Below are 231986 nucleotides of genomic sequence, written 5' to 3'. Positions count from 1 at the left end.
ATTGTTATGTTTTAAAATACTAATAAAAAATTAATACCTGAAAAAAACAATAAAACTTATTTAATATATTTCCATATTACTTTTTTTTTCTGAAACAGAGAGAGAGAGAATGGGAGAGATAGAAATAGAAAAACAGGAAAATGAGAAGCATCAATTCATTCTGGCACCTTAATTGCTCATTAATTGCTTTCTCATATTGCCTTGACCGAGGGGCCCCATCAAAATTAGTGACCCCTTGCTCAAGCCAGTGCTTTAGACTCAAGCTAGCAACCTTGGTCTTCAAGCCAGTGAGAAGGGTGTCATGTCTATGATCCCACACTTAAGACAGCTACCGTACGCTCAAGCTTGTGAGTCCATGCTTAAGCCAATGACCTCGGGGTTTCGAACCTGGGTCCTCTCTTTTGCAGTCCTTTGCTTTATCCACTGTGCCACCACCTGGTCAGCCTCCACTTTGCTTCTAGATTGGCTTTTGCACTTGCTATTTTTTTCACCTATGGAAGGAATAAACAGTTCTAAAAGTTCGTGGAATATACTGTTGTGCAGATAAATATTTTTTTAAAAAGAGTAAAAAAAGTAAATTTGTGATTTTCACATTGGGCAGCTGCCCAGGCACCTGCCTTAGAGAGAACCCTGATTACAAGTGACATTTTAACATGTGGTTCACTGAACTCAAAAAATTAGATATCGGTTCTGCTGAACTGGTGCAAACAGGCTGTGTCCTGCATATTCCCCGAGAATACAGACTACTAAGCGTGCTCTAGCACCACCGGTAGAAGTGATTTCTAGGGCATGGTTGTCACTGGTGCTCCCGTGCGACTTCCTTTGCCTGCTGGTGTTGCCTTTCTTTCTTCAGGATGTGCTTTTTCTGACTGCAAGGCATCCTGTTTCATGTCAAATAGGCCATCTGCCATCAGGATTTTTCGTGCAGAAAGTCACTGGGAGAAGTGGCTAAAGTTGTTCATGTTATCTGTTCTGCTTCATTTCAGAACCTTATACAAATTTAATGTCAGAAAACAGACACAAATACTTAATGTCAATTGCCCTTGATGATATCAGAAGTCTTAGCTCTGCCTGTGCCAGAGTGGCCAGGATCAACCTGGATTTGAACTGATGCTTCTGCCTCTAATCTATTTTAAACAATGAAGAATATGTTGAGGACATCCAAGATATGCAATTACAGGTATTCCAGAGACAATGCTGGTTGGGTTCCAGACCAACCAAGGAAATATGGCAATAAAGACAGTCACATTAATTTGTAATCTCCCAGTGCATATAAAATTTGTTTTTAATATGTATTACTGTCGTCTATTAAATGTGGTATAAAATTATGTTGGCCCTGGCAGATTGGCTCAGCCCTAGAGCATGAATCTGGCATGTGGGAGTCCCGGGTTCGGTTCCTGGTCAGGGCCCACAAGAGAAGCACCCATGTTCTTCTCCACCCTTTCCCCTCTCCTTCCTCTCTGTCTCTCTTCTCCCCCCCCCCCCCCCGGCCCCCATCCCACAGCCAAGGATCCATTGGAGAAAAGTTGGCCCGGGCGCTAAGGACAGCTCCATGTCCTCTGACTCAGGTGCTAGAATGGCTCTACTTGCAATGGAGCAATGGCCCAGATGGAGAGAGCATCGCCCCCTAGTGGGAATACCGGGTGGATCTTGGTTGGGCACATGCAGGAGTCTGTCTCTCTGCCTTCCTGCTTCTCACTTTAGAAAAAATGCAAAAAAATAAAAAAGGAAAGTAGTAATGTACAGGCCTAGGCTGGTTGACTCAGTGGATAGAGCGTCTGCCTGGTGTCCTGACTTCTCAGTTTAGAACTCTGGTCAAGGCACACCTGAGAAGTGAGTATCTCCTTCTCTTTCTCTCCTCCTCCCCCTTCTCTCTTTTTTACCCCCTCACAGGCAGCTGCTCGATTGGTTTAAGCATCAGCCACAGATGGGCTTTGTTGGGTGGATCCTGGCCAGGGTACATGTGGGAGTGTCTTTCTCCTCCTCTCATTAAAAAAAAAAAATAGTAATGGGCCCAGGCCAGGTTGCTCAGTGGTAGAGCATCAGCACCGCGTGTGGAAGTCCTGGGTTCAGTGCCCAGCCAGGGCAAAGAGAAGAGCCCATCTGCTTCTCCACCCTTGCCTCTCTTCTTTATGTCTATCCCTCCCTTCCCCTCCACAGCTAAGGCTCTATTGGAGCAATGTTGCCCCGGGCACTGAGGATGGCTCCATGGCCTTTGCCTCAGATGCTAGAATGGCTACAGTTGCAACAAAATAACGCCACGGATGGGCAGAAGATTTCCCTCCAGTGGGCATGATGGGTGGATCTTGGTTGGGTGCATTCTGGAGTCTGTCTCTCTGCCTCCCTGCTTGTCAATTCAGAAAAATACAAAAAAAAAATTTAGTAATTTACATACATTAACTTTGAAGTACTTTTTAGACCTGGCTGATTAGCTCAGTTAAGGACGTTGTCTCTAAATAAAAGGTTGTGGGTTCGATCTCCAGTCAGGACACACATGGGAGGCAACCAAAGAATGTGCAACTGAGTGGAACAATAAATGTTTCCCTTTTCCTGTCCCCTCCCTCCCCTCTTTTCTCTTTCTAATAATCAATAAAAATTAAGCCCTGGCCAGATAGCTTGGTTGGTTGGTGCATTGTCTCAGAGCATATAGGAGGTTGCTGGTTCGATTCCCTGGTCAGTGCACATACAGAAGCAGCTCAGTGTTTCACTGTCTCTCCCTGCTTCTCTCTCAAAATAAAAAGAAATAAATAATACTTTAGTGACTAAAAAAGAAAGCAAATCATCATCTGTACCATTCTTGGGTTGCAATGGTTTTGTGGGTGCACAGTCTTGTTTAATGTCTTAGAAAATGCATTTATCTGTGAAGGTCAATAAAGCGCATCATGATCAAGTAAGGTTTGACTGCATTAGACAATCTGGGAAATTTTATTAAACAAATAATCTAATCATCTAGTTATACCATCATACATATGATAAATATAACACAGGAATGTAGCACACTTTCTTTTCTTTCTCTCTTTTCTTTTTACAGAGACAGAGAGAGAGTCAGAGAGAGGGATAGATAGGGACAGATAAGAACGGAGAGAGATGAGAAGCATCAATCATTAGTTTCTCATTGCGACACTTGAGTTGTTCATTGATTGCTTTCTCATATGTGCCTTGATTGCGGGCCTTCAGCAGACCGAGTAACCCATTGCTCAAACCAACGACCTTGGGTCCAAGCTGGTGAGCTTTTGCTCAAACCAGATGAGCCTGCGCTCTAGCTGGCGGCCTCGGGGTCTCAAACCTTGGTCTTCTGCGTCCCAGTCTGATGCTCTATCCACTGCGCCTCCGAATGGTCAAGCTCTTTCTTTTTTTTTTTTTTTTTAAGTGAGAGGAGGCGAGATAGTGCAACAGACTCATACATGCGCCGAACTAGTACATACCTGGCAATCGCGTCTGAGGACAATACTCGAATCATCTAAGCTATTTTTAGTGTCTGAGGCTGACACTCTGACCAACGAGCTATCCTCAACACCTGGGGCCAACCTTGGAGTCACTGGCTGCAGGAAAGAAAGAGGTGAAGGGGAAGAGAGTAAGAAACAGAAGCAGATGATCACTTCTGTGGCCTGTCAGGAATTGAACGTGGGACATCTGCACGACGGTTCAATGCTCTATCCATTGCACCAACTGTCCAGAGCCACAAACTTTAGAAATAATAAAAAACAGGATGCGTAATCAAAGCATAAATGGGAGTGCATTTAATAATAATTTAAATACCAATTAAGAAAATTGAATTTTTGAAAAGATGAAGGCATTAAATGCTGATCAAGTTTTTGGTATTTTGGTTAGTATGAAAATACTTTTGTGTCTGACTGGTGTTGGCGCAGTGGATTAATTGTTGACCTGGAATGATGAGGACTCCAGTTCAAAACCACAAGTTGACAGCTAGAGTGTAGGCTTGCCAAGTTGAGCACGGGGTCACTGCCTTAAACAAGGGGTAACTGGGTTGGCTTGAGCACCCCCAGTCCAAGTCAAGGCACATACATGAATAACTAAAAGTGATGCAACTATGAGTTGATTCCTCTCACTCTCCTCCCACGTCTCACCCATCCTGTTTCTCTCTCTAATCAATAAATTAAAAAATGCTTTTGGATTATCCTAAGGAAAGGGAACTTGTGACTTACACACATATTTAAGATTCAGAAGTGAAATAATGGTACGTATGACATTGTCAATGCGGTAATATTAAAAACATAGTCACAAATTACATTTACAGGAATTTAAAAAGTACATTTCCCCATGTATAAGACACTCCCTTGTATAAGATGCACCTTAATTTTGGGGCCTGAAATTTGAAAAAAATAATGTAATACATAAAGTTATTGAACTCGTTATATTCATCATAAAATTCATACAAATCCTCATCACTGTCAAAACTCCCATCCATTAGTTTGTCATCTGTCTGATGATGAATCACTGTCTTCATATATTTCTTCATGCTCAGATACATCTATGGCATTTGTAATGCCACACTTCTTAAACGACTTGACGATTTCAATCTTGATATTCTCCCAGGAACTTTTGACCCAATTACAAATGTCTTCTATACTTGGTTTCTTCATGCTTCCTGCTAGTGTCAAATTGTGCCCAGAAGACTTCATCCATTGGTTTCATTTGTTGCTCATAGCAACTTTGAAGGGTAAATGCTGACACTAAGAGGTGGGAGCTGAGATATCAAGCCTCCGGGTGCTCCATCTGAGCCAGTGACACCTTGCTCAGGCCAGTGATCTTAGGCTTCAAGTCACCTACCTCAGGTTTTCAAATTGCGTCCTCAATGTCCCAGGTCAGTGGTCTGTTCACTGCACCATGACTAGTCAGTTTGTTCAAACATTTAACGTGTGGTGAGCCTGAACAGGTGATGGCACAGTGAGTAGAGCATCGAACCGGGACGCAGAGGACCCAGGTTCAAAACTGCGATGTCGTTATCTTGAGGCCAAGGTCGCTGGCTTTAGCCCAAGGTTGCTGGTTTGAGCGAGGGGTCACTCAGTCTGCTTTTGCACCCCAGTCAAGGGACATATGAGAAAGCAATCAATGAACAATTAAGGAGACACAAGAAAAAATTGATGCTTTTGGTCTCTTTTCGTTCTTATCTATTTCTATCATCCCCCCTCTCTGACTCTGTCCATCTGTTAGAAAAAAAACCCAAAAACATGTGTGGTGACATGATAGTCTGCCATTCTCCAAGGGCTATTAGGAACATAAATTAAAAAAAAAAAAATTTAATTCCCCTGTGTATCTTTTTAAAAAGATTCTATTAATTTAGAAAAGAGAGAAGGGGGGAAGAGCAGGATGCATCAACTGAGTTGCTTCTCCTATGTGCCCTGACCAAGCAAGCCTGCGTTTCAAACCAACCTCAGCATTCCAGGTCAAGGCTTTATCCACTGAGACACCACAGGTCAGGCAAGAACATTAACTTTAAAATCAAATAAAATTTTATGATTAACAAGAAATTATGCCTATGTACATATGTAATAAGAATTAAAAAATAAATGATTTTGCACAAAACGTATTTAATTTTTTTGAGGAAATACAACATCAAAATAAACAAAAATTTGAAAAACATTAAAACTAGCTAATGGGCCTGACCAGGCGGTGGCGCAGTGGATAGAGCATCGGACTGGGATGCAGAGGACCCAGGTTCGAGACCCCGAGGTCGCCGGCTTGAGTGCAGGCTCATCTGGTTTGAACAAAAGCTCACCAGCTTGGACCCAAGGTCGCTGGCTCCAGCAAGGGGTCACTCGGTCTGCTGAAGGCCCACGGTCAAGGCACATGTGAGAGAGCAATCGATGAATAACTAAGGTGTTGCAACGTGCAATGAAAAACTAATGATTGATGCTTCTTATCTCTCTCCGTTCCTGTCTGTCTGTCCCTGTCTATCCCTCTCTCTGACTCACTCTCTGTCTCTGTAAAAAATAAATATACAACATAAATATAAGCAGAAAAAGTAGTTTTATTCCCATCATATATATTCTAGAAAATGAAGTGATCTAGTAAAATACATAGTAAATCGCTGGTTACTTGGAGAGCTGTGATGAGCAGGAAGAGATTATAAAAGATATGAAGTAAACCCAGTGACAGACATGGTCAGTATTAGGACTATGGGGAGCTTTAGTTTCACAGATATGTTGAGGTTCAAAATGAAACAATCTGCCCAATAACTTTCAAAAAATGAGTTTGGGAACTCTTTGTTCAAGTCATATCTTCATGCCCTCTGGGGGTCAGTCTTTCTTCAGTGACATCAAATATACCAAACAATGAAGAACTAGCTTTCAATCAATAGCAATGGTGGCTAGGTCACAAAAATGTATCCCTACAAAATAGATACCAGTTTTCTTTAAATTCCTGTCTTGGTACAATAGCTCATAAGGTACAAAAATTTACAACACCTTTGTTTATTTTCAGTAACAGTGACTTCAGCCATGAAAGATAAACATGGCAGAAACCCCTCCCATTTGTGTAGACACCGATCCTGCAGTTTTTTCCCAGAAATATTTCTGGACACACATTTAGGAGAGGCACATTCCATCTAGCCTGTGTCTAGATATGGTCCCCCCTCCAACCCCTATTAGGCCAGTGCTTCTGTAGCAGTCAGTGGTTCCTTTTTAATGCCTATGCTCCTGCAACCAAGTGACTATTAGTCATAGAATTGTATACATTACAACACAAGGCAGGCGCCCTGTCTGGCTGGTTCAGTGCTAAAGCATCAGTCCGGCATGTTGATGTCCCTGTTTCAATTCCTGGTCAATGCACACAGGAGAAGCACCCATCTGCTTCTCTCCCCTCTTCTCTCTCTCTCCCACTCCTGCATACATGGCTCAATTAGAGTGAATAGGCCCCGGGTGCTGAGGTCTGCATCGCATCTGCCTCAAGCACTAAGAAGAGCTCGGTTGTTGAGCAATAGAGCAATGCCCCAAATAGGCAAGAGTATCGCCCCTTAGTGAAATTGCCAGGTAGATCCCAGTCAGGGAGCATGCAGGAGTTTGTCTCTCTGTCTCCTTCTCACAGAAGTCAAAAATAAAAGACACACAGCTGTTTGCAACACTTTCACCAATACAGGCAGTGCTTGTAAACAAGAAAAAATGTCATGTGTTCCCAGAGGCACCTGATTTTGCGATACTTACTAACACTTCAAAATAATATCTGAGTCTAAAACTCATGGCATCCAGGCTGCAGATGAGGGCCACAAAATCTGGCACTCTTTTCTAGGATATGAGCAACAATGACAATTCGGCAAAAGTTGATTTCAGCACCACACTGTGCCTTCGAAGGCAGAGAAAGTTTGAGACCCGTGTAAAAGTTCTTGATCTCTTCATGCCTCCAGAGCCAAAATCTACTTATACCCTAAATGACGCAGTAAATAAAACATCCAAAATTAAAGAGTACTCAAACAAAAGGGCTTTACTTATTTTACAAACCAATGGAACATGGCTCTGGCATTTCTTGCATTGGTGACTTCAACATTGAAAATATTTATCACAGGTATTCAGGGAAACCAGGTCCCTGAAAAGGTGGTCTATCCGCAAGCTGCCAACTGAACTCAGATGATGTTCTCTTAGGTCAACACTGAGTCAGGTCCTGTAACAACTTATCAGCATTAAAGAAATGCTGATTCCACCTGATCTATGGTGGTGCAGTGGATAAAGCATCGACCTGGAACACTAAGGTTACTGGTTCGAAACCCTGGGCTTACTTTGTCAAGGCACATATGGGAGTTGATGCTTCCGGCTCCTCCTCCCTTTCTCTCTCTCTTCTCTCTAAAATGAAAAAAAAAAATACTGATTCTTTAATACCTCACACTTCCTATAATTTCTTCTGACAAATCATAGGAAGAAATCAGCTTCTCTAAGGGCATTAGGATGGTGGCTGATGTAAACAGTGGACACCTGCTAGATGGTACAGGTGAAATAACTTTGGCCACAGAAATTTGCAAAGACATAAATCTAGCAAGAGTCCTGGACACCTTAGAAAGTACAACACAGACACACATGCTTCCCAACTAAGGAAAATTTATGGAAAATCTCCATACCGTTGACATTTGGGTGCATATAATTAAAATTACACAAATGAAGCCTCAGAGTTACCTACAGAGTTGTTAACACTAAAAAACTGTACATTTCTAATACATCTAAGATTGTCCTCTAATGTGAACTCTCATCATATGCTTAGAAAGCTGAGAATTGAAGGGAAAGGATTTTCTACACTCACTGCACTTATAAGGCCTTTCTCCAGTGTGAGTTCTCTGATGACACTGAAGGTTACTGCTACTGGAAAAAGACTTCCCACATTCGTGGCACTCATATGGTCTTTCTCCAGTGTGAACTCTCTGGTGATAGCAAAGTTGGGACTTCTGGATAAAAGATTTCCCACATTCATGGCACTTATATGGTCTTTCTCCAGTGTGAATTCTCTGATGACAGCAAAGGTGGGACTTCTGGGTAAAAGATTTCCCACATTCACGGCACTTGTATGGCCTTTCTCCAGTGTGAATTCTCTGATGATAATGAAAGCTAGTACTCCTTGAAAAAGATTTCCCACACTCCCTGCATTCATAAGGCCTTTCTCCAGTGTGAATTCTCTGATGACAGTGAAGGTGGGATTTCCTGATAAAAGATTTCCTACATTCATGGCACTCATAAGGCCTTTCTCCAGTGTGAACCCTCTGATGACGACAGAAAGCAGCTTTTGAGATAAAGGATTTCCTACATGCAGTGCACTCATAAGGCCTTTCTCCTGTGTGAACTCTCTGATGATAACGAAAACCACAGCTGCTGGAAAAAGATTTCCCACAGTCAATGCACTCATAAGGCCTTTCTCCAGTGTGAATCCTTTGATGACGATGGAAAGCAGTGTTTGTAATAAAGGATTTTCCACACTCACTGCACTCAAACGGTCGTTCTCCAGTGTGAATTCTCTGATGATAACGAAGGTCAGAGTTCCTGATAAAACATTTCCCACATTCACTGCACTCATAAGGCCTTTCTCCAGTGTGAACTCTCTGATGACGACTGAAAGCATTTTTTGTGATAAAGGACTTCCGACATTCACTGCACTCATAGGGTCTTTCTCCTGTGTGAATTTTCTGCTGATAATATTTTCTCGTATGCAAAGTCATCCCAGACACTGAGGTTTCATCTGGCCTGTCCCTGGTACGTGTAGCAGGTGGTTGGAGATGTCCTGATTCAGTAAGGATGTCCAGTACTACCTCCTGGGAGGTAAGAAGCATCTGGGACAAATTGGAATTGTGGCCTTTTGCAAGTGAGACCCTGTCCACATGTCTTTCAAAATGCTTCTTTTTCACATACCGATCCTCATGGTGCTGACACTTTGTACTGAAATAAAATAGTTCTTCACATGCACCACATTTCAACAGCCGTGATCCCTGCTGCTCAACGAAGTTGAAAATGTCTCTCAAGACAAGGCCACAACTCTCACAGGGGTGGCTCTTCTGAAAAGACAAAGCCAGATTAGGATCCTTTGCCTGTGACACCCTTTCAGATGCATTCTGTTCAGTGGCAGCCTCCACACCCTCTGCTCCACAGCAGCAACCTGAACAAAAGAAAATGCTGGTGAATTACATGTTAACCTTATAGGAAAGAACATTTCTCAACATAAATGAACATCTGTCACAGGTAGGCATAATTCTATGTGATGATTTTTAAGAAAAGGTAAACTTTGAAAAAATAGTAGTTATCCATTACTCAGCCCGAAAAGTCAGTCAGTAGTGGAGACCTCACCCAGCAAAGATGTAAGCATACAATGGGACACAAAAATAAAGGCTGGGTCCACGACTTTTTCTTCCACAAAAGGCTTCCTGGATGACTTTTCATGATGGAGTAATCTGAATGTACTCAAAGCCATAAAAATCAATTATATTAGGTCACATGATATAAACACCAATTTAAGAGTTCAGTATATGAGGTGATGAGGCTGCAACAAGAGTGAAGTGCAAACAAACAAGCCCTATCTAGGACAGCAAGTACCCAGAACACTGCAAAACCAAGTAGTGCCCACAGTGCACATGTGAACACATGCATCCTCCAGGGACTAGAAGGCACAGGGAAATGCAAATCCTAGGCCAGGTCACTGGGGATAGTGAGGCTCTTACCCAGCGAGGACATAAGCTCAAAGTTCTCCAGCATCACATCTAGGTACAGGCGTCTCTGAGCCTCATTAAGAAGGCACCATTCCTTCCTGGAGAAGTACAGGGCAATATCTCCGAAAGTTATACCGACCTGTAGGAATTAATACAAATGAAACTAGAACAGTATTTCTGAGAACCCACAATTCTACTCCTTATACATCTTCCCCCACAGCTCCCTCCAGGCCTCTCCAGTTCAGAGACAGCCCAGTCCGGTTACTGAATCTTATTGCCCTCAGCAACAATAGCTGGGCTAAGAGGGATGGCAGGGAAATGAGACCCAAGGCAGTGTTTTTCAAGAGATGGTTCGTGAACCGATTCACTAGGAATTTCACGTTGGTCCACGAGCAAGTTAACCACCCTGATGTTATAGAAATATTACAGATACAATGATATTAGTCGAATTAGTTTATGATCAGGATGATTTCTGCATTAGCAATAATTCTATTTTCATCATTCCCCAAGTGTAAAAAGATTGAAAAGCAGTGATCTAATCTCAGGGCCATGGCTGAAGGGCCTCATTCTTCCTGCCAAGGAATTCCACTGAGAATCCCACATTATGCATCCATTCCACAGCCAAACGTGGGTTATGCTTTATCCTTAAATTCCTTTTTTTTAAATTTTTTATTTATTCATTTTAGTGAGGAGAGGGAGAGACAGAGAGAGAGAAGGGGGGGAGGAGCTGGAAGCATCAACTCCCATATGTGCCTTGACCAGGCAAGCCCAGGGTTTCGAACCGGTGACCTCAGCATTTCCAGGTCGACACTTTATCCACTGCGCCACCACAGGTCAGGCCTTTTTTTTTTTTTTAACAGAGACAGAGAGAGTCAGAAAGAAGGATAGGGACAGACAGACAGGAATGGAGAGAGATGAGGAGCATCAATTATCAGTTTTTCATTGTGACACCTTAGTTGTTCATTGATTGTTTTCTCATATGTGCCTTGACCGCGGGCTTTCAGCAGATCGAGTAACCCGTTGCTCAAGCCAGTGACTTTGTGTCCAAGCTGGTGAGCTTCTTCTTTTTTTTAAGGTTCTCAAAGACTTTATTTATGAAACAGAACAACAGACAGAATATGAATGTACACATCCATATTTACATCGTAGCCAAAATAGATCACAGCTTTAACTTATGGACAGAAAGGTCTGGTCTTTTCTTCTTCTTCTCTGTCTTCTTCGCATCACTGATCTGCATTTTCACTTGATCTTGCAGACTGGAGAAGAAGGCCTGAGATGACTTCAAGGCTTTGTCTTTGCCTTCATCCTTGAGCAGCGCGGCCCGGCCTGGCCCGTCCCGTCCGGGCCAGCTCCCTCAGCATCTCGGTGGCAGCGGCCCTGCTGAGCCTCCCTGCCTGGCCCACACCGGCCTTTTCCAGGAGTTTCCTCCGCTTTTCCTTCTCCTTCAGCTTCACGCACTTCCTCTGTTTCCTCTTCCTCCGCTCGCGCTTCTTGTCTGTGGCTGTTTTCTCCGCACCGGATTTGATGTCTCTGGCTTTGTTTTTCTCCTTGACTTCCTCTGGTGCTAGAAGGGCCACATTGCTGACGCTCACGGGCGCCACCTCCTCCACGGTGATGGCCGGCAGGTTCGACATGATTTTCATCTCTGGAACGGGCGGCTTGGGGATGAAGTAGAAGTTCGAGAGGGCATCCAGCTTCAAGAAGAGGGAGTCCATCAGCTTCTGAATTTCCATGTGCTCGGGGTTTTCTTCCTCTTCTGTTTTTTGCTGGTGGAGTCTGATGCACTCCTGCTCATAGATCTCAGCCAGGCTCAGCTTGCTCTTCTCGTGGTCCAGTGTCAGCCACTTCTTGTACTCATATGCGTCCTCCTTCGGCTTCTCCTTCCGGACAATGTCGTCCCAGGCCTGATCTCTGATCCTCTGCTTGATGATGTCCTCTAGTTGAAGGGTGGTTTCCTCGGTGATCACAGGTGCCATGCGGACGGCATGGTCGAAGTGCAGGGTCTCCTCCAGCAGGCTGTTCTCTGGCCGCTTCTGCGCTGTGACCTCCCCCTGGAGCTGCCACGGCTTTTTCTCCAGCAACTCTTTCTCTAAAGACACAATTTTTTCGTTCATCTTTTCCTGTCTTATTTCAAAAGAGGATTTAACTTCTGTGGAATCTCTCTGTACATTTAAGGTATTGGCATCCTCAGTCTCCTCATCCTCTGGCAAGGCGAACGTCACCCTTTTCGAGGTTTCTTTTTTTTTTTTTTTTTTTTCATTTTTTCTGAAGCTGGAAACAGGGAGAGACAGTCAGACAGACTCCCGCATGCGCCCGACCGGGATCCACCCGGCACGCCCACCATGGGGCGACGCTCTGCCCACCAGGGGGCGATGCTCTGCCCATTCTGGGCGTCGCCATGTTGCGACCAGAGCCACTCTAGCGCCTGGGGCAGAGGCCACAGAGCCATCCCCAGCGCCCGGGCCATCTTTGCTCCAATGGAGCCTTGGCTGCGGGAGGGGAAGAGAGAGACAGAGAGGAAAGCGCGGCGGAGGGGTGGAGAAGCAAATGGGCGCTTCTCCTGTGTGCCCTGGCCGGAATCGCACCTGGGTCCTCCGCACGCTAGGCCGACGCTCTACCGCTGAGCCAACCGGCCAGGGCTCGAGGTTTCTTTATGTTGCTTATTGTCTTCAGTTTCTTCAAGGTCATTCTCTTTTTTTTTTTTTTTGCATTTTTCTGAAGCTGGAAACAGGGAGAGACAGTCAGACAGACTCCCGCATGCGCCCGACCAGGATCCACCCGGCACGCCCACCAGGGGGCGACGCTCTGCCCACCAGGGGGTGACGCTCTGCCCCTCTGGGGCGTCACCATGTTGCGACCAGAGCCACTCTAGCGCCTGAGGCAGAGGCCACAGAGCCATCCCCAATGCCTGGGCCATCTTTTGCTCCAATGGAGCCTTGGCTGCGGGAGGGGAAGAGAGAGACAGAGAGGAAGGCGCGGCGGAATGGTGGAGAAGCAAATGGGCACTTCTCCTGTGTGCCCTGGCCGGGAACCGAACCCAGGTCCTCCGCACGCTAGGCCGACACTCTACCGCTGAGCCAACCGGCCAGGGCAAGGTCATTCTCTTCATCCATTTCCGAAATGCTTCCTTCTCCTTCCTCAGCATTTTCTTCCTCTTCTTTGGCAATTCCTTCCTCTTCCTCATCTGAACTCTGTTCTCCACCATGAGCACCTGCTATATCTTCATCACTTTCAACCGGGTCAAAATAATCTTTGTATTTCAAGTTTCTGGAACTTTTACCTGACTTAAGTTTCTGACTTCCAAACAGTCCTCCCTCATCTGCGTCAGAACCAACATCTTCAAATAGAGCAACCTCCTCTTCCTCCTCCTCCTCAGCAGCGTCTTTCCGTTCCTCTTCCTTTTCCATGTTTTCTAAAAAGGTCTCCATTTTGGCAAGTTTGAAGAACCGATCGTCCACAATGGACTTTTCTCTGGGTTTTGTGGGCATTCTGTTCTGCGCCTTGCTCTGCTGTTCCAGTTTGCCGATATTAAAGTCAAGGTCAGAATCCTCGTCACTGAAAACTGGGCTTTCCCTCAGGTCAGCTCTGCTTGAGGGTTTGGCCATCCCCTCCCCCTCAAGGTCATCACCACTCAGGTCTGCTGCGTCCTCCTCCTCCGCACCTTGTTCTGGGTCTGCCTGGCCGTTGGAGATCTTCGAGCCACCCTGTTCAGACTCCTGCTCTTCACCTTCACCTTCCGGAAGAAGACTGATGTCTTCATCCACAATGGTTTCATTCATGGCGTTCTCAAAGTACCGTAATGCCAGCTCATTCTGCAATTCCAGTTGTTGCCAAATCTGCTCATCATCAAAATGATCTATCACCAGTTTCTGTAAAGGACTCCCACGGACATTGCCATTCTCCAGTGCTTTACTAAAGCCGTAAAGTATTTTTGTTAAGGAAGTGAAGTTTGATGCCAATTTATCTTGAACCGTGAGAAAGCTCTCCGGCCGGCCCGTGGCTTTCCCCACCTCGTCCAGACAGCGCTGCAGGTTCCGGCGACACCACAGCCGCGGTGCCATGGCCGTCCACGACCCGGCTCTCAGTGCCACATCCAAGCTGGTGAGCTTTTTGCTCAAACCAGATGAGCCCGCGCTCAAGCTGGTGACCTCGGGGTCTTCCGCATCCCAGTCTGACGCTCTATCCACTGTGCCACCGCCTGGTCAGACTCTTTAAATTCTTACACCAGGTTCTCAGACATCCTCTAGCTGTACACATCATTGTGTAATCTCTATCTCTTTCACATATTTAAAACCTAAGTTTCTCTCAGTGCTGCCACCTTCCTGCTCCATACCATAGGGATCTCTGTGCACTCACCCATAAATTTGGTACATGGTATCCAGAGAGCGCTTAATATACTCAAGCAGGATTCTGAAACACCAAAACCCTCTGAGGGATTCCAAATGGAGGAAAAACCCTAAATGAGGCTCTGATGTCTTCCTTATCTACTTCTGATCACTGGTACAATATTTGTCACCCAGATTCCAACGGAAATTTCACAAAGAAATGACCCCTTTCCACTCTGTTTATGTACTGTCCCCTCACAACCCACAACCCTCTTCTCACCGCTCAAACTTGGCTTAACAAAATCAATTACATGGTCTCTATTACTGGCACAATGCCACTTCCAAATGACCATATTTGCCTATGACCTTAGCCATCAGCAAGGCAAAAACTAGCCAGAACCCAGCAAAGCACAAGGTAAAATTCCTGTGAAGCACTATCCTGCCCTCAGTATCATTTCCTCTCAACTACCTCTTGACCTCTACAGCCAGCACCGTCACTGATCCCATCCAGCCTTGATCACCTGGGGGAATCACACTCTCTCCACTCTAATGCCACTATCACTTCTCTACCTCACCTGTGTTTGTGAGGATGAGCACCCCTAATCGGGTGACCAGGAGTCAAACCACTAAGCTTTTGCAATCATTTCCACCACAATATGCACTCCCTCCTGAATGTCTACCTCATCTCTACCCTGTTAAACAAAAAAATCACAGCTTTTGCACATCTCCATCCTGTATCCCTCACCAAATTTCCAGATTTGTGTGTTCAGTTTCCCACTTGATACCTTCTGAGTCTTACCACTGACGAGAAAACACTTCTGATATTTCCAAGGAAAATTAAGCTATTACCATCTTACCCAGCAGATGATGGAGCATCCATCACTTTAGCTGCTAGAACCAAAATTCCTGTGTTGTCCCCAACTCTTCCCTTTATCTCCCTCCATTGCAGTGTCTAAAACTCTACTGGGCCCTACTTTTAACAACATGAACCATGGAAATGACCAGGCAGTGCTGGAATGGACAGAGCACTGAACTAGGATGCAAAGGACCCAGGTTTGAAATTCCAAGATCGTTGGCTAGAGCGTGGAGTTGCTGGATTGATCGTGGGATCATAAAAATGACTCCATGGTTGCTGGCTTGACTCTAAGGTCACTGGTATGAGAAAGGGGTCACTCGCTCTGCTGTAGCCCCCTTTCATAGCCCAGGTCCAGGCACATATGTAAAAGCAATCAATGAACAACTAAGGTATCGCAACTAAGAATCGACGCTTCTCATCTCTTCCTCTTTCTGTCTGTCTGTCCCTATAAGTCCCTGTCTGTCTCTGTCACAAAAAGAAAAAAACTGAACCATGGCAATGACTCTGGTCCATCAGCACTCCTATGGTCACAGCACTTGTTTTCTCCTGAGCTCCTGCCACCTCCCTTAACCCCATTATCTGTCCTCCACTGTGCGGCCATATAGAGCCTGTTAAACCCAGGAGAGACCCACTCCTTTATCCTATGCAAATGCTCCATTATCTCTATAATACTGTAGATGCCAACACTGTCACTCTGCCATTTTACAGGTCTTAATCTAGAGTTCCCTGCTCTTTGTTTTGAACACAAAGAATGGAAACATGTGCTACCTATTCTCAACTCAGTGGCATCTACAAGCATTTTGACATGCTGGCGACTCTCCCTGGGTTAATCTTCCATATCTGTTTACATTTATCACCAAAAGTTGGGGCACGGTCATTTTACCTGTGGCCTACACTCAGGACACTGGGCTTGAGGGTACTGCATTGATTTCCACATCCAAAAACTGAGAAAATACCAAGAAAACATTCTGGAGGTGAGGAAGGAGAAACCAGAAGAATGCAGAAGAAAGGGGAGCCTGCAATGTCTGGGATCTTATACTCCAGCCTGTGACCTCAGTGTTCTTGACTGAGGGAACAAGGCCAGACAGAAAAGTCTGAAAAATAATAAACCATTTGTATGGACCTTGCTTGTTATCAGTTCCTTGAAAGAAAATTGCAGCTCCAATAAGATGAATGAAAAGTTTATCAAGGACAGACCCTCCAATCTCCTCTCTCCTTCCCCTCCCTAAGACATGAAAGTCATGTCGACCAGCAAACAAAGTCATAGAAATCTGGCATTTGTCACGTGAAAGCTAATGCTGTATAGGTATATAACCGTGATGGCAAACCTATGACACGTGGCCACATGCTGCTGCATACCAAAGAACTATGGGGCCGCATACCAAAAAGGATGTTTCATCCTCGGCTCCTGCACGGCCAGGTGCAGTAGCTGAGGATAAAACATTTGCTGTAGTGTAGACACTCTGTGCCGGAGGTCTGTAAGCCAAAACAACAGAACTCGAGTACAGAGCGTCTAGTTCTGGGACTTCCGGTTAGGTCATTAGGGGATCTTTGACCTCACTTCTGGCCAGCGGAGCAGGGAGCAGCGGAATGCTGCAGGGGACGCATCTCTGGGGGCCCTGTGATCGCCATTACTAGCAACCACATAACCAGAGCAACCATCATCCAATCTACTGTTCTGGGGTGTCATGGATTTCTAATTGACCATCATTACTGAGATAAGTGAGGGGGAGGCTGGGAGAGGTGAGGGCCTGTGCATGGGTGCCGTTTCCCGCCATTAGAAATAGCGGCAGCCATCTTAATTTACATAAGATACAACTTGCAGAATTTCAAGACAGCATCTGGGCTCAGGTGTTTGTCCACTTGAGGTCAAAGCTTGAGAATATGGAAAGGTGCCGCTTGGGAGAATCAAAAGGAGTGCTACTACGAACAGGAAATTTGGAGCGTCTGGAACCGATTACCAGACACTTTTAGCACCCTGAAAAATATAGCAATGGCTTTACTCACAATTTTTCCCTCTACATACTTTTGTTAGACCTTATTCTCAGCGTTAAATAACATCAAAACCAACAAAAGAAACAGATTGACAGATGAAATTAGTAGCGCTTCCTTGGGCTTGAAGTATACAAAATACCAACCTTCAATGGAAGATTTAGCCAATGAAATTCAGCAACAAAAAAGTCACTAATAGGCAGGTTAGTTAAAGAATTTCCCCTCCCCCTCACTTATCTTAGTCAGGGCACCCCATACAAGTTAAATAATATCAAGACCAACAAAAGAAACCCACTGACAGATGAAGAAAGAAGTCACTAAGCAGATAAGTTAAATAATTAGTTTTTGGTTTATTAAATAGTTATATATTACAATTATACATTTTTGTTATTTAAACTATAAATATTGCCTGACCTGTGGTGGCGCAGTGGATAACGCGTAGACCTGGAAATGCTGAGGTCGCCGGTTCGAAACCCTACGCTTGCCTGGTCAAAGCACATATGGGAGTTGATGCTTCCAGCTCCTCCCCCCTTCTCTCTCCTCTCTAAAAATGAATAAAGAAAAAAAGAAAAAAAAAAAGATTCCAGGCCTATTTAAAAAACAAACAAACAAACAAAAAACTATAAATATTGCAAAATTATGGGTTTTTTTTCCTCAAAGTGACACATCATCCAAGCTATGCTCGGTTTTTTGGTGAATTTTGACATACCAAGCTCAAAAGATTGCCCATCACTGGTATATAATATGTAAGAAATCTAACTTCAGGGAGCACGTATTTTGTTGCCTCTTTTGGGGTCATGCACCTTTGAGAGCTAAATAAATCCTACTTCTTTCATCAGGTTGTCTGGGCGTTTTTGTCCTCCTTGGATCCCTGCAACAGAGGCACCAGGATCCCAGACATTACAAGGTGGTGTCAGGACCAGAGGGAATCGCTGACACCCAATCCTGACTTGTGTAATTTACGTAAGTGGTTTTTCAACCTTTGGAACCAGTGGGAAGACGCAACCACTATTCCCTGACCAGTTCTGGAGTCTATTGACCTCTAGCAAACCCTTTTTTTCTGGGAATCAGTCCTCAGTGCTCCCTCTTCCCAGCTCTGTGACCTTGTATAAGGGCTCAACTCCTGGGGCCTCACTGTCCTCACCACCCCATTGCAGTCTGTTCTCTCTCTTCTCAGCAAGATTTAAAAATGCCTTAAAAACCCCTGTCCCTCTTTGTTCACAAACTTCTATGGTTCCAATGACCCTAAGAATGAAAGTATAGGCCCCTGCCTCCCAGTCAAGACGTGACTGTCTGCTTGTAATTCCAAGGGCCGACACCATCGTGACCATTCACATGCAGGTGTCTCAATGAATTCAGGCAGAAGGTAAAGAAACAGTAGAGCCCAAGGATGGTTGGCTATTCTGTTTATTGGTGTCTCCCAAGACCGGAAAGCCACAAGAAAGCCACCCTTGAGAGCAAGAAATCAGATGTACCAGGAAGCAACCCAAGGGAGGACAGATAACATTCTTTCTTTTTTCCTCCATGAGAGAGACAGAGAGAGGGATAGCCAGACAGAAAGAGAGAGAAATGAGAAGCATCAATTCTTTATTGCAGCACCTTTGCTGTTTATTGATTGCTTTCTCATACGTGCCTTTACCAGGGGCTACAGCAGACCTAGTGCCCCCTTGCTCAAGCGAGTGAACTTGGGTTCAAGCTAGCAGGCTTGGGGTCTGGAACCTGGGTTCTCTGAATCACAGTCTGATGCTCTATCAACTGTACCACTGCCTGGTCAGGCTCAGATAACTTTATATAAAGGAATGAGAATTTATTAAAGCCAGTGGAGCTTGTGTAGCATGTAGCTCTAAAATATGAACTTCCTGAATTTGATTTTCTTACAGGTTATATACCTTTACAGTGTCTAAGCAACGGGCATGTGATTTCTTTTAAATTTTCCCAGTAGTAAAAGAGAGTGGAGGGACAGTTTCAGTGGGGTCAGAAAGGGGTAAGGGGTTTCTAGATCCCTGGCCATAGTTAAATACATATTCTGCTATTCTTGCTTTGTATTGTAAGTGACTCTTAAGCACTCATAATGACAACTATGGGATGTAGTTGATTTATCACTGGCTGAATGAGTTACCCCTGCTGGGTCCTTTCCTTTGTATTCTTTTTGTTTCTTCCTTCTTAGGGAAAAGGGGGCCCGCCCCTCCTTCCTCACGGGGAGGAAAAAGAAATCCTGCTGTGAGGGAAGAATCTTTTCCACTTCTGTTCTTTCCTTCCAAACTTTCTGGCGGGAAAAAATCTCTTCCCCATCAAACAATGGCGCTTCGCAAGCAGGAACCCAAAGAGCAATTTGCAATCAGCTGCCACACGCTGAACTGCCCAGCGCCATTTTGGGGGGGGGGGTAAGTTTTTCTAAGTAAGAAGAGGGGGGAAGGAAGACAGATACTAAGACTCCCGCTTGCGCCCCACCGGGATCCACCCGCCATGGCCACCAGGGGGCGATGCTCTGCACTTCAGGGACGTTGCTCTGCTGCTGCTGGAAACATTCTAGTGCCTGAGCCAGAGGGCATGGCACCATTTTCAGTGCCCGGGCCAACTTCGCTCCAATGGAGCCTTGGCTGCGAAAGGGGGAGAGAGAGAAAGGAGAGGAGGGGAGAGTGGAGAAGCAGATGGGCACTTCTCCTGTGTTCCCTGCCCGGAAATCAAACCCGGGACTTCCACACGCCGGGCCGACGCCCTAATGCTGAGCCAACCGGCCAGGGCCACCACTTTTAACAAGAAAAGTGAGGAAACTAAAAACAAATTTTCCAAACTCATTTGCCCAGCTGCGCACTTACCTCAGTCCCGCGCCATAGCGCGGACGCCGCCATCGCCTTTGGGAACTCGGAAGCGGGCGGAGTGACAGACGAGGAGGTGGCTCAGGGCAAGGCTGTCCAGATCCTGGCCCTGGAGCAGGTCGCCCGGGGCGGCGTCGCCAAGACTCACACTTCCGTTAGTGAATCGTGGACCACGACTCCCGGATCTCGCGCCTTCCCTCCCCACGATCTCCACGGCGACTTAGCGCTCCGGAAGCGCAGACTGACCTTGAGAAGAGACCAACCACAAGCCCGAAGAACCACGGAGGTCCCTCCCCTAAGCCTTGTGCCTGAGCGGAAACGCCGTTTTGGAGCCTTCCCTGGCGCAATCTGCGGTCGTCGGCGCACCTCCCTTTGGGTAATGTAGTTCCTGGACTCCAAGGCGGTGATTCTGTCTTCTCGCACTGACGCCAGGACTACCCCACGTGTATTGCCAGGAAATTCGAGGGTCCTTATCTCAATGACGTTTTGAAAATGTCCAGAAAAAGCTCGGTTAACAAGCTCTTTCCTAGTTTTGATTTGTTAATGCTGACACCAATAGGTTGGAGCTGAGATATCAAGCCTCCAGGTGCTCCATCTGAGCCAGTGACATCTTGCTCAAGCCAGTGACCATGGGCTCAAGCCAGCGATCTTAGGCTTCAAGCCACCAACATCAGGTTTTCAAACCTGGGTCCTGAGAGTCCCAGGTCAATGTTCTATTCACTGCACCATGACTGGCCAGTTTTTTTAAAAAATATATTTTTATTTTATTTACTCATTTCAGAGAAGAGATAGAGAGAGAGAGAGAGAAAGAAAGAAAGTGGGGAGGAGCAGGAAGCATCAACTCACATATGTGCCTTGACCCATATGTGGGTTTCAAACTGGCGACCTCAGCATTCCAGGTCAAGGCTTTATCCACTGCGCCACCACAGGTCAGGGAACTGGTCAGTTTATTCAAACATTTAATATGTGTAGTGAGCATGAACAGGTGGTGGCACAGTGCATAGACAATCGAACTGGGACACGGAAACACAGGTTTAAAACCTTGAGGGTGCCAGGTTGGGCACAAGGTCGATGACTTCACTAGGGGTCACCCAGTCTGTTTTAGCCTCCCTTCAAGGCACATGAGAAATCAATCAATGAAAAGCTAAGGAGAGGCAACAAAGAATTGATGTTTCTCATTTCTCTCCCTTCCTGTCTGTCCCTATGTATCCCTCTCTTTGTTAAAAAAAAAACAAAACATGAGTGGTGATATGATACTCTGCCATTCTCAAAGGGATATTGTGAACATAAACTTTTTTTAAAATAAATTTAATTCCTCTATGTATCTTCTTAAAACGAGTTTATTAATTTTAGAGAGGAGAGAGAGAAGGGGGGAGGGGCAGGATGCATCAATTAGTTGCTTCTCCTATGTGCCCTGACCAAGCAAGCTTGCATTTCAAACCAGCAACCTCAGCATTCCAGGTCAAAGCTTTATCCACTGAGACACCACAGGTCACGCAAGAACACTAACTTTAAAATCAAATAAAATTTTATAATTAAAAAACTATGCCTATGTATATATGTAATAAGTATAAAAAATGAATACTTATGCACAAAACCTATTTAATTTTTTTGAGCAAATATCACACCAAAATAAACAAAAATTTGAAAAACATTAAAACTAGCTAATGAAAGTTAAGAAAAATCTAGTCTTACTGGAAATTATAAAAACTTCTAAAAAAATTTAATTCCCCAGCATCCTGAAAATGGCACAACATTCATATAAGTGTTTGGACACTCAACCAAATGGTAAACAAAAGAAAATTGTGTTAGTTTTTTCTTATCCATGGAATATCTTCCAGATGTAATTGAATCTTTCTCCTCTCATTTAAATATGAGCCCTTAAAACCCTCAGGAACCACGTTTCTCATTCCTGGTGCTGCTGTTACATTTCTTTTTTTTTTTCTCTTACATTTCTACAGCACCTGTTACCTTATAATTTACTATAACATAGAATATTTTAAGACTTTATTTATTCCATTTTTTTTTCCAGAGAGGAGAGGGATGGAAAGGGGGAAAGAGAGTAGGGGGAGGAGCAGGAAGCATCAACTCCCCTATGTGCCTTGACCAGGTAAGCCCAGGGTTTTGAACTGGTAACCTTAGTGTTTCCAGGTCAATGCTTTATCCCACTGCGCCATCACAGGTCAGGCAGAAGGTTTTTTTTTTGACTCATAGGGTAGCTTTTTTTTTTTTTTTTTTTCCTTCAGAGACAGAGAGAGAGTCAGAGATAGGGATAGACTGGGACAGACAGACAGGAACAGAGAGATGAGAAGCATCAATCATTAGTTTCTCGTTGCGCATTGCGACACCTTAGTTGTTCATTAATTGTTTTTTTTCCCATTGATTGCTTTCTCATATGTGCCTTAACCGTGGTCCTTCAGCAGACTGAGTGACCCTTGCTTAAGCTAGCGACCTTGGGTCTAAGCTGGTGAGCTTTGCTCAAACCAAATGAGCCCACGCTCAAGCTGGCGACCTTGGGGTCTTGAACCTGGGTCCCCGGCATCCCAGTCTGTCGCTCTATCATCTGCGCCACCGCCTGGTCAGGCAAGGGGTAGCTTTTTTTTTTAAGTGAGAGAAAGGGAGCTAGACAGACTCCAACAGGTGCCCTAACTTGGAGCCACCTGACAACCCCCATCTTGGGCTGGTGCTCATATCAATCAAGCTATCTTCAGTGCTTGGGGCAGACAATTGAACCAGTTAGGCCACAGCCTGCAGGGAGGAAGAGACAGAGAAGGGGGAGAGGAAGAAAAACAGTAGCAGATGGTGGCTTCATGTGTGCCCTGACTGGGGATCGAACCCAGGTTATCTACATGTTGGGCCAACGCTCTATGCACTGAGCCAGCCAAAGGCCATGGGCTAGGTTTTTGTTTTTTTAGAAGAATTGCTTTTTTTTTTAAATTTATTTTAGAGAGGAGAGAGAGTGAGACAGAGAGAGAGAGAGAGAGAAAGGGGGGAGGAGCAGGAAGCATCAACTCCCATATGTGCCTTGACCAGGCAAGCCCAGGGTTTTGAACCGGCGACCTCAGCATTCCAAGTTGACGCTTTATCCACTGCGCCACCACAGGTCAGGTGCAGGTTAGGTTTTGTTTTTTGTTTACAGGGACAGAGAGAGAGTTAGAGAGAGGGATAGATAGGGACAGACAGACAGGAATGGAGAGAGATGAGAAGCATCAATCATCAGTTTTTCATTGCAACACCTTAGTTGTTCATTGATTGCTTTCTCATATGTGCCTTAACCGTGGGCCTTCAGCAGACTGAGTGACCCTTGCTTAAGCTAGCGACCTTGGGTCTAAGCTGGTGAGCTTTTGCTCAAGCCAGATGAACCCGCGCTCAAGCTGGCGACCTCGGGGTCTCGAACCTGGGTCCTTCCACATCCCAGTCCGACGATCTATCCACTGCGCCACCGCCTGGTCAGGCAAATCCTTAAGTATTTATGCAATATAAATATTAGCAGAAAAAGTAGTATTATTCACATCATATACATTCTGGGAAATGCAAAATGATCTATTAAACTAGAAAGTAAATCAGCCCTGGCTGGTTGGCTCTGTGGTAGAGCTTCGATTTGGCATGTGGAAGTACCGGGTTGGATTCCCAGTCAGGGCACTCAGGAGAAGTGCCCATCTGCTCCTCCACCCTTCCCCCTATTTTTCCCCTCTCTTTCTCTTCCCCTCTCACAGCCAAGGCTCTACTGGAGCAAAGTTGGCCAGGGCACAGAGGATGGCTCTATGGCCTTTGCCTCAGATCCTAGAATGGCTACAGCTGCAACAAAGTAATGCACAGATGGGCAGAGAACTGCCCTTTAATGGGTTGGTCAGGTGAATCCTGGGCAGGCACATGCTGGAGTCTGTCTCTCTGCCTCCTTGCTTCTCACTTCAGAAACAAACAAACAAACAAACAAAAACAAAGAAAGTAAATTGGTGAATACTTGGAGAGCTGTGAAGGGCAGGGAGAGGAATGTAAAAGGATATGAATTAAACCCACTGTGACAGACATGGTCAGTATTAGGACTACGGTGAGTTACAGTTTCACACATATGCTGAAGCTAAATATAAAACAATTTGCCCAATAATAATTGGAAAATACATTTGGTAACTATGTTTTATCCATATTCTCATGCCCTCTGAAGGGTCAGTCTTTCCTTAGTGACATTAAATATACCAAACAATGAAGGACTGTTTTTCAATCAATAGCAATGCTGCCTAGGTAAAAAAAAAAAACCGTATCTGTAGACAACAGATACTTTTCTTTATCTTAGCTTCCTGCCTGGGCACAATATCTGATAAGGTACAAAAATTTACAAAACCACTGCTTTATTTTCAATGATAATGACTTTAGTCACAGAAGAAAAATATGGCAAGAAACCCTACAATTTGTGTACACAGTGATCCTGCAGTTCTTTTCACAGAAACATTTCTGGACGCACATTTAGACAAGTCACATTCCATCTAGCCTGTGCCTAGATTTAGAATCTTACAACCCCTATTGGGCCAGTGTTTCTGTAGCAATCAGGGGTTCCTCTTTAATCCCTATGGTTCTGTAACCAAGTGACCATTAGCCTTGGAATTGTACACATTACGGCACATGATGCCCTATTGGTAGGCTCAGTGGTAAAGCGTCAGCCTGGCATGTTGATGTCCATGATTCGATTCCCAGTTAGGGCGCTCAACAAAAGCACCTGTCTGCTTCTCTACCCCTCCCCCTCTTGCTTCTCTCTCTCTCTTACTCCTGCAGACATGGCTTGATTACAGTGAGTTGGCCCTGGGTGCTAAGGAAGGCTCCATCGCATCTGCCTGAGGAACTAAGAAGAGCTAAGTTGCTGAGCAATATCCCAAATGTGCACAGCATCACCCCTCTGTGGGCTTGCCAGGTGATCCCTGTCAGGGTGCATGCAAGAGTCTCTCTGCCTCCCCTTCTCTCGCTGAATAAAAAAAAACAGTGGACACATGGCCCTTGGCAACACTTTCAAAAATGATTCGTTCAATACTGGCAGTGCTTGTAAACAAGGAAAAATGTCCTGTGTTTTCAGATGCAACTGATGTTGTGACACTTCTCAACACTTCAAAGTGATCTCTGAGTTTCCCAAAACTCATGGCATCCAGGCTCCACATGAGGGCTACAGAATCTGGCAGGCTATTCTGGGTGGATATGGGCAACCATAAAAATATGGCAAAAGCTGATTTCAGCACCACATTGTACTTTCTTTTTTTTTTTTTTTTTTTTTTCCATTTTTTTCTGAAGCTGGAAACAGGGAGAGACAGTCAGACAGACTCCCGCATGCGCCCGACCGGGATCCACCCGGCACGCCCACCATGGGGCGACGCTCTGCCCACCAGGGGGCGATGCTCTGCCCATCCTGGGCATCGCCATGTTGCGACCAGAGCCACTCTAGCGCCTGGGGCAGAGGCCACAGAGCCATCCCCAGCGCCCGGGCCATGTTTGCTCCAATGGAGCCTTGGCTGCGGGAGGGGAAGAGAGAGACAGAGAGGAAAGCGCAGCGGAGGGGTGGAGAAGCAAATGGGCGCTTCTCCTGTGTGCCCTGGCCGGGAATCGAACCCGGGTCCTCCGCACGCTAGGCCGACGCTCTACCGCTGAGCCAACTGGCCAGGGCCCACATTGTACTTTCAAAGGCAGAGAAAGTTTGAGACCCATGTAAAAGTTCTTGACCTATTCATGCCTCTAGAGCCGAAATCTACTATAATCTAAATGATATACAGTAAATAAAATATCCAATATTAAAGAGAAGTCAAATAAACGGGCCTGCATTATTTTACAAGCCAATGGGACATGTAAAATGGCTCTGGCATTTCTTGCATTGGTCACATCAACACTGGAAATATTCATCACAGGTATTAAGGAAACCAGGTCCCTGAAAAGGCAGTTCCATCTGCAAGCTGCCAGCTGAACGCAGATGATGTTCTCTGAGGTCAACACTGAGTCAGGTCCCGTCACAACTTATCAGAGTTAAATAAATGCTGATCCCCTAACAGCTCACACTACCTATAATTTCCTCCAACAAATCAGAGGAAAACATGAGCTTCTCTAAAGACATTAGGATGATGACTGATGTAAACAGTGGACACCTGCTTCAGGGGTCTCCAAACTTTTTACACAGGGGGCCAGTTCACTGTCCCTCAGACCATTGGAGGGCTGCCAAATACAGTGGTCCTCTCACTGACCACTAATGAAAGAGGTACCCCTTCCAGAAGTGCAGTGGGGGCTGGATAAATGGCCTCAGGGGGCCGCATTGCGGTGAAATACATTTGATCACAGAAATTTGCAAAGATATTAATCTGGCAAGGGTCTTGGAAGCCTAGAAAGTACAACATAGACACATATGCTTCCCACCCAAAAAATCTTATGGAGGCCCTGGCCGTGGTAGAGCGTCGGCCTGACGTGCAGGAGTCCTGGGATCGATTCCCGGCCAGGGCACACAGGAGAAGCGCCCATCTTCTTCTCCACCTCTCCCCCTCTCCTTCCTCTCTGTCTCTCTCTTCCTCTCCCGCAGCTGAGGCTCCACTGGAGCAAAGTTTGCCCGGGCGCTGAGGATGGCTCTGTGGCCTCTGCCTCAGGCGCTAGAGTAGCTCTGGTCTCAACAGAGTGATGCCCCAGATGGGCAGAGCATCGCCCCCTGGTGGGCGTGCCGGGTGGATCCTGGTCGGGCACATGCGGGAGTCTGTCTGACTGCCTCCCCGTTTCGGAAAAAAAAGAAAAAAGAAAAAAAATCTTATGGAAAATCTCCATGCCACTGACATATGGGTGCATATAATTAAAATGAGCCAAATGGAGACTCAGAGTTACCTACACTATTGTTAACACTTATTAAAAAAACTGTACATTTGCCTGACCTGGTGGTGGCGCAGTGGATAGAGCATCGGACTGGGATGTGGAAGGACCCAGGTTCGAGACCCTGAGGTCGCCTGTGACACCCTTTCAGAAGGATTCTGTTCAGTGGGCGCATTGTTTCAGTCAAGCATTCTGTTCTTGAGTGCGGACTCATCTGGTTTGAGCGAGGCTCACCAGCTTGGACCCAAGGTTGCTGGCTCCAGCAAGGGGTTGCTCGGTCTGCTGAAGGCCCGTGGTCAAGGCACATGTGAGAAAGCAATCAATGAACAACTAAAGTGTTGCAACGCGCAATGAAAAACTAATGATTGGTGCTTCTCATCTCTCTCCGTTCCTGTCTGTCTATCCCTCTCTCTGACTCACTCTCTGTCTCTGTAAAAAATAAATAAATAAAAATTTAAAAAAACAAAACAAAACAAAAACAAAAAAACCCTGTACATTTGTGATACATTTAAGATTGTCCTCTAATGTGAACTCTCAAGTGCTTACACAAGAGAGAATTGATGGTAAAAGACTTCCCACATACACTGCACTCATAAGGCCTTTCTCCACTGTGAACTCTCTAATGATAACGAAGGACAGAGATTCTTCTAAAACATTTTTCACATTCACTGCATTTATAAGGCATTTCTCCTCTGTGAAGTTTCTGATGGTAACTAAGATCAGAGTTACTGAAAAAAGATTTCCCACACTCACTGCACTCATAAGGCTTTTCTCCAGTGTGAATTCTCTGATGATAACGAAGTTTGGACTTGTGGGTATAAGATTTCCCACATTCATGACACTCATAAGGTCTTTGTCCAGTGTGAACTGTCTGATGATAATTCAAATGATGCTTCTTTTTAAAAGATTTCCCACACTCACTGCACTCATAAGGCCTTTCTCCAGTGTGAAATCTCTGATGACAATGGAAGTAAGTTTTAGTGAAAAAAAATTTCCTACATTCACTGCACTCATAGGGCCTTTCTCCTGTGTGAATGCTGTGATGATATCGAAGGCCACTGCTACTTGAAAAAGATTTTCCACATTCACTGCATTCATAGGGTGTTTCTCCAGTGTGAACTCTCCGATGATAATTTTTCCTCGTTTGCAAAGTCACCCCAGAAATTGAGGTTTCATCTGGCCTGTCACTGGTATGTGTAGTCTGTTGTTGGAGATATCCTGATTCAGTAAGGGGGTCCAGCCCTAACTCTTGGCAGATAAAAAGCGTCTGGGACACATTGAAATTGCGTCCCTTTGCAAGTGAGACCCTGTCCACACGTTTTTCAAAATGCTTCTTTGTCATGTACTGATCCTCATGCTGGTGACATTTTGTACTGAAATCAAACTGTTCTCCACATGTACCACATTTCAACATGTGTGATCCCTGCTTCTCAACCAAGTTGAAAATGTCTCTCAAGATGAGGCCACAACTCTCACAGGGGTGGCTCTTCTGGGAAGACAAAGTCACATTAGGATCCTTTGCCAGTGACACCCTTTCAGAAGCATTCTGTTCAGTGGGCGCCCCCACATCCTCTGCTCCACAGCAGCAACCTAAATAAAAGGAAATGCTGGTGAATTACATGTTGACCTTATAGGAAAGAAAATTTTTCAACATAAACAGACATTTGTCACAGGTAGGCATGATTCTGTGATGATTTTTAAGAAAAGTAAGTTAAACTCTGAAGAAATCATAGTTGACCATTACTCAGCCCCAAAAGTCAGTCAGTGGTGGAGACCTCACCAAGGAAAGATGCCAGCAGACAATGAGACACAAAAATAAAGGCCGGGTCCACTATGTTTTCCTCTGCAAAAGGCTTTTTGGAGAATAAAGGCCGGGTCCACTATGTTTTCCTCTGCAAAAGGCTTTTTGGAGAACTCTTCTTGCTGGAGTAATCTGAATGTGCTCAAACCCATAAAAATCAATTCTATTAAAACCACATGATGTAAACACCAATACAAGAGCATGTGCAAACTTCAAGATTCTGCTGGCATGGATCAGGGTTGCAAAGTAGTAAAGAGAAACCTGTGAGAGAAATGGTTGGCATGTGAAGTTTAAAGAGGTGAAGATTACCAATGGGTTTGAAATATGAGTAGTAATGACAACTGTCATATCTGAGTTATTGGCAAAGTGCCAGCAATAAGCTTACAAATAGATTAAGCGATAAGCAAGGACAAACAGATTAAGGTATGGCAATAGCAATATTAACAAAACGCTATTAAGCCAAATTAGTTCTAAAGATACAACCTTAAAGCCCTGGCATGAAACCCTCAGCAATTGCCATTCACCAAGCCAAGAACCCTCTGAGCCCACTTGGTTATTGGTGGAGTCATGTGCCTCCTGTGATCCACAAATAACTTCTTCTTAATCCTAGTTGAGCCACTAATGGGATTCGGATCAAATTCATAAAAAAAAAAAACAAAAAAACCTTAAGAGAGTGATGGTCAGAGCACAAAACTGACCATAGAAAAAGATCTATGTGAGTGACATCTGCAGGATGGCATAAAAGTAGATAGGAGAACTCATCCCCCTCTTCAGATAAAGTGGACACCTGGCCATGAAAAAAGCAGCCACAGGATAAAGGAATAAGAGACCAATTAAGACAAACATCAACACAGAAGAGCCTAAAAGGGAGACCTGCAGGAAAAGGTTAATTGGAAAGACTATATTAGCAAACAATTGTAACAATGGCTAGGTTCAAATACATGGGCCAGAGTTACCTCTATCAGCCACTGTGCTGTGTTAGCTTTGACCTTAGTGGTTGGTTTGCAAAAAACCCGGGGAAACTTTGCTGTTAGGAATCAGAGACATATTTGCAAAAATAAAATCCAGGACCAATGGCTTCACTAGTGAATCCTACCAAACATTCAAAGAAGATTTGATACTTTTTGGGGGAATTAATATATAAAAAATAAAAGGCATTCAAAACTCATTAGCCCAAAAGTAGTTAAAAATCTGGTTAACGATGTAGAGACATTTTCTGAAGAACTATGTACAAATGAGCAACAGGAATATAAAAATGTATTTTCATTGATCAAGACGAAACCTATTAGGGCCACTGCAAGACTTCCAAGTACAAATCCTGCCCAATGAAAGCTCAGTACAGCAGTTACTGGGGCTGCAGGGGGAAGGGAGGGAGGTGCAAACAAACAAGCCTTACCAAGACGGCAAGTACCCAGAACACTGGGGAAGCAGCAGAGCCCACAGTCCACCTGCTGACAACGAAGCATCCCCGAGGGAACTGGGGGCATGGAAAATGCACAGTCTAGTCCAGGCCACCGGGAAAATCTTACCCAGAGAGGACATAAGTGTGAAGTTCTCCACCATCACTTCGAGGTACAGGTGTCTCTGAGCCTCATCAAGGAGGCACCATTCTTTCCTGGAGAAGTACAGGGCAACATCCTCAAAGGCCACATCAACCTGTCAGAATTAATACAAGTGAATCCAAAACAGTCTGTCTGAGCACCCACATTCCAACTCCATAAAAATCTTCCCCACGCTCCACTCCTTCCAGGGCTCCACACTTCAGAGAAGACACCTTGGTGCAGCGCTGCCTTCTGGGTCACCACAGTCCCCTTCATCACTTCTATCTCCCTCGGTGAAAGCATATAGGACAAAGGGAAATGGGGGTGGGGGGGAGGGGGAGGATGGGGGTGTTGAGAAGAAGCAGACAAATGCCAACTTAGTTCTGGGTCATGCTTCCTGGGCTCCATCCTCCTTGCCATGAAAATCCACTACTATCTCCTAGATCAGGGGTAGTCAATCTTTCTACGCCCACTTTTGTATCTCTGTTAGTAGTAAAATTTTCTAACCGGCCACCGGTTCCATAGTAATGGTGATTTATAAAGTAGGGAAGTAACTTTACTTTATAAAATTTATAAAGTTAAAGCATATAACAATAATTACTTACCAAGTACTTTATGTCAGATTTTCGCTAAGTTTGGCAGAAAAAATCTTTATAAAACAACTTACTATAGTTAAATCTATGTTTTTATTTATACTTTGGTTGCTCTGCTACTGCCCACCATAAAAGCTGGAACGCCCACTAGTGGGCGGTACGGACCAGGTAGGGACTACCACTGTCCTAGATCATGCCTCTAAAACATAGCAAATCATGAGGTTATGCTTTACCCTTCAGTCACCACATCAGGTACCCAGGACCATCAGCTCAAACTTCCTCTAGTTGTGCACACCACTGAGTATCCCTACTTCCTTCAGATCTTCAGACCTCAGGCTCACTTTCTCAGCTCAGCTACCTTCCTATTCCACACCACAGGGATCTCTCTGAACGCACCCATATACTTGATACGTGGCACCCAGAGAGTGCACAACATATGCATACAGGGTCCAGCACAACCCCAATCCTCTGAGGAAATCCACAGCTAGGAAAAGCCGCAAATGAGGTTCCAAAGTCTTCCCTGCCTGCTTCTGATATTTAATTCAATATTTGACACCCAGATCCACATGGGAATTTCAGATATGAGTAACTCCTTTCCACTCTGCACTGTACTGCTGTCCCCTCAGAAGCCACAACATTCTTCCCTCTACTCAAACTTTTGAAATAATCCACTGCCTTTGGTCTCTATTTCAGGCAGAGTGACACTCACAAAGGACCACATTTACCCACAACTTTATCCACCAGCAAGACAAACCAGCCAGACCCCACAAAAGCACAACAAAAAACTCTGAAGGGGAAGCAAAGCCCTGCCCTCGATATCATCCTATCTCTACTCCCTTTCTGCCTTGACAGCCATCATAATCAACCCATGGAAACCTTGGCCATTTCAGAGATCACCATCTCTCCCATTGTGATGTCACTATCACTCCTCTCCCTCACATGTGCTTGTGAGGACCAGCAATCCCTATTAGGTGATAGGAAAGGAAATGCTCTTCATGGGCTATTTTTAACCACTGCCACCAAAACCTGCAGCCTCCACAGCTCCACACTAATTCACAAAAGAGCCACCACTTTTACATGTCTCCATCCTCAAAGGCTGTCAAAGTAAAAGAATTATATCTCTATACATTTTCATTTTTACGCAACCTCAGAGATATCCTCACATTGCTTTCTTCGACCTCCCTACTCTATTACCAATGGATTTTATGTAACCCCCTTATGTCTTCCCCTTTGATTCTGTATTTTTTGGATAGAGAAAGAGAGAGAGGAACAGATAAAGACAAATAGTCTGGAAGAGAGAGATGAGAAGCATCAATTCTTTGCTGCAGCACCTTAGTTGTTCACTATTGCTTTCTCAAATGTACCCTGACTGGGGGGCTAAGCAGACCCTTGGTCAAACCAGCAACCGTTTGCTCAAGCTGGTAACCCTTGCTCAAACCAGATGAGCCTGCGCTCAAGGTGGTGACCTAGAGGTCTCAAAGCTGGGTCTTCCACACCACAGTTCGATGCTCTATCCATTGCACCACCACCTGGTCAGATCCAGTTTGTTTCTGAAGTGTAAAGTAAATGGTGTAACTTCCATATTCCAGAACATCTTCTTAATCTATTGAGATTTTTCTTCCCTGGCAATCATCATCAGTTTGGCTCCAATAAACTCATTAAAAATTTTTTTGGCCCTGCCCAGTTTGCTTAGTGGTAGAGCGTCAGCCTGGCGTGCAGGAGTCCTGGGTTCAATTCCCCATCAGGGCACACAGGAGAAGTGTCCATCTGCTTCTCCACCCCCCCCCCTCCTTCCTCTCTATCTTTCTCTTCCCCTCTCACAGCCAAGTCTCCACTGGAGCCAAGCTGGCTAAGGCACTGAGGACGGTTACACGGGGCCTCCACCTCAGGTGCTAGAATGGCTCCAGTTGTAATGGAGCAATGCCCAAGTTGGGCAGATCATTGCTCTCTGGTAAGCATGCCGGGTGGATCCCAGTAGGGCACATGCAGGAGTCTGACTGCCTCACCGCTTCTAACTTAGGGAAATTACAAAAAAGAAAAAATTACTCTAATACTCTGGAATATTATTTTGGCTGGTTAGTGTTGTCCAAAAGGACAGAGGTTGCCTCGGTTAAGGCATATACAGGACAGACTAATGTTCCTCTCTTTCTGCCTCTCTCACTAAAATCAATGAATTATAAAATTTTTATTTAAATAATAAAATTGTCTACAAATATGAATTTTTTTACGTTCACACCAGAAATGGGAGCACCTTGATGTTACCTGTGCGCTGCACTGAAAATATAGGGTTGGGGTATCCCTAGAATCCCCACATCCAAGAGCTGGGAAAATACCAAAGGAAAAGTATGCAGACACTGTATAGTAGTGTCACCAGGGAGGGACTGGAGCACTCTTTCTTTCCTTGTCTAATGTACAGAAATTAAAGTCGTTTTTCAACTTCAAAACTTGTGAGAAGACACAGACAACCAGCATTCACCTCCAGGTAAGCAGGTCTCCTCGACAGGCCTGCCCAGCAATGACATCTGGTGACCTCCAGCAAACTGTCCATGCCCTGCAGTCTCTCCGCAGTGCTGCCTCTTACCAGCTCTGTGAACTGGGACCAGGACTCAACTTCCTTGGCCTCACTGTCCTCATCTCCCTATTTCAGTCCGTGTTCTCAGCAGGATTTAAAATTTTTTTAAAAGATTTTATTCATTTTAAAGAGAGACAAAGAGAGAAAGTATGTGTGAGAGAGAGAGAGAGAGAGAGAGAGAGAGAGAGAGAAGGAAAGAAGAGCAGAAGGCGTCGACTCCCACATTGCTTTAACCGGGCGAGCCCAGAGTTTCAAATTCACAAACTTAGTGTTCTAGGTTGACACTTTATCCACTTCGCCACCACAGGTCAGACTCTCAGCAGGATTTTAAAACTTTATAAAAGTATAAGACAGCCGGTGTCCACTTCTGTTCAACACCTTTTATAACTCCAAGGATCCCCCTCAAAATAAACGCACAATCCCTCTGCCTCCTAATCAAGACTTAACTGCACCTCAGACTGTTTCATGCAGACAGAAGAGGAACCACAGTCTTCTGGAACGAAACCGGCCCCAGCACCGGGGCTACGGGTTCGGAGGGGTGAGGCAGTGAGGGCCCGGGGGACGCGCTCACCTCAGCCGGGCGCCTCAGCGCGGCCGCCGCCATCGGACTCTGCGGACCGGGTGGGATGGGGCGGGAGCAGTGGGCGAGCAAGCGGGCCCGGCCCCGCGGTCGCTGTCCCACCCTGGCGTGGGTCACCAGGGTGTATTCAGGGAGCCTCACAGTTGCCGCGGGAACTCCACTCTTTCCCCTTTGCTTCCAATCCCACCACCACTGATAACTCCTGACCAAACCAGACTACATGAAGAGGAAATGCTGGCGTAAGACCACGGAAGTCCCTCCCTGTAGTACTGCCCACCTGGAAATGAGCATTCTGGGTAATGTAGTTTCTACAGTCCAAAGAGGGGTTCTCTTATTTTTTAGCCTGCTAGAAGAGTGATTTGGGGGCACAGTCCTAGTGGTGGGATTGAACTAATTTAACCGGTTTTCTGCCCTAATGACCATTTTCAGTATTTAAAGAGATACAACAAAAGGTATTTTATTATTTCATGCATTTAATACTTAAAGGAGAGCAATAAGAGGTACACAAAACTAGATTGTTATGGTTTAAAATATTAATGAAAAATATTAAATAATACCTGACAAAAAAATAAAACTGTTAAGATATTTCCATGTTGCTTCCTCTTCTTTTTTTTTTTTTTTTTTCCTGAGACAGAGAGAGACAGAGAACAGGAAAGATAGGTACAGAAAGACAGGAAGAAAGAGAGATGAGAAGCATCAAATTTCATTGTGATACCTTACTGTTCATTCATTGCTTTCTCATATGTGCTTTGACCAATGGCCTCCAGCAGAGCTAATGAACCCTTGGTCAAGCCAGCAACCTTGGACTCAAGCCTGCAACTTTGGGCTTCAAGCCAGTGACGATGGGGTCATGTCTAAGATCCCACATTCAAGCCAGCAACCCCGCGCTCAAGCTGATGAGTCCATGCTCAAGCCACCGACCTCGGGGATTTGAAGAACCTCGGTCCTCTCTGTCACAGTCTGATGCTCTATCCACTCTGCCCTTTCCTGGTCAGCCTCCATATTACTTCTTGATTGGCATCTGCACTTGCAATTTTTTTCACCTATGGATGGAATGAACATTTCTACAAGCCTGTAGAATATTCTACTGCGCAGACGAACATTAAAAAAAAAGAGTAAGGAAAGTAAATTTGTGATTTTCACATTGGGCAGCTGCCCAGGCACCCACCTTAGAGAGAACCCTGATTACAAGTGACATTTTTTTTTTAATTTTATTTATTCATTTTAGAGAGGAGAGAGAGAGGGAGAGAGAGACAGGGGGGAGGAGCTGGAAGCATCAACTCCCATATGTACCTTGACCAGGCAAGCCCAGGGTTTTGAACCGGCGACCTCAGCATTTCCAGGTCGACGCTTTATCCACTGCACCACCACAGGTCAGGCCACAAGTGACGTTTTAACATCTGGTTCAGCAAACTCAACAAAAAATTAGATATTGGGGCCCTGGCCGGTTGGCTCAGTAGTAGAGCGTCGGCCTGGCGTGCAGAAGTCCCGGGTTTGATTCCCGGCCAGGGCACACAGGAGAAGCACCCATCTGCTTCTCCACTCCTCCCCCTCTCCTTCCTTTCTCTCTCTTCCCCTCCCGCAGCCGAGGCTCCATTGGAGCAAAGATGGCCCGGGTGCTGAGGATGGCTCCTTGGCCTCTGCCCCAGGCGCTGGAGTGGCTCTGGTCGCAACAGAGCGACACCCCGGAGGGGCAGAGCATCGCCCCCTGGTGGGCAGAGCGTCACCCCTGGTGGGCGTACCGGGTGAATCCCAGTCCGGCGCATGCGGGAGTCTGTCTGATTGTCTTTCCCCGTTTCCAGCTTCAGAAAAATACAAAAAAAAAATTAGATATTGGTTCTGCTGAACTGGTGCAAACCGGCTGAATCCCACTACTGCATATTCCCCAAGAATACATGCAGACTGCCTGACCAGGTGGTGGCGCAGTGGATAGAGCATTGGACTGGGATGCGGAAGGACCCACATTCGAGACCCCGAGGTCGCCAGCTTGAGCGCGGGCTCATCTGGTCTGAGCAAAAAGCTCACCAGCAAGGGGTTGCTCCATCTGCTGAAGGCCCGCGGTCAGGGCACATGTGAGAGAGCAATCAATGAGCGACTAAGGTGTCGCAACGAGGGACTGGTGATTGTTGCTTCTCATCTCTCTGTTCCTGTCTGTCTGTCCCTGTCTATCCCTCTCTCTGGCTCTCCCTCTGTCTCTGTAAAAAAAATTAAAAAATTAAAAAATATATATTAAAAAAAAAAAAAGAATACATTCAGACTACTAAGTGTGTTCTAGCACCGCCGGTAAAAGTGATTTCTAGGGTGTGGTTGTCACTGATGCTCCCGTGCGGCTTCCCTTGCCTGCTGGTGTTGCCTTTTTTTCTTCAGGATGTGTTCTTTCTGACTGTTAGGCATACTCTTTCATGTAGGCCATCTGCCATCAGGACTTTTTTATGTAGAATGTCACTGAGAGAGGTGGCTGAACTTATTCATACTATCTGTCCTGCATCAGTTCAGACCCTTACGCAAATTTACTGTCAGAAGACAGACACAAATACTTAAGGTCACCTGCCTCTGAAGATATCAGAAGTCTCAGCTCTGCTTGTGCCAAAGTGGCTAGGATCAGGCTGGATTTAAACTGATGCTCCCGCCTCTAATCTATTTTAAACAATGAAGAACATGTTGAGGATATCAAAGACATACAGGCATTCTACAGAGACAATGCTGGCTGGGTTCCAGACCAACCAAGGTATTGAATAATATGCCATTAATGCCAGTCACATTAATTTGTAATTTCCCAGTGCATATAAAATTTATGTTCATAACGTATATTACTGTAGTCTATTAAATGTGGTATAAAAATATGTCGGCCCTGGCTGATTGGCTCAGTGGTAGAGCATCTGCCTGGTGTGTGGTGCAGTGGATAGAATGTTGGGCTGGGATGCGGAAGGACCCAGGTTCATCTGGCTTGAGCAAAAAGCTCACCAGCTTGGAACCAAGGTCGCTGGCTTGAGCAAGGAGTTACTCGGTCTACCGAAGGCCTGCAGTCAAGGCACATATGAGAAAGCAATCAATAAACAACTAAGGTGTCGCAACGAAAAACTGATGATTGATGGTTCTCATCTCTCTCCATTCCTGTCTGTCCCTAACTATGCCTCTCTCTGACTCTCTCACTGTCCTTTATTTACCACCCATTGAGACTTATCTGTTCTCAAGCATCATAGAGCCTTTTCTATTCAAGCTATTTAAGTAATCATTATTATAAACCTACATCAATAGTATTCTGTAGTTTGCTTACCATAATTCTCTTCCAGAGATAAATTTAAGATGCCAGAATACACTATCACTTCATTTCCAGGATGAAATGATCATCATATCCTGAAAGGCTATGAGATGCTGGGATCTAAAATCCGCATATCAAGTACAGATGCCCACATTCCAAATCTTCATGAATACCAACATTGAAGCTATCCTGGCACCAGATGTAAAATTGGTTTGTAACTGCTATTCCCATGTCCTAGTCTTATTCTCTCAAGTTTGAAATAGACCCTATCTCAGAAAATTCATTAAGAAATCTCACGTGGAGCCTGATCAGGTGGTGGTGAAGTGGATAAAGCATCATCCTGAGACACAGAAGATACACTTTGGAAACCTCGGGGTTGCTGACTTGAGTGCAGGCTCACCAGCTTGAGTGTGGAGTCATTGGCTTCAGGATCATAGACATGATCTCATAGTTGCTGGCTTGAACCTAGAAGTTACTGGCTTGAAGTCCAAGGTCACTGGCATAAATGCAAGGTTGCTGGCTTGAACAAGGGGTCACTTGCTCTGTCGTAGCCCCTCAGTCAAGGCAAATATGAGAAAGCAATCAATAAACAATGAAGGTGCCACAATAAAGAATTGAAGCTTTTTATTCCTCTTTCTATCTATCCTTTCTATCCCCCTCTCTCTCATTTAACAAATAAAAGTATACACAAAACTTTGCACTAGCTTTGTTTTCAATATTTAAAACTGTGAAATAATGACATCTCCATGAACAAATGAACAAATAAAGAAATAATGATACAATCAAGAAATATTACTCAGGAAAAAAAAGAGCTAATTATATAACATTAATGAATCTGTGAGGATTTATGCAATATAATTATAAGCAGAATAGGTAGTTCTATTTCTACCATACGCATTCTAGGAAATGCAATGTGATCTATCAAAATAGAAATTAAATCGTCCCTGCATGCGGAAGTCCCGGGTTTGATTCCCAGCCATGGCACACAAGAGAAGTGTCCATCTGCTTCTCTACCTTTCTACCTCTCTTTTCTCCCTGTCTCCCTCTGCCCCTACTGCAGCTGAGGCTCCATTGGAGCAAGTTGGCCTGGGTGATGACGATGGCTCCATGGCCTCCGCCTTAGGCCCTAGAATGGCTCTGGTTGCAACAAAGCAATGCCCCAGATGGGCAAAGCATTGCTCTTTAGTGGGCTTGTTGGGAGGATCCTGGTTGGGCACATGCAGGAGTCTGACTCTCCACCTTCCAGGTTCTCACATTAGAAAAAACAACAAATAACAAAATAATAAAAATAAAAACAAAGAAAGTAAATCAGTGGACACTTGTAGAGCTGAGATGGGCAGGGAGAGATTATAAAAGATATGAAGTAAACCCACAGTGACAGACAGGTCAGTATTAAGACTATGAGGAGGTTCAGTTTCACACATATGTTGAGGCTAAAAATAAAACAATTTGCCCCAAAATTTTTGGAAAATAGGTTTAGAAACTCTATGTTCAATACATATTCTCATGCCCTCTAGAGTCAGTCTTTACTTAGTAACACCAAATATACCGAACAATGAAGAACTGTCTTTCAATCAATAGGAATGCTGGCTAGGTAAAAAAAAACACATATCTTTTCTTTAACTTCCTGCCTGGAAACAATATCTGATAACATACAAAAATTTGCAAAACCTTTGGCTTATTTTCAATGACAATGACTTCACCCATGGAAGATAAGCATGGCAAGAAACCTTCCAATTTGTGTACACACTGATCCTGCAGTTTTGTTCACAAAAACATTTCTGGATGCACATTTAGAAGAGGCACATTCCATCGAGCCTGTGCCTAGATATGGTCCCTTCCAACCCCTATTAGGCCAGTGCTTCTGTAGCAATCAGGAGTTTCTTTTTAATCTCTATGGTCCTGCAACCAAGTGACCATTAGCCATGGAATTGTAGATATTAGAAAACATGGCACACTGTATCAGAATCAGCCTGGCATGTTGATGTCCCTGGTTTGATTCCCAGTCAGGGCACACAGGAGAACCCATCTGCTTCTCCACCCCTCCCTCTCTTACTTCTCTCTCCCATTTCTGCAGCCATGGCTCGATTAGAGTGAATTGGCCCCGTGTGCTGAGGAAGGCTCCATCTTATCTGTATCAGGCGCTAAGAAGAGCTCAGTTGCTGAGCAATGGAGCAATGCCCTAAATGGGTAGAATATCACCCCTTAGTGGGTTTTCCAGGAGGATCTTTTTTTTTTTTTTTTTTTTTTTACAGTGACAGAGAGAGGGATAGATAGGGACAGACAGACAAGAACGGAAAGAAATGAGAAGCATCAATCATTAGTTTTTTGTTGTGACACCTTAGTTGTTCATTGATTGCGTTCTCATATATGCCTTGACCACGGGCCTTCAGCAGGCTGAGTAACCCCTTGCCAGTGACCTTGGGTCCAAGCTGGTGAGCTTTTGCTCAAACCAGATGAGCCCGCGCTCAAGCTGGCGACCTCGGGGTCTCGAACCTGGGTGCTCCACATTCCAGTCTGATGCTCTATCCACTGCGCCACCGCCTGGTCAGGCCCAGGAGGATCTTGATTGAGGTGCATGTAGGAGTCTCTGTGCGTCCCCTTCTCTCAATGAATAAAAATAAAAAAGACACATAGCTCTTTGTAACACTTTCAAAAATGATTTCTTTCACCAATACTGGCAGTCCTTGTAAAAAAATTTTTTTCATGTGTTCGCAGAAGAAACTGATGTTGCAACACCTACCAATACTTCAAAAGAATCTCTGAGTTTCCTAAATCTTATGGCATTTAGAATTCACATTAGGCCCACAGAATCTGGCAGTCTATCCTAGGAGGATATGGGCAATAACAAAAATTTGGCAAAAGGTGACTTCAGTACCACACTGTGCCTTTGAAGGCAGAGAAAGTTTGAGATCCATGTAAAAGTTGTTGACCTCTTCACCCCTCTAGAGCCAAAATCTACTTATAAACTAAATGACACAGTAAATTAAACATTCAAAATTTAGGAGGACTCGAACAAAAGGGGCTTCATTATTTTACAAACCAACAGAACATGGCTATGGCTTTTCCTGCATTGGTGACATCAACATTGGAAATATTCATCATAGCTATTTAGTGAAACCAGGTCCCTGAAAATGCCATCCATCTGCAAGCTGACAGCTGAACGCAGATGATCTTCTCTGGGGTCAACACTGAGTCACGTCCATGGCTCAACTTATCAGAGTTAAGTAAATACTGATCTCCTAATAGATTATCCTACTCATCATTTTTTCAATAAATCAGGAAAAGAAATCAGCTTCCCTAAGAACATTAGAATAGTAGCTGATGTAAACAGTGGACACCTGATAGATGGTACAGATGAAACACCTTTGGCCACCGAAATTTGCAAAGACAATAATCTGGAAAGAATGCTGGAAAACTTAGACACACATGCTCCCTCCTAAGAAAAGTTTATGGGAAAATTTCATACTATGGACATTTAGGTGCATAAAATTAAAAAGCCAAATGGAGCCTCAGAGTTATCTACACTGTTGTTAACACTTATTAAAAAAAACTGTAGGGGGAAGACAAGATGGCACTGGAGTAGGCGAATGGGCCAACATCCACCTCCCAGAACCAAAGTGGATTAAAAACTAATTTTAAGAACTATCATCTGGAAAAACCAACTTTGGACTAAACTAAGAGGACTCTTCAACCAAGGAACACTGAAGAAGCCACACCGAGACTGGTAGGAAAAGTGGAAACGTGGAGAGGGCTGCCCAGCTCCCCGGAGCGAATGGCAGCCGGGAGAGACTCGTGTGGTGGGAAGTGAGTTTAGCAGAGAGGGGAGGGTCCTGGGCCCCAGGAACAAAGCCCCAGCCTGCAGTCCCAGAGCCTAGAAGAGGCGTATGGACAGTATTTAGCTGGAAACAAGTCAGGATACTGTTTGTGAGAAAGAGACTGATTTCTCAGACCCAAGATTCTTCTTAAAGGAACCGCACAGAACATTTCTCTCACAACCACTCACCTGGGGATCTGGGGGATGGGGAGAGAGGAGAGTACCAGAGTAGCAGGAAGAGAGTGTAATTTAGGAGGCACAGGAAGAAACATTTTGGGAGACACCTACCCTAACCCCTGGAATGAGTCACTCTCCAAATCTGAAGTGAATATTTCCCCTGGAAACAGCAATACCAGCAAAGGGAAGCAGGACACCAGCCAAACAAGCTCTCCTGCAGCACTCAGAGCAGAGTCGTTTAGAAGGAGGGAGCTTTTGGGGCTACAGTAGTGAGTATTAGGGTCTGAGCTGCAGCGCCCGCACCCCACACGGCTGAGGGCTCGCCAGAGGGTGGGTGGTGGCGGGACGCAGAAGCGCGGTTCTGTCAGCAAGGGTGGAAGCCAGCTGGCCACCACTGGGCCCAGGTGTGAGCTCAGTTTTGCCCGGCTGGGGAGGAGGGGGCATGCAAAAGTGGTCAAGCCCAGCTGCGGGCCACCTGTAGTTCAGCCTGCAGGAGAAGGGTGGGAAACACAGAAGGGGTGGACACCAGCCCTTGAGCAAGGGCGTAGGAGCACAGCCTTGCCCCGCCTGCGGAACCAAGGCTGAGGCTTGACTTGGGAGCCAGCTCCTCTCACAGGGGTTGATCCAAAAACCCAGAACAGGCAGAGTCCCGCTACTGAGCGTGGGCACACAGTCCCACCTAGCCTGTGGAGCCAAGGCTTGCAGCCATCACACGAGCGGGCTCCTCCTGCAAGGGCGGGGCAAAAGCCCAGAAACAGGCAGAGACCTGCAGCTGAGCAAAGGTGTTCGCCACTGCCCTCAGGGCTGAGCATAATGCCACCCATGGGGGCAGGGCAAAGGCCAAGGCCACCAAGGCTTGTACACCCAAGCATGTGATCACAGCCACTTCCGTGAAGGAGAGGTGGAAACCACAGCAACAGCCCCAGTTGGCAGGCACCGGCAACACCCATACCCAAATGCCCTAGGCAGCCACAGCAGAGGGGGTGGCGGGCCTGCAGACAGACCATACCTAGGGAACAGAGGCCACACCCAGTGGACTCCAGTGGTTAAAACCTTCCTTTACATGGAGAAAATGAGAAGGCAGAGAAATGCAACACAAATGAATCAAGAGAAATCCCCAGAAAAAGACCTGAATGAATCAGATAAAACCAAATTACCAGATGCAGAGTTTAAAATAACAATTGTTAGGATGCTCAAAGATATTAGAACAACAATAGATGGTCATTATGAATACCTAAATAAAGAGATAGCAAATATAAAAAAGGACATTGAAATAATAAAAAAGAATCAGTCAGAAATGACAAATACAATATCAGAAATGAAGAACACAATGGAAGGAATTAAAAGCAGGATAGATGGAGCAGAGAACCAAATCAGCGAGTTAGAGGACATGATAAATAAAGGCACGGAAGCAGAGCAGAAAAAAGAAAAGAGACTCAAAAAGTCTGAGGAAACTCTAAGAGAGCTCTGTGACAACATGAAGAGAAATAACATCCGCATCATAGGGGTTCCTGAAGAAGAAGAGAAAGAACAAGGGATAGAGACTTTGATCAAGCATATCATAGCTGAAAACCTCCCTCAATTAAGGCAGGAAAACATCTCACATGTTCAAGAAGCACAGAGAACTCCATTAAGGAGAAACCCAAAGAAATCAACACCAAGGCACATCATAATTAAAATACCAAAGCTAGGTGATAAAGAGAAAATATTAAAAGCTGTTAGAGAAATAAAGACTATCACCTACAAAGGAGCCCCCATAAGGATGACTTCTGACTTCCTAACAGAAACACTTGAGGCCAGAAGGGAATGGCAAAAAATATTCAAAGTAATGCAGAACAAGAGCCTATAACCAAGACTACTTTATCCAGTAAGGCTATCGTTTAAAATTGAAGGAGAAATAAAAAGCTTCCCAGAACAAAAAAACAACTCAAGGAATTCACTACAACCAAACCAAGGCTGCAAGAAATGCTAAGGGGACTGTTTTAAACAGATCAAAGGAAAAAAATAATATAGCAAAAGAGGAATACTGTTTTAAAGCATAAAATAGCAATAAACAATTACATATCAATAATAACCTTAAATGTAAATGGATTAAATGATCCAATCAAAAGACAGAGGGGAGCTGTGTGGATAAGAAAACAGGACCCACACATATGCTGTCTACAAGAGACACACCTTAAAACAAAAGATGCACATAGACTGAAGATAAAAGGATGGAAAAAATATTCACGCAAATGGAAATGAAAAAAAAAAACGCTGGGGTAGCAATACTTATATCAGATAAAATGGACTTTAAAACAAAGACTATAGTTAGAGATAAAAAAGATCACTACATAATGATAAAGGGAGCAATCCAACAGGAAGATATAACCATTATAAATATCTACGCACCTAATATAGGAGCACCTAAATATATAAAGCAGATTTTGATGGATTTAAAGGGCGAGATAAACAGCAACAGCAATACTATAATAGTAGGGGATTTCAATACCTCACTAACTTCACTAGATAGATCCTCAAGAAAGAAAATTAACAAAGAAACAGCAGACTTAAAGGACATACTAGATCAACTCGATTTAATAGATATCTTCAGAACCTTTCACCCTAAGGCAGCAGAATATACATTCTTTTCAAGTGCTCATGGTACATTCTCTAGAATAGACCACATGTTAGGGCACAAAAGCGGTCTCAACAAATTGAAGAAGATTGAAATCATATCAAGCACTTTCTCTGATCACAATGGCATGAAACTAGAAATCAACTACAACAGAAAAATTAAAAAATACTCAAACACTTGGAAACTAAATAGTATGTTATTAAATAATGAATGGGTAAACAATGAGATCAAAGAAGAAATTAAAAAGTTCCTAGAAATAAACGATAATGAGCATACATCAACTCAAAATTTATGGGACACAGGCCCTGGCTGGTTGGCTCAGTGGTAGAGCGTCGGCCTGGCGTGCATGAGTCCCAGATTCGATTCCCGGCCAGGGCACACAGGAGAAGCGCCTATCTGCTTCTCCATACCCCCTTCCTCTCTGTCTCTGTCTTCCCCTCCCGCAGCCGAGGCTCCATTGGAGCAAAAAGATGGCCCGGGCCCTGGGGATGGCTCCTTGGCCTCTGCCCCAGGCGCTGGAGTGGCTCTGGTCGCAACAGAGCGACACCCCGGATGGGCAGAGCATAGCCCCATGGTGGGCGTGCCGGGTGGATCCTGGTCGGGCGCATGCGGGAGTCTGTCTGACTGCCTTCCCGTTTCCAGCTTCAGAAAAATTAAAAAAAACAAAAATTAAAAAAAAAAAAGAAAAAATTTATGGGACCCAGCAAAAGCAGTCCTGAGAGGGAAGTTCATAGCATTACAGGCATACCTCAAGAAGCTAGAAAAAGCTCAAATAAACAACTTGACCCTACATCTAAAAGAACTAGAAAAAGAACAGCAAGTAAAGCCCAGAGCTAGTAGAAGGAAGGAAATAATAAATATCAGAGCAGAAATAAATGACATAGAGACTAAAGAAACAATACAGAGGATCAATAAAACCAGGAGCTTGTTCTTTGAAAAGGTAAACAAGATCGATGAACCTTTAACCAGACTCACCAAGAAAAAAAGAGAGAGGACTCAAATAAATAAAATTAGAAACGAGAGTGGAGAAATAACAACTGACACAACAGAAATACAAAATATTGTAAGAAAATACTATGAAGAACTGTACGCCAAAAAACTAGACAACCTAGATGAAATGGACAAATTCCTTGAAACATATAATCTTCCAAAAATTAATCTGGAAGAATCAGAAAACCTAAACAGACCAATTATAATAAATGAGATTGAAACAGTTATCAAAAAACTCCCCAAAAAGGAAAGTCCTGGGCCTGATGGCTTCACAAGTGAATTCTACCAAATATTCAAAGAAGGAATAACTCCTATCTTTCTTAAGCTATTTCAAAAAATTCAAGAGGAAGGAAGACTTCCAAACTCCTTTTATGAGGCAAGCATAATTCTGATTCCAAAACCAGGCCAAGACAACACAGAGAAAGAAAATTATAGGCCAATATCCCTGATGAATTTAGATGCTAAAATCCTCAACAAAATATTAGCAAACTGGATCCAGCAATATATGAAAAAAATCATACACCATGATCAAGTGGGATTTATTCTGGGGAGGCAAGGCTGTTACAATATTTGCAAATCAATCAATGTGATTCATCACATAAACAAAAGGAAGGAAAAGAACTACATGATAATTTCAATAGATGCAGAAAAAGCATTTGATAAAATCCAGCACCCATTCATGATCAAAACTCTCAACAAAGTGGGAATACAGGGAACATACCTCAACATAATAAAGGCCGTCTATGACAAACCCACAGCCAACATCATACTCAATGGGCAAAAATTAAAAGCAATCCCCTTAAGATCAGGAACAAGGCAGGGGTGCCCCCTTTCACCACTCTTATTCAACATAGTTCTGGAAGTCCTAGCCACAGCAATTAGACAAGAAAAAAAAAAGGTATCCAAATTGGAAAAGAAGAAGTAAAACTATCATTATTTGCAGATGATATGATATTGTATATAGAAAACCCTAAAGTCGCAGTCACAAAACTACTAGACCTGATAAATGAATTCAGCAAGGTGGCAGGATATAAAATTAATACTCAGAAATCATGGCCCTGGCCGGTTGGCTCAGTGGTAGAGCGTCGGCCTGGCGTGCAGAGGTCCCAGGTTCGATTCCCAGCCAGGGCACACAGGAGAGGCGCCCATCTGCCTCTCCACCCCTCCCCCTCTCCTTCCTCTCTGTCTCTTTCTTCCCCTCCTACAGCGAGGCTCCATTGGAGTAAAGATGGCCCGGGCGCTGGGGATGGCTCCTTGGCCTCTGTCCCAGGTGCTAGAGTGGCTCTGGTCGTGGCAGAGCGATGCCCCGGAGGGGCAGAGCATTGCCCCCTGGTGGGCAAAGCGTCGCCCCCTGGTGGGCGTGCCAGGTGGATCCCAGTTGAGCGCATGCGGGAGTCTGTCTGACTGTCTCTCCCCGTTTCCAGCTTCAGAAAAAAAAAAAAAGAAAGAAATCAGAGGCATTTTTATGCACTAACAATGAACTGTCAGAAAGAGAAATTAAGGAATCAATCCCCTTTACCATTGCAACCAAAAAAATAAAGTACCTAGGAATAAATTTAACCAGGGAGATTAAAGACTTGTACTCGGAACACTATAAAACATTGATAAAAGAAATCAGGGAAGATACAAACAAGTGGAAGCATATACCGTGCTCAGGTTAGAAAGAGTAAACATCATTAAAATGTCTATATTACCCAAAGCAATTTATAAATTCAATGCAATACTGATTAAAATACCAATGACTTACTTCAAAGATATAGAACACATATTCCAAAAATTTCTATGGGACCAAAAGAGAACATGAATAGCCTCAGCAATCTTGAAAAGGAAGAATAAAGTGGGACGTATCACACTTCTGGATATCAAGTTATACTACAAGGCCATTGTACTCAAAACAGCCTAGTACTGGCATAAGAATAGGCATATAGATCAATGGAACAGAACTGAGAACCCAGAAATAAACCCACACTTTTATGGACAACTGATATTTGACAAAGGAGGTAAGAGCATACATTGGAGTAAAGACAGCCTCTTCAACAAATGGTGTTGGGAAAATTGGACAGCTACCTGCAAAAAAATGAAACTAGACCACCAACTTACACCATTCACAAAAATAAACTCAAAATGGATAAAAGACTTAAATGTAAGCCGTAAAACCATAAGCATCTTAGAAAAAAACATAGGCAGTAAGCTCTCTGACATCTCTCGCAGCAATATATTTGATTTGTCCCCACAGGCAAGTGAAATAAAAGACAGGATAAACAAATGGGACTTTATCAAACTAAAAAGCTTCTGCACAGCTAAAGACAATAAGAACAGAATAAAAAGACAAACTACACAATGGGAGAACATATTGACAATGCATCTGATAAGGGGTTAATAACCAAAATTTATAAAGAACTTGTAAAACTTAATACCAGGAAGACAAACAATCCAATCAAAAATGGGCAAAGGAAATGAATAGACACTTCTCCAAAGAGGACATACAGATGGCCAATAGGCATATGAAAAAATGCTCAACATCACTAATCATTAGAGAAATGCAAATTACAACCACAATGAGATATCACCTCACACCACTCAGAATGGTGCTCATCAACAAAACAACACTGAGTAAGTGCTGGCAAGGATGTGGAGAAAAGGGACCCCTCCTGCACTGCTGGTGGGAATGCAGATTGGTGCAGCCAGTGTGGAAAACAGTATGGAGATTCCTCAAGAAATTAAAAATCGAACTGCCTTTTGACCCAGCTATACCACTGTTAGGAATATACCCCAAGAACACCATAGCACTGTTTGAAAAGAAGAAATGCACCCCCATGTTTATGGCAGCATTGTTCATAATAGTGAAAATCTGGAAACAGTCCAAGTGTCCATCAGTAGACGAGTGGATTAAAAAGCTTTGGTACATATATACTATGGAATACTACTCAGCCATAAGAAATGATGACATCGGATCATTTACAACAACATGGATGGACCTTGACAACATTATACTGAGCGAAATAAGTAAATCAGAAAAAACTAAGAACTATATGATTCCATACACAGGTGGGACATAAAAATGAGACTCAGAGACATGGACAAGAGTGTGGGGGTTACAGGGCAGGGTGGAGGAGAGGGATGGGGTTGGTGGAGGGGAGGGGCACAAAGAAAATCAGTTTGAAGGTGATGGAAGACAATTGGACTTTGGGCGATAGGATTGCAGCATAATCAAATGTCAAAATAACCTAGAGATGCTTTCTCTGAACAAATGTACCCTGATTGACCAATGTCACCCCATTAAAATTAATCAAAGAAAAAGAAAAAAAAGACTGTAAATTTCTGATACTTCTAAGATTGTCCTCTAATGTGAACTCTCATGTGCTTAGAGAGTTGAGAATTGAAAAGATTTCCCATACTCACTGCACTCATATGGCCTTTTTCCAATGTGAATTCTCTGATGATATTGAAGGCCAGTTCTACTGGAAAAAGATTTCTCACATTTACTGCACTCAAAAGGCCTTTCTCCAGTGTGAACTCTCTGATGACAATGGAAAGCAGTTTTTGTGATAAAGGATTTCCTACATTCACTGCACTCATAGGGTCTTTCTCCTCTGTGAACTCCCAGATGATATCAAAGGCCAGTGCTACTGGAAAAAGATTTCTCACATTCACTGCACTGATAAAGCCTTTCTCCAGTGTAAACTTTCTGATGATAAAAAAGTTTAGAGTTTACAGTAAAAAATTTCCCACATTCATTGCACCTATAAGGCCTTTCTCCTGTGTGAATGCTCTGACAAATATGAAGAACCCAATTCCTGAAAAAGGATTTTCTACATTCATTTCACTCACAAGCCCTTTCTCCAGTGTGAAATCTCTTATGATAATGAAGGTAAGTGCTACTGGAAAAAAATTTACCACAATCACTGCATTCATAAGTCCTCTTTCCAGTGTGAAGGCTCTGATGATAGTAAAGGCCAGAGATTGTTGAAAAATGTTTTTACATTCATGACACACAAAACCCTCTTTTACATATGGACTCAATAGTCTTGAAAAAGTGTGTTGTTGCACTCAGTGGCTTTCTTACATTTTTTTCCTGTTATAATAATTTTTTCTCCTTTGAGAAGTCACCCAAGATGTAGACATTTCTTTTGACTTGACCCTGGTGTAAGTATCTGGCAGTTGAAGATGTTCGGAGCTGGTAAGGCTGCCTTGCCCAACCTCCCCACAAGTAGAAGTTTTCTGGGACACATTGAAATCGCAGCCCTTCACAAGTGAGACACTGTGCACACCTCTTCTGAAAGGCTTCTTTTCCACGTGCTGACCCTGGTTCTGGACATACTCTAAACTGAAATAAAATTCTTTTGAACATGCCCCACAACTCAACAGTTTCTGGCTCTTTTGTGTTCCCTGCTGATCAACCAAAAGAAAAATGTCTCTCAAGACTGCTCCACAACTTTCACATGGGTGACTCTTCTGGGAAGACAAAGCTATATAAGGGTTCTTTTTCTGTGAAACTCTTACAGAAATGTTCTGTTCAATAAGTTCCTCCACATCTTCTGTTCCATAGCACCAACCTGAACAACAGAAAAACTGATGAAACACATGTTGACCTTATAAAAAGACTAATCTCATCACAAATGTCCATCTCTCACAGCTAGGCACTAGTCTATAGGATATTTTCAAGGCAAGTGACTTAGACTCTGAGGAAGTGGCTATTATGAACTGCTTAAACTCAATGGTCTGCAAATTTTAAGATCTCTATAACACAAAGTTACAAGGGTAAGATAAACACGAAATAGGGGCAGAGTGCCTGACCAGGCAGTGGCAAAGTGAATAGAGCATTGGCCTGCAACACAGTGGACCCAGGTTAGAAACCTGGAGGTCCCTCTTTAGATTGCAAGATCATCCAGCCTGAGTTTGGGCTCACCAGCTTTTTCGCGTGGTTGCAGGCATGAGTTTGATGGTCACTGGCTTGAAGCCTGAGGTCACTGGCTTGAGCGAGGGATCACTCATCCACTGGAACTCCTTGAGCAAGGCACATATGAAAAAGCAATCAATGAACAACTAAGGAGACAAAGGAGCTACAATGAAGAAATGATGCTTTGCATCTTTCTCCCTTCCAGTCTGTCTGTCCCTGTCTGTCCCTCTTTCTTTCCGTCACAAAAAAGACTTTAAAATAAATGATTTTAAAAAGCTTGCCAAGCTACATACTCAAACAAAATTAAAAAAAATTTTAAGCAACGAACATACACAGAGACAGACAGAGAGAATGAGATAGAAAGGAAGGAAGAGAGATGAGAAGCATCGACTCATAGTTGCAGACTTTATTTATTGATTGCTTTTTCATATGTGACTTGACAGGGGCTCCAGCTGAACCAGTGACCTTTTACTCAAGCCAGTTACCTTGGACTCAGTACAGTGACCATGGGGTCATGTCTATGATCCCACACCCCAAGCCATTGACCCTGTGCTTAAGCTGGTGAGCCCACCATCAAGCTAGATGAGCCTGCACTCAAGCTGATGACCTTAGGGTTTTGAACATGGTTTTCTCTGTATTCCAGTCTGACACTCTATCCATTGTGCCACCACCTATCAGGCTTTTTTTTTTTTTTTTTTACAAAGACAGAGAGTCAGAGAGAGGGATAGACGAGGACAGACAGACAGGAACGGAGAGATGAGAAGCATCAATCATTAGTTTTTCGTTGCGACACCTTAGTTGTTCATTGATTGCTTTCTCATATGTGCCTTGACCGTGGGGCTACAGCAGACCAAGTAACCCCTTGCTTGAGCCAGCGACCTTGGGTCCAAGCTTGTGATCTTTGCTCAAACCAGATGATCCCGCGCTCAAACTGGCGACCTCGGGGTCTCGAACCTGGGTCCTCTGCATCCCAGTCCGACGCTCTATCCACTGTGCCACCGCCTGGTCAGGCTCAGGCTTTTTTATTTCTGTGTGTGTATGTGTTTTTTTTTGAAAGTGAGAGTAAGTTTACTAAAGCTTGAGACAATGATACAAGAATAAAGATCCCTGGAAGAAACAATCAGGGTAACCCCAAGTCCAGCTGCTGCTTTTTATTACCCCTGGGTGTAAGCCTCATTGGGTCTTTTAGAGCTTAAAATAGAAGAAGCAAATTACAAGCCTGAGTAAAAGGGTGCACAGGCATGCTCAAAGAGTGCACCAGAAGAGTCAGGGTCTTACCCAGTAAGGATATCAGTGTGAAGTTCTCCAGCATTACATCCAGGTACAAGTGTGTCTGAGCCTCATCATGGAGGCACCATTCTTCCCTGAAGAAGTACACAGCAACCTGGTCAAAGGTCACACCAACCTGCCAGAAGAAATACAAATGAATCCAGAACAGTATGTCTTAGACCCCATAATCATACTACATAGAAATCTTACCAATATGTCTGATCAGGCAGTAGCACAGTGGATAGTGCATGTGCCTGGGACACAGACCACCCAGGTTGGAAACCCGGGGTTGCTGGCATGAGCACAGGATCAACTAGCTTCAGCATGGGATTGCTACCTTTAGTGTGAGATCATAGATATGACACCATGGTCACTGGCTTGAGCCCAGAGGTCACTGGCTTGAAGCTGAAAATGGCTGGCTTGATCCCCAGGTTGCTGGCTTGAGCCCTACATTGTTGGCTTGAGCAAGAGGTTACCTGCTCTGCTGTTGTCCCCTGGTCATCCACAGCACTACCATAGTGCACAAAAGAACTATCACCTATGTGCCTCCATGCTGAAACACTCCCTAAATATCCAGGCCTATGTGTTCAGCTGCCAACTTGATGTCTCTACTCACTATTTAAATAAAATTATTATAATTCTAATGATATAGAATTTAGAATTCTTGTGATAAAGGATTTCTTACATTTATTGAATTCATAGGGTCTTTCTCCTGTGTGAACTCCCTGTTGATATCAAAGGCCACTGCTATGGAAGATTTCCCACATTCACTGCACTCAAAGGGCCTTTATCCAGTGTGAACTCTCTGCTGATAATGGAAAGCAGTTTTTGTGATAAAGGATTTCCTACATTCACTGCACTCATAGGGTCTTTCTCCTCTGTGAACTCCCAGATGATATCAAAGGCCAGTGCTACTGGAAAAAGATTTCTCACATTCACCGCACTGATAGAGCCTTTCTCCAGTGTAAACTTTCTGATGATAAAAAAGTTTAGAGGCCCTGGCCGGTTGGCTCAGTGTTAGAGCGTCGGCCTGGCGTGCAGAAGTCCCAGGTTCGATTACCGGCCAGGGCACACAGGAGAAGCGCCCATCTGCTTCTCCACCCCTCCCCCTCTCCTTCCTCTCTGTCTCTCTCTTCCCCTCCCGCAGCCAAGGCTCCATTGGAGCAAGGATGGCACAGACGCTGGGGATGGCTCCTTGGCCTCTGCCCCAGGCGCTAGAGTGGCTCTGGTCGCAACAGAGTGATGCCCCGGAGGGGCAGAGCATTGCCCCCTGGTGGGCAGAGCGTCACCCCTGGTGGGCATGCCGGGTGGATCCCAGTGGGGCACATGCGGGAGTCTGTCTGACTGTCTCTCCCCATTTCCAGCTTCAGAAAAATACAAAAAAAAAAAAAGTTTAGAGTTTACAGTAAAAAATTTCCCACATTTTACACCCATAAGGCCTTTCTCCTTTGTGAACGCTCTGACAAATATGAAGAACCAAATTCTAAATCTGTTTAAATAAAAATATTATAACATTCACCAAGAAAATCAAATCAACCCTAGTGTAAACTCTCTGATGATAATAAAGTTTAGACTTTTTTTTTTTTTTTTTTTTTTTTTTTTTTACAGAGACAGAGAGTGAGTCAAAGAGAGGAATAGACAGGGACAGACAGACAGGAATGGAGAGAGATGGGAAGCATCAATCATTAGTTTTACATTGCGCGTGGCAACACCTTAGTTGTTCATTGATTGCTTTCTCATATGTGCCTTGATCGCGGGCCTTCAGCAGACCAAGTAACCCCTTGCTGGAGCCAGCGACTTTTGGGTTCAAGCTGGTGGGCTTTTTGCTCAAACCAGATGAGCCTGCACTCAAGCTGGTGACCTCGGAGTCTCGAACCTGGGTCCTCTGCATCCCAGTCTGACGCTCTATCCACTGCACCACTGCCTGGTCAGGCAAAGTTTAGACTTTTTGGTAAAAGATTTCCCACATTCACTGCACTCATAAGGCCTTTCTCCAGTGTGAATTCTCTGATGATAATGCCAGTGCTTGTGGAAAAAGATTTCCCAAATATGCTGCACTCATAATGCCTTTCTCCAGTGTGATATTTCTGATGATAATGAAAGCTATCAATAGTACTACTAAAAACAGATTTTCCACATTTGCGGCACTCATAAGGTCTTTTGCCAGTGTGAACTGACTGATGAGAATTCAAATGATACTTCTTAAAATATTTTCCACACTCACTGCACTCATAAGGCCTTTCTCTACTGTGGACATTCCAATGATAATGAAGGCCAGAGATTCTTTTAAAACATTTTTCACATTCACTGCATCTACAAGGTCTTTCTCCTCTGTGAAGTTTCTGATGGTAAGTAAGGTTAGAGTTCCTGAAAAAAGATTTTCTACATTTATTGCATTCATAAGGCCTTTTTCCAGTGTGAACTCTCTGATGATAATGAAGGTTGAACTTCTAGATAAAAGATTTTTCATTCATGGTACACATAAGGTCTTTCACCAGTGTGAACTGTCCGATGAGAATTCAAATGATCCTTCTCCTTAAAACATTTCCCACACTCATTGCAGTCTTAAGGTTTTTCTCCACTGTGAAGTTTCTGATGACAATGAACATTAGAGTTCCTGAAAAAAGATATCCCACATTCACTGCACTCATAAGGCCTTTCTCCAGTGTAAATTTTCTGATGATAATGAAAGCCAGTGCTTGTGGAAAAAGATTTCCCAAATACGCTGCACTCATAAGATCTTTCTCCAGTGTAAACTCTCTGATGATAACAAAAGCCACTGCTACTAAAAAAGGATTTGCCACATTTACTGCACTCATAGGGTCTTTCTCCTGTGTGAACTTTCTGATTATAAGTTTTTCTTGTTTGCAAAGTCACCCCAGACCCTGATGTTTCATCTGGCCTGTTTCTGGTATGAGTAGCCTGTTGTTGGAGATTTTCTGATTCAGTAAGGATGTCCAGTCCTACCACTTGGCAGGTAAAAAAAGTCTGGGACACATTGAAATTGTGGCCCTTTGCAAGTGAGATGCTGGCCACATGTCTTAAGAAATGATTTTTTTTTTTTTTTAATATACCGATCCTATTGGTGGTGTTACCTGAGGAGGCATCAGCGGTGGCAGGCATGGAAAGACCACACCTCGGGAATAGAGAGGCCACACACACTGGCCAAGAGTAGATAAAAGTCATCCCAGGAGTGCATCTGATATTTACAATGTTATTGGGGCAGAGCAGAGCCCACCACAAATTCTGGATTGTCTGTAGCTTCAAGAATGTTGCTAAAGGCCAGTCATAACAAGTGACCCTCACTGGTCTGCACCAAGTTCTAGCCAGGGAGGTGCAGGGCTGGTACTTCCAGTGGCCAGATATGAAGAGCATCAGCTCAGGACCTAACAACCCTAGTTAGAGTGTTATCTGAAGGAAGGGGTCCTCACACTTGACCCAGCTAAGGCATAGAAAATGCTGACACAAATAGCAAAAAGAGCAGTAGCAGCAGACAAATAGCCCACAGCAGATTATAAACAACAGCTGAGGCCAACCCAAGATGATCTAGAAACAACACAACAGAAAGCTGGTGGCAGAAAACACCAACCCTATACTCAGCTAGCTACACAAGCAGCACAGTCAAAGGAGTAGTCTATACAGAGACAAAATGGGAAGGCAGAGAAATGTAATACAAATGAATCTACAAGAGAAATCCCCCAAAAAAGAACTGAAATGAATGGAAATAACCAAGAAACCAGATGTAGAGTTTAGAATAATGATTGTTAGGATTCTCAAGGATCTTAGAGCAACAATATATAGACATAATGAGCACCTAAACAAAGAGATAGCAAGCATCAAAAAGGAATTTGAAATCATAAAAAAGAATCAGACAGAAATAACAAACACAATATCAGAAATGAAAACTACATCGGAAGGAATAAAAAGCAGGCTGGATGAAGCAGAGAATTGAATCAGCAATTTAGAGGACAAGATAAACAAAAGTAGAGAAGCAAAGCCCTGGCCGGTTGGCTCAGCGGTAGAGCGTCGGCCTGGTGTGTAGAAGTCCCGGGTTCGATTCCCAGCCAGGGCACACAGGAGAAGCACCCATTTGCTTCTCCACCCCTCCCCCTCTCCTTCTCTGTCTCTCTCTTCCCCTCCCGCAGCCGAGGCTCCATTGGAGCAAAGATGGCCCGGGCACTGGGGATGGCTCCTTGGCCTCTGCCCCAGGCGCTGGAGTGGCTCTGGTCGCAACAGAGCAACGCCCCAGAGGGGCAGAGCATCGCCCCCTGGTGGGCAGAGTGTCGCCCCTGGTGGGCGTGCCAGGTGGATCCCGGTCGGGTGCATGCGGGAGTCTGTCTGACTGTCTCTCCTTGTTTCCAGCTTCAGAAAAATACAAAAAAAAAAAAAAAAGTAGAGAAGCAGAACAGAAACAACAACAACAACAAAAGAGGATCAAAAAGTCTGAGGAAACTCTAAGAGAGCTCTGTGACAACATGAAGAGAAATAACATTTGCATCATAGGGGTTCCTGAAGAAGAAGAAAAAAAGAACAAGAAATAGAGAACCTGATTAAAGAAATCATAGCTGAAAACTTCCCTAAATTGATGAAGGAAAAAGTCACACAAGTTTAAGAAGCACAAGATAATTCCATTAGAGAGGAACCCAAAGAGACCTACACCAAGACACATCATAATTAAAATACCAAAGCTAAGAGATAAAGAAAAAATATTAAAAGTTGCAAGAGAAAAGCAGTCAATCACCTACAAAGGAGCCCTCATAAAGATGACATCCAACTTTTCCACAGAAACACTTGAGGCCAGAAGGGAAGGGCAAGAAATATTCAAAGTATTGCAAAACAAGAACCTACAACCATGACTTATTTATCCAGCAAAACTATCATTCCAAATTGAAGGAGAAAAAAAAAAAAGCTTCCCAGACAAAACAAACAAAAAAACCCCAAAATCCTCAAGGAATTCATTATAACCAAACCAATGCTGCAAGAAATGTTAAGGGGCTTGTTGTAAACAGAACAAAGGGGAAAAAATCTAGTAAAAGAGAAATGTAGATTTATAGAATAAAATGGCAATAAAGAGCTACATATCAATAACCTTAAATGTAAATGGATTAAATGCTCCAATCAAAAGATAGCTACATGGATAAGAAAACAGACCGTACATATACTGTCTACAAGAGACCTACCTCAAAACAAAAGATACACATAGATTGAAAGTAAATGGATGGAAAAATATTTTATGCAAATGGAAATAAAAAAATGCTGGGGTAGCAATACTTATATCTGACAAAATAGACTTTAAAACAAAAGCTATGGTAATGAATAAAGAAAGTCACTACACTACACAATGGTAAAGGGAGAAATCTAACAGGAAGATATAACCATTATAAATATCTATACACGTAATATAGGAGCACCTAAATATATAAAGCAGATTCTGATGGACATAAAGGGCAAAATCAACAGCAATACTATAATAGTAGGGGATATCAATACCCCACTAACATCAATGGAGAGATCCTCAAGAAAGTAAATTAACACAAAAACAGTAGCCTTAAAGGATACACTAGATCAACTGGATTTAATAGATATCTTCAGAACCTTTCACCCTGAAACAGCAGATTATACATTCTTTTCAAGTGCGCATGGTACATTCTCTAGGATAGACCACATATTAGGGCACAAAATGAGTCTCAACAAATTTAAGAAGACTGAAACCATATCAAGCATCTTCTCTGACCACAATAGCATGAAACTAAAAATCAACTACAATAGGCAGATTGAAAAACACTCAAACACTTGGAAACTAAACAGCATGTTACTAAACAAGGAAGGGGTTAACAATAAGATCAAGGAATAAATGAAACAATTTCCTTGAAAGAAATGAAAATGAGCATACAACAACTCAAAATCTGTGGGACACAGTAAAAGCAGTACTGAGAGGGAAGTTTATAGCATTGCAGGCATACCTTAAGAAGCAAGAAAAAGCTTAAATAAACAACTTAACTCTGCATCTAAAAGAACTAGAGAAAGAACAGCGAGTAAAGCCCAGAGAACGTAGACAAAATGAAACAATAAAGATCACAGTGGAAATAAATGACATAGAGACTAAAAATAAATAAATAAAAAATACCGAGGGTCAATGAAACCAAGAGCTGGTTCTTTGAAAAGGTAAAACAAGATTGATAAAACTTTAACCAGACTCACCAAGAAAAAAAGAGAGAGGACTCAAATAAACAGAATTAGGAATGAGAGTGGAGAAGTAACAACTGACACAGTAGAAATACAAAGAATTGTAAGAAAATACTATGAAAAACTGTAGACAACCTAGGTGAAATGGACAATTCCTTGAAACACATAATCTTTCAAAAACCAATCTGGAAGATTCAGAAAACCTAAACACACACATTACAACAAATGAGATCGAAACAGTTATCAAAAAACTTCCAACAAACAAAAGTCCTGGGCCATAAGGCTTCACAGGTGAATTCTATCAAATATTCAAAGAAGAACTAACTCCTATCCTCCTCAAGCTATTTCAAAAGATTCAAGAGGAGGAAAGACTTCCAAGTTCCTTTTATGGCAAGCATAATCCTCATTCCAAAACCAGGCAAAGACAATACAAAGAAAGAAAATGATAGGCCAATATTCCTGATGAATTTAGATGCTAAAATTCTCAACAAAATATTAGCAATCTGGATCTAGTAATACATGAAAAAAAATCATACATCATGATCAAGTGGGCTTTATTCTGGGAAGGCGAGGCTGGTACAATATTCGCAAATCAATCATTGTGATTCATCATATAAACAAAAGGAAGAAGAAAAATCACACAATAATAGCAATAGATGCAGAAAAAGCACTTGATAAAATCCAGCATCCATTTATGATCAAAACTCTCAGCAAGGTGGGAATACAGGGAACATACCTCAACATGATAAAGGCCATCTATGACAAACCCATTGCCAACATCATACTCAATGGGCAAAAATTAGAAGCAATCCCTTTAAGATCAGCAGCAAGGCGGGGTGCCCCCCTTTCACCACTCTTATTCAACATAGTTCTGGAAGTCCTAGCCACAGCAATCAGACAAGAAGAAGAAATAAAAGGCATCCAAATTGGAAAAGAAGAAGTAAAACAACCATGATTTGCTGATGATATGATTCTGTACATAGAAAATCCTAAAGTCTCAGTCAAAAAACTACTAGACCTGATAAATGAATTCAGCAAGGTGGCAGGATATAAAATTAATATTCAGAAATCAGAGGCATTTTTATACAGCAACAATGAACTGTCTGAAAAAGAAATTAAGAAAACAATTTCCTGCCTGACCAGGAGGTGGCGCAGTGGATAGAGCGTCAGTCTAGGATGCGGAGGACCCAGGTTTGAGACCTAGAGGTCGCCAGCTTGAGAGTGGGCTTATTTGATTTGAGCAAAGCTCATCAGCTTGGACCCAGGTTGCTGGCTCGAGCAAGGGGTTACTTGGCCTGCTGACGGCCCACAGTCAAGGCACATATGAGAAAGCAATCAATGAACAACTAAGGTATTGCAATGAAAAACTGATGATTGATGCTTCTCATTTCTCTCCGTTCCTGTCTGTGTGTCCCTATCTATTCCTCTCTCTGACTCTCTCTCTCTGTCTCTGTAAAAAAAAGAGAGAGAAAACAATTTCCTTCACTATTGCAAATAAATAAATAAATAAATAAAGTACCCAGGAGTAAATTTAATCAAGGAGGTTAAAGACTTGTACTCGAAAAATTATAAAACATTGATTTAAAAAATCAAGGAAGATACAAACCAGAGGAAGCATATACCATGTTCATGAATAGGAAGAATAAACATCATTAAAACGCCTATATTACCCAAAGCAATTTACAAATTCAATGCAATTCCTATTAAAATACCAATGGCATACTTCAAAGATATAGAACAAATATTCCAAAAATTTATATGGAACCAAAAAGAACACAAATAGCCTCAGCAGTCTTTTTTTTTTTTTTTTTGTATTTTCCTGAAGTTGGAAACGGGGAGGCAGTCAGACAAACTCCCACATGCGCCCGACCGGGATCCACCTGGCATGCCCACCAGGGGGTGATGCTCTGCCCATCCGGGGCGTCGCTCTGCCGCAATCAGAGCCATTCTAGCGCCTGAGGCAGAGGCCACAGAGCCATCCCCAGCGCCTGGGCAAACCTTGCTCCAATGGAGCCTTGGCTGCGAGAGGGGAAGAGAGAGACAGAAAGGAAGAAGAGGGGGAGGGGTGGAGAAGCAGATGGGCGCCTCCCCTGTGTGCCCTGGCTGGGAATCGAACCCGGGACTCCCGCACGCCAGGCAGACGCTCTACCACTGAGCTAACCGGCCAGGGCCTCAGCAGTCTTGAAAAAGAATAAAGTGGGTGGTATCACACTTCCTGATATCAAGTTATACTACAAGGCCATTGTACACAAAACAGCTTGGTACTGGCTTACGAACAGACATATAGATCAATGGAACAGAACAGAGAATGCAGAAAAAAAACCCACACCTTTATGAACAATTGATATTTGACAAAAAATGTAAGAGCATACAATGGAGTAAAGACAGTCTCTTTAAATAATGGTGTTGGGAAAATTGGACAGCTACCCACAAAAAAAATGAAACTAGACCAGAAAGTTACACCATTCACAAAATATAAACTCAAAATGTGCCGTGGACCAGCACGGCTCCTAATAACTGTGCGGAATTAAGGAAACACACTTATTAAGAAAAAATGGGACCGGGAGGACTCTTCAAATGCTGATGGCAATATCGGAGTGCCCCATAGCCCCAGTTTGCTTTATTATATAGCCATATGCAAATCAAGAAAGTCCTTGATACAAAGTTACATATCCAAGGCTAAAACAGGAACTCTCCCAAGGCATAAACAGGAATGCCCCCACCACATAAGTGAAATCAACCAACATCTGAATGAACAAAGAGAAAGAAGAAAGGCATGTAAATTGCTTCCAGCAACTTAAGCAAGCAAGTGAAATGGGTGCAAATACTCAGCATCATAGCCAATATGGAGGTGGAGGGGAGAGAATTTAGCCTTTTGCTAAGCCTCGAATCTACAAAGGCTTTTTTTTTTTTTTTTTTTTATGGAAACAGAGCGATAGAGAGAGGGGGGATAGATAGGGACAGACCGACAGGAACGGAGAGAGATAAGAAGCATCAATCATCAGGTTTTTTTAAATTTTTTTTAATTTTTTATTTATTCATTTTAGAGAGGAGAGGGAGAGACAGAGAGAGAGAGAGAGAGAGACAGAGAGAGAGAGGAGAGACAGAGAGAGAGAGGGGGGAGGAGCTGGAAGCATCAACTCCCATATGTGCCTTGACCAGGCAAGCCCAGGGTTTCGAACTGGTGACCTCAGCATTTCCAGGTTGATGCTTTATCCACTGTGCCACCACAGGTCAGGCCTCTACAAAGGCTTTTTGCCATTTACAGTCCACAACAAAAATGGATAAAAGACATAAATGTAAGTCGTGAAACCATAATCACCTTGGAAGAAAACATAGGCAGTAAGCTCTCTGACATCTCTCACAGCTATATATTTGCCGATTTATCTCCATGGGCAAGCCAAATAAAGGACAGGATGAACAATGGGACTGTATCAAACTAAAAAGTTTTTGCACAGCTAAAGACAATATGAACAAAATAAAAAGACAAACCACACAATGGGAGAACATATTCAACAATACGTCTGATAAGGGGTTAATAACCAAAATCTATAAAGAACTTGTAAAACTCAACACCAGGAAGATAAACAATCCAATCAAAATAGGCAAAAGAAATGAATAGATAATTCTACAAAGAGGACATACAGATGGCCAATAGGCAGATGAAAAAATGTTCGGCCCTGGCCGGTTGGCTCAGCGGTAGAGCATCGGCCTGGCGTGCGGGGGACCCGGGTTCGATTCCCGGCCAGGGCACATGGGAGAGGCGCCCATTTGCTTCTCCACCCCCCACCTCCCCCTCCTTCCTCTCTGTCTCTCTCTTCCCCTCCCGCAGCCGAGGCTCCATTGGAGCAAAGATGGCCCGGGCGCTGGGGATGGCTCCTTGGCCTCTGCCCCAGGCGGCAGAGCGACGCCCCGGAGGGGCAGAGCATCGCCCCCTGGTGGGCAGAGCGTCACCCCTGGTGGGCGTGCCGGGTGGATCCCGGTCAGGCGCATGCGGGAGTCTGTCTGACCGTCTCTCCCCGTTTCCAGCTTCTGACAAAAAAAAAAAAAAAAAAGTTCAACATCACTAATCACTGGAGAAATGTATGTTAAAACCATAATGAGTTACCACCTCACACCAGTCAGAATGGTGCTCATTAAGAAAGCAACAAATAATAAGCGCTGGCGAGGATGTGGAGAAAAGAGAACCCTCCTGCACTGCTGGTGGGAACGCAGACTGGTGCAGCCACTGTGGAAAACAGTACGGAGATTCCTAAAAAAATTAAAAATCGAACTGCCTTTTGACCCAGCCATCCCACATTTAGGAATATATCCTAAGAATACCAAATCAATTATTCAAAAGAAGAAATGCACCCCCATGTTTATGACAGCATTGTTTACAATAGCCAAGATCTGGAAACAGTCCAAGTGTCTGTCAGTGGAGGAGCGGATTAAAAAGCTATGGTACATATACACAATGGAATATTATGTGTCAGTGAAAAAGGTAATCTTACCTTTCATGCAACATAGATGGTCCTGAAAACTATTATGTTATGTGAAATAAGCCAGACAAAGAAAAATATCATATAATCTTACTCATTTGAGGAATCTAATAAACAATGTGAAATGAGGAACAGAATACAGGCAGAGGCAAGATCAAAGGGACCAGAGGAAAAGGAGACAGAGGCAAGGGGGATGAGAGGATGGGATCAGAGAAGGGAAAGAGATGGGTGAAATTATATATACATAACACAGCACTACAGAGAGCAGAAAAGAAAATCCTGGAGGGAAGGGGGAGGGCGTTGGGGGAGGGTGGCAAAGGAGATGTTGAGGGGAATACAGGGGGGGATGTATTCCGTGGGACACTTGAATCTATGTGAACACAATAAATTAAAATCAATAAAAGTTAAAAAAGTGTTGACCTAGCTGATGACTGAGACTCTACACTGACATATAGAAAAATGTAAATGAAACATATATTGATATGAAGAATTACACACAAATTTTTGTACCAGCTTTATTTTCATATTCCAAAATAAGAAATTACCAAAAAAAGCAAATGTCATGAACAAATAAATGGATAAACAAGTGGTGATATAATAAAAAAAAAAACTTATCAGCCAAAACAAGATGAGCAACTAATATAACATTAATCAAACCTTAAGTATTTATACAACACAAATGAAAGCAGGAGAATGACTATTATTCCCATCATATAAACTCTAGAAAATGCAAAGATCTATTAAAATATCAATAGAAAGTAAACTAGTGGTTACTTAATAGGCTGGGAAGGGAAGGACAGGAAAAGAAAGATTATAAAACAATTTTTAAAAAAAATCCAATGACAGCCTGACTGGGCGGTGGCGCTGTGGTTGGAGCATCGGACTGGGATGCGGAGGACTCGGGTTCGAGACTCCGAGGTCCCCAGCTTGAGTGCAGGCTCGTCTGGTTTGAGCGGAGCTCACCAGCTTTAGCCCGGGGTCACTGGCTCGGGCAGGGGGGGGTGTCACTCAGTCTGCTGTAGCCACCCTCCATCCCCCCCATCCTAGTCGGAGCAATCAACGGACAGCTAGGGTGCCGCAGCCAGGAACTGGTGCTTCTCATCTCTCTCCGTTCCTGTCTGTCCCTCTCTCTGACATGTCACTGTGACAAAATAAATAAATTAATTAATGAAAAAATAAAAAAATAAAAATCCAGTGACAACTCTGGTCAGCATCTGACTGTGCTGAGTTTCAGTTCCTACATATGCCAAAGGCTGCACTTCAAATACATTGTTTACTAAATAAAACTTTTGAAAAATGGTTCAAAATAAAATCTCCATGTCCAACATTTTGAAAATATTTGGCAACTTTATACTGAATCAAAATTCTCATGTCCTTTGGGAGACAGACTTTCCTCATTGACATAAAATATACCAAATAATTAAGGACTTTCCTTCAAATCAACAGGAATGATGGCTGAGTCTCAAAAGTCACAGCCAGGAGTGTAGATACTGCTTTTCTTTACCTTTCATTTCCTGTGTAAGCACCAATGGTCTTAGGTGAACATCTGAGAGGGTACAGACATTCACAAAACACCTTTTTTTCAGACATTATTTACTCCTTTTTTATAGGGAAGAGAGAGAGAGAAAAAAAGGGTGGGGAGAAGCATGAAGCATCAACTCACATATGTCTTGACCAGGCAGCCCAGGGTTTTGAATCAGCAACCTCAGTGTTCCAGTTCGACACTTGACCCACTGCACCAGCACAGGTCAGGCCACAAAACACTTTTGTTTATTTTCAATTACAGTGACTTTGGACAAAGAAGATAAACATGCCTGGCGATCCTCAGATTTCTGTACACACTGAACCTGCAGTTTTCTTCACAGAAACAGTCTGGATTCACGTTTAAAGAGGCAATTTTTACCTTGCTAGCTAAAGTCTTCTCCAATCCACTGATTTTCTAATAGTCGTGTTTTCCCCAATGGTCTTACAGCCACTGACCATCACCCATGGAATTGCAGACACTAATACACATGGCGCTTTGCAGAACTTTCGAAAGTACTGACATACCAGGTGATAATAACTCATGCTACCCCCAGAAGCTTTAGGTTGTCTCACTTGCTCCTTCTTCAAAGTAATGAGTCACCTAAACCTCATACCATCCAGACTTCACGTGAGGACCAGAGAGCCCTGCACTCTTTCCTAGGAGGATGTGGGCAGCAACAAAAATTTAGCAAAAACTGGTGAGCTAATTTCAGCACCAGACTGTTGTTTCACAGGCAAAGAAAGCTTGAGACACCGTAAAAGTTATTAATCTCTTACTGCTTTTAGAGCCAAAATCTACTTATAACCTACACCGCACAGTAAATAGAACATCCAAGATTAAAGAAAACTTGAACAAAAAGGCCTTCATTATTTCACAAACCAAAGAGACATGGAGATGGCAGTTCTTGCAAAGGTGACACTGATTCTGGAAATATTCATCACAAGTATCTAGGGAAACCAGGTTCCTGCAAAAGCAGTTCTTCTGCAAGCTGCCATCTGAACTCGCATGATGGTCCTTGGGGTCAACACTGTGTAGATCCACACCCCAACCAGAGTGATGCAAATGCAGATCTCACAGGGCTCAGACTGCTTCTAATTTCCTCCAGCAAAACAAAGGACGGTCAGCTTCCTCATAGACAGTAGGATGGTGACTGATGTAAAGTGTGATGATCTCTTAGGTGGTAGTATATGTGAAAGAGCTCGACACTGAAATTTGCAAGGATATAAATCTGGCAAGAGCCTTATGAAGGTTAGAAAATGCAACATAAACAAGACATACATAATTCCCACATAACTAAAAGTCTTGGGGAGTCTCTCTACCATTATTGTTAGACTGTATGACATTTAATACATACACATGGACCTCAGTCACTAAAAAAAATAAAACTGTACATTTCCTACCCATGTAAGAATGTCCTCCAATGTGAACTCTCATGTGCTTAGACAGGTGAAACTTGTAGAAATACGATTTCCCACATGTACTGCACCCATATGGCCTCACTCCAGTGTGAATTCTCTGATGATAATAAAGACCAGTGTTAGAGATAAAAGTGTTCCCACATTCACTGCACCCATAAGCCCTTTATACAATGTGAATTCTCTCATGAAGAAGACCATTTTTAGAGGTAAAAGATTTTTCACATTTACAGCACAGATGAGGCCCTTTTTCCTTGTGAGTGCGCTGATGAGAAGAAAGGTGAGAGGGCCTGATAAAAGATTTCCCATACTCACTGCACTTGTGAGGCCTTTCTCCACTGTGAACTCTCTGATGAATATGAAGGTCATGTGTCCCCTTAAAAAACTTCCCACATTCCCTGCACCCATATGGCCTTTCTTCTGTGTGAACTCCTTGATGACTACTAAGGTCATAGATCCTGAAAAAGGATTTCCCACATTCACTGCACTCATAGGCCTTTCTCCAATGTGAAATCTCTGATGAAATCAAAGGGCACAGTTACTGAAATAAGATTTTCCACATTCACTGCATCCATAAGACCTTTTCCCTGTGTGAACTCTCTCATGACAATAAAGGATAGATTTTCTAATAAAGGATTTTGCACATTCACTACACTCATAAGGCCTCTGTTCAGTGTGAAGGCTCTGATGATAACGAAGGCCAAAGATTCTTGTAAAACATTTTTTAAATTCATGACACACAAAACCCTGTCTTACATTATGGACACTGACCTGAAAAAGTGTCTTGTAGCACCCAATGGCTTTCTTACATTCTTTCTGCTTGTAATAATTTTTTCTTCTTTGAGAAGTCACCCAAGATGTAGACATTTCATTTGACCTGTCCCTGGTGTGAGTAGCTGGCTGTTGAAGATGTCTGGAGCTGGAAAGGATGCTCTTCCCAACCTCCCCACAAGTAGAAGGTTTCTGGGACGCATCAAAATTGCAGCCCTTCACAAGTGAGACGCTGTGCACACCTCTTCTGAAAGGCTTCTTTTCCACGTGCTGAGCCTGGTACTGGACATACTCTGAACTGAAATAAAATTGTTTTGAACATGCCCCACACATCAGCAATTTCCGGCAGTTTTGTGTTCCCTGCTGATCAACCAAGAGAAAAATGTCTCTCAAGACTGCTCCACAACTTTTACATGGGTGACTCGACTGGGAAGACAAAGCTATATTAGGATTCTTTGCCTGTGACACTCCTACAGAAATGTTCTCTTCAATATGTTTCTCCATGTCGTCTGTTCTATAGCAGCAACCTGACCAATAACAACAAAAAACCCTGGTGAAACACATGTTGACCTGATAAGCAGAGGTAACCTCATCACAAATGTCCATCTGTCACAGCTAGGCACTATTCTATAGGATTAATTTCAAGACAGGCGAGTTAGACCGTGAGTAAATGGTTGTTATTTACTGCTTGAACTAAAAGGTCAGCAAAGGTTGAAGATCTCATAACAACACAAAGATATAAGTGTAAGATAAAACACAAAGTAGAAAGGCAGGGTGCCTGACCAGGCAGTGGTGAAATGGAAAGAGCATTGGCCTGTGACCCACATGATTCACATTCGAAACCCTAAGGTCACTGCCTTGATTGCGAGCTCACCAATCCTGCGTGGGGGCTCACCATCTTGAGCGCACAGTCACAGGCCTGTCCTAAATGTTACTGACTTGAAGCCCGAGATAACTGGCTTGTGTAAGGGGTCACCCGCTCAGCTGGAGCTCCCTGGCCAAGGCACATATGAAAAAGCAATCAATGAACAAAAAGGAGACAAAGGAGCTACAGTGAAGAACTGATGCTTCTCATCTCTCTCCCTTCCTGTCTGTCTGTACCTATCTGGCCCTCTCTCATTCTCTGCCACAAAAAAGAAAGACTTTAAAATAAATCATTTTTTTAAATAAATCATTTTAAAGAGCTTACCAAGCTACATATAGAAACAAAATAAAAAAATTTTAATCAAAGGGCAGACACAGAGACAGACAGAGAAAGAGAATAAGATACAAAGAAAGGAAGACAACTGAGAGGCATTGACTCGTAGTTGCAGACTTTGTTTATTGATTGCTTTTTCATGTGACTTGACAGGGGTTCCAACTGAGCCAGGGAACTTTTACTGAAGCCAGTAACCCTGCCCTCAATCCAGTGATCATGGGGTCATGTCTATGATCCCACACACAAGACATTGATCCTGTGCTCAAGCTGGTGAGCCCACTGTCAATCCAGATAAGCCTGCAGTCAAGCTGGTAACCCCAGGGTTTTGAACATGGGTCCTCTGCATCCCAGTTTGACACTATCCTCTGTGCCACCACCTATCAGGCTTTTTAAAAAAATTTGTGTCTTTTTTTTAATGAGAGTAACTTTATTAAAGCTGGACACAGTGGGGAAACAATGAAGATCCCTGGAAAAAGAATCAGGGTGACCCAGAGTCCAGCTGCTGCTTTCCATTGGCGCCTGGGCGTAAGTCCCATTTGGTCTCTTAGAGAATAAAATAGAAAAATCAAGGTACAAGCCTGAGTAAAAGGGGGCACAGGCACACCCAAGAGTGCGCCTCAGGAGTCAGGGTCTTACCCAGTGAGGACATAAGTGCAAAGTTCTCCAGCATCACATCCAGGTACAGGCGTCTCTGAGCCTCATCAAGGAGGCACCATTCTTCCCTGGAGAAGTACAGGGCAACATTCCTAAAGGTCACACCAACCTGCCAGAAGTAATACAAGTGAATCTCTGAGAACCCACAATCATAATACATAGAAATCTTACCCCCACATCTGACCAGGCAGTGGCACAGGGGATAGAGTGGTGGCCTGGGACACACACCACCCAGGTTAGAAACCCTGAGGTTGCTGGCTTGAGCACAGGTTCACCTAGCTTGAGCATGGGGTCGCTGGCTTGAGCTTGAGATCATAGACATGACCTCATGGACACTGGCTTGAGCCCAATTGTCATTGGCTGAAAGCCTAAGGTCTCTGGCTTGAGCCCTAAGTCGCTGGCTTGAACAAGGGGTCACTCGCTCTGCTGCAGCCCCCTGGTCATTCACAGCACTACCCTAGTGCACAAAAGGGCTACCACTCTTCTATGTCTCCATGCCGAACACTCCCCAAATATCCAGGCCTATGTGTTCAGCTGCCAATCTGATGGCTCCAATCACTCTTCTTTCAAACTTATAAAATTGTTAACCAAAAAAATCTTATAATATATATATATATTTTTTTTCTGAAGCTGGAAACGGGGAGAGACAGTCAGACAGACTTCCGCATGCGCCTGACCAGGATCCACCTGGCACGCCCACCAGGGGTGATGCTCTGCCCACCAGGGGGCGATGCTCTGCCCCTCTGGGGCGTCGCTCTGCCGCAACCAGAGCCTCTCTAGTGCCTGGGGCAGAGGCCAAGGAGCCATCCCCAGTGCCCGGGCCATTTTTGCTCCAATGAAGCCTTGGCTGCAGGAGGGGAAGAGAGAGACAGAGAGGAAGGAGGGGGGGGTGGAGAAGCAAATGGGCGCTTCTCCTATGTGCCCTGGCCGGGAATCGAACCTGGGTCCCCCGCATGCCAGGCCGACGCTCTACCGCTGAGCCAACCGACCAGGGCCAAAAATCTTATAATATTAACAAAGAAAATTAAATTAACTTCCCCAGTCCAGTTGATGTATCCTCCAAAATTCTGGCTCCTAATAGCAAGAATCCTTGGGTCATCTTCAACTCCTCCTTTTATGTCCAACAGCTGCAAATCTGAAACTCTCCTAAGTTCTTTTTTATTTTTATTTTTTTTATTCACTTTTAGAGAGAGAGGAGAGAGAGAAGGGGAAGGAGCAAGAAGCATCAACTCTCATGTGCCTTGACCAGGCAAGCCTGGGGTTTTGAACCGGCAACCTCAGCGTTCCAGGTCGACACTTTATCCACTGTACCACCACAGGTCAGGCTCCTAAGTTCTTGTTTATAAAATGAACTAATAAGCTGACCGGTGCTGGTGCGGTGGATAGAATATCATCGACCAGGAATGCTGAGGTCCCAGGTTTTAAACTATGAGGTTGCCAGCTTGAGCGCTGGTTCATCTACTTGAACACAGGCTCACTAGCTTGAACACAAAATCTGAGCTTGAGCTTGGTATCATTGACATGATCCCATGGTCACTCGATTGAAGCCCAAGGGCATTAGCTCGAGCCCAGTTTACAGGCTTGAGCAAGAGTTCAATGACTCTTGGTACCTCCCAGCCAAGGCACACATATAAAAAGTGATCAATGAACTAGTAAAGTCCTGAAACAATGAGTTGACCCTTCACATCTCTCTCCCTTCCTCTCTCCCTCTGATTCTCTCTGTATAAAAAAATAAGTAAATAGGGGGAAAAATTAACGTTTCTTTCTACTTCCATGGCCACAAGTCTAGTCAAGCATCACTTCTCTGGATTAACGTTTCTTTCTACTTCCATGGCCACAAGTCTAGTCAAGCATCACTTCTCTGGATTACAGCACTCGCCTGGTCCTGGGCTCTTTGCCACCTCTCTTAACCCACAATCTGTCTACACCAGGGGTCCCCAAACTACGGCCCCTGAGGCCATTTATCCGGCCCCTGCCGCACTTCCGGAAGGGGCACCTCTTTCATTGGTGGTCAGTGAGAGGAGCACATTGACCATCTCATTAGCCAAAAGCAGGCCCATAGTTCCCATTGAAATACTGGTCAGTTTGTTGATTTAAATTTACTTGTTCTTTATTTTAAATATTGTATTTGTTCCCGTTTTGTTTCTTTACTTTAAAATATGTGCAGTGAGCATAGGGATTTGTTCATATTTTTTTATAGTGTGGCCGTCCAATGGTCTGAGGGACAGTGAACTGATGACCCCTGTGTAAAAAGTTTGGGGACCCCTGGTCTACACTATTCAGGTACAAGAAGCCTCTTAAACCCAGGAGAGACTAACTACTTCATTCAGTGCAAAGTCCCCATTATCTCCACAACAGAAGACTAAATTATCATTGGGCAATTATCAGGTCTGATTTTTGATTCCAGAATCCTTGTTTTAAAAACAAAGAATGAAGACCTGTGCTACCTACTTTCAGCTCTGTGGCTCCTCCAAGCATTCCCACATGTAGGTGTTGCTCCTTGAATAACCTTCCCTAATTGATTTGCTGCCAGGGTAGACCAAAGGAATACGGGCGGGCCATATACTAAACCAGACAATTTCAGCCGAAGCCTGCATAGCAGCCTTACAAGCTTGGAGGCTGAAAATAACTATATAGAATGACAGAAATTAAAACTTTCATGGTAGGTTGTCATGTCCTAGGCCAGTATCTTCCCCGAAAATAGTACATTTTTACCTTAACTGACACTGTCTACCGTCTTTTTTTTTTTTTCAATTTATTTTTTACAGAGACAGAGAGTGAGTCAGAGAGAGGGATAGACAGGGACACAGACAGGAACGGAGAGAGATGAGAAGCATCAATCATTAGTTTTTCATTGCGCGTTGCAACATCTTAGTTGTTCATTGATTGCTTTCTTATACGTGCCTTGACCGCGGGCCTTCAGCAGACTGAGTAACCCCTTGCTGGAGCCAGCGACCTTGGGTTCAAGCTAGTGGGCTTTTGCTCAAACCAGATGAGCCCGTGCTCAAACTGGCGACCTCGGGGTCTCGAACCTGGGTCCTCAGCATCCCAGTCCGACGCTCTATCCACTGTGCCACCGCCTGGTCAGGCTGTCTACCGTCTTTTTGATAACAGACCTTTGGAATGCCAGGAAAATTTCCTTTTCCCTGATCCCTCATGACACAAACACTGCAACAGAGGAAAGTCCACAAAACCCCTTAATGTTAAAATAACCCTTAATGTTATTTTATGTTAAGTAACTGTTAACTACCATACCCTCCAATGTAAAAGTAGTGTGTGCTTATTTTCACTTGTTATAGAAGTCATAAATTTTCTTGTTTTGCTTTGTCCAATCTCCATAATGTATCACCAATATATTTCAGGTAAATCTTATATGACTTCTGAGTTTGATTCTAATTAAATGGGTGACAAAACTGCTGTTTTCTGGAGCATTTTCTCACACTGTTGATATTTCCTTTTTTGGTAATTGTCACTGTGGCTCAAATAAACATTTTTATAAATTCAATACAGTTTTGAACATTTTTTACATTGACACCAGAAACGGGAGCATCCTGATGTTACCTCTGGCTGGCACTCCGGAAATGAGGATTCAACGTATCCTGAGGGTCTCATATTCAAGACCCGAATAAATACCTAGGGAAGAGTCTGGAGACACTATAACGTACTGTCACCACCAGGGAAAAAGTGTGACATGCTGTCCTGTCTTTTCTAGTTTACAGAGTTGTTACAGTAAACATGAAATCAAATTAATATAAAATGTAAAAAGGACAGTGATTTGGTGTAACCAGTTTATGCCATTCTGAGAGAACTTTATGTTTTAACTGAGTGCCAATACCATGTGGGAATTATATTTTACGTAAAAGAACCCTCATTAAGGCCCAATTACCAAGGTGTAACAGGGTTACTCTTTTTTCTGGTAACTCCATCTGTCAACCTTATGAAGCCCATATGTGACTTATGTTTCAGGTGTGACAATGCAACTCAATGACGTGAGCTGTGGCCAAACCAAACATAAGTAGTCAGGGTGAAGATCAAGTCGGCTGCCTGAGATGCCAACTCAGACTCCACATGGCCCACGACAACCATTTGGCAACTGCCGCAAAGCTCTGTGCCTGTCCAAGCAAGTTTGTTGGGGACCCCACAAAAGCAACAGCTTAAACTGAGCCGGCCACTCGTCTTAACCATGACTGAATTAAAATCTATGTTATGGGCCCTGGCCGGTTGGCTCAGTGGTAGAGCGTCGGCCTGGCGTGCAGAAGTCCCAGGTTCGATTCCCGGCCAGGGCACACAGGAGAAGCGCCCATCTGCTTCTCCACCCCTCCCCCTCTCCTTCCTCTCTGTCTCTCTCTTCCCCTCCCGCAGCGAGGCTCCACTGGAGCAAAGATGGCCCGGGCGCTGGGGATGGCTCCTTGGCCTCTGCCCCAGGCACTAGAGTGGCTCTGGTCGCAACAGAGCGACACCCCGGAGGGGCAGAGCATCGCCCCCTGGTGGGCGTGCCGGGTGGATCCCGGTTGGGCGCATGCGGGAGTCTGACTGTCTCTCCCCATTTCCAGCTTCAGAAAAATACAAAAAAAAAAAAGAAACTATGTTATGTGGCTTAATATGAGTGTGTTTGCCTATTCAATTGACTCCTAATTACTTTTATTTTAGGTCGTGAACTACCTAACGAACTCAGCTATAAATTAATTATAACCAATTAAATAGATTAGCAAGACAAGACCGGTTTTTTCCAACTTCAGATCTTGTAGGAAGTCACATACAACCACACTTTCACTCCAGGTAAGCAAGTCCCTTTCTATCCCCGCCCAGCCCTGAAGTCTGGTGACCTCCTCTGTGACTCAGTCCTCTGTGACTCAGTCCTCAGTGCTGCCTCTGACCAGCTGTGACCTTCCACAAGGACGTCACTCCCTGGGCCTCGCTGTCCTCATCCGCCCATTCCACTTTCTTCTCTCTCTGAGCAGGATTTAAACAGTTACTAAACACATAACGCAGGCTGTGACCCTCTCAGTTCACAACCTTCCATTGCTCTAAGAACTCTCAGAATGAGGTATTGTACAATCCTCAGCCTCTCAGTGAAGACCTAGCTGCACCTCAGACTGTTTCACGCAGCCAGAATTGCAGTCTTCCGGGTCTCTCCCGGGTCGGCGGCCCCTCAGCCTGTCACCTCTTTCAGCTCTGTCACGCCAGGTGTCACCTACGAGCGCCTCACGGTTCAGGACGTGGGGGCCTGGGCTGCAGGACGTGACTGGCCCCCGCAACGGGGCTCTGGGTTCGGAGGGGTGAGGCTGTGAGAGCCCTGGGGACGCGCTCATCTCAGCCGGGCGCCTCCTCAGCGCGGCTGTCCTCATTGGACTCTGCGGGATAGGCTGGGCGGGAGCAGCGGTTAAGGAGGCGGCCACGGCACCGCAGTCGCTGTTCTTCTAGGGCTCGGGTCACCCTGGTGTCGTTAGGGAGCCTCACACTTACTGCGAAACTCCACTTTTTCTCATTTTGCGTCCAGTCCCACCATCACTGGTAGCTCCTGACTCAGTGAGACTACATGAAGAGGAAATGCCAGGCTGTAAGCGACGGAAGTCCCGCCTTAAAGTACAGCAACTTGGAAATGAGCATTCCGGGTAATGTAGCTCTTACAGTCCAAGGATGGGCTGCTATAGGAGTGGATTTGGGGGCGTATTACCAGTGAGATTCAGTTAATTTAACAACCAGTTTTGTGCCCTAATGACCGTTTTCAATATTAAAAAATATATACCAAAAGGTAGTTTATTATTTTATGCATTTAATAATTAAATGAGAACAAGAAAAATTGTACACAAAACTACATTGTTGTAAGTTTTAAATTAATGAAAAATAATATTAAATAATACCTAACAAAAAATAAAACTTATTTAAGATATTTTTATATTACTTATTTTTTTCTGAGACAGAGAGACAGAGAACGGGATAGAAACAGAAAGACAGTTAAGAAGAGAGATGAGACACATCAATTCTTCATTGTGGCACCTTAATTGTTCATTCATTGCTTTCTCATATGTGCCTTGACTGAGGGGCTCCAGCACAGCTAGTGAAACCTTGCTCAAGCCAGCAACTTTGTGGTCATTTCTATGATATCGCAGTCAAGCCAGCAACCCCGTGCTAAAGCTGGTCAGCCCACACTTTAGCCAACAACCTCAGAGATTTGAACCTGGGTGCTCTCTGTCCCAGTCCGTTACTCTATCCACTGTGCTACCACCTGGTCAGCCTCCATATTGCTCCTTGATTGGGATCTGAACTTGCCATTTTTTTCACCTATGGATGGAATAAATATTTCTACAAGCCTGTAGAATATTCTATTGCACAAACATTAAAAAAAAAAAAGAGTAAGAAATGTAAATTTGTGATTTTCACATAGGGTAGCTGCCCAGGCATCCACCTTAGAGAGAATCCTGGTTACAAGTGACATTTTAACATCTGGTTCAGCAAACTCAAAAAATCAGATATTGCTTCTGCTGAACTGGTGCAAACTGGCTGAATCCCACCACTGGATAGTCCCCTAGAATACATGCAGACTACTATGTGTGCTCTAGCACCACCCACAGAAGTCATTTCTAGGGCATGGTTGTCACTGGTACTTTCACGTGGCTTCCCTTGCCTGCTGGTGTTGCCTTTCTTTCTTCAGGATGTGCTCTGACTGCAAGGCATCCTGTTTCATGTCGAATAGGCCATCTGCCATCAGGATTTTTTATGCAGAATGTCACTGGGAGAGGTGGCTGAAGTTGTTCATGCTATCTATCCTGCTTCAGTTCAGACCCTTATGCAAATTTAATGTCAGAAGACAGACACGAATACTTAAGGTCATCTGCTTCTGATGGTATCATAAGTCTCAGCTCAGCCTGTGCCAGTCCCTAGGATCAAGCTGGATTTGAACTGATGCTTCAGCCTCTAATTTACTTTAAACAATGAAGAACATGTTGAGGACATCAAAGACATGCAATTACAAACATTCTAGAGACAATGCTTGATGGGTTTCATACCAATCAAGGGAATATGCCACTAATGCTAGTCACATTAATTTGTAATTTCCCAGAGTATTTAATATTTATGTGTATAAGATATATTAGTGTAGTGTATTAAGTGTGGTATAAAATTATATCAAAAAGTAGTAATGTACAAGTCCTGGTGGGTTGCCTCAGTGGTACAATGCTGGCCCGGATATTACAGGTTCAATTCCCAGTCAGGGCACACAGAAGAAGTACTCACTCATCTGCTTCTCCACCTTTCCCTCTCTTCCTATCTCTCTCTAACCCTCCTGCAGTCAAGGCTCCACTGGAGCAAACTGGGCCTAGGCACTGAGGACAGCTCCATGGCTTCCACCTTAGGTACTAGAATGGCTCTGGTTGCAACAAAGCAACACCCGAGATGGGCAGAGCATCACCCCCCTAGTGGGCATACCCGGTGGATCCCAGTCGGGTGCATACTGCAGTGTCTGACTCCCTGCTTCTCACTCCAGAAAAATACAAAAATAGTAATATACATATGTTGTTGTGAGTCGGGGGCGCAGAGAGAGAGAGAGATCAGCAGACGAAATCAAGGACTAGCAAAGGACCACCGCTCGCTCAGGCAAATGGCCCCGAGTTCACGCTGTGTCCTAATTTTATTCACAAGACTTCAAAAAGCTTGTTTACTGAGAAATTGGCATAACATCAAGTGTAACTTTTACTTTAAAGATACATGGAGTGCACCTGCAAGATAGCTTAGTAACAACAAAATATCAGAAGGCATTAATTGCTATTGCTTCTATAGATCCCATAACATTCCTCTCCTATCTTAAGGGATATAACCTTGGAAAGTACAGAAATCTTGAGACTGTTTTACTGAGAAAAGCCCAGCAACTGCCCTCAGTCACATAGACCTGTTTCAGTGACCTGCCTTCAAGTCACAAAACAATTTTCTTGGCAAAACATTCTTTTCTTGTTGCCTGTGTTCCCATCCAAGGCCACGCAATGGGTTATTCTACTACATACATACATTCACTTTAAGTACTTTATTAGGCCCAGGCTGGTTAGGTCAAGCAGTTAAGAGCATTGTCTCCAAATAACAAGGTTGTGGGTTTGATCTCCAGTCAGGACACACACAGGAGGCAACCAAACAACGTGAAACTGAGAGGAACAACAAATGTTTCCCTTTCCCTGCCCCCTCTCCCAGAGCGTACAGGTTGCTGGTTGGACTCCCTGGTCAGTGCACATACAGAAGCAGGTCGATGTTTTTGTCTCTCCCAGCTTCCCTCTCAAAATAAAAATAAATAATACATTATTGACTAAAAAACAAAGCAAACCATCATCTGTACCTTTCTTGGGATGCAATGTTTTTGTGTGTGAACAGACTTATCTAAATGTTTTAGAAAATGCATTTATCTGTGAAGGTCAATAAAGTGCATTACAGGCAAGCAAAGTATGACTTCATTAGACAATCTGGAAAATTTTACTAGACAAATCATCTACTTACACCATCATACATACAATAAATATAACAAGAATGTAGCACAATTCCTTTTCTTTTTTTTTTTTAAGTGCGAGGAGGGGAGATAGTGCAATAGACTCACACATGCACCGAACTGGTAACCACCTGGCAACCCCATCTGAGGACAACGCTCACATCAACTCAGCCATTTTTACTGTCTGAGGCTGACACTCTGACCAACGAGCTATCCTCAGCACCCGGGGCCAACCTTGGAGTCACTGGCTGCAGGAGAGAAAATGGAGACAAGGGGGAGAGGTTGGGAACAGAGCTCATGGTCAGTTCTCCTGTGTCCTGACAGGAATTGAACCTGGGACATCTGCACGTAGGTTCAATGCTCTATCTAATGCGCCAACTGTCCAGAGCCACAAACTTTAGAAATAATAAAAAAACACTATGCATAGTCTAAGCATAAATGAGAGTGTACTTAATAATAATTCAAATATCAATTAAGAAAAATAAATTTTTGAAAAAATTAAATGCTGACAAAATTATTGGTATTTTGATCAGTATGAAAATGTTTGAGTCTGACCGGTGTTGGTGCAGTGGATTAAGTGATGACCTGGAACGCTGAGGACCCCAGTTCAAAATCACATGGTCGCCAGCTAGATTGTAGGCTTCCCAACTTGAGCAAGGGATCACCACCCAGGGTTTCTGCCTTAAACAAGGGGTAACTTGGTTGGCTTGATCACCCTCACCCCAAGTCAAGGTATATACATGAATAACTAAAAGTGAAGAAACTATGAGTTGATTTTTCTCTCTCCTCCAGCTTTTCTCCAATGCTATCTCCCTTTCTCTTTCTAATCGGTAAATTAAAAATGCTTTTGTATTTATAAGGAAAGGTAACCTGTGACTTAAACACATATTTAAAGATTTACAGATGAGATGATATCTATAGCATTCTCAATGCAATATTAGGAACATAGTCAAAAATCATATTTACAGGAATTTAAAAAGTACCATTATTTCCCCAAGTATAAGATGAACCATAAATTTGGGGACCAAAATTTGAACAAAAAAATGTATTACATAAAGTTTTTGAACTCAAGTTGCATTCATCATAAAATTCTTACAACTCATCACTGTCAAAATGCCCATACATTAGTTTGTCCTCATCTGTGTCTGATGATGAATCACTGTCTTCATATATTGCTTCATCCTCAGTTACATCTATGGTATTTGAAAGGCCACACTTCTTAAATGACTTGATAACAATCTCAATCTTGGTATTATCCCATGATCTTTTCACCCAGGTACAAACTTCTCCTATACTTGGTTCTTCACTCTTTCTGGGGTGTCAAATTGTCCCCAGAAGACTTCATCCATTGGTTCCATCCATCTCTCATGGCAGCTTTGAAGGGTTAATGCTGACACCAATTGGTTACAGCTGGGATATCAAGCTTCCAGGTGCTCCACCTGAGCCAGTGACACCTTGCTCAAGGCAGTGACCTTGGGATCAAACCAGCAATCTTAGGCTTGAAGCCACCTACCTCAGGTTTTCAAACCTGGGTCCTCAGACTCCCAGGTCAATGCTCTATTCACTGCACCATGACTGGTCAGTCTCTTAAAACATTTAATATATGTGGTGACATGAAAGTCTGGCATTCTCAAAGGGGTATTGGGAACAAACTTTTAAAAACATAAATTTAATCCCACTATGTATCTTCTTAAAAATTTTAAAATAATTTTAGAGAGAAGAGAGAGAAGAGGGAAGAGCAGTATGCATCAACTGAGTTGCTTCTCCTATGTGCCCTGACCAAGCAAGCCTGCGTTTCAAACCAGCAACCTCAGCATTCCAGGTCAAGACTTTGTCCACTGAGACACCATAGGTCAGGCAGAAACATTAACTTTAAAATCAAATAAAATTGTACAATTAGTAAGAAATTATGCTTATCTATATGTGTAATAAGTATTAAAAAATCAATAGTTCTGTATTTAAACTTTTTGAGCAAATATCACAACAAAATAAACAAAAATTAGAAAAACATTAAAACTAGTTAATGAAAGTGTTAACAAAAATCTCAAGTCATATAAAAAAAACTTAGAAAAAAACTTAAAGTATATTCAGTACCCTAAAAATGACACAGTAGTCATATAAGTAGTTGGACACTCAGACTGTAAACCCAAAAACTGTTTTTTCTTATCCATCAAACATCTTCCTGATGCAATCAAATCTTTCACCTCTCATTTATTTTGTTTTTGTATTTTTTTTCTGAAGTTGGAAACAGAATCGAACCCGGGACTCCTGCACGCCAGGCCAACGCTCTACCACTGAGCCAACTGGCCAGGGCTTTCACCTCTCATTTAAATGTGAGTCCCTAAAACCCTCAGGAACCACATTTCTCATTCCTGGTGCTACTCTTACATTTCTACAGCACCTGTTACCTTATAATTTACTATAAAATAGAGTATTTTCTTTATGACTCATTGGGTAGCTTTTTTTTTTTAAGTGAGGAGAGGGGAGATAAATAGACAACAGGTGCCCTGACTGGAATCCACCTGTCAACCCCCATCTTGGACTGATGCTCAAATCAATCAAGCCATCTTCAGTGCTTGGGGCTGACGCTCTAACCAGTTGAGCCACAGGCTGCAAGGGAGGAGGAGACAGAGAAGAAAGAAAACAGAAGCAGATGGTGACTTCAGATGATCGCTTCTCATGTGTGCCGTGACTGGGGATTGAGCCGGGGATATCTGCATGTTGGGCTAACGCTCCATCCACTGAGCCAGCCAGCCAAGGGCATGGGCTAGGCTTCAATAAAGGCTTTGAACAAGCTAGGAAACAAACAAATTTTTTTATTCACTGATGTATAATACAGACCCAGGTGAGCCCCTGGAGCAGTTAATTGGTAAGTGATTGCTGAAACATGTCACTGTGACTCTCCTTTCATGCTTCTACATTTTTCCTCACACCTTATTATAACGTCCTCACCTCACTACTGTTTCCCCAAATTCTCAAGAAATACAAATTTGTAGAAACAATTTCACTTGTAGCTAAGTTTTTAGGAGACTCACAGCTCACATTCTCTAATCTTAGAACTCACTGTCCTTTATTTACCACCCATTGAGTTATCTGTTCTCAAGCTTCATAGAGCCTTTTCCCTTCTACCTATTTAAGTACTCATCAGTATAAACCTACATTAATACTATTCTGTAGTTTGCTTAAGTATAATTCTCTTCCAGATATAATCTGAAGTGCCCTGGAATACACTGTTACTGCGTTTCCAGGTAAAATAATCATCCTTTCCAAAAAAGGCTGAGAGATGCTGAGAACCAAAATCTGTATATCAAGTACAGATGCCCACTTTCCAAATCTTCACGAATACTAACAAGAAACTATCCTGGTACCAGATGGAAACCTGGTTTTTAACTACTATTCCCAAGTCCTAGTCTTATTCTCTCAAGTTTGGAATAGACCCTAGTTCAGAAAATTCAGTAAGAAATTTCACATGAAGCCTGCCCAGGTGGTGGTGCAGTTGATAAGGTATCAGCCAAAGACACAGAAATCAAAGTTCGAAACCCCAAGGTCGCTTACTTGAGCACAGGCTCACCAGCTTGAGTGCAGTGTGGCTGGTTTGAGCATGGGATCATAGACATGATCTCATGGTTACTGGCTTGAGCCCAAAAGTCACTGGCTTGAAGCTCAAGGTCACTGACTTAAATCCAAGGTTGCTGGCTTGAACAAGGGGTCACTTGCTCTACTGTAGTCCCTTGGTCAAGGCACATGAGAAAGCAATCAATGAACAATGAAGGTGACACAATGGAGAATTGATGCTTCTCGTCCCTCTTCCTTTCAATCTATCTTTTCTGACCCTCTCTCTCTTACTTAACAAAAGTATACACAAAAGTTTGCAGTAGCCTTATTTTCAATATTTAAAAATGTGAAATAATGACATCTCCACGAACAAATGAACAGATAAATAATGATACAATCAAGGAATATTACTCAGGAAGAAAAAAGAGCTACTTATATAACATTAATGAATCTGTGACGATTTATGCAACATAATTATATGCAGAATAAGTAGTTCTATTCCCATCATATATATTCTAGGAAATGCAAAGTAATCTATCAAAATAGAAAGTAAATTGGCCCTGCATGTGAAATTCCCGGGTTTGATTCCCAGTCAGGGCACACAGGAGAAGTGCCCATCTGCTTCTCCACCCCTCCCTCACTTGCTTCTCTTTCTCCTACTACTGCAGCCATGGATTGATTAGAGTGAATTGTCCCAGGGTGCTGAGGAAGCTCCATTGCATCTCCATCAGGCACTAAGAAGAGCTCAGTTGCTGAGCAATGGAGCAATGCCCAAATGGCATAACAACACCTCTCAGTGGGCTTGCCAAATGAATCTCAGGAGGGGTGCATGCAGAAGTCTCTCTGCCTCCCCTCTCTCACTGAAAAAAAAAAAAAAAATGAAACATAGCTTTTTGGAACACTTTCAAAAATAATTTCTTTCACCAATATTGGCAGTCCTTTAAATAAAACAAAATGTCATGTGTTTCAGAAGCAACTGATGTTGCAACACCTACTCACACTTCAAAGTGATCTATTGAGTTTCCTAAAAGTCATGGCATTTAGGTTGCACATTAGGCCCAAAGAATCTGGAAAGAATCTGGAAGTCTATTCTAGGAAGATATGGGCAACAATAAAAATCTGGCAAAAGCTGATTTCAGCACCACACTGAGCCTTCGAAGGCACAGAAAATTTAAACCCATGTAAAAATTGACCTTTTCATTCCTCTACAGCCAAAATCTACTTATAACCTAAATGACACAGTAAATAAAATACCCAAAATTAAGGAGGACTCGATCACAGGAGCTTTATTAGTTTACAAACCAATGAGACATGGCTATGGCATTTCTTGCATTGGTGACTTCAACATTTGAAATATCACAGGTATTCAGGGAAACCAGGTCCCTGAAAAGGCGGTACATCTGAAAGCTGTCAGCTGAACGCAGATGATGTTCTCTGAGGTCAACAGAGTCAGGTCCCTGTCACAACTTATGAGAGTTAAAGAAATGCTGATCCCCTAACAGCTCACACTATGTATAATTTCCTCCAATAAATCAGAGAAAAAAATTAGCTTCCCTAAGGACATTAGGATAGTGGCTGCCCGCAGGGGTCATCAAACTTTTTATAAAAACCGCCCACTTTTGCAGTGCTGGTCAACCTGGTCCCTACTGTGCAACCAAACAGCGCCGCGATTGGCTCATCATGAAAGCTGGAACACCCACTAGTGGGCGGTAGGGACCAGGTCTACCAGCACTGCAAAAGTGGGCGGTTTTTTTTTTTTTTTTTAAATTTTAACTTTATTTAGGTGGGTTTTTTTGAGAGAGAGAGAGCGAGAGAGAGAGAAGGGGGAGGAGCAGAAAGCATCAACTCCCATATGTGCCCTGACCAGGCAAGCCCAGGGTTTTGAACCGGCGACCTCAGCATTCCCAGGTCGACACTTTATCCACTGTGCCACCACAGGCCAGGCGTGTGGGCGGTTTTTATAAAAAGTTTGACGACCCCTGTATGGTACAGGTGAAATACATTTGGCAACAGAAATTTGCAAAGATATAGTCTGGAAAGAATCCTGTATAAGAAACACACATGCTTCACACCTAAGGAAAAGTTATGGAAAATTTCCATACTATTGATTTTTGGGTGCATAAAATTAAAATGAGCCAAATGGAGTGTCAGAGTTACCTACACTATTGTTAACACTTATTTTAAAAACTGTACATTTCTGATAGTTCTATGATTGTCCTCTACTGTGGACTCTCATGTGTTTACACTGTTGAGAATTGCTAGCAAAAGATTTTCCACATAAACTGCACTTTTAAGGCCTTTCACTAGCATGAACTCTGATGATAATTCAAATGATACTTCATCCTAAAAGATTTCCCACACTCACTGCACTCAGAACTTTCTCCAGTGTGAATTTTCTGATGATAACGACAGCTAGTGCTCCTAGAAAAAGATTTCCCACATTCATTACACTCAAAGGGCCTTTCTCCAGTGTGAACTCTCTGATGATAATGAAGGTTGGACTTTTTGATAAAAGATTTCCCACATTCACAGCACTCATAAGGCCTTTCCCCAGTGTGAATTCTCTGATGATAATTCAAATGATACTTAAGTTTAAAAAATTTCCCACATTGATTGCACTCAAAAGGTCTTTCTCTAGTGTGAATTCTCTGATGATAATTAAGGTTAGAGCTACTGAAATAAGATTTCCCACATTCACTGCACTTGTAAGGCCTTTCTCCAGTGTGAACTCTCTGATGAATTTGAAGGTCATTTTTCCACTTAAAAAGCTTCCCACATTCACTGCACCCAAATGGCCTTTCTTCTGTGTGAACTCTTTGATGACTACGAAGGTCAGAGTTCCTGAGAAAAGATTTCCCACATTCACTGCACTGATAAGGCCTTTCTTTAGTGTGAATTCTCTGATGAATATGAAGGTCATGTTTCCCCTTAAAAAATTTCCCACATTCACTGCACCCATACGGCCTTTCTTCTGTGTGAACTCTTCGATGGCTAAGAAGGTCATAGTTCCTTAGTTTGAGAAAAGATTTCCCTAATTCACTGCACTTATAAGGCCTTTGTCCACTGTGAACTCTCTGATGACAGTGGAAAGCTTTTTTTGTGATAAAGGATTTCCTACATTCACTGCACTCATAGGGTCTATCTCCTGTGTGAACTTTCTGATGATACTTTTTCCCCATTTGCAAAGTCACCTCAGATACTAAGATTTCAGCTGGCCTGTCCATGGTATGAGTAGCCTGTTGTTGGACATGTCCGGATTCAGTAAGGGTGTCCAGTTCTACCTCCTGGCATTTGAAAAGCATCTGGGACACATTGAAATTGTGGCCCTTTGCAAGTGAGACCCTGTCCACATGTCTTTCAAAATCCTTCTTTTTCACACACTGATCCTTATGGTGCTGACATTCTGTACTGAAATAAAATAGTTCTTCACAAGCGCCACATTTCAACAGCTGTGATCCCTGCAGAACAACCAAGTTGAAAATGTCTCTCAAAATGAGGCCACAACTCTGACAGGGGTGGCTCTTCTGCAAAGTCAAAGCCACATTAGGATCTTTTGCCTGTGACACCCTTTCAGAAGCATTCTGTTCACTGAGAGCCTCCACATCCTCTGCTTTACAGCAGCAACCTGAATAAAAGGAAATGCTGGTGAATTACATGTTGATCTTATAGGGAAAAAGATTTCTCAACATAAATGAACATCTTTGACAGGTAGGCATGATTCTATGGGATGATTTTTAAGAAAAGTAAGTTAAACTCTGAAGAAATGGTAGTTACCCATTACTCAGCCTGAAAAGTCAGTCAGTGGTGGAGACCTCACCCAGCAAACATGCAAGTAGACAATGGGACACTAAAATAAAGGCTGGGTCCACTACTTTTTCTTTCACAAAAGGCTTCCTGGAAGATTTTCCTGCTCGAGTATCTGAATGTGCTCAAACCCATAAAAATCAATTATATTAGGTCACATGATATAAACACCAATAAAAAAGAGTTCAGTACATCAGGTGTTGGGGCTGCAGGAAGAGGAAAATGCAAACAAACAAGCCCTGCCAAGAACAGCAAGTACCCAGAACACTGCAAAACCAAGTAGTGCCCATAGTCCACATGTGAAAACTTGAATCCTCCAGGGATAGAAGGCACAGGGAAATGCAAATCCTAGGCCAGGTCACTGGGGATAGTGAGGCTCTTACCCAGCGAGGATATAAGCTCAAAGTTCTCCAGCATCACATCCAGATACAGGTGTCTCTGAGCCTCATTAAGAAGGCCCCATTCCTTCCTGGAGAAGTACAGGGCAACATCTCCGAAAGTTATACCGACCTGTAGGAATTAATATAAATGAAACTAAAACAGTATTTTTGAAAATCCACAATTCTACTTCTTACACATCTTCCCCCACAGCTCCCTCCAGGACTCTCCAGTTCCGAGATAGCCCAGTCTGGTTAATCACTCTTATTGCCCTCAGCAACAATAGCTGAGCTAAGAAGGACGGCAGGTAAATGAGACCCAAGCAGGTGTTTTTCAACAGCTGGTTTGTAAACTGATTCACTAGGAATTTAATGTTGGTCCATGAGAAAGTTAACCACCCTGATGTTATAGAAATATTACAGATACAATGATATTAGTTAAATTAGATTACATCAGGATGATTTCTGCATTAGCAATAATTCTATTTTCACCATTCCCCAAGTGTAAAAAGGTTGAAAACCACTGACTTAAGCTCATGGCCATGGCTGCAGGGCCTCATTCTTCCTGCCAAGGAATTCCACTGAGAATCCCACATTATGCCTCCATTCCACAGTCAAACGTTTGTTATGCTTCATCCTTAAATTCTTACACCAGGATCTCAGACATCCTCTAGCTGTACACACCACTGTGTAACCTCAACCTTCACATATTTAAAGCCAAACTCTCTCAGCTCTGCCACCTTCCTGCTCCATACCACAGGGATCTCTGTGCACTCCCCCATGAATTTGGTTTATGGTATCCAGAGAGCGCTTAATATACTCAAGTAGGATCCCAAAGGTAGGAAAAGGCACAAATGGGACTTTGAAGTCCTCCCTACTTCTGATCACTGGTACAGCATTTGACACCCAAATCCCAATGGAAATTTCACAAACAAATTACCCCTTTTCACTCTGCACTTTACTAGCTGTCCCCTGACAATCCACAACCCTCATCTCACCTCTCAAACTCTGCTTAACAAAATCAATGATATGTTCATTACCAGCACAATGCCACTTACAAATGACCATATTTGCCCATGACCTTAGCAACCAGTAAGACAAAAATTATAGCCAGAGCCCAGGAAGGCACACAGCAAAATTCCTGTGAAGCTCAATCCTGCCCTCAGTATCATCTCATCTCATACACTCCTTGACCTCTACAGCAATCACGGTCACTTATCCATCCAAACCTTGACCACCTGGGGAAATCACACGCCACTGTGATGCCACCATCACTCCTCTTCTTTATCCTCACGTTTGTGAGGATGAGCAACCCCAATCAGGTGACAAGGAAACAAACCACTAAGGTTTTGTGATCATTTCCATGAAAACATGCACTCCCTCCTGAATGTCTATCGCATTTCATGTTTCCATCCTGTATCCCTCCCCAGATTTTCAGACATGTGTCCAGTATCCCAGTTGATTCCTTCTCAGATTCTTACCACAGCCAAGAAAACACTTCTGATATCCCCACGGAAAATTAACCTACCATCTTACCCAGCAGCTGATGGGAATATTCATCACTTTAGCTGCTAAAACCAAAATCCCTGTGTTGTCCCCAACTCTTCCCATTCTCTCCCTTGGTTGCAGTGTCTAAAACTCTCCTGGGCCCTACTTTTAAAAAATATGAACCATGGGTTTTACCAGGTGGTGGTGCAGTGGACTTAAGCGTTGAACGGGGATGCAGAGGATCCAGGTTCTAAACCCTGAGGTCACTGGGTTGATCATGGTATTATAAACATGACTCCATGGTCACAGGCTTGACTGCTAGTTCACTGGCTTGAGCAAGGGGTCACTCGCTCTGCTGTCGCCCTCTCCCCTCACCCCGGTCCAGGTACAAATGAGAAAGCTATCAATGAAAAACTAAGGTGCTGCACAAAGAATTGATGCTTCTCATCTCTCTACTTTCCTGTCTGTCTGTCCCTATCTGTCTCTCTGTCACAAAACAAAAGAAAAAACTGAACCATGGCAATGACTCTGGTCCATCAGCACTCCTATGGTCACAACACTTGTTTTCTCCTGAGCTCCCTGCCACCTCCCTTAACCCCATTATCTGTCCTCCACTGTGTAGCCATATAGAGCCTGTTAAACCCAGGAGAGACTTATTCCTTGATCCTGTGCAAATGCTCCATTATCTCCATAATACTGTAGATGCCAATACGGTCCCTCTGACATTTTACAGGTCTTTTTTTTTTGTATTATTCAGAAGTTGGAAACCAGGAGGCAGTCAGACAGACTCCCGCATGCACCTGACCAGGATCTACCCAGCACGCCCACCAGGAGGCGATGCTCTGCTCATCTGAGGAATCGCTCTGTTGCAACCAGAGCCATTCTAGTGCCTGAGGCAGAGGCCACAGAGCCATCCTCAGTGCTCGGGCCAACTTTGCTCCAATGGAGCCTTGGCTGCGGGAGGGGAAGAGAGAGACAGAGAGGAAGGAGAGTGGGAGGGGTGGAGAAGCAGATGGGCGCTTCTCCTGTGTGCCCTGGCTGGGAATCGAATCCGGGACTCCTGCACGCCAGGCCGATGCTCTACCACTGAGTCAACCGGCCAGGGCCAATTTTACAGGTCTTAATTTAGAGTTCCCTGCTCTTTGTTTTGAACACAAAGTATGGAAACATGTGCTACCTGTTCTCAACTCAGTGGCATCTACAAGCATTTTGATATGTGGTACCTCTCCCTGGGTTAACCTTCCATATCTGTTAACATTTATCACCAAAAGTTGGGACACGGTCATTTTACCTGTGGCCTGCACTCAGGACACAGGGTTTGGGGTTACTGCATTGATCTCCACATCCAGAAACTGAGAAAACATCAAGAAAAACAGTCTGGAAGTGAGGAAGGAGAAAACAGAAGAACGCAGAACAAGGAGACTGCAATGTGTGGGTTCTTACACTCCAGCCTGTGACCTCAGTGTTCTTGACTGCGGGAATAAGGCCAGACAGAAAAGTCTAAAAAATGACAAACCACAGGTGTAGACCTTGCTTGTTATCAGTCTGATTGCTTTCTCATATGTGCCTTGATCAGGTGGCTACAGCAGACCCAGTGACCATTTGTTTAAGCCAGCGACCTTGGGTTTAAGTTGTTGAACCTTGTTCAAACCAGATGAGCCCACGCTCAAGCTGGCAAGCTCAGGGTCTCGAACTTGGGTCCTCTGCATCTCAGTCTGATGCTCTATCCACTGTGCAACCGCCTGGTCAGGCTCAGATAACTTTAAATAAAGGAAGGAGAATTTATTAAAGCCAGTGAGCACGTGGAGCTTGTAGCTCCAAAACAGGGGCTTCCTAAAGTTGATTTTCTTTTTTAAATTTTTTTTATTTTATTTTATTTATTTATTTATTTATTTTTTACAGAGACAGAGAGTGAGTCAGAGAGAGGGATAGACAGGGACAGACAGACAGGAATGGAGAGAGATGAGAAGCATCAATCATTAGTTTTTCATTGCGTGTTGCAACACCTTAGTTGTTCATTGATTGCTTTCTCATATGTGCCTTGACCGTGGGCCTTCAGCAGACCGAGTAACCCCTTGCTTGAGCCAGCGACCTTGGGTCCAAGCTGGTGAGCTTTGCTCAAACCAGATGAGTCTGCACTCAAGCTGGCGACCTCAGGGTCTCGAACCTGGGTCCTTCCGCATCCCAGTCCGACGCTCTATCCACTGCGCCACCTCCTGGTCAGGCTAAAGTTGATTTTCTTACAGATTATATACCTTTACAGTATCTAAGCAATGTGCATATGATTTCTTAAGGTTTCCCAGGACACAAGGAGAGGGGAGGGAATGCTTTGGTAGGGTCAGTAAGGGGGAAGGGTTTTCCAAATCACTGGCCATAGTTACATACAGATACTGCTATTCTTACTTTGTATTGTAAGTGACTATTAAGCACCCATTATGAAAACTATGGGATGTAGTTAATTTGTCACTAGCTGAATTGGTTACACCTGGTGGCTCCTTTCCTTTGTATTCTTTTCATTTCTTCCCTCTTAGGGAAGAGGGAGCCTGCCCCTCCTTTTTCACAGGGAGGAAAAACAAATCCTGCAGCACCTCCCAGTGGTGGAGGCAGAATCTTTCTTCCCCCTTCTGTTCTTTCATTTCAAAACTTTATAGTGAGAAACCCTCTCCCCCAGCAAACATAAGTAAAACAATGGTCCTCCCCAAACAGGACTGTAACCCTCAATTTGTAATCAGCTGCCCTGCTCTGAAGGCGAGCACCTGGGGAACTGACCAGAGCCATTTTTCCCTAAGTGAAAAGCGGGGAGTGGGAGCGGGGGGTGACGGAGAGACAGACAGATTCCGGCATGAACCGGACCGGAATCCAACCAACATGCCCACCAGGGGGGTGATGCTCTGTCCATCTGGGGCGTTGCTCCGCTGTAATCAGCGCCATTCTAGCGCCTGAGGCGGAGGCCATGGAGCCATTTTCAGTGTACGAGCCATCTTTGCTCCAGTGGAGCCTTGGCTGCCGGAGGGGAAGAGAGAGATAGAGAGGAAGGAAAGGGGGAAGCGAAGAGAAGCAAATGGGCCCATCTTTTGTGTGCACTGGTCGGGAATCGAACCCGGGACTTCCAAAGGCCGGGCCGACGCCCTACCGCTTAGACAACCGGCCTGGGCCATCATTTTTAACAATAAAAGTGAGAAAATTCAAAAATCAGAAATTTTACCAAGTCATTTGCCCAGCAGTGCACTCACTCACCTCAGCCGGGAGCCTCAGCGCGGCGGCAGCCATAGCTTTTGGACTCTGCGGTTCCGGAGCGGGCGGGAGCGGCGGGCGAGGAGGTGGCTCAGGGCACAGTGGTTCCGGTTTCGGTCCTGGCGCAGGTCGCCCGGGGCGGAGACGCCGAGACTCACACTCTAGTCTGTGCGCCAGGCACCACGACTCTCGAATCTCGCGCCTTCCCTCCCAGCGATCTCCACCGCGACTCAGTGCTCCGGAAGCGCTGCCTTATCTTGAGAGGAGACCAACCAGGAGCCGGAAAAACCACGGAAGTCCCGCTCCTAAGCCTTGTGCCCGAGCGGAAACATCTTTTGGGAGTTTTCTCTGGCGTAAACTGCGGTCGTTGGCGCAGCGCCTTCTGGGTAATGTAGTTCCTGCAGTCCAAGGTGGTGATTCTGTCTTCTTGCAGCTGAGACCGAAATGTCCCCCAGCCAGGTGTATTGCCAGAAAATTCAAGAGTCCCTTTGTTCTAAAGTACCGTACCCTAATCCACGGGTTACATAGAGACACCAAGTCCAATTAACTTTTGAGGAATTTATTAGTTAACCGGCTAGCTACATGGGGCACGACCCCAAATCATGTAGGCCTCTTTACCTTTCTAGACTTCCTTTTATACAAAATCAAGTACAGGCTGGGGTGGGTAAGGAGGGAGCATGATACAATAGTCAATTATCAACAAGATTACATCTATCTATAGGCTCTATTAAAAGAAAAAAAGCATTCCTACACCACGAGATAACACAGTAGTGACAACTGTTTTTACATACCCGGCAAAGACATTCCCAAATCCTCTTGTGTCCACCTTCCAGCCCTGTCACCACAGCGAAATGGTTAGCTTTGGATAAGGAGAGAGGCTAAATGAAAATACCTTTGCTAACAGTGTTGGGGCTAGCTTATTAGGAAACCTGCTAGCTTTAGTTTACAAGTTTTATATATACATATAAAGAATTTCACCTGACCTGTGGTGGCTAGGATATTTGATCTGTAGATCCTGTAAGTAGGAACATCTGCCTATAACAGGCATGGCCAACATATGGCCTGTGGGCCGGATCCAGTCCGCGTGATGAGTTTATGCGAACCACGATTAAATTTTTAATATTCTTTGCTACTTTAAAATCTCAGCTACTCAGGCAGAAGTCCCAGGTTCGATTCCTGGCCAGGGCACACAGGAGAAGCGCCCATCTGCTTCTCCACCCCTCCCCCTCTCCTTCCTCTCTGTCTCTCTCTTCCCCTCCCGCAGCCGAGGCTCCACTGGAGCAAAGATGGCCCGGGCGCTGGGGATGGCTCCTCGGCCTCTGCCCCAGGTGCTAGAGTGGCTCTGGTCGCAACAGAGCGACGCCCCGGAGGGGCAGAGCATCACCCCCTGGTGGGTGTGCTGGGTGGATCCCGGTCGGGCGCATGCGGGAGTCTGTCTGTCTCTCCCCGTTTCTGGCTTCAGAAAAATACAGAAGAAAAAAAAATCTCAGCTACTCAGAAGCAGAAGTATCTTTGATTATTGGAAATCAAGATATTTAAGAAGATAGTGATATGCGGGAAAGAATTCTATGTGTGACTAACCTAGGGTTAACTTCCAATAATTGGTTGAATGGATTCGCAATACTTCTTTATTTTTTTAAAAAATTCCATTATAAAGATTTACAACTTTTGTTCTTCCACGGGAGACCTACACACTGTTGGCACCATGTCTCTAGTGATTCCTGAGAAGTTCCAGCACATTTTGTGAGTACTCAACACCAATATTGATGGTTGGCGGAAGATAGCCTTTGCCATCACTGCCATTAAGGGTGTGGGGCGAAGATACGCTCACATGGTGTTAAGGAAAGCAGACATCGACCTCACCAAGAGAGCAGGAGAGCTCAGAGGATTAGGTGGAACGTGTGATCACCATTATGCAGAATCCATGCCAGTACAAGATCCCAGACTGGTTCTTGAATCGACAGAAGGATGTGAAGGATGGAAAATACAGCCAGGTCCTGGCCAAAGGTCTGGACAACAAGCTTTGGGAAGACCTGGAGTGGCTGAAGAAAATTCGGGCACACAGAGGGCTGCGCCACTTCTGGGGTCTTCGTGTTCAAGGCCAGCACACCAAGACTATGGGCTGCCGGGGTCGCACTGTGGGTGTGTCCAAGAAGAAATAAATCTGTAGGCCTTGTCTGTTAATAAATAGTTTATAGCCTGACCTGTGGTGATGCAGTGGATAAAGCATCAACCTGGAATGCTGAGGTCGCTGGTTCAAAACCCTGGGCTTGCCTGGTCAAGGCACATATGGGAGTTGATGCTTCCTGCTCCTCCCCCCCTTCTCTCTCTCTCTCTTCTCTAAAAAAATAAATAAATAAAAAAATAATTTAATAAATAGTTTATACACCTATGAAAAAAATAAATTTACAACTTTTGTACTCTTCTGTACTTGATATGAACTGTTTGACGTTTAGCGGCGATATGAAACCCACATTCTTTTAGGCAGAGTTTGCCAGTACGCACCCAAGGTCAAACAATTCGTTATTTTTGTGGTCAAATGTGCTTAATCAAGTGACATAATAGCATAGACAATAGCTGCAGTTGATAACTGAAAACATGTCCAGGCTGTTTGTAAAACAAAAAATTATTTTATTTGTGATATAACCCCTTCAAGCTCATTCTATTAATTAAATATTGTTTCAATTGATTGCAATACAGTTTGGGTATTTATATGGTATGTAATTATATATATTATTTTTTTTAGAGAGAGAGAGAGAGAGAGAAGGGGGAGGAGCAGGAAGCATCAACTCCCATATGTGCCTTGACCAGGCAAGCCCAGTGTTCCAGGTCGATGCTTTATCCCATTGTGCCACCACAGGTCAGGCCTATATTTTTATTAATATATATTTTTATTAAAATTTTTTTCACTCACATTTATTCATAAACAAATTACTATTCATAAACAAATTACTAATAAAATTTTGTTTACTTAAATCGTTTTTATATTTAATATTTTTTAATTTTAATATTTTGTCTGGCTCATGAAAAAAGTTTTCTTTCTAATTTGGCCCGGGGGCAAAAACTGTTGACCACAACTGGCCTATAACATGCAACAGAAAGGGTGGTGACTTTTGTTCATATTTAACAGATAGACTTGATGTTTTTTTAAAAAATTAATTTTAATGGGGTGACATTGATAAATCAGGGTACATATGTTCAGAGAAAACATCTCTAGGTTATTTTGACATTTGATTATAGACTTGATGTTTTCATGAACGGTAGTACAGTCTACTGAAGAAACAAATACTACTGATTAATTTCTTACAACCTGTACAAACCTTCTGCAACTTACATAAACTCTTAGTTTTTATAAACTTTCTTAACTATTCAGAAGTAATTGGCTTTTATAACAACTTACTTTCTTCTTTTTTCTTTCAAAAGTATTTCTATACCTTATACCTTTTATTATCAAAATCATACAATTTCTTTCTAGTCAGAACTCTTAATTTTAAAGATCTTAACCTTTAGTTACAACCAAGCTGTCAATAAGTAATTTTTCATTAAAGTATACTTCCTTTTGGAGGTGTCCTTCCTCTAAGTAGCTAGTATTTATAGGTTAAGTATAAGCACATATATATTTTTCATTTACCTTGTAGCTTTCCTTCTAGCAAAGGGACTTATGTCTCCCTTCTGTATGACTCATAGCAGTACATGCATCAACCCTTAAGACAACTTGTTCTGGCTTTCCTATGACCTCAGTTTCCCTCCCTCCCCAAAGTCTAATTAAAAGGAGGTCCTCAGTGAGTTTCTTCAGGCATTACCCGTACGTAGACCAGCCAGCTTCCGGTTCATGGCTGGAGCAGGGCATGCTGTCCATCTCAGGGTCAACTTACAAGGGTTGGCAGGGTCAGTCTCCACTGTCCATGAGGGTGTCTCTGCTGGGACTTCAGGCTTCAACTGGCTGTGATGGACCCAGGCGAGTATGCCTTCTATTTGGAAGCAGTGAGAATGGTCAAGATCATGGTGTGTGGACCCATCCACTTGGAGTCAGTCCTTGGGTGGTGTACTTCTTTACTGAGACTGAGTCCCCAGGCTAAAAGGGATGTACCAGATCTCCTGGCAGTGCTGGAATCACCTCTTGGACAGTCTTTTGGACAGTCTGCTGAGTAATCTGTAGACCCTGCAAGTACTTAAGGAAGAAGTGGTTACTTAACTCAGCTTTTATTTCTTCTCTGAGTTTTGGTAGTAAGGGAGGGGGTCTCCCAAACATTATTTCAAAAGGAATGAATCCTTCCCTGTAGGGGGTGCACCTCACCCTAAGGAGGACTAAGGGGAGTAAGGTGGGCCACTTTTCACCAGTTTCAAAAACAAATTTGGTTAAAGTTTCCTTTAAGATTTGATTCATGTATTCTACCTACCCTGAACTTTGGGGCCTATAGGCACAAAGTCATTTCCAATGAAAATTGAGTGTCTTTTCTACTACCTGTGAGATCTTGGATACAAATGCAGGCCCATCATTAGACCCAATATTAATGGGCAAGCTAAATCTGGAAATAATTTCATATAGCAATTTCTTTTTTTTTTTTTCTTTTCATTTTTCTAAAGCTGGAAACAGGGAGAGACAGTCAGACAGACTCCCGCATGCACCCAACCGGGATCCACCCAGCACGCCCACCATGGGGCGACGCTCTGCCCACCAGGGGGCGATGTTCTGCCCATCCTGGGCATCGCCATGTTGCGACCAGAGCCACTCTAGCGCCTGAGGCAGAGGCCACAGAGCCATCCCCAGCGCCCGGGCCATGTTTGCTCCAATGGAGCCTTGGCTGCGGGAGGGGAAGAGAGAGACAGAGAGGAAAGCGCGGCGGAGGGGTGGAGAAGCAAATGGGCGCTTCTCCTGTGTGCCCTGGCCGGAATCGAACCCGGGTCCTCCGCATGCTAGGCCGACGCTCTACCGCTGAGCCAACCGGCCAGGGCCATATAGCAATTTCTTAACAACTGTTACTGCGGTCTCATTTCTAGTAGGAAAAGCTTCTACCTATCCTAGGAAGGTGTTAATTACTTTAGTAAAACTATTTCTAAATGTTAACCTGGGAAAGTTCATCTCTCCCTGTTTCTCTTTATAATTTCTTTACTTTGCTTAGTATTTAGTTGGGCACAGACTAAACACTCAGACATTATGCCTTCTGCAATAGATTCTAAATCTGGCTTTTCTAATTACTTCTTCTTATTCTTAGTCATCCCTTTTCTGCTGGCAAAATCTTTTTCTAATTGGTTGCAACAAAACCTTTGACAACAAGGGTTCCAGTAAAGTTATTAAAATTTTCTAAAAACCCCACTGGTTTTAGGGCTACCTTAGTGGTAGTATCATCAGCTGCTTGGTTTTTTTTTTTTTTTTTCTTTCATTTTTCTGAAGCTGGAAATGGGGAGAGACAGTCAGACAGACTCCCGCATGCGCCCGACCGGGATCCACCCGGCACGCCCACCATGGGGCGACGCTCTGCCCACCAGGGGGCGATGCTCTGCCCATCCTGGGCGTCGCCATGTTGCGACCAGAGCCACTCTAGCGCCTGGGGCAGAGGCCAAGGAGCCATCCCCAGCGCCCGGGCCATCTTTGCTCCAATGGGGCCTTGGCTGCGGGAGGGGAAGAGAGAGACAGAGAGGAAAGTGCGGCGGAGGGGTGGAGAAGCAAATGGGCGCTTCTCCTGTGTGCCCTGGCCGGGAATCGAACCCGGGTCCTCCGCACGCTAGGCCGACGCTCTACCGCTGAGCCAACCGGCCAGGGCTTTTTTTTTTTTGAGTATCTAGGGAGTTCCCCCTCTTTTGGTGCCCTGAACAGTGGATGATGGCCACTATTTCCAGGAAGCAGGGTCCTGTATTGTTGGGTGAGGGTTTGAGCCTCATCTTTGTTAGTTCTTAAGCCTTCTCCTGATGGCCCCTCTTCAACTGTGCCTGTCTTAGGTTGTTCCTGCCCTCAGGAATCTTACCCGTCTTTGGCTAACCAGCCATCTTAGGGGCCAAACAGAGTTATGTGAGTGAGGGAGGAGCAATGTCCCTTCCGAAATGCTTAGTTTTTTAGCAGCTGATGTTTCTACCTTTTTAAAAACTTATAATACATTTTCTTTCTAATTTCTAGAGCTGAACGCTATGTAAAAGCTAAGTTGACTGCCTTAGTACCTTCTGGAGCCTCTGGGTCTAGAGGTGCATAGACTCTGTAAGCTTTCCATAGTCTAAGAAAGCTGTGGGGTCTTCTGAGGATAACTTCTGACACCTTAGACAATTTTATGGTTCTTTTTCTTAGTATCTTCCTGATCCTGGCTAACAGAAACTGGCGGAAAGTGTCCAAAATTTCCTCACTTGCTAGGTTGTTAGGGTCCCACTTAGGCCAGGTGACCAGAAACATTTTCTTGAGGTTGTCCTATGTGGGGCCGTGTATGTACAGTACAGATTCTAACAGTCTTGTTAGGGCTTGAGACTTCCCTGATAAAGGGAATTCTGAGCTTTCTAATTTTATAGGTCACTTGGGAAAAAAAGAATTTAAACTATTTTGTTACATTCTCAAATTCTAAAGATCTAGTTAAAGCACCAACTGAAATGACCAATAGTTCATAAAATACATCTTTTTTTTTTCTTCTGAAGCTGGAAACAGGGAGGAAGTCAGACAGACTCCCGCATGCGCCCGACTGGGATCCACCCAGCATGCCCACCAGGGGGTGATGCTCTGCTCATCTGGGGCATCGCTCTGCCACAATCAGAACCATTCTAATGCCTGAGGCAGAGGCCACAGAGCCATCCTCAGTGCCCGGGCAAACTTTGCTCCAATAGAACCTTGGCTGTGGGAGGGGAAGAGAGACAGAGAGGAAGGAGAGGGGGAGGGGTAGAGAAGCAGATGGGCGCTTCTCCTGTGTGCCCTGGCCGGGAATCGAACCCAGGACTCCTGCACGCCAGGCCAATGCTCTACCACTGTGCCAACCGGCCAGGGCCATAAAATAAATCTTATACTCTACTTAATTATAAATCTATTTTACATTCTAAGAAAACATACCTTATTTATGCTGTAACTTTATGCACCCTAACAGATAATGTCTAAAAGCTTAAGAGAAACAGATTTCTGTTCACATTCTTTAGCTCTTTTAATCTGGGCACAAAACTTAAATGTTTCCTATTACCACAATTAGTCATCTATTTTCTGTAAGAATGAGATGGCACTTGAACACCAGATGTGCAGGCTTTATTAGAGGAGAAAGACCTGCTGGGGCACTTCTCCGGGAGAAGGGCACCTGTTACAGACTATGGACAGATTTTATAGGGTTTGGGAGAGCCTGAGGGGGTACTGAGTCAAAAGTTCTGGTATGTTCCCTTTTACAGTTTTACAGTTTCAGCTTTCTGGAATGCTCCTCCTTGGGGTGTAGATCAGCTCCTTGGGACTCTTCTGCCTCAGGGGTGATTTTCCAGTAAGTAAGGGTGAGGTCAGGCAGCCAGGTGGGACAACAAAAGGGCAGTTGAAAGTTCTGGTAAATTCATACATCTACCATTTTCTATTTTCTCTGTTCCACCTATTATGTTGAGAATTCTACTGTTAAGCCAATTAATAGTAATATTTGTCACTCTGGGTTTGGTGACCTAATATTGAACAATACTGAATCATTACATTAATAATCATTACATATCCCCTAATATTTAAACCAAGATTTCAACATCACAGGGCTATGAAATAGCAAATAAAAAGAATTTTAAAACTCTTGAAATAACATATACATTTCTATCATAGAAAATATTTTTTCCACAACAACAGATTCTTGGTACAAAAAAGAAGTCTTTATATTTGGCAGACTATACAATTATATATGTCTCATTATTAGTACAAATTTAGTACAATTTACAATAAGAGGACTGTAAACTACTACCCCCAATGAACTATTGATTTACTGAGAAAAATAAGGAATGGTCAAAATGCACTCACTATTTTGTATTTATCTAGCTGGCATAAGAGATAATAACCCTCTTTCTGACCTACAGGGCTTTACACCATCAGTCACTATAAGAGTCGGAGTGCCTGGGATTTCTGGTGCCTAAGAGGGAGCAGACGCTGGGAGCTGCTCGAGGAGCCACCATGTGGCGTTGTTCCTTGGAGTATAAGTGAGTGCAGCGGGGACCCTGAACACTGTGGCGGAAGCACTATCCCTGCTGCCACTTTTTTCCTTTTTGCAAACATGGCTTTTTTCTCTGCCTCTTCTCCAGCAGACATTAGCAAAAACAATGGCCCCTCCCAAGCAGGAATGTAATCCAATCCACCACTTGCAATCAACTGCCCTGCTCTAAGTGGCTGCCCAGCGCTATTTGTAACAACAAAAGCAGCACACTAAAAAACCCACAAATTTTACAAACTCATTTTCCCAACAGTGGGCTGTTCTAGTTCACACGAGGTCCTCAATTTTCTCCAGGGACATAGTAACCCCATGATCCCCCGAGAGCCCTTTCTTACAATTTTTGACAATAGTGGCTAAAGCAGTGGGTTTCCCCTGTGAACCTCATGCCTCCCACATCAGACAACAATTATGCCACACAAAGGAATTGGGGAAGGGGAAGGAAAATTTGGAGGGGACCCAACACTTGCTTTGGCCCTGTGGGAGAGAGTTGGAACCCTCTCCAGTGTCAATCTCATTTATTCCACACTCATTTTCTTTCCCACAACTTCTCACATACCAGTGGAGGGCGACAAGTCACTACTCCTAACCTATGGCAGGCCTATGTGACCTTCAAGTCTTAGGGAGAGGAAAGGGAGAGGCAGCTGGAGGGTCTGTCCCTGACAATCTCATCCCCATAATCCTATCACTCATAATCCCATCACTAATTCTCCTTCCTGGAGCTGCAATTCATTTCAAGGAACTGATAACCAACAGGTCTACACCCATGGTTTGTTATTTTCAAACATTTCCATCTGGCCCTGTTCCCTTTTCTTTCTCTAAGATTCTTCTAAAAAAAAGTTCTAATCTTTTCTATTTTTCTTCTTAATACTATTTCTACCCTGTATCTTCCAAATGGGTAAAACTTCTTTGGGTCAGTAGGTGGATATCTGAAACTAGTTTCTGTTAGAATCCATGGGAGTCCGAAAGACCAGAGTAACAGGCTTTCTTGAAAGGAAGAAAGGAACCCTGCCGGGCACTTCTCCTGGGGGAGAAGAGCACCGGTTACAGACTAGGGGCCAGTTATATAGTGTTTGGGAGAGCCTGAGGGGATACTGAGGCAAAAGTCCTGGTATGTCCAGAATGCTTCTCCTTGGGGGGCTTCGAGCATGTGGGTGTTGAATCAAAAGTCCTGGTATGTCAGGAGCCCCTCCTTGGGGTGGCTTGTCAGCTTTTTGGAATTCCTCTGTCTCAGGGTCAATAGTCCAGTAAGGGTGAGGTCTGACAGATAAGCAGAACATCAAGAGGGCAGTTTGGAATTTACAAATCTATCACTTCTCAACTCTGTGGTTACATATAAAAGAAAGGCAGTTATTAATTTTATAATATATGGTAAGGAGTGATGAGGATAAAGAGGAGAAAAATTGGAAAATTATTGCTTCTTCTGGAGAGAACTCGAGAAGGGAACCTTGCCAAGCCAAGTCCCTCATCCAGTTAAGGAGGTCATCAATTTCCATGCTGTGAGGTTTGAACCAGGCGATGTCTCTGAAAACCTGAGTGAGGAAGTAAAAAAAATTTTGCGAGGTAATAATTGTTAGTTGCTTGCTGCAAGTGCCAAGTGGACAGAGTGACATGGTGATACATGGTCTCCTGGATGAGCCTCATGAGACGTGCTGGTCTGGTTCCTCTCAAATGAGAGTACATGTGGAGATTTTAAGAGACAGGGAACTTGTTGGTGTAAGTTTTTAGAAGAACTGAATATGTGTGGTTGAAAAGGAAGGGAGGGTTTGGAGAACATTCAGGAGGGAACTTCTCGGGCTGAGGGGCAGCTTCTTCCTGCTGTCAACCCTACCTATTTGATATTTCCCTCATGAAGTTCTCCTTGGGGTACTGGGGAATAGGAGTGTAGGAGCATTTGATTGTAGGTAATGCTAGAGATTTCTCTCATCCCGGCCTGTAGGAACTTAATAAAGAAAAAGGCAGGTATTTGGAGATTAGCAATGCAGAGATAGGAGGGTTATATAGCGGGGAGTGAAAGTTCTTCCATGGTAAAGTCAGAGATATTTTTTCCTGGCAGCCCTGGAGAGAGTAGTTAGCTTGAGCTAAAAGAAATGTTTCATGCCTGTTTGTAGGCTCTTCTTCAGCTAAGAAGACCCAGTGATCTTGTCCTTTTACTATGTGAAGGGTAAAAAGACTGAGAAGCATTAAGAGGTGAATGCTATTTATTCTCCTAGTTCTTCAAGGATACGGGAGAGCTTTAGGGTTAGGGGACCTGTAGAGGTTGAAAGATAGAATTTAGGAGGTTTGCTGATATAGGGTTTCAGATTTTTCTGTTTCATGAGGGCAGGTTTCAGGGTTGATGTGTAGGGTTAGGTAGATTTTTCCAGTTGTCTGATTGGCAAAGTTCTGCATGTGGTTCTGTAAGAAACTAGTGAACAAATGTAAGAGTCAGGGTTTAAAAGTTAGAAAAGTAAATAGGAGAGTGATTGGACTAATGAAAGGCAATAGTAAGATGCCCAGTGTGTGTGAAACCACTGATTTCATGTTTATGAATTCGCTGGGCTTCAGAGAGAGAGAGATAGTAGGAATAAGACAGGGAAATAGCCAGTCCCCCTGCCCCTAGATCTACTTTTGTAGAGATTTCTAAACCAATAACAAGAGAAATTAACTGTTTAGCTCGTTTGGTTCTTACATTGATGGATAATGTATTAGGAACTAGAAGAGGCTCATGGGTTGGGATTAGGTTGATATTTAGGGTGAGATAGATTAGGGTACAGGTTTTTGTCTAATTAGTATGGAGACACAGATAGGTGTTGGTCCCACATAAGTAGAAAGTTCCTGATTTGGTGAGGTAGGTTGAAAGGTGCAGTGGGAGTGAGTTGTCAGGATTACGGTGCGTGGACCTGTCCATGTGAAAGTCAGTCCTTGGATGATGTAATGCTGGAAGTGCCTCTTGGACAGTGTTTGAACAGTTTGCTGAGTGACCTATGTTGGGCAGATAAAATGTATTATGCTCACTTTGTTAAAGATGGTGCTGCCGCCTGACCAGGCGGTGGCACAGTGGATAGAGCGTTGGACTGGGATGCGGAAGACCCAGGTTCGAGACCCCGAGGTCGCCAGCTTGAGCACGAGCTCATCTGGGTTGAGCAAAAAAAGCTCACCAGCTCGGACCTAAGGCCCCTGAGCAAAGGGTCACTCGGTCTGCTGAAGGCCCATGGTCAAGGCACATATGAGAAAGCAATCAGTGAACAACTAAGGTGTCACAACGAGAAACTGATGATTGATGCTTGTCATCTCTCTCCGTTCCTGTCTGTCTGTCCCTATCTATCCCTCTCTCTGACTCTCTCTCTGTCCCTGTAAAATAAATAATAAATGAAATAAAGAAATACTAAAAAAAGATGGTGCTGCTGCCCACGTGGAGGCCGTTGCCCAGGTGATATTTGTAAGGTCAGTGGACAGAGGGATAGTGATGTAGGGACTCAGACCCGCCCACTTTGGCTAGGACCGCCCACAATCAAGCCCGCCAAAGGAAGCTTCCCAGGAACCATTTGGAAAGAAGTGATCATCTGCCAGCCAGTGAAATTTCACCACGTCATAGTAGCTTCACTTCCCTAGAGGGACCCTTTAAATATCTCCCACGCGGTTTAATCCGTGCAACTTCCCTAGCCTCCATCTTTCTTTCCTTGGGGCCAGGGAACCTTGCTGGGTGGGATGTGTGCTCTGTACTCAATAAAGCCGTTTATTATTCCACACTTTGCGGCTCTGGCCCGTTCCTTCCTTCTCAGCGGGGAAAAATACCTTACAATATTAATGTGTGTCTCTGTGGACAGGCAGGATCGTTGTAGCCTGGGGCTTGGTTTTGGGATTAAGCCTTTCCTACCCTTTTTGATGTGGGGTGGTACAATCCTATCATGCCTCAGAAAGTGACTTTGTATTAGAGACTTCCCTATTTTGTATATTGGATTAAAGGTTTGGATTTCTACACTATAAAATAGGGGCAGAACTGGAGCTTGCGCTCTTGGTTCCTGGGATGATTAGCATGAGAGAGCAGAGAGATCACAGCAGAGAGCAGAGAAAGGCCACGTGGAGTAGGCCAGGAGAAGCAGCCAAGATGGCGGAGTGTTGAGTGAGAAGCCAGTTTGTGCAGTTTGTGTAGGGAGAAGGAAGGAGATGGGGAACAGAGGTGAATAAGTCTGATGAGCTAGAAACCTTTGATTCTAGGAAACTCGGATAAGTCAGTAGCTTTGTGAGCACTGAATGTGAGTGGGTTTTGGAGCCCAGTGTGTGTTTTTACTTGCCCGCCGGGTGCAAGGTAGAATTAAAGACAATGGCCCACCAGTTTTTGGCTCCATTGTTTCTTTACCAACTGTCCGAATCCAATGCGAACCTGCATGGGCCGGGCTGCTGTGATGGTGGCCCTGGCTTCTGGCTTTACAGAGCACAAATAGATGTTCCTGGAAGTCTGAGGCAGGACTCACTCCCCACCAATGTCTCGGTCTTGGAGAGCCTATTGTATGAGTGTGATCGCATTTGATCCTCTGCCACAATAGTTTCAAACTGACTAGTCACAAACAGAAAAGCTAGAATTCAAAGCAGACAAAATGCTAGAATTCAGTAAAGCAAAAGATTTGCCTCACCTCCGTAGGTCAGAATTTACACTCTTCAATTTATCTGCTGAATCATCGAATTTTAGGGACCAGGGGTGTCTGCCAGGAAGTTGTCCAAAACCCATAGGAAAACTAGAGCCCTGGAACGTTTCAGGGGGCTCCCCTTTTAGAGAGCCAGCAGGGTAAGGCAACCTCCTGGTCCAACTGTCTATCCGGTGACACGGAACACTGGCATCCCGGAAGAGCCTCCAAATGTTGTTGTTGGAATCCACGGGAGTTCGAAAGACCAGAGTAACAGGCTTTCTTGAAAGGAAGAAAGGAACCCTGCTGGGCACTTCTCCTGGGGGAGAAGAGCAGCGGTTACAGACTAGGGGCCAGTTATATAGTGTTTGGGAGAGCCTGAGGGGATACTGAGGCAAAAGTCCTGGTATGTCCGGAATGCTCCTCCTTGGGGGGCTTCGAGCATGTGGGTGTTGAATCAAAAGTCCTGGTATGTCTGGAGCCCCTCCATGGGGCGGGTTGTCAACTTTTTGGAATTCCTCTGTCTCAGGGGCAATAGTCCAGTAAGGGTGAGGTCTGACAGATAAGCGGAACATCAAGAGGGCAGTTTGGAATTCACGTATCTATCATTTTTCAACTCTGTGGTTATATATAAAAGAAAGGCGGTTATTAATTTTATAATATATGGTAAGGGGTAATGAGGAGAAAGAGGAGAAAAAATTGGAAAATTATTGCTTCTTCTGGAGAGAACTCGAGAAGGGAATCTTGCCAAGCCAAGTCCCTCATTCAGTTAAGGAGGTTGTCAATTTCCATGCTGTGAGGTTTGAACCAGGCGATGTCTCCGAAAACCTGAGTGAGGAAGTAAAAAAATTTTGTGAGGTAATAATTGTTAGTTGCTTGCTGCAAGTGCCAAGTGGACAGAGTGTGTTGGTCAAATAAGTTTGTAAATATGATATATATGTTTGCTCGCTTGTGACTTATATTGGGTGTGGGGGACAGGCTGTGGGCAGGCCAGGTCGTTGTAGCCTGGGGTTTGGTTTTGGGACTAAGCTTTTCCCCACACCCTTGACTGATTGTATGATCTGGGTGGTGCACTCTCATGAGGAATCCAATTATGCCTTGGATAAGTGACTTTGTATTGGAGACTTCCTTGTTTGTATATTGGATTAAGGGATTTTGGTTTTCTACACTATAAAGTGGGACAGACCAGGAGCTTGGACACACAGTTCCTGGTATCACAATTGCAGGGCCTTCCCTGATCCCTGGCCCTTCATGGGAAGAGCTGGTTTTCTGCTTTTCCCTTGTCTTCTTTTGTGGTTTGCCTGTCTTGGTGAGACACCAATAAATAGGATGGCCCCCCATCCTCTGACTCCGCCATTTCTTTATCGTCTGCCCAAATCCAATGGGAACCTGCATGTGAATGGCCACGATGGCGGCTCCTGGCCTTACAGAGTGACATGGTGATACATGGTCTCCTGGATGAGCCTCATGAGACGTGCTGGTCTGGTTCCCCTCGAGTGGGAGGACATGTGGAGATTTTAAAATACAGGAAACTTGTTGGTGTAAGATTTTTAGAAGGATTGAATATGTGTGGTTAAAAAGGAAGAGGGTTTGGAGAACATTCAGGAGGGAACCTCTCGGGCTGAGGGGCAGCTTCTTCCTGCTGTCATCCCTACCTATTTGATATTTCCCTCATGAAGTTCTCCTTGGGGTACTGGGGAATAGGAGTGTAGGAGCATTTGATTGTAGGTAATCCTAGAGATTTCTCTCATCCTGGCCCGTAGAAACTTAATAAAGAAAGAGGCAAGTATTTGGAGATCAGGAATGCAGAGATAAGGAGGGTTGTATAGGGTGTGTGTGTGTGAAAGTTCTTCCATGGTAAAGTCAGAGATATTTTTTCCTGGCAGCCCTGGAGAGAGTAGTTAGCTTGAGCTAAAAGAAATGTTTCATGCCTGTTTGTAGGCTCTTCTTCAGCCAAGAAGACCCAGTGATCTTGTCCCCTTACTATGTGAAGGGTAAAAAGACTGAAAAGCATTAAGAGGTGAATGCTATTCATTCTCCTAGTTCTTCAGGGATACGGGAGAGCTTTAGGGTTAGGGGACCTGTAGAGGTTGAAAGATAGAATTTAGGAGGTTTGCTGATACAGGGTTTCAGATTTTTCTGTTTCATGAGGGCAGGTTTCAGGGTTGATGTGTAGGGTTAGGTAGATTTTTCCAGTTGTCTGATTGGCGAAGGTCTGCATGCAGTTCTGTAAGAAAACTAGTAAACAAATGTGAGAGGCAGGGTTTAAAAGTTAGAAAAGTGGCCCTGGCCGATTGGCTCAGTGGTAGAGCATCGGCCTGGCGTGCAAGGGGTCCCGGGTTCGATTCCCAGCCAGGGCACATAGGAGAAGCACCCATCTGCTTCTCCACCCCACCCCCTCTCCTTTCTCTCTGTCTCTATCTTCCCCTCCCTCAGTGAGGCTCCATTGGAGCAAAGATGGCCTGGGCGCTGGGGATGGCTCCTTGGCCTCTGCCCCAGGTGCTAGAGTGGCTCTGGTCACAATAGAGTGACGCCCCGGAGGGGCAGAGCATCGTCCCCTGGTGGGCAGAGCATCACCCCCTGGTGGGCATGCCAGGTGGATCCCGGTCGGGCACATGTGGGAGTCTGTCTGACTGTCTCTCCCTGTTTCCAGCTTCGGAAAAATACAAAAAAAAAAAAAAGAAAAAAAGAAAGAAAGAAAAAAAAAGTTAGAAAAGTAAATAGGAGAGTGTGTGGACCAATGAAAGGCAATAGTAAGACGCCCAGTTTGTGTGAAACCACTGATTCCATGTTTATGAATTCGCTGGGCTTCAGAGAGAGAGAGAGAGAGAGAGTAAATAGGAATAAGACAGGGCAGTATGGCTAGTCCCCTTGTCCCTAGATCTACTTTTGTAGAGATTTCTAAAGCAATAAGAAGAGAAATTACCTGTATAGCTTGTTTGGTCCTTACATTGATGGATAGTGTATTAGGAACTGGAAGAGGCTCATGGGGTGGGATTAGGTTGATATTTAGGGTGAGATAGATTAGGGTACAGGTTTTTGTCTAATTAGTATGGAGACACGATAGGTGTTGGTCCCACATGAGTAGAAAGTTCCTGATTTGGTGAGGTAGGTTGAAAGGTGCAGTGGGAGTGAGTTGTCAGGATTACGGTGTGTGGACCTGTCCATGTGAAAGTCAGTCCTTGGATGATGTAATGCTGGAAGTGCCTCTTGGACAGTCTTTGAACAGTTTGCTGAGTGACCTATAAAACCTGCAAGTACTTAGGGAAAGGGTGTTACATTTCTACACTTTGCAGTTAGAGTTTAAGTCCTAGTGACCACTGCTTCTAGCTGGAATTACCAGCAGGTCCCAGCCTATAATAGGCATGGGACATTGAGATAGGAGGAACAAAGGAGATACTAAACATTAAATAAAGCAATAAAATCAGACTGTCAATACCCACAGTAGAGATCTTTGAGGGATAAATAGATGCAAGGCATAGTAGATGGCCCTTGTGTTTACAAGAAATGAGATTAGCTTACCTGCTACTTGGAAGAAATACCTTAGGCTCGTGAACGATGTCCTTGGGCCTTCAGTGGCAATTCCCAGCACGCTGGGCAAGGTCAGGTCACAGGTAGCTGGAGCAGGGCTAGAAGAGACTGAACCCTCCCTCCATGGAGCAAGGGGGCAGCTTACCTTCTCATGTCCCTTTTTCCACAGCACAAGTGTGTCACCGGTGGGGCTGGGAAGCCTGGCAGGCTTCAGTTCAATGACCTTTCTTTCCACTCTGGAGCAGGGCCTTGATAGAATGCTGTGAAACCCCTTAGGGTGCTGGAGCCAAAAGTTGGTATTTCCTGACTTCTTTTGGGCCTTATTTGCCTTTTCTGTTACTTCCTTGGTCATTATAGACCTTAAAAGCCATGCTCAGAAGATCTCACTGAGGGGCTTGACTAAGAGAGCAAAATTGGGAATTCAGTGTTTAAAGAAGCCTATTAGACTGAGGAAAGAAAAGATTTGATCTGTTGTGGTAGGTGGTTGGAGACTGGAGGGTCTGAGTTTGATCTAGGGTGAGACTTCAGGTGGTGGGGGTTAAAGTAATGCCTAGATAGACTAGGGACTGAGAATAAAGTTGAGCCTTAGCAGAGAAGACAGGATAACACTTCATAGCGAGGAAGTTAAGAAGGGTGGTGGTGAGTCTCCTTGAGGCAGGCAGGGGGGGCTGCAGAGGAGTAGGTTATCTATATATTGTAAGAGATTGCATGCTGCTAAATCCTGAGCTAGTGCCTGCCGAAACAGGTGTGGGCTGTTTCTGATCCCCTGGGGTAAAATAGTCCATGTAAATTGCTGGGCTGCATTAGTGTCTGGGTAAAGGCAAACAGAAAGTAAGAGTCAGGGTGTAGAGGAATGGTAAAGAAGGCATTCTTGAGGTCTAGGACCATGAAGTGAGTGGTGTTTGAGAAAATGTGTGACAGTAACTTGTAGAGATTAGGGAGTACTGGATGGAGGGGAATTACTGCCTCATTGATTAGGTGTAAGGCGAAAAACTCCTGAAGGTTTTCGAACAGGAAAGATGGGGGTATTGCAGGGAGAGTCTGTGGGGATGAGTAAACCTGGTTTATGAGGTGGGTAATTACTGGTTTAAGGCCTTAGAAACAGACACAGTTACACATTAAACAAAGACTTCACATATTATGAATAAAGGAATTTAAATGAGCGCGCTTTACTTGTTTCAATTCACTAGAAATATTTTCTGACAAACAATGAGACAAGAGAGATTACTTACTCACATAGCTTAATATACAATTCTGTTTTTTAAGTTTTTCGAGATGGCAGGGAGTTGCCAGCATAGAGGAGGAAGAGAGAAAGCAGACGGATGGACAGTGTGAGCAGCTGGATGGAAAGAAGGAAAGTCAGAATCTGCAGGAGGAGGAGGAGGAGGTTAAAGTATTGATGTGGCACCACATGGTCAGAGGAGTCAAAAGGATTTAGAGCTCTGAGGAGAGAGGAGAGGACAAGGAGGAAAGAGGCACAGTCACAGTTTGTAAGGAAGGAGGAGGGGTCGGAGAGGAGACAGAACTGCAGTTTGTAAGGAGGGAGGAGAGGTCAGAGATGAGACAGGCACCGCAGCCAGAGCCACAGCTTCTGAGGAGGGGGGAGGGGACGAAGAACACAGTGGAGAAGGGAGAGACCCCTGGCCAGCAGGGGAGGAGAAAGAGAGACTGATGAATGAGAAAACAGGATTTAGTGAAGGGAAGAGCTTTCTGGAGGGAAGAGACTCCAGCAAAAAGATTTGCTGAGAGACTAGAGAGGGGTCCCGAGAGAGGGGTGCCCCGGGGGTCAGGCAGGAGAAGGAGAGAGTTTGGGAGTCCGCGGAGAAGGAAAGATTAGGAGCAGAGGTTTTAGGTGAGGTTTCTTTGGCCAAAACGGCCTGCGTGTAGAACAGAAAGTACAGAAATTAAGGACAGGAGAGAAGGGAGAAGAAAGCCTGCACGTAAGGAATTTCTGATGCCCTCCCCGTCCGGTGGCAGAAATTGTCAAGATCTCTTAGGATATTATAATCGAATGTCCTGTTTTCAGGCCAATGGGAGTCATTGTCTAGTCTGTACTGAGGCCATGCCGTGTTAGAGAAGAAGATTAATTTCTTCAGTTTGAGGTCTGAGAGACCGAGTTTGGTGAGGATTTTTATGAGACATCCTAGAGGTGTCTGGTCGGAAGGCTTAGACCCTGAAGAGCCCATAGTGGAGACAGGTGAGCAAGATGGGGTGTCCCCGCCTTTTGTCACTATCTCAAGAGGAGAGAATCTCCGTGTGGGGGAGTTGTCCCTGATAGAGGTCGTCACCACCTGTCAGGGAGCTCCGAGGACGAGAAGTCCGAGAGAGTGGAGAGGTTTGGCTAGGCGCCTAGTCTTCCGTGCAGTCCACTGAGACTGAAAGTCAAACCCCTCAAAACGTGAGGCGTGTCAGAGAAAACCATCCGACCAGAAAGGAGTGTTTTTAAAGAGAAATTTAGAGGCCAACCGGGAAGGGGAAGGGAGAAACTCCTTACCTTCTGGTCCAGCAGGGGTTCAGGACAGGGTTAGACTGCCGGCCAATCAACCCACAATTACACGTCCAAACAGAATCAGGGAGTAAGCCCGGGACGAGCTGCCACTGCCCATTGCTTCCCTGGTTGTAAGTTTGGACGGCAAAGAGGGATCGTCCAGGCAGTTAGTACCCTGTCCCGGGTTTCGGCACCAAATGTTGGAATCCATGGGAGTCCGAAAGACCAGAGTAACAGGCTTTATTGAAAGGAAGAAAGGAACCCTGCCGGGCACTTCTCCTGGGGGAGAAGAGCACCGGTTACAGACTAGGGGCCAGTTATATAGTGTTTGGGAGAGCCTGAGGGGATACTGAGGCAAAAGTCCTGGTATGTCCAAAATGCTCCTCCTTGGGGGGCTTTGAGCATGTTGGTATTGAACCAAAAGTCCTGGTATGTCTGGAGCCCCTCCTTGGGGCGGGTTGTCAACTTTTTGGAATTCCTCTGTCTCAGGGGCAATAGTCCAGTAAGAGTGAGGTCTGACAGATAAGCGGAACATCAAGAGGGCAGTTTGGAATTCACGTATCTATCAGTTGTAAAGTACTGAACCCTAATCTACGGGTTACATAGAGACACTGTTGTAAGATACCAAAAAGCTGAAAGTTAATATTGATATTCCAGGAAGAAAAGGTCAGGCTTTCTTGTCCTTTCCTTGGAAAATGGAGGAAAAGGAATGTAGAAGTCTCTGACTTACAAAGACGACTAGGGTAATTTGGTTTTAAGTTTTCTGAAAGGATTAAGGTTAACTGAGAAACTTCCTTTCCTGAAATCTTGAGAGTAAAATACCTCTAGGCTAGTGAGAAAAGAGGAACCCTGAAAGATTTGTAAATATCTTTGATTGTGTTACCTTGAAAGTCTTAATGTTTCTGTGTATCCCCTAGACAAATGTTATAATCTTGTTAATAATTGTGCCATAATGTCATAGTCTCTCCCACCCGCGTGTGATCAAGGGTATATAAGCAGTCCATGAACTATTTTGGGGGCTGCACAATTTGAGCCTGCAGATGTCCTGTGTCAGCCATATGCTACCAGCATATTAAAATTTCCTCCTTGGCCTGACCTGTGGTGGCACAGTGGGATAAAGCGTCGACCTGGAACACTGAGGTTGCCTATTCGATACCCTGGGCTTGCCTGGTCAAGGCACATATGGGAGTTGATGTCTCCTGCTCCTCCCCTTTCTTGTTCTCTCTCTCACTCTCTCTCTCTCTCTCTCTCTCTCTCTCTCTCCTCTCTGAAAATTGAATAAATAAAATCTTAAAAAAAATTTCCTCCTTTAATAAAACTCTTCAGAATTTATCTGGACTGGGTGTCTCTCTACATGGAACTCGAAGTGAGGTACGGTGCCTTTCAGAATCTGCAGTGAAGTACTTTACAACATTTGGGGGCTTGTCCAGGATTCAGTGTTTTGCATCACTGGATAGAGACACCCCGAATTGGATGGACTCTTTGCTAAGCTGCCCAGTCCCGCTTGAAGCTCGAGGAGAGGCACCACCTGAGATGTTCCAGGGCTCCTGGTCTTCCTGTGTGGTCTGAACAGTTCTCTGGTAGACTCCCCTGGTTCCCAAATTAGACAATTTGGACTATTCAGCAGAAAAATCGAGGAGGTAGGTAAAGCAACTCTTTTTGCTTTACTGAATTTTCTAGCTTTCCTCTGAATTCTTGCTTTTACTTCTTTATGTTATGGGGTATGGCGAAATAGATCAGACATGACCAGCATGTTCGCAGTACTCTCTCCAAGACCGAGACATTAGTGGAGAGTTTCTAGGTCCTGCCTCAGATTCTAGGGGATATCTGCTCATACTCTAGAGGAACATTAGTGAGAACTGAGTGGACCAGGTCCACCAGTTCTGCCTCAGGCATTCAGAGACATCGAGTTTTCTAGAGAAATATTAGTGGGGACTTCATTTGTGCTCTAGGAAGGCATAGTGGAGATTGAGTCTATTCAGGATTAGTCAGTCTTGCATAGCACTGACTCAGTGGAGACTGAGCTAACCTGGATTGATTAATCTCACCTCAGACTTCCGGAGACTTCTCTGTGTTTGTCGAGATCTCAGTCTTTGTTTTAATGTTTCTGTCTAAAACCCCTGGTTAAGCCTGACCGGGTGGTGGCACAGTGGATAGAGCATCGGACTGGGATGTAGAAGATCCAGGTTCAAGACCCCAAGGTCACCAGCTTGAGCGTGGGCTCATCTGGTTTGAGCAAAAGCTCACCAGCTTGGACCTAAGGTCGCTGGCTCAAGCAAGGGGTTACTTGGTCTGCTGAAGGCCCATGGTCAAGGCACATATGAGAAAGCAATCAATGAACGACTAAGGTGTCACAATGAGAAACTAATGATTGATGCTTCTCATCTCTCTCCGTTCTATCTGTCTGTCCCTGTCTATCCCTCTCTCTGACTCTCTCTCTGTCTCTGGAAAAAAATAATAAAATAATAATAATAAAACCCCTGGTTAAGAGATCTCTGGTGCCTAAGCCGAAGTTCTGGGAACACGGCTAGGAGAATACCTGAGAGGCCTGAGTGATCAGTGTATGAGTGGGAATCTCTGGTGCCTAAGCCAAAGTTTCAGGAACACAGCTAAGGAGAACACCTGAGAAGCCCCTGAAAGTGGAACCCTTCCTTTGTCTATTGAGCTGTGTGGTTATTGATAGATACGTAAATTCCAAACTGCCCTCTTGATGCTTATCTGTCAGACCTCACCCTTACTGGACTATTGACCCTGAGAAAGAGGAATTCCAAAAAGCTGAGAAACCGTCCCAAGGAGGGGCTCCGGACACACCAGGACTATTGATTCAACACCCACATGCTCGAAGCCCCCCAAGGAGAAGCATTCCGGACATACCAGGACTTTTGCCTCAGTATCCCCTCAGGCTCTCCCAAACACTATATAACTGGCCCCTAGTCTGTAACCGGTGCTCTTCTCCCCCAGGAGAAGTGCCCGGCAGGGTTCCTTTCTTCCTTTCAATAAAGCCTGTTACTCTGGTCTTTCGGACTCCCATGGATTCCAACAGTTATGTGTTTTGTCTGTTTGTCAGAAAATATCTCTAGTATGACTTTTTTCCTAGTATGATTTTAATTGGAATAAGTAAAGCATGCTCATTTAAATTTCTCAATTTATAATTTGTGTATGGGAAGTCTTTGTTTAATGTGTAACTGTGTCTATTTCTAAGGCCTGAATCGAACTTTTGCATGCAAAACTAGAAATTTCTGGGCAAAAGTAAAAGGAAATTTGTAAAACAAGTCCGAAAAATATAAAATCTCTTGGATCCAAGACCCCTCACTTCAGGGCTCTGTCTGATTTCTTCCCTGAAGAAATTATACTCTTCTGTTTGCTCCTACTTCTTGTCTTGTGTCCTCTACAGTCAAACACTCTTTATTCCGAGTGCTACTTAGTTGTCTGTCTTATTTTTCTTGCTTTTTATTAGTGTGATAATTTCTGCCTTCTCTCTGGACAGTTTGAAGTGTTTCCCCAGTCTCTGGGGTGAAGGGCTGACAAGTAAGCAGTTTGGGTGGGAAAAGAGCAGAAAGCAGGGCCGGGACTAGCTGTGTGCGGAACGGGGGGGGGGGCTCAAGTAAATTAGCAGGGACAAATAAGGGTGAAGTGACTAGAGAAAGAATAGAATAGAAACTAGTCTCAGTTTTACCTATTTGGAAAATACAGGGTAGGAATAGCATTAAAGATTACAATCTTGGTTTAGAGAAATCTTAGAAAAGGAAAAAGAACAAAATTAGGTAAAAGGATTTAGAAATTAACAAACCACAGGTGTGGACCTTGCTGGTTATCAGTTCTTTGAAATGAATTGCAGACATCAGAGAAATGGTGCCGTGAGGAGCGCAACTGACAAATCTCCCCAAAATTTCAAGAAGTTGATCAACCAGAGATAGAAAAATCTATCCTTGGAGCATCCAGGAGTTCCACACACTGAAGGCGAAGGTAGGGTCAAGCGAAAAATTGACTAAATATATAATGAACTCTGAAGGAAATAAGTCAGACAAAAAAACACTCTGCCTTCCTCACTAACCTGAGCAAAGGCTGCTTTCACTTGGAACTGAGAGTTGGGGGGGGGGCTAAGGGTGTGGAGGAAGCTAGGCTGCAGCACAGACATTTGTTCAAGCAGAGGAAAGAGTGTACCTGTGGTGAATGAGCCCATGTGAGCAAACGCGCGCTGCGAGCAGCAGCAGCCAGCGGCGCGCAGGGAGTGCGCCAAAGCGAACTTCCCTATGCCCTAACTTCTCTGGGCAGGTGGGGCGCCTCACCCAGCCATTCAAGCTAACAATCAAACATTGGGGGAGGGGCGTGCGGGCAGCTTGCTGTCCTTTCTGTAGCAGATTGGCGGATCTAATCGCTGAAATTAGCTTATCCCACAGTCTGCTCACCTCCCAACTGACCTACTTGGCTCTAATTGACAAGATCTCTCTGTAAAGGCAGCAGCCAGGGTCAGGGCCACTATCACAGCAGCCCAGCCCATGCAGGTTCACATTGGATTCGGACAGTCGGTAAAGAAACAGCGGAGCCAAAAACTGATGGGCCATAGTCTTTAATTCTAGCTTGCACCCGGCGGGCAAGTAAAAATACACACTGGGCTCCAAAACCCAGTCACATTCAGTGCTCACAAAGCACTGATTTATCCGAGTTTCCTAGAATCAAAGATTTCTAGCTCACCAGCCTTATTCTCCTCAGTTCCCCATCTCCTTCCTTATCCAGATACAACTCTGTACAAACTAGGCATCTCACTCAGCACTCCGCCATCTTGGCTGCTTTTCTGGCCTTCTCCACGCTGCTGGCTCATTCTCTCTGCTACTCTCATGCTAACCTCAGGAACCAAGGAGCAAAACTCCGGTTTTGCCCCCACTTTATACTGTAGCTTCACAACCTCTAATCCAATATACAAAGTAGGGAGTCTCTAATACAAAGTCACCTCTGAGGCATGATGGATTGTACCGCCCCACATCAAAAAGGGTAGGAAAGGCTTAATCCCAAAACCAAGCCCCAGGCTACAAGGATTCTGCCTGCCTTTAGCCCACTCCAACACACATTAATATCACCTGGGCGATGGCCTCCTCATGTTATCTTTAACAAAGTGAGCATAATACATTTTATCTGCCCAACACTCTCTCAGTCCAGCGATCTAAGACAAGAGGCGTGATATTTTTTAGTGCCTCTTGCTAAAGGATTGGGGGCAACTTCTGATTGGTAGAGCTTCCATACTCAGGGGTATACGCTAAAAAGAGGGACTTGGCAGATATTAAGACCTCCTGTACTGCAGGCAGCAAGTAGGGCATCTTCTTCCCAGCCAAAACAGGTTACAAAGTGCGGAAAGTCTGGGGAGAGTGGTCCCACAGAGTGCTAGGCGTGCTGAACAAGCCTGGAGGCTCATAGAAAGTCACCTTGAGAGCAATTGGCTCCCAACCCCGCCTGATTACACTGGCGGCTCTGACTGCCAGAGCCTTACCCAGAACCCTGCATTGAGTGGGGATAAAGTGGGGATTTGCCAGCTCTTTGACCCTCTTACTCCTCAGGAAGAGGCAGTGGCAGCCTCATAGCTGGATCATCAGGCTGCTAATTCAGGAAGGAGAGACTAGGAGAGAGGCTCCGAGAAAATGGACTCTCTCATTGTTGGAGCCTGCAAACGCTAACAAGCCTTGACTACCAATGAGACCGAAGCCTAATACATGACATCGCTGTAGAGTCTCATCAACTGCAAATCTCTACCTAAGCGTGCCACAGGGTCAGAGCCTGGGGTACAGAGTCACCAACCAGGAAGAGGGAGAGGAAAGAAAAAGGAAAAAGTTAACTTCTCAAAATCAAGAAAAATCCACAGACATTATAACTTGTTCCACTATTTTTTTGTTTCTTTCATCTTCTTGCTTTTATTATTATTATTTCTATTTATTCCACCTTGGTCCTTTTATTCTCTGTTCATTTTATTCTGTCCTCTCCTTGAACTACACTACCCATAAGTGTTACATTTTATTTCTTTTCTTCTTCCTTACTCTCCATGAGGTTACACTCCAAAACCCTTAACTCTCTCTCTCTCTCCCTCTTTTTTTTCTTCTTTTCCTTTTCCCCTTTTTCTTATTTCTCCCTCTCTATTAGTTTCTTCTTTTCTCCTTTTACATTTCTTCTCATTCAATCCTCAATCACGAACAAATTATTTAATTTGGGACTCAAGGGTTTTTTTGTGTGGTATTTTGGGTGCTTTTTACCTTGCTTTTTTTTTTTTTTAACAGAGACAGAGAGAGTGTCAGAGAGAGGGATAGACAGGAGGGACAGACAGACAGGAATGGAGAGATGAGAAGCATCAATCATTAGTCTTTTGTTGCACATTGCAACACCTTAATTGTTCATTGATTGCCTTCTCATACATGCCTTGACCATGGGCCTTCAGCAGACTGAGTAACCCCTTGCTCGAGCCAGCGACCTTGGGCTCAAGCTGGTGAGTTTTTGCTCAAACCAGATGAGCCCTCGCTCAAGCTGAGGACCTTGAGGTCTCGAACCTGGGTTTTCTGCATCCCAGTCCAACACTCTATCCACTGTGCCACTGCCCAGTCAGGCTTACCTCGCTTTTTAACTCATTAGTATTCCTCCCAACCCAGGATGTCCATTCTATTTAGTTTTTGCTCCACTTAATACAATAGTTATTTTTTTTCCTTTTTCCTGTTTCCCTCTTATCCCTCTCATTATATCTCTCAGTCGACCATCACTTACAAGCAAATCATTTTATACTTGACCCAAATTTTTTCCTTTTTTGCATTTTGTGGGTCCCTACTTCCTTTTTTGCCCCTTGAACACTTCCCCCCAAATCAGGCCCTCCATTATAGGCAGTTTTTGTTCCATTTAGCATAATATAATTCACAGTTCATCACGATCTTTTCCTAAGGAGGAGGGGAGAGGAGGGGAAGAAAATAAAAAAAAGGGAGGGGGGAATAATAAATTATTATTGGGTTTTTTTTCCAATTTTTTTCATTTTTTTTACTTTTTCTTATTTTTTTTACTTTTTACTCTTTATTAATTTTCATTAGTGCTATTAACAAGACCCCCCTCAGATGCCATTAAGAAAAAGGAAATCAAATATCATGAATTCAAAAGATAGAGAAGTAGCACAGATAGATGTGGAAAAATCTATGGAGAAAAGACCTTAACATATAGGAAGCCTTGGAGCTAAATGACAGAGAATTTAAAATAGAAATCTTAAAAATACTCAGAGATATACAAGAAAACACAGAAAGGCAATTTAGGGAGATCAGAAAACAACTCAATGAACACAAATAATATATTACCAGGGAAATTGAAACTATAAAAACAAATCAAACAGAAATGAAAAAACTCAATTCACGAGCTGAAAATCGAAGGGTAACAAGCTTAGCTAACAGAAACAGCCCAGATAGAAGATAGGATTAGTGAAATAGAAGACAAACAACTTGAGGCACAACAGAGAGAAAGAAGAAAGAGACTCAAAAATAATAAAAAATGAGAAAGCCTACAGGAATTGTCTGACTCCATCAGAAAGAATAACATAAGAATAATAGGTATATCAGAGGGAGAGAGAAAGAAAATGGAATGGAGAATATACTCAAACAAATAATAGACGAGAACTTCCCAAGCCTGTGGAAAGAACTAAAGCCTCAAATTCAAGAAGCAAACAGAACACCGAGTTTTCTTAACTCCAACAAACCACTCCAAGGCACATCATATAAAGATGGACACAAACCACTGACAAAGAAAAAATTCTCAAGGCAGCCAGGGAAAAGAAGAGTACAACATGTAAAGGAAGACCTATTAGATTATCATCAGATTTCTCAGCAGAAACTCTACAAGCTAGAAGATAGTGTACCCCAATATTTAAAGTCCTGAAAGAGAGGAACTTTCAGCCAAGAATACTATACCTATCAAAGCTATCCTTCAAGTATGAAGGAGATATAAAAACATTCACAAATACAGAAAAGATGAGAGAATTTATCAGCAGAAAGCCCCCACTCCAGGAAATACTAAAGGGGGTTTTCCAACCAGATTCAAAGAACAAAAATAAACAACACCACAAGTAACAGCTCCACCAAGAACACAATAAAACCAAACTTAAACTGTGACAACAAAGGAAAAAAAGGGGGAGAGGATGGAGATTAACAGTAGCAAAGGATGATGAGTGCAGAAAACTCATAAGATAGGGTACTACAATGAATATGGTAGGTACCCTTTTCATTACTTAATGGTAACCACCCTTGAAAAAACCACCACAAAAACAAATGACTTAAAAAAGGTAGCAACAGAGGAAAGAAGTAAGGAACACAAACAAACAAAAACAAATGATAGAAAAACAAAAGAGAAGAATCAAACAAGATACAAAACTAACAGAAAGCAATTTATAAAATGGCAGTAGGGAACCCACAAGTGTCAATAATTACACTAAATGTAAATGGATTAAACTTACCAATAAAAAGACACAGAGTAGCAGAATGGATTAAAAAGAAAATCCAACTGTATGCTGCCTACAAGAAACACATCTAAGCAACAAGGATAAAAACAAATTCAAAGTGAAAGGCTGGAAAAACAATACTCCAAGCAAACAACACCAAAAAAAAGCAGGTGTAGCAATACTCATATCTAATAATGCTAACTACAAGACAGAAAAAGTACTCAGAGACAAAAATGGTCATTTCATAATGATTAAGGGAATGCTGAATCAAGAAGAGATAACAATCCTTAATATATATGCACCAAACCAAGGAGCACCAAAATATATAAGACAGCTACTTATTGACCTAAAAACAAAAACTAACAAAAATACAATCATACTTGGAGACCTCAATACACCGCTGACGGCTCTAGATCGGTCATCCAACAGAGAATCAATAAAGATATAGTGGCCTTAAACGAAATACTAGAACACCTGATATGATAGACACCTACAGGACACTTCATCCCAAAGCGACAGAGTATACATTTTTCTCTAGTGTACATGGAACATTCTCAAGAATTGACCATATGTTGGGCCACAAAATACAATCAGCAAATTTCAGAAAAATTGAAATTGTACCAAGCATATTTTCTGATCATAAAGCCTTGAAACTAGAATTCAACTGCAAAAAAGAGGGGAAAAAAACCCACAAAAATGTGGAAACTAAACAACATACTTTTAAAAAATGAATGGGTCAAAGAAGAAATAAGCACAGAGATCAAAAGATATATACAGACAAATGAAAATGACAATACGACATATCAGAATCTCTGGGATGCAGCAAAAGCAGTAATAAGAGGAAAGTTCATATCACTTCAGGCCTATATGAACAAACAAGAGAGAGCCCAAGTGAACCACTTAACTTTACAACCTAAGGAACTGGAAAAAGAAGAACAAAGACAACCCAAAACCAGCCGAAGAAAGGAAATAATAAAAATCAGAGCAGAAATAAATGAAATAGAGAACAGAAAAACTATAGAAAAAATTAATAGAACAAGGAGCTGGTTCTTTGAAAAGATCAACAAAATTGACAAACCCTTGGCAAGACTCACCAAGGAAAAAAGCGAAAGGACTCACATAAACAAAATCCAAAATGAAAGAGGAGAAATCACCACAGACATCATAGACATACAAAGAATTATTGTAGAATACTACAGAAAACTATATGCCACCAAATTCAACAATATAGAAGAAATGGATAAATTCCTAGAACAATACAACCTTCCTAGACTGAGTCATGAAGAAGCAGAAAGCCTAAACAGACCAGTTAGCAGGGAGGAAATAGAAAAAAGTATTAAAAAACCTCCCCAAAAATAAAAGTCCAGGCCCAGACGGTTATACTAGTGAATTCTATCAAACATTCAAAGAAGACTTGTTCCTATTCTACTCAAAGTCTTCCAAAAAATTGAAGAAGAAGCAATACTTCCAAACACATTTTATGAGGCCAACATAACCCTCATACCAAAACCTGGCAAGGATGGCACAAAGAAAGAAAACTACAGACCAATATCTCTAATGAATACAGATGCTAAATACTAAACAAAATACTGGCAAATCGAATACAACAACATATTAAAAAAATAATACATCATGATCAAGTGGGATTCATCCCAGAATCTCAAGGATGGTTCAACATACGTAAAACGGTTAACGTAATCCATTATATAAACAAACTCAAAGACAAAAACCACATGATCATCTCGTTAGATGCAGAAAAAGCATTTGACAAGATCCAACACAACTTTATGTTTAAGACTCTCAACAAAATGGGTATAGAAGGAAAATATCTCAACATGATAAAGGCCAATATGATAAACCATCAGCCAACATCATATTAAACGGCATAAAACTGAGGACTTTCCACCTTAAATCAGGAACAAGACAGGGTTGTCCGCTCTCTCCACTCTTATTAAACGTGGTGCTAGAAGTTCTGGCCAGAGCAATCAGACAAGAGAAAGAAATAAAAGGCATCCATATCAGAAAAGAAGAAGTAAAGGTACCACTTTTTGCAGATGATATGATCCTATATATCAAAAACCCCAAAGACTCCACAAAAAGATTACTAGAAACAATAAACCAATACAGTAAGGTCGCAGGATACAAAATTAACATACAAAAGTCCATAGCCTTTCTCTATGCCAACAATGAAATATTAGAAAACGAACTCAAAAAATAATCCCCTTCACAATTGCAACAAAAAAAAATAAAATACCTAGGAATAAACATAACAAAGAATGTAAGGACCTATATAATGAAAACTACAAGCATTGTTAAAGGAAATCGAAAAAGATACAATGAGATGGAAAAATATCCTTGTTCTTGGATAGGAAGAATAAATATAATCAAAATGGCCATATTACCCAAAGCAATATATAAATTTAATGCAATTCCCATCAAAATTCCTATGACATTTTTTAAAGAAATGGAACAAAAAATCATCAGATTTATATGGAACTATAAAAAACCCCGAATAGCCAAAGCAATCCTAAGGAAAAAGAATGAAGCTGGGGGCATTACAATACCTGACTTTAAACTATATTATAAGGCCATGACAATCAAAACAGCATGGTATTGGCAGAAAAATAGACACTCAGACCAATGGAACAGAATAGAAAGTCCAGAAATAAAACCACATATATATGGTCAAATAATTTTGATAAAGGGGCCAACAACACACAATGGAGAAAGAAAGCCTCTTCAACAAATGGTGCTGGGGAAACTGGAAAGCCACATGCAAAAGAATGAAACTCGACTACAGCTTGTCCCCTTGTATGAAAATTAATTCAAAATGGATCAAAGACCTAAATATAAGACCTGAAACAATAAAGTACATAGAAGAAGACATAGATACTAAACTCATGGACCTAGGTTTTAAAGAGCATTTTATGAATTTGACTCCAAAGGCAAAGATAAATGAATGGGACTACATCAGACTAAAAAGTTTTTGCTCAGCAAGAGAAACTGACAACAAAATAAACAGACAGCCAACTAAATGGGAAATGATATTTTCAAACAACAGCTCAGATAAGGGCCTAATATTTAAAATATACAAAGAACTCATAAAACTCAACAAACAAACAAACAATCCAATAAAAAAATGGGAAGAGGATATGAACAGACACTTCTCCCAGGAAGAAATACAAATGGCCAATAGATATATGAGATGCTCATCTTCATTAGTTATTACAAAATCAAAACTACAATGAGATACCACCTCACACCTGTTAGATTAGCTATTATCAACAAGACAGGTAATAGCAAATGTTGGAGAGGCTGTGGAGAAAAAGGAACCCTCATTCACTGTTGGTGGGAATGTAAAGTAGTACAACCATTATGGAAGAAAGTATGGTGGTTCCTCAAAAACTGAAAATAGAACTACCTTATGACCCAGCAATCCCTCTACTGGGTATATATCCCAACAACTCAGAAACATTGATACATAAAGACACATGTAGCCCCATGTTCATTGCAGCATTGTTCACAGTGGCCAAGACATGGAAACAACCAAAAAGCCCTTCAAAAGAAGACTGGATAAAGAAGATGTGGCATATATACACTATGGAATACTACCATCATAAGAAATGATGACATCGGATCATTTACAACAAAATGGTGGGATCTTGATAACATTATACGAAGTGAAATAAGTAAATCAGAAAAAACAAGAACTACATAGGTCCATACATTGGTGGGACATAAAAATGAGACTAAGAGACATGGGCAAGAGTGTGGTGATTACCAGGGGTGGGGGGAGGAAGGGCAAGGGAGGGAAGGAGGGAAAGGGGAAGGGGAGGGGGAGGGGCACAAAGAAAACTAGATAGAGAGTGACGGAGGACAATCTGACTTTGGGTGATGGGTATGTAACACAATTGAATGACAGGATAACCTGGACATGTTTTCTTTGAATATATGTACCCTGATTTATTAATGTCACCCCATTAACATTAATAAAAATTTATTTATTAAAAAAAAAAGAAATGGCCCTGGCCGGTTGGCTCAGTGGTAGAGTGTCGACCTGGCGTGCAGGAGTCCCGGGTTCGATTCCTGGCCAGGGCACACAGGAGAAGCGCCCATCTGCTTCTCCACCCCCCCCCTCTCCTTCCTCTCTGTCTCTCTCTTCCCCTCCCGCAGCCAAGGCTCCATTGGAGCAGCGTTTGCCCGGACGCTGAGGATGGCTCTAGAATGGCTCTGATTGCAGCAGAGCGACGCCCCAAGATGAGCAGAGCATTGCCCCCTGGTGGGCGTGCCGGGTGGAACCCGGTTGGGTGCATGCAGGAGTCTGTCTGACTGCCTCCCTGTTTCCAACTTCAGAGAAATACAGAAAAGAAAAAAAAAATTTAAAAAAAAAGGAAAGAAATGAATTGCAAGTGATGGGATCATAAGTAATAGGATTATAAAAATAGAATTATCAGAAGAGACTAGAATGAGTGATGGGATCATGAGTAATAGGCTTATAGGAAATAAGATTATCAGAGACAGGCCCTCCAGCTGCCTCTCCCCTCCCCTCCCTAGGACATAGCAGTCCTGTGAGCCCTCCATAAATTGGTATTAATGATTTATTGCTCTCCACTGATGTGTAGGAAGTTAAATAAGGGAATTTCTGGAAATTAGAAACCTCATATAGGCTAAAGCAACTCACTGTTAGAAAGATAAATCTGTAAAAATATTTTTTTTAATTTGCTGCTTTTGTTGTAAGAAGTAAAACTAAACAGCTGCTGGGACGAGGGGAGGTGGAAGTCGGCTTAGTTCTTGGAAATGTCGGGTTGTGCAAAAAGAGACAGGCCTGCCAGATGCCTCTGCCTCTTCCCGCTTCCCTAAGAACCCTGGTCAGCAAACTGCCACTTGCAAACAGCTTGTGGACCACACGGGGCCTTTTTGGTGTAGCTCTCCAACGAAGTGCTATATGTGGGCACTGCCTTGGTAGGAAGTGTGCCTACCTATATAGTTTAGGTTTAGAATTTGGCTCTCAAAAGGAATTTCAGTTATTGTACTGTTAATAATTGGCTATATTGACTAGTAAGTTTTCTGACCACTGGGTTAGGAGTAGTGACTTATTGTCCCCACTGATGTGTAAAAAATATTCTCCATGTTAAAATGTTATATGTTATTTCAAAGGCCTTTTGTTAATTTTTCTATTTGCTGTTTTATAGCCCCGTAATATTGAAATCTTGGTTTAAATATTAGAAATTGTTAATAATGTATTTTTATATAATGTTTAGTTTATTATTATTTTGAAACAATATTGTTCAATGCTAGGTAATATAAGAAAAAAGGAGTCATATCCTGGAACTCCTGCAAATCTATTTTATCATGCTCTTTGTTTAAAATTTTCTTTGAATGCTAATGTACTGAATTATCCAGCAGGGAAGAGACTCTGAAATCCGAAAGGACCAGATCAAAACACCAAAAACCTGTTTTTCTTGATTTGATCCAGCTAATAATGATGCTTTTGTCTTTTTCCAAAAGTTATATAAACAGAAAAGGACCCTCAAGCCCCTCAGTGAGATCTTCTGAGAATGGCTCTTAAGTTTTATAATGACCAAGAAAGGATAGTAACAGAAAAGGCAAATAGAGCCCAAACGAGATCAGGAAAATAACAGCTCTTGGCATATGCCCTTGGAGGCTCCAGCACTCCAAAGGGGCATCATAGTATTCCATCAGGGCCCTGCTTCAAAAGTGGAAAATAAGGTCATTGAGCTGAGGCCTGCCAGGCTTCTCAACCCCACCAGGGAACATACCTCTGCTGTGAGAAAAAGTTTCATGTGAAGAGAGGCTGCCCCCTTGCTCCACGGAGGGAGGGTTCAGTCTCTTCCAACCCTTTCCAGCTACCTGTGACCTGACCTTGCCCAGCCTGTTGGGACTTGCCACTGAAGGCTAAAAGGTGCCCAAAGCCACTGGCCTCATCTCATGTCACCATGCAGGAGCTTAGGGAATTTCTTCCACGTAGTATGTAAACTGATCTCATTTCTTGTAAATACAAGGGCCATTTACTATGCCTTGCCTGAATATTTGAGTTTTATTGATCCCTTGAAGATCTCTACTGGAGGTAAAGACAGTCTAATTTTTGTTGCTTTATTTAATGTATAGTGTCTCCTTTATTCCTCTTGTCTCAATGTCCCATGCCTACTGCAGGCTGGAACCTGCTCCTTATTCCAGCTAGAAACATTAATCATTAGGACTTTGACTCTAGCTGTAAACTGTAGAAAAGTAACCACAGTTCCAGTGCCTTGTGGACTTTTCCTGAATATATGTGACTCCTGCTCTTTGGGACATTTCTCAGACTAAAGTAAAATTGAATTATATTTGAAAATGATATAAAGCAATGATAGTGTCAACATAGTGATAGATATATGAATTTACCAGAACTTCCAACTGCCCTTTTGTTGATCTGCTTGGCTGCCTGACCTCACTCTTACTGGATAATCGCCCCTGAGGCAGAAGAGTTCCAGAAAGCTAATCAATCCCCTCAAGAAGGAGCGTTCCAGGAAGCAGAAACCATAAAACCGTAAAGGAGAACATACCAGAACTTCTGACTCAGTACCCCCTCAGGCTCTCCCAAACCCTATAAAATTCACCCATAATCTAACTGGTGCCCTTCTCCCTGGAGAAGTGCCTGGCAGGGTTCCTTCCTTTCTTTCAATAAAGCCTGTTACTCTGGTCTTTTCAGACTCCCATGGATTCCAACATTTGATGCCGAAACCTGAGACAGGGTACTAACTGCCTGGACGATCCCTCTTTGCTGTCCAAACTTACAACCAGGGAAGCAATGGGCAGCAGCAGCTCTTCCCAGGCTTACTCCCTGATTCTGTTTGGATGTGTAGGTCGATTGGCCGACGATCTGTCCTTGTTCCGAACTCCAGTCCAGAAAGGTAAGGAGTTTCTCCCTCCCCTTCCTCTGTTTGCCTCCAAATTTCTCTCTAAAAACACCCCTTCCTGGTCGGACGGTTTTGACTTTGGACCCCATATCTATGAGTGGTCTGCCTCCACTCCTTTACTGGACTTTTACAAAAGTCTAGGCACACCTAGCCAGGCCCCTCTCCTATGTCCCAGGATCTCAGCCTTGGGGTGACGACCTCAAGGTCTCTGTCTGAGACTTTCTTTCTTTTTTTTTTCTTTTTTGTATTTTTCTGAAGCTAGAAACAGGGAGAGACAGTCCGACAGACTCCCGCATGCGCCCGACCGGGATCCACCTGGCATGCCCACCAGGGGGCGATGCTATGCCCCTCTGGGTGTTGCTCTGCCGTGACCAGAGCCACTCCAGCGCCTGGGGCAGAGGCCAAGGAGCCATCCCCAGCGCCCGGGCCATCCTTGCTCCAATGGAGCCTCGGCTGCGGGAGGGGAAGAGAGAGACAGAGAGGAAGGAGAGGGGGAGGGGTAGAGAAGCAGATGGGCGCTTCTCCTGTGTGCCCTGGCCGGGAATCGAACCCGGGACTTCTGCATGCCAGGCCGACGCTCTACCACTGAGCCAACCGGCCAGGGCAAGACTTTCTTTCTATGGAGATTTTCTCCTCTTGGAACTGTGACTGAAGGTAGGGATGCCCCCTTCTCTCACCAGTCTCTTCTACTGTCGGCTCCTCTCAGTCCAAACCATCCAGCCAGACTCCCCTTGGAACATGGGCTCCTCTCAATCTCGGACCTCAGAGACTACTCCTCTACTCCTTTGGGACTACTTCTTCAGGACTCCTCTATTCCTTCGGGACTTACTCTACTCTCTTAGGTTCACAGTTTGGGAGGTTTCTACTCTGAGAAGCCTGCTTCTACGAACTTCCTCGAAAGTCTAGGCACCTAGCCAGGTTGCTTTTTACTACCATTACAATATCCTAAGAGATCTTGACAATTTCTGCCACTGGACGGGGAGGGCATCAGAAATTCCTTATGTACAGACCTTTCTTCTTCCTTCGCTCCTGTCCTTAATTTCTGTACTGCTTGTTCTACACGCAGGACATTTTATGGCCAAAGAAACCTCACCTAAAACCTCTGCTCCTAATCTTTCCTTCTCCACAGACTCCTAACTCTCTTCCGCTCCTTCCTGACCCCCAGGGCCACCCCTCTCTCGGAATCCCTCTCTGGTCCCTCTGCAAATCTCCTCCACTCAAGTCTCTTTCCTCCAGAAAGCCCCTCCCCTCTCTTTGCTGAATCCTGTTTCTCATTCACTTGAAAATACCAGTCTCCCTCCTTACAGACAGGCTCTGTCTCTCTTCATTCTTTGACCCTTTACCCCCTCCCCACCAGCTTCAGTTGTATGTTACCCATCCTCCCACCCCACTGGCTTTGGCTGTCTCTCCCCTCTCCCCACCGGCTTCCGATATACCTATGCCCTTCTCCCCCTTGTCCTCTCCCCTCTCTTCAGAGCTCTAACCTTTTTAACACCCCTGACCACGTGGTGCCACCACCAGCAATTTAGGCTTCTCCTCCTCCTACTGCAGATTCTGACCCTCCTTCTTTCCATCCAGCTGTTCACACTGTCCATTCATCTGTTTCCTCTCTTCCTCCCCTCTATGCTGACAACTCCCTGCCATTTCAAAAAATTTAAAAAAGCAGAGTTGTCTATTGAGCTGTGTGAGTAATCTGTTTTGTCTCTTTGTCAGAAAATATCTCTAATATAATTTTATTGAAACAAGTAAAGCATGCTCATTTAAATTCCTTAATTAAAAATTTGTATGTAAAGTCTTTGTTTAATGTGTAACTGTATCTGTTTCTAAGGCCTTAAACCAATAATTAACTGCCTCTTAAATCAGGCTTACTCATCCCCACAAACTCTCCTGGCAATACCCTCATCCTTCCTGTTCAAAAACCTTCAGGGGCTTATCACCTCATACATGACTTACATCTAATCAATGAGGCAGTAGTTTCCCTCCATCCAGTAATCCCTAATCTCTACAGGTTACTGTCACACATACCCTCAAACACCACTCACTTCAGGGTTCTAGACCTCAAGAATGCCTTCTTTACCACTCCTCTACACCTTGACTCTTACTTTTTGTTTGCATTCACCTAGACTGACCCCGACACTAATGCAGCTCAGCAACATATATGGACTGTCTTAACCCAGGGGTTCAGAAACAGCCCACAAGTATTTGGGAGGCACTAGCTCAAGATTTAGCAGCATGCAATCTCAAAACTAGTAATCTTTTATAATATGTAGATAACCTACTCCTTTGCAGCCTCTCCCTGCCTACCTCAAGGAGACACACCGCCACCCTTCTTAACTACCTCACTGTGAAGGGATAGCATGTCTTCTCTGTTAAGGCTCAACTTCACTATTAGTCCGTAGTCTATCTGGGCATCGCCTTAACGCCCACCACCTGAGGTCTCACCATAGATCAAACTCAGACTCTCCACAGTCTCCAACCACCTACCACCACAAATCAAATACTTTCTCTCCTTAGTCTAATAAGCTTTTTTAAACATTGCATTCACAATTTTGCTCTCTTATACAAGGCCCTCAGTGAGATCTTCTGAGCATGGCTTTTAAGGTCTATAATGGCCAAGGAAGTAACAGAAAAGGCAAATAAGGCCCAAAAGAATTCAGGAAATACCAGCTTTTGGCATACGCTCTTAGAGGCTGCAGCACCCTAAAGAGTTTCATAGGATTCCATCAGGGCTCTGCTCCAGAGTGGAAAGAAAGATCATTGAACTGAAGCCTGCTAGGCTCCTGGCCCCACCAGTTTACACGTCTTTGCTGTGGAAAAAGGGACACGAGGAGATAAGCTGTCCCCTTGCTCCATGGAGGGAGGGTTCAGTCTCTTCTAGCCGTGCTCCAGCTACCTGTGGCCTGACCTTGCCCAGCATGCTGGGAATTGCCACTGAAGGCCCAAGGACATCGTTCACAAGCCTATTGTATTTATTCCAAGGGGCACATAAACTAATCTTATTTCTTGTGAACACAAGGGCCATCTAATATGCCTTGCCTGAATATTTGAGTTTTATTTATTTCTCAAAGATCTCTACTGTAGGTATTGACAGTCTGATTTTATTGCTTTATTTAATATATACTATCTCCTTTATTCCTCTTGTCTTAATGCCCCATGCCTATTGTAGGCTGGGACCTGCTGCTAATTCCAGCTAGAAGCAGTGGTCACTAGGACTTAAACTCTAGCTACAAAGTGTAAAAATGTAACCACCCTTTCCCTAAGTATTGTACTTAAAGGATTTACAGGTTACTCAGCAAACTGTTCAAAGACTCTCCAAGAAGTGCTTTGAGCATTACATCATCCAAGGACGGACTTTCACATGGACAGGTCCACACACCATAATCCTGACAATTCCCACTGCTGCTAAGGGCAACTCTTTTCTCCACCCTGACCATCTAAAGCTCAGAAACAGAGAAACAAAACAACCACTTGTCCTACTCTCCATTCACCTCTCAGCCTGCCTCACCCAATCAGGAGCTTTCTACTTGTGTGGGACTAACACCTATATGTGTCTCCCTACTAATTAGACAAAAACATGTACCCTAATCTATCTCACCAAAATATCAACCTAATCCCATCCCATGAGCCTTTTCCAGTTCTTAGTACACTACCCATCAATCTAAGGATCAAACGAGCTGTACAGGTAATTACTCTTCTTGTTGCTTTAAAAATTTCTATAAAAATAGGTCTAGGGACAGGGGGACTACCCACTGCACTGTCTTACTCTCTCCCTTTCTCTCTGAAGCCCAGAGAATTTGTAAACATGGAATCAGTGGTTTCACACAAACTGGGTGTCTTGACTATTGCCTTTTTTTTTTTTTTTTTTTTTTTTACAGAGACAGAAAGAGAGAGTCAGAGAGAGGGATAGACAGGGACAGACAGACAGGAATGGAGAGATGAGAAGCATCAATCATTAGTTTTTCATTGCGCATTGCAACACCTTAGTTGTTCATTGATTGCTTTCTCACATGTGCCTTGACTGCGGGCCTTCAGCAGACAGAGTGACCCCTTGCTCGAGCCAGCAACCTTAGGCTCAAGCTGGTGAGCTTTTGCTCAAACCAGATGAGCTCGTGCTCAAGCTGGCAACCTCGGGGTCTCGAACCTGGGTCTTCCGCATCCCAGTTCAATGCTCTATCCACTGCGCCACCGCCTGGTCAGGCGACTATTGCCTTTTTATTTTATTTTAATGGGGTGACATTGATAAAATTGTCTTCCGTCACCTTCTAACTGGTTCTTTTTGTGCCCCTCCCCTCACCCATCCGCCTCCCTCTCCTCCCCCCCACCGTGTAACCCCAACACTGTTGTCCATGTGTCTGAGTCTCATTTTTATGTCCCATCTATGTATGGAATCATATAGTTCTTAGTTTTTTCTGATTTACTTATTTCGCTCAGTATAATGTTATCAAGGTCCATCCATGTTTTTGTAAAAAATCTGATGTCATCATTTCTTATGGCTGAGTAGTATTTTATAGTATATATGTACCAAAGCTTTTTAATCCACTCGTCTTCTGATGGACATTTGGGCAGTTTCCAGATCTTTGCTATTGTGAACAATGCTGCTATAAACATGGGGGTGCATTTCTTCTTTTCAAACAGTGCTATGGTGTTCTTGGGGTATATTCCTAACAGTGGTATAGCTGGGTCAAAAGGCAGTTCGATTTTTAATTTCTTGAGAAATCTCCATACTATTTTCCACAGTGGCTGCACCAATCTGCATTCCCACCAGCAGTGCAGGAGGGTTCCCATTTCTTCACATCCTCGCCAGCACTTATTCTGTGTTGTTTTATTGATGAGCACCATTCTGACTGGTGTGAGGTGATATCTCATTGTGGTTTTAATTTGCATTTCTCTAATGACTAGTGATGTTGAGCATTTTTTCATATGCCTATTGGCCATCTGTATGTCCTCTTTGGAGAAGTGTCTATTCATTTATTTTGCCCATTTTTGGATTGGATTGTTTGTCTTCCTGGTATTAAGTTTTACAAGTTCTTTATAAATTTTGGTTATTAACCCCTTATCAGACGCATTGTCAAATATATTCTCCCATTGTGTAGTTTGTCTTTTTATTCTGTTCTTATTGTCTTTAGCTGTGCAGAAGCACTTACTTTGATTAAGTCCCATTTGTTTATCCTGTCTTTTATTTCACTTGCCTGTGGAGACAAATCGGCAAATATATTGCTGCAACAGATGTCAAAGAGCTTACTGCCTATGTTTTCTTCTAAGATGCTTATGGTTTTACGGCTTATATTTAAGTCTTTTATCCATTTTGAGTTTATTTTTGTGAATGGTGTAAGTTGGTGGTCTAGTTTCATTCTTTTGCAGGTAGCTGTCCAATTATCCCAACACCATTTGTTGAAGAGGCTGTCTTCACTCCAATGTATGCTCTTAACTTCTTTGTCAAATATCAGTTGTCCATAAAAGTGTGGGTTTATTTCTGGGTTCTCTGTTCTGTTCCATTGATCTATATGCTTGTTCATATGCCAGTACCAGGCTGTTTTGAGTACAATGGCCTTATAATATTACTTGCTGTCCGGAAGTGTGGTACCTCCTGCTTTATTCTTCCTTTTCAAGATTGCTAAGGCTATTTGTGTTCTCTTTTGGTTCCATAAAAAATTTTGGAATATGTGTTCTATATCTTTGAAGTAAGTCATTGGTATTTTAATTGGTATTGCATTGAATTTATAAATTGCTTTGGGTAATATAGACATTTTAATGATGTTTATTCTTCCTAATCATGAGCACGGTATATGCCTCCACTTCTTTGTATCTTCCCTGATTTCTTTTATCAATGTTTTATAATTTTCCGAGTACAAATCTTTAATCTCCCTGGTTAAATTTATTCCTAGGTACTTTATTTTTTTGGTTGCAATGGTAAAGGAAATTGATTCCTTAATTTCTCTTTCTGACAGTTCATTGTTAGTGTATAAAAATGCCTCTGATTTCTGAGTATTGATTTTATATCCTGCCACCTTGCTGAATTCATTTATCAGGTCCAGTAGTTTTGTGACTGCGACTGTAGGATTTTCTATATACAATATCATATCATCTGAAAATAATGATAGATTTACTTCTTTTCCAATTTGGATGTCTTTCATTTCTTTTTCTTGTCTGATTGCTGTGGCTAGGACTTCCAGAACTATGTTGAATAAGAGTGGTGAAAGGGGGCACCCCTGCCTTGTTCCTGGTCTTAAGGGGATTGCTTTTAATTTTTGCCCATTGAGTATGATATTGGCTGTGGGTTTGTCATAGATGGCCTTTATCATGTTGAGGTATGTTTTCAGTATTCCCACTTTGCTGAGAGTTTTGATCATGAATGGGTGCTGGATTTTTTTTGGGGGGTGTACTGGATTTTATCAAATGCTCTTTCTGCATCTATTGAAATTATCATGTGGTTTTTCTTCTTCCTTTTGTTTATGTGATGAATTACATTGATTGATTTACGAATATTGTACCAGCCTTGCCTCCCAAGAATAAATCCCACTTGATCATGATGTATGATTTTTTTCATATATTGCTGGATCCGGTTTGCTAATATTTTGGTGAGGATTTTTGCATCTAAATTCATCAGGGATATTGGCCTATAATTTTCTTTTTCTGTGTTGTCTTTGCCTGGTTTTGGAATCAGAATTATGCTCACCTCATAAAAGGAGCTTGGAAGTCTTCCTTCCTCTTGAATTTTTTGAAATAGCTTGAGAAGGGTAGGAGTTAGTTCTTCTTTGAATATTTAGTAGAATTCACTTGTGAAGCCATCAGGCTCAGGACTTTTCTTTATTGGGAGTTTTTTGATAACTGTTTCAATCTCATTTGTTGTAATTGGTCTGTTTAGGTTTTCTGATTCTTCCAGATTAATTTTTGGAAGATTAGATATTTCAAGGAATTTGTCCATTTCATCTAGGTTGTCTAGTTTTTGGCGTACAGTTCTTTATAGTATTTTCTTAAAATATTTTGCATTTCTGTTGTGTCAGTTGTTATTTCTCCACTCTCCTTTCTAATTTTATTTGAGTCCTCTCTCTTTTTTGCTTGGTGAGTCTGGTTAAAGGTTCATCGATCTTGTTTACCTTTCTAAAGAACCATCTCCTGGTTTCATTGATCCTCTGTATTATTTCTTTAGCCTCTATGTCATTTATTTCTGCTCTGATCTTTATTATTTCCTTCCTTCTACTAGCTCTGGGCTTTACTTGCTGTTCTTTTTCTAGTTCTTTTAGATGTAGGGTCAAGTTGTTTATTTGAGCTTTTTCTAGCTTCTTGAGGTATGCCTGTAATGTTATAAACCTCCCTCTCAGTATTGCTTTTGCTGTGTCCCATAAATTTTGAGTTGATGTATGCTCATTATCGTTCATTTCTAGGAATTTTTAAATTTCTTCTTTGATCTCATTGTTTACCCATTCATTAGTTAATAACATGCTATTTAGTTTCCAAGTGTTTGAGTATTTTTCAGTTTTTCTGTTGTGGTTGATTTCTAGTTTCATGCCATTGTGATCAGAGAAAGTGCTCGATATGATTTCAATCTTCTTAAATTTGTGGAGACCACTTTTGTGCCCTAACAAGTGGTCTATTCTAGAGAATGTACCATGAGCGCTTGAAAAGAATGTATATTCTGCTGTTTTAGGGTGAAAGGTTCTGAAGATATCTATTAAATCGAGTTGACCTAATATGTCCTTTAAGTCTGCTGTTTCTTTGTTAATTTTCTTTCTTGAGGATTTATCTAATGATGTTATTGGGGTATTGAAATTCCCTACTATTATAGTATTGCTGTTGATCTCACCTTTTAAATCCATCAAAGTCTGCTTTATATATTTAGGTGCTCCTATATTAGGTGCATAGATTTTTATAACAGTTATATCTTCCTTTTGGATTGCTCCCTTTATCATTATGTAGTGATCTTCTTTATCTCTAACTATAGTCTTTGTTTTAAAGTCCATTCTGTCTGATATAAGTATTGCTACCCCAGCTTTTTTATTTCCATTTGCGTTAAATATTTTTTTTCATCTTTTTATCTTCAGTCTATGTGCATCTTTTGATTTACGGTGTGTCTCTTGTAGACAGCATGTATAGGTCCTGTTTTCTTATCCATGCAGCTACCCTATGTCTTTTGATCAGATCATTTAATCCATTTACATTTAAGGTTATTATTGATATGTGATTGTTTATTGCCATTTTATTCTTTAAAACTGTATTCCTCTTTTGCTATATTCTTTTTCTCCTTTGATCTGTTTACAACAGGTCCCTTAGCATTTCTTGCAGCCTTGGTTTGGTTGTAGTGATTCCTTGAGTTGTTTTTTTATCTGTAAAGCTTTTTATTTCTCCTTCAATTTTAAATGATAGCCTTGCTGGATAAAGTAGTCTTGGTTGTAGGCTCTTGTTCTGCACTACTTTGAATATTTCTTGCTATTCCCTTCTGGCCTCAAGTGTTTCTGTTGAGAAGTCAGAAGTCATCGTTATGGGGGCTCCTTTGTAGGTGATAGTCTTTTTTTCTCTAACAGCTTTTAATATTTTCTCTTTATCACTTAGCTTTGGCATTTTAATTATGATGTGTCTTGGTGTTTATTTCTTTGGGTTTCTCCTTAATGGAGTTCTGTGTGCTTCCTGAACATGTGAGATGTTTTTCTGCCTTAATTGAGGGAAGTTTTCAGCTATGATATGCTTGAACAAAGTCTCTATCCCTTGTTCTTTCTCTTCTTCTTCTTCAGGAACCCCTATGATGCGGATGTTATTTCTCTTCATGTTGTCACAGAGCTCTCTGAGAGTTTCCTCAGACTTTTTGAGTCTCTTTTCTTTTTTCTGCTCTGCTTCCATGCCTTTATTTATCATGTCCTCTAACTCGCTGATTCGATTCTCCGCTCCATCTATCCTGCTTTAATTCCTTCCATTGTGTTCTTTATTTCAGATACTGTATTTGTCATTTCTGACTGCTTCTTTTTTATTATTTCAATGTCCTTTTTTATATTTGCTATCTCTTTATTTAGGTGTTCATAATGACCATCTATTGTTGTTCTAATATCTTTGAGCATCCTAACAATCATTATTTTAAACTCTGCATCTGGTAATTTGGTTATATCTGATTCATTTAGTTCTTTTTCTAGGGATTTCTCTTGGTTCATTTGTGTTGCATTTCTTTGCCTTAACATTTTCTCTGTGTAAAGGAAGGTTTTGGCCACTGAAGTCCACTGGTTATGGCCTCTGTTCTTTAGGTATGGTCTGTCTGCAGGCCCGCCACCCCCTCTTCTGTTACTGCCTAGGGCTTTTGGGTTTGGGTGTTGCCTGTGCCTGCCCACCGGGGTTGTTGCTGTGGTTTCTACCTCTCCTTCACGGGAGTGACTGTGATCACGTGCTCAGGTGCACAAGCCCTGGTGGCCTTGGCCTTTGCCCCGCCCCTGTGGGTGGCATTATGCTTGACCCTGAGGGCAGTGGCGAGCACCTTTGATTAGCTGCAGGTCTCTGCCTGTTTCCAGGCTTTCGCCCTGCCCTTGCAGGAGGACCCCACTCATGGAATGGCTGCTAGCCTTGGCTCTACCAGCCAGGCAGGACTGGGTGCCCACGCTCAGCTCAGTAGCGGAACTCTGCCTGTTCTGGGCTTTTGGCTCCACCCCTGCGGGAGGAGCTGGCTCCCAAGTCAGGCCACAAGCCTTGGTTCCATGGGCAGGGCAAGGCTGTGCTCCTGCACCCTTGCTCAAGGGCTGGTCTCCACCCAATTCAGGGTTCCCGCCCTTCTCCCGCAGGCTGGATTACACGCTGCCTGCAACTGGGCTTGACTGCTTTAGCACACCTACTCCTCCCCAGCTGGGCAAGACTGAGCTCACATGTGAGCCCAGTAGCGGCCATCAGGCTTCTGCCCCTGCTGACAGAACCGCGCCTCTGTGTCCCGCCATCACCCGCCCTCCGGTGAGCCCTCAGCCATGTGGGGTGCAGGCGCTGTAGCTCAGACCCTAACACTTACTACTGTAGTCCCGAAAGCTCCCTCCTTCTAAGCAACTCTACTCTGAGTGCCGCGGGAGAGCTTGTTTGGCTGGTGTCCTGCTTCCCTTTGCTGGTATTGCTGTTTTCGGGGGAAATATTCACTTCAGATTTGGGGAGTGACTTGTCCCAGGGGTTAGGGTGGCTGTCTCCCAAAATGTTTCTCCCTGTGACTCCTAGATTACACTCTCTTCCTGCTACTCCAGTACTCTCCACTCTCCCCATCCCCTGGAGCCCCGGGTGAGTGGTTGTGAGAGAGTTGTTCTGCACAGTCCCTTTAAGAAGAATCCTGGGTCTGAGAAATCAGACTCTTTCTCACAAACAGTATCCTGACTTGTTTCCAGCTAAATACTGTCCTTACACCTCTTCTGGGCTCTGGGGCTGCAGGCTGAGGCTTTGTTCCTGGGGCTCAGGACCCTCCCCTCTCTGCTAAACTCACTTCCTGGCACGCGAGTCTCTCCCGGCTGCTGTTTGCTCTGGGGAGCTGGGCAGCCCTCTCCGCATTTCCACTTTTCCTACCAGTCTCAGTGTGGCTTCTTCAGTGTTCCTTGGTTGAAGAGTCCTCTTACTTTAGTCCAAAGTTGGTTTTTCCAGATGATAGTTCTTAAAATTATTTTGTAATCCACTTTGGTTCTGGGAGGTAGATGTTGGTACGTCCACCTACTCCAGCGCCATCTTGGTAACTTTTTCCCAGCTTTTTTTCAAATGCAAACACTGCTTGTTGAAGGGATAAGACTCCAACTATTGCCTTTTATTGGTCCACTCACTCTCCTATTTATTTTTCTAACTTCTGGATCTTGCCTCTTACGTTTGTTCACTAGTTTCTTACAGAACCGCATGCAGACCTTCGCCAATCAGAAAATTGGAAAAACCCCTCGTTCTCAATGCTAATTATGGGACCAATTATGGGACCAATCCAAATTATGGGATCAAATACCAATTATGGGACCAATCCAAATTTTGTGCCTAATTTTAATGCTTTCCTCTTCCTTTATCAAGTTTCTGTAGGCTCAAATGAGGGAAATCTCCAGGATTACCTACAATCAAATGCTTTTACAACCCCTACTCCAACTACCCCAGGGGGGGTTCACAAAGGAGGCCCCCAAAAGGGATAACAGCATAAAATAGCTCCAGAAAATGGCTGGTCTGAGACAAACCTTCTTCCTGAACCCCATACCCTTTTCTTCCTCCCACCTCTTTTCCTTTTTATTATACCACAGAGTTGAGAAATGATAGATATATGAATTTACCAGAATTTTCAACTGCCCTTTTGTTGTTCCACTTGGCTGCCTGACCTCACCCTTACTTACTGTATAATCGCCCCTGAGGCAGAAGAGTTCCAGAAAGCTGATCAACCGCCACAAGAAGAAGCATTCCAGGAAGAAGTACCGTAAAACTGTAAAAGGGAACATACCAGAATGTCTGACTCAGTACCCCCTCAGGTTCTCCCAAACCCTATTAAATTCACCCATAGTCTGTAATCAATGCCCTTCTCCCCGGAGAAGTGCCCAGCAGGGTTCTTTCTATCTTTCAATAAAGCCTGTTATTCTGGTCTTTTCGGACTCCCATGGATTCCAACACATAGATTTAGTGAAATTACTTTAACGTGTTAAGAACATTTGTAACTGTAAAAATTTTATTCTGGATCCTGTTATATTAGTTAGAATTTTATTTTGTATAATAATCTAGTAGGCTTTAGTCACTTTATTGTATTAAGATGCTTGTTATAATATTTTTTAACATTAGCTATTTGAATTTTATTGTTAATTGTATATTTTTCTGTCTGCCTCAAAATTGGAACATAGTAATTCCTATAAATAAATGCCACCCAAAACCAGTGGGGTCTTGGGATCCTTATTGCAAAGGTTTATTAGAAACTGATAGATACATGAATTTACCAGGAATTCCAAACTGCTCTCTTGATGTTCCACTTATCTGTCAGACCTCACCCTTACTCACTGGACTATCACCCCTGAGACAGAGGAATTTTAAGAAGCTGGCAAGCTGCCCCAAGGAGGAGCATTCCAGATATACCAGAACTTTTGATTCAACACCCACTTGCTTTAGATTCTCCTTTACCCTATAAAATTCATCCCCCTATCTTGTACTGATGTCTTCTCCCTGGAGAAGTGCCCGGCAGGGTTCCTTTCTTTCTTTCAATAAAGCCTGTTACTCTGGTCTTTACGGACTCTCATGGATTCCATTTGGTGCCAAAACCTGGAACAGGGTACTAACTCCCAGGACGATCCCTCTTTGCTGTCCAAACTTACAACCAGGGAAGCAATGGGCAGCGGCAGCTCATCCCGGGCTTACTCCCTGATTCTGTTTGGATACGTAATTGTAGGTTGATTGGCCAGCAGTCTAACCCGGTCCTGAAACCCTGCTGGACCAAATGGTAAGGAGTTTCTCCCTTCCCCTTCCCTGGTTGGCTTCTCTTTTCCACAAAATCTTCTCTGGTCAGACGGTTTTCTCTGACATGCCTCACATTTTGAGGGGTTTGACTTTCAGTCTCAGTGGACTGCATGGAAGACTAGGCGCCTAGCCACACCTCTCCGCTCTCTCAGACTTCTTGTCCAGGACCTCCCTGACAGGTGGTGATGACCTCTATCAGGGAAGACTTTCCCACACGGAGATTTTCTCCTCTTGGGACAGTGACAAAAGGTGGGGACACCCCCTCTTGCTCACCTGTCTCAACGGCTCTTCACCAGGGTTCCCCAAACTTTTTACACAGGGGGTCAGTTCACTGTGCCTCAGACAGTTGCAGGGCCACCACATACAGTGCTCCTCTCACTGACCAGCAATGAAAGAGGTGCCTCTTTTGGAAGTGCAGCGGGGGCTGGATAAAAGGCCTCAGGAGGCCTGCATGTGGCCCGCAGGCTGTAGTTTGGAGATGCCTGGTAAGCCTTCTGACCCGACCCCTCTAGGATATCTCATAAGAAACCTTACTAAGTTGGGCCTCTCTGACCTTAAGCCAAAAAAACTCATTTTCTTCTGTAACATGGCATAGCCTCAATACAAATTAGACAGTGATTCCCATTGGCATGAAAACGGGAAATTCGATTACAATATTCTGAGGAACCTAAATAATTTTTGCCACTGGACTGGGAAGGGCATCAGAGATTTCTTACATGCAGGCTTTTCTTCTCCCTTTGCTCCTGTCTTTAATTTCTGTACCTTCTGTTCTACACGCAAACCATTTTTTAGCCAAGGAAACCTCACCTAAAACCTCTGCTCCTAATCTTTTCTTCTCCACAGACTCCCAACTCTCTCCCTCTCCTGCCTGACCCTGGGGGCACCTCTCTCTTGGGACCCCTCTCTGGTCCTTCTGAAAATCTCTATTGCTCAAGTCTCTTCCCTCCAGAAAGCCCTCTCCCCTCTCTTCACTAAATTGTCTTTTTCATTCACCTGCAAATACCATTCTATCTTACTCCTTCCCTGCTGGTCAGGGGCCCATCCCTTCTTCACTGTGTTCTTAAACCCCTCCTCCCCCCCTCACAGGCTGAAGTAATTTGTTTGTCCATTTGTTTGTCAGAAAATATCTATAGTATAATTTTTGGGGGGGGGGTATTTTTCTGAAGCTGGAAACAGGGAGGCCGTCAGACAGACTCCCGCATGTGCCCGACCAGGATCCACCCGGCATGCCCACCAGGGGGTGATGCTCTGCCCATCTGGGGAGTTGCTCTGTTGCAATCAGAGCCATTCTAGTGCCTGAGGCAGAGGACATGAAGCCATCCTCAGCGTCTGGGCCAACTTTGCTCCAATGGAGCTTTGGCTGCGGGAGGGGAAGAGAGAGACAGAGAGGAAGGAGAGGGGGAAGGGTGGAGAAGCAGATGGGCGCTTCTCCTGTGTGCCCTGGCCAGGAATCAAACCCGAGACTCCCGCATGCCAGGCCGATGCTCTACCACTGAGCCAACCAGCCAGGGCCCTATAGTATAACTTTAATTGCAACAAGTAAAGTGCACTCATTTAAATTTCTTAATTCATAATGGGTATCTGAAGTCTTTGTTTAATGTATAACTGTGTCTGTTTCTAAGGCCTTAAACCAATAATTACCCACCTCTTAAACCAGGCTTACTCATCTTCACGGACTCTTCCTGCAATACCCCAATTCTTCCTGTTGAAAAACCTTCAGGGGCTTATCACCTCATACAAGAATTACACCTAATCAATGAGGCAGTAATTCCCCTCCATCCAGTAGTCTCTAATCTCTACAGGTTACTGTCACACATCCCCTCAAACACTACTTACTTCAGGGTCCTAGACCTCAAGAATTCCTTCTTTACCATTCCTCTACACCCTGACTCTTACTTTCTGTTTTCATTCACCTGGACTGACCCAGACACTAATGCAGCCCAGCAACTTATGTGGACTGTCTTGCTCCAGGGGATTAAAAACAATCCACACTAGCCCTGGCCGGTAGGCTCAGTGGTAGAGCGTCGGCCTGGAGTGCAGAAGTCCCGGGTTCGATTCCCAGCCAGGGCACACAGGAGAAGCGCCCATCTGCTTCTCCACCCCTCCCCCTCTCCTTCCTCTCTGTCTCTCTCTTCCCCTCCTGCAGCTGAGGCTCCATTGGAGCAAAGATGGCCCGGGCGCTGGGGATGGCTCCTTGGCCTCTGCCCCAAGCACTGGAGTGGCTCTGGTCGTGACAGGGCAACGCCCCAGAGGGGCAGAGCATCACCCCCTGGTGGGCAGAGCGTCGCCCCCTGGTGGGCATGCTGGGTGGATCCCGGTCAGGCGCATGCGGGAATCTGTCTGACTGTCTCTGCCCGTTTCCAGCTTCAGAGAAATAAAAAAAAAACACACACACACACAAAAAACAACCCACACCGGTTTGGGCAGGCACTAGCTCAGGATTTAGCAGCATGCAATCTCAAAACTTGTACTCTCTTACAATATGTAAATGACCTACTTCTCTGAAGCCCCTCCCTGCCTGCCTCAGGAGACACACTGCCACCCTTCTTAACTTTCTCGCTATGAAGTGATATCATGTCTTCTCTGCTAAGGATCAACTTCACTCTTAGTCCATAGTCTATCGGGGCATCACCTTAACCCCCACCACCTGAGGTCTCACCCTTGATCAAATTCAGACCCTCCACAGTTTCCAACCACCTACCACTACAAATCAAATTCTCTCTTTCCTTTGTCTAATAGGCTTCTTTAGACACTTGATTCCCAATTTTGCTCTCTTAGACAAGCCCCTCAGTGAGATCTTCTGAGCATGGCTTTTAAGGTCTATAATGGCCAAAGAAGTAACAGAAAAGGCAAATAAGGCCCAAAAGAAGTCAGGAAATACCAGCTTGTGGTATATGCTTTTAAAGGCTCCAGCGCCCTAAAGGGCTTCATAGGTTCCCATCAGAGCCCTACTCCAGAGTGGAAAGAAAGGTCATTGAACTGAAGCCTGCTAGGCTTCCTGGCCCATCAAGGGACAAATCATTGCTGTGGAAAGAGGGACATGAGAAGGTAAGGTGCCCCATTGCTCCATGGAGAGAGGGTTCAGTCTCTTCTAGCCGTGCTCCAGCTACCTGTGACCTGACCTTGCCCAGTATGCTAGGAATTGCCACTGAAGGCCCAAGGACATCATTCACAAGCCTAAGGTATTTCTTCCAAGTAGCAGATAAACTGATCTTTTTTCTTGTAAACGCAAGGGCCACCTATTATGCCTTGCCTGAATATTTAAATTTGATTTGTCCCTCGAAGATCTCTATTGTGGGTACTGACAGTCTGATTTTATTGCTTTATTTAATGTATACTGTTTCTGTTATTCCTCTTTTCTCAATGCTCCATACCTATTGTAAGCTGGGACCTGCTGCTAATTCCAGCTAGAAGCAGTAGTCACTAGGACTTAACCTCTAGCTGCAAAGTGTAAAAATGTAACAACCCTTTCTTTAAGTACTTGCAGGATTTACAGGCTACTCAGCAAACTGTTTAAAAACTGTCCAGGAGGTGCTTTCAGCATTACATCACACAAGAACTTTCACGTGGACAGGTCCACACACCGTGATCCTGACAACTCCCACTGCCGCTAAAGTAGAAAAACGGCATAACACCTATAAGTGTCTCTCTACTAATTGGACAGAAACCTGTACCCTAATCTATCTCATCCCAAATATCAACCCAATCCCACCCCATGAGCCTCTTTCCATTCCTACTACACTACCCATCAATCTAAGGACCAAACGAGCTATACAGGTAATTTCTCTTCTTGTTGCTTTAAGAATTTTTATAAAAATAGGTCAGGGGGACTGGCCACTGCCCTGTCTTATTTCTACTCTCTCTCTCTTTCTGAATCCCAGCAGATTCTTAAACATGGAATCAGTGGTTTCGCACAAACTGGTTGTCTCGTCTATTGCCTTTCATTGGTCCACTCACTCTCCTATTTATTACTATTTATTTTTTAACTTTTGGATTCTGCCTCTTATGTTTGTTCACTAGTTTCTTACAGAACCACATGCAGACCTTCGCCAATCAGAACATTGGAAAAATCTACCTAACCCTATACAACAACCCTGAATCCTGCCCTTGTGAAACAGAAAAATCTGAAACCCTATATCAGCAAACCTCCTAAATCCTTTCTTTCAACCCCTGCAGGACCCCTAACCCTAAAGCTCTCCTGTATCCCTGAAAAACTAGGAGAATGAATAGCATTCACCTCTTAACACTTCTTAGTCTTTTTACCCTTCACATAGTAAGGGGACAAGATCGTTGGGTCTTTTTGGCTGAAGAAGTGCCGACAAATGAACATGAAACATTTCTTTTAGCTCAAGCTAACTGCTCTCTCCAGGGCTGCCAGGAAAGAATATCTCTAACTTTACCATGGAAGAACTTTCACCCCTGCTATACAACCCTCCTTATCTCTGCATTCCTGATCTCCAAATACTTGCCCCCTTCTTTATCAAGTTCTTACAGGCCCAGATGAGAGAAATCTCTAGGATCACTTACAATCAAATGCTCCTACACTCCTGTTCCCCTATACCCCAAGGAAACTTCACGAGGGAAATATCAAATAGGTAGGGATGAGAGCAGGAAGAAGCCGCCCCTCAGCCCGAGAAGTTCCCTCATGAATGTTCTCCAAACCCCCTTCCTTTTAACCACGCATACTCAGTCCTTCTAAAAACTTACACCAACAGGTTCCCTGTCTCTACAAATCTCCACATGTCCTCCCATTCCAGAGAAACCAGACCAGCACATCTCATGAGGCACATCCTGGAGGTCATGTATCACCATGTCACTCTGTCCACTCAGCACTCACAGCAAGCAATTCACAATTATTACCTCGCAAAAATTTTTTTACTTCCTCACTCAGATTTTTGAGGATATCGCCTGGTTCAGACCTCACAGCACGAAAATTGATGACCTCCTTAACTGGATGAGGGACTTGACTTGGCAAGGTTCTTTTCTTGAGTTCTCTCCAGAAGAAACAATAATTTTCCAAATTTTTTTCCTCTTTCTCCTCATCACCCCTCACCATATATTATAAAATTTATAACTGCCTTTTTTAAAAATATGTAACCACAGAGTTGAGAAATGATAGATACATGAATTACAACTGCCCTTTTGCTGTTCCATTTGGCTGCCTGACCCCACCCTGAACTACTGGACAATCGCCCCTGCGATAAAGGAATCCCAGGAAGCTGGTCAATCACCCCAAGAAGAAGCATGCAGAAAGCTGAAATCCTAAAACAGTAAAAGAAAACATAGCAGAACTTTTGCCTCAATATCCCCTCAGGTTCTCCCAAACACTATATAATTCACCCCTAGTCTGTAACCAGCACTCTTTTCCCTGGGAGAAGTGCCCAACAGGGTTCCTTTCTTCCTTTCAATAAAGCCTGTTACTCTGGTCTTTTCAAACTCCCATGGATTCCAACACTAACCATCCTGTGAATATTATACAAAATGAGCTTTTTGGACAGAAACAGTTTGCTGTTTTACAACAGCAATCTGGGCAAAGTAGGGGGGCGAGGGTTTGCTCTTATCTCCACAGATACAGGAGACCAGTAGATACCTTCCAGAAGATTGAAGCCTTGGCATAAAATGGAAGTGGGGGGGGGGGGAGGGAGATTTCAAATTTTTGAGCCACCAGAAGAGGAAATGGAGAGACTAAGCCTATAGCCAAAGGTTATCAGAGAAGTGAAGATAAAGACAACTGCAACAGAAAAAGCTGAACCACCTACTTGGGGACAACGGAAGAAACTTACCTAGGCAGCAGAATATGTTTTAATTGGGAATAAGACTCCAAAACCAATCTTGACTCTGTTTCTGGCAATGCTGGCTGTTGTGTCTGTAACAATAAGTGGGATTTACTATTCTTACTAAGTTTATATTCCTAATCTCCTTTAAATAGAACTGTTAATTGGAAAACACCCCTCTTTTCTGTTTATGTTAATAATTCTGTTTGGCTTCCAGGACCATTTGACAGCTGTGGACCCTTAAGGCCTGAAGAAGGAGGACAGGTTATATCAAATTATACTGTGGGCTCAGATGGATTACCAATTTGTATAGGTGCAGGAGATTATTGCTTAAATATAACATCACAGTGTTGGTTATCTGCTACACAAAATGTGTCACATCACCTTATTCTATATACAGTGTGTCCATAAAGTCATGGTGCACTTTTGACCGGTCACAGGAAAGCAACAAAAAGATGATAGAAATGTGAAATCTGCACCAAATAAAAGGAAAACTCTCCCAGTTTCATACCTATTCAGTGCAGTTCAATGTGGGCTCACGCACAGATTTTTTTAGGGCTCCATAGGAAGCTATCCCGTATAGCCTCTAAAGACTCGTCACTGACTGATGGCTTACCAGAACGGGATTTCTCCACCAAACTGCCGGTTTCCTTCAACTGCTTATCCCACTGAGTAATGTTATTCCTATATAGTGGTGCTTCGTTATAAATGCGCTGATATTCACATTGCACTTTGGTCACGGATTCGAATTTAGCGAGCCACAGAACACACTGAACTTTCCTCTGTACCGTCCACATCTCGACTGGCATGGCCATGGGCTGCTCCGCTGTATACAAGGTGTTACATCATCATCTGTGCATGCGCACATGTTGCCACATCATCCTACAGAAACTGGGTTTTCCTTTTATTTGGTGTAGATTTCACATTTCTATTATCTTTTGTTGCTTTCCTGTGACCAGTCAAAATTGCACCATAACTTTACGGATACACTGTATATTACAAGGGTGGACCTTTTGACTGATGTACGCCTACCTTATATGTTCATGATTGGTGCTGTGTTCTGGAATGAATCAATTAATCTCATTACCTGTGTAAATTGTTCTTTTTATACATATCTCAATTTCTCTATTAATTATAATCAATCTGTTGATTCTGTGTATATCCTTAAAGCTAGAACAGAAGTCTGGATCCCTGTTCAGTTGCATAGATAATGGCAAAACTTGCCTGAAATGTATTTGATAGATGAAGTTCTAAGAAAGATATATATGACACTTTTAGACAAAAACTGAAATTCCTTTCTAGTACTTTTATTAAGTAATATTGCTGATGTGTTACCTGAACTGAACCCTGTTAAACATTTAAAGTTATTAGGAGTTTTCACAATAAGTGTATTAGTTGTCATTGCTGTTTTATGTTTTTGTATTTGCTTAGTCAGAGAAAGAGCAGAGCGACTTGTATCGTTCCGAAGGACAAGCCTCTTTGTACACCATAATGTTGCAGAATGAGTTAAAGTAAAGGGGGGAGATGTTGGAGGAAAGCCAAAGCACCAAGGGACTTTCTGTTCCCATCCTGAAGAAGTGAAGGTTGAGATCAAGCATACCTCATTGAAGGCAGTCGCATGTCCAGGTAAAGCCTCAAGGATGCGATTTTAGGCCCTGGTGGAGCTTTCTGCAGGTCAGGAATCAGACAGCAGATGGTGTGGTGTTATGTCTCAGAAAGGGCAAGAGCAATCCAATCAGTTTTTTTTGTTTTGTTTTGTTTTTTTGCCCTTTTCTGAAGCTGGAAACGGGGAGGCAGTCAGACAGACTCCCGCATGCACCCGACCAGGATCCACCCGGCATGCCCACCAGGGGGTCAATGCTCTGCCTCTCTGGGGCATCGCTCTGTTGCATCCAGAGCCATCCTAGCACCTGAGGCAGAGGCCACAGAGCCATCCTCAGTGCCCGGGCCATCTTTGCTCCAATGGAGCCTTGGCTGTGGGAGGGGAAGAGAGAGACAGAGAGGAAGAAGAGGGGGAGGGGTGGAGAAGCAGATGGGCACTTCTCCTGTGTGTCCTGGCCGGGGATCGAACCCAGGACTACTGCACGCCAGGCCGACGCTCTACCACTGAGCCATCTGGCCAGGACTGCAATCCAATCAGTTTTGCAAAACTAAATAGTAAAATTGGACACTGCATTCTGCTTCTTAGTTTCTCACACATGATGTCATGATTCTGCTTAATAAACTGGATAGCTGATCTCTCCAAGGCACCTCAATCCTGGAGAGATTGGGATCCTCCACTTGCAGTATTGCTGCTGCCTCATTCCTTTGTGGATCCTCTTCATAAAACCCTGAAACAACAACAACAACACATTTGCCCCTACTGAGATCCAGCCAACAACCTCCATCTGGGGCTGTTGCTCAAATCAATCGAGCTATCTTCAGCACCTGGGTTGACACTTGAACCAACTGAGCCATTGGCTGCAAAAGGGAAAGAAAGAAAGAAGAGAAAGGGGAAGAGAAGCAGATGGTCATTTCTAATGTGTATTGTGACCAGAAAATGAATCAGGGACATTTGTACTTCAGGCTGATGCTCTATCCACTAAGCCAACTGGCCAAGGCTTATTTCTAGGGCATGGTTGTATATGGAGTGTATGTGTTACTTCCTTTAGCAGATGTTCTTGAATATTTTTCTTCAGGATTTGCTCTTGCTGATGTCAGGCACCCTCTCCTGTTTCTTGTTTATCAGGCCATCTGGGTCTGGTTCCTTCAAGCAGAACATCATTGGAGAAAACTGATTAAAAAAAACCCCACCTAACATTATATGTACTGCCTCAGTTGGGTGGAGTAGGCAAACTTAATGTCACAAAACACACACTAATCCTTAAGCATCTGATCATGATGCTATCAGAAGTCTCAGCTCTGCATATTCAGCAGTGTGGCTAGAGTCAATTTATATTTGATCTGAACCCTGTGCCTCTAGTTTATTACAAACAATGGGGAACATGCTGAGGACATCACAGAAATGCAATTACGAGCATTCCTGAGACAATGTGGGTTTGTTGCAGAGTAACTAAGTAAATAATGTTACTAAATCTAGTCATACTGATTTGTTGGTTCCCTAGCGCATATAAAATTTATGGTCACATGATACAGCATTATAGTCTACTAAACGTGCCTAAGCATTATGTCAAACATAATAATGTACATACTTTGATTAAAATACTTATTTCTAAAAAATGCAAACCATCATTTGAGCCTTCATTGAATTACAATTATGTTGCAGGTGGAGGGTTTTGCCTTCATGTTTATGAAAACATGTTATCTGTGAAGGTTCACTGAGCACATCACAATCAAGCTATGCATGTCCACACTGGCACATTTGGAACATTTTACTAAATAATTGACCTAGTTACACCATCATACATATGACAAATATAACACAATAATGTAGGACAAACATTTGAAATAAAAAAGCTAAGATACATAACCTAAACATAAAATGGATTATCATACATCACTTAAAAAAGTAAATTTTTGAAAATAGGGAAGATTCAATTTTAAAATATAATTACTGTTATTTTTATTACTGTAAAAATGTCTGCCATTGAATTGCAGACACTAGGACACATGGCAGAGACCTGAAGATGGCAGCGGAGGAGGCAGATGCAGATTCCCAGCTCACACTACCAAACTGGATTACAAATTAATTTAGGAACAATCAGCATGAAAAACCAACTCTGGACCACAAGAACAGCTCTCAAAAACCAAGGAGAAAAAAGAAGCCACACCAAGCCTGGTAGGGAGCGCCGAGGAGCAGTGGATCTTCCCTGCTTACAGGAACGGAGGGATGGTGAGGCTGAGAGCCCAGAAGGGCTCTCACTCCAAGGAAAAGAGCAGAAAATATTGCTCATAGCTACTTGCCTGGGGATCTGGGAATGAGGTGTGTTGAAAGGGCTGGCTTGTCTTTCAAAAGGAAAGGGGAGAGAGACAGACAGTGAGGGGCAGAGGAATGCATGAGATGACCTGAGAAGCTGACTCATCCAGTGCTGGAGGTGGCCATAGCTGGAGGGGGAATTGATCCTTCCACACAATACAAGATGAAAGTAGTTCTGGGTGACATATCTCCAGACATCTCTCCAGCTCCAATCAGCACAACAAGATACAGCTGAAAACAAGAAGTTGGAAAGACAGGCAGTAACTCATGTCTCCATGGAAATCTGAGATACACCTCCCCTTACTGAAGCTGAGAAAACATCCTGCCCCTGGAGAGAGTAACTGGCAGATCAGGCCTTCAGAGTCTCAGGTTACACCCACTGCATACCTGGATACAGTTTCAAATAAGCCCCATGCTGAGATCAGGAAACAAGACTACCACATGTTAAGAAAACTGAGAAGAAAACAAACAAATCAACATTTCATAGCAGCTCTACTAGAAAAGCCAAATCCCACAGTGGATTACAAATAACAGCTGAAGCCAACCCCAAAGACCTAAAAAGAACACAACTGAAAACTGGAGGCAGACAACACCAAGCCTAGACTCAACCAACTCTACAAACAATACACCCAAACACACAGACAGAATGAGAAGACAGAGAAGTGCAATCCAAATAAAACCATGAGAGAAACCTCCAGGAAATGAACTGAGTTATATGGAAATAACCAAACTTCTGGATGCAGAGTTTAAAATAATGATTGTTAGGATGCTTAGGAATTTTAGAACAACAATGGATGGTCATTACAAACACCCAAATAAAGAAATAGCAAGTATAAAAAAGAACATTGAAATATTAAAAAAGAATCAGTCGGAGATGACAAATACAATATCAAAAATGAAGATCACAATGGAACAAATCAAAAACAGGATGGATGAAGCTGAGGATCGAATCAGTGAGTTGGAGGACAAGTTGAACAAAGGCATGGAAGGAGAGCAGAAAAAATAAAAGAGACTCAAAAAGTTTGAGGAAACTCTTAGAGAGCTCTGTGACAACATGAAGAGAAATAACATCCACATCATAGGAGTTACTGAAGAAGAAGAGAAAGAACAAGGGATAGAGACTTTGTTCAATCATATCATAGCTGAAAACTTTCCTAAATTAATGCAGGAAAAACTCTTACAAGTTCAAGAAGCACAGAGAATTCCATTAAAGAGAACCCCAAAGAAATCTACATCAAGACACATCATAATTAAAATACCAAAGTTAAGTGATAAAGAGAAAATATTAAAAGTTGCTAGAGCCTGACCAGGCAGTGGTGCAGTGGATAGAACATTGAACTGGGATGCAGAGGACCCAGGTTCGAGACCCCGAGGTCGCCAGCTTGAGCGTGGGCTCACCTGGTTTGAACAAAAGCTCACTAGCTTGGACCCAAGGTCACTGGCTCGAGCAAGGGGTTACTTGGTCTGCTGAAGGCCCGTGGTCAAGGCACATATGAGAAAGCAATCAATGAACAACTAAGGTGTCACAACAAAAAACTGATGATTGATGCTTCTCATCTCTCTCCCTTCCTGTCTGTCTGTCCCTGTCTATCCCTCTCTCTGACTCTCTCTCTGTCTCTGTAAAGAAAAAAAAAAGACACATATGAGAAAGCAATCAATGAACAACTAAGGTGCCACAATGAAAAACTAATGATTGATGCTTCTCATCTCTCTCGGTTCCTGTCTGTCTATTCCTCTGTCTCTGTAAAAAAAAAAAAAAAAAAAAAGTTGCAAGAATAAAAAAGGCTATCACCTACAAAGGAGCCCCCATAAAGATGACATCCGACTTCTCAACAGAAACACTTGAGGCCAGAAGGGAATGGCAAGAAATTTTCAAAGTAATGCAGAACAAGAACCTTCAACCAAGACTACTTTATCCAGCAAGGCTATCATTTAAAATTGAAGGAGAGGCCCTGGCCGGTTGGCTCAGTGGTGGAGTGTCGGCCTGGTGTGCAGGAGTCCCAGGTTCAATTCCTGGCCAGGGCACATAGGAGAAGCGCCCATCTGCTTCTCCACCGCTCCCCCTCTCCTTCCTCTCTGTCTCTCTCTTCCCCTCCCGCAGCTGAGGCTACATTGGAGCAAAAGATGGCCCGGGCGCTGGGGATGGCTCCTTGGCCTCTGCCCCAGGCGCTAGAGTGGCTCTGGTTGCGACAAAGTGATGCCCCGGATGGGCAGAGCATCGCCCCCTGGTGGGCGTGCCGGGTGGATCCTGGTCGGGCGCATGCGGGAGTCTGTCTGACTGCCTCCCCGTTTCCAGCTTCAGAAAAATACCAAAAAATAAAAAAATATTAAAAAAAATAAAATTGAAGGAGAAATAAAAAGCTTCCCCCCCAAAAAAACAACAAAAACTCAAGGATTTTATTACAACCAAACCAATGCTGCAGGAAATGATAAGGGGCCTGTTGTAAACAGATCAAAGTGGGAAAAGAATATAGCAAAAGAGGAATACAGTTTTAAAGAATAAAATGGCAATAAACAACTACATATCAATAATAACCTTAAATGTAAATGGATTAAATGACCCAATCAAAAGACATAGGGTAGCTGCATGGATAAGAAAACAGGACCCGGGTAGGGGGGAGGGAGGGATGGGGGCAAGGAAGGAGAGGGGGTGGGGGAGGGGAGGGGCACAAAGAAAACCAGATAGAAGGTGACGGAAGATAATTTGACTTTGGGTGAGGGGTATACAACATAATCAAATGTCAAAATAATCTGGAGATGTTTTCTATCAACATATGTACCCTGATTTATCAATGTCACTTAAATTTAATTTAAAAATGATAAAAAAAAAGAAGACAGGACCCGTACATATGCTGTCTACAAGAGACACACCTTAAAATAAAAGATGCACATAGACTGAAGTTAAAAGGATAGAAAAAAATATTTCATGGAAATGGAAATGAAAAAAATGCTGGGGTAGCAATACTTATATCAGACAAAATGGACTTTAAAACAAAGGCTATAGTAAAAGATAAAGAAGGTCACTATATAATGATAAAGGCAGTAATCCAACAGGAAGATATAACCATTATAAATATCTACACACCTAATATAGGAGCACCTAAATATATAAAGCAGACTTTGATGGATTTAAAGGGCGAGATCAACAGCAATACTATAGTAGTAGTTGATTTCAATACCCCACTAACATCACTAGATAGATCCTCAAGAAGGAAAATTAACAAAGAAACAGAAGACTCAAAGGACACACTAGATCAACTCGATTTAATAGATATCTTCAGAACCTTTCACCCTAAAGCAGCAGAATATACATTCTTTTCAAGTGCTCATGGTACATTCTCTAGGATAGATCACATGTTAGGGCACAAAAGTGGTCTCCACAAATTTAAGAAGATTGAAATCATATCAAGCATTTTCTCTGATCACAATGGCATGAAACTAGAAATCAACCACAACAGAAAAACTCAAAAATTCTGAAACACATGGAATATAAATAGCAGGTTGTTAAATAACAAATGGATTAAAAATGAGATCAAAGAAGAAATAAAAAAATTCCTAGAAATGAATGATAATGAGCATACATCAACTCAAAATTTATGGGACACAGCAGAAGCAGTACTGAGAGGGAAGTTCATAGCACAACAGGCATGCTTTAAGAAGCTAGAAAAAGCTAAAATAAACAATTTAACCCTGCATCTAAAAGAACTAGAAAAATAACAGCAAGTAAAGCCCAGATGTAGTAGAAGGAAGGAAATAATAAAGATCAGAGAGGAAATAAATGACATAGAGGCTAAAGAAACAATACAGAGGATCAATGAAACCAGGAGCTGATTCTTTGAAAAGATAAACAAGATCGATGAACCTTTAACCAGACTCACCAAGCAAAAAAGAGAGAGGACTCAAATAAAATTAGAAAGGAGAGTGGAGAAATAACAACTGACACAACAGAAATACAAAATATTGTAAGAAAATACTATGAAGAGCTGTATGCCAAAAATTAGACAACCTAGGTGAAATGGACAATTCCTTGAAACACATAATCTTTCAAAAACCAATCTGGAAGAATCACAAAACCTAAACAGAACGATTACAACAAATGAGATTGAAACACTTAAAAAAACTCCCAACAAAGAAAAGTCCTGGGCCTGATGGCTTCACAAGTGAATTCTACCAAATATTCAAAGAAGAACTAACTCCTATCCTTCTCAAGCTATTTCAAAAAATTCAAGAGGAAGGAAGACTTCCAAACTCCTTTTATGAGTGAGCATAATTCTGATTCCAAAACCAGACAAAGACAACACAAAGAAAGAAAATTTATTGGGCAATATCCCTGATAAATATAGATGCTAAAATCCTCAACAAAATATTAGCAAACTGGATCCAGCAATATATATAAAAAAAATCATACACCATGATCAAGTGGGATTAATTCCGGGGAGGCAAGCCTGGTACAATATTTGCAAATCAATCAATGTGATTCATCACATAAACAAAAGGAAGGAGAAAAACCACATAATTTCAATAGATGCAGAAAAAGCATTTGATAAAATCCAGCACCCATTCATGATCAATACTCTCAGCAAAGTGGGAATACAGAGAACATACCTCAACATGATAAAGGCCATCTGTGACAAACCCACAGCCAATATCATACTCAATAGGCAAAAATTAAAAGTAATCCCCTTAAGATCAGGAACAAGGCAGGGGTGCCCCCTTTCACTACTCTTATTCAACATAGTCCTGGAAGTCCTAGCCACAGCAATCAGACAAGAAGAAGAAATAAGAGGCATCAAATTAGAAAAGAAGAAGTAAAACTATCATTATTTGCAGATGATATGATATTGTATATAGAAAACCCTAAAGTCTTAGTCAAAAAACTACTGGACCTGATAAATTAATTCAGCAAGGTGGCAGGATATAAAATTAATACTCAGAAATCAGAGGCATTTTTATACACCAACAATGAACAGTCAGAAAGAGAAATTAAGGAAACAATCCCCTTCACTATTGCAACTAAAAAAATAAAGTACCTAGGAGTAAATTAAACCAAGGAGATTAAAGACTTGTACTCGAAAAATTATAAAACATTGATAAAAGAAATAAAGGAAGATACAAACAAGTGGAAGCATATACCGTGCTCATGGTTAGGAAGAATAAACACCATTAAAATGTCTATATTACCCAAAGCAATTTATAAATTCAATGCAATACCAATTAAAATACCAAAGACATACTTCAAAGATATCAAACACATATTCTAAAAATTTATATGGAACCAGAAAAGAATACGAATAGCCTCAGCAATCTTGAAAAGGAAGAATAAAGCGGGAGATATCACACTTCCTGATATCAAGTTATACTACAAGGCCATTGTACCCAAAACAGCCTGGTACTGGCATAAGAACAGGCATATAGATCAATGGAACAGAACAGAGAACCCAGAAATAACCCCACACTTTTATGGACAACTGATATTTGACAAAGGAGGTAAGAGTATACAATGGAGTAAAGACAGCCTCTTTAATAAATGGTGTTGGGAAAATTGGACAGCTACCTGCAAAAAAATTAAACTAGACCACCAACTTACACCATTTACAAAAATAAACTCAAAATGGATAAAATATTTAAATGTAAGCCGTGAAACCATAAGCATTTTAAAAGAAAACATAGGCAGTAAGCTCTCTGACATCTCTTGCAGCAATATATTTGCCGATTTATCTCCATGGGCAAGTGAAATAAAAGATGGGATAAACAAATGGGACTATATCAAACTAAAAAGCTTTTGCACAGCTAAGGACAATAAGAACAGAATAAAAAGACAAAATACACAATGGGAGAATATATTCGACAATACATCTGATAAGGGGTTAATAACCAAAATTTATAAAGAACTTGTAAAACTCAACACCAGGAAGACAAACAATCCAATCAAAACATGGGCTAAGGCCCTGACCGGTTGGCTCAGTGGTAGAGCGTCGCCTGGTGTGCAGGAGTCCGGGTTTGATTCCCGGCCAGGGCACACAGGAGAAGCACCCATCTGCTTCTCCACCCCTCTCCCTCTTCTTTCTTTTTCTCTCTCTTCCCCTCCTGCAGCCAAGGCTCCATTGAAGCAGAGTTGGCCCGGAATGCTAGAATGGCTCTGGATGCAACAGAGCAATGCCCCAGATTGGCAGAGCATCGCCCCCTGGTGGGCATGCTGGGTGGATCCTGGTCGGGTGCGTGAGGGAGTCTGTCTGACTGCCTCCTTGTTTCCAACTTCAGAAAAAAAAAAAATGGGCAAAAGAAATGAATAGACACTTCTCCAAAGAGGACATACAGATGGCCAACAGGCATATGAAAAAATGGTCAACATCGCTAATCATTAGAGAAATGCAAATTAAAACTACAATGAGCCTGACCAGGCAGTGGCGCAGTGGATAGAGCATTCCACTGCGGATAACCGAAGTTCAAGACCCTGAGGTCACCACCTTGAGCACGAGCTCATCTGGTTTGAGCAAAAGCTCACCAGCTTGGACCCAAGGTTGCTGGCTTGAGCAAGGGGTTACTCCATCTGCTTGAAGGCCCATGGTCAAGGCACATATGAGAAAGCAGTTAATAAACAACTAAGGTGTCGAAACGAGTAAAAAACAAAACAAAACTAAAAAAATCCACAATGAGATATCACCTCACACCAGTCAGAATGGTGCTCATCAACAAAACAACACAGAATAAGTGCTGGCGAGGATGTGCAGAAAGCGGAACCTTCCTGCACTGCTGGTGGGAATGCAGACTGATGCAGCCACTGTGGAAAACAGGATGGAGATTCCTCCAAAAATTAAAAATCAAACTGCTTTTTGACCCAGCTATTCTACTTTTAGGAATATACCCTAAGAACACCATAGCACTGTTCCAAAAGGAGAAATGCACCCCCATGTTTATGGCAGCATTGTTCACAATAGCGAAGATCTGGAAGCAGCCCAAGTGTCCGTCCATGGACGAGTGGATTAAAAAGCTCTGGCACATATATACTATGGAATACTACTCAGCCATAAGAAATGATGACATCGGATCATTTACAATAACATGGATGGACGTTGATAACATTATACTGAGTGAAAGAAGTAAATCAGAAAAAACTAAGAACTGTATGATTTCATACATAGATGGGACATAAAAACGAGACTCAGAGACATGGACAAGAGGGTGGTGGTTATGTGGGGGGGATGAGACCGAGGGAGTGGAGGGAAGGAAGGGGCACAAAGAAAACCAGATAGAAGGTGACAGAAGACAATTTGACTTTGAGTGAGGGGTATGCAACATAATCAAATGTCAAAAATAATCTGGAGATGTTTTCTCTGAAGATATGTACCCTGATTTATCAATCTCACCCCATTAAAGTTAATTTAAAAAAAAGGACACATGGCAGTCTGTTCATTTGACTCAGTTGTAGAGCTTCAGCCTGGCATGTTGATGTCCCTGGTCTGATTCCCAGGCAGGGCACACAGGAGAAGCACCCATCTGCTTCTCCACCCTCATTCTTTTTAAAAAAAAAAAAATTATTTTATTTTATTCATTCATTTTAGAAAGGAGAGACAGAGGGAGAGAGAGGAGAGACAGAGAGAGAGAAGGGGGGAGGAGCAGGAAGCATCATCTCCCATATGTGCCTTGACCAGGCAAGCCCAGGGTTTCAAACTGGCGACCTCAGCATTTCCAGGTTGACGCTTTATCCACTGCGCCACCACAGGTCAGGCTCCACCCTCATTCTTGCTTCTCTCTCTCTCTCCAACTCCTGCAGTCCCGGCTCCTGAGGAATACCCCATTGCATCTTCCTTGGGTGCTAAGAGGAGCTCAGTTGCTGAGCAATTGGGCAATGCCCCAAATGGAAAAATTATTTCTCCTTACTTAAATTGCCTGGTGGATCCCGGTAAGGCAAGATCCAGGAGTCTGTCTTTTTGTCTCCCCTTCTCTCACTGAAGAAAAAAAAAAAGATAAACAGCCCTTTGCAACACTTTCAAAAATTATTTCTTTCACCAATACTGGCAGTCCTCATAAACAAGAAAAAATGTCATGTGTTCCCAAAACCAACATTCATTGCACCCATAAGGCCTTCCTCCTGTGTGAACTCTCTGATGAATATGTAGGTCCCAATTTCTGAAAAATGATTTCCCACATTCACAATACTTGTAAGGCCTTTTTCCAGTGTGAACTTTCTGATGATAAAGAAGTTTAGAGTTTACGGTAAAATATTTCCCACATTCATTGCACAATAAGGCCTTTCTCCTGTGTGAACTCTCTGATAAATATGAAGGTCTCAATTCCTGAAAAATAATTTCCCACATTCACAGCATTCATAAGGACTCGTTCCAGTGTGAAGACTCTGACAATAATGAAGGCCAGAGATTGTTCTAAAATATTCCTTACATTCATGACACACAAAACTCTCTCTTACATTATGGACACCATGGTCCTGAAATAGTGTCTTGTTGTACCCAGTAGCTTCCTTACATTCTTTCCTGTCACAATAATTTTTTCTCCTTTTAGAAGTCACTCAAGATGTAAACATTTCGTTTCACCTTTTGGGCCAAACCAGATATAAGGTGTAACCAGTGGTTTTCCTACATTCTTTCCTGTTGTAATAATTTCTTCTCCTTTGAGAATTCACCCAAGATGTTGACATTTCATGTGACCTGTCCCTGGTGTGAGTCCCTGGTGTGGCTGTTGAAGATGTCCAAAGCTGGTAAGGATTCTCTGCCCAACCTCCCCACAAGTAGGTTTGTGGGACACGTCAAAATTCTAGCCCTTCACAAGTGAGACACTGTGCACACCTCTTCTGAAAGGCTTCTTGTTCATGTGCTGATCCTGGTTCTGGACATACTCCGAACTGATATAAAATTGTTTTGAACATGCCCCACACCCCAACAGTTTGATCAACCAAGAGAAAAATGTGTCTCAAGACTGCTCCACAACTTTCACATGGGTGACTCTTCTGGGAAGACAAAACTATATTAAGATTCTTTGCCGTTGACACTCTTACAGAAACGTTCTCTTCAATATGTTCTTCTACATCTTTTGTTCCACAGCAGCAGCCTGACCAACAACAACAAAAACCCTGGTGAAACATATGTTGACCTGATAAGCAGAGGTAACCTCATCACAAATGTCTATCTGTCACAGCTAGGCACTATTCTATAGGATTAATTTCAACACAAGTGAGTTAGACCCTGAGTAAACAGCTGTTATGAACTCCTTGACCTAAATGGTCAGCAAATGTTGAAGATCTCAATAACAACAACACAAAGATATAAGTGTAAGATAAAACACAAAGTAGAAAGGCAGGGTGCCTGACCAGGCAGTGGTGAAATGGAAAGAGCATTGGCCTGTGACCCACATGACCCACATTGGAAGCCCCGAGGTCACTGCCTTGATTGCGAGCTCATCCATCCTGCGTGGGGGCTCACCAGCTTGAGCGCACAATCGCAGGCCTGTCTCAAATGTTACTAACTTGAAGCCCGAGGTAACTGGCTTGAGTAAGGGGCCACCTGCTCAGCTGGAGCTCCCTGGCCAAGGCACATATGAAAAAGCAATCAATGAACAACAAAGGAGACAAAGGAGCTACAGTGAAGAACTGATGCTTCGCATCTTTCTCCCTTCCAGTCTGTCTGTCCCTATCTGGCCCTCTCTCATTCTGTCACAAAAAAAGAAAGACTTTAAAATAAATAATTTAAAGAAACTTACCAAGCTACATATAGAAACAAAATTTTAAAAAATTTTAAGCAAAGGCCCTGGCCAGTTGGCTCAGTGGTAGAGCATCGGCCTGGCATGTAGGAGTCCCGGGTTCGATTCCCAGCCAGGGCACACAGTAGAAGCGCCCATCTGCTTCTCCACCCCTCCCCCTCTCCTTCCTTTCTGTCTCTCTCTTCCTCTCCTGCAGTCAAGGCTCCATTGGAGCAAAGTTGGCCTGGGCACTGAGGATGGCTCTGTGGCCTCTGCCTCAGGCGCTAGAATGGCTCTGGATGAGACAGAGCGACGCCCCAGAGGGGCAGAGCATCGCTCCCTGGTGGGCATGCCGGGTGAATCCCGGTCGGGCGCACGCGGGAGTCTGTCTGACTGCCTCCCCATTTCCAGCTTCGGAAAAAAACAAAACAAAACAAAACAAAACAAAAAATTTTAAGCGAAGGACAGACAGAGAGAATAAGATAGAAAGAAAGGAAGAGAAATGAGAAGCATCAACTCCTAGTTGCAGACTTTGTTTGATTGCTTTTTCATATGTGACTTGACAGGGGTTCCAGTTGAGCCAGGGAACTTTTACTCAAGCCAGTAACCTTGGCGTCAATCCAGTGACCGTGGGGTCATGTCTATGATCCCACACACAAGACACTGATTCTGCACTCAAGCTGGTGAGCCCACTGTCAATCCAGATAAGCCTGCAGTCAAGCTGGTAACCTCAGGGTTTTGACCATAGGTCCTCTGCATCCCAGTTTGACACTATCCTCTGTGCCACCACCTGTCAGGCTTTTTTTTTATTTGTGTTTTTTTTTTAATGAGAGTAAGTTTATTAAAGCTGGACACAGTGGGGAAACAATGAAGATCCCTGGAAAAAGCCTGACCAGGCGGTGGCGCAGTGGATAGAGCGTCGGACTGGGATGCAGAGGACCCAGGTTCGAGACCCGGAGGTCTCCAGCTTGAGCGCGGGCTCATCTGGTTTTGAGCAAAATTCCACCAGCTTGAGCCCAAGTTCGCTGGCTCCAGCAAGGGGTTACTCGGTCTGCTGTAGGCCCGCAGTCAAGGCACATATGAGAAAGCAATCAGTGAACAACTAAGGTGTTGCAACGTGCAATGAAAAACTAATGATTGATGCTTCTCATCTCTCCATTCCTGTCTGTCCCTGTCTATCCCTCTCTCTGACTCACTCTCTGTCTCTATAAAAAAAACAAACAAACAAAAAAACCCAAACAAACAAACAAACAAACAAAAAGATCCCTGGAAAAAGAATCAGGGTGACTCAAAGTCCAGCTGCTGCTTTCCATTGGCGCCTGGGTATAAGTCACATTTGGTCTCTTAGAGATTAAAATAGAAAAATCAAGGTACAAGCCTGAGTAAAAGGGGGCACAGGCACACCCAAGAGTGCGCCTCAGGAGTCAGGGTCTTACCCAGTGAGGATATAAGTGTGAAGTTCTCCAGCATCACATCCAGGTACAGGCGTCTCTGAGCCTCATCAAGGAGGCACCATTCTTCCCTGGAGAAGTACAGGGCAACATTCCCAAAGGTCACACCAACCTGCCAGAAGTAATACAAGTGAATCCAGGACAGAAGTAATACAAGTGAATCTCCACAATCATACTACATAGAAATCTTACCCCCACATCTGACCAGGCAGTGGCACAGGGGATAGAGCGGCGGCCTGGGAGACACACCACCCAGGTTAGAAACCCCGAGGTTGCTGGCTTGAGCACAGGCTAATCCAGTTTGAGCATGGGCTTGAGCCCAAATATCACTGACTTGACGCCCAAGGTCACTGGCTTGAGCCCTAGGTCACTGGCTTGAACAAGGGGTCACTCGCTCTGCTGTAGCCCCCTGGTCATTCACAGCACTACCCTAGCGCACAAAAGGGCTACCACTCTTCTATGTCTCCATGCCGAACACTCCCCAAATATCCAGGCCTATGTGTTCAGCTGCCAACCTGATGGCTCCACTCACTCTTCTTTTAAACTTTCAAAACTCTTAACCAAAAATATCTTATAATATTGACAAAGAAAATTAAATTAACTTCCCCAGTCCAGTTGATGCATCCTCCGAAGTTCTGGCTCCTAATACCAAGAACCCTTGTGTCATCTTCAACTCCTCCTTTTTCCTCCAACAGCTGCAAATCTGAAACTCTATTAGGTTCTTCTTTAAAAAATGAGCCAATAGGCTGACTGGTGCTGGTGTGGTAAATAGAACATTATTGACCAGGAATGCTGAGGTCCCAGGTTGTAAACTCCAAGATGGCCAGCTTGAGCGCTGGTTCATTTACTTGAGCACAAGCTCACTAACTTGAGTACAAAATCTGGGCTTGAGCTTGGTATCATTGACATGATCCCATGGTCACTCGATTGAAGCCCAAGGGCATTAGCTTGAGCCCCAGTTCACAGGCTTGAGCAAGGGTTCAGTGACTCTCTTGGCACCTCTCAGCCAAGGCACACATATAAAAAGTGATCAATGAACTAGTAAAGTCCTGAAACAATGAGTTGACCCTTCACATCTCTCTCCCTTCCTCTCTCCCTCTGATTCTTTCTGTATAAAAAAATAAGTAAATAGGGGAGAAAAATAATAATTCAACGTTTCTTTCTACCTCCATGGCCACAACTCTAGTCAAGCAGCAATGCTCTGGATTACAGCACTCACCTAGTCCTGGGCTCCCTGTCACCTCTCTTAACCCATAATCTGTCTACACTATGCAGGTACAGAAAGCCTCTTAAACCAATGAGAGACTAACTCCTTCATCCAGTGCAAAGTCCCCATTATCTCCACAACAGAAGATTCAATCATTGAGCCATTTTCAGGTTAGATTTTTCAGGTCCAGAATCTCAGCTCTGTGACTCCTCCAAGCATTCCCACATGCAGGTGTTGCTCCCTGAATAACCTTCCCTAACTGATTGTATTTGCTGCCAGGGTGGACCAAAGGAATAAGGGCAGGCCGTATATCAACCAGACAATTTCAGCGGAAGCCTGTATAGCAGCCTTACAAGCATGGAGGCTGAAAATAACTATAGAGAATGACTGAAATTAAAACTTTCATGGTAGGTTGTCATGTCCTAGGCCACTGTCTTCCCTGAAAATAGTACATTTTACCTTAACTGATGCTGTCTACCGTCTTTTTGATAACAGACCTTTGGAATGTCAGGAAAATTTCCTTTTCCCTGATCTCTCATGACACAAACACTGCAACTGAGTAACGTCCACAAAACCTCTTAATGTTATTTTATGTTAAGTAACTGTTAACTACCATACTCTCCCCAATGTAAAAGTAGTATGTGCTTATTTTCACTTGTTATAGAAGACATAATTTTCCTGTTTTGCTTTGTTCAACCTCCATAATCTATCACCAATATATTTCAGGTAAACCTTGTATGACTTCCGAGTTTGATTCTGATAAAATAGGTGGCAAAACTGCTGTTTTCTGGAGCATATTCTTGCACTGTTGATATTTAATTTTCTGGTAATCGTAGTCACTGTGGCTCAAATAAGCATTTTTATAAATTTGATACACCTTTGAACATTTCTTATGTTGACACCAGATATGGGAGCATCCTGATGTTACCTCTGGTCGGCACTCAGGAAATGAGGATTCAATGTATCCTGAGGGTCCCATATTCAAGACCCGAATAAATACCTAGGGAAGAGTCTGGAGACACTATAACGTAGTGTCACCACCAAGGAAAAAGTGTGACATGCTGTCCTGTCTTTTCTAGTTTACAGAGTTGTTACAGTAAACATGAAATCAAATTAATATGAAATGTAAAAAGGACAGTGATTTGGTGTAACCAGTTTATGCCATTCTGAGGGAACTTCATGTTTTAACTGAGTGCCAATACCATGTGAAGATTAGATTAACTATATTTTACATAAAAGCCCCCTAATTAAGGCCCAATTACCAGGGTGTAACAGGGTTACTCTTTTTTTCTGGTAACTCCATCTGTCAACCTTATGAAGCCCATATGTGACTTACGTTTCAGGTGTGATAGTGCAACTCAATGACATGAGCTGTGGCCAAACCAAACATAAGTAGCCAGGGTGAAGATCAAGTCGGCTGCCTGAGATGCCAACTCAGACTCCACATGGCCCACGACAACCATTTGGCAACTGCCGCAAAGCTCTGTGCCTGTCCAAGCAAGTTTGTTGGGGACCCCACAAAAGCGACAACCTAAACTGAGCCGGCCACTCATCTTAACCATGACTGAATTAAAATCTATGGTATGTGGCTTAATATGAGTGTATTTGCCTATTCAATTGACTCCTAATTACTTTCATTTTAGGTCGTGAACTACCTAACGAACCCAGCTATAAATTAATTATAACCAACTAAATAGTTTAGCAAAACAAGCCTTTTTTTTTGAACTTCAGATTTTGTAGGAAGTCACATACAACCACACTTTCACTCCAGGTAAGCAGGTCCCTTTCTATCCCTGCCCAACCCTGAAGTCTGGTGACCTCCTCTGTGACTCAGTCCTCAGTGCTGCCTCTGATGAGCTCTGTGACCTTCCACAAGGATGCTGTGCCCTGGGCCTCACTGTCCTCATCCCCCTATTCCACTCTGTTCTCTCTCTGAGCAGGATTTAACCAGTTAATAAAGCATAACATGCCTGACCAGGTGGTGGCGCAGTGGATAGAGCATCGAATTGGGATGCGGAGGACCCAGGTTTGAGACCCAGAGGTCACCAGCTTGAGCGCGGGCTCATCTGGTTTGAGCAAAAGCTCACCAGCTTGGACCCAAGGTCGCTGGCTTGGGCAAGGGGTTACTCGGTCTGCTGAAGGCCCACGGGCAAGGCACATATGAGAAAGCAATCAATGAACAACTAAAGTGTCGCAACATAAAACTGATGATTGATGCTTCTCATCTCTCTCTGTTCCTGTTTGTCCCTATCTCTCTCTCTCTCTGTCTCTGTCTCTGTAAAAAAACAAAAAACAAAAACACATAACGCAGGCTGTGACCCTCTCAGTTCACAATCTTCCATGGCTCCAAGGACTCTCAGAATGAGGTACAACCCTCAGCCTCTCAGTGAAGACGTGGCTGCACCTCAGACTGTTTCACGAAGACAGAAGAGGAATCTCAGTTTTCCGGGTCTCTCCCGGGTCCACAGCCCCTCAGCCTGTCACTGCTGCCAGCTGTTACACCGGGTGTCACCCAGGAACATATCACGGTCCGGGACGCTGGGGCCGGGCTGCAGGACGTGACCGGTCCCTGGACCGGGGCTCCCAGTTCGGAGGGATAAGGCGGTGAGGGTCCCCGGGACATGCTCACTTCAACCGCGCCTCAGCGCGGCCTCCGCAATCGGACTCTCCGGCGGAGCGGGTGGCAGAGGTGGATGAGGAGAAGGCCCGGCACCATGGTTCGCTGTCTGCCCTGGTACGGGTCCCCAAGTATCGTCAGGGAGCCTCACACTTGCCGCAGGAACTCCACTTTTTCACCTTTCGCAACCAATCTCACCATGACTGGAAGCTCCTGACTCAGTGAGACTCCGTGGAGGGGAGAAAATGCCAGCGCTAAGGAGACAGAAGTTCCGCCTTACAGTACAGCCAACCCGAAAATGTGCATTCTGGGTAATGAAGTTCCTACAGTCCAAAGAGGAGTTCTCTAATTCCTTAGCCTGCTACAGGAGTGGATTTGAGGGCATATACCCAGTGGATGGATTCAACTAATTTAACCACCGGTTTTCTGTCCTAATGACGGCTTTCAGTATTAAAAAAAATATACCAAAAGGTAGTTTATTATTTCATGCATTTAATACTTAAACGAGAACAATAAAAAGGTACACAAAACTATATTGTTATAACTTTTAAAATATTAATAAAAATAAATAATACATGAAATAACAATAAAACTCTTATTTAAGATATTTCCACATTCCTTTTTTCTGAGACACAGAAAGAGATAGTGAACAGGGCAGACAGGGACAGAAAGACAGGAAGGGAGAGAGATGAGAAGCATCAATTCTTCATTGTAGCACCTTAACTGTTCATTGGTTGCTTTCTCATATGTGCCTTGAGCAAGGGGCTCCAGTAGTGCTAGTGAACACTTACTCAAGCCTGAAATCTTAGACCCAAGCCAGTGACCTTGGGCTTCAAGCAATGGGGTCATGTGTATGATCCCATACTCAAGCCAGCAACCCAGGGCTCAAGCTGGTGAGCCATCTCTCCATCTAGCGGTTTCGGGAATTCGAATATGTGTCGTCTCTGTCCCAGTCTGATGCTCTATTCACTGCGCCATCACAGATCAGGCCTACATATTGCTTCTTGATTGGCATCTGCACTTGCAATTTTTCTCTCCTATGGAAGGAATGAACATTTCTACATGCCCAAGAATAAGCTGTTATGCAGACAAACATTAAAAAAAGAGTAAGAAGTGTAAATTTGTGATTTTTCACATTGGGTGGCTGCACAGGCACCAACCTTAGAGACAACCCTGATTACAAGTGACATTTGATAATCTGGTTCACCGAATTCAACAAAAATTAGACATTGGTACTGCTGAACTGCTGTTAACTCGCTGAGTCCCACCACTGCATATTCCCCGAGAATACATTCAGACTACTAAGTGTGCTCTAGCATCGCAGGTAGAAGTGATTTCTAGGGCGTGGTTGTCACTGGTCCTATCGTGCAGCTTCCCTTGCCTGCTGGTGTTGCCTTTCTTTCTTCAGGATGTGCTCTTTCTGACTGCAAGGCATCTTGTTTCATGATGCATAGGCCATCTGCCATCAAAGTTTTTCATGCAGAACATGACTGGGACAGGTGGCTGAAGTTGTTCATGCTATCTGTCCTGCTTCAGTTCAGACCCTTATGCAAATTTAATGTAAAAAAACACGAATATTTATGGTCATCTGCCTCGAGTATATCAGAAGTCTCAGCTCTGCCTGTGCCAAAGAGGTAAGGATTAGGCTGGATTTGAACTGATGATTCTGCATCTTATCTATTTTAAACAATAAAGAACATGTTGGGAACATCAAAGACGTGCAGTTACAGGCATTCCAGAGACAATGCTGGTTGGGTTCCAGACCAACCAAGGAAATATGCCAATAACACTAGTCACATTAATTTGTAATTCCCCAGTGCATATAAAATTTATGTTTATAACATATATTACTGTAGTCTATGAAGTGTGGTATAAAGTTATGTCAAAAAATAGTAATGTACAAGCCTCGGTTGGTTGACTCAGTGGTAGAGTATAGGTCAAGTATGTGGATGTTCCAGGATCAATTTCCAGCCAGGAAACACAGGAGAAGCACCCACCTGCTTCTCCACCTTTCCTCCTGTCCTCTCTCTATCTCTCTCCACCCCTCATGCAGCCTGGGAACTGAGGAAGGCTCTGTGGCCAATGCCTCAGGTGCTGGAATAGTTCTGATTGCAACAGACCAATGCCCCAGATGGGCAGAGCATCATCCCCTGGTGGGAATGCATGATGGATCCCGGTCGAGTGCAAACTAGAGTCTGTCTCTTTGCCTAACTGCTTCTCACTACAGAAAAATACACATACACAAAAAGTAATGTATACACATTAAGTTTAAAGTCCTTTATTAGGCCCTGTCTGGTTTGCTCACTCAGTTAACGGCACTGCCTCTAAATAACCAGGTTGTGGGTTTGATGTCCAATCAGGACACACATGGGATACAACCAAAGAATGTGCAACTGAGTGAAACAGCAAATGTTTCCCTCTCCTTGCCTCATGTCTCAGAGCATGGATGTTGCTGATTTGATTCCCTGATCAGTGCTCATAAAGGAGCAGTTCAATTTTTCTCTGTCTCTCCCAGCTTCTCTCTCAAAACAAAAATAAATAAATAATATTTTATTGACTAAAACAGAAAGCAAACTATCATCTGTACCTTTCTTGTGATGCAATGTTTTTGTGGGTGGATAGTCCTGTTTAATGTTTTAAAAAATGCATTTATCAATGAAGGTCAATAAAGCGCTTCAAGTCAAGCAAGGTATGGCTGCATTAGACAATCTGGAAAATTTTACTAGGCAAATCATCTAGTTACACCATCATACATACAATAAATATAACACAAGAATGTAGCTCAATTTCTTTTCTTTCTTTTTCTTTTTCTTTAAGTGAGAGGAGGTGAGATAGTGCAACAGACTCACACATGTGCTGGACTGGTATCCACCTGGTAACCCCGTCTGAGGGCCATGCTCCCATCAACTGAGCTATTTTTACTGTCTGAGGCTGATGCTCTGATGAATGAGCTATCCTCAACACCCAGGGCCATTTTTGGAGTCACTGGCTGTAGGAGAGAAAGAGGTAGAGAAGGGGAAGAGAGTGAGGGACAGAAGCAGATGGTCATTTCTCCTGTATGTCCTGACAGGAATTGAACCTGAAAAACCTACACACTGGTTCAACGCTCTATCCATTGCTCCCACTGTCCAGAGCCACAAACTGTAGAAATAATGAAAACCAGAATGCATACCCTAAGCATAAATGAGAGTGTATTTAATAATAATTTCAATACCAATAAAAAAATAAAATTTTGAAATAATAAAGAAATTAAATTCTGGCAAATTTATTGGTATTTTGGTTAGTAAGAAAATACCTGTGTGTGTGACCGGTGTAGGTGCAGTGGATTAAGTGTTGACCTAGAATCCCAGTTCAAAATCACATGGTCACCATCTAGACTGAAGGCTTGCCAAGCTGAACACAGTGTTACTGCCTTAAGCCCAGGGTTTCTGCCTTAAACAAGGGGTAACTGGGTTGGCTTGAATACCTCCCCTCCAAGTCAAGGCACATACATGAATAACTAAAAGTGAAGAAACTATGAGTTGACTCCTCTCACTCTCTCTTCTCCAGCCTCTCCTCCATCCTGTCTTTCTCTCTCTCTCTCTCTCTAATCAATAAATTAAAAAATGCTTCTCTAATTATCACAAGGGAAGGTAACTTGTGACCTACACACATATTTAAAGATTTACAGGGGAGAGGATGATATGTATGGCATTGTAAATGCAGTAATATTAAAAATATAGTCACAAATTACATTTACAGAAATTTTAAAAGTATCATATTTCCCCATGTATAAGATGCTCCCTTGTATAAGATGTACCATAACTTTGGGACCCAAAATTTGAAAAAAAATGTATTACATAAAGTTATTGAACTCAAGTTGCATTTATCATTAAAATTCATACAACTCCTCATCACTGTCAAAACTCCCATCCATTAGTTTGTCCTCATCTGTGTCTGATGGCAAGTCACTGTTTTCATATATTGCCTCGTCCTCAGTTACATATATGGCATTTGAAATGCCACACATCTTAAATAACTTCACAACAATCTCAATCTTGATATTATCCCAGGACCTTTTCACCCAGGAACAAACTTCTACAGTAGTTGGTTTCTTCATTCTTACTGCTTGTGTCAAATTGTTCCCAGAAGCCTGACCTGTGGTGGCGCAGTGGATAAAGAGTCGACCTAGAACGCTGAGGTCACCGGTTCAAAACCCTGGGCTTGCCAGGTCAAGGCACATATGGGGGTTGATGCTTCCTGCTCCTCCCCCCTTGTGTCTCCCTTCTCTCTCTCTCTCTCTCTCTCTCTCCTCTATCAAATGAATAAATAAGATCCTTTAAAAAATTTTTAAAAATTGTTCCCAGAAGACTTCATCCATTGGTTCCATTCATCTCTCATGGCAGCTTTGAAGGGTTTGTTGATGCTGAAATATCAAGCCCCCAGGTGCTCCACCTGAGCCAGTGACACCTTGCTCAAGCCAGTGACCTTGGGCTCCAGTCAGCGATCTTAGGCTTCAAGCCACATACCTCAGATTTTCAAACCTGGGTCCTCAGAGTCCCAGGTCAATGCTCTATTCACTGCACCATCACTGGTCAGTTTATTCAAACATTTAATATGTGTAGTGAGCCTGACCAAATGATGGCACTGTGGATAGAGTTTCAGACTGGGACGCGGAAACCCAGTTTTAAAACCTTGAGGTCACCGGGTAGGGCCCAAGCTTGATGGCTTTGCAATGGTCACCCAGTCCACTTTAGACTGCTTTTTAAGGCACATATGAGAGAGCAATCAATGAACAACTAAGGAGACGCAACAAAGAATTATTGTTTCTCATCTCTCTCCCTTTCTGTCTGTCCCTATCTATTCCTCTCTCTGACTCCATCTCTGTCAAAAAACAAACAAAAAACGTGTGGTGACATGATAGTCTGCAATTCTTAAGGGCATTTTAGGAACATAAACCTTTTAAAAAATAAATTTCATTCCCCTATGTACCTTTTTTAAAAGATTTTATTAATTTTAGAGAGGAGAGAGAGATGGGGGGAGGAGCAGGATGCATTAATTAGTTGCTTCTCCTATGTGCCCTAACCAAGCAAGCTTGTGTTTCAAACCAGCAACCATAGCATTATAGGTCAAGGCTTTATCCACTGAGACCTACACGTCATGCAGGAACATTAACTTTAAAATCAAATAAAATTTTATAATTAAGAAATTATGCCTATGTGTATATGTAATATGTATTATAAAATGAGTACTTCTGCACAAAACCTATTTAAATTTTTTGAGCAAATATCACAGCAAAATAAACAAAAACTTGAAAAACATTAAAACTAGCTAATGTAAGATTTAAGAAAAATCGAAAGTCTTATCAGAAATTATAAAAACTTTAAAAAAAATTTAAAGTCTCTAGCACCCTGCAAATGGCACAACAGTCATATAAGTGTTCAGACACTCAACCAAACTGTAAACACAAGAAAATTTTGTTAGTTTTTTCTTATCCATGGAATGTCTTCCGGATGTAATAAAATCTTTCTCCTCTCATTTAAATGTGAGCACTTAAAACCCTCAGGAACCAAGTTTCTCCTTCCTGGGTGCTGTTCTCCTTTTTTTCTACAGCACCTGTTACCTTATAATTTACTATAACATAGAATTCTTTTTAACTGTGTTTTTTCAATTTTTTTCAGAGAGGAGAGAGATGGAAAGAGGGAGAGTAGGGGTACAAGCAGGAAGCATCAACTCCCATATGTGCCTTGACCAGGCAAGCTCAGGGTTTCGAACTGGTGACCTGTGTTTCAGGTTGATGCTTTATCCCACTGCACCACCACAGGTCAGGCAGATTTTTTTTTGACTCATAGGGTAGCACTTTTTTTTTTTTAAGTGAGAGGAAGGGAGCTACACAGACTACAACAGGTGCCCTGACTCGGATCCACCTGGCAACCCCCATCTTGGACTGGTGTTCAAATCAATCAAGCTATCTTCAGTTCTTGAGGCTGAGCCACAAGCTGCAAAAAAGGAGACAGAGAAGAGGGAGAGGGAGGAAAACAGAAGTAGATGTTGGCTTCAGATGGTAGCTTTTCATATGTGCCCTGAATGGGGATCAAACCCAGGATCTGCATGTTGGTCCAACACTCTATCCACTGAGCCAGCCAGAGGGCCATAGGCTAGGTATTAATAAAGGCTCTAAAGAAGCTAGGTAGTGAACAGATTTATTTATTGATGTATAATGCAGACCTAGGTGAACCCCTGAAGCAGTTGAGATGATTAGATGATTGTTGAAGCAATGAAACATGTCACCGTGGCTCTCCTTCCCATGCGTCTAAATTTTTCTTCTCACACCTTACAACATATTTCTCTCTTCACTATTTTTTCCTCAAATTCTCATGAATTTAAGGACTCAAAAATTGTAGAAACAGCCTGACCGGGCGGTGGCGCAGTGGATAGAGCATCGGACTGGGATACGGAGGACCCAGGTTCAAGACCCGAGGTCGCCAGCTTGAGCGCAGGCTCATCTGATTTGAGCAAAGCTCACCAGCTTGAGCCCAAAGTCGCTGGCTCGAGCAAGGGGTCAGTCTGCTGTAGCCACCCCCTACCCAGTCAAGGCACATATGAGAAGCAATCAATGAACAACTAAGGTGCCACAACGAAGAATTGATGCTTTCCGTCTCTCTCCCTTTGTGTCTATCCCTCTTTGACTGTCACTAAATAAATAAATAAATAAAATTATAAAAAAAAATTGTAGAAACAATTTCATTTGTAGCCAATTTTTAGGAGACTCACAGCTCACGTTATTTCTCTCATCTTAGAACTCAGTCCTTTATTACTCATTGATACTTATCAGTTCTCAAGCATCATAGAGCCTTTTCTTTTCTAGCTATTTGAGTAATCATTATAAACCCACATTAATACATTTCTGTAGTTTGCTTAACCGTAATTCCCTTCTAGATATAAATTTAAGACCCCCAGAATACACTGTCACTGCATTTCCAGGTGAAATAATCATTTTCTGAAAAGGCTGAGAGATCCTGGGATCAAAACTCCATATATCAAGTACAGATGCCCACATTCCAAATCTTCATGAATACCAACATTGAAGCCATCTGGGCACCAAATGTAAAATTGCTTTGTAACCATTATTTCCAAGTACTAGTCTTATCCTCTCAAGTTTGGAATAGCCCCTATCTCAGAAAATTTAGTAAAAATTTTATGTGCAGCCTGCCCAGGTGGTGGTGCAGTTGAAAAATCATCAGCCTGGGACACAAAAGATACACGTTCAAAACCCCAGGGTCGCTGAATTGAGCACAGGCTCAACACCCTGAGTGCCAGGTCTCTGGCTTGAGCATGGGATTATAGAAATGATCTTACGGTTGCTGGCTTGAGCCCAGAATTCAAAGCCTTGAAGTCCAAGGTCGCTGGCTTGAACAATGGGTCACTCGGTCTGCTGTAGCCCCTTGGTCAAAGCACATGAGGAAGCAATCAATGAACAATGAAGATGCCACAGTGAAAACAGACACTTCTCATCTCTTTCCCTTCCTACCTATCCTCTTTCTGTCCCTCTCCCTCTCTCTAACTTAAAAAATAAAATTACACAAAAAGTTGCACTAGCTTTATTTTCAATATTTAAACATGAGAAATATTGAATAAATCTCCATGAACAAATGAACAGATAAAGAAATAATGATACAGTAAAAGAATGTCAGGAAAAGGAGCTATCTACATAACATTAATGAATCCTTAAGTATTTATGCAACATAAATATTAGAAGAAAAAGCAGTATTATTCCCATCATACATAGTCTAGGAAATGCAAAATCTATTACACTAGAAAGTAAATCAGCCCTGGCTGGTTGGCTCTGTGGTAGAGCTTCGACTCGGCATGTGCAAGTACCAGGTTGGATTCCCAGTCAGGGAACTCAGAAGTGCCCATCTGCTCCTCCACCCTTCCCCCTCTTTTTCCCCTTGCTCTTCCCCAAGGCTCTACTGGAGCAAAGTTGGCCATGGTGCTGAGGATGGCTCCATGGCCTTTGCCTCAGATGCTAGAATGGCTACAGTTGCAACAAAGCAACGCCTCAGATGGGGAGAGAATTGCCCTTCAATGGGTTTGTCAGGTGGATCCCGGGCGGTCACATGCTGGAGTCTGTCTCTCAGCCTCCCTGCTTCTCACTTCAGAAAAATATAAAACAAAACAAAAAAGGAAAGTAGGCCCTGGCCGGTTGGCTCAGCGGTAGAGCGTCGGCCTGGCGTGCGGGGGACCCGGGTTCGATTCCCGGTCAGGGCACATAGGAGAAGCGCCCATTTGCTTCTCCACGCCCTCCCTCCTCTCTGTCTCTCTCTTCCCCTCCCGCAGCCAAGGCTCCATTGGAGCAAAGATGGCCCGGGCGCTGGGGATGGCTCCTTGGCCTCTGCCCCAGGCGCTAGAGTGGCTCTGGTCGTGGCAGAGCGACGCCCCAGAGGGGCAGAGCATCGCCCCCTAGTGGGCGTGCCAGGTGGATCCCGGGGCGCATGTGGGAGTCTGTCTGACTGTCTCTCCCCGTTTCCAGCTTCAGAAAAATACAAAAAAAAAAAAAAAAAAAGGGAAAGTAAATCGGTGAATACTTGGAGAGCTGTGAATGGCAGGGAGAGACTGTAAAAGGATATGAAGTAAAACCCATAGTGACAGTATTAGGACTACGGTGAGTTACAGTTTCACATATATGTTGAGGCTAAATATAAACCAATTTGCCCAATAACTTTTGGAAAATACATCTGTAACTATGTTTTATCCATATTCTCACTTCCCCTGAAGGGTCTTTTCTTAGTGACATCAAAAAAACCAAACAATGAAGGACTGTTTTTCAATCAATAGAAATGCTGCCGAGGTATAAAAAAATAAACATATCTGTAGATAACAGATACTTTTCTTTATCTTAGCTTCCTGCCTGGGTACAATATTTGATAAGGCACAAAAATTATAAAGCCATTGGATATTTTCAATGACAATGACTTCAACCACAAAAGATAAACATGGCAAGAAACCACATAATTTGTGTACATACTGATCCTGCAGTTCTTTTCACAGAAACATTTCTGGATGCACATTTACAACAGTCACAATCTTTCTAGCCTGTGCCTAGATTTGGACCCCCACAACCCCTATGAGGCCAGTGCTTCTGTAGCAATCGGGTTCCTCTTTAATCCCTATGGTCCTGCACCAAAGTGATCATTAGCCACGGAAGTGTAGACATTACAACACATGATGCCCTGTTTGGTAGGTTCAGTGGTAAAGCGTCAGCCTGGCATGTTGATGTTCATGATTCAATTCCTAGTTAGGGCGCTCAACAGAAGCACTCATCTGCTTCTCCACCCCTTCCTCTCTTCTCTCTCTCTCTCTTACTCCTGCAGACATGACTCGATTACACTGAGTTGGCCCTGGGTGCTGAGGTATACTCCATTGCATCAGCCTGAGGCGCTAAGAAGAGCTAAGTTGCTGAGCAATGGAGCAATATCCCAAATGGGCAGAGCATCGCCCCTTTGTGGGCTTGCCAGGTGATCCCTGTCAGGGTGCAGGCAAGAGTCTCTCTGCCTCCCCTTCTCTCACTGAATTAAAAAGAAGTGGAAACATGGCCATTGGCAATACTTTCAAAAATGACTTGTTTCACTTATACTGGCAGTCTTTGTAACAAGAAAAAAAATCCTGTGCTTTCAGAAGCAACTGATGTTGTGATACCTACCAACACTTCAAAGTGATCTCTGAGTCTCCTAAAACTCATGGCATCCAGGCTCCACATGAGGGCCACAGAATCTGGCAGGCTATTCTGGGCGGATATGGGCAACCATAAAAATTTGGCAAAAGCTGATTTTAGCACCACACTGTGCCTTCGAAGGCAGAAAAATTTTGAGACCCGTGTAAAGGTTCTTGACCTCTTCACACCTCTAGAGCCAAAATCCACTATATCCTTAATGATATAGTAAATAAAACATCCAATTAAAGATAAGTAAACAAATGGGTATTCATTATTTTATAAGCCAATGGTATATGGCTCTGGCATTTCTTGCATTGGTGACATCAACATTGGAAATATTCATCACAGGTATTTAGGGAACCCAGGTTCCTGAAGTCAGTCTGTCTACAAGCTGCCAGCTGAACACAGATGATGTTCTCTGAGGTCAACACTGAATCAGGTCCATGTCACAACTTATCAGAGTTAAATAAATGCTGACCCCCTAAGAGCACACACTATTAATTTCTTCCTACAAATCAGAGAAAAGAATCAGCTTCCCTAAGGACATTAGGATGGTGGCTGATGTAAACAGTGAGCACCTGTTAGATGGTACAGGTGAAATAAATACCTTTGGCCACAGAAATGTGAAAAGACATAAATCTGGAAAGAGTCCTGGCCACCTTAGAAAGTACAACATAGAGACACATGCTTTCCAACTAAGTAAAATATAAAAAATATCCTTACTATTAACACTTGGGTATGTAAAATTAAAATAAAAAAAATGGAGCCTCAGTTTCCTACACAGTTAACACTTTTTAAAAAAACTGTATATTTCTCATACTTCTAAGATTGTCCTCTAATATAAACTTTCATGTGTTCACACAGGTGAGAGTTGATAGAAAAAGTTTCCACATACACTGCACTGATAATGCCTTTATCTAGCGTGAACTCTCTGATGATAATGAAATCCAGTACTACTGGAAAAAGATTTCCCACATTCACTGCACTCAAAAGGCCTTTCTCCAGTGTGAACTCTCTGATGGCAAACAAGGTTAGAGCTACAGAAATAAGATTTCTCACACTCGCTGCACTTATAAGGTCTTTCTCCACTGTGAACTCTCTGATGACGACGAAAGGTATCGATACAGAAATAAGATTTCCCACATTCACTGCACTTATAAGGCCATTCTTTAGTGTGAACTCTCTGATGACGATGGAAAGCAGTTTTTGTGATAAAGGATTTCCTACATTCACTGCACTCATAAGGCCATTCTCCAGTGTGAACTCTCTGATGATAACTAAATTGAGAATTGCTGATAAAAGATTTGCCACATTCAGAGCACTGATAAGGTCTTTCTCCACTGTGAGTTCTCTGATGATACTGAAGGTAAGAGCTACTGGTAAAAGATTTCCCACATTCACTGCACTTATACGGCCTTTCTCCACTGTGAATTCTCTGATGACGATGTAAATAAGATTTTGTGGTAAAGGTTTTCCTACATTCACTGCACTCATAGGACCTTTCTTCTGTGTGAGTACTCTGATGATATCTATAGCTACTGCTACTGGAAAAAGATTTCCCACATTCACTGCATGTATAAGGCTTTTCTCCACTATGAACTCTCTGATGATACTGAAGGTAAGATCTATTGGAAAAAGATTTCCCACATTCACTGCACTTATACGGCCTCTCTCCACTGTGAACTCTCTGATGACGACGTAAATAAGTTTTTGTGGTAAAGGTTTTCCTACATTCACTGCACTCAAAGGGCCTGTCTTCTGTGTGAGTACTCTGATGATATCGAAGGCTACTGCTACTGGAAAAAGATTTCCCACATTCACTGCACTTATAAGGCCTTTCTCCAGTGTGAACTATCTGATGATAACGAAAGCCACTGCTACCGGAAAAAGATTTCCCACATTCACTGCACTCATAGGGTTTTTCTCCTGTGTGAACTTTCTGATGATACTTTTTTCTGGTATGCAAAGTCACCCGAGACCCTGAGGTTTCATCTGGCCTGTCCCTGGTATGTGTAGCCTGTTGTTGGACATGTCTAGATTCAATAACGATGTCCAGCCCTCTCTCCTGGCAGGTAAAGAGCATCTGAGACACATTGAAATTGTGGCCTTTTGCAACTGAGAGCCTGTTCACATGTCTTTCAAAATGCTTCTTTGTCATGTACTGATTCTCATGGTCCTGACACTTTGTACTGAAATAAAATAGTTCTCCACATGCGCCACATTTCAACAGCTGTGATTCCTGCTGCTTAACCAAGTTGAAAATGTCTCTCAAGACGAGGCCACAACTCTCACACGGGTGGCTCTTCTGGGAAGACAAGGCCAGAGTAGGATCCTTTGCCAGTGACACTTTTTCAGAAGCATTCTGTTCAGTGGGAGCCTCCACATCATCTGTTCCACAGCAGCAACCTGAACAAAAAGAAATGCTGGTAAATTACATGTTGACCTTATAGGAAAGATTTCTCAACATAAATGAACATCTGTCAGTTAGGCATGATTCTATGGGATGATTTCCAAGAAATGTAAGTTAAACTCTGAAGAAATGGTAGTTGCTTATTACTCTGCCCCAAAAGTCAGTCAGTGGTGGAGACCTCACCAAGGAAAGATGCCAGCATACAATGAGACACAAAAATAAAGGCTGGATCCACTACTTTTTCTTCCACAAAAGGCTTTTTGGAGAACTTTTTCTGCTGGAGTAATCTGTGCTCAAACTCATAAAAATCAATTATATTAGGCCACATGATGTAAACATCAATATAAGAGTTCAGTACATCAGGTGTTGGCGCTGCAGGAAGAGAAGAGGGAAGTGCAAACAAACAATCCCTACCAAGGACAGCAAGTACCCAGAACACTGCAAAACCAAGTAGTGCCCACAGTGCACATGTGAACACATGCATCCTCCAGGGATAGAAGGCACAGGGAAATGCAAATCCTAGGCCAGGTCACTGGGGATAGTGAGGCTCTTACCCAGCGAGGATATAAGCTCAAAGTTCTCCAGCATCACATCCAGGTACAGGCGTCTCTGAGCCTCATTAAGAAGGCCCCATTCCTTCCTGGAGAAGTAGAGGGCAATATCTTTGAAAGTCACCTGAACCTGTAGGAATTAATACAAATAAAATTACAACAGTATTTCTGAGAACCCACAATCCTTCTCCTTACATACCTTCCCCCATGCACAACTCCCTCCAGGACTCTCCAGTTCAGAGACAGCCCAGTCTGGTTACTGAATCTTATTGCCCTCAGCAACAACAGCTGGGCTAAGAGGAACGGCAGGTAAATGAGACCCAAGCCAGTGTTTTTCAACAGCTGGTCCGTGAATTGATTGACTAGGAATTTCATGTTGGTCCATGAGAAAGTTAATCACCCTGATATTACAGAAATATTACAGATACAATATTAGTCAAATTAGTTTATGATCAGGATGATTTCTACATTAGCAATAATTCTATTTTTACCATTCCCCAAGTGTAAAAAGTTGATCTAATCTCAGGGCCATGCCTGCAGGGCCTCATCCTTCCTGCCAAGAAATTCCACTGAGAATCCCACATTATGCTTCCATTCCACGGCCAAACGTGGGTTATGCTTCATCCTTAAATTCTTACACCAGGCTCTCAGACAAGCTCTAGCTGTACACACCATTTTGTAACCTCTACTTCCTTCGCATATATGAAACTAAAGTCTCTTTCAGCTCTGCCACCTTCTTGCTCCATACCACAGGAATCTCTGTGAACTCACCCATAAATCTTTATTATATGCGGCTTAAGTGTCTGTTGCCGATAGCTTATTGGTTGCTTGCGTAACTGTACTAGCCAATGGGGTGAAGTTGCCACGGCATTCAAATAGTCCTGCCTTCTGGCATGCCACCTCACAAACTGAGGTTAAAGATTGGAGCAATTATTATGCTGTTAAGAAATCTTAACACCAGAAGGGGTCTTTGCAATGGTATAAGACTAGAGGTTCTCCAATTGAAAAATAATGTCATAATAGCTAAGTCTTTGGCTCCTCTAAAGGTGAAATACACGTCATTCCAAGAATTGATTTGGCTCCATCTCAAACAGGGTTGCCATTTCAATTGAGACGTAGACAATTTCCTATAAAACTTGCCTTTGCTATGACCATCAATAAGTCTCAGGGCCAAATGCTTAAGCGTGTTGGCATTTTTTTACCTGAGCCTGCATTTGGACATGGTCAACTTTATGTTGCCTGTTCAAGAGTTCGTGAAAGAACGGACGTAAAATTAAAAATAATTGATGGTCCTCTGCAAGGTGAGCTTAAAAATGATGGAAAGATCCACACAAAAAATGTTGTGTACAAAGAGATCTTTGACATGTGAATTAACATTTTATTATTTAAATCACCTTTATTTATTGAGCTAGCGGTGGCTCTTAAGAAATGTACCGCCAGTGGTTTCCTTCATTGCACTCTACTTTAAGCAATTAAGCAAGTAGAAGGGGGAAACCCCGTGGGGCAGTAAGCAAAGGGGCGTCCTCGACGCCTGCCCTGGGTAATTCAGTTTGAATTAGCAGACACCTTTGCACAAATCATTTTAATTACAATTTATAATATCTAGAACAGCGGTCATTTCATATGACCGCCGGGCTTTCTAGTTTCATATATGGTATCCAGAGAGTGCTTAATGTACTCAAGCAGGATTCTGAAACACTGAAGCGGTCTAAGGGATCCCAAATCTAGAAAAAGCCCTAAATGAGGCTCTGATGTCATCCTTGTCTCATTTTGATCACTAGTACAATATTTTTCTCCCAGAAACCAATGCAAAGAAATGACCCCTTTCACTCTGCACTTTATGTGCTGTCCCTTCACAATCCCACAACCGTCTTCTCACCACTCAAACTTGGGTCCAGGCACATATGTAAAAGCAATTAATGAAGAACTAAGGTGCTGTAACAAAGAATTAATGCTTCTCATCTCTCCTTTCAGTCTGTCTGTCGCTATCTGTCCCTCTCTCTGTCTCTGTCACAAAACAAAACAATGAACCATGGCAACAACTCTGGTCCATCAGCACTCCTATGGTTATAGCACATGCCTTCTCCTGAGCTCCCTGCCACCTCCCTTAACCCCATTATCTGTTTTCACTGTGCAGACACACAGAGCCTGTTAAACCCAGGAGAGACCCACTCCTTTATCCTATGCAAATGCTCCATTATCTCCATTATATTGTAGATGCCAACACTGTCACTCTGCCATTTTACAGATATTAATCTAGAGTTCTCTGCTCTTTGTTTTCAACACAAAGAATGGAACCATCTGCTACCTGTTCTCAACTCAGTGGCATCTACAAGCATTTTGACATGCTGGCGACTCTCCCTGGGTTAACCTTCCAGATCTGTTTACATTTATCAGCACATATTGGGGCATGGTTATTTCACCTATAGCCTGCACTCGGGACACAGGGCTTCGGGGTACTGCATGGATTTCTGCATCCAAGAACTGAGAAAATAGCAAGAAAACAGTCTGGAGGTGAGGAAGGAGAAACCAGAACAAAGCAGAAGAATGGTGGGCCTGCAATGTCTGGGATCCTACACTCCAGCCTGTGACCTCAGTGTTCTTGACTGAGGGAATAAGACCAGACAGAAAAGTCTAGAAAATAACAGACCAGGGGTGTGGAATTTGCTTGTTATCAGTTACTGGAAAGGAAATTGCAGCTCCAATAAGAAGAATGAATGAAAGGATTATCAAGGACAGACCCTCCGGCCTCCTCTCTCCTTCCCCTCCCTAAGACATGAAAGTCATGTAGGCCTTCAAACAAAGAAGTCACAGAAATCTAGCATTTGTCACATGAAAGCTCAGGCTGTAAAGGTATATAATATGTAATAAATCTAACTTCAGGGAGCATGAGTTTTGTTGTCTATTTCGGGGTCATGCAGCTGCGCATGCTAAATAAATCCTACCTCCTTTATCAAGTTGTTGGGTGTTTTCACCCTCCTTTGATCACTGCACTAGAGGCATCAGGATCCCAGACACTACAAGGTGGTGTCAGGACCAGAGAGAATCGCTGACACCCAATCCTGAGTTGTCCAGTTTACATAAGTGGTTTTTCCACCTTTGGAACCAGTGGGAAGACATAACCACTACTCTCTAACCAGTTCTAGAGTCTAACCAGTTCTGACCTCCAGCAAACTTTTCTCTGGGACTCAGTCCTCAGTGCTGCCTCTTCCCAGCTCTGTGACCTTGAACACGGGCTCAACTCCCAGGCCTCACTGTCCTCATCACCCCATTGCAGTCTGTCCTCTCTCAGCAAGACTTAAGACACCTTGAAAACCCATGTTCCTCTCTGTTCACAACCTTCTATGGTTCCAAAGACCCTAAGAATGAAAGTAGAGGCCTCTGCCTCCCAGTCTAGACATGACTGACTGCTTGTAAGGCCAAGGGTTCCCAACATTGTGACCATTCCCATACAGGTTTCTTGCTGAATTCAGGCAGATGGTAAAGAAAGAGTGCAGCCCGAGGATGGTGGGCCATTCTCTTTATTGGTGTCTCCCCAAGACAGGAAAGCCACAAGAAAGCCAAGGAAAAGCAGAAACCTGCTTTTCTCCCAGAGGGCAAGAGATCAGGTGTAGCAGGAAGTGACTCAACAAAGGATAGTCACTCAGATAACTTATAAATGGAAGGAGAATTTATTAAAGCCAGCGGGGAAGGTAGGGTTTGTAGCTCCAAAACACGAGCTCCCCGAAGTTGCTTTTCTCACAGGTTATATATGATAGATATGTGAATTTACCAGGAATTTCAAACTGCCCTCTTGATGTTCCACTTATCTGTCAGACCTCACCTTTACTTACTGGACTATCAACCCTGAGACAGAGGAATTCCAAGAAGCTGGCAAGCCGCCCCAAGGAGGAGCATTCCAGACATACCAGAACTTCTAATCAATACCCACATGCTCAAGATTCTTCCTTACCCTATAAAATTCATCCCCCTAGCTTGTACTGGTGCCCTTCTCCCTAGAGAAGTGCCTGGCAGGGTTCCTTTCTTCCTTTCAATAAAGCCTGTTACTCTGGTCTTTTTGGACTCCCATGGATTCCAACATTTGGTGCTGAAACCTGGGACAGGGTACTAACTGCCTGGATGATCCCTCTTTGCTGTCCAAACTTACAACCAGGGAAGCAATGGGCAGCGGCAGCTCGTCCCAGGCTTACTCCCTGATTCTGTTTGGACGTGTAATTGTAGGTTGATTGGCTGGTAGTCTAAAGCTGTCCTGAACCCCTGCTGGACCAGACAGTAAGGAGTCTCTCCCTTCCCCTTCCCTGGTCGGCTTCTCTTTTCCACAAAATTTTCTCTGGTCGGACGGTTTTCTCTACATGCCTCACATTTTGAGGGGTTTGACTTTCAGACTCAGTAGACTGCACGAAAGACTAGGCGCCTAGCCAAACCTCTCCACTCTCTCAGACTTCCTGTCCTCAGATCTCCCTGACAGGTGGTGACAATCTCTATCAGGGAAGACTCCCCCACATGGAGATGTTCTCCTCTGGGGACAGTGACAAAAGGCAGGGACATCCCCTCTTGCTCACCTGTCTCCACAGCTCTTTAGAGTATAAGCCTTCTGACCAGACTCCTCTAGGATGTCTCATAAAAAAAAACTCACTAAGTTGGGCCTCTCTGACCTTAAGCCAAAAGGACTCATTTTCTTCCATAACATGGTGTGGCCCCAATATAAATTAGACAATGACTCCCATTGGCTTGAAAGCGGGACATTCAATTACAATATTCTGAGGAACCTAAATAATTTTTGCCACCGGACTGGAAAGGGCATCAGTATTCCTTACATGCAGACTTTTCTTCTCCCTTCGCTCCTGTCCTTAATTTCTGTGCCTTCTGTTCTACACGCAGGCCGTTTTTTGGCCAAAGAAACCGCACCTAAAGCCTCCGCTCCTAATCTTTCCTTCTCCGTGGACTCCCAATTCTCCTCCCCTCCTGCCTGATCCCCAGGGGCACCCCTCTCTCGGGATCCCTCTCTGGTCCCTCGGCAAATCTCTTCACTTGAGTCTCTTCCGTCCAGAAAGCCCCCTCCCCTCTCTTCGCTGAATCCTCTTTCTCATTCACCTGCAAATACCATTCTCTCTTTCTCCTCCCCTCCTGGCCAGGGCCCCCTCCCTTTTCCACTGTGTTCTTAGACCCCACCACCCCCTTAGAGAAGGGTGGCTCTGTCTCTTATTCTTTTTTGACCCATTCCCCACTCCCCACCGGCTTTGGCTCTATCTTATCCATCCTCCCACCCCACCGATTTCGGCTACAGCTATGCCCTTCTCCACCTCGTCCTCTCCCCTCTCTTCAGAGCTCCAAATCTTTTTGATTTCTCTAACCACGTGCGCCACCACTAGCACCTCAACCTCCTCCTCCTCTTGCAGATTCTGATCCTCCTTCTTTCCATCCAGCTGTTCACACTGTCCATCCGTCTGCTTTCCCTCTTCCTCCCCTCTATGCTGACAACTCCCTGCCATCTCGAAAAACTTAAAAAAGCAGAATTGTCTATTGAGCTGTGAGTAAGTAATACATTTTGTCTCTTTGTCAGAAAATACCTCTAATATAATTTTAATTGAAACATGTAAAGCGCGCTCATTTAAATTTCTTAATTTGTAATTTATATATAAAATCTTTGCTTAATGTGTAACTGTGTCTGTTTCTAAGGCCTTAAACCAATAATTACCCGCCTCTTAAATCAAGTCTTACTCATCACCACGGAATCTCCCTGCAATACACCCACCCTCCTGTTCGAAAAGCTTCAGGGGATTATCACCTCTTATAAGTCTTACACCTAATGAATGAGGCAGTAATTTCCCTCCATCCAGTAATCCCTAATCTCTACAGGTTACTGTCCTACATTCCCTCAATCACCACTTACTTCATGATCCTAGACCTCAAGAATGTCTTCTTTACCATTCCTATATACCCTGACTCTTACTTTCTGTTTGTTTGTTTTTTTGACACACCCTGACACTAATGAAGCCCAGCAACTTACACGGACTGTTTTACCTCAGGGGATCAAAAACAGCCCACACCTGCTTGGGCAGGCACTAGCTCAGGATTTAGCAGCATGCAATCTCAAAACTAGTACTCTCTTACAATATGTAAATAACCTACTCTCTGCAGCACTTCCCTTCCTGCCTCAAGTAGACACACTACCACCCTTCTTAACTTCCTTGCCATGAAGGGATATTGTGTCTTCTCTGCTAAGGCTCAACTTCACTCTTAGTCCGTAGTCTATCTGGGCATCGCCTTAACCCCCACCACCATATATGATCTATGGTGAGACCATAGTTTGATCTATGGTCTCACCATAGATCAAACTCAGACCCTCCACAGTCTCCAACCACCTAACACCACATATCAACTCTTTTCTTTCCTCAGTCTAATATGCTTCTTTAAACACTGAATTCCCAATTTGCTCTCTTAGTCAAGACCCTCAGTGAGATTTTCTGAGCATGGCTTTTAAGGGCTATAATGACCAAGGAAGTAACAGAAAAGGCAAACAAGGCCCAAAAGAAGTCAGAAAATACCAGATGGTGGCATACGCTCTTAAGGCTCCAGTGTCCTAAAGGGCTTCATAGGATTCCATTAGGGCCCTGCTCCAGAGTGAAAAGAAAGGTCATTGAACTAAAGCCTGCCACGCTTCCTGACTCCACTGGTTTACACGTCTGTGCTGTGGAAAGAAGGACACGAGAAGGTAAGCTGCCCCCTTGCTCCATGGAGGGAGGGTTCAGTCTCTTCTACCCTGCTCCAGCTACCTGTGACCTGACCTTGCCCAGCATGCTGGGAATTGCCACTGAAGGCCCAAGGTCATTGTTCACAAGCCTATTTTATTTCTTACCAGTAGCAAATAAGTTGATCTCATTTCTTGTAAACACAAGGGCCATCTACTATGCCTTGCCTAATATTTCAGTCTTATTTATCCCTCAAAGATCTCTACTGTGGGTATTGACAGTCTGATTTTGTTACTTTACTTAATATATAGTATCTTCTTTATTCCTCTTGTCTCAATGCCCCATGCCTACTGTAGGCTGGGACCTGCTGCTAATTCCGGCTAGAAGCAGTGGTCACTAGGACTTAAACTCTAACTGCAAAGTGTAGAAATGTAACCACCCTTTCCCTAATTATTTGCAGGATTTACATGTTACTCAGCAAACTGTTCAAAGACTGTCCAAGAGGTGGTTCCAGCATTATATCACCCAAGGACTGACTTTCACGTGGACAGGTCCACACACCGTGATCCTGACAACTCCCACTGCTGCTAAGGGCGACTATTTCCTCCACTCTGACCATCTGGAGCTCAGAAACAGAGAAACAAACCCGACCTCTTGTCCTTCTATTCTCTATTCACCTTTCAGCCTGCCTTACCCAATCAGGGGCTTTCTACTTGTGTGGGACCAACACCTATATATATGTGTCTCCCTACTAATTAAATAGAAACCTGTACTCGAATCAATCTCACCCCAAATATCAACCTAATCCCACCCCATGAGCCTCTTCCAGTTCCTAATACACTAACCATCAATCTAAGGACCAAACGAGCTATACAGGTAATTTCTCTTGTTGTTGCTTTAAAATTTTCTAAAAAGGTAGGTTTAGGAGCAGGGGGACTGGACACTTCCCGGTTTCATTTCTACTCTCTCTCTCTCTCTCTCTCTCTCTCTCTCTCTCTCAAGCCCAGCAAATTCGTAAACATGGAATTAGTGGTTTCACACAAACTGGGTGTCTTGACTATTGCCTCTCATTGATCCACTCACTCTTCTATTTATTTTTCTAACTTTTGAACCCTGCCTCTTATGTTTGTTCACTAGTTTCTTACAGAACCGCATGCAAACCTTCGCCAATCAGAAAATTGGAAAAAATCTACCTAACCCTACACACCAACCCTGAAACCTGCCCTCCCGAAACAGAAAAATCTGAAACACTGTATCAGCAAACCTCCTAAATCCTATCTTTCAAGCTCTACAGGTCCCCTAACTCTAAAGCTCTCCCTTATCCCTGAAGAACTAGGAGAATAAATAGCATTCACCTCTTAATGCTTCTCAGTCTTTTTACCCTTCACATAGTAAGGGGACAAGATTGCTGGGTCTTCTGGGCTGAAGAAGAGCCTACAAACGGACATGACACATTTCTTTTAGCTCAAGCTAACTGCTCTCTTCTGGGCTGCCAGGAAAGAATATCTCTAATTTTACCAAGGAAGAACTTTTACCCCCTGCTATCCAACCCTCATCTTTGCATTCCTATTCTCCAAATACTTGCCCCCTTTCTTTATCAAGTTCCTACAGGCCAGGATGAGAGAAATCTCTAGGATTACCTACAATCAAATGCTCCTACACTCCTATTCCCCAATAACCCAAGGAGAACTTCACGAGGGAAATACAAATAGGTAGGGATGACAGCAGGAAGAAGCCGCCCCTCAGCCTGAGAAGTTTCCGCCGAATGTTCGCCAAACCCCCTTCCTTTTAAACCACACATACTCAGTCCTTCTAAAACTTAAACCAACAGGTTCCCTATCTCTAAAAACCTCCACATGTCCTCCCATTTGAGAGGAACCAGACTAGTACATCTCATGAGGCTCATCCAGGAGACCATGTATCACCATGTCACTCTGTCTACTTGGCACTCGCAGCACGCAATTCACAATTATTATCTCGCAAAATTTTTTTACTTCCTCATTAAGGTTTTTGAAAACATCGCCTGGTTCAGACCTCACAGCATGGAGATTAATGACCCCCTTAACTAGATGGGGGACTTGGCTTGGCAAGGTTCCCTTCTTGAGTTCTCTCCAGAAGAAGCAATAATTTTTCAATTTTTTTGTTCTTTCTCCTCGTCACTCCTCACCGTATATTATAAAATTAATAACTGCCTTTTTTTTTTTTTTTTTGTATTTTTCTTAAGTTTGAAATGGGGAGGCAGTCAGACAGACTCCCACATGCGCCCGACCGGGATCCACCCAGCATGCCCACCAAGGGGTGATGCTCTGCCCATCTGGGGCATTGCTCTGTTGCAACCAGAGCCATTCTAGCACCTGAGGCTGAGGCCATGGAGCCATCCTCAGTGCCTGGGCCAACTTTCCTCCAATGGGAGCCTTGGCTGCAGGAGGGGAAGAGAGAGACAGAGGAAGGAGAGGCGGAGGGGTGGAGAAGTAGATGGGCGCTTCTCCTGTGTGCCCTGGGTGGGAATCGATCCCGGGACTCCTGCATGCCAGGCTGACGCTCTACCACTGAGCCAACCGGCCAGGGCAATAACTGCCTTTCTTTTATATGTAACCACAGAGTTTAGAAATGATAGATATGTGAATTTACCAGGAATTCCAAACTGCCCTTTTGATGTTCCACTTATCTGTCAGATTTCATCCTTACTTACTGGACTATCACCCCTGAGACAGAGGAATACCAAGAAGCTGGCAAGCTGCCTCAAGGAGGAGCATTCCGGACATACGAGGACTTTTGATTCAACACCCACATGCTCAAGATTCTTTCTCACCCTATAAATTAGCCCCCCTAGCTTGTACTGGTGCCCTTCTCCCCGGAGAAGTGCCCGGCAGGGTTCCTTTCTTCTTTTCTTTTCTTTTTTTTTTTTAACAGAGACAGAGAGAGAGTCAGAGAGGGACAGAAAGGGACAGACAGACAGGAACAGAGAGATGAGAAGCATCAATCATTAGTTTTTCGTTGCACGTTGCGACACCTTAGTTGTTCATTGACTGCTTTCTCCCATCCAAGTACTAACCAGGCCCGACCCTGCTTAGCTTCCGAGATCAGACGAGATCGGGCGCGTTTAGGGTGGTATGGCCGTAGACCATTGACTGCTTTCTCATATGTGTCTTGACTGCGGGCCTTCAGCAGACTGAATAAACCCTTGCTCAAACAAGCGACCTTGGGTCCAAGCTGGTGAGGTTTTGCTCAAACCAGATGAGCCCGTGCTCAAGTTGGCGACCTTGAGGTCTCGAACCTGGGTCCTCTGCATTCCAGTCCGATGCTCTATCCCCTGCACCACCGCCTGGTCAGGCTTTTCCTTTCAATAAAGTCTGGTCTTTTCGGACTCCCATGGTTTCCAACAAAATATATACTTTTACAGTATCTAAGCAATCGGCATGTGATTTCTTTAAGGTTTCCCAGGACTCAAGGAGAGTAGTAGGAAAGATTCGGTGAGGTCAATAAGGGGGAAAGGATTTCCAGATCACTGGCCATAGTTAAATACAGATCATGCTATTCTTGTTTTATATTGTAAGTGACTCTTAAGCATTCCTTGAGAGAACTATGAGATGTAGTTGATTTATCACTGCCTGACTCGGTTCCCTTTGCGGGGTCCTTTCTTTTGCATTTTATTCATTTCTTTCTACTTAGGTAAGAGGAGGCCTGCCCCTCCTTCCTCACAGGGAGGAAAAAGAAATCCTGCTGCACCTCCCAGTGGTGGGGGCAGAATCTTTCTTCCCCTACTGTTCGTTTCTTTCAAAACTTTCTGGTGCAAAACCGTCTCCTCCAGCACACATTAGCAAAAACAATGGCGCTTCTCAGGCAGGAATGCAACCCGCAATTTGCAATCAGCTGCTTTGCTCTGCGGGCCAGCACACACGAGGTAGCCCAGCGCCATTTTTAAACAATAAAAGTGAGAAACTAAATAAACATAAGATTTACAAACTCATTTGCCCGGCGCCGCACTCACCTCAGCCGGGCGCCTCAACGTAGCAGCCGCCATCGCCCTTGGACTCTAGGGAGTCCAGAACGCGCGGGCGCGGCGGGCAAACAGGTGGCTCAGGGCACGGAAGTCCCGGTACCAACCCTGGCGCAGGTCGCCCGGGAGAGCATCACCGAGACACACTTCCGTCTGCGTGCACGGACCAGGATTCTTGAATCTCCCGTTTTCCTTCCCCACGATAACCACCGCGACTCACCGTTCCAGAATCAATGACTGATCTTAAGAGTCGACCAACCACAAGCAAGAATAACCACGTAAGTCCCGCCCCTAAGCCTTGTACCTGAGCGAAAACACCGTTTGCGAGATCTTCTCTGGCGTTCTCTGCGGTCGACAGCGCAGCGCTTTCTGGGTAATGTAGTTCCTGGAGACCAAGGCGGTCATTCTTTCCTGCAGCTAAGGCTCGGACTCCCGCAGGTGTATTGCCGGGAAATTCAAGTGTCCCTGTCTAAATGACGTTTTGAAAATGGCCGGAAGCCTGACCGGGCGTTTGCACAGTGGAAAGAGCATCGGACTGGGACACGGAGAACACAGGTTTGAAACCCCGAGGTCGTCAGCTTGAGTTCTGACTCATCTGGTTTGATCAAGAGTCACTGGGTAGGCACTCATGTGCCTTCCAGTTAAAGCACATGAGAACAAAATGAATGAACAACTAAAGTCCTGCAATAAAGAACTGATGCTTCTCATCTCTCTCCCTTCATGCCTGTCTGTGCCTCTCTCCCTCTGTCTGTCTCTCTCTGCTTCTGTACAAACAAACAAACAAAATGACCAGAACGTCGCTGTTATCAAGCTCCTTCCTCACTTTGATGCACAGACTGCGCTTTAATAAGGTGACCAACTTTTTTACAATGAAATGGAGGATAAAAATTAATTGAAGAAAACAATATTGTAAATAAAAGAAATATTTTATTCATTGCAACATTAATACACTATAATATGATAAATGCGGCCCTGGCAGGTTGGCTAAGCGGTAAAGCGTCGGCCTGGCGTACAGGAGTCCTGGGTTTGATTCCCAGCCAGGGCGCACAGGAGAAGCGCCCATCTGCTTCTCCACCCCTCTCCCTCTCCTTCCTCTCTGTCTCTCTCTTCCCCTCCCGCAGCCGAGGCTCCACTGGAGCAAAGTTGGCCTGGGCGCTGAGGATGGTTCTATGGCCTCTGCCTCAGGCGCTAGGGTGGCTCTGGTTGCAACAGAGCAGCACCCCAGATGCGCTGAGCATCGCACCCTGGTGGGCATGCCGGGTTGACCCCGGTCGGGCGCCTGCGTGAGTCTGTCTGACTGCCTCCCTGTTTCCAATTTTAGAAAAATACAAAAAAAAAAAAAAAAAAAGATAAATGTATAATAAAAACATTTGTAATATTTAATAATGTAATTATGCTTACATGCCTATTAATTTTTAATAATCACTGTAAGAACAAAGTACTCATTAAATACAAATACATTACATCACACTCAATGGATTGACTCTGCATCAATCACTTGTGGACATTTACAGATTAGTCTTCCAATATCAAAAAGGAGGACATGTAGGAGGACACTTCTAGAGAGAGGATGTAACTTACAAAAAAAGAACTGTCATCCCTGGGAGAGGACAATTGCTCACCTTAGCTTTAGGGCAAGCAAGTATAAATTAAAATTTTTTCTTCTCTACAGATAATTTCTATGTAATAAAAGTAGATATCTTGATAAAAATAAGTAAAATACAGGAATGTCTAAAAAGTACAAAAAGTCATGGATTTAACCAATGACCGTCAACCAATTACTTCAACCAAATACATTCAATGACAGCTGGCACAATAGATAAAATTCCAGTGGAAAACATGACATCAGATTAAAAGCCTGAGTTGTACTGTCAGTTCATTCAGGCCAGGGTCGTTCCAAAAGTGGATCTCAATCCTCAGCCTTCAGTCTTGTGTTCTTTGGGAGAAAGAACTCAGAGAACACAACTGCGGAAGCAAGCATAGTGAAAAAAATTTTTTTTTCAAAGATCCATTTTAGGTTTTTTTTTTTTTTTTAAGATTTTATTTATTCATTTAAGACAGAGGGGGAGAGAGAGAGAGAGAGAGAGAGAGAGAGAGAAGGAAGAGAGAAAGGAGAGAGGAGCAGGAACCATCAACTCCCATATGTGCCTTGACCAGGCAAGCCCAAGGTATTGAACCAGCGACCTCAGCATTCCAGGTCGACGCCCCATCCACTGTGCCACCGCAGGTCAGGCGCATAGTGAAATTTTATAAGAAATACAGTACATATTGAACAAAGAGAGTGTGGGCTCACCCAAAAATGAGTGGTCAGATGGAGTTATTGGTTCAGATATTATTCCTGCTTCGTTTGAAGATAAAATAAAGTTAAGAGACAGATACATATAAAAGGTTAAGAACAGGTCTGGCTTCCAGCCTGGGGCATGGGCCTGGTTCTCAGTTTCTGGCCTGCCCAGTGTGGATATTGGGTCATACACCCCCAAAATACACCAAAAATATTAAGTGCTTTCTAATGCACTCTAGTAAAGGTCATAATTTTTTTAACTTTTTAAAAATTTTTCTTTTTTTTACAGAAACAGAGAGAGCGTCAGAGAGAGGGATAGGGACAGACAGACAGGATAGGGAGAGAGATGAGAAGCATTAATCATTAGTTTTTCATTGCGACACCTTAGTTGTTCACTGATTGCTTTCTCATATGTGCCTTGACCACCAGCCTTCAACAGGTCGACTGACCCCTTGCTCGAGCCAGTGATGTTGGGTCCAAGTGTTGGTGAGCCTTGCTCAAGCCAGATGAGCCTATGCTCAAGCTGGCGACCTCAGGGGTCTTGAACCTGGGTCCTTCGCATCCCAGTTCGACGCTGTATCCACTGCGCCACTGCCTGGTCAGGCAAGGTCATAATTTTTTTAAGTGAGAAGGGGAGAGACTAGAACAGACTCCCACATGTGCCCCTACTGGGATTCACCCAGCAACCTCCATGTGGGGCTGTTTCTCAAATCAATCGAGCAATCCTCAGTGCCTGGGGCGGACACTAGAATGAACTGAGCCATTAGCTGCAAGAGGAAAAAAGAGAGAGGAGAAGAGAAGCCGCTGGTCATTTCTAATGTGTGCTGTGATGAGGAATCAAACCAGGGATGTTCATACTCCAAACCCCCTTCCTTTTAAACCACACATAATCAGTCCTTCTAAAACTTACATCAACAGGTTCCCTGTCTTTAAAAATCTCCACATGTCCTCCCATTTGAGAGGAACCAGACCAGCACATCTCATGAGGGTCATCCAGGAGACCATGTATCACTATGTCACTCTGTCCACTCAGCGCTTGCAGCAAGCAATTCACAATTATTATCTCGCAATTTTGTTTTTTTTTTTACTTTCTCACTCAGGTTTTTGGAGACATTGCCTGGTTCAGACCTCACAGCACGGAAATTGACGACCTCCTTAACTGGATGAGAAACTTGGCTTGGCAAGGGATTCTTGAGTTCTTTCCAGAAGAAGCAATAATTTTTCAATTTTTTTTCCTCTTTCTCCGCGTCACCCCTCACTGTATATTATAAAATAACTGCCTTTCTTTTATATGTAACCACAGAGTTGAGAAATGATAGATATGTGAATTCCATACTGCCCTTTTGATGTTCCGCTTATCTGTCAGACCTCACCCTTGCTGGACTGTTGCCCCTGAGACAGGAAATCCAAGAAGCTGGCAAGCTGCCCCAAGGAGGAGCATTCGGACCTACCAGGACTTTTGATTCAACGCCCACTTGCTCGAGACTCTCCTTTTACCCTATAAATTAGTCCCCCTGGCTTGTTGTACTGGTGCCCTTCTTTTGGAGGAGTACCTCGGCAGGTCTTTCTCCTCTAATAAAGCCTGTACACCTGGTGTTCGAGTGCCATCTCATTCTTACACCATGATGTCATGCTCTCCCCCGCCTGTGTGCGAGCAAGGATATATAAGCAGCCCCTGAACTATTTTTGGCACTGCACGATTTGGGCCTACCAGTTGCCCTGTGTCAGCCATATGCGGCCGGCATATTAATAAATCTCCTCCTCTAGTAAATCTCTTCAGAATTCATCTGGACTGAGTGTCTCTACATGAACTTGATGAAATGAGGTACAGTGCCTTTCAGAATCTGGGGTGCAGTACTTTATAACACAAGGACCCCGAAAATAAAGGCACAATCCCCCTGTCTCCTAATCAAGGCCTGACTTCACCTCAGACTCTTTTAATGCAGACAGAAGAGGAATCACAGTCTTCCGGGTCCTCCCGGCTCCACAGCCCCTCAGCCGGTCACCTCTATCACCCCGTGTGTCACCCACGAGCGCCTCACAGTCCGGGATGCCAGGGCCTGGGCTGCAGGACAGGACCGGCCCCGCACCAGAGCGACGACCCGGAGGGGCAGAGCATCGCCTCCTGGTGGGCAGAGCGTAGCCCCTAGTGGGCATGCCGGGTGGATCCCGGTTGGGCGCATGCGGGAGTCTGTCTGACTGTCTCTCCCCATTTCCAGCTTCAGAAAAAAAAAAAAAAAAATATATATATATATATATTTAAAACATTCTCATGTATTACAATCCATTCCTACCGCTCATGTTCATGGTTGCGGTTGGCTGGAGCCAATCACAGCTGTCCTCCAGGACAACACCAAATTTTTATTGGATAATGTGTAACATACGCATTAGGTCGTTGTGAGGTCAGGAAGTAAACTACCCTCCTTTTAATCAAGCAGTCAGCTAACTAATTGCAGAAACCCTTTTGACGAAGAAAATGGCTAAAAAAAAAAAAAAAAAAAAAAAAAATGAGATTGTACTTTTCAGCAGGAATGGACAGAGGAATTTGCCTTTGTGGAAAGCGCAGGTTCTGTAGTGTCTAATATGCAATGATAAAATTGAATCGATAAAACGGTCAAATATAAAGCAGCACTTCGACACACGCCAACTATATTTGCATTGAAATATCCAGTAAGGGACAGAAGAAAGAAAGCATGTCAAGAGCTACTGTGCAGAGTGCAAGCTAGTCAAGCAGCAACTCCGTGTTTGGACCCAACAAGGTGACTGGGTTTCAGCTAGCTTTGCTGGTGCTTTAGCAATTGTGAGAAACGGAAAGCCATTCACAGATGGGGAGTATGCCAAAACATTCATGCTTGATGTTGTCAATAAACTTTTTGGATAAAGACAAGATAATCAAACAAATAAAAGACAAGCCTCTGTCAACAAGAACTATTCATGATTGTACCATCATGATGGCAAATCAAATTGAGGCAACACAAGTGAAAGACATAAGTGCAGCACCATTCTTTTCTCTCACTTTGGATGAGTCAACAGACATAAGCCATTTATCCCAGTTCAGCGTGATTGCAAGGTATGCTGTTGGTGACACACTACGTGAGGAAAGTCTTGCTGTTTTGCCTATGAAAGAGACAACAAGAGGGGAGGATTTATTCAAGTCTTTCACTGAGTTCGCTAAAGAAAAAAATCTACCAATGCATAGACTTATTTCGGTGTATACTGATGGTACTCTGTGCATGGTAGGGAAAAACAGGATTCGTAGCATGTTGTGAGTCGGGGGCACAGAGAGAGAGATTAGCAGACGAAATCATCAAGGACTAGCAAAGGACCACCGCTCGCTCAGAAAAATGGCCCCGAGTTCATGCAGTGTCCTAATTTTATTCAAAAGTCTTCAAAAAATTTGTTTACTGAGAAATTGGCATAACATCAAGAGTAACTTTTACTTAAAGATACATAGAGCGCACCTGCAAGATAGCTTAGTAACAACATAATATCAGAAGGCATTAATTACTATTGCTTCTATGGATCCCACAACATTCCTCTCCTTATCTTAAGGGATAACCTTGGAAAGTACAGAAATCTTATGAGAATGTTTTACTGAGAAAAGCCCAGCAACTGCCTTCAGTCACATAGACTTGTTTCAGTGACCCGCCTTCAAGTCACAAAACAATTCTCTTAGCAAAACATTCTTTTCTTGTTGGCTGTGTTCCCATCCAAGGCCATGCAATGGATTATTCCACGACAGTAGCACCTATTTGTGAACATGAAAAGAGACTCATCCTAAGTTTTCACTGCATCCTACATCAGGAGGCGCTTTGTGCTCAGATGTGTGGCGAGCAACTAGGTGAGGTGATGTCTCTGGTCATTCGGGTGGTCAACTTTATTGTTGCCCGAGCTTTAAATGATCGCCAGTTTAAAACACTGCTGGATAAAGTTGGGAATAATTATCCTGGTCGGCTTCCACACAGCAATGTGCATTGGTTGTCAAGAGAGAAGGTGCTCAGCCATTTCGCGGCTTGTCTGAGTGAAATCCAGACTTTTCTTGAAATGAAAAACGGTGAGCATCCTGAGTTAGCTAACACTGAATGGCTCGTGAAGTTCTACTATCTTGTGGACATGACTGAACATCTGAACCAGCTCAATGTGAAAATGCAAGGCGTTGGAAATACAGTCTCATTCCTTCAACAAGCAGTGTTTGCATTTGAAAACGAGCTGGAACTCTTCATTGCCGACATTGAAACAGGTCGTTTACTACACTTTGAAAAACTGGGAGCATTTAAAGATGCATGCACAGCAAGTGACCCTGCTCAACATCTTGATCTCCAGCAGCTAGTGGGCTTCACATCTAATCTCCTGCAGTCACTCAAAGCGCGTTTTGGAGAATTTTGTGAGTGCACTCGTCTTTGTTTTTTGTGTTTTTTTTTTCATATGTGCCTTGACTGCGGGCCTACAGCAGACCAAGTAACCCCTTGCTCAAGCCAGCAACCTTGGGTCCAAACTGGTGAGCTTTTGCTCAAACCAGATGAGCCCGTGATCAAGCTGGCGACCTCAGAGTCTCAAACCTGGGTCCTCCGCATCCCAGTCCAATGCTCTATCCACTGCGCCACCGCCTGGTCAGGCAGCACTCGTTTTTTTTAAGTTCTTCACTCATCCACGAGTGTGCAGTGGACAGCACCAACCTGAGTTAATCCCCGGTGTCTCCATCAGGGATTTTGAGCTACAAGCTGCTTACCTGAAGGCCTCAGATGTGTGGGTGAATAAGTTCAAGTCACTGAATGAAGATTTGGAAAGACTTGCACGACAGCAAGTAGAGTTGGCGAGCAAACACAAGTGGGAACAAATGAAAAAACTTCAACCCATGGACCAGCTGATTGTCACGGCAGTGTGTGAGTATTGCTGTACTGACAATGTTTGGCTCTATGTATGCATGTGAGCAGTCTTTCTCACATCTAAAGAACATTAAGACCAACCTATGATCATGTTTAATGGATGGAAGTCTCAAAGCCTGCATGAAGCTTAACCTCACCATGTATCAACCAGACTACAAAGCCATCAGCAAAACCATGCAGCACCAGAAGTCGCATTAATGGTAAAAAGTACTTTATTCATCATTGGTTAGCAACAGCATAATGTTATTAAAAAGAATTCAGAGACTTATTGTACTTTAAAAGTGTTGGTCTTACATAAAATGCACACTTTTACTTGTATTTAGTGTTAAACATATTGTATGGCTCTCACGGAATTACATTTTAAAATATGGCTCTCTCAGCCAAAAAGGTTACCGACCCCTGCTATAGATAAACATTGTAAACAAGAGAGTAAAATTCAATGAGCTTGTCAGTGAGATTAATGACTTTTGTACCATGCCCTCTCCTTCCTACCTTTCAACCAGTATGTGATTTTGTTTTTAAAAGTTGGCCCCAGGCCCTGGCCGGTTGGCTCAGCGGTAGAGCGTCGGCCTGGCGTGCGGGGGACCCGGGTTCGATTCCCGGCCAGGGCACATAGGAGAGGCGCCCATTTGCTTCTCCACCCCCCCTCCTTCCTGTCTGTCTCTCTCTTCCCCTCCCGCAGCCAAGGCTCCATTGGAGCAAAGATGGCCCGGGCGCTGGGGATGGCTCCTTGGCCTCTGCCCCAGGCGCTAGAGTGGCTCTGGTCGTGGCAGAGCGACGCCCCGGAGGGGCAGAGCGTCGCCCCCTGGTGGGCGTGCCGGGTGGATCCAGGTCGGGCGCATGTGGGAGTCTGTCTGACTGTGTCTCCCCGTTTCCAGCTTCAGAAAAATACAAAAAAAAAAAAAAAAAAAAAAAAGGTGGCCCCAAACTGTGGCTGCAGCCACATGATTTGGAAGATTTAGGTCTCCATGAGGTCGTCGGCATTAATATAAAGACACCTTCATTTGACTACTTAATTGTATGGCAAGATGTCTGTTTCTCGCTGTTCTGATACATTAATAAAGGAGGTATGCCTGTATTACAGCATCTGGAGAATATTAAGAAAATAATCAACTTGCATCATCATATATATGGCAAAGAATATAAGGCATACCTTTGAAATAAAGAACTAAGATGCATAGTATAAACATGAAATAGAAATCTATTGCTTCTTTATCATTTGAACATCATTAAGATAAATTATTGAAAGGAGAGGGAGAATTGCCCTGGCATCTTCTCTAAGGGCATAAGGATGGTGGTTGATGAAAACAGTGGACACCTGCTAGATGGTACAGGTGAAATACCTTTGGCCACGGAAATTTGCAAAGACATAAATCTGGAAGGAGAACTGGACACCTTAGAAAGTACAACATAGACACACATGCTTCCCATTTAAGTAAAACTTATATAAAATCTCCATACTATTAACATTTGGATGCATAAAATTAAAGAAATGGAGCCTCAGAGTTACCTACATTGTTGTTAACACTTTTAAAAACTGTACATTTCTGATACTTCTAAGATTGTCCTCTAATGTGAACTTTCATGTGTAGGAAAAAGATTTCCTACACACACAGCACTGATAAGGTCTTTACGCAGTGTGAATTCTCTGATGGTAACGAAACCCATTACTACTGAAAAAAGATTTCCCACATTCACTGCACTTATAAGGCCTTTCTCCAGTGTGAACTCTCTGATGATAATGAAAAGCAGTTTTTGTGATAAAGGATTTCCTACATTCACGGCAGGCATAAGGCCTTTCTCCAGAGTGAATTTTCTGATGATAACGAAAGGCAGGGCTATTGGAAAAAGATTTCCCACACTCACTGCACTCGAAAGGTCTTTCTCCAGTGTGAACTCTCTGATGATAGTGAAGGTCGGACTGCGTGAAAAAAGATTTCCCACATTCACTGCACTCATATGGTCTTTCACCAGTATGAACTCTCTGATGATAATTCAAATTATCCTTCTTCTTAAAAGATTTCCCACACTGACTGCACTCATAAGGCCTTTCTCCACTGTGAACTGTCTGATGATAACGGAGCTTAGAGCTAGTAAAAAAAGATTTCCCAACTCACTACATTTATAAGGCCTTTCTCCAGTGTGAACTCTCTGATGATAATGAAGGTGAGACTTGCTGATAAAAGATTTCCCACACTCACTACATTTATAAGGCCTTTCTCCAGTATGAACTTTCTGATGATAACGAAAGGCACGGCTATTGGAAAAAGATTTCCCACACTCACTGCACTTGAAAGGCCTTTCTCCAGTGTGAACTCTCAGATGATAGTGAAGGTCGGACTCTCTGAAAAAAGATTTCCCGCATTCACAGCACTCATATGGTCTTTCACCAGTGTGAACTCCCCGATGATAACTCAAATTATCCTTCGTCTTAAAAGATTTCCCACACTCACTGCACTCATAAGGCCTTTCTCCATTATGAACTCTCTGATGATAACGAAGGTTAGAGCTAGTTAAATAAGATTTCCCACACTCATGGCACTCATAAGGCCTTTCTCCTGTGTGAACTCTCTGATGATATCGAAGGTTAGAGTTCCTGATAAAAGATTTTCCACACTCATTGCACTTATAAGGCCTTTCTCCAGTATGAACTTTCTGATGATAATGAAGGCCACTGCTACTAAAAAAGGATTTCCCACAGTCACTACACTCATAGGGACATGCTTCTGTGTGAACTTTCTGATGAAAAGTTTTTCTCATTTGCAAAGTCACCCCAGACAATGTGGTTTCACCTGTCCTGTCCCTTGTATGAGTAGCCTGTTGTTGAATATGTCCAGATTCAGGAAGGATGTCCAGCCCTAACTCCTGGCAGGTAAAAAGCATCTGGGACAAATTGAAATTGTGGCCCTTTGCAAGTGAGATCCTTTCCGAATGTCTTTGAAAATGCTCTTTTTTCATGTACTGATCCTCATCCTGGTGACACTTTGCACTGAAATAAAACAGTTTTTCACATGCTCCACATTTTAACATTTGTGATCCCTGGTCCTCAACCAAGCTGAAAATGTCTCTCAAGATGAGGTCACAACTCACACAGGGGTGGCTATTCTGGGAAGACAAAGCCACATTATGATACTTTGCCTGTGACACCCTTTCAGAAGCATTCTGTTCAGTGGGAGCCTCCACATCCTCTGCTCCACAGCAGCAACCTGAACAAAAGAAAATGCTGGTGAATTACATGTTGACCTTATAGGAAAGAAGATTTCTCAACATAAATGAACAGCTGTCACAGTTAGGCATGATTCTATGGAATGATATTTAAGGAAAGTAAGTTAAATTCTGAAGAAACTGTATTTACCCATTACTCAGCCCCAAAAGTCAGTGAGTGGTGCAGAATTTTACCAAGGAAAGAAGCCAGCATACAATGGGACACAAAAATAAAGACCAAGTCCACTAATATTTCCTCCAGAAAAGGCTTCCTGGAGGACTTTTCTTGCTGGCTGGAGTAATCTGAATGTGCTCAAACCCATAAAAATCAATTCTATTAAAACCACTTGATGTAAACACCAATACAAGAGCATGTGCAAACTTCAAGATTCTTCTGTCACGAATCAAAGTTGTAAAGTAGTAAAGAGAGACCTGTGAGAGAAAGGTTGGCATTTGAAGTTTAAAGAGGTAAAGATTACTCATGGGTTTAAAATATGAATAGAAATGACAACTGTTAGATCTGAGTAATTGGCAAAGTGTCGGCAATTAGCTGACAAATAGGTTAAGTGATAAGCAAAGACAAACAGATTAAAGTATGGCAATGACAAGGTTAACAAAACGCTATTACGCCAAATTACTTCCAAAGTTACAACCTTAAAGCCTGGAATGAACCCTCAACAACTGCCATTCACCAAGCAAAGACCCTCTTTGAACTAAGGGTGGAATCATGTGCCTCCTGTGATCCACAAATGACTCTTCTCCTTAACCCTAGTTGAGCCAATAATGAGATTCAGATCATAAAATGTCATTAAAAAAAAAAAAAAAACTTAATGAGAGTGATGGTCAGAGAGCACAAAACAGTACAGAAAAGAGATCTATGTGAATGACACCAGTAGGATGGCAGAATAGGAGATAGAAAAACTCCTCCCCCTATTCAAATAAAGTAGACACCTGTCCACAAGAAAACAGCCACAGGAGAAAGGAAAAAGAGCCGAATTGAGACAAATATCAACACAGGAGAGGCAAAAATGTAGATTTGCACAAAAAGGTTAATTCGGAGACCAAATTAGCAAACATACATAAAGATGGCTAGGTTCAAAAACAAGGGCCAGAGTTACCTCTAGCAGCCACTGTGCTGTGTAAGCTTTGACCCTACTGGTTGGTTCTGTGAAAACCCAGGGGAAACTTTACTGTTAGGAATCACAGAAGTATCTGCAAAAATAAAACTCAGGACCAACGGCTTCACTAGTGAATTCTACCAAATATTCAAAGAAAAATTGATACTTTTCTTGGAAAATAATATATAAAAAATAAAAAGTATTCAGAACTTGTTAGCCCAAAAGTAGTTAAAAATAGGGTTCATGATGTAGAGATATTTCCCCAAATACTATGTACAAATAACCAACAGGAATATAAAAAATTTATTTTCCCATTAATCAAGATGAAATCTGTTGGACGAAAGCCAAAGCACCAAGTGACTTTCTGTTCCCATCCTGAGAAAGTGAAGGTCAAGACCAAGCATACATGACTGAAAGCAGTCACATCCAGGGAAGGCCCAAGGACCTGAGGCTTGGCCCTGCTGGAGTTTTCTGCAGGTCAGGAACCAGACAGCAGATGGTGTGGTGTTATGTCTCAGAACACGCAAGAGAAATCTAATCAGTTTTACAAAACTAAATAATAAAATTGTACACTGTATTCTGCTTGTTAGTTTCTTATTCAATGATGTCATGTTTCTGCTTAGTAAATTGGATAACTGATTTCTCTAAGGCACCTCAATCCTGAAGAGATTGGGGTCCTCAACTAGCAGTATTGTTGCTGCTTCGTTCCTTAGCAGCTCCACTTCATGAGACCCTGAACACTAATAACAGGGATATAAAAATGTGTTTTCTCATTGATCAAGACAAAACCTATAGGGCCACTGCAAGACTACCAAGTACAAATCCTGCCCAATGAAAGCTCAGTACAGCAGTTACTGAGGCTGCAGGGGGAAGGGAGGGAGGTGCAAACAAACAAGCCTTACCAAGACGGCAAGTACCCAGAACACTGGGGAAGCAGCAGAGCCCACAGTCCACCTGCTGACAACGAAGCATCCCCGAGGGAACTGGGGGCACGGAAAATGCACAGTCTAGTCCAGGCCACCGGGAAAATCTTACCCAGAGAGGATATAAGTGTGAAGTTCTCCACCATCACTTCGAGGTACAGGCGTCTCTGAGCCTCATCAAGGAGGCACCATTCTTTCCTGGAGAAGTACAGGGCAACATCCTCAAAGGTCACATCAACCTGTCAGAATTAATACAAGTGAATCAGAAACAGTCTGTCTGAGCACCCGCATTCCACCTCCATAAAAATCTCCACGCTCCACTCCTTCCAGGGCTCCACACTTCAAAGACACCACGGCTTGGTGCAGCGCTGCCTGCCCGGTAACCACAGTCCTGTTCATCACTTCTATCTCCCTCATCAAAAACACGCAGGGAAATGGAAATGGGGGTGGGGAGAGGAAACAGACAAATGACACCTTAGTTCTGCACCATGCTTCCTGGGCTCCATCCTCCTTACCAAGAAAATCCACTACTATCTCCTAGATCAGGGGTCCCCAAACTGCGGCCCTCTGAGGCCATTTATCCGGCCCCCGCCGCAATTCCGGAAGAGGCACCTCTTTCATTGCTGGTCAGTGAGAGGAGCACTGTATGTGGCGGCCCGCCAACGGTTTGAGGGACAGTGAACTGGCCTTCTGTGTAAAAAGTTTGGGGACCCCTGTTCATGTCTCTAAGACATAGCAAATCATGAGCTTACCCTTCACCCTTAAGTCCCCACATCAGGTACCCAGGACCATCAGCTCAAACTTCCTCTAGTTGTGCACACCACTGAGTATCCCTACTTCCTTCAGATCTTCAGACCCCTGGCTCACTTCTCAGCTCAGCTACTTTCCTATTCCACACCACAGGGATCTCTCTGAACGCACCCATATACTTGTCACATGGCACCCAGAGAGTGCACGACATATGCATACAGGGTCCAGCACAACCCCAATCCTCTGAGGGCACCCACAGTTAGGAAAAGCCCCAAATGAGGTTCTAAATCTTCCCTGCCTGCTTCTGATCTTTGCTTCAATATTTTCCACCCAGATCCACATGGGAATTTCAGATATGAATAACTCCTTTCCACTCTGCACTGTTTTGCAGTTTCCTCAGAAGCCACAACATTCTTCCCTCTACACATATTTTTTAAAGAATCCACCACCATTAGTCTCTATTTCAGGCAGCGTGACACTCACAAAGGACCATATTTGCCCACAACCTTATCCACCAGCAAGACAAACCAGCCAGATCCCACAGAAGCACAACACAAAATTCTGAAGGGGAAGCAAAGCCCTGCCCTCAGTATCATCCTATCTCTACTCCTTGTCTGCCTCGACAGCCATCATAATCAACCCATGGAAACACTGGCCATTTCAGAGATCACCATCTCTCCCATTGTGATGTCACTATCACTCCTCTCCCTCACATGTGCTTGTGAGGACCAGCGACTTCTATTAGGTGACAAAAAAGGAACCACTCTTCAACATGGGCTATCTTCATCCACTGCCACCAAAACCTGCACTCTCTCTACAGCTCCACACTGATGCACAAAGGAGCCTCCACTTTTACATGTCTCCATCCTCGAACAATTTCAAAGTAAAAGAATTACATCTCCATTTTCACTTTTTGTGCAACCTCACAATATCCCCACATTGTTTTCTCTCTCCTCCCTACTCTGTCATCAATGGATTTCATGTAACCTCCTTATGTCTCTCCCCCCCACACCTTTTATTTTGGATAGAGACAAGGAGACAGAGAGAGGGACAGAGAGGGAGAAACAGGAAAAGACAGAGATGAGAAGCATCAATTCTTCGTTGCCGCACCTTAGTTGTTCAGTGGTTGCTTTCTCATATGTGTCTTAAGGGGGGGGGGGGTGAAGGCTGGGGGCTACAGCAGAGCAAGTGTCCCCTTGCTCAGCCCAAAAACCTTGTGCTCTTGCTGGTGAGCCGCGCTCAAGGTAGTAACCTCAGGGTCTCGAACCTGGGTCCTCCCCATCGCAGTCCGACGCTCTATCCACTGCAGCACCGCCTGGTCAGACTCCTCTTTGTTTCTTAAGTGTAAAATAAATGGTAAAACTTCAATTTTCCAGAACATCTTGTCAATCTGTTGAGATATTCACTCCCTGGCAATCATCATCAGCTTGGCTCCAATAAACTCATTTAAAAATTCTCTATAGCACCGGAAGGTTGGCTTGGTTGGCTAGTGTCTTCCAGAAGCAAGAGGTTGCCAGTTCAATCTCCAGTCAAGACATATACAGGACAGAGTGATGTTCCTGTCTCTTTCTCTCCCTGCCTTTCTCACAGAAGTCAATAAATTTAAAAAAAATTTTAAATAATAAAATAATTCTCTACAGACTTGAACTTTATATTTTCTACAATGACATCAGAAATGGGAGCACCTTGATGTTACCTGTGCCATGCACTCAGAACAAAGGATTGGGGTATCCCCAGAGTCCCCCCATCCAAGAGCTGGACAAATACAAAGAGAAAGGTCTGCAGACACTATATGGTAGTGTCACTAAGCAGGAACTGGAGTACCCTTTCCTTCCTTGTCTAATTTACAGAAGTAAAAGTGGTTTTTCAACTTCAAAACTTATGAGAAGCACAACCACCATCACTAACCTCCAGGTAAGCAGGTCTCCTGGGTAGGCCCACCCAACAAAGACGTCTGGTGACCTCCAACAAACTGTCCATGCCCTGCAGCCTTTCCTCAGTGCTGCCTCTTACCAGTGCTGTGAACTGGGGCCAGGACTCAACTCCCTGGGCCTCACTGTCCTCGTCATCCTATTCCAGTCTGTTTTCTCAGCAGAATTAAAAAAAAATTTTTAAGACTTTATTTATTTTAGTGAGAGGCTGAGAGAAAGCATGTGAGAGAGTGAGAAAGAGACAGAGAACGGGGTGAGGAACAGGAAGCGTCAACTCCCATACGTGCCTTGACCCGGCAAGCCGAGAGTTTGGAACTGTCGACCTCAGCGTTCCATGTTGACGCTTTATCCACTGAGCTACCACAGGTCAGACTGTCAGCAAGGATTCTAAAACTTCATAAGAGCCTAAAATAGCCTGTATCTCTCCCTGTTCAACAACTTTCATAACTCCAAGGAGTCCCCTAAATTAAGGCACAATCCCTCAGCCTCTCACTGAAGCCGTGGCTGCACCTCAGACTGTTTCATGCAGAGAGAAGAGGAATCTCAGTCTTCCGGGTCCACGAACCCTCTGTCTGTCACCTCTCCCAGCCCCGTCACACCGCGTGCCACCCACGAGCGCCTCACGGTCCGGAAAGCCGGGGCCTGAGCTGCAGGACGTGACCGGCCCCCGCACCGGGGTTCCGGGTTCGGAGGACTCGCTCACCTCAGCCGGGCGCCTAAGCGCGGCTGCCGCCATCGGACTCTGCGGGCGAGGCGGGAGCGGCTGGTGAGGAGGCGGCCTCGGCGCCGCGGTCGCTGTCGGTCCTGGCGCGGGTCACCCGCGTGTGGTCAGGGATCCTCACACTTGCTGCGGGAACACTTGAACCCTTTTTGCGTCCAATCCTACCATCACCGGTAGCACCTGATCCAGAGAAACTCCATAGGGAAGAGGAAATGCCGACGGAAAGGCAGCGGAAGTCCCGCCCTACAGTACTGCCCACCTGGAAATGATCATTCTGGGTAATGTAGTTCATATAGTCCAAAGAGGGGATTCTCTTAATTCATTAGCCTGCTCCAGGGGTGGATTTGGGGGCATATTCCCACAGGTGAGATTCAACTAACTTAATATCCAGTTCTGTGTTTCTGTTTTGGGGGTTTCTTTTTAGGGGGCCCTAATGACCGTGTTCTTTTCGGTTGTTGTTTTTTTTATTTGTTTCTTTGTGTGTTCCAAGAGGAATGCTTATTCTAAAAAACACCCAGGTACAGGCAGACTGAGACCAGCAAAGAGTGTCAGCCCTAATGACCATTTTAAGTATTAAAAACTATATACCAAAAGATAGATTATTTCATGCATTTAATAATTCAGTAAGAATAAAAGAGGTACACAAAACTAGATTGTCATTAAGTTTTAAAATATTACTGAAAAAAATATTAAATACCCTGACCTGTGGTGGCACAGTGTGTTGGAAGCCGATCAATGGCTGCTGGTTGAGAAAGTCACAGCAGAGAAAAGACACAATACTTCCCCCTTTAACTTTTTGAATTAATTTGGCCTTTTATCCCCCTTTTCTGGGTGGGTGTGCTATCATTTATGGCACAGGGATAATAGCACCGTGCTTTCCCTGTAGATTCATAGTAATTTCTTTGGAAATGAGACAGAGGGTGTGAGTTCCACAGAAAAGCCTGTAAGCCCCTTTGCCTGGGCTCATAGACATAAGAGGCTGGAGATATCCCTCAAAGAGGGTTAAGTTTGTAGGAGAATTCCTTCCTATTAATCATGTTAGAAAAAATAGATTGTGACTTATGAATAGGTAGGAAATAGTAACTATACACAGAAGCACCTTTCAGCCTTCACTTAATTCATTATTTTACCTCCCTAGCCTTTTCATGTGGTAGAGAAACTTTCCTATCTTCTTGCATACCAGACCTGCAGGTGGTGGAACACTCTGAGAAAAATAAAGTTAGAATTTAAGTATATGAATATAGTAGATAAATAAAATGTGACTAGACAATAGACCCTTAGATAAAATAGTTACTAATCAGTACTGACTTTTTAGAAGTTTGCGCCAATATTGTTGTTGCTACTCAAGTTATTGTATAACTATACTTAGAATGACTTACCACCTGATTTATAGCTTATAGAAATGAGTTGACTGTTGCCTAGAAATATGTAACCATAATGAAACAAAAACAATTATTAATGTATTCTGAATACCATGTGATTGTAACTTAGTGTGTGTGTATAAAATGTTAAGACTAACCATTGGCAAAGATGCCTGGCAGTGAAGGTTAAAAAAGAATTAGGCTCTCTCACTTGATTTGCGCTGATGCCGTCTCTTCCTGTGGGACCCCGGATTCCCCCCGGGGCTGGACCTTGGCAGCAGTGGATTAAGCATCAACATGCAACGCTGAGACATCTATTTTGAAACCCCAGGCTTACCTCGTCAATGCACATATGAGAATTGATGCTTTCTGCTCCTCCCCACCCCTTCTCCCTCTCTCTCTGATTTTTAAAAATCTTTTAAAAAAATTAATATCTGAAAAAAATCTATAAAACGGTTATTTAAGATATTTCTGCCTGACCAAGTGGTGGCACAATGGATAGAGCATCGGACTGGGACACAGAGGATCCAGCTTCAAAACCCTGAGGTAGCAAGCTTGAGGGTCAGCTCCTCTGGTTTGAGCACAGCTCACCAGCTTGAGCCCAAGCTCACTGGATTGAGTCCAAGGTTGCTGACTTGAGCAAGGATACACTACCTCTGCTGGAGCCCCTCAATCAAGGCACATATGAGAAAGCAGTGAATGAACAATTAATGGCAGTGAATGAACAATGAATGTGCCACATGCAGAATTGATGCTTCTTATTTTTTTTCCTGTCTCTCTGGCCCAGTCCCTCTCTCTATGTCAGACACACAATAACAATTGATTGACTTTACAGAGAAATGAGTGTAGCAAGAAGTATCAATTCATAGTTGCTTCTCTTTAGTGGTTTATTGCATGCTTGTTGTATAGGCCTTGACATGTCAAGTACAAAGTTTAGAACCAGCAACTCACTGTTTCAGGTCGACACTCTATCCACCATACCACCACAGTTCGGGCTGAACACATTTCTTTATTCACTCAAGTATAACATGAACCTAGGTGATCCTCTGAAGAAGATAATTAGTAAATGTTGAACAATTAAAAATGTTTCATGGCTTTCAGCCCACTTTCCTAAATTTTTCTGCTCACAGCTTACTATATATATTTTTAGCTCATTTTTTCCTCAAGTTCTTGTGGAGGAAAATAACTCGTTTATTTTAAATAAATTTAGCGAGAGATAGAAAGGAACATCAATCTGTTTCCATATGTGCCCTGACCGGGGATCAAACGTGCAACCTCTGTACTTTGAGACGATGCTCTAAACAACCAGGCTACAAGTTTATCTTAAAAAGTTTAAATAAAGAACTGACTAAACCAAATATATTCTAGATGTGGAAGAATTGAATCCTTCCACACTGCCAGAAATATGCAAAAAGGTACAATCAGTTAAGATAAAGACTAGCTAATTGCTTTATTTTGTGTTGACCTAGCTGATGACTGAACCTGTACAATGACGTATAGAAAAAGGTAAATGAAACACATATTGACATGAAGAATTAAACACAAATTTTCGTACCAGCTTTATTTTCATATTCCAAAATAAGAAATAACCCCCCAAAAAGAAACCAAATGTTATGAACAAATAAATGGATAAACAAGTGGTGATATAACCAAAGACTAAATACTTATCAGCCAAAACAAAATGAGCAACTAATATAACATTAATCAAACTCTAAGTATTTATACAACATGAGTGGAAAGCAAAAAAAATGACTATTGCCTGACCTGTGGTGACGCAGTGGATAAAGCGTTGACCTGGAATGCTGAGGTTGCTGGTTCAAACCCCTGGGCTTGCCTGGTCAAGGCACATATGGGAGTTGATGCTTCCTGCTCCTCCCCCTGTTCTATCTCTTTCCTCTCTCTCGCTCTCTCCAATAAAAATGGATAAATAAAATCTTTTAAAAAAAAGACTATTATTCTCATTATATACTCTAGAAAATTCAAAGTTCTCTCTTAAAACAAAAAGTAAACCAGTGGTTACATAAAAAGCTGGGAAGGACAGGAAAAGGATGATAAAACAATTTCAGCATCTGACCATTGTAAGTTACAATTCCTACATATATCAAATGCTCTACTTCAAATATATTGTTTACTAAATAAGACATTTGAAAAATGGTCCAAAATCATATCTCCATGTCCAATATTTTGAAAATATTTGAAAACTTTATATTAAATCCACATTCTCATGCCCTCTGGGGGTCAGTTTTTCCTCAGTGGCATCAAATATACCAAAGAATCAAGGACTTATCTTTCAAATCAATAGGAATGATGGCTGCATCACAAATGTCACAGCCAGGAGTGTAGATAATGCTTTTCTTTACCTTTCATTTCCTGCCTAAGCACCAATGGTCTTAGGTGAACATCTGAGAGGGTACATTCACAAAACACTTTTTTTCCAAAATTTATTAACTTATTTTTATAGAGATGAGAGAGAGAGAAAAATAAAAAAGGAAGGGAGGAGCATGTAGCATAAACTCCCGTATGTGTCTTGACCAGGGAGCCAAGGGTTTCAAATCAGCGACCTCAGTGTTCCAGGTCGACACTTTATTTACTGCACCACCACAGGTCAGGCCACAAAACACTTTTGATTATTTTCTATTACACTGACTTTGGACACAGAAGATAAACATGCCTGGAGATCCTCATATTTGTGTACAAACGAACCTGCAGTCTTCTTCACAGAAACAGTCTGGATTCACGTTTTTTGTTTGTTTTTTTAAATTTTATTTATTTATTTATTCATTTTTAGAGAGGAGAGAGAGAGAGAGAGAGAGAGAGAGAGAGAGAGAGAGAGAGAGAAATGGGGCAGGAGCAGGAAGCATCAACTCCCATATGTGCCTTGACCAGACAAGTGCAGGTTTCGAACTGGCAACCTCAGCATTTCCAGGTCGACACTTTATCCGCTGCACCACCACAGGTCAGGCTGGATTCACGTTTAAAGAGGGATTTCCATCTTGCTAGCTAAAGTCTCCTCCAGTTCATATTACACCACTATTTCTCTAACAATTATGCTTTTCCCAATGGTCCTATATGAACTGACCATCACCCATGGAATTGCAGACATTAACACACATGGTACTTTGCAGGACTTTTGAAAGAGACTCCTTTCAAAAGTACTGACATACCAGGAGATAATAACTCATGCTACCCCCAGAAGCTTTAGGTTGTCTCACTTGCTCCTTCTTCAAAGTAATGAGTCACCTAAACCTCATACCATCCAGACTTCACGTGAGGACCAGAGAGCCCTGCACTCTTTCCTAGGAGGATGTGGGCAGCAATGAAAATTTAGCAAAAACGGGTGAGTCAATTTCAGCACCAGACTTTTCTTTCACAGTCAAAGAAAGCTTGACACACCGTAAAAGTTACTGCTTTTAGAGCCAAAATCTACTTATAATCTACACCGCACAGTAAATAGAACATCCAAGATTAAAGAAAACTTGAACAAAAACGCCTTCATTATTTCACAAACCAGAGACATGGAGATGACAGTTCTTGCAAAGGTGACACTGATTCTGGAAATATTCATCACAAGTATCTAGGGAAACCAGGTCCCTGAAAAAGCGGTTTTTCTGGAAGCTGCCATCTGAACTCGCATGATGTTTTGGGGGGTCAACACTGTGTAGGTCCGCACCCCAACTAGACTGATGCAAATGCAAATCTCATAAGGCTCAGACGGCTTCTAATCTCCACCAAATTGACCGACAGTAAGATTCTTCGAAGGTAGTAGGATGCTGACCCATATAAACTGTGGCGATCTCGAAGGTGATAGTATAGGTGAAATAACGTGTCACTGAAATGAGCAAAAACACAAATATGGCAAGACCCTTGTGAAAGAAGGTTAGAAAATGCAACCTAAACAAGACATAGATGATTCCCACATAACTAAAACTCTTGGAAAACCTCCCTACCATTACTGTTAAAATATGACATTTTTACATATACCTGGACCTCAGAGTCACTAAAAAAATAACTGTACATTTCCTACCCATCTAAGAATGTCCTCCAATGTGAACTCTCATGTGCCTAGAGAGGTGAGACTTGTAGATATATGATTTCTCACATGCACTGCACCTGTATGGCCTCTCTCCAGTGTGAATTCTTCTATAACAATAAAGACCACTTTTAGAAATAAAAGTTTTCCCACATTCACTGCACCCATAAGGCTTTTATACACTGTGAATTCTTTGATAAAGAAGAAAACCATTTTTAGAGGTAAAAGATTTTTCGCATTTACAGCACAGATGAGGTCCTTTTTCCTTGTGAGTGCGCTGATGAGAAAGGTGAGAAGGTCTGATAAAATATTTCCCACATTCACTGCACTTGTAAGGCCTTTCTCCACTGTGAACTCTCTGATGAATATGAAGGTCATGTTTCCCTTAAAAAATTTCCCACTTTCACCTGACCTGTGGTGGCGCAGTGGGTAAAGCGTCGACCTGGAAATGCTGAGGTCGCCGGTTCGAAACCCTGGGCTTGCCTGGTCAAGGCACATATGGGAGTTGATGCTTCCAGCTCCTCCCCACCTTCTCTCTCTGTCTCTCTCTCTTCTCTCTCTGTCTCTCTCTCTCCTCTCTAAAATGAATAAATAAAATTAAAAACAAAAAATTTCCCACTTTCACTGCACCCATATGGCCTTTCTCTGTGTGAACTCTCTGATGACTATGAAGGTCATAGTTCCAGAAAAAGGATTTCCCATACTCACTGCACTCATAAGGCCTTTCTCCAGTGTGAACTCTCTGGTGATAAAGAAAGTTAGAGTGACCGAAATTAAGATTTCCCACATTCACTACACTTATAAGACCTTTTTCCAGTGTGAACTTTCTGATTACAACAAACATCAGCTTTAGAGGTATAAATTTTCCCACATTCACTGCACTCATATACCCTTTCACCTGTATTAACTTTCTGATGACAATTAAAATCGATTTTTATGATAAAGGATTTCCTAATTTCATAGCACTGAAAAGACCTTTCTCCAGTATGAACTCTCTTATGATGATGAAGTTTGGAGCTGCTGAAATAAGATTTTCCACATTCACTGCACTCATAGGGTTTTTCTCTTGTGTGAACTTTCTGATAAGTTTTTCTCATTTGCAAAGTCACCCCCGATACTGAGGTTTCAGCTGGCCTGTCCCTGGTGTGAGTAGCCTATTGTTGAAGATGTCCTGATTCAGTAAAAATGTCCAGCCCAACGCTTGGCAGGAAAAAAACGTCTGGGACACATTAAAATTCTGGCCCTTTGCAAGTGAGACTCTGTCCACGTCTTTCTAAATGCTTTTTTTTAATGTACTGATCCTCATGGTGCTGACACTTTGTACTGAAATTAAATCATTTTCCACATGCGCACATTTCAACAGCTGTGATCTCTGCTGCTCAACCAAGTTGAAAATGTCTCTCTAAACAAGGACACAACTCTCACAGGGGTGGCTCTTCTGGGAAGAGAAAGCAACATTATGATACTTTGCCTGTGACATCCTTTCAGATGCATTCTGTTCAGTGGGAGCCTCTACATCCCCTGCTCCACAGCAGCAACCTGAACAAAAGAAAATGCTGGTGAATTACATGCTGACCATATAGGAAATGAGATTTCTCAACATAAATGAACATCTGTCATAGGCATGATTCTGTGGGATGATTTTTAGAGAAAAGTATGTTAAACTCCAAAAAAAATGGTATTTACCCATTTACTCGGCCCCAAAAGTCAGTGAGTGGTGCAGACTTCACTAAGGAAAAATGCCAGCATACAATATGACAGAAAAATAAAGACCAAGTCCACTACTATTTCTTCTGGAAAAGGCTTCCTGGAGGACTTTTCTTGCTGGAGTAATCTAAATGTGCTCAAACCCATAAAAATCAATTACACTGGGGAACAAAAGTTTTGTTGCATCCACAAAAATACTTGTTCTTACCTAATTGAAGTGTGCTGATCTCAAATCTGACATTAGTTTTTCTCTGTAAGCTACAGTTTTTTTGCAATTCAAGATTTTAGGTTCTTACCGTAAAATTTTCAACATTTAGTTTAACATAATGAAGTAGAATGTCTTCTTGGGCATCATCTTTGTGAAAATATAATTTATATAATGCAGTAAATACACTAATACACTAAAAGATATGATTGCATCAGAATTTGTCTACAATTTCAAAATAGAACATATTAAAACACTTATTTTAATCATTAAATTTGCACAAAACTTATTTAAATTCTATTCAGGCAAAAATTTGCGTTTGTAGCTTTTGCATTTGTGTACTTGTTGAGGACAATCTCATTTGATGCTCCAGCAGTAGTCTGCCATCTTTTAGAGCTGTCAAGAAATAGCTGCCATTCTGTTGGACTGTAAGTGGTAACACTTAGCTGGCTGAGAAGACTACTGATATCATGACAGTAAACAAAGTGTTTGTCTTCGGAAAAATGTCCAAAAATATTTGTTCACGCTTCCTGAAATGGGATACTTTATCTGACCGGTGAAGTCCATTCTTTTCTTAAAGCCTGGAGGCTAATAACTCAGTTGCTCTCTTTGATAGGCCCAAATCTCTTACTAAGTCATTCAATTCGGGTTGGCTAAACTGCTGAGGGGTTCATGACTGCTTGGCATCAGAAGAAGACCCTTCAGATTCTACAACCATTTCCTCATGCATCTTATCAAAATACACTTGAGCACCATGTTCACTTTCTTCGTCCTCAGAATAAAACCATTGAAAACTGGAACCAGGAGTGTCTCAGAGTGTGGGATAGTTCGTACTGCTGAAGGAATATTAGGATATGCGATCATATGCTGTTTTTTCTTGCCGATGCCCTTTGTATGGATCAGACATAAATAACAGTCACTGCTGTGGTCCTTAGGTTCACGCCAAACTACGGGAATACCAAAAGGCATTCCTTTGCGTTTTACTTTCATCTAGTCATGAAGCATTTCCTCACAATTATGACATACAATATAAGGAGCCCAATTCTTGTCTTGATCACCAAAGGGAACTTGAAAATAGGCAATATATGCACGTGTCACAAATGATGAAATATTGTGCCTTTGACGTTGAAGTGTATAACAGCCACATATATAACAGAATGTGTCAGGACTATTACATTTACATCTACTCGAAGAGGCCACGATTTAATCTTAAAACAAAATACAAGGGTGTTTTTATCAGATAATAATTTTTTACATTTAAAAACAACTACAATTATCTAAGTGATGTTTGTAAAACATTAATTGCCTTGTGGTTATGTTCAATCCAAGAGTTGTTGCCCTTTAACTCCAATTTAAAAACCAATGCATGCCATTAACTATAACAAAAAGAAATTAAAATTGCATAAAACTAAAGCATGCACTAAAAAACGGATTTCAGATTTGGAATCAGCGATGCAGAAATATATAGAAAAAGTTCTAAAACCTCATGCAACAGAAAATGAAAAAAAATATTGTTCCCAGTGTTATATTAAACCGTATGATGTTAACAGGAATACAAGAGCATGTGTAAACTTCAAAGTTCTGTTGGCATGGATCAAAGTTTTAAAGTAGTAAAGAAAGGCCTGTGAGAGAAAAGGTTGGCATGTGAAGTTTAAAGAGGTAAAGATTACAAATGGGTTTGAAATATGATAGAAATAACAACTGTTAGATCTGAGTAATTGGAAAAGTGTCAGCAACAAGCTAACAAAAAGATTAAGTGATAAACAAAGATAAATAGATTAAGATATGGCAATGTTAACAAAACACTAGTAAGCCAAATTATTTCCAAAGTTACAACCTCCTTAAAGCCTTGGCATGAAACCCTCAGCAACTGTCATTCACCAAGCCAAGACCCCCTCTGAGCCCACTTGGCTGTGGGTGGAGTCATGTGCCTCCTGTGATCTAAAAATGACTCTTCTCCTTCACCCTAGTTGATCCAATATTGGGATACAAATCATAAAATTTTATTCAAAAAAACAAAAACACAGGCCCTGGCGGGTTGGCTCAGTGGTAGAGCGTCGGCCTGGCGTGCGGGAGTCCCGGGTTCGATTCTCGGCCAGGGCACACAGGAGAAGAGCCCATCTGCTTCTCCACCCCTCCCCCTCTCCTTCCTCTATATCTCTCTCTTCCCCTCCCGCAGCGAGGTTCCATTGGAGCAAGGATGGCCCCGGCGCTGGGGATGGCTCCTTGGCCTCTGCCCCAGGCGCAGAGTGGCTCTGGTCGCGACAGAGCAATGCCCCGGAGGGGCAGAGCATCGCCCCCTGGTGGGCAGAGCGTGGCCCCCTGGTGGGCGTGTCAGGTGGATCCCGGTCGGGCGCATGCGGGAGTCTGTCTGACTGTCTCTCCCCGTTTCCAGCTTCAGAAAAATACAAAAAAAAACCCCAAAAAACAAAAACACAATAATAAAACAAAAATAAATAAAAAAACAAAAACAAAAAACTGGCCCTGGCCAGTTGGCTCAGTGGTAGAGAGTAGGCCTGGCGTGCAGGAGACCCCGGGTTCAATTTCCGGCCAGGGCACACAGGAGAGGAGCCCATCTGCTCTCTACCCCTCCCCCCCTCTCCTTCCTCTCTGTCTCTCTTCCCCTCCCGCAGCCAAGGCCCCACTGGAGCAAAGTTTGCCCGGGCGCTGAGGATGGCTCTGTGGCCTCTGCCTCAGGCGCTAGAATGGCTCTGATTGATGCAGAGCGACGCCCCAAGATGGGCAGAGCATCGCCCCCTGGTGGGCGTGCCGGATGGACCCAGGTCGGATGGACCCAGGTCGGGCGCATGCAGGAGTCTGACTGCCTCCCCGTTTCTAGCTTCGGAAAAATACAAAAAAAAACCCCATAAAACTTCTGAGTGTGATGGTCAGAAAGCACAAAACTGCCTGACTGGGCGGTGGCGCAGTGGATAGACCGTCGGACTGGGATGTGGAAGACCCAGGTTCAAGACCCCGAGGTCGCCAGCTTGAGCGCGGGCTCATCTGGTTTGAGCAAAAGCTCGCCAGCTTGAGCCCAAGGTTACTGGCTCGAGCAAGGGGTTACTCGGTCTGCTGAAGGCCCGCGGTCAAGGCACATATGAGAAGGCACTCAATGAACAATTAAGGTGTTGCAATGCGGAATGAAAAACTAATGATGGATGCTTCTCATCTCTTCGTTCCTGTCTGTCTGTCCCTGTCTATCCCTCTCTCTGTCTCTGTAAAAAAAAACAACAAAAAACAAAAAAAAAAAAACAAAAAAAAAACTGACCAAAGGTAAAAGTTCTATGTGACACCAGTAAGATGGCTGAACAGGAGATAGGAAAACTCCTCCCCCTATTCAAATAAAGTAGATACTTGTCCACAAGAAAGACAGCCACAGGAGAAAGGAAAAAGAGCCGAATTGATACAAACATCAACACAGAAGAGCCAAAAATGTAGACCTGTACAAAAAGGTTAATTGGGAGACCAAATTAGCAAACATATGTAAAGATGGCTAGGTTCAAAAACAAGGGCCAGAGTTACCTCTAGCAGCCACTGTGCTTGTGTAAGCTTTGACTCTAGTGGTTGGTTTGTGAAAACCCAGGGGAAACTTTGCTGTTAGGAATCAGAGAAGTATCTGCAAAAATAAAACTCAGGACCAATGGCTTTACTAGTCAATTCTGCCAAACATTCAAAAAAGATTTAATACTCAACAAAATTGGTATAGAAGGAAAATATCTCAACATGATAAAGGCCATATATGATAAACTATCAGCCAACATCATATTAAATGGCATAAAACTGAGGACTTTCCACCTTAAATCAGAAATAAGACAGGGTTGTCCTCTCTCTCCACTCTTATTTAACGTGGTGCTAGAGGTTCTGGCCAGAGCAATCAGACAAGAGAAAGAAATAAAAGGCATCCATATCGGAAAAGAAGAAGTAAAGGTATCACTTTTTGTAGATGATATGATCCTATATATCGAAAACCCCAAAGACTCCACAAAAAGATTACTAGAAACAATAAACCAATACAGTAAGGTCGCAGGATACAAAATTAACATACAAAAGTCCATAGCCTTTCTATATGCCAACAATGAAATATTAGAAAACGAACTAAAAAAAATAATCCTCTTCACGATTGCAACAACAAAAAAATACCTAGGAATAAACATAACAAAGAATAAGAATGTAAAGGACCTATATAACAAAAACTAGAAAGCATTGTTAAAGGAAATCGAAAAAGATACAATGAGATGGAAAAATATTCCTTGTTCTTGGATAGGAAGAATAAATATAATCAAAATGGCCATATTACCCAAAGCAATTTATAAATTTAATGCAATTCCCATCAAAATTCCTATGACATTTTTTAAAGAAATGGAACAAAAAATCATCAGATTTATATGGAACTATAAAAAACCCTGAATAGCCAAAGCAATCCTAAGGAAAAAGAATGAAGCTGAAGGCATTACAATACCTGACTTCAAAGTATATTACAGGGCCACGACAATCAAAACAGCATGGTATTGGCAGAAAAATAGATACTCAGACCAATGGAACAGATAGAAAGTCCAGAAATAAAACCACATATATATGGTCAGAAAATTTTCGATAAAGGGGCCAACAACACACAATGGAGAAAAGAAAGCCTCTTCAACAAATGGTGCTGGGAAAACTGGAAAGCCACATGCAAAAGAATGAAACTCGACCACAGCTTGTCCCCTTGTACAAAAATTAATTCAAAATGGATCAAAGACTGGCCTGACCTGTGGTGGCGCAGTGGATAAAGTGTCAACCTGGAACCCTGAGGTCACTGGTTCGAAACCCTGGGCTTGCCTGGTCAAGGCAAATATGGGAGTTGATGCTTCCTGCTCCTCCTCTGTTCTGTCTCTTTCCCCTCCCTCTCTCTCTCTCTTCTCTAATAATAAAAATGAATAAATAAAATTTTAAAAAATGGATCAAAGACCTAAATATAAGACCTGAAACAATAAAGTACATAGAAGAAGACATAGGTACTAAACTCATGGACCTGGGTTTTAAAGAGCATTTTATGAATTTGACTCCAAAGGCAAGAGAAGTGAAGGCAAAGATAAATGAATGGACCCATCAAGATTGGCTGGTGGCAGAGTAAAGAGGGGGAGAAACCAAGATCGTTCCAGTTCCTTCTTCCTTCTAAAGCTGGAAGCGCTGGTGGACCCAAACACATGCCCAGCAACATGGAAGTCTGCGAGCATGGCAGCAGCTTTGCAGAAACGGATTGGGTGGGGGCGGGGGCAAGGCTGCTGTCTACCCACCACTTCTTGTTTATTACTGTACAGAATGGGGATGGTAAGAATGACTGTGTAATTGTAGGATGCATAATGCAGTAACTATTATATGTAATTGCAGGATTAAGAGCAGAGTAATTATTATGTAATGTAATTATGTAATGAAATGTAATTTTACAGAGATCACATAATTGTGTTATAATCTCTAGGAAACTGAGTGTGTGTCTTGTTGACATTACCTGAGTGATCTTGCCTTGTTGGCAGGTGGCATGATGAAAGGCATGTATAAATGGAGTGGGATTAGAGTAGACTAAGGGAATGAAATTGGGAGTGGGAGAATAGAGTGAGGCTGGGGCTGAGGGTTTGGGTGAGAGTGGACGATAGAGTGAGGATGAGGATGGTGCTAGATTTAGCCTAAGATTGGGAGAAGTGAGGAGAAGTTGAAGAATTGAATAGGTCAAGGGGTTTGGCAAATTATGGTATGTGGACCAAATCTGGCCAGCCATCTGTTTTTGTTGTTTGTTTGTTTTTAAATTGGGGTAAAATTCAGATAAAATAAAATTAGCCACACTTAAGTGTAAAAAAAAAAAGATAAATGAATGGGACTACAGCAGACTAAAAAGTGTTTGCTCAGCAAGAGAAACTGACAACAAAATAAACAGCCAACTAAATGGGAAATGATATTTTCAAACAACAGCTCAGATAAGGGCCTATTATCCAAAATACACAAAGAACTCATAAAACTCAACAAACAAACAATCCAATAAAAAAATGGGAAGAGGACATGAACAGACTCTTCTCCCAGGAAGAAATTCAAATGGCCAACAGATATATGAAAAGATGCTCATCTTCATTAGTTATTAGAGAAATGCAAATCAAAACTACAATGCGATACCACCTCACACCTGTTAGATTAGCTATTATCAAGAAGGCAGGTAATAGCCAATGTTGGAGAGGCTGTGGAGAAAAAGGAATCCTCATTCACTGTTGGTGGGGATGTAAAGTAGTACAACCATTATGGAAGAAAGTATGGTGGTTCCTCAAAAAACTGAAAATCGAACTACCTTATGACCCAGCAATCCCTCTACTGGGAATATACCCCCCAAACTCAGAAACATTGATTCATAAAGACACATGTAGCCCCATGTTCATTGCAGCATTGTTCACAGTGGCCAAGACATGGAAACAACCAAAAAGCCCTTCAATAGAAGACTGGATAAAGAAGATGTGGCACATATACACTATGGAATACTACTCAGCCATAAGAAATGATGACATCGGATCATTTACAACAAAATGGTGGGATCTTGATAACATTATACGGAGTAAAATAAGTAAATCAGAAAAAACCAAGAACTACATGATTCCATACATTGGTGGGACATAAAAATGAGACTAAGAGACATGGACAAGAGTGTGGTGGTTACCGGGGGTGGGGGAAAGGGGAGGGCGCAGGAGGAAAGGAGGGAGAGGGGAAGGGGGAGGGGGAGGGGCATAAAGAAAACTAGATAGAAGGTGACGGAGGACAATCTGACTTTGGGTGATGAGTATGCAACATAACTGAATGACAAGATAACCTGGACATGTTTTCTTTGAATATATGTACCCTGATTTATTGATGTCACCCCATTAACATTAATAAACATTTATAAAAATAAATAAATAAATAAAAGGTATTCAGAATTCATTAGCCCAAAAGTAGTTAAAAATGGGGTTGATGGTGTAGAGACATTTCCCCAAATACTATGTACAAATGAGCAGCAGGAATATAAAAACTGTGTTTTCTCATTTATCAAGACGAAACCTGTCAGAGGAAAGCCAAAGCACCAAGTGACTTTCTGTTCCCATCCTGAGGAAATGAAGGTCTAGAGCAAGCACACATGACGGAAGGCAGTCGCGTCCAGGGAAGGCCCAAAGACATGATGCTTGGCCCTGCTAATGCTTTCTTGTTGTAAGGCAGTAGTACCCAACCTTTTTTGGGCCATGGACCAGTTTAATGTCAGAAAATACTTTCACGGACTGGCCTTTAGAGTGGGACGGATAAATGTATCACGTGAAAGAGACAAGCATCAAGAGTGAGTCTTAGACGGATGTAACAGAGGGAATCTGGTCATTTTTTAAAAATAAAACATTAGGCCCTGGCCAGTTGGCTCAGTGGTAGAGCTTCGGCCTGACGTGCAGGAGTCCCGGGTTCGATTCCCAGCCAGGGCACACAGGAGAAGCGCCCATCTGCTTCTCCACCCCTCCCCCTCTCCTTCCTCTCTGTCTCTCTCTTCCCCTCCCGCAGCCAAGGCTCCATTGGAGCAAAGTTGGCCCGGGCGCTGAGGATGGCTCTGTGGCCTCTGCCTCAGGCGCTAGAATGGCTCTGGTTGCAACAGAGCGACACCCCAGATGGGCAGAGCATCGCCCCCTGGTGGGCGTGCTGGGTGGATCCCAGTTGGGCGCATGCGAGGGTCTGACTGCCTCCCCGTTTCCAACTTCAGAAAAAAAGAAAAAAAAAAAAAGAGTATTTTCCATGTTAAAATGTATGTGTTGTTTAAAAGGCCTTTTGTTAATTCTCCTATTTGCTGTTTTATAGTCCTGTAATATTAGAAACTTAGTTTAAATCTTAGGAAGTGTTAATAATGTCTTCCTATGTAATGTTTAGTTTATTATTATTTTGAAACAATATTGTTAAATTTTGTCATATCTTAGAACTCCTGCAAATCTATTTTATCATGCTTTTGTTAAAATTTCTTTTGAATGCTAATGTGCTGAACCATTTAGCAGTGAAGAGACTCTGGAATTCTAAAGGAGATACCCAAACCTATTTTCTTGAATTGATCCAGCTAATAATATTGCTTCTGTCTTTTTCCAATAGTTTATATAGATAGGAAAGGGCTCTTAAGCCCCTAAGTGAGATCTTCCGAGCATGGCTTTTAAGGTCTATAATGACCAAGGTAGTAACAGAAAAGGCAAATAAGGCCCAAAAGAAGTCAGGAAATACCAGCTTTTGCCATACGCTCAAAAGGCTCCAGTGCCAAGAAAGGGCTTCATAGGATTCCAGCAGGGCCCTGCTTCAAGAGTGGAAAGAAAGGTCATTGAACTGAAGCCTGCCAGGCTTCTCGGCCCCACCAAGGAACATATCTTTGCTGTTGAAAGAGGGACACAAGAAGGTAAGCTGCCCCCTTGCTCCATGGAGGAGGGTTCAGTCTCTTCTAGCCCTGCTCCAGCTACCTGTGACCTGACATTGCCCAGCAGCATACTGGGATGTGCCATTGAAGGCTAGAAGGTGCCCAAGGCCTGCCATCGGCCCCATCTCACATCGTTCACGAGCCTAAGGTATTTCTTCCAAGTAGCAGGTAAACTGATCTCATTTCTTGTGAACACAAGGGCCATCTACTATGCCTTGCCTGAATATGAGTTTTATTTACCCCTCGAAGATCTCTACTGTGGGTATTGACAGTCTGATTTTGTTGCTTTAATGTATAGTGTCTCCTTTATTCCTCTTGTCTCAATGCCCCATGCCTATTGTAGGCTGGGACCTGCTCCTAATTCCAGCTAGAAGCAGTGGTCACTAGGACTTAAATTCTAGCTCCAAAGTGCAGAATGTGACCACAATTCCAATGCTTTGTGGACTTTTCCTGAATATGTGTAACTCCTGTTCTTTAGGACATTTCTCAACCCTGGCCGGTTGGCTCAGTGGTAGAGCGTCGGCCTGGCATGCAGGAGTCCTGGGTTCAATTCCCAACCAGGGCACACAGGAGAAGCGCCCATCTGCTTCTCCATCCCTCCCCCTCTCCTTCCTCTCTGTCTCTCTCTTCCCCTCCCGCAGCCGAGGCTCCATTGGAGCAAAGTTGGCCCGGGTGCTGAGGATGGCTCTGTGGCCTCTGCCTCAGGCGCTAGGACATTCCTCAGACTAAAGTGAAATTAAATTACATTAGCATATAATATGAAGCAATGAGAATGTCAACATAGACAGTGAAATTACGTTAACATGTTAAGAATATTTGTGACTGTAAGAATTTTATTTTGAATCCTGTTATATTAGTTAGAACTTTACTTTTGTTTAGTAATCTAGTAGGCTTTAGTCATTTTATTGTATTAAGATGCTTGTTATAGTATTTGTTAACATTAGCTATTGAATTTTATTGTTAATTGTGTATTTTTCCAGTCTGCCTCAAAATCGGAACATAATAATTCAAATGAATAGATGCCAACCAAAGCCAGTGGGGTCTTGGTACCCTTATTGCCAAAGGTATATTCGAAACCAATTAGAAAAAGATTTTGCCAACGGGAAAGGGATAATTGGAAAGGCCAAACTTAGAATCTATTGCAGAAGGTATAATATCTGAGTGTTCAGTTTGTGTCCAAGTGAATGCTGGGCAAAGTAAGGAAATTGCTGTATGAAATTCTTTCCAGGTTTAGCTTACCCATTCTAGTATCGAACCTGCATTTGTGTCCACAGTTTCAAAGCAAGTAGGAAAGGAATCCAATATTAATTAGAAACTAATTTGAAGTTACATTGTGCCCACAGGTACCAAAAGGTCCAGGAAAGTAAAACACATGAATCAAATAGTAAAAGAAACGTAACCATCCTTTCCCTAAGTACTTGGAGGATTTACAGGTTACTCAGCAAACTGTTCAAAGACTGTCCAAGAGGCGCTTCCAGCATTACATCCCCTAGGACTGACTGTCACATAGACGGGTCCACACACCGAGATCCTGACAACTCCCACTGCTGCTAAGGTAGAAAAATGGCGTGCCGTTCTCCAACCACAAACTGGAAGCTTGTTGGTCTACGTATGGCAAATATGTGAAGAAACTAAGGACTCTTTTAATCAGACTTTGGGAAAAGGGAAACTAGGGTAAAACGAAAGCCAACTTGTCACTAAAGGTTAAGATTTTTCTTTTTTTTTTTTATAGATACAGAGAGTGAGTCAGAGAGAGGGATAGATAGGGACAGACAGACAGGAACAGATAGAGATGAGAAGCATCAATCATTAGTTTTTCATTGCGCGTTGCAACACCTTAGTTGTTCATTGATTGCTTTCTTTTTTTTTTTTTTTTTCATTTTTCTGAAGCTGGAAACAGGGAGAGACAGTCAGACAGACTCCCGCATGCGCCCGACCGGGATCCACCCGGCACGCCCACCATGGGGCGACGCTCTGCCCACCAGGGGGCGATGCTCTGCCCATCCTGGGCATCGCCATGTTGCGACCAGAGCCACTCTAGCGCCTGAGACAGAGGCCACAGAGCCATCCCCAGTGCCCAGGCCATCTTTGCTCCAATGGAGCCTTGGCTGCAGGAGGGGAAGAGAGAGACAGAGAGGAAAGCGTGGCGGAGGGGTGGAGAAACAAATGGGCGCTTCTCCTGTGTGCCCTTGCCGGGAATCGAACCCGGGTCCTCCGCACGCTAGGCTGACGCTCTACCGCTGAGCCAACTGGCCAGGGCCCCATTGATTGCTTTCTCAAATGTGCCTTGACCGCAGGACTTCAGCAGACCGAGTAACCCCTTGTTGGACCCAGCGACCTTGGGTTTAAGCTAGTAGGCTTTTGCTCAAACCAGATGAGCCCGCGCTCAAGCTGGCGACCTCGGGGTCTCGAACCTGGGTCCTCTGCATCCCAGTCCGACGCTCTACCCACTGCACCACGGCCTGGTCAGGCAAAAGGTTAAGATTTTTAAAATTAAGAGTTCTGACTAAAAGTAAATTGTTATAAAGACCAATTAGTTTTATATAAGTTGCAAAAGGTTTGTACAATTTATAGGAAATCAATTAGTAACATTTGTTTCTCTAGTGAACTATACTGCTATTATTGCTGACTGTTAAATATTTGTTACATGTTATGCCTGATCAGGTGGTGGTGCAGTGGATAAAGCGTCGGACTGGGATGCGGAAGACCCAGGTTCGAGACTCCAAGGTTGCCAGCTTGTGCGCGGGCTCATTTGGTTTAAGCAAAAGCTCACCAGCTCGGACCCAAGGTTGCTGGCTCGAGCAAGGGGTTCCTCGGTCTGCTGAAGGCCTGCGGTCAAGGCACGTATGAGAAAGCAATTAATGAACAACTAAAGTGTCGCAAGAAAAAACTAATGATTGATGCTTCTCATCTCTCTCTGTCCCTGTCTATCCCTCTCTCTGACTCTCTTTCTGTCTTCTGTCTCTGTAAAAAAAAAAAAAAATATTACATGTTGTAAGTTAATATCCCTATACAATAGCCTCATACTTTTCAGTAAATTAAGTCAAAGATTTGACTTAGGACATAAAGCCAGTGGGGAATGTTGTAAGGTACCAAAAAGCTGCAAATTAATATTAATATTCTGGGAGAAAAGGTCAGGCTTTCCTCTCCTTTCTTTGGAAAATGGAGGAAAAAGAATATAGAAGTTTCCTGACTTACAAGGACAACTAGGGTCATTTGGTTTTAAGTTCTCTGAAAGGATTAGGGTTAACTGAAGAACTCCCTTTCTCTTTCAATAAGAGACAAAATTAAGGTACCACCCTACACTGATCCTAGCTCTCCCTCCCTTCCTGGAATCTGAGATTAACGTGTACCTCTAGGCAAAGGAGGAGAGATAGAAACTAAAGGGATATGTGAATGATTTTGACTGTATTATCTTGGAGGTTTTAACGTTTTCTGTAAATCCCCTACACCAGGGGTCCCCAAACTTTTTACACAGAGGAGCAGTTCACTGTACCTCAGACCGTTGGAGGGCCGGACTATAAAAAAAACTGTGAACAAATCCCTATGCACACTGCACATATTTTAAAGTAAAAAAAACAAAACAAGGCCCTGGCCGGTTGGCTCAGCGGTAGAGCGTCGGCCTGGCGTGCGGGGGACCCGGGTTCGATTCCCGGCCAGGGCACATAGGAGAAGCGCCCATTTGCTTCTCCAATCCCCCCCCTCCTTCCTCTCTGTCTCTCTCTTCCCCTCCCGCAGCCAAGGCTCCATTGGAGCAAAGATGGCCCGGGCGCTGGGGATGGCTCCTTGGCCTCTGCCCCAGGCACTAGAGTGGCTCTGGTCGCGACAGAGCGATGCCCCGGAGGGGCAGAGCATCGCCCCTGGTGGGCGAGCCGGGTGGATCCCGGTCCCGGTCGGGCGCATGCGGGAGTCTGTCTGACTGTCTCTCCCCGTTTCCGGCTTCAGAAAAATAACGAAAAACAAAACAAAACAAAACAAAAAAACGAGAACAAATACAATATTTAAAATAAAGAACAAGTAAATTTAAATCAACAAACTGACCAATATTTCAATGGGAACTATGGGCCTGCTTTTGGCTAATAAGATAGTCAATATCCGGTTCCATATTTGTCACTGCTAGCCGTAACAAGTGATATGATGTGCTTCCGGAGCCATGATGCATGTGTCCTGTGTCACCGGATGTAATACTGTAAGTCAGGGGTCCCCAAACTTTTTACAAAGGGGGCCAGTTCTCTGTCCCTCAGACCGTTGGAGGGCCGGCGTATAAAAAAAACTATGAACAAACCCCTATGCACACTGCACATATCTTATTTTTATGTAAAAAAACAAAATGGGAACAAATACAATATTTAAAATAAAGAACAAGTAAATTTAAATCAACAAACTGACCAGTATTTCAATGGGAACTATGCTCCTCTCACTGACCACCAATGAAACAGGTGCCCCTTCCAGAAGTGCAGTGGGGGCCGGTTAAATGGCCTCAGGGGGCCGCATGTGGCCCACGGGCCGGAGTTTGGGGATCCCTGCCCTAGACAAATGTTAATCTTGTTAATGTACTGTAAATCTTGTCAAGTGTTATAATCTTGTTAATGATTGTGTCATGCTATCATACACCCCAACCTGTATGTGGTCAAACGATATACAACCAGCACCTGAAATATACTCAGCGTGCACGATTTGGCCCTGCTATGCTCGTGTCAGCCATATGCAGCTGGCAAATTTAACAAATTTCTTCCTTCAATAAAACTCTTAAAAAGTCATCTGTACTGGGTGTCTATATGTGGACTCGATGAAGTGAGGTACAGTGCCTTTCAGAATCTGGGGTGCAGTACTTTATAACATCTGCAGGTCAGGAATCAGACAGCAGATGGTGTGGTGTTATGTCTCAAAAAGGGCAAGAGAAATCTAATCAGTTTTGCAAAACTAAATAATAAAATTGTACACTGTATTCTGCTTGTTAGTTTCTTATTCATGATGTCATGTTTCTGCTTAATAAGTTGGATAACTGCCCTGGCCGGTTGGCTCAGCGGTAGAGCGTCAGCCTAGCGTGCGGAGGACCCGGGTTCGATTCCCGGCCAGGGCACACAGGAGAAGCGCCCATTTGCTTCTCCACCCCTCCGCCGCGCTTTCCTTTCTGTCTCTCTCTTCCCCTCCCGCAGCCAAGGCTCCATTGGAGCAAAGATGGCCCGGGCGCTGGGGATGGCTCTGTGGCCTCTGCCCCAAGCGCTAGAGTGGCTCTGGTCGCAACATGGCGACGCCCAGGATGGGCAGAGCTTCGCCCCTGGTGGGCGTGCCGGGTGGATCCTGGTTGGGCGCATGCAGGAGTCTGTCTGACTGTCTCTCCCTATTTCCAGCTTCAGAAAAATGATAAAAAAAAAAAATAAAAAAAAAAAAAAAGAAATAAGTTGGATAACTGATCTCTCTAAGGCACCTCAGTCCTGGAGACATTGGGGTCCTTCATTTGCAGTATTGTTGCTGTTTCATTCCTTTCCGGCTCCTCTTCATGAGACCCTGAACACTAACAACAGGAATATAAAAATGTGTTTTCTCTCGCCTGACCTGTGGTGGCGCAGTGGATAAAGCGTCGACCTGGAAATGCTGAGCTCGCAGGTCCGAAACCCTGGGCTTGCCTGGTCAAGGCACATATGGGAGTTGATGCTTCCAACTCCTCCCCCCCTTCTCTCTCTCTGTCTCTCCTCTCTCTCTCTCTCTCTCTCTCTGTCTCTCCCTCTCCTCTCTAAAAAATGAATAAATTAAAAAAAAATGTGTTTTCTCATTAATCAAGATGAAACCTATTAGGGCCACTGCAAGACGACCAAGTACAAATCCTGCCCAATGAAAGCTCAGTACAGCAGTTACTGGGGCTGCAGGGGGAAGGGAGGAAAGTGCAAACAAACAAGCCTTACCAAGATGGCAAGTACCCAGAACACTGGGGAAGCAGCAGAGCCCACAGTCCACCTGCTGACAACGAAGCATCCCCGAGGGAACTGGGGACACGGAAAAACGCACAGTCTAGTCCAGGCCACCAGGAAAATCTTACCCAGAGAGGATATAAGTGTGAAGTTCTCCACCATCACTTCGAGGTACAGGTGTCTCTGAGCCTCATCAAGGAGGCACCATTCTTTCCTGGAGAAGTACAGGACAACATCCTCAAAGGGCACATCAACCTGTCACAATTAATACAAGTGAATCAGAAACAGTCTGTCTGAGGACCTGCACGCCAACTCCATAAAAACCTTCCCCATGCTCCACTACTTCCAGGGCTCCACACTTCAGAGAAGACACCATGGCTTGGTGCAGCGCTGCCTGCCTGGTCATCACAGTCCTCTTTATCACTTCTATCCCCCTCAGCGAAAGCACGCTGGGAATTGGAAATGGGGGTGAGGAGAGGAAACAGACAAATAACACCTTAGTTTTGCGCCATACTTCCTGGGCTCCATCCTCCTTGCCAAAAAAATCTACTGCTATCTCCTAGATCATGCCTCTCAGACAGAGCAAATCATGAGCTTACCCTTCACCCTTAAGTCCCCACATCAGGTACCCAGGACCATCAGCTCAACTTCCTCTAGTTGTGCACACCACTGAGTATCCCTACTTCCTTCAGATCTTCAGACTCCAGGCTCACTTCCTCAACTCAGCTACCTTCCTATTCCACACCACAGGGATCTCTCTGAATGCACCCATATAGTAGGCCCATGGCACTCAGAGAGTGCACGACATACATACAGGGTCCAGCACAACCCCAATCCTCTGAGGGCGCCCACAGCTAGGAAAAGCTGCAAATGAGGTTCTAAATCTTCTCTGTCTGATTTTGATCTTTGCTTCAATATTTGCCACCCAGATCCACATAGAAATTTTTTTTAATTTTTCTTTTTTATTATTAATTTTTAGAGAGGAGAGAGAGAGAGAGAGAAGGGGGAGGGAGGAGCAGGAAGCATCAACTCCCATATATGCCTTGACCAGGCAAGCCCAGGGTTTTGAACCGGCAACCTCAGGGTTCCAGGTCGACGCTTTATCCATTGCGCCACCGCAGGTCAGGCTGAAGTTTTTGGTTTTTTTTGACAGAGACAGAAAGAGTCAGAGAGGGGGATAGATAGGGACAGACAGACAGAAACAAAGAGATATGAGAAGCATCAATTTTTTGTTGCGGCACTTTAGTTGTTCATTGATTGCTTTTTCATATTTGCCTTGACAGTGGGGCTACAGCAGACCAAGTAACCCCTTGCTCAAGCCAGCAACATTGGGTCCAAGCTGGTGAGCTTTGCTCAAACCAAATGAGCCCGCGCTCAAGCTGGTGACCTCAGAGTCTCGAACCTGAGTCCTCTGCAACCCAGTTTGATGCTCTAACCACTGCACAACCGCCTGGTCAGGGCACATGGGAAATTCAGATACGAATAACTCCTTTCCACTCTGCACTGTACTGCTGTCCCCTCAGAAGCCACAACATTCTTCCCTCTACTTAAACTTTTTAAAGAATCCATTGCCATTGGTCTCTATTTCAGGCAGAGTGACACTCACAAATGACCAAATTTGCCCACGATCTTATCCACAGGGATGATTGAAACCAGACAGACCCTTAGAAGCACAACAGAAAATTCTGGGGAAGCAAAGCCCTGCCCTCGGTATCATCCTATCTCTACTCCTTGTTTGCATCAACAGCCATCATAATCAACCCATGGAAACCTTGGCCATTTCAGAGATCACCATCTTTCCCATTTTGATGTCACTATCACTCCTTTTCCTCACACATGCTTTTGAGGACCAGCAACCCCTCCCTATTAGGTGTCAATAAAGGAAATTCTCTTCAACATTGGCTATTTTTAACCACTTCCACCAAAACCTGCACTTCCTCCACAACTCTACAATGATGCACAAAGGAGCCACCTCTTTTACATGTCTCCATCCTCAAACACTGTCCAAGTAAAAGAATTTTATCTCTATTCATTTTCACTTTTTATGCAACTCCAGAGATATCCCCACATTGCTTCCCAACCTCCTTACTCTATCAGCAGTGGATTTCATTTAACCGCCTTCTGTCTTCCCCTTTGATTCTTCCTTTTTGGATAGAGACAGAGAGAGGGACAGATAGAAACAGACAGACTGGAAGGGAGAGTAATGAGAAGCAATAATTCTTCGTTGCGGCACCTTAGTTGTTCACTGAATGCTTTCTCATATTGCCTTGACCGGGGGTCTAAGCAGACCGAGTGAACCTTGCTCAAACCAGCTATCGGGGGCTCAACCTGGTAAGCTTTGCTCAAACCAGATAAGCGCACGGTCAAGGTGGTGACCTCAGATCTCAAAGCTGAGTCCTCCACATCACAGTCTGATGCTCTATCCACTGCATAAACGCCTGGTATGACCCACTTTGTCTCTGAAGTGTAAAGTAAATGGTATAACTTACATATTCCAAAACATCTTCTCAATTTATTGAGATTTTCCTTCCTGGCAATCATCCTCAGCTTGGCTCCAATAAACTCATTAAAAGCGTCGACCTGCCTGACCTGTGGTAGCGCAGTGGATGGAGCGTCGACCTGGAAATGCTGAGGTCGCCGGTTCGAAACCCTGGGCTTGCCTGGTCAGGGCACATATGGGAGTTGATGCTTCCAGCTCCTCCCCCCTTCTCTCTCTCTGTCTCTCTCTCTCCTCTCTCTCCCTCTCTGTCTCTCTCTAAAAAAAAACAAACAAACAACAAAAAAAAAAAACAAAAACAACAACAACAACAAAAAAAAAAAGCGTCGACCTAGAAATGCTGAGGTTGCCGGTTCGAAACCCTGGGCTTGCCTGGTCAAGGCACATATGGGAGTTGATGCTTCCAGCTCCTCCCCCCTTCTCTCTTTCCTCTCTCTCTCTCCTCTCTAAAATGAATAAATAAAATAAAATAAAATAAAAAAATTCTTGGCCCTGGCCAGTTGGCTTAACGGTAGACTGGTCAGCCTGGCATGTGGAGGTCCTGGGTTCAATTCCCAGTCAGCGCCCTTCTGCTTCTCCACCCTTCCACTTCTCCTTCCTCTCTATCTCTTTCTTCCCCTCCCACAGCCAAGGCTCTCTTGGAGCAAAGTTGGCCCAGGCGCTGAGGACAGCTCTATGGCCTCCTTCTCAGGCACTAGAATGGCTCCAACTGCAGCCCAAGTGGGAGTCTAACTGCCTCACCGTTTCTAACTTCAGAAAATTACACACACAAAAAAAATTTCTCTATGATCCTGGAATGTTAGCTTGGTTGGTTTGAGTGTCATCCAAAAGGGCAGAAGTTGCCGTTTCTATCCGTGGTCAGGGTGTATATAGGACAGACTCATGTTCCTGTCTCTCTCACTAAAAGCAATATATTAAAACTTTTTCTTACCTGACCAGGCGGTGGAGCAGTGGATAGAACATCGGACTGGGATGCGGACAGCCCAGGTTCGAGACCCCGAGGTCGCCAGTTTGAGCAAGGGGTTACTCCGTCTGCTGGGGGCCCATGGTCAGGGCACATGTGAGAAAGCGGTCGGTAAACAACTAAGGTGTTGCAGCACACAGCAAAAGACTAATGATTGATGCTTCTCATCTCTCTCTGTTCCTGTCTGTCTGTCCATGTCTATCCCTCTCTCTGACTCTCGCTCTGTCTCTGAAATAAGTAAATAAAAATAAAATAAAATAAAAAACTTTTTCTTTAAATAATAAAATAATTTTCTACAAGTCTGAACTTTTTTACGTCCACACCAGAAAAGGGAGCACCTTGATGTTAGCTGTGCCCTGCACTCAGAACACAGGATTGGAGTATTTCCAGAGTGTCCACATCCAAGAGCTGGGCAAATACCAAATGAAAGGTCTGCAGACACTATATGGTAGTGTCACCAGTGAGGAACTGAAGCACCCTTTCCCTCCTTGTCTAATGTATAGAAGATAAAGTGGTTTTTCAACTTCAGAACTTTTCAGAAGACACAACCACCCATCATTCACCTCCAGGAAAGCAGGTCTCCTAGGTAGGAATGCCCAGGAACGACGTCTGGTGACCTCCAGCAAACTGTCCATGCCCCGCAGTCTCTCCTCAGTGCTGCCTTTTACCAGCTCTGTGAACTGGGACCAGGACTCACCTCCTTGGGCCTCACTGTCCTCATCGTCCTATTCCAGTCTGTTTTCTCAACAGGATTTAATTTTTTTTAACTTTATTTATTCATTTTACAGAATGAGAGAAAGCATTTGAGAGTGACAGAGAGAGAGAGAGAGAGAGAGAGAGAGAGAGAGAAGGGAGGAAGAGCAGCAAGTGTGACTCCCACATGTGTCTTGACTGGCAAGCCCAGAGTTTTGAAACCTCGACCTGTGTTCCAGGTTCTCGCTTTATTTCCTTCGCTACCACAAGTCAGACTTTCAGCAGGATTTTAAAACTTCGTAAAAGTATAAAACAGCTTGTGTTCTTCCCTGTTCCAAACCTTTCATAACTCCAAGGACACCCCCTCCCCAAATAAAGGCACAATCCTTCTGCCACCACCACCCCCACCAAATTAAGGCACAAATTCTCTGACTCCTAATCAAGGCCACACTGCACCTCAGACTGTTTCATGCAGACAGAAAGGAATCGCAGAAAGGAGCCCCAGGCTGGAATCCCAGACAAGGATTCCGCCTGCCTTTAGCCCACCCCAACACACATTAATATCACCTGGGCGACGGCTTCCTCGTGTTATCTTTAACAAAGTGAGCATAATACATTTTATCTGCCCAACAAAGAGGAAGAACCAGAAGGCAGTTATGGGATGGGGGGACAAAACAAGGAAAGTACAGGAAGTAAAAGCCCAGAAATACCTAGTTTCTGTAATTAATCAAGGCACTCATTCTCACCAGTGAGTTTACCAATGCAGCCCCTTCTGAGTTTATTCCTAAATAGCCAATAAATCCCTAATTTGCTTGTTGCACTTTGCCTCTTCATTGAATTCTTTCTGTCAAGAAGACAAGAAATGACCGTGACTGGATGGTTCAGAAGCCAGAGCTTCAGCCTGGTGTACAAACATCCTGAGGTTTTTTGTTTGTTTATTGTTGTTGTTGTTTTGGGGTTTTTTTGTATTTTTTTTTCTGAAGCTGGAAACGGGGAGAGACAGTCAGACAGACTCCCGCATGCGCCCGACCGGGGTCCACCCGGCACGCCCACCAGGGGCGACGCTCTGCCCACCAGGGGGCAATGCTCTGCCCCTCCGGGGCGTCGCTCTGCTGCAACCAGAGCCACTCTAGTGCCTGGGGCAGAGGCCAAGGAGCCATCCCCAGCGCCCGGGCCATCTTTGCTCCAATGGAGCCTTGGCTGCGGGAGGGGAAGAGAGAGACAGAGAGGAAGGAGGGGGTGGGGGTGGAGAAGCAAATGGGTGCTTCTCCTATGTGCCCTGGCCGGAAATCGAACCCGGGTCCCCCGCATACCAGGCCGACGCTCTACCACTGAGCCAACCGGCCAGGGCCTGTTTGTTTGTTTTTTTAAAAAAAAATTATTTTTATTTTCTTTATTGATTTTAGAAAGAAGAGAGGGAGAGAGACAGAGGAGAGAGACAGAGAGAGAAGGGGGGAGGAGCAGAAAGCATCAACTCACATATGTGCCTTGACCAGGCAAGCCCAGGGTTTCGAACTGGCGACCTCAGCATTTCCAGGTTGACGCTTTATCCACTGCACCACCACAGGTCAGGCATGTCCTGAGTTTGATCCCTGGTCAGGGCACGTATGAGAAGCAACCATCTACTTCTCCACCCTCTCCCTCTTGCTTCTTTCTGTCTCCTGCTCTAGCAGCCATGACTCGATTAGAGTGAGTTGGCCCCGGCTCATGATGAAGCCTCCATTACATCCACATCAGGTGCTAAGAAGAGTTCGGTTGCTGAGCAATGGAGCAATGCTCCAAATGGGCAGAGCACTGTCCCTTGTGGGCTTTCCAGGTGGATCTTGGGTGCAGTGCATGCAGGAGTCTCTCTGCCTCCCCTTCATTCACTGAATAAAAATAAAAAAGACACATGGCACTTTGGAACACTTATAAAAACTATTTCTTTCACCAAAACTGGCAGTCCTTGTAAACAAGAAAAAATGTCATTTCTTCCCAGAAGCAACTGATGTTGTGACATCTACCAATACTTCAAAGTGATCTCTGAGTCTCTTAAAACTCATGGCATCCAGGCTGCACATGAGGGTCACAAAATCTGACAGTCTATTCTAGAAGGATATGGGCAATAATGAAAATTAGGCAAAAGCTGATTTCAGCACTACACTGTTCCTTCAAAGTCAGAGAAAGTTTGAGACCCATGGAAAAGTTGCTGACTGCTTCACGCATCTAGAGCCAAAACCTACTTATAACCTAAATGACACAGTAAATAAAACATCCAAAATTAAAAAGAAGTCAAAGAAAAAGGCCTTCATTATTTTACAAACCAATGAGACATGGTTCTGGCATTTCTTGCATTGCTGATATCTATACTGAAAATATTCATCACAGGTATTTAGGGAAACCAGGTCCCTGAAAAGGCAGTCCATCTACTAGCTTCCAGCTGAATGCAGATGATAATCTCTGAGGTCAACACTGAGTCAGGTCCCTGTCACAATTTATCAGAGTTAAATAAATCCTGATCCCATAACAGCTCATACTACTCATCACTTCTCCCAACAAATCAGACAAAAGAATCAGCTTCTCTAAGGGCATTAGGATGGTGGCCAATGTAAACAGTAGGCACCTGCTAGACGGTACAGGTGAAATATCTTTGGCCGCAGAATTCTTACACCAGGTTCTCAGATATGCTGTAGCTGTACACACCATTTTCTAATCTCTACTTCCTTCACATATTTGAAACTAAAGTCTCTTTCAGCTCTGCCACCTTCCTGCTCCACACTGCAGGGATCTCTGTGCACTCACCCATAAATTTGGTATATGGTATCCAGAGAGCGCTTAATATACTCAAACAGGATTCTGAAACACTGAACCAGTCTGAGGGATCCCAAATCCAGGAAAAGCCTTAAATGATGAGGCTCTGATGTCGTCCTTGTCTACTTCTGATCACTGGTACAATATTTGTCACCCAGATCCCAATGGAAATTTCACAAAGAAATGACCCCTTTCCACTCTGTACTTTTTGTGCTGTCCCTTCACAACCCACAACCCTCTTCTCACCACTCAAACTTTGCTTAACAATATCAATGACATGGTCTCCATTAACTGGTACAATGCCACTTAAAAATGACCATATTTGCTTATAACCTTAGCCACAAGCAAGGCAAAAGAACAGCCAGAGCCCAGAAAAGCACACAGCAAAATTCCTGTAAAGCACGATCCTGCCCTCAATATCATTTCATCTCGCCTGACCAGGCGGTGGCACAGTGGATAGAGCGTCAGACTGGGATGTGGAGGACCCGGGCTTGAGACACCGAGGTCGCCAGTTTGATTGAGCGTGGGCTCATCTGGTTTGAGCAAAAGGTCACCAGCTTGAACCCAAGGTCCCTGGCTCCAAGGGGTTACTCGGTCTGCTGAAGGCCCGTGGTCAAGGCACATATGAGAAAGCAATCAATGAACAACTAAGGTGTTGCAACGCAATGAAAAACTAATGATTGATGCTTCTCATCTCTCTCTGTTCCTGTCTGTCTGTCCCTGTCTATCCCTCTCTCTCTCTGAAAAAATAATAAAACTGTTATTTAAGATATTTCCACCTGACCCAGTGGTGGCACAGGTGGTGGATAGAACACTGGACTGGGACACGAGGACCCAGCTTTGAAACTCTGACTGCAAGTTTGAGCACGGGCTCATCTGTTTTGAGCATGGTTCACCAGCTTGAGCTCAAGGTCACTGGCTTGTACAAGCGTTCATTAGCTCTGGTGGAGCTTATCAGTCAAGCACATATCAGAAATCAATGAATGGAGGAGTGACATCAGAGAAATGGCATCATGAGGAGTGCTCCCAATATCACCCCCTTGAAATTTCAACAAATTCAATAACCAAGGACAGAAAAAAATCTCAGGAGCACCTGAAATATGCACACAATAGAGAAAGATATGATTAGGCAAAAAGGTGGCTGAATATATAATCCACTTTGAAGGAAATAAGATGGAGAATGGTATATTCTGCTCCCCTCATTGATGGATGAAGGGCCTCTTTCATCTGGAACCAAGAGAAATAGAGGATCTGGGGCAGAGGGAAGAAGCTAGGATAGAGTGGATGATGAAGCAGAGGATAGAGTGCGCCAGCACGGCCTGAGATTGTGGACACAGGGCTAGCACTGGCAGCAGGCTCCCACGGAGGTTGCCAGTTTGGGTTGCCCGTGAAGGCCGGTGCCGGAGCGGTTTGGTGCGCTCCCGCGTCCGTGATTGCGGGTAGTGTACGAATGGCTCCACCTGGAGCCTCTGGCGTGGGTGCACGTGCTTGCAACTGGAGGACTTAGCCTGGGATTATCAGGGGTGGACATCTGCATGGGCTGTAGCCAGTGTTACTGTGTAGTCCTGGCTTTCCAACCAGTAGTATGGACAAGGCACAAGGGTTGGGATCCCCAGGGCTGGACCTGTCTGGGCGGGGCACCTCCACAAGCCATTACAGGTCTCATAGTGCATTCCTGCATTCCCAGCACTGACTGAGATCACAGGCATTGTGCACCTAAGTGGGCGGAAGCAGACCTCCATGTGCACTGCAGAAGTTGTGGGGGCTGGGCACACACGTGGCTTGCTGAGGGCTACCAAAAAGGGCACAAGGGAGAAGCTTGTGGAGAATAGACCTGTGAAGTGCTGAGGCATACTAGACGTGCCTGGGGGCCCTTAGAAAGGCGCAAGATCGCTGACCAGGCGGTGGCACAGTGGATAGAGCAAAGGACTGGAATATAGAGGACCCAGGTTCGAGACCCCGAGGTCGCCAGCTTGAGCGCGGGCTCATCTGGTTTGAGCAAAAGCCCACCAGCTTGAACCCAAGGTCGCTGGCTCCAGCAAGGGGTTACTTGGTCTGCTGAAGGCCTGTGGTCAAGGCATATATGAGAAAGCAATCGATGAACAACTAAGGTGTTGCAACACGCAATGAAAAACTAATGATTGATGCTTCTCATCTCTCTCCATTCCTGTCTGTCTGTCCCTATCCCTCTCTCTGACTCACTGTCTCTGTAAAAAATAAAAATAAATGTTTAAAAAAAAAAAAAAAAAGAAAGGTGCAAGATCTGCAATCAGCTCCCAGCCCTGCCTGCTTTCGCCAGTGGCTCTGGTTGGCACAGCCTTATCCAGAACTGTGCTTTGAGTAGTAATGGAGGGAGGACCTGGCTGCTCTTAGAGCCTCTTGCTCTGCAAGCAGTGGCAAGGGCAACCTCACAGCTAAGTCCCCAGGCTGCTAGCTCAAGAGGGAGAGAGATGTGGTGAGAGGCACCTGGAAACCTGAGTCTCCTATTGTCAGAGCCTGCAAACCCTAACAACTGAGTCCTAGCCTACATCATTGCCATAGTGACACAACAGCAAGTATCTGCTCAAGAGTCCCACAGGGGCAAAACTTGTAGTACAGACTTACCTGCTGAAAATAAAAGAAGCTACCTCTCAAAAACAGGAAAAATTTACATTTTATATAACTTTTTTAAAAAATTCTTTTTCTTTCCACTTTGGTCATTTTATCTTTTCTGTTTAACTCTTTCCTTTTCCTTTTGAACTTCATTATCTATAATTGTTACATTTTTCATTCTTGTTTTTTTATGAGGGTTACATTTCAAAATCCTTAACTTTTTTTTCTTTTCTCTTTTTATTTTTCTCTCATTTGATTGCCATTTATCGATAAATTATTTTATTTGGGATTCATATTTTTTGTGGCATTTTGCATGTTTTTTACTTCAATTTTTATCTCTTTGTCATTCTCTCTCAGTTCTGGCTCCCTATTCTTGTAGTGTTTTTTCCACTTATCATAATAGAATTTTCATTTTCTCACTGTATCTTTTCAATTTTTATTTTATTTTTAAAATTATCTCTTATTATTGTTATTTAAAATACCACTCTAAAATGCCATTAAGGAAAAAGAAATAAAATATCATGGATATAAAAGATAGAGATGTAGCTCAGAAAGATGATAAAAAAATCTCTAGAAAAAAATTTAATTGCTTGGAAATCTTGCAATTAAATGACAGAGAATTAAAAATTGAAGTCCTGGCCCTGGCCGGTTGGCTCAGCGGCGGAGCGGCGGCCTGGCGTGCGAGAGTCCTGGGTTCGATTCCCGGCCAGGGCACACAGGAGAGGCACCCGTCTGCTTCTCCACCCCTCCCCCTCTCCGTCTCTGTCTCTCTCTTCCCCTCCTGCAGCCAAGGCTCCATTGGAGCAGAGTTGGCCCGGGTCTGGGCACTGAGGATGGCTCTGTGGCCTCTGCCTCAGGCACTAGAATGGCTCTGGTTGCAGCAGAGCGATGCCCCGGAGGGGCGGGGCATCGCCCCCTGGTGGGCGTGCCGGGTGGATCCCAGTTGGGCGCATGCGGGAGTCTGTCTGACTGCCTCCCCGTTTCCAGCTTCGGAAAAATACAAAAAATAAAAATTGAAGTCCTAAAAATACTCAGAGAAATACAAGGAAGCACAGAAAGGCAATTTAGAGAGCTCAAAAAACAATTCAATGAAAAAAAAAATACTTCACCAAGGAAATTGAAACTATAAAAAGGAACCAAACAGAGATGAAAAACTCAATACATAAACTGAAAAATGAAGTAACAAGCTAAGCTAATAGAACAAGCCAGATAGAGAATTGGTGATATAGAAGACAGTCAACTAGAGACACTACAGCGAGAAGAGGAGAAAGTCTCATGAATTTAAAAAAATGAGAAATCCCTATAGGAATTGTTTGACTTCATCAGAAAAAGCAACATAAGAATAATGGGTATATAAGAAGAAGAAGAGAAAGTGGAATGGAGAACATATTCAAATAAGTAAATACAAGAACTTCCCAAGCCTGTGGAAAGAATTAGAGCCTCAAACCCAAGAAGCAAACAGAACACTGAGTTATCTTAACCCAGACTTACTCCAAGACACATCATAATGAAATTATCACAAACCAATGACAAAGAAAAAATCCTCAAGGCATCCAGGGAAAAGAAGAATACAACATATAAAGAAAGGCCCATTGGTCTATCATCAGATTTCTCAGCACTCTAGAAGCCAGAAGAGAGTGGACTCCAATATTTAAAGTACAGGTATTGATCGACTTATGACCTCTGCAATTTATGACCATTCGACTTTACGACTACAATCGCTAGCCACGACTGCTCTGCGTCTGGCAGTGCAAGCGTTGCCCAGCTGGGCATACGACACTGCGGACCAGCTTCCATCAGTACTACCATCTCCACATGCACCATTTCAACCGTTATCCCAGACTCGGTACAGCAATTTGTGTTTTGTGTCTTGGATATTTTTCATCAAACCCCTCCCAAGATGTCTACCAAGAGACTTTGTCTACGCCTCAGCCTGCCAAGAAGGAAAGAGAGGCCATTGATCTTGACACAAAAATGAAGGTAATTAAGTAGTACGAAAGAGGAAAGAAAGTGAATGTGATCGCACGTGATATGAAGTTATCACACTCAACTGTGTTGATGATTTTGAAAGATAAAGAAAGAATTCATGAACTGTGAAAGGTTCTGCACCCATGCGATCAAGAGTTATAACAAAGTAATGAAGTGAGCCCATCCACACAATGGAGAAAATTATGACAAAATATGACTTAAAGCTTTTATAAAATCATTTCACAGTACTGTACATATAGCCTACTCAACTTACAACCAA

The 231986-nt window shown here is 43.5% G+C and overlaps 5 protein-coding genes and 2 pseudogenes across 8 annotated transcripts; 1 reads left to right on the top strand and 6 right to left on the bottom strand.

The window, feature by feature from the left end:
- Positions 1-7422: 7422 nt before the first annotated feature.
- On the bottom strand, positions 7423-182954 carry LOC136399468 (zinc finger protein 211-like). 4 transcript variants are annotated; one of them, XM_066374656.1, is made up of 3 exons: positions 182743-182954; positions 10148-10274; positions 7423-9588 (listed from the first exon to the last, which is right to left on the bottom strand). In XM_066374656.1, exons 1-3 carry the CDS (start codon positions 182773-182775, stop codon positions 8168-8170), a joined length of 1581 nt encoding a protein of 526 aa, XP_066230753.1. In that variant the 5' UTR covers positions 182776-182954; the 3' UTR covers positions 7423-8167. The 4 variants fall into 4 exon arrangements, with proteins under 4 accessions (XP_066230753.1, XP_066230752.1, XP_066230751.1 ...); XM_066374655.1 differs by lacking the exon at positions 182743-182954 and adding an exon at positions 34028-34257; XM_066374654.1 differs by lacking the exon at positions 182743-182954 and adding an exon at positions 20128-20808.
- LOC136399510 (U3 small nucleolar ribonucleoprotein protein MPP10-like) lies at positions 11294-14208 on the bottom strand. Its single transcript, XM_066374733.1, is given in 3 exon segments — positions 11294-11471; positions 11473-12400; positions 13199-14208. Coding segments are annotated over 3 exon segments (2103 nt in total). The 5' UTR covers positions 14197-14208; the 3' UTR covers position 11294.
- On the bottom strand, positions 48919-52502 carry LOC136397199 (zinc finger protein 211-like; annotated as a pseudogene).
- On the bottom strand, positions 52974-73986 carry LOC136397198 (zinc finger protein 211-like). The gene is made up of 8 exons (XM_066371766.1): positions 73927-73986; positions 72497-72718; positions 67281-67407; positions 65256-65973; positions 64705-64839; positions 53676-53928; positions 53136-53518; positions 52974-53055 (listed from the first exon to the last, which is right to left on the bottom strand). The coding sequence occupies exons 1-8, from the start codon at positions 73984-73986 to the stop codon at positions 52974-52976; spliced, it is 1980 nt and encodes a 659-aa protein (XP_066227863.1).
- Positions 81448-88442, bottom strand: LOC136399479 (zinc finger protein 211-like). Its single transcript, XM_066374678.1, has 3 exons — positions 88230-88442; positions 83511-83637; positions 81448-82948 (listed from the first exon to the last, which is right to left on the bottom strand). Exons 1-3 carry the CDS (start codon positions 88260-88262, stop codon positions 81627-81629), a joined length of 1482 nt encoding a protein of 493 aa, XP_066230775.1. The 5' UTR covers positions 88263-88442; the 3' UTR covers positions 81448-81626.
- LOC136399506 (small ribosomal subunit protein uS13-like) lies at positions 89932-90416 on the top strand (annotated as a pseudogene).
- Positions 182955-190831: 7877 nt separating the features above from the next.
- On the bottom strand, positions 190832-198785 carry LOC136399467 (zinc finger protein 211-like). The gene is made up of 4 exons (XM_066374652.1): positions 198548-198785; positions 195276-195402; positions 192114-193124; positions 190832-192030 (listed from the first exon to the last, which is right to left on the bottom strand). The coding sequence occupies exons 1-4, from the start codon at positions 198578-198580 to the stop codon at positions 191549-191551; spliced, it is 1653 nt and encodes a 550-aa protein (XP_066230749.1). The 5' UTR covers positions 198581-198785; the 3' UTR covers positions 190832-191548.
- Positions 198786-231986: the final 33201 nt, after the last annotated feature.

This window comes from Saccopteryx leptura, chromosome 3 (assembly GCF_036850995.1).
Source record: "Saccopteryx leptura isolate mSacLep1 chromosome 3, mSacLep1_pri_phased_curated, whole genome shotgun sequence".
In the NCBI taxonomy this organism is placed as follows: domain Eukaryota; kingdom Metazoa; phylum Chordata; class Mammalia; order Chiroptera; family Emballonuridae; genus Saccopteryx; species Saccopteryx leptura.
Note: the sequence above shows the minus strand (reverse complement) of the source record. Positions and strands in the feature narration are given on the sequence as shown.

What these genes read in the sequence shown, in the direction of transcription:
- LOC136399467 (XM_066374652.1), bottom strand. Translation starts at nt 198,580, where the DNA reads ATGGCGGCAGCCGCGCTTAGGCGCCCGGCTGAG. An exon ending in CGCTTAGGCGCCCGGCTGAG is followed by an intron (nt 195,403 to 198,547) that starts GTGAGCGAGTCC and finishes TAATTCTGACAG; the next exon opens with GTTGATGTGACCTTTGAGGA. An exon ending in CACACTTATATCCTCTCTGG is followed by an intron (nt 193,125 to 195,275) that starts GTAAGATTTTCC and finishes TCTTTTGTTCAG; the next exon opens with GTTGCTGCTGTGGAGCAGAG.
- LOC136399468 (XM_066374653.1), bottom strand. Translation starts at nt 182,775, where the DNA reads ATGGCGGCTGCTACGTTGAGGCGCCCGGCTGAG. An exon ending in CGTTGAGGCGCCCGGCTGAG is followed by an intron (nt 172,190 to 182,742) that starts GTGAGTGCGGCG and finishes TAATTCCTACAG; the next exon opens with GTTCAGGTGACTTTCAAAGA. An exon ending in TGAGCTTATATCCTCGCTGG is followed by an intron (nt 171,505 to 172,062) that starts GTAAGAGCCTCA and finishes CTTTTTGTTCAG; the next exon opens with GTTGCTGCTGTGGAACAGAT.
- LOC136397198 (XM_066371766.1), bottom strand. Translation starts at nt 73,986, where the DNA reads ATGAAACAGGATGCCTTGCAGTCAGAGCACATCCTGAAGAAAGAAAGG. An exon ending in TCCTGAACCGTGAGGCGCTC is followed by an intron (nt 67,408 to 72,496) that starts GTAGGTGACACC and finishes TACTTCTGGCAG; the next exon opens with GTTGGTGTGACCTTTAGGAA. An exon ending in AGAGTTCACACAGGGAAAAG is followed by an intron (nt 64,840 to 65,255) that starts GTCTTATGGATG and finishes CATTGTATAAAG; the next exon opens with GGCTTATGGGTGCAGTGAAT.
- LOC136399479 (XM_066374678.1), bottom strand. Translation starts at nt 88,262, where the DNA reads ATGGCTGCCGCCGCGCTGAGGCTCCCGGCTGAG. An exon ending in CGCTGAGGCTCCCGGCTGAG is followed by an intron (nt 83,638 to 88,229) that starts GTGAGTGAGTGC and finishes TAATTCCTACAG; the next exon opens with GTCGGTATAACTTTCGGAGA. An exon ending in TGAGCTTATATCCTCGCTGG is followed by an intron (nt 82,949 to 83,510) that starts GTAAGAGCCTCA and finishes CCTTTTATTCAG; the next exon opens with GTTGCTGCTGTAAAGCAGAG.